Source organism: Xyrauchen texanus, chromosome 35, assembly GCF_025860055.1.
Source record: "Xyrauchen texanus isolate HMW12.3.18 chromosome 35, RBS_HiC_50CHRs, whole genome shotgun sequence".
NCBI lineage: Eukaryota > Metazoa > Chordata > Actinopteri > Cypriniformes > Catostomidae > Xyrauchen > Xyrauchen texanus.
This window is the reverse complement of record NC_068310.1, coordinates 31,781,359-32,050,606: the sequence shown is the minus strand read 5'-3', so window position 1 is coordinate 32,050,606 and position 269,248 is coordinate 31,781,359. Positions and strand designations below refer to the sequence as shown.

At 38.2% G+C, this 269,248-nt stretch overlaps 5 protein-coding genes and 2 pseudogenes across 12 annotated transcripts; 4 read left to right on the top strand and 3 right to left on the bottom strand.

Annotated features, from left to right (window-relative positions):
- Positions 1–55,248: 55,248 nt before the first annotated feature.
- Positions 55,249–79,692, top strand: LOC127629015 (calcium-binding and coiled-coil domain-containing protein 1). Of its 3 annotated transcripts, XM_052106026.1 has the most exons (15): positions 55,249–55,402; positions 57,365–57,517; positions 57,607–57,709; positions 60,739–60,941; positions 63,495–63,707; positions 63,897–64,045; positions 66,624–66,693; positions 66,793–66,948; positions 67,365–67,619; positions 70,192–70,317; positions 71,766–71,861; positions 73,709–73,796; positions 74,755–75,005; positions 76,273–76,364; positions 77,858–79,692. In XM_052106026.1, exons 2-15 carry the CDS (start codon positions 57,386–57,388, stop codon positions 77,883–77,885), a joined length of 1,962 nt encoding a protein of 653 aa, XP_051961986.1. In that variant the 5' UTR covers positions 55,249–55,402; positions 57,365–57,385; the 3' UTR covers positions 77,886–79,692. The 3 variants fall into 3 exon arrangements, with proteins under 3 accessions (XP_051961986.1, XP_051961984.1, XP_051961985.1); XM_052106024.1 differs by having other exon boundaries at positions 66,624–66,948; XM_052106025.1 differs by lacking the exon at positions 55,249–55,402 and adding an exon at positions 55,910–55,972 and having other exon boundaries at positions 66,624–66,948.
- A 5,973-nt stretch (positions 79,693–85,665) lies between these two features.
- On the bottom strand, positions 85,666–154,070 carry LOC127628514 (retinoic acid receptor gamma-A-like). 3 transcript variants are annotated; one of them, XM_052105306.1, is made up of 9 exons: positions 153,872–154,065; positions 135,901–136,178; positions 95,847–95,995; positions 93,235–93,376; positions 91,509–91,675; positions 91,162–91,338; positions 90,873–91,077; positions 89,697–89,855; positions 85,666–87,756 (listed from the first exon to the last, which is right to left on the bottom strand). In XM_052105306.1, the coding sequence occupies exons 2-9, from the start codon at positions 136,067–136,069 to the stop codon at positions 87,404–87,406; spliced, it is 1,521 nt and encodes a 506-aa protein (XP_051961266.1). In that variant the 5' UTR covers positions 136,070–136,178; positions 153,872–154,065; the 3' UTR covers positions 85,666–87,403. The 3 variants fall into 3 exon arrangements, with proteins under 3 accessions (XP_051961266.1, XP_051961267.1, XP_051961268.1); XM_052105308.1 differs by lacking the exon at positions 85,666–87,756 and adding an exon at positions 87,763–89,584 and having other exon boundaries at positions 153,872–154,070; XM_052105307.1 differs by lacking the exons at positions 135,901–136,178; positions 153,872–154,065 and adding an exon at positions 114,293–114,874.
- Positions 154,071–170,543: 16,473 nt separating this feature from the next.
- nr1d4a (nuclear receptor subfamily 1, group D, member 4a) lies at positions 170,544–200,236 on the top strand. 2 transcript variants are annotated; one of them, XM_052106035.1, is made up of 8 exons: positions 170,544–171,614; positions 184,783–185,082; positions 185,212–185,300; positions 193,164–193,308; positions 195,976–196,553; positions 196,764–196,949; positions 198,357–198,567; positions 198,819–200,236. In XM_052106035.1, the coding sequence occupies exons 1-8, from the start codon at positions 171,590–171,592 to the stop codon at positions 199,013–199,015; spliced, it is 1,731 nt and encodes a 576-aa protein (XP_051961995.1). In that variant the 5' UTR covers positions 170,544–171,589; the 3' UTR covers positions 199,016–200,236. The 2 variants fall into 2 exon arrangements, with proteins under 2 accessions (XP_051961995.1, XP_051961996.1); XM_052106036.1 differs by lacking the exon at positions 170,544–171,614 and adding an exon at positions 178,770–179,309.
- Positions 200,237–202,273: 2,037 nt separating this feature from the next.
- On the top strand, positions 202,274–204,745 carry LOC127629024 (molybdate-anion transporter-like; annotated as a pseudogene).
- Positions 204,746–204,935: 190 nt separating this feature from the next.
- Positions 204,936–220,235, bottom strand: gdap1l1 (ganglioside induced differentiation associated protein 1-like 1). Its single transcript, XM_052106037.1, has 6 exons — positions 220,042–220,235; positions 217,964–218,156; positions 210,441–210,614; positions 209,487–209,581; positions 208,858–208,972; positions 204,936–207,426 (listed from the first exon to the last, which is right to left on the bottom strand). Exons 1-6 carry the CDS (start codon positions 220,219–220,221, stop codon positions 207,083–207,085), a joined length of 1,101 nt encoding a protein of 366 aa, XP_051961997.1. The 5' UTR covers positions 220,222–220,235; the 3' UTR covers positions 204,936–207,082.
- Positions 220,236–222,134: 1,899 nt separating this feature from the next.
- On the top strand, positions 222,135–240,370 carry LOC127629016 (junctophilin-2-like; annotated as a pseudogene).
- A 4,353-nt stretch (positions 240,371–244,723) lies between these two features.
- Positions 244,724–262,543, bottom strand: LOC127629017 (tubulin alpha-1A chain). 3 transcript variants are annotated; one of them, XM_052106029.1, is made up of 5 exons: positions 262,422–262,543; positions 261,203–261,425; positions 260,964–261,112; positions 260,178–260,858; positions 244,724–246,430 (listed from the first exon to the last, which is right to left on the bottom strand). In XM_052106029.1, the coding sequence occupies exons 1-5, from the start codon at positions 262,422–262,424 to the stop codon at positions 246,137–246,139; spliced, it is 1,350 nt and encodes a 449-aa protein (XP_051961989.1). In that variant the 5' UTR covers positions 262,425–262,543; the 3' UTR covers positions 244,724–246,136. The 3 variants fall into 3 exon arrangements, with proteins under 3 accessions (XP_051961989.1, XP_051961988.1, XP_051961987.1); XM_052106028.1 differs by lacking the exons at positions 260,178–260,858; positions 260,964–261,112; positions 261,203–261,425; positions 262,422–262,543 and adding exons at positions 247,197–247,345; positions 247,436–247,658; positions 248,909–249,017 and having other exon boundaries at positions 244,724–247,111; XM_052106027.1 differs by lacking the exon at positions 244,724–246,430 and having other exon boundaries at positions 259,775–260,858.
- Between the last annotated feature and the right edge of the window lie 6,705 nt (positions 262,544–269,248).

The window sequence follows — 269,248 nt, the reverse complement described above, 5'->3', positions numbered from 1 at the left end:
AGGTTTTCAGCGCCTAGGGATTGGCTAAAAGAGTTCAAGGTAACCATTCTTAAAGGGAAGGCCCCAAGCTAAGAGGGACAAAAATAACATATCAGCCGACAAAAATCTGGACACTAAGCAGAACGCATTGTGCGTTGACTTTAATCTCCAGCAACAACAATATCAGAAGTGGCACAGCATCTCCAACATTTAGCCTACATACAAAATAAATACTCAGTGAGTTTTATGCAATAAGAGTGGCACATTGACATTGGTTAAGAGTCGCATCAACTCACGTATTACTCGTAAATGAATCAATCTATTTCTTTAATGGTTTATTTGAAAGACTTCATAATCTGCAATGAAATGCAAATATATAAAAGAATAAAATAATAAATTTGAAGCAAAAATGTGGATACATTAATACGGTCTTTATTGCTATATTTAAGTCTCAATGACTGAAAATGAAAAATATTCAATGATACAGTACACATTAAAACAGATTAGCAATTTTCCATGTATAGAAAAATTATTTATTCTGTCATGATAATTTTTTTTTTTTGATAAAGTAGAATATTGCAGAGTAGTTAATAAGGCCTAGTTAGTTAAAGAGCAGAATGCACCCGACACTGCGTCAGAAGAGTTTCTTCCGGTCCAATGTTGCACAGTTTGCACCTTCAGTGAAATGGTTCATGAGAAATGCCTAGGAGAGTCTTATATTGTTTAAACTGTCTTCGGTTACCTCTGTTATTCGTTTAAACTATGTTGTAGCGACGAGACATTAAAAGACGGTCGTTGGGTATTGATATACTTGATGAAAAGCTTTTTTTTTTTTTTTTATGTTTGTTGTGTTTTTACGTCAGATAAAATGTTGAAGAGTTCATTGATTACTCTTATTAGCAGAGACACTCCGAGCGTTGTCCTTACAGGTTGAGGAATGGACGGATGTCACAAACGGCTGAAGCATGGAAGTCCAAGGTCAAGGTAAAAAACGCAGACAAACAGGGTCGTAATCAGAGTCTAGACAGACAAGAATGAACTTCACACTCGTATACATGCAAACTCGCTGTAGTTTGAAAGACTTTGAGATACAACTTGGGAGAGCGGAAAAGAAACGGACAATCAATCCTAGTGGTCCTCAAAGTAGTTTCTGCATTTTACACAGAACCGGCAACAGTTAAACTATTACAAGTTGGAATATGGCTAACTCATATACAACTAAGAATGCAGAAACCCCCATCCGGCGAATCTGCTTTCTTCTAGTCGTATATTGTGAAGCGTTCATCTCTGAACATGTTCATTATGGAAGCTTTAGCATGCTCAGTACTCAGCCTTTAAGATTATTATTATTATTATTATTGGCATGGCATTTTACAACAAGAACCATGTTTGCTAGAATATTGAGGAAAAGCATATATAATGTATATTTAGCCGTTTTCACACTCGTAATTGATTGTTTTTGGGGGAGATGTTTTTAAGACAGTGGCAAGCAAGAGGGTGTTGGAAGGTAGTCAGAATATTTTCTCCAAATAAACCTTATTTTTCCATCTGATGCATAGGTTCAAGCATGCAGAACAAAGTAGACTAAAGAACACAGTTGTAAACTAATTTCTCATTAACTGATGTAATTACTAAAGTTGTAATTACAATAGCAGTATATTTCGTTTAACAAAAAAATAAAAAATAAGTAAACAAGGCATTTGTTTATAACTCTGTTGTCCTTAACTTACCATTAAAAAGCTCTTTCTGTTATTATATATATAGCCTTGGAAAGTTCGCAATACAACACGGCACGACTCAGCTCTTTTATAATAGGATTTCGCAAGTGATATGCTAAGCAAATCGTTTCCTTAATAATACTTCAAAATACATTTTCTCCATTTATTTATTTACAGCGCACGCACAGTGCTTATATTTACATATATTGACACATTTGATTTCAAATACAAGCAAGAAAGAGTTTCAAAACTCCTTTTGAATATATTAAGAACAATGCATCAACGTTTGTGCTTCTTGCACAATTTTTAGAAAATGAGGAACTATTGAAATGAAATTTAAGAAGTGTTATATGTTTGAGTAACACAATTGAGATTACAGCATTTTATATTCATTGATATTATTGTAGGTTTACAACAGCCTTATAGAATTTAAAAAAGGCTCTGTTAACAGATAATGTTTGCAGTAGCTACTTGTCTGTGGATACGCTGGAAATTGGACATGTGTTTGGAAAACCAAATACATTTCATTTTGAAGCCGAATGTTGTTTGCAGTTGTGTAGTTTACAGTCACAGATTAGGCTGTCTCTTCTTTATGAACATCACACAATAAAATGTTATTTACTCGCTTTCTTTTTAGATTACTAAAAATATATTCATGCCTTTAGATATTCATTCATAATATATATATATATATATCACCCTCTCACAGTCGTGTGTATATTTGGAACTGGGAAAACATTGTTCAGTGCCACATACACACACACATACACACACACACACACACACACACACACACACACACACACACACACACACACACACACACACACACACACACACACACACACACACACATATATATATATGTATCCAAAGTGCATTTGAACAGCGGTGAAACAATTTCTTATGATGTGTTACATTCATACGAGCAGACAGAGAAGTTAGTTTGAAGCACAAGAAATAGAAATAAACCATGTGCAAATGGTCAGCTTTACGCTAAGCTAAAATGCTATTTCTAGCCATTTTACATGCACGTTACCAAGCACGATCATATTTTTTTATTAAAAAATGTAATGTTGGATCATAATTTCTTCTTTTTTTTTTTCTAGTAAGAATTTGATATTAGGGCAAAAATCGTATTCTTTATAATACATTTTTTTTTATTGTTTTCCTGTAAAAATATCTAAAAATCCTTAAAACAAGATTGAGCTTGTTTTAGAAACACACTGTATAAGATATTTCGGTTTTTCAGATAATGTATTTTTAACATGTGTATTTTGTCTTACTGTACTGTATATAGTCATAGCAAGTGAAAAAAAATCTACCAGTGCTAAAGTAATCCAAAGTATTTATAATACGTTACTGACCTTGAGTAATCTAACGGATTACGTTTTAAATGACCTTTAACATCATGTAATCTGTAGTGGAATACATTTCAAAAGTAACCCTCCCAACCCTTTATTTATATATATGGTATTTACACTTCCGTATTAGCAAGTTTACAATCATATTACCGAGCACTGTTTAAATAATATAAGAGAGTTAAAACTGCACAAGTTCCACAGAGACTTAATACATGGCTCCTTTAAAATTGTGACCACAGTGCCAAACTGGAAGAGGGTTTGGTATGTCCGCGTGTATGTGTGAAAGAGTGAGTGTTTGAGTCTGTGTGCACGCGCTCCTGGGGACGCGCGCAAGCCTTTCCATTCTTTGCATTTTTGTTAAAATGTCAAAATACATCCATCAGTGCTAGCCTATTAACATAAACATATTTGCAATTATACGTAATATTATATCTCAGTTATCAAAAAGTTTTTTTTACTTGGGTGAACACTAATAGGCTACAAATAAGCGATCGAGCAAATGCAAGTCTAGTTTAGGTAGCGTCCATTTCACTTGTGAGCCTCCAGAAAACGTCTTCGACTGTGTCAGTGATTCTCTGTCACTGGTGTTACAGCGCCTTCTGACAATTGCCATAATTGTCACTTTACTTTTGCAAAGTAATCACAGGAGTACATTTAAATATAACTTTTCATGCTCTCCATCTTCAGGGGAATCGCCTTGGCGGTGAAATGGACACTAAATGATAAGGTTGTGTTTCCATATTACGCATAATAATACCCTACAACATCATGAACTGCGTTTTTCATTATCTCACTTCAACAGCCCCGGTTAAAGTGACAATGAGTAGTATTTTGACAATAGTCTATATATGACCAGAAATAATAAAAAAGTTAAAATTGTACCTATAAGAGATTAAAATGTTTAAAAATATATTGTCTGCAGACTAGTTCACAATGGAGACCTGTCAAAACATCATTAAATGCCACCATTACATCCTCAAAAGAATAGCTAATATATAAAAAGCGACACAATTATAATTTATATGATTTTTTATTTAAACTGGGGAGAAATAGTTAGAGAAATAGTTGGAAACATTTTACCTTTCGCATTCCCCCGCCATTCTCAAATAAACGAACTATTATAAATTAACTTTTAGGCAATATTTTATAAATAAAACTTAAAATAAACATAAAATTTCTCTGGGGCCTAAATGACAGACATCACATAAACAGCGTATGAGTATGTTGTGTTTGTTGTTTTAGGGAAGAAACTTAGCATCAGTCAAACAGCAGAGAAAACTGTGATTAAGTTAATGAGTCTGACTACCATAGGCTTAGTGAATGTAGACAGACAATGGTACAGCAAGGTTATGCGTTCTAATCCCAGAGAACATTCAAATTGTTAAAAAAAATGCTTTCAATGCACTGTAAATCGCATTTAAATTCAGTTCATGTAAATACAGATCCAATCAGCATTCGCAAATATACATTAGTTAAGCATGTGCACACATATGAGGATGGATCGGGTAGGATGCAAGAAAGGGAACAATAGAAAGCATAACTTTGAAAAATGACTACACAAATAAAGACTACAGCCTTGCGTATCCATATTAATGATTTCATTTGATACGAGGGTGAAATTATTTTACATGTCTGAGGTGAAAACAGGAAATAAATGGAAATCTGCCATTCTATTATTTGGGAGCAGGATTGTTCGTGTTGTGCGCCTTACGTTGGAGAGGCTGAAAAATCAATTGCACAATCGGTTAAAGCTCCCCTTCGGCGCTATTAAATGATGACTTCTGTTCTGCTTTCCTTCACATAGAGACACCGTCTGAATATTCCTTTTTATTTTAGTCAGACAAAAATTACATATATATCATACAAAGACAGTATCCATATGAAAACAGCTGTTTGTTTTCCTTTCGTGTACTATATATGGAGACACAGTTGTCAAAGTCTTTGTCATGATGTGCGTACAAAGTATGTTTCACTGGATTTTGAGGAAGTATAGAGCAAGTGTCCATTTTAAATCTTTCGCTGTAAATAAATCCGGTCTACAGGTAAATTAACTCTCGATTTCGACAAATGTTGTTAACACTAAACCATTCAAATACACAATAACGATAACGTTTTTATTCTTAATCCTTACCAGAATGATAATACATTTTCCAATAAAATACTCGCTATTTTGCCTTAGAGAACATATTATATTTTGAGTGACAGAAGAAAGATTTTAAGAAAGAAAAAATGCACACGCAACCTGTATGCCATAATAAGCACTGCATGAAAAAAAGGTAAAGTGCTCCAGGCGCTTAAAAGACACACCTTTGCCTGCATGTACATTCCTGCAGACAGAGGGGGAATTATTGCAGGCCTTGGTCAGCAATTGATTGTCTAATGCAAAAAAATGTCCATCTTGCAGAGTGGCCTGCCAATGTTCATGAATATGTATCAGTATGTCGTTGCAGTGCCACAATATACTAATAGCAGTCAAGTTAAAATTCATAAGAAAAGAGAAGGTAAGTTAATAACTAATCTGTACAAAGTATCTCAAACTATGTTTCGATGTGACCTTTCTCCTTCCAGAAAGTATTACATTTCTGTCATGTTTAGGGATGGAACAGTAAATCCCGCACGCACGGACGTCAGCAGAATATAAGTATACGTCGATACAGTCTCGGTGCAATGCGGTAGAAATATGTGGCTGATATGAAGCACAGCATGTGAGCAAGTGAGTGGATCAGACAGAAAACAGCAAGAAAGGGTAAGCGTCGTTGCGTTGACTTAAACCTGGACCTTAATTTCAATGCATCATATGAGCAAATGTTAGTAAAATGAACTTACAATTAGTAAGGCTATACGGGTTAAAACTAAAGTGAAAACGCACATTCTTATCAAAGCCAAAAACATCCGACGAAAACACTGATTATGCAGAGTATATGGATCGCAGCCATGTTTGATTGTTTTGCCGAACCATTTGTGACTTTAAAGTCGCTGTTCGCATGTTTTGACACTTCGTCCACCTTCGAATTTTGACGTTACTCTTATTTTACCTCATTTAAAGGACTTCATATCCAGAGGCTGCATTACAATGAAATGTCTGTTTGTCATGGCATGCAATCAAAATATCTCCCCCACTTTCAGACATGTCTAGTCGGAAGTCCAAGTTCAAGTTAAAGAAGGCGGTCAGTTCCTCTGCAGACATGTTAATTGCGACAGCATGGCTCTAAGTGCAACATTCTCTGTCAAGGTATTGTTTTCATTGACAATTATCTAATAAAAAATATTCAGTAAATAGATTTCCTTTGTATCAGTCGAAATATACAATTTAGAGCACAATGCATGTGCCAGAAGTAGTGCGTGTAAATAAATCATACTGTGTGTTTACTGGTGAGCTTGATTTTATTTATTTTTTTACTAATTTCAGTGTATACATATCTGCAGTAAGATACATTTTTATTCCTAATTATCTATTCTAACAATTTGAGACCAATTCTCGATGTTTCCATTTTCTGGTTATAAAACGACAGTAAAACACAACAACCGGCAGACATAATTTTACTTCAAATCAAGTTAAAATTGTACTCGCCCTATGCTTAAAAAAAAAAAAAAAAAAAAACAATTGTTCAGGCTACAGCAACGCACATATTGAGTCTTATTTTAACAAACGAACAAGGAAAGTCAATTAGGAATTTCTTAGAGAAGAAACACCTAAAAACTGAAGATAACGCCCTGGATCCTGCCAGCCGTCGTCTTTAAACAAAACGAAACAATTATTTATGACAACTGCGAGTAACTTTTGACTTTATGACATTTTATTTATTTTTTAAATAGTTTTTGTTGTTGTTATTATTATTATTATTATTTTATTTTGTAGCAGCAGCTCCATCCCACCAAAACTACAACATTAACTTGTTAGTTCCTTTTATTCATTATATATCACAAGCCATTGTTGGAGGAATATCCAGAAAGTTGAATTTTAAGAGTTCCATTAAAAAAAAAAATCATTTATTTATTTATTTTTTTAATTGTTTTTCAAATTACAACTTTTTTCTAAGCAAAATTAACAACAACAATCAATAGTTTTGGTCCTTTCCAACTAATTTGTGATTTTTAAAATATACAGTTATTCTTCTCAAAAATCTGCCATCTAATTAATGAGACACAAGCACAAAAAATAAAATAAAAAACAAACAAACAAACAAACAAACCCAGTGTTATGGGCAGATGCCCTCGCGCATAGCTCGAGGAATTGTAATAATAAAATAAAAAATACTTACTGCGGTAAACTGAAAGACACAGAAAACAAAAACACATGCAGAAGAACAAAGGAGCGCCGTGGGTTGTTAACTGAATCTGTATGTAAGCATTGAATTGGCAACGCAATCCTGGGAATGCACTGGCTTATTCAGGGAAATTCAGGAACAAACATTATAAAGCCACTATCTGCCCAGATTGACAAGACATTTTTTGTTTAATCTCAGAAATATAACAATCAATTTGACAGTCCCGAGAGACCAAAGTATACATTTGGAAACATTATATAAAGATTGTAGGCATTCAAGCCTATTTTACACTCAAATTCATTAAACGGCAGGACTGCTGCAAATTAATGTCGCTATCAGACACAGAGCTCACAAAGTTGTTGTTGTTTCATTTGAGCTATTGTCTGGTACCATTACAAACTCTTGAATAAGTCAAAGTACGTCAATTTTTGTACTATTAATTTATTTCAACTTTATGGTTTCAAACGCCTTTCAAACTTTTTTTTATACCTTGTACTTTGTGTTTACAAAACATTTTTAAGGTAAATTGCATCCAGAATTATAACACGAATCAAAAAATTTCTCATGTTTCACATTTATGAGCACATCTGCCATCACCACAGCCTATATGTCCTACTTAACTTCTGTTCTACTCTCTATAACGAGAATAAAAATTTGATTATTATTATTGTTGTTATTTACCGCTGTTATGGCACAGAGTGCACATTGCATTTAAAAAAATAGTCCTTTATGTGAATATATTTTTAATGCGAAAGGAATACACACGCACCCACACATATATGTCGTCAGCAATTAAACTAAAATTACAATTCTTCCTCCCTCTGCTTTTAACATCTTTCAAAAACATGTTGGTGAAGGTCAAGGTGCCTTGCAAATATTGTAAAGCATCAGTTTTCCCTTGCAGACTACAATCGCCAGACAGCATAAAAAATGTTCACTGAACATTTGCATTGGTTTTAACTGAAAGTAGGCTATAGTTTAAATACAAATTTAACCGACCTTAAAAAGCAAGTTACCAAAACAACTAAACTTGTGCGTCATGATGATGAATACATAATTTTGCCCAATTTTCTGACCATACAGTCAACATTACACGGGTTTTACATTTGTCCTCTGAAAAGATGGGTCACCATCAATGCACTGGCATGAAAGTATAACTTTTCAGCCCAGTCTGTGCGCACTAAACACCTTTTGGACAAGTAAACACATTAACGTTTAAAATAAAACCAATCGTTATTTCGTACATTTTAAACGAAGATATCACACAGCAACATCAAATCAGAGAATCACTAAAGGATACACGAATCCTATCCGCAAGAACAACACGTTGTAAAAGGGTGTCGATGAGAACTTACTCATTAATTATTTTTTAAAGTGTTTTGAGAAATGTAAGATTGCATTTGTCAATCAGCACTGATTTTCAGATATAAAATGTTTGACCACATTTTTCATACTCGGCTGGACAGGGACAACACGTAAAGTTCAAGTTCAAAGTCCCTCACAGCAGAACCGGCAAGACCCCTTCACCTCTAACAAAATAAATCACACCATGAATGCACAACTACTGCCTTTAAATTTGAAATTCTTTATATTTAACAAAACAAACAAGAGAACAAACAGTTGATTCCATATATAAGTTTAATTTATTTAAACATATGTTTATACAAATTACATTTCCAGTTTAAGTAATATTTATCTACAGATAAACAGTAAATAGACACTATTTAATGATTGAATGAAGAAATCAACAAATGATATCACGAGGATATAGGTTGCTCATATATATACTTTACTCCTAATGGTCACTGCATGGAATTTCAGTGGCAACAGAGAGATTTCTTTCCACTTCCGTCTTGATCAAAACAGCAACTCTGAACTGTGTTGGAAACGTCTCTCCCTATTTGTATTTTGTGCGCTTCAATGTATGTACCGGTAGCCCATTCATTTGTGACCAATGCTAACGAGGATCGCAGCTAAACAGATGTAAAATAGCAAGCTAAGTTAAATCTTTAAAGAGCAACATGCAGGTTGAATTTATAACTGAATTAATACTTTATATTGTCTGCAGAGGTCTTTTAAAAACACATATGTAGAAATTACTAATGAAATCTCATTTGATGTAGAAATTTTGATGAAAATGTGCTAGGCTCTGGAATACGCCTTTCCCGCTATCAACGCGTCATATGACGTAGGGCGAGGCAAACAAAAGAGCTCGCGGTCAGCTCTCATTGTGGGTGTTGATGTAGTCAGAGCAGTACAGAAAGTATTAGAGAAGCCATAATGGTAAATTATTGGGTTTGTGCTGGTTGCACGAATTCCAGCCTGTCAGGACATCGTGTCCATCATTTTCCTTCTAGAAAAAACAAGGCTTTTCGGTCTTGAGTGCGTTTTGTGCAGGTGAAGAGAGCAGACTTCACTGCCGCGTCTGTTACCACACACTCGGTCGTTTGTGGCGCACATTTCACTCCGGAGAATTATCGACCTGGAGATTTGTTGGAGTCTCGGATGGGATTTCGGAGTAAGGACCACGTGAGGCTGATTACTGATGCTGTTCCCTCGGTGCACGCGATGGAATCAAGTCCACCGTCAAAGTGTACACCGGATTTTGGCGCGGGCTGGACTGGAGGACAAAGTGCTAACGTTAGCAGACATTCTGTGCAACGAAAACGAGGACTTAGCAGAGTAAGTCTTTTAATTATTTTAACTCTTAATTTGCTCATAATTATAGGCCTGTGGGCCATCATAGGCATGTTCGTCCACACCGGAGAACTCGGTTTCTTCATTCGCATCCATTGTAACCTGAGCTTGAACTTGACCAGACTCCCTCGCCCATCGTCACTTCCGCGTCTATAAAGCACTAACCGGAAGTTATTTTATCACAATTTATCTCAAAATATCGTTAATGGCTAAATATATATGACTCCAGTTCAGAAAATCTAGTTGTTTTATCATCAACATACACTATGCTATATAGGGGTGTCCAACCTGCATGTTGCTCTTTAATTAATCAGTGATTATTTTATGTGCCTACTCATCATGTCTTCAGTTTAACATTTTATCATTCAAAATTCAGTGTTTCAGTGTTCTCTGATTTCTCCTTTACAACCAGAATTTTCAAACATTATAGACTTGTAAAAATATTTCACAATAAAAAGTGTACACCTTGTTCTTTTGTTTCTGCATATTAGATACAATTTCAGTTGAAATAAGCCAAAACAATGTGACAGAATCTTTTAGAGCCACGAAATTTAAAGCTCCTTGATCAATTAGAAAAATCAGAAAAAATGCTTTTGAAATTAAGAAATAAAGCAATTACGAACAGATTGTAATATATATATATATTAGTTAGAGGGAATCTCTAATTGCATATTAATTGATTAGCTGTAATATATATATAGTACTACATTTGTATATTACTACTTATCTATGTACTTTAATTTTGTCTAAAAATGTGCTGACATTAGCTTGTTAAACATCAGCCATGTAACACGTGATTATGTATTTAAAATACAAAATATAAGTAACTGTATTCCACTACAGTTACAATTTAAATAATTGGCAATTAGAATACAGTTACATTCAAAAAGTATTTTCATTACTGAAGAGATTACTTTGAGATTGTCATTTGTTTCATTTAATATTTAGTCCTTTCAGATTGAAAACATTTATACATATAAATGATGCGATCCAAAGGGCATTTGAACAGCGGTGAAACACTTTCTTATGAAGTGTTACATTCAGGAGCAGACAGAGAAGTACGTTTGAAGTACGTTTGGAGCGGAAGAGATAGAATTAGACCTTGTGTAAATTGTCATCTTTACGCTAAGCTAAAATGCTATTTCTAGCCATTTTACATGCACATGTTACCAGACACAATTATATTTTTAACATGTGTATTTTGTCTTACTGTACTGGAAGTCTTACAGTCAAAACAACTGAAAATATCTACCAGTGCTGAAGAAGTAATCCAAAGTATTTAGAGAATGTTACCGGTCTTTGAGTAATCTAATGGAATACGTTACAGATTACATTTAACAGCATGTATTCTGTAATCTGTAGTGGAATACATTTAAAAAGTAACCCTCCCAACCCTGTGCATAATTGCCTGAAATGATGCCCTGCTTTTTGGTGTTTTATTTTTGTTATTATGCAGTTTGCACTTCATTAACATACATTAACACAATTATTGATGTATGCAGTCATGAAATCAGACACCCCCTACTCAAAATCTAAACACAAAAGAGACTCACAATACCAGGTGTAAATGATGATGGTGCCAGTTAATACTCATTTAATGTGCATATTAATACCAGAGAATAAACAGAGCACATGCACAGCGGGAATGTGAGGGACAAAGATGTCAAAACTGATGCACTATGTTCAAATATTTTTCTTGTTTCTCTTTTTCTCTGTCAAAATTATTATTCGTCAGTGTTTCAAAGATTGGTCAAATAATTGATTGTTCAGTGTTTTTTGTGCCCCACACTAAACAATGACCCTGAGACGCCACTGCTAAACATATACAATACTGAGGCTGGGTTTTCCGAAGCACTAAGTAGTTATCAGCACTTAAATTGTATTTAATCTCTAAGGCGCGTTTCCCCAAAATTATCGTAGAAGTAAAACTTTCGTAAATTAACGAGTTTTGAACTGCTCTTAAGTCCATTAAGTGCAATTTAAACATATCTCTCTGGCACCTTTCAGTTTATCAAAGACAATGGGACATTTAATACATTGTATTAATATATTTTGATCATTGCAAAGCCATTGGAAACTATTTCAGAGGATAAAAATGTGTTGAAAAATCGCCATAAAATAAATAGGCAGTCTCCGCAGTCTGAAAATGCAACATGATTGGTATAAATTACAAGACACGCATTACAGTATAACGATATATTAGCCTTCTTTGATAAGCTGTAATGGCAATAGAAAGATTACATGTTATTAAAGAGACGATTTAAGACGACATGAGTAATATGTTGGTTAAAGGAGGTAAGAATGTGCAATTAGAGATTCCCTCTATCCCTTCCTCCTCCTCTTCCTCCTTCCTCCAATGGATGTTTCAAATCAGCTAGCTTATATTCTTTTTACAAGGCAGCAACAAATTGCATGATGCATAATGGCAGTAAAGGTACAAGTAGTGCCTTGAACTCTAACCAGATGATCTATTAATATTTAGATATGTCTTTGAGTAGTTCAGTACTGATTCCCGTCATTTTAATCCCGTTCTGTGCACATTTGTTCAGTTTCCAGCCAAAAAACTTTGGGCTAAGCGAGAGTCACTTATGGTTCACATCGCGTACATTCACGTTACATCAATTTATAGCGTCACTATTTGGGACAAGCGTTCCTCCATCGTAAAATAATGAGGGACGTTCGTTAGGATAATCGTAAAAGCGTAAATTGCAATGTTATCGGTCGGGAAACCCAGACGAAGTCAATATCGCCGATTATACTGAAAAATCTCATCTGATCGAGACATGATTCATTGTGTATATATATATATATATATTATATAATAATATTTCCATGAACGGAGCGTCCAAATAGAATTAGCATTAGCCAATGATAATTTGTTCCAAATCCTTAAAACAATGCAGTTTAATGGATGTGCAAACATATAGTGGCATTACTCAGTTTGCAACTACAAAGAGGCGTGGAGCGGTCATCAGATAAAGCCTTTCCACCCTGAGCTCCAAATAAACATTTTAACTACGCTAAATGTGTGCCTCTAGTCCTCCGATTGGTTTTATTGATTTAATTGGTATGTTTAAAGACCTATTCTTGTTTGGATAAAAGTTGTTTTTCTCAGCCAATCCCTCTATAAATGCAAAGAAAATACAAACCAAATGTATCTGAAATTAAAGCTTTTTTATTAACACGTCCAGAGCTGTTATGGGGCATTGAAAAACCGCATTTTGCAACATTTCATCCTGCGTGGGATTTTATGAAGAGCCCTGCAGAAGTGAATCGTTTTGATTTGATTTGACTATGTCAACAGAGAGCATACTCGGGGTCCTTAATTAATCCTTTGCTTAATTAGATAATTAACGCATCCTGTGGTTATAAAATGATGTGCATGAGTGAGATATTAAATGCTTGAAAAAACTTAATATGGATGTCAAATGCAATAAAGTGCAGTCATTGAACGCTGGACAATATGCAGGTGTCTTACTGTAATTAGAAGAGCTTGGATGCTAGTTTACAAGCACGTGATGGTTGGCAATGCATGCGAAGTATAGTAGCCTACTGGAGAATGAAGATAAATCAAATGTACCTAACCAAATATAAACTGTGTGCATATAGCTCAGTTATGAGATCAGTCTGCTCAGCAGCTACTTATTAGAACTAGGCTTGCAGACTAGAGATGTATAGATTGTATTAATTATATCCCTGGCATCCAAGAAAAGTGGTCGTACAAAATTTTATTTCACTCAGTTTGCTTTGCGATTAAACGATAGTGAATGTATGTGAGCATTCTTGCAGGGATACAGGTTAATTGTGTTCAGCAGTAAAATCAGCTGGTGGGGTTTAGTGCAGTTGTGGAAGGAGCTCCACTTCTGAGAAGGTCTTGCTGTGATGTTAGGTCACTAAATGTGGGTGTCCAAGATCACGGTTGAGTCTGACACATAGCAGTAAAAATAAGTAAATGGAGAACATCGATGATATATATTGTAACGAATGACTGCTGGCATAGGCAATGACGATGAAGTGAGGGCCAAAGTGAAATTTATTAAATAAACGTGAAATCCAAAACCCTAACTATAAATGAGAATTAAACTAGATATAAACATGACTTGACTAAAACATGGCTCGATATAAACAGCTACACTGGCATTCAGTATTTGGCAATGGACAATGGCAAACACGTGGCTTAAATTCATGACATGTGAGAACAAGACAAACAAGTTAACCAATGAAAAGACAGAACTGATCACAAGATAATTAAACAATAAACCAAAGAACACAAGACACATGAACATGGAGGGAAACAGGAATCACATGACTATGGAACACATGACATGAACAGGAACTAAACTTTTACAAATAAAATGACATGAAATACATGAACACACACATTGAACATTACATACACATTACACAAAAGTCAACCAAAAATACACTTATTTGTGTGGACGACCATGTAGTTATACAAATTTGTGGATGATTGTTGCAGAGGAATGCAATTTTTACCAAATAAATAATATTTAACGATACTAAATATGATTTCAAAATCCTGCGGATCACTGATTGGTCAGGGAGAATCATCACTACAAAACATTATCTCAGGAAGTGTCTCAGCTTTTGGCTGCACATGGCTACCAAAGGACCTACCAACATTGTAGGGAAAAGTACAAAAAAAACTTAAAAGTGACAACAGAACCATCAAGGAAAAGTGGAAGTGGTTTGACCAAATGGACGCTATCTAGAGCAATGGGAGGGAGAGTGCTCTGGACTGGCGTTGATCCATGATGGAGGATGGTATGTTTAGTTATAACTCTATACTCTGCTTGAAAGCTTCACTTTATTTAGTCGACCAGCTACTGGAAGCTTTTAAATTAACCACTGTTAAATGTGAATGCAGCTGTTCAAGAGATTAAAGGCTGTTTGGGGAAAGAGCTTTATCACATACAGTTTCTGTCAGAGAACACATCTTTTGTGTGTTTATGTTAATGCATATGTGGCGTTTATATGTTTTTGAAGAGTGCATATGTGCTGAAGTGCATCGGGGGGATCAGTGGTGGACGAAGTACACAGACCATGTACTTGAGTAAAAGTTGAGATACCTAGTGTAAAATATTACTCCAGTAAAAGTGGAAGTGCTCCCTTTAAACGTCGACTTGAGTAAAAGTATAAAAGTACTTGGCTTCAAATGTACTTAAGTATCAAAATTAAAAGTAATTTGGTGTAATGTAGTTCCAATGTCTTGTTATGTCCTTTATACACTCAATCAAGTCATTTAAGGTAAAAAATAAAAGTCCACTAACACCACTCTAAAAATACAATATTTTGTATTTGTGATATCTGGTACTGATATCTTTTTAAATTATCATAAGCACATCATACTAAATGGAAACCACATGATTAGGAATAAATAGGGTTGGGGGAAACCACATTAGACACGTATTTCTTTAACAATTCATTGTTTGAAGTAATGTAGAAATCTTACTTTAAGACCTTTATCACATGGCACATTGCTCCTTTACTATATCACAGCTGTGCAATAACTTGCAAAAACGTATTTACTCAAGTTTACAAAGGGTGTCTTTTTTCCAATTTACTAAACATGACTCCTTACAACACAGCTGTATGTCCACTCTAAAAACAAATGTCAGTGTTTGCATAAATCACACAAAAAAAGAAACTAACACACCACCAGATTTCCCTGAAGACTTACGTAGTATGTAGAACTACTAACTAGTAGTGATGTGCTTTAACAGAAGAATAACAGAAATAGTACTGTTAACTGTATGACCTACCTAAAGCTAAAATATTTTTTGTTTAGTTTGAGAAGGAGCTGATTTTCAAAATTTCTGGCATCCAATCTTGCCCTTCTTGGGCTGAAAATTAGTACAGCAGTGCTAAAGAGATGTTCGCATGCAGCAGAAGCTGGTAAGGCAGTGTTGATTTTAAGAGACAATTTGCAAAGTATCTCTTTTGCAGTAAGATTGCAGTATCTCTTTGTTGTCTACTTTAGAGGCAAGGTACCCTTCAAGCTTTTTAACACTTTCCTGCCCATGAGTTGTCTTCATGCTTGAAAAGAAGTCATCGTCATCATCTGAAGCACTCGATCCATTGGCTGGTGGTCACTGATGTGAACTTTCTTCCTCCAGATGGTCCTTGATGTAGGCAAGTCCTAATATACAACATATATTGGGACAGATGCCAGAAATCATGTTATATAAATGATAGGGCAATTCCGGTGTACAGTACAGAGGAAAAAGAATGAACTACTTTGGAGCAACATGCACAGTTATGGATAGGCAGCTAAAGCTGACATATGAGGGCAAAGATCAGTTTCTATGCCCCATTAGATCAGCTTTACTTCCCTGGCCACAACTCAGTCTAGGTTGTGTCAAATGTCCTTGTTCTTTTTCCTGAACAACATGAACAGCATGTAGTACCTTGAACAATAAGGCTATGGGGTCCATCTACATCAAACTTGACTTTTAGGCATATATATGAATCCAGGTCACAACCCCCCACCCCCCACCCTTTTAAGTAAATAAACTTATATAAATGTGCTTGTTTAGTTTTTTTATTTACTTTTGTTTTGTGAACTAAGCGCATGACATCTGAAATAAAAATGGAACAAAACATACGTACATACATAGATACATACCTAGGTTTAATAGGTTCTCATCAGATGTCCACGCTGTTTTAAATTTTGGGAGCAGGATGGCAGCAGCAATAAACTCTGGTTCTGCCATCATGTCTTTTAAAGCGCTTTTGTAGTCCCTCTAGGGCTGCATCCACCAAAGGTTTGCAGTACCTGTAATTAGAGGTGGGGGAGAGAAACTGATACAGTACAATATCACAACATTTACAGCGTGCATTTAACAAGCATCCCAATACTAAATTGTTAAATATGATTTGTCGGTCTTACATCTATTGTGTTCTTGGTCAATATGTGTTCATAAAGGCCTCTTTTTAATCATTTTACTAATGGCACACATTAACTTCCTACACGTATGCTATATGAAGTTTTAAGGGAGTTGAATTGTGTATGATAAGGAATACACCTTAATAACATGGGGGGAAAGAATCTCTACCTGGGATTTATGTGGATTCGTTCAAGCTTATTGATGAGGAGCATCAGAGTTGGCAGAAGCCATCCCATCTGAACATCCGTCTCAGCTTGAAGGATGTTGAGGGCTTTGGCGAAAGGACCCATGGTTATGGCAAATTCCTCCAGAAAGGAAATTTCAACTGAACTCATCCTAACAAACATAAAGAGCACTTAAGGTGTGTGTGTGTGTGTGTGTGTGTGTGTGTGTGTCTGTCTGTCTGTCTGTCTGTCTGTCTGTCTGTCTGTCTGTCTGTCTGTCTGTCTGTCTGTCTGTCGAGTGGTGACGCTGCTCGGACTATAATTGTCCTCCATTTCCCCTTACTTAAAGTAACTGAATAGTTAAGCAATATTTTCAAATATTACATATTGGAATGAAAGGTATATTTAAAAAAAGTTACACTTACATTGGCAACTTCAGTGCAGTGCATACAGTTCTCAGGGCCCCTTCTCCATCTTTGATTATTCTCACGATTCTTTCAACAGAGAGAAATAATGAGTTCCATCATGTGTCGTTTGGCCGGATCAGTTGTATTTTGCATGTTTCCTCTATGATGTCTGAAGCAGTGGAGGATCGAGATGTCTTATTCCATAAGCCACTGCATTTCGCAAAAGCTGATCGTGACAGTCTTTTATAGGAGTCATTGGAATTGGCCTTGGCTGCATCAACTGTGGCAACAAGGTTTAATAGATGACATGCACAGCGATGATGCTTTGGAAGCTGAAATTGTAAGCCATCATCTTCCATTAGGATCGGTGTTACCTCAATGAAGTCAACATCAACACCTTCCTCTTCCTGTTCATCATCATCACTGCAAGCATCCTCTTCAGTCTCACTGGAGGCACAGTTATTGTTCTCATCTTGTTGTTGTTCTCCATATTCTCTAAATGCCTTTATGAAATTGGACCCATTGTCTGTGGTGGTTCTAACTATTTTTTTCTCTATGCCAAATTCGTAATGGATGTCATTCAATGCACTGCCCAAAACATCAAAAGTGTGTGGCCCTTTAATCCGCCAGCAAGCAAGTGCCACAGAGCACCTCTTCAATGAATCTCGATCCACTGAAGTGGATCCGCAGTGGGCAGTGACCCAGAGAAATCCTCTCCTTCTTGCACTCCAACAGTCAGTCGTTGTGGCAATGAATTCAATGGAGGACATTGCTTGTTTAATATTTCTCTTCATTTCTTGGGCACCCTCTTCTATTTTTCGGCGCAATGTAGTTCTGGACATCACACGTGAATTAGGCTATAGCTCTTGCACTAAAGCATGAAACGCGGGCTGTTCTATCACAGTAAATGGTTGAAGACTCTGAATTACAAAATCTATGACTACGTTGTCTACCTTTGTTTGATTCACAATCTTCGTTTCTCCTAATTTCAGTTGTCTGGAAGTGGAGGGAACTGGGTTTTCAGCTTTTCTTTTTCGAGGGGCTGTCAGTGCATTGTATCTTTCCAAGTGACTTGAATGCTTTCTCTGGAAAGAAACGGGGAAAAACACATCATGAACATCATATCTTCACAGCAATATATCTCAATTTCATAATTTTGAAAATAGTTTTTTTGCATGTACAGTAGGCTGCCGAGAAGGCTGAGTAACTAGCTAGCCTACATCAATCGCAGGCTACTGTTCAAGTAGCTACCAATCAATCATACCTTGCATGTAAACCTAGTCAAATAGAAGCCTAAATGCCTAAATGCATTTTCATCATTTTACATTGAATTTCTTTAGACACACTACACATTCTATGAACGAGCTTGACAAGTAAATGGCATTTTTAGGGGGTAGCGTTAGGCTATTTCTAGCCAAGTGCCTTGGTGTTAATGAGCTTTGCTAATGTTACTAGTCTGCAGTTTCCTAGCTTAACCTTGCACAATGCAACTGATGTCCACGTTTATTATTAACACAACGTATAAGCGTATTATATCCAGTTAGGGTAAAACGACAGGTATATTAGCCTTTAATTAATTTCACAGTCAAACTGAAAATTACTTACCTCTATGTGTTTCTTTAGATTGGACGGCGAATTCTTGAAAGAAGAAATCGTATGCTTCTGAGGCAGACAGAGAAGGCACTTAAAAATGAACGATTCGTTCTTCCTTTCCACTACTTAAAATAGTTCGCTTAAATATGGCCATGGTTGCTCAATTTCAATGTCTGGCGCTTCTTCCATTATTGCGTTGGCTATAAACGTGACAGCGAAAAAAATTCGGCAAATGAATAGACAGTAAATCGCAGGCGCAGCCAGCAGCAGCGCCCAAACTGCACGAAACACGATGTGTTCTGATTGGTACACTTGCGGAGCACGTGCACTTATTTGGACCTGTCACTGGTCACGCATGTATGTCGTGGAAAGGAACGTAGAAAGAAACGACAGGTTTTAGGAAAGTAGTGGAGTAAAAAGTAAGGTTTTCCACTTCGAAATGTAGTTGAGTCAAAGTATAAAGTCTCACAAAACAATGATACTCAAGTAAAGTACAGATACGCTAAAAAGTTACTTAAGTACGGTAACGAATTACTTGTACTTCGTTACTGTCCACCACTGGGGGGGATCTCCAGAGTCTATTATAGAGGGAAACTCCACTATTTCAGCGTATTTACCTGTCACATCTCTGCATGCAGAATTCATGTCTTCAGCAGCTTTCTTGTATTAAATGGCTTTCTGGTGTACATGTAAATGAGCTATTATAATTTGATATTTGCAGAAGTTATTACTCCACCCCATGCGTAATGCCATTAAGACAGCAATGTTGTTAAACAAACGTGGTTCGAATGATGAATGTGCAACATAGTTACTAGGGTTTTGGGAAACAAATCTGACCAGCTAGTTTCTGATCATTCTTACAAGGTTATCTGGCACACCGGCAGGGGAGTTTCCAAAGTGTTTCTTCACATTGTCAAATGCCTTTTCATAGTCGATGAAATTGACATAGAGGGGAGAGTTCCATTCCATCGACTGCTCAATGATGATATGCAGTGTTGCAATCTAGTCTGTACAGGATCTTTCCTTGCAGAAGCCAGCTTGTTGATTTTGGAACTGAGTGTCGACTTCCTTCATTCTGTTCAGGATGAGCATATTTACTGATGTTTCAATGTCTGCCTTTAGTGCCTCCACTGGGATGTGTCAGGTCCTGCTGCTTTTGGTCTGTTGTCTGCTGCAGTCGATTGGCTTGTCCCTGTTGGCTGACTGTATGTCTGGTGGAGAGTGTGGCACAGGCTGGTTTAGCAGTTCAAGTGCTCCATCCATATTCTTTGTTGGCCTTCGTTGCCCATGATTGTGTTCCCAGCTTTGTCTTTAACTGGTCTCTCTGGCTTGCTGTACCTGCCGGAGAGTTTCCTTGGTATATTGTGGAGTTCTTTCAGGTTTCCTGACTTGCTGCTTCCTGGGCTTCTGTGGCAAGGCCTTCAGTGAATCTGCTCTTAAGCTTCTCTTTGCTTCCTTGTTGGCTTCACCCTGAGCTTTCACTTTTTATGCTTTTGTCAGCTGGTGTTGACTGCAGGTACATTTACATTTATGCATTTTGCAGACGCTTTTATCCAAAGTGACTTACAGAGCCCTTATTACAGGGCCAATCCCCGAGAGCAACCTGGAGTTAAGTGCCTTGCTCAAGGACACAATGGTGGTGGCTGTGTGGGGATCAAACCAACAACCTTCTGCTTAACAGTATAGTGCTTTAGCCCACTATGCTACCACCACTCCGTATGTTTCTTTTCCTTTCTCTCTTGGATTTCAGCCTGGCCACAACAAGGTTATGGTCTGATGCAATGTCCGCTCCTCTTTTCACTCTCACATCCCGCAGGGACCTCTGAAACTTCTTGGCAATGCAGACATGGTCAATCTGGTTCTCAGTTGAATGGTCCAGTGACACACGTTGCCTTGTGTATTCTTTTGTGTGGGAATACAAAAACAGTAATATATTTGTAAAACAGGATCCTTGTCCACCCTCATTCTGACACTTACAGTATGTTTTTATAGTACAATAACCTCTTATATGTTGAAAGATAAAGGAAAATGTGATTCCTTAAATCATAACCCCTTTAATATACCAACCTGCTCTAAGTACAAATGTCTGCTTTGGACCTTGTGTTACTGTTAACTACCATAGTAACAGATGTGGCAAAGCAAAAGGCCACATAATGACTTACTAATGATTAATGACTTAATCAAGAGTAGCCCTTCCAGGAGCAATGACAATGTTAAAACAGTGCAGTGTCACACATATAAACACAAAACACCATAAGGGTAACAAAAGTGACATTAAATAATTAATTTAACATAAACTAATTTATTTAACTAACATTGATGCCATTTATTGTCAGATGGTGCTTGACGCTCTGCCCCAGATTTGCATGTCATCGCGAGCATCTAAACTGGAGCAGAGTGCCATTTCATCAGAATTTTTCAGCTGAAGGGAAGAGACCACATTTCATGTCCCTTAACAGCAAGAAATCAGTTATGCAGCATGTGTATGCAGTGTCTTATTCCCACTTTTCAGGAAGCCATAACCACATCATTCCCTTTGAAGCTGGTCAGTTCAACGCTGCATCATTTGCTGATGCTATGGTAATCACATGCCATCATGCAGTGGTATTAATTCACATGCACGAAGCAATGGTAAATGGTCTGCACTTATATAGCACCTTTTTTAACCTTAGAGGTTACCAAAGTAATTTACACTGTGTCCCATTCACCTTTTCACACACACATTCACACTCACACACCAATGCATACTAGCTAGTAGGGTAGTTTAAAAAGGCATTGGCAAAGTCTCCCCTTCATATTGACTACTAGGAGGGAAAAGAAAGAAACCATTCAAGGTTAGATCATTTAACAATGACACAAGACATACCGGGTAGTGAAGCACTGTACCTTAGCTATCCATGCCACAATGGAGAAAAGGCTCAGAACGGTCAATGTACAACAAATTAACTTTACACAACTAGTCGACATTATAACATTGCTTTTCACACTGGAAAGAGCCAAAGAATGACATGGTCATGAGACCATAGTCAGAACACATTAACACTAGCAAGTAAGGTAGTTAACTTTGAGAAATCAAACCTCCTTCGCAGCAAGGATCCAATAGAATGCAACAGTCTGGTTCTGTAAGTAAAAATCACATTAATTAATCCCATAGTCAAAAGTGTCAAACTCTGTTCCTGGAAGGCCACAGTCCAGCAGAGTTTAGCTCCAACACTAATTAAACACACCTAAAGCAGCTAATCAAGGTTTTCAGGAGTGCTTGAAGATTTCAAGGAGACATTTTGGAGCAGGGCTGGAACTAAACTCTGCAGGGCTGTGGCCCTCCAGGAACTGAGTTTGACACCCTTGCCATTGATGAATTGATTTTCAATGCTAACTTATTATTTTTTGCCACAAAACAAAGTTTGTGATGTACATCTGAGCTGGTTGGTTTGGTTCATGGCTTAAAACTCTTATGAAGGGTTTTATGAAAATTCTATGGAAGAAAATAATAGGAAAATTACACAGATCACCCACAACTTTAAAACCACCTGCCTAATATTGTGTAGGTCCCCATCGTGCCACCAAAAAAGCACTAACCCAAATCTCAGAATAGCATTCTGAGATGCGATTCTTCTCACCACAATTGTACAGACTGGTTATCTGATTTACCATAGACTTTGTCCGTTCAAACTTGTCTGCCCATTATCTGTTGACCTCTCTCATCACAGCGCCTGTCTATCTGCAGAACTGTCGCTAATTGGATGTTTTTTTGTTTTTGGCACATTCAGAGTAGAGACTGTTGTGTAAATCCCAGGAGATCAGCAGTTACAGAAATACTCAAACCAGCTCACCTGGCATCAATGATAATCCATGCGATTATCTAATCAGTCAATCATGTGGCAGAAGTGCAGTGCATAAAATCATGCAGACACGGGTCAGGAGCTTCAGTTAATATTCACATCAACTATCAGAATGGGAGAAAATGTGGTTTGAGTATTTCTGGAACTGCTGATCTCCTGGGATTTTCACACACAACAGTCTCTAGAATTCAATCCGTCTGGTGCCTAAAACAAAAAAACATCCAGTGAGTGCCAGTTCTGTGGATGAATACATCTTGTTGATGAAAGAGGTCAACAGAGGATGGCCAGACTGGCTCGAACTGACAAAGTCAATGGTAACTCAGATAACCGCTCTGTACAACTGCGGTGAGAATAAAATCATCTCAGAATGCTATTCTGAAATGCGAATTGGCACTGTTTTGGTGACACGAGGGGGACCTACACAATATTAGGCAGGTGGTTTAAATGTTGTGGCTGATCGGTTTACTTCTGGAACCTAGACAGCTGAATAAGTGAGTGGGCACTGTTGCATTCTATAGCCCTACCAACTCCAAGAACCAAGGGCAGTGGGCCACTCTGCCACAAAAACACTGTTTCCCCCTCTTCCCAAATTTTGCACAACACTTATGGAAGCAAGTGAATGGGAGGGAATGCATATTTGTGTTCGCTGGCCTTTTGCAAGTTAGGGCATCCGAGCCCAGCGGGGCCTGAGTCATAGAGTACAATCCCAGTGTGGAGGTGACAGTGCATGCTCAGGTCCATCTCGTCTTCCCCGAATACCTCCCAGTATTAGGGTGTAGCCTCTACTCCCCCTATATGACCCCCTATAGCAATTATGCAGCACAGTTTATGTGACTGGGAACGTGCAAAGCATGTATTGACAGGAGATCCCTCTCGCACACACCAGTATCAACTCTGGGTACGACCAAATTTCCCCCGGCGGTTTATGTACCATAACTGCGGTGCTGTCTCTCTGGCTCAGTACATGAAAACCCTGCTAGACTGAACACAAAGCTCTGTCAGCTAGAAAGACTGCAAGAAGTTCCAGGCGATCTTGCTGCTTAAAAAATCAATCAAGCATCTCGTTTGTGCACTGTTCCGACATATGAGAGAGCAGCAAGGAGCAACAGTCAATGAAATAGAGCGTGCAAGAGGAAAAGCATTGGGAAGCAGGAGACAAAAATAATTAGAAAATAAAAACATCGCCAATACATCTCCCAAACCGCTGTCTCATCATGATTTTCAGCTGATTTTACAATTTCTGTGCAAATTTCTCTTTTGTGTTGTTTCTTGATGCCATATCACGAATAAACTCTCCTGTTGCTGTGCTTGAGTTTGTGAATGAATTTCAGGATCAGTCATGGATGATGGTTGTGTGGTTGATACATCCAGTCTGTGATCAGTTCCGTAGTGTGCGCTTGGCTTTAGTATATGCTCATTTGACCATTTGTTTCTAGCATCTCACTCCGTCTCTAGTGTGCATAAGCACCACTGTGCTGTTGCGGTTTAGATTGGACCTAGAATCGATTCAGAATTTTTAGAGAATCAATTCAAAATCATTGGAGAATGAATCATGATGCATTGGACAATCGATTTTTTTGCTCTCCCACCCCTAATCAACAGAAACCAGTCCAGATGACACACATCACAAAATTTAATAAAAATAAAAGAGTTACCATCTTGAACAGAGTCTTTACGAGCGTCTGGTTCAAGCGTCTCGAGTCCAGAATGGGCAGTTGCACATGTCCTTCTTGGCAACCAGAAAATTACGACTGTAGAAGTCATCTATCGCATCCTTGGCGAGGAGACATCATACTTGTCATCGTAAAACCGTCGCATCCTGCACTCACACAGCTTCATCCTTATCGTGTATCACGTATCATAGACCTGTCAATGGCTTGGGCAGTGATCTTTGTAGCCCATAGCGGCAGATCAGTGGGGCGAGGAAGCTCTTTGAACAACTTAGGGTCTGGCCTGTTTCAACAAGGGGAATCTTATTATAGCCCCTTTGTGCAGTGGGCCACGCGTTGTGAAGGCTACTGCATCAGAAATGAGCGTTTAAGCAGAGTAGGGTAAATTCTACATTTTGACCCGCTGGCCGTGCAGCATTGGATAGAAAAATGCTGAGTTGTGCTGACTGAATAAGAACCTTTTGTCGAGCCGAGAAAACTTGGGTTCACTTGCAGTGTGTAGCAGAGGCTATCCAGATAATATTAAAGTTCAATTCGGGTGCCAGACTGTTTAAATAACTGCCAAATGAAAGCAGAAAGTATAACCCCGCTAAGCATATATAGAAACAAAAAATTCACATTCCAAGATTTTTTTTGTTTGATTTCACATTCAAGGAAGCTTGAAATGTGTGGTAAGTTTAATTTTCAGGTATCAAGGGAAAATGTGTTGGGTGAGTAATGCATGCACCCAGTAACTCATCCAGCTGGCTCTTCTGAGTAGGCCTACCAATTGTTTGTGCTTTGACTTTTCCTTGCACAAAATATCCAATAAATCCAAAGCAGGATTGTTCTGGTATATCTACGAGGATTGAAGATTAAACTTGCCATGAAATATTTCCCACAAGGAGCATATTACAGGGAGAAATACCAGCGAACTCATAGGCTGAGTGAAACCAGACCTCATCTTCAGACATTGTGAGTAATATAGCATCTCTGTTGTCATCATAACCGGCAAATGTTATTGCACCATGCACGCCGATTGTGGGGTGCAGATCGTTACGGGCGAAGTCAATGGGTGAAAACACTTGAAATGGAGACGGAGAGGCTCACAAAGTTTGTGTCGGCAACAAGATCTTCTGAAACTCTTTGCGCTCTAATTCTCAACCTAGCACGCCTTCCTCATGCAGTCACTCGGGAGCTGCAGGTGTATGGTGGGAGGGAGGGGGACCTGCATTGTCCTTCAGAAAGAAAGAGAGTCGAGAGCGAAGCATCTTGAGTTTAAAGCGTTCGCAGTGAACGCAATCAGTCTCACTGAGAACCGCTTCTGGGTGAACTTCGCCAAGACATATAAATAGTGCTTGTGCCCATCAAACAGAGGGATATAACGTTCACAAGGTGGAAAACATTTGTAAAACCCCATGTTGAAAAATATTTCACTAAGCAAAAGACTCTTTTATGTGCTTTACAGTCAATATAATTCACAATCACAAAGCAGTAGTGCTACAAATGTGGAAATGATGAAGGACACATTGTTTGTTGGAGCACAAATAGGGAGGTTGAAAAAATCCACTCCACTTGATTACAGTTTTAACAACGAAGCAAAGATTCGGGCATCCAGAGCACAAGAGATAAAATCATGACCCTGACGAGCATGCATCGGGGGCAGAGCGTCAAGCACCATCTGCCAATAAATTGGGGTGGTTTTAAAGGGCTTTTTTAATCGTCACTCCTGGGAGGAGTTCTCATAGCATCAGCTAGTGACACAGCATCGAAGTGACCGACTTGAAAGGAAACAGTGTAATTGCTAACAGTAACTGTTCCGGCTTGTCTGCACTTGACACAATACAAATGGGAAATGGATGACGTGAGCTCCAGTAACTTTCATAAAGCTCTCATTGGTAGTCTCTCCTGAACGTTGCTCATCATTTGCATAAAGTAAAACTTTTCTCAACTTTGTTGTGTCACTCGCCACGGCCACAGTTTGTCGCTAGCCAGACTATTGCCAGAAGTCGCTCTGCTGTCAATGAAAACATGTTCATGTCTTTTTAAACATAGTTTAAATTTTTACAATTTACAATAAAACATAATCACTGCAGTGGCATTGTATAATGGATTCGGTTGATGAATTTAAAAAGGTTACTACCTCTTTCAGAAAAATTGGTATTATTGAAAAAAAGACACTTTGGATTTTTAACATAAAAAGGTTTATATGACTACAAGTCAGATTATAATGAAAGAGGTATGTAATTTATTTATCAGTAGAACACCAATTTTGAGAAACATATTAGCATTCATTTAAACATGTAAAGCAAGAAACAAGGCCCAGCTGTGCAGAGCAGAGAACAATCCACTTAGCCGGTATGATTTTACTGCTGTTTGCTCAATTCCTGTCAAGCTTAAATGACAGCGTTTTTTTTCAGAGAATTTTACCTAAACTAAAAAGCACTATGCAGAAAAACATGCATCTGATGCCAATCTGATCACCAATGCCAGGATATGCCTTTTGGGCTTCGTTATTATAAAATAGAATCCCGCAAGTAATCTCTATTTTTTACAAAATGCAACAGTATTCTCTGATTTTATATATGTGTGTGTGTGTGTGTGTGTGTGTGTGTGTGTGTGTGTGTGTGTGTGTAAAACAGTATACAGCTATTTTTTGTATCATAATTACAAGTATTACCTACTCCCCAAGCCTGTATGCAAATGTTTTGTTCCTTTTTAACCATAACACTGTTAATTTACATGATAAATGGAAGGGGTGCTCTAGTTATGGCCCTTAAGAATTAATATGAGACTGTTAAGGTGAACAGAAAAAGTTGCTATGTAAAACAACAAAGGGCTATAGACTTGAATTTAGTGATGAAAACATTGATTAGACTCTCTGTAACTTCCAACCTTTAGCGGCCCTCTGACTGTCCAGACAATATTAAAATCAAATCAAATTGCTTTTATTATCACACGACCATATTTACAAGTGCAACAGTAGGTGAAAGTCTTGTGTGCAGTTCCGAGCAACATAGCAGTAATGACAGTGATGAGACATATACCAATTTACAATAAACAACATATTTACACAACACAATTTACATATCAAATGTACACATAATTGCACAACACAATATAATATACAATGTACAGTAAAAAATACACACAATATACAGGTGAAACTCGAAAAATTAGAATATCGTGCAAAAGTTCATTAATTTCAGTAATTCAACTTAAAAGGTGAAACTAATATATTATATAGACTCATTACAAGCAAAGTAAGATATTTCAAGCCTTTATTTGATATAATTTTGATGATTATGGCTTACAGCTTATGAAAACCACAAATTCAGAATCTCAGAAAATTAGAATATTACATGAAATCAATAAAAAAAAAGGATTTTAAATACAGAAATGTTGGCCCTCTGAAAAGTATAATCATGCATATGTACTCAGTACTTGGTTTGAGCCCCTTTTGCATTAATTACTGCCTCAATGCGGCGTGGCATGGATGCTATCAGCCTGTGGCACTGCTGAGGTGTTATGGAAGACCAAGATGCTTCAATAGCGGCCTTCAGCTCTTCTGCATTGTTTGGTCTCATGTTTCTCATCTTTCTCTTGGCAATGCCCCATAGATTCTCTATGGGGTTCAGGTCAGGCGAGTTTGCTGGCCAATCAAGCACAGTAATACCATGGTCATTGAACCAGGTTTTGGTACTTTTGGCAGTGTGGGCAGGTGCCAAGTCCTGCTGGAAAATGAAGTCAGCATCTCCATAAAGCTTGTCTGCTGAAGGAAGCATGAAGCTCTAAAATGTCCCGGTAGACGGCTGCGTTGACTCTGGACTTAATAAAGCACAGTGGACCAACACCAGCCGATGACATGGCTCCCCAAACCAACACAGACTGTGGAAACTTCACACTGGACTTCAAGCATCTTGGATTGTGTGCCTCTGCATTCTTCCTCCAGACTCTGGGACCTTGGTTTCCAAATGAGATGCAAAATTTGCTCTCATCAGAAAAGAGGACTTTGGACCACTGAGCAACAGACCAGTTCTTTTTTTCTTTAGCCCAGGTAAGACGTTTGACATTTGAAGCCCATGTCCAGGACCCGTCTGTGTGTGGTGGCTCTTGATGCAGTAACTCCAGCCTCAGTCCACTCCTTGTGAAGCTCCCCACACATTTGAATGGCCTTTTCCTGACAATCCTCTCCAGGCTCACGGTCATCCCTGCTGCTTGTGCACTTTTTCTTCCACACTTTTCCCTTCCACTTAACTTTCTATTAATGTGCTTTGATACAGCACTTTGAGAACATCCAACTTCTTTTGCAATTACCTTTTGAGGCTTTCCCTCCTTGTGGAGGGTGTCAATGATGGTTTTCTGCACAACTGTCAGGTCAGCAGTCTTCCCCATGATTGTGAATTCAACTGAACCAGACTGAGAGACCATTTAAAGGCTCAGGAACCCTTTGCAGGTGTTTAGCTGATTAGAGTGTGACACTTTGAGCCTACAATACTGAACCTTTTCACAATATTCTAATTTTCTGAGATTCTGAATTTGGGGTTTTCATAAGCTGTAAGCCATAATCATCAAAATTATATCAAATAAAGGCTTGAAATATCTTACTTTGCTTGTAATGAGTCTATATAATATATTAGTTTCACCTTTTAAGTTGAATTACTGAAATTAATGAACTTTTGCACGATATTCTAATATTTCGAGTTTCACCTGTAGAGTGCACATACAAAAAAAAAATAATATATATATATATATATATATATATATATATATATATATATATATATATATATATGCTATAGTTCTATTGTGGAGAATATAATTATGACAGTCCAGTGTGTGATACTAGATTAATAAAGTGCAGTGCTGGTGTATATTGATCATGAGAGATCAAGTGTTCAGAAGTCTGATTGCTTGGGGGAAGAAACTGTCATGTAGTCGGCTGGTGTGGGTCCTGATGCTGCGATACAGCCTGCCTGATGGTAGCAGTGAGAGCAGCCCATGACTCGGGTGGCTGGAGTCTCTGATGACCCTCAGAGCTTTTTTCACACACCGCCTGTTATAGATGTCCTGGAGGGAGGGAAGCTCACCTCCGATGAAGTTTCTGGCAGTTCGCACCACCCTTTGCAGGTCTTTGCGGTTTTGTGGACACTGAGGAACTTGAAGCTGCTGACTCTCTCCACCAGTGCTCCATTAATGGTGATGCGGCTGTGTTCTCTGTCTTTCCTCCTGAAGTCCACTACAAGCTCCTTGGTCTTACTGACGTTGAGGGAGAGGTTTTGCTCCTGACACCAGCGTGTCAGAGTGTGCACCTCCTGTACTCTGTAGGCTGTTTCATCATTGTCAGTGATCAGACCTACCACCGTCCTATCGTCAGCAAACTTAATGATGGCATTGGAGCTATGTGGTGCCACACAGTCATGCGTGTATAGGGAATACAGGAGTGGGCTGAGAACACATACCTGTGGGGCTCCAGTGTTGAGGGTCAGTGATGAGATGTTGCTGCCCATTCTAACCACCTGACGTAGGTTCCAGCTGCACAGCAAGCTTTTTAAGCCCAGAGCCCAGAGTTTCGCATCAAGCTTGGAGAGTACTATGGTGTTGAATGCTGAGCTGTAGTCTACAAACAGCATTCTCACATATATGTTCCTTTTTTCCAGATGGGAGAGAGCAGTGTGTAGTGTAGATGCAATGGCATCATCAGTGGAGCGGTTGTTGCGGTAGGCAAACTGCAATGGGTCCAGAGAGGTGGGCAGCACAGAGCAGATGTGATCTCTCAAAGCATTTGCTGATGATGGGGGTCAGAGCAACAGGATGCCAGTCATTTAAACAAGTGATTTTTGATTGCTTTTGTACAGGCACAATGGTGGACGTTTTGAAGCATGTGGGGACTACAGACAGGAAGAGGGACAGGTTGAAAATATCCGTAAAAACACCAGCCAGTAGGTCCGTGCACGCTCTGATGACAAGGTCCAGAATGCCGTCTGGACCCGTGGCTTTACAAATGTTCACCCATCGGAAGGATCGGGTTACATCCGCAACAGAGACGGAGAGTGAACCATCCTCTGTAGCGTCGGCCGCGAGTGCTCTCTCCGCGAGGGTGGTGTTATATTCCTCGAAACGAGCATAAAATGTATTAAGCTCATCCGGGAGAGAGACAGCGGTGTTCACGGCGGAGTTTTTATTCCCTTTGTAGTCCGTGATACAGTTAATTCCCTGCCACAAACTTCTAGAGTTGGTGGTGTTGAACTATCCTTCAATTTTGTGCCTGTACTGGCATTTGGCTGCTCTGATAGAGTTACGGAGGGCATAACTGGCTTGTTGCATTCCCGGAATTAAAAGAGGAGGTCTGCGCATTAAGCTACGCAAACATCAGCGTTAACCCATGGTTTCTGTTTGGGGTAGATCCGTATTGTTTTGGTCAGAACAACGTTCTTCACGCACTTCCTGATGAAACGCGTTACAAAACAAACAATAAACTGCAGTGTTGTTTCGAGCTCGCAATGCAGCAGCCATACTCCGCGCCATCTTGAGTCCAATCAAGATGGCGCAGATTCAGATTCAGATTCAGAATCAGATTCAGGTGCTGTACAAACTAAAGAGCATCCTTTCTTTCAGACCTTTGTCATCAAACTTTAGCTCAATATTCTTTGATTAAGTAACTTCCCCTCACTAAAATCCTATTCTGTTTTGTCTTTCATACAATAAATCAATAAATCATGACATGCTTTGCAAAATGGATGACTTCACACCTCTTGGGTATTTAAAAAAAAAACACAGTACTGAAAATGTGTATGTGAACCTGAAAAACACATTTATGTAAAATGTCACAAAATGTTATGGTTGGATAGATAATGCTAAATCCAAAAAGTATTTTTATATGCATCAATTGTAATAATATGAGGCTTTTAAAATGCCATCATGGGCATGCCTGAGCCAGGTTGAGTTTAATTTAACTGAAATTGTGAGAGAAAAAGTAAAACAACGAAAACCTAAAAATAGAAAAAGAAAAACCTGTCATAAAACATTCTTAAAGATGTGTATCATTATCATGCACACCTATCAGCCATGACATACATTTTATGATATTTATTGCATCATTAAAAAAAATAAATAAAATACCACAGCATTCATACAGGCAAAAGCAACATCAGACTGTAGTGTTAACCAGACTCCTTTAAAGTCTCCTGTCATGTCTACATGAAGACTCAATTGTTATCCAACAGTTAAAAAAAATAAAATATTGCAAAATATTTAGTTCATGCAAAACCGACACAGTAAGCTTTTGGAAATTTTTGCTTGGTTTGTGCCTCAAGTGTTGGTGGTCAGGCCTCAAACCAAAGCAACATTGCTGAAGTACTCAAGCTGAGCTCTTGGTCACAGTCATTACCCAATGGGGAAAAATGTCTCTCTGTTCAAGGTCCACTAGAGGCAAACTGGTGTGATATCTCCTTTGCTTTCTTCTGTTCCTTCAGTAATTCCTATCTTTTGTTCCTCCATCTATTTTGACACCTGTATGTGAGCACCAACTCACTTTTTATTACACCATTGCCCTTCTGTTAATTAGCCTCCATCTGGTTCCAGTTAAAGTCACTGATGTCACCACTCCCCCTCCCTGCTAAACACCAGTCACTCCACAGAAGCATGGAAACTATTAGAGCTGCCTCTAATTAAATAACCAGGGAATGCTTGTCACTATCTGTATCTTGGCTAAGCATTGCTTCCCATTTATAGAATAAAAACATTTGGATTTGGATATTGACTGTAAGAAAGACACATGCAATGGCTTGCATTTATTGTCTTTCAACTGCTTCACAGAAAAGGAAGAGAAGAGGCCTAAAATTACTGGGTATTCATACTTAATAAGTGTGATCTAATTACTTCTTTAATTTTGAATACATACAATCCCAGGGATTGCAAAAATTATTGAATCATATATTTTGTGATATGCAAAATGTTTAGATTGACATACAAATACTGTATGTCATCATTAGAATAGGCCTCACTATAATTTTGCACACATACAAGAGCATTTTGAAGCACAACAGAATGGAAATGTAAACTGCCAAGATGCAAACAGAACATAATCTCAAAGCACATGACACTGAAAAGATTTTAACTATTACCATGCCTTGCAAAAAAGTGAGGAAGTAACTTGAGGATCACAGTAGTATTCTCTAAATCAGTGGTTCTCAATTGGTTTTGCTTTAGGATTTTACAGGGACAAATGGCAACCCAACGTAGTACCAAACTGTTTATTGCACAAAAATGTCTATTAAAAAACAAACACCAAAATAAAAATAATTAACTTGTTCCAAAATACCTTCCAATTGGTCTACTAAGTCTAACTGGACACACATCTTTGACATCAACAACATAGGAAGCATTTCATGCTTTACATATTTGATAAGCAAGATTATTTTGTGATCCAAACTATGTACGTTTATACAGTATAGTTTCATGTCCATGACCCATGATCAGAACAGACCTGATTCATCAGTGAATCTGAACGAGAGAAAGCCTCCCATCATTAAACAACATAATTCTGGCATGGCAAGTTGTTTACACATTGTCAGGCTTTTGCAAAGAGGAAAAACTAGTCACATGGATTTGCCAGATTTTATTGATTCCCGTGTTTGAACGATTTTCCTTTTAGTTTCCGTTTATCCATAATTATGCGGAGTCATGGTCTTGAAATAGTCTATATTTGTTACTTTTGTACTCCAATTGTGTCAATAAAGTCCACTTTACTTTTTCGCTAATTGATGGTCAATTTCCATGACTTAAGGAGAATAAGGAATTAGAAATAAATATCTTGATTCAGACAGATAAGAGTGATTTGTGAACCGATTTTACAGATTCATTGTAACTAATTGACTCAAGTCGGCTCACAAAAAAAATAAAAATAATAGAAATCGGCCATCAGTTTTACTTTACAGAAACTCCTTTTTTTTACACAAAACAAATCTGGCCAATAAACTGGGGTGGTCAAATGTTAAAAAATATTCACTAAAAAAATTCCAATTGTTTCCTTTTTATTACTTTTCCAAACCTGTAAAACACAATTTCCAAATTCCCTGAATTTTCATGATAATTTTATGTCTTGTGCTTATGTCTGTTGCATGTACATGTAAAGACTTAATAGTAAACAACAAGGCTTACTGTCCTGAAGTAATGTTGCGTTCATGTGACATGTCACGATTACAAGTTTTCAACTAGAAAAAATAAATCCTCCATACATAGCAATTCCCATTTGTTGCCGTGCATGTACACCAGTATCCTAAAGAGCATCTTGTGTGCTTTAATGAAAATAAGGAAATCTTAGATTTTTACTGTAGGCCTACTAATTGCTTAATGTAACACTTGTATAAAAACAAAATGTTATTATGTAATGTGAAGTTTTGTTTATTATTTGTGAATTGAAAGCACATTTGCCAAGGATGTGTTTCTTTCCACATGTATTCTAAATATAAAAGTATATTTTGTCCAAATATAACCTCTCATTTAATTGCTTTTTCCACCACAACAGCAGCGTCAGGGATGTGGTCTATGCGGCAGTCCACTTGTCGTAATGGCTTTTCCTGATGGTGTGCTGTTCTCAGGTAATGACATCAGGGTGTTTACTGTGATGACACGCTGCAAGCTGAATGAATACCTGACGGGAGGCTGTATGGCGTGGTAATGCAGTTTATGAGAAGGGATGGTATATAGACAGCAGTGAGGGCCAAACCCTAGGTCCTGCCCTTTGGATCGAGAAAATCTGAAGCAAGAGGAGAGAGCCAGCCAGCACCCTCTTCACTAAATCATAAGAGCTCTGTTAATTCCAGCAGTGTTACCCAAGATAAACTGAGCTGTTCCTCAAGAATTTGGACATTAAATAATGTGTATACTTCTATAATTTATAAGTTTATCTTAATAATCCATTATTCAGGGATGTTAATTCAGTTGTGTGGATTCCAGAGCAACCTTCCATTGAAAGCAGTATTGTTGAGATGTCCATTAATATCATCAATTCAACATTCAGATTTTTTTCCCAGCCATGTTAGTTCTTAAATATCAGTGCAATCAAAATCCCACATGACTCAAAACTGGATCATATCCAGTTTTACTTCATACTTTCTCTCCCATCCTTGTGATGTTAATCATTGTTCCACAGATACCAGTGTTCTTTTATCACTAAACACTTTTATAAGAAGACATACTGTTTGACTGTAAACATGTCTCTAGCAACATTTGTATGCCAACAGAGCCTGAAACCCACATGCAAGTAGTTACATCATCTGTAGTTCTTAAGTTTTCCTGTATTTAGACAGAGAGAAAGACTGAAGGAGAGACAGACAGATAAAGAGACAGGGAAAGACAAGTTTGTGATGTTAGATGAGATCTTGCTGTGGTATATTCTCCTTGGCACTGAAAGTCATAAAAGGCCTTCAAGTTTTACAATGTCATGTCCAAATGCAGCATCCCCCATGGCTTTTCTTTTTCTCTCTCTCTCTCTCTCTCTCTCTCTCTCTCTGTCTCTCCCTCACACTTCTCCTTCCCTCCCTCCCTCTGTGCTACCTCCACCTCCCCCCTTGCTATCTCCCTCGTTCTGCTTTCATCTGGGCAAAAAGACGAGTTTATGTTTACCACTGAAAAACACTATGAGTACTCTTAAAAAATAACTATCTAGTGGGTTTGTGTTCATGTAGGATTGAACGAACGATCCTAGAGCCATTTGTGCAACTGATGCCATTTTAAGAACAAATCAGAGGTACAATTGTAGTCTTAGGGTGCCAAATCAAGTCATTTTAAGAATCTCTTGCTTTTTTGAACATTTTCTGTACTGTTCCTTACAACAAAGAAATACAATACAATACAAGAGAATTTTCTTCAATGTTTTAAATCAAGTCTGCAGAAAAGAAGTGTCCATAAGAGTCAACATTGTGAAAGTCATTCCATTCCTTAAAGCTGATATTTTGATATATGTAGGCCTTACATAACAAAAGACTTAGAGGTGACAAATAAATCCATCTGTACTTTGCTTCCTCAAGCTATTTGTCCACTTGGGGTGTAAAACACTGTGGCAAGCCCTTCTTAAACCAGAGCTGTGAACATATAGGTCTACTGTTCACCAATTATCCTGTCTGTCTGCTCCTCTGCTAATTATGGTTTGCCTGCTGTGTTTGTGTGCGAGTGTGGGTGCGTGTCTCTAATGGACAGGCGGGGGCTAATAACACCATATTTTTTGAAAAGACAGAACGCCTCTGGTCATCGCTTTCAACATGCATGCCACACAGGCAGTCCCACCCACAGCACTCAGACCTGTCATTGATGGCCATCCCCTTCACACTGTTTGACTCTCGGCAGCTGTGGCCTAGCGTGACAGACGAGTGCAAAAACTTTGCTACTGCTTCTGGGGGCAAATGTAAAATATCCCTCCATATTTACCAGAATGGTATTGTGCACAGACACAAGTGGGGTATTTCTGTGCAGGGTGTGGATGCCATGTCAGAGAAAGAAAAAAAACTGGTTTCCTTTTCTGGATGCCATCCAGGTCTGTGCACAGTACCAGGCAGCTGTCAGTAGGATTGATGAGTCCAGCTGGTAAAGATGTGTTTGGTGTCAGCAGGGCAGCAGATTTTAGCAGGGCCAGAGCACTCACCATATGAGTTAGGTGTGATCTGAAGAAGACTTGATGATTTAGAGCACTGTGATCGGGCAGGTGTGATGACTGTTCTGCAGATACATTGTTGGTGAATCAGTCAAAAGTAATTTCAAGATGAGGAGGGGAGTGTGCAACAGAGAGCAGAGGTCAGGTTGTACATTTTTGCACATGAGTGTGTAAAAGCGAGTGTCTGAAAGAGGGCGAGGAAAGAGAACGAGAGAAAAAGAAAGCGAGAAATTGCTGGAGGTGCAAAAGCTTTCTGCAGATGTCCAAATAAATGGTAAATCATTGAAAGAACCTGAGGGTGCTCAAATGCCTTCTGTCTGAATTTGTGAGATAGCCCAGGGGCTACCGAATGACTTAAACGTTAGCAGGAATCCTTGGGCCACTTGCACATTCCCCCATCCCCCCACAGTGCAAGGCCTGTGCAAACACACATGCACAAAGTGCCAAAATGGTGCCCATTCACATGCTTCAAGAGATGGCCTCTCTCAGGCTGGGGAATGCGAATCTGTGTGTCGCTTTGCTCAAATGCACAAAATGTCTATTTAGGTATGTCCTCATTCCAAGATCTGTAAAGATACCATTGGAATCACAGCCCAGAACACTGAATCGAGTTACAGGTGTTCTTTTTAACACAGTTGCCCCCACAAAAAAAGGCATTTTATGACCAAGCTTGTATGGATGCCTGGGGAACCAGAAGTAACACAGACCCACAAAACAAGTTAAAACCACTTACCTGTGATCACAGGCACCACACACAAACACAGAGACTTGAAGTCAAAATGTAAAGCAAGAACAAATCTCTCATATAATTCATATCATAACACTATTCTCTTGAAATGTTGGTCATACATGTGTATGTATCATCTTGTTTTATGAGGTAAATAGTTTTAATTCCTTTACTCTACATAACTTGTCTTCCACTAGCTAAATTGAGGGCCATTCACTCTCCTTATCCTTTTTACTGCATGGTTGAGAAAGAAAATAAAGCCACAATGAATCTTTCTATATTTATTAATACAGGCATTTGCATTTTAAAGGGTATCCTGATGAGTTAACTTAACAGTTCCTATGTAAAGTTACATTATTGCCTCTAATAATAATCAGTGATAAAATGCCTGAATATTAAAAAGAAATACAAATCCATTTACATTTTTATGGCTAGAAAAATTATAGCATGACATTTGAGAGTCATTGAGCTGCAGATTATGGGCTTATTTTGGAAAGTCAAAGACATCTCAAATGCTTTGGTAGTTTGTAATTTGGTCTCTGCAAAGTTATTTTATTAAATGCAAGCTCTTTTAAACGGTCAATGTTGGGGAGTAACATCTTGTTAAAGGTCCATAAGTTCACATGAACCATGCATGTATGTATTTTAAGTCTATTAGATTTTAGAGGCAAAAGAGTATAATTTGCAACATGGCCCATTTAATTCATAAATGTCTGGCTAGGAATTCAAATCATTCTCATAAAGAGAACAAATAAGCTAAATAATTTCTTCTTCTACTACTACTACTACTTATTATTCTTATTATTCTAATGCTACTTATAATACAACTACCAACACCACCATTCCCCCTCCTACACTATATAAATTAATCAAATAAAATATAAAATCTATTTATACCTTTCAAATGTAGCCTATAACAAATTTACGTCAAATTTAATTGAGTAACCTTTAATGAAATGTAATTAATAAAACATAATAATATATTCAACTTTTATTAAATGCAATTTTTTCTTAAAACTTGCTCAATTCAACTGAAAGTAAATGTATAATATCATAATATAAAATGCGTAAATCTTAAAAACTGGCTAAAATACTTTTTTGTGTGTATACTTCTACTATGACAACTACTATTGCTACTCAAGTCAAGTGTTTTTTTATTGTTGTTCAACCATATACAGTTAGTACAGTACATAGCGAAACGAGACAACGTTCCTCCATGACCATGGTGCTACATAAAACCGCATAGGACAAACACAGAACCACATGAGACTACACAGACTGAATAAGACCAACACATTCCTACATAAAGTGTACGTTCAAACGTGTGCAAAAGTACAGGACAGTACAATAATTACTAAAAAGGAAACAGGACAATAGGCACAGTGAGAGACAGTGCAGCGCCGACACATTTCTAATCTGAGTAGTGCGAAATCATAGATACACACTGGAAGAGTGGAGAATACTCGCAGATGTGCCAAGCATGCATAATGTTGTTTATGAATGTTTCACTGCCCTCTGGTGGCATAACTATGTACTGCAGCTTGTGAGACAGTTCGCACTAAAGCAGCAACCTAGACATGCAAGTGCGCTGAGTTGTCAAGATGTTTGTAAATCTTTAGTCATTTTTTTAATTGAGAGTTTTGATTAAAAGTCTTTACTTTGCAGGCAAAAAATGTTCAGCATTTTAAAGTTATGGGCAGCATGTTCCTGCATGTCGGAAATACTCATAATAATTTACTAAATGGCTAAAACGCACACGTAAAAAATTTAATAATGCAAGGTACTTTCTATCACAATTTGTTTATTTAAGCAAAGCAAATAAAATATTCTATGACACACAAGTGATGAGACAGATATTAATTGGAATATCTGCTGTGTTAATAACTTATTAAAACCATAATAATGGCAAAGAGGATGGAGGTGGTGCCAAACTTTTGCAGGCTATATGGGGAATGTCGTGTCATGACAGGTTCACGATGTCTTAAAAGTAATACACTGAATAAACAAAATGGAAAAGTTGAAATATATATATAGGCATTTTAAGGAGTATACAAAATGGGCATTTTTATTTATTTGTTGTATGGTATGGAACCTAATTTATGAAGAATCCTTAGTTTGGTACATGACTAATCATTATTTGTGCTGTCTTAAGGTCTAATCCAAGCAACAGAACAATAACATTACATCCAACAGCTTTACAAAGCATTTGTATTTCTTTCCTTTCAAATACAATCTTTTATCTCTTAATAAAACTATGATTTACATAGTTCCACATCTCGGTTTACTCGACATGTCTGTTAGAATATTCAGACGGCTGATTTCATATCAGCCTACAATTATCTTGTGAGACCATAGGTGGCAGCACAACACTTGGGACAACTTGCCCACCGTGACGTCAAGCAGTGATTTGCGCTTTCCTCACGACTGACTGTCAATTTAAAGGGATAGTTCACCCAAAAAGGAAAATTCTTTGGTCATTTACGCATCTCATGTTGTTCCAATATGACTTTCTATCTTCCCTGGGACACAAAATTAGATGTTAGGCAGTATGTTCGTCTTCGTCGCCATTCGCTTGCATTGCATCTGTCTTCTATACAACGAAAGTGAGTGGTGACTGAGACTGAACATTCTATGTAACATCTCATATAGTGTTCCATGAAAGTTTGAAAGCCATAGAGGTTTTGAGCAATATGAGAGTGAGTAAATGATGACAAAATTTTACATTCTGACTGATCTATCCTTTTAAACAGTGGTATATTTCTGTAATGCCTCTCAGGATTATCGTTGCTTATTGGTGTTATTGACAACATTTTTGTGCAATAGTACAATAGCATTTCCACTACCACCTTTTTGAGAGTTTTAAGTACTTTCCTCATGCCAACCCCAACATCGTTGAATACATTTATTTTCTATTTTAGATTTTAAGGCCCAAAATTGTGTAAATTGGTTAGCCATGTGTCTCTCTTTGTGTCTTTTAGGTGTGTGTCAGTATATTTTGGAGGGGCACTCAGACCAACATCACTCATTCTGTAAGCGCTATCTGGAGCCTATTCAAGTTAATTAACAAATTACCCTAAATTTAAAAGTGTGCCACAGATCTGACAATTAAGACATTCATCAAGTCACTTAGAATGTAGTTCCTCTGTTTTATGGGCTAGCTCCTCTGGAGTAGAGATTAATGCAAAACAATGAAGAACAGGAACACTAGTGTGATAAGAGTGCCAGGTGCTTTGTACTCTGCATTTATGAATCTGCATCACTAAATCAGAACATGTCATTAAAATATAGTGGCAATAAATGAACATGTAATCCTGAGCCCCATCACAAGTCGTCGTATCACCATGTTGTAACAGGATGTATAATAAATTGTACCTCAGAGGAAATATTCTTTCTTTCACATACACGCTCCCTCCCACACAGAAATCTCCCTCAGACATGTCAATCCAGTGGATGCAGTTTAGGAATATAGCAAAGAGAGTCAACAGAACAGCAAATCAATGGAACAAGTATGGAAACAAATCACAGTGGTGCTGAGGATAATGAAATGGAGACAACGAGGGAGGGATGAGATCTGAGAGAGAGGAGAATATGGGGTAAGAAAAGGAGGAAGGGTGCAAATGAGGTGAGAGGAAGAGAACGAGTAATGTGATGTAGTGGGTGATAGAGGGTATAGATGATGAGAGAGAGTGTGTAGGGTGTGGAAAGACTGAGAGACTGCAGGGGAGATTTATGCTCTTTGTATAATCCCCCAAACACCACCACCACCACCCTCCCACATCTCCAACTCCACCTCAGGCACCGGCCCACCCTCCCTGGGCCTCCTGCTCCACACACACTTTCTCTCCTACCCACCCGCACCGGAGCCCGTGATTATGATTCTGGCGGGATACGACTGCAGCACTTTGCAAATGGAAGACTAGACATAATTTCTCTAAAATGCTGTTTTTTATCACCGATTTCCCCTCCACCAGCCTCCCAGCTCACGATTGATAGCTGATGGCACCTCTGACAACTTAACGTTTTTATGACCAGATATATGGGCTATCTGCTCCTGCCTTTTTAATAGCTTAAACTCTGTAAAAATGCTTATTTCTCTGATAAGGAGAGGGAGGGTGAGCATGTCTGTGTATATGCTGCTGAAAGAATATGTATTTGTCAGTGAGGAGCAGTGCCTCTGCATTGCAGAGCGAGGTGTTCCCTCAAGCTCCGAGCTTCACTGAACCTGAACTAGAACATTCTCTAAGGTGGTCAGGCTGGCACTCTTTGACAATGGTGGGGTGTTCCGAACGAAGGGATGCTTTTCATTTAAAGGGAGGGATTATTTCACCAAACTATCACTGAAATGAATTGGCCGCCGGCTCGAACTTACTTTAATTTTGCTCAAATAAATCATTTTTACATTTATTGGACCTCTCCGGGAGATTTGTAGTTTAATCAACATAGTTTATAGTCATATTTAGGGTTATTCAGATTTGCACTGAAATACTGTCTTTTGAATATGGAATAGATTCCCTTAAAATATACCCATTCGAGTATAATCTTCGGTCCTGCAGTCGTCGGTGAATATTGAACAGCCATTGCAGTCATGTGCAATGGTATTAATTTGATTTCTAACCATGAAACTGTCTCTTATCAACCTATTATGGTTTAATCACTGCATTTCTTTTCCTGTTATTGTATGTCATAACAATTGATGTTTGTTTTTAATTGAGTATTCTTCACTAGTAAAATATCATCAAAAATCACGTGTGGCATTCATTTGGCCACTCTTTAATTCGTGACAATTAATTTGATGAAATGTCCGATTTAACCATAAACAGGACAGACATTAAGTGTAGAGTTTATGTGGCTAAATTTTTATGTGCTCAGTGTTTATGTCTCCATGGCAAACTGCTCTTTTTATGTATCCGTGAAACCAACATTTCTTCCTGAATTGGCAAGGTATTGTTTATGTGTTGGCAGTGCCGTATGGAACACACTGCAAGAGAAATTCCTTTTCAGCTACAAATCATGTGCGTGTGTAAGCGTGTCTGTGCTCAGTTAAAAAATTAGTAATGAATGCAGATGCCCACATATATTGGTTGATATTGTATCAGTGTGCTGAAATGGAACTGCAATGCCTGGTGCTGCAGAGATAAATGTACAATAGCAGTGTCAGATTTACTGTCAGTTCTGCAGTATCATCCTCTCCCTCTCTGTATTTTTTATATTTTCCACCAATATCTCTTGTTATTTTATCATATTCTGCTTTCAGTCCTTTTAATGTCCCTTGCATAGTCTACACCTATTTCTCCTCTCTTCTGACTTCTCTCCTTTCCTTTCTTCTTCCAACTCATCTAGTATCTCTCTATTCTGCAGTGACTGTTTGAGTGCACCTCAGTGTAGAATATGGTTTCCTTACTTCATCATAGCCTCAAATCACGTTAAGGATTCAGTGAGGAATCTGGTTTCATTCACACTCATTTTCCAAAGGATTCAGACATTCACAGCTCTTAAGGGCAGCTCTGAGAAATGCCCACATACACAAAACCAGTTGGATTTGGCATTAAAAATGCATACTCTTTATCTCAGTATGGCACAAGAGGTTTATTTTTCCAGAGGCTCCATTATCAGATCAGAAAAGGTGTCCAAATATATTCAGTTTGATCATGATGCTAATCCTTTCAGAGTTATTTTAGTAAAGAATTTAAAACACTGCAGGGCTTCTTTTCTATTATTATTAAAGGTGAATACAGAATCAACACCTTTCCTTCTCTTTGCCTATGGGCTCACACTGCCTGAATTTTTCCATCACGCTTTTTTCCATTCTGGGTGTCTGGAGAGGTGGTGGTAATTTTACGAGAAGGAATCTGAAGACGGAAAATGTGCGCTTCTAAATTGCTAAACCCAACGTTCTTCCTAATGCAGTAAAGTGGAATGTTAATGTCTTCCAGAGCGGAGCTCTCAGCACTGATGCTGTACATGATGATCACTGGTTTGCTGCTGACCTGAAAGGTTAACAGTGCATGGATCTACAATAATGTTATTATACATAACAATGATTTTAATAATGAAAATAAAAACACTATTGTGTACCATGGAAGAAATAAAACATTGGGGTTTGGAACGAAAGCAAGAGAAGCGTGTTACAGGTTATTGACATATATCAGTCATTTCTATTGCATAAATAAGTATGGAATGAGCAACCAATTTTGTTCTTTCTCAAAATAAAGTGTTGGATAGGAGGCTAGCTTGCTAAATCTTTATGCATGTATTGTATCGATTTGAAATTTTGATTGTTGATTGGTTGGACATGGGAAGAAAAGGCCTATACGAGCCAAATCATACCATATCTTACAATTTCTCATACTAATTATTACAAATTGTCATGAGACTATGTTGCCATTTTCATGTGCTAAGTGTGCATCTGAACATGTGTTTGTAAAAGTGTTTGAAAGTCATTAGTTGGAACATCAATGTAAACAGAATAACACTATGCAGGTGTGCATTTGTTAGCATGTGTGTGAAACAAGCCTGTTTGTCTTTATTTATGCACACAATCATTGTTTAAGCAGCTCCATGTGTTTACTCTGGACATCTAGTATCTCTGTAATTGGGCCCTGCTGATTACCTGGCTCCCATTAGGAACCCTGCTGACTAGAGTCTGAGCAGAACATGGTTTTGAATTTGGGATTCCACCCAAGGCATTTAGATATGTCCTCAGCATCCATGCTCGCTCTTGAATCTAACTACACTATAACTATAACAGCCTCGATAGCTGGACAAGCATTTGCTGGTCTTATTAATGCCTTAATTAACGGGAGAGCTGTTTGTACTGCAGCTATTAATAGAAGAGCATTGTTCTGCAGTGAAGTCTGCCCATACTTCCACTTTTCCAAATGGAGACAGGAACATATAAAGCAGGCCAGAGTCAAATGAGGCTTTTGGTGTGTACGCATGAGTGCCTCTATATTCTACAGATCATGACCGTGTATACCGTATCATTAAATGGTATATTTGTTAATACATCAACCTACTTGAACTACATATAAATCTTCTTTGTACTTTAAAATGTATTGTTAAGCACTGTAGTAACAACAGATGTAATGACTTAAGTCTATCAAGCATAGCCCTTCCAGGAGCAATGGCTAATAAACATGCAGTACACAGTGTTACCCATTCAAACAAAAAACACCATCAGGGAATCACACATGACAATAGAATAATGCAATAAACATTATCCAAACAACATAAAATAAAATATTAAACACCTCAATGTACATAACTGATATTAAACACTAGAAAAAACATAACTTTCAATAAATTATAAATGTGATGGGTAATGCAGGGACTTCATGGAATGCCCAATTATTGTTTTTTTTTTTACCGTAATTTTAATAAAAGTACAAGTAATTATATTATCTTATTAAACATAATATAAATGTTTAGTTAACTATAAGGTAAAATCACACTTTACATCAAAAAACTATTTCTACAATATTTGACAGAACATGTATAGTCTTGTTAAATATAATATCAATGTACAATACCGCTATAATGTGGTAAGCAGGCACGTGCACACATAGACATCAGAGGGGGCTTGAGCACCTGCCCTTTTTCTTCCTCGAGAGAAAGTGCCCTTTTTTCTGGGTTGCTTTTTTTTTAAAATACATGAATATATATACTCCAATCCCAGTTGTGTTTTTCTTGGCTTGTGTGGAGGTGAGTGGTGAAGGACAATAGACTAAGCTACCAGTGCCTCGACTTTACAGCTAATTAGCCAAAAGACAAATATAGTTAACTTGTGTCTTGCTAACATGCATGACTCATGAGTTACTAGCTAATGTAATAAGTTAGCTAAAGTTTAGCTAAGGCAATATATCATGGCCATACAGACTAATGTACTGTCCTTAATGGAGACACTACAGGCAGGGCTGGACTGGTAATCTGGCATACCGGGCATTTTCCCAGTGGGCCGATGCACTTTGGGGCTGATCATGGGCAGACTGGCCATCGGGGAACCGAGCGGGCCAGTGGGCCGTACGCGAAACATGCCAAATGGGCCACGATAAGCAAAAATGAGCCACCGCATTATGCAGAACGGACCACAAAATGGACAGAAATGCAGAAAAGGACAGCAAACCCCCCGTTCAACAGTTGGGCCAGTAGCCATGTAAAATCCCGGGCTGATTTCTCTTCCCAGTCCAGCCCTGACAACAGGTGAATACAATAAAATTTGTATCTAATAACATCACAATCATCACATTGATATGCAAATTAGGCATTAACTAATTAAAATGCGCTAATTTGCATACATTTGTCAAGGCACTGCAGGTGAATAGCATAAACAAAATAACTAAAGCATGTCACCCATAAAGCATATGGTGTATTCCAATAACACCAAAATAATTAAAAGTGTTTATTGCCTTGTGCAAAATAAACTATGTTCCTCTCCTTGGTGCAGTCATTTATTCTAAATATATACTTGAAACTAGTAGCATAGAAAATATGCACATTTTGGTATAGTTTCCTTTACTGTTGCCTGCTCTTGTGATAAACCAATACCATGGTCTCTATGTGAACTGGTTATTTTGTAGAAATCTGTTCAGTATGAAACAATTGCGTGAGTGTGAGGGAATTAAAATAAATTGGTAAGGAAGTCAGAGTTGTGTTAATATATTTAACATTTTGTTTAAAAAACTTTGACCCACACGAGAAGCTTCCCTGATAATTTCAGCCTAACAGGTTGTTAGGCACATTTCAAAATAGATTTTTTTGTGAACACGTCACAATGTAATGCAGGCTTCACAAAGAGGCTGTTACTGAAGGATAGGGGTAATGCAAACTGCATCAAACCCAACAGCAAAGGCACATTATAAAAAAGCATCACATAGGTCACAGAAAAGGTGGTAAATGGTCATGAAAAACGAAATAAACAAACATTATATGATGACCTAAAAAAACGAATTAAATGAAAATTGATATGTTTATGCTGTCATCTCGCTCTCTAAATTATATATGCCTGATCAAACATTAATAGTGGGCAGAGCTGTAGGGTAAAATGGTTTCCCACGTGAGAGTATTATTCACAGCACAGCGCATGCCTGGGACAAAAGGAATCATTTTATTTTCCAGAAGCCTCAATGATTAACAGAAGCATGATTGACCCTTATAGAGGGCAACTGCAAACTGTAAAAGTAATTAAACAGGGAAAAAGAGCCACTTCTTCAGCAAACATATAATCACACAAGTCAGGCTTTCCCATTTCCAATAAATAATTTGGCATTTGTGGCATTTGTTTCAAAATCCATCAGTAATGAGCATCACTGTATTAGTATGCTTGACTGTATGCATCATGTGTATAGCTGCGTGTGTTCATGTGTACAACAACTTATGGTCTATTCTCTGTCTGGCTCAGATTTTCCAAATCTTGCTCTATGAGGATGTTCCTCATTAGTCTGAATATTAATGTGGCCAGAAAAAAGAGAGAAGGCAGTAGGACAGGGAGGAAACTTAAAAGGAATTTGGAAGAGCATTTTAAAGGGGCCATTTCATCTGAATCATTATTTTTTTGCGGTCCTCGCAAGGCTCGTAACTGCCGGTCTATGAAGAGAGACAAGCCACAGAGGGGCTTCATTTAAAAGCTAAAGGTCACAGCACAGAGAAAGGTCTCCAGCTCAGCCAAAATTATAAAAATATGGAGGTAGAGAGAGAGAGAGAGAAAAAAAGAAATAGAGAGAGAGATTAGGAAGGGTGCATCAGATGAATACATGGGTAAAGTGATACAATGGGCTAAATGGCAAGCGATAATAACAAAAGGATAACATAACAGACTAACGGACAGAATAGAGAACAAGCCAAAAGTAATGATGGGAAAAAAGAACAAAAGAGAGCTAAACATGATGAAATCATTAAAGTGAACAGAACATTGTGTATACTTCTAATGAGCTAATACGAATAGATTCCATTAAACCAGATGCAAGACATTTTCTTATCCTTACTTTTTCAATGTCTATTCTTTTACATGCAATTACTTTCTGGACAGCTCTTTGGACAAAATCTAAATTCTGTTAGGAAATGTGCCAATGTGCCTAGAAATCTGTGCGGGAGTCATCCCTTAAATGTGTATTGGCTCTCTGCCTTTAATGCAGGTACCTAGCAGTCACGCTTTCCCAGCTCGCTTTAAACTCAGAGTCTTTGTCATATGGGAAATTAATATTGCTCTGCTCCGTCCTGGGTATAAATCCTTTCCACTTAGTAATTATATGCAGAGACCAAAAGCCACCTTTTCAGTTTTAGATCCAAGTGCTTACCCTACAAATGCCACAGATATGCATCATCCTTCAGGTCACTGAATGTGTTTACTCTGATTTCAGAGTCAATTCAATTGCTCTATAGTTGCTACAAATCTTAAATGTTGCATAATGGTGTTCAAGCATGACCATCTGCAGACAGTTAGCATTTGTTGTTGTATTGGAAATTACTTTGAAACTGTACTACTTTGCTTCTCATAAATTACTGTCAAGCTACTCTTTTGAAAATATGGTATAGTTACACTATAAGCTATTAACAAAAAGTAGCTGAATGTGAGGGGTAATATAAAATATTTGATTATGCATACAAAATATATCTTTATGTAATGTATAATTTGTTTTCTGACACCAAAACAATTAGTGTTTTTGAATATCGATTAGTTTGATGACAGCATTAAACTTGAACAGATAAATGTAGACAAAATACAACTAAGAAACTAGAATACAGTAATTTACATAACTGAGTAGAAAGTGATAAAAAGCAGCATTTAATTCAATATTTTGCTATAAAAAAAGAGGTGAACTGATGTGCAGATACTTCTGTAAAGCAATCCAAATAAAACAGTGAATCGTTTTAATTTTTAATTGGTTAATTTACATGTAAGATCTGAACAAGCCAATTCATTAGAATGATAAGAATACTTTTCAATTCGATATATTACAAGGAGAATAGTTTGGGAGGAAGTTCTTGATATTTGCCTCAGTCCTTTCAGTTGTAAAGCTGTGCGTGCAGTAGTCTATAATGCGACAACAGTGACATTTTGTAATAAAACTCCATTAGATGATTTCGTACAATTTCGTTCATCATGTGAATATGCCCGGATGTGTAATATGGAAGTAAGCGCAAGTTTTTTAATACAGCATTTTAATACGTCTCCTTAAGATGATTCGCTTATAATATATTCCTCTTTTGTAAATTGCTTTGGATAAAAGCATCTGCCAAATGAATAAATGTAAATGTAAATGAGTTCTGCATGTGATGTGTCAAGGACATGCTTATTAATATTATGCCCTTACCCAAACACTTTATCTAAACTGAACCAATCAGTAGAGTGTGTAAACATGATAGGAAGCTGTTTTGTGTTACATAAGAAAGTAATTGTTGCATATTAGATGAAAATTATGTCCAGCGACGTCATTGGCTGCAGTCGTACAATATTATACAAATTAGCCAAATTTAGAAACGTTGTATGAATCCTTATGATTTCGCTGTAAGTGTGTGTTGCAAAGTATGTAAGAGTGTTGGAGTTTTATTTGCACTTCCATAAATTATATTTTTAATGGTTATTTAATATCTATTTAAGTTTACTATCACAGGATATCTATTTCTGTTTTTATTAGAAGCTAAATTAGTATTATATTCATACAAATAAATACTATATCACGTTGACTTTCTGTGCAAGAATGACTTATCAACAATGGTGACTTCTATATTCCATATGCGTGGACACATTCATATTATACATGCAATTTCAATTGATCGACTTGATTTATATTTGACATTGTTTGAGCAAATTCGAAGGAAAATATAGAAAGTACAACAAATGAACAGTATAAAATGACTATTGTCATTTGGGTGTACTACTGAAATATGCAAGTTGTGCATCTATTTAGATTCAATAAGTGCCTGAAAAAACGTGTAACATATGTGTAGTTTATGTGTAGATTATGTGTTATGTTTAATATGTGTTTGACAGCCAGTTGCATCCCATGAAATTTTTGTTTGAAAATAACGAAACCTGCTCTATGTTTGTTACATTATCTCTTTAATTTATGAAAATATATAATTTTAATTATTTTCTAATTGTCTTGAAAGTATTTTAAAACTTTTACATTTTACTGAATATGTAATGGTGTGTTCACATACAACACAAAGAAAATCTTCACCTTGCATTGCTCGCGCGAGTTTGATGGCTGGATTATAAATTTGTGTTTAAACTCGTGTTCGTGCGAGTAACGCGAACCCGCGAGTGTTCCCCCTCCTCTTCCCGGAAAAGGACAGGAGGAGGGGCTTCTACGACTTGGTTCATAGTAAAGTACAACCAATAGCAGAAATCAAGTAGACACACGTATTTTTAGAATTTAACAGGTATTCAAACTTACTTGCTCGCTTTCTTCCAAGCGATGTCTTTTTTCGTCCGGTCTCTGTACATGTATGACGTTGTGTCATACAATTCCGGTGCACACACACCACTATAACAATTTTTTCATAAACCTTTTCAGATTTCTTTTGCCACTACGTCAGTGACATCCGGGCAATCTCAATGCTGATAGTCTTTCACGACAAAGCATCATGCGAATTTCTCGCTTGAGTTGAAAAATGTAAAATCGCGCGAATATGCAAATGAAGCGAATACTTTGTATGTAATCGTGTCACGCAAAACGCTCGCTTTGCATTGTATGTGAAAGCACCATAAGCGTGTTTCAGAAAATGGCCATGCATTTAAGTGTTAAATAACATTTTAAATAATAGAAAATTTACTATTTTACCAAAAACGGGTGTATGTGTGTGTGTGTGGAATGTATATTTATGCTTATTAGAGAACCGCGTTGTTCTTCTCATGTAACCTGCATTAAATCAGTTGTGAGTTGAGTCTTTTGTGCTCTGCGCATGAGGAGCACAATTTAAATGACATGTGGAGTTGCTGCTATGAGGAGTGCTCCAAATCAGTGTCTTATGAGGCTCCAATTCAGTTAGGATGCTGAAAATAGAAGACAGCTGCTTATGTAGGCAGGAGACAGCGAGACTGCTCACTAGGTTTTGGAACAGACCCACAGTGTGTATGCGCCTTATGAGCCCATATGAGCTTGCGGTCAAAAGAGTATACTTTAAAAGGCTGAGCAATTGATCATGCAGGAAAAGGAACTGCACGTGGAAAAACAAAGTATAACCTATCATTTAGTAGTTTAGTCATTTAGTATTGCATCTTTTAGTATTTAGTATTGCATATTATTTTCATATAATAAAGGTGAATGGTGATTGAAGCTGTCATTCTGCATAATGTCTTGTTTTCCACTGAAGAAAGTCATTGTTCAGTTAGTCCCCAACACTAGTTTGTTCGTTGCTTGTTGCAGTTCAACCACTGCTAGTGCACTGTCTTTACACAACCCTGTAGTTAATCACTTGTTTATCTGTGGGTCCAGTTTAATTGCCCAGAGGCTCTTTGAGTGGCCCACACAACAGTACAAGCCCAGAGCAGCAGTGTGGTCCAGGTGACAGACATGATCTAAAGCCTTGCGCTCTGCACTGATAACACAGGCTTCCCCTTTAATGTCTCTAGCACAGAGAGATGCACCAGGCCCTCTAGTAAAAGGAATGCCCCTGCTTGCTTGTAAAAGTAGGATCCCTGGGTGAGTGGAGGATGGGTAGGAGATAGCTGTATGGCGTGGAACAAGAAGGAGGGAAGGAGGAAAATCACAGATCCAGGAATTAACTTCCTCTATCCATTGCTTGGATCAATCATGCCTTCAATCCCCAATCCACCCCCATCTCTCTTAAAACTCATACCCAATTCCAATCATGGCCACAGTAAAGCGCTCTTGTAAAATACCACAATGCGACCTCAGACTTCAGTAAATTAGATGCCTGTTGGACCCCTTTGCTTTGAAATACAGCACAGGCCTGCCTCGAGCAGCATTAAAACTAAGGTCAACACCACCACTGCACACAAGAGATATCCTCCTGCCATAACAGTGTTTGTACGGAGGGATGTTTGCAAGAGAGAGACAAACCTTTTTTAAAGGTCACGAATCTGAGGCTAAAGCCTGCCAGTTTGGCATCAGCTTTTTGCATGTTTGTGTGTGGGTGTGCGTGTCCCCGGTGAGGGTGTGCCCAGCAGGCATCAACGCTCTGCTCAGTCCAGGCATGGCCACCGATCAGATGGATGATCAAACTCTAATCATTCCCTCACGGCCCATCCTGAGTAAATCTGTCATTAATTTTGCAGAATTACATCAAATTGGAGACATTCTTTATGTGGCCCACGGCCTACAGACAGTTATACGATGGGGACTGCTGTGCTAAACAGATGGGGCAGCTTGGCCTTGCATACTAAATACCCCTGCCCCCCTCCTTCATGTTTCTCTCATTCTCTTTGGCACACCCACTCCCTCCTTTTATCTCTGCCACTCACGTACCTATCCCTGCTTCCTTCACTCTTTGTCTTTTACCCTTCTGGTGCCTTTGATTGACTTTTTAATATTTTCCTATCTTACGCTCTGGCCTCTCCTATCCAGTTATGACATTGCCACTGACAGTATGTTTACATGCACAAGTAAAATCAGGCTACAGCAGGTTTTTGCGTAGTCAAGGTACACTCATCATCAGTCTGTCTTCTGGAGCATATACTGTATTTGCCCAACGCTAAGGCCTACTGTGTTAAGTTTAACTTGTATACATGCTGGACGAAACCGAGCTACAATAGCATCGTTTAGGTCTGTTAGTCCAACTGGTACAATATTAGCCAGACTAAAGTGTTTCACATTAATGACATTTTAAAAAGACAAATTATCGTTTTAGTACGAGTGAAACCGTACATGTGAACGCACTATATGGCTCCTTTATCTGAAGCTGTTGGATCTCACGTGTAGTACCCACGTTCTCTCGACCAAAAAGGACAGACTGTACGTTCAGGGTGTGGTGAGTGTTTGTTATCAATGATCACTCTGTCCCTCCTATTTCTCTCTGAAGATGCCACCATGATATAAACAAAACTGCAAAAAAAAAAAAAAAAAAACCCTGAAGCGCAGGTTATAAAAAGTGATCTGTGTTTTGTTTTTTCAGATGTTATAATAATTTCTCCTATCCTGATTTAAGGGATAGTCCACCCATAAATGAAACTTCTGTCATAATTTACTCACCCTCATGTTGATCCAAACCCATATGACTTTTCCTTGTGTGGAACAAAAAAGGAGATGGTAGAATGTTAGCCTCAGCTACTATTTACTTTCAGTGCATACGTTTTTCCAAACAATGAAAACAAATAGCGACTGAGGCTAACATTCTTCCTTACATCATCTTTGCATTCCACCAAAGAGAGTTAAGGTTTAGAACAAATCATGACAGAATTTTCAATTTGGGTTAAACTATGCCTTTAAAAGGCAGGAACAACTATAAATCAGCCATTTATTGGTTTACTTTTTCACAATAAGACTGTGAAAGTTGAAGCAAACAGTTACAACAATTACGGCAAAAACACAATCAGTCTTTTTTTTCATGTCTTATAATATCTATAAAACATGGAGAAGGAATCCCTGACTTGGTTAGTAATGAGATGGTGAAATGACTGGCCAACATAAGCTCTTACTCTGGACTGCACTAGCTCTTGTCATTGATCTTCTCAAAAACGCTTGACATAGAGCGCATGGGAGGAGGAGCAAGGTTAGGAGTGTCATGGGCCTGAGGGAGATTCTTCATCAAGCAAGGTCGGTAACACACTATCTGTGTGCCATCAATCACAAACCTCTGCCCTTCCCCCCTTCCTGCCTGTCTCTCAATTCAGCCTACAGTGCATTTCAGCCAAGCTCACTATGTTAAAACAATCTTAACACCTTTATTGGGCTGCCTCATTTACTGCCTGCATGCAATTACAGGCTTAGGATGGCCATCTTGCAGTGGCCATGGTTGCCATTCTGATTGAGCAAAGTGGTTCTGATGACGTTATACACGTTAAATAATCTGGACAAGATGACCCTTTTGAGATTGATTTGGAATTAAAGAGGATATAAAAGATCTGACGGCAGTGAAATGTGTTGTGAGACCTTAAAAGTAGTGAAATGTTCACTTAAATGCATGCATTAAATCGGTACTTTGAGCTCATTTAGATTGTATATATTGCTTTGACTTTATTGCACTTTAAGACCCAGAGTGTTGTGTGTGCCAAATTCCTAAAGAAAGTTATTCTCCAATATAATCATTCATCCATTTAAGCACACTGGAAATATGAAAGATAACATGACTGACTGCTCCAAGCAATTACTCCAAGCTACTGTATATAGAACAAATTGATGAAGTTTTATTTATGTTTCAATGCACTCTTTTACGATTTACATCTCAAAGATAGTGTGATAAAGTGCTATTTGGAAAATTATGGGAATTCAGTAACTTTAAATGAACAGTATGAAGCAACGCTATTTAGAATTTAGAATAAATGTCATTTTCAGAGTGCTTGGATTGAGACTAATTGTATTATTGTTTAAATAAATAAGCAAAAAATAATATATATACATTATTATTTTTAAGATAAAAAAAAAATTGGAACATTATTTTTAAAGAACGTATTGCGGGAAAAAACGCAGCTCTTTTTCACAGGCCTTTCCTAAAAGTACACTGCCATCTGGTGTTCAAAAGGAGAACACCAGGCTTACAACAGTCAATGCTATATGGTCTCCTGAGAGCACTGATTTAACACTGCTAAATACCGCCTTCCAGGAACTATTTATTAACACATATAAAAACGTTTTTATTTCACTGTTGTTTGTTTTAATACATGCATTAAGCTGCCGATAAAAGGAGCGTATTTTAATTGAGCCTTATTTGGACAGAAAATATTTGTTGGAATGATTGAAACACGATAGGCCTTTAGCATCTGACAAGCATTCCAGTTTCAAGTTTCTCGAGTCAGCAAGAAATTTAGAGTGCTGTTTACTCAAGCTAAATGTGTGTCTGCCTACTGGAACTGAAGGAATAAACCCCTGAAAATATGTCTTTTTAAGAGATTTAGCCATTGCAGACATTAGTCAGGGGTGGGTGGATGATCCAAAAACGCTGCAGGTGTTCTATATTACCGATGTATGTATATTGAACAGGGTTGGGGAGTAACGGAATACATGTAACGGGAATAGGTATTTAAAATACAAAATATTAGTAACTGTATTCCACTACTGATACAGTTTCAATTATTGGTAATTAGAATACAGTTACATTCAAAAAGTATTTTGATTACTGAAGAGATTACTTTGCACTTTATTGTCATTTGTTTAATTTAATATTTAGTCCTTTTAGATGGAAAACATTTATACATATAAATGATGCGATCTAAAGTGCATTTGAACAGCAGTGAAACACTTTCTTATGAAGTGTTACATTCATACGAGCAGACAGAGAAGCAAATTTGAAGCAGAAGAAATAGAAATAAACCTTGTGTAAATTGTCAGCTTTACGCTAAGCTAAAATACTATTTCCAGCCATCTTACATGCACGTTACCAGGCACAATCATATTTTTTTATCAAGAAAATTCACGTTTGATTATAATTTCTTTTTTTCTAGTAAGACCTTTAATATTAGGGCAACAATTTTATTCTTGATAACAATTTTTTTATTGTTTTCCTGTAAAAATATCTAAAAATCCTTAAAACAATTTCAACAATAAATCCAATTTGATTGATCTTGTTTTAAAAACACACAGCATAAGATATTTAGGTTTTTCAGAGAATGTATTTTTAACATATGAGCATTTTATCTTACTGAGTTTTTATTGTCAAAACAAGTGAAAAAATCTACCAGTGCTGAAGCAATCCAAAGTATTTCGAGTTCGTTACTGACCTTGAATAATCTATCTGAAAACGTTACAAATTACATGTTACAGCATGTATTCGGTAATTTGTAGTGGAATACATTTCAAAAGTAACCCTCCCAACCCTGACACTCAACTTTTGGCTGTTCATTTCGCAATCGTATGATGAGAATCGTGTTGCTATCCACCATGCGTGTTTGACGTAGACCTAGCGAATTGGTCCAAATTTGAGTGACAGGCACATTTAACCAATGGAGTCCAGGTCGATGAATCCGATGAGCGACGCGAACCAATCAGAGCTGCAACCGCTGTAGCATCGACAAACATTTTACTACTAACGCAGACTTTGAGAATTCTCGCTGCACATGGGGGTTGTAGTTTTTTTTTAGCTCCTAAGCGATGATTCCAAGTGAACTGCACTACATTCCCCATAATGTAACAGCCATCATAGCACCCATGCTTGTGTTGTTATTATTGTTGTGAGAGGTTCGTGGCACGGCTCATCTCGGCGAATGTGTTAGTCTCAATTACAGCTGTCATCAGTCTCATAGATGTGTTTTCTCCATCATTATTACCGAACATCGTTTCTCGGGGGGAAATTGTTCTGATCATCTAAGCAAAATCGGGTGAGTTATTTTATCCAACGGTTTCGGGTTTTTTCCACAAAGGAAAAAAAGAAAGAAAAAGAAAACTGAAAAAAACTGCAGCATGGTCCGTATCACGCAGCTACTGTAAAGACACAAATCATGTCACATCTGTATTGGATTGGATGTCTCTTTTGAGGCAGTTCAACTGTGAGTGTGCATACTAAAGTGTCATACTAATCGCATTGTTGTAATAAAGTGTCAGATCTGAAGGACTTTTTTGCACGGAGTAACTTGAGCTTGTTTCTAACTTTGGGCCTCGCTTGCAACGACATCCACGGTTGTTTGCAAAGTGAAGGTTAAGGCTATTTTGTAAGTTAGCAAAAAATAAATAAGTAAACTATGCATGGACCATATTATTATAGCAAACATGCAGTATGATTATTATTATTATTATTATATAAATGACAATTAACTGTATTAACGGTCTTTTTCTTTTCTTTTTTTGTGCAATGTAATATACAATGACTCAGAGCAATGGAAATCTAAAGACAAATGACCATCGAGACGAATGTGAATTACAAAAAATAAAAAAAAGATCGAGGCATAACGGTAAATTGAAATACGCTTGTAATAAAAATAACATCACTTAAAGGGGCACTCAGTCATTTTTCCCCCATTAAAAAAGTTTTATTCTTAAAGAAATGAATTGTAAATTTGAAATATATGTATTAAATCATGACCACTCACATGAGGATAAGGATTCTTGTCATATCTGTAACCTTATAAAAACGTTTTTATTCTACATGGGGCAGGGGCGCCCTCATGGGAGCTGCCATTTTAGAATCACATGACCTGCTGAATATTACTCGCTTAATTTCAGTAACCGTCTTGTTATTGGACACTTTCACTCTTGGATTAAATTATTCATGGCTGATTGTAAACAATACATTTCTACAATGTCATCTGTAATTGAAAACTATTGACTTTGAATGATGCTGCTTCCACACCACTAAGTGTCACTGTAAGTCCAAGATGACACAAACAAAAAGTTACTGAGTGCACCTTTAATAGTCCCTAAAAAGGCTTGATTTTCTCTATGCATGTCTATTTTAGATTTTAAGGTAAAATGCGACCTGTTTTCATGACATTCACCCACTGTTCTACAGAGTTTTAAGACCTGGCCTGGTTGTTTTGGACTCTAAATAAAGCAAGGGTAGACTCATTAGACACTGTGCAATCTTTGGTCTGTTGTAAAGTCATGGAGAGTCTAAATATGGAGTGCATGGACTATTATGATGTGCCAATGATGCACCCACCTGTCACTGCATGTAATCAATGTGTTCACACACAGTCAGTCACAGTGTCTGTAACACTTGACAGCCGAGATCTTATCGGTGTCTGGGAGAGAGAGGCTGCACTCATCAGTCATCCTTAGGCACTCGCTATCCATTTTAACATAACAAAATATTCCTCATCACTTGCGCAAGACATTTCACATTTCCCCCACTGTTCTGTCTTAGATGAGCCTGAAAAACAATGTTCATTTAAATGCTGTAATTAATGTAATGCCAGCTTAAAATACTCTTCAGACCAGCATTATCTTAAATCATATATATTTGTAGATATAAGTAGATGGTTAGCACATATATAGATAGAGATAAATAACTAGACAGATAAAATATCTAAGATAAGGGATGCTACTCTATTGATATTGACCTTTGCCCTCACATGCACTTATATGTATGAAAGGTGTATTTTAGATGCTGTAAATCGTCATTATTTCTTTCAAGATTTTTTCATATTTATAATCATCAACCTGTTTGCTGCTCAGTAGTATTGTGATGCAACATTCTAATATTATAAAAATACTAATATTCCATGTGACTACATGAGAGACTCCTCAATCAATATGATATTGTAAAAACTGCATGTATAACAATTTTGAGGTATACCATGTCACACTGAAGGACACTTCACTGAAATGGCATGTTATCTTCTCAGGTACATAACTATTCTGTTGCCATGGAGAAGACATGGGGGGTGGAATTTCAGAATGTCGGAAGTTGCTACTTCCCTCGGAGCAGAGTGGACTGTCATTACACCATCAACTCACAGCACGCATGGGCCAGTAACGACTGGATTGGACTATTCAAGGTAAGCACGAGCCATATGTAGGGTTGTTTTCCTGCATTGATGTAGCTCCTCTGGTTAATTACATTTGATTTATTTTCTTTTACCCTCAGGTTGGTTGGTCGTCAGTAAGGGACTACCATACGTTTGTGTGGGCAGTAGCTCCATCCAACTACAAAGAGGGGATGTTTGTCAACTGCTGTGTTAATTTCCAAGGTCTCTTGAGCATTGATTTTGGCATTCACTAACACTTGAAAGTCAGCTGATGGTTTCAGTATAGTATGAATAAAGAATGAACTGCTTTAGGGACATTGAAGGAGCTAATTACAGTTTCTTTTATTGATTCACCAGACTGCTGGTCTCATGCACTGAAGTGCATTCAGTAAATTAGCTAATGCTTGTCCTCAAATGGCTATTAAAACAGATAAAGCACCACAGAGGATTCATCCTGTAGCTAGTTATTAGAATGCAGGGCAGGGTTCAAAATAATTATTTTGACATTTAAAGTTCATTCATGGTATACATTTTATCAGTTTTGTATGTACCCAACCTTTAAACTTGTCGTTGCCATTACCATGATCTGTTGAACTGTTCCCCAGTAAATTTAACAGCCATGAAACTAAAATTTGCATTGTTTATTAATAAATAATATATATATTTTGTCCTGGATTATACAACCGTTTTCTCTTTGCATATTAGTGACAAACAACATCGGCCATATTGTCACTCGCCGCATCATACATGAGCTAGTGATTTTGTTCCACTTATTTTAGTTTTGGTGGCTAAATGTGAGGAATATTCAATATATGTGTAGCCACATTGAGTTCTGGAGGAAAAAAAAATATATTAAAAAGTACAATTTCCTCTGAGAAACTGCAGGAAATTCATTAGAAGATGTGCAAGTTGCTATAGATGTTTTCTTTAGTACAGGGTTTCCCCAGCCTTTTTCTGCCACGGCACACTTTTGTACAATTAAACAAATCCTGCGGCACACCATTGTCCCACATAACCATCGTTGATAGTTTTCCTTTTCATGAACTTCCATGTTTTCAGTCCATTTTAGTTGCGTGTTTACTCTTTAATGTTTGAAATTCGGCTATGCAAAAAACGCAAGTCACGTAGGTTTGTTGTATAATGAGATCACAGCTTATTGGGTAGTGAATAAAACAACACATTTGCATCTTTTCTTATTTTTAGATTTGTTCTTGCAAATTAATTATTGCAATGTTGCACATTTTATTTATCTATTTACAATACTCTAGACTAACATTTAAGAGTGGTAGCACCGGTCCAACTGAAAGAAAATTTGTTTTCTTTATAGGTTTCTTTTCATCAGGATCTTGATGATTAAAATACAGTCATCTGAATACAAAGCATTTTTATACAAATATTTTTCAGAAGAAAAACACATCCAGAAATTAAATTGTATTCTCTCACTACTATATTGATGTAAGTTCATGGTAAATATATATTTTTTTAATATCTGTGATGTGTGGATTGAAACCTTACAATTTGTGTCTGTTCATTGTGCAGATTTCTCCTTTATTCTTTTTCAATGCTGTTTAGAATGTTGGGGAAGTTTAGAACAATTTTAAACTGGTTTAATCGTCGACAAATTATAGGCTTTCATAGAGGTTTTAAACAAATAATCAATGCCAAATTCGTGACCCAGCCCGTGCTTCTCGCAGCTCTGTTTATGATGATCTGCGTGGCTGAGCGCTCGAGACCGGTCCACGTGTAAATGCACGTCTCTGCGCTGATTGAGCAGCGCTGACTGATCCGGGTAAAGCTGTTTCGCTTCGCGTTTGGAACATTTGCCGTTTGATATTTCTCATACGGAACAAAAAACGACAGAGCACAACCAGAGAGTCAGCCAACTTTGTAGTAGCACCAATGTGACCTCTTGCAAAGTTTAATCGCATTGTTAGGCAAAATGTTTGAAAAAGTAGTCTCAGTCCGGAGCCCTGATTTATTTTGAGAAATCTTTTCCACGGCACACCTGACAATCTTTCACGGCACACTAGTGGTTGGGAAACACTGCTTTAGTAAACCGTAGGGGTGTGTAATATGACCGAAATCTTTTATCACAATATGAATAATTTTATATCATGATTTAAATCATGATAAAGTTAAAATGTTCTTAAAAAAAACTAAAAACAAATATTTTTTTTTTATATATTCAGTATATAACCATATTGTAATGCACATTTTTGAATAAACCAGTTAATGAATTAAATACCTAATAAATTAAAACTACTTCCTCTTTTATCATTTTCTCCTATTTGGATCTTGACATAGTTTCATTTGTTTGTTTTTTTCTTGTTTGACTATCTGGTTTTAAATACATTTTATCATAATATGCTGCCTGAAAAACCCTGTTTCGTCAATTCTCTCAGTCTCACGTAAAGTCACTCTGCCTTCCTTCTCCATTTGTCTGACAGAATGTGTTTGTCTGACCGCCAAGTGTAACGTGAATAGAATGAGTTGCACCTTTATTGCCACAGAGTGGCGATTTTGCATAACCGCAATAGAGACGATAATCCAAAATGTACACAGGTTTTCACATTTCTACTAGTTTATCATGTCTAGTGATATCGCCCGACCCTAACAGTTTGAATGTTTATTTGAATCGTTTACATTTCTTACATCAGCAAGGGTTAGACTACCACGCCATTCAACTTAAATTATGTTTTATGTTGCAGATGCTCATAAAGTTACTAGCTACTTGCAGAAACTCTCGTCAATACTTTTATTAACTCACCTAAGTCAATTATTGCTTGCATTTTGGGGCTTGGCATGTAGGTTTCTTAGTCTATTTAGCTATATTGCAGTTTCAAGGTAACATAAGACTTGAGTTAAAGCTCTTTTGACTGTGCACAAGCATTTCAGCAAGTCAGTAAAAGTATCGTCCTAGCCGTGTTTGCATAATGCAGAATGGCTACATTGTAATTTGCAGTGAGTATTGTCGATAGAGACAGAGTTTGTGTAGGACCTTAGAGAGAAACCAGTTGAGGTCATCAGCAATGCCACAGTCTACATTTTCACCATGTAGGAAATCTCTAAACTCCACTTACCATATATAACCAGACAAGAAATATTCAAATGTACTTTGCCTGTATTCAAAAGCAGTGCCCACTCACAACAACTGTTTTATTTATCATAATAATTGATCATGCATACCATGAAACAAGGGCTCTAAATACCATGTGGCCTTTCAAATCTTCCTCTTTTTCTCTCTGCTTCAGCTTCTTACCTACCAGGGCCTAGTGCTCAGCAATACCAATTTGTTTATGTGGATGGAAAGGGGGAGGTTTGTTCTCGCAGTACTGCTTTTACCTTCTCTGCCCCGAAGCCCCTGGAAGACCTGGTGACACTAGAGGAGGAAGATCAGGGGGAGGAAGTGGGCGAGGACATGTTGCTGGTCATCCCCAGAGCCCAGTTACTGCAGGTCAGATGGAAACAAATGATAAGAATCATAGTATGCTTGTATTAAAAGTATGGATGGACAGTTTGTGAATACTAGAAATAACATCACATTTAAATTTAATATATATTCATTTAACAGATATTAAATGAATATGTAGATTAAATAACTTTTTGCACAAACGTATCATGGCAAAGATATTGTTGCACCACCTAAATTGATCTCTGCTTCATCATAAGCAGTCATTTGGCCAATGATTGCAGTGCCAACGGCATATTTGAAGAATCAGAACAGAGCTTTGTTTTGTCCACTTAATTGTTGGTAACAACAGTGGACCAATTGCACAGGCCTGAGGGGCACCATCATTTGTGAGTGGGAGAGTAAAAATGGAATAGATAGATGAGATGTTGTAGTTTATTGATACTTAAATCTACAGAAGGCTACAGACATAAGACTGAGTCTCTCCTTTTAAAATTTCCACAATGTGCGGTTTTAGAATCACATGAACTACTTAAGGCGCCACTAGTCTGTGTTGAGCTGTCCAACCAAGATATTATATTCAACTGAATCACTGATGTAGTTCTACAGATCTTTGTCCTGAGTGCTTATCTTTTATTATTGAGCGACACAAAAGTCCTATCAATTGTTTGGGCAAAGGAGAAAGGAAAAAACTGAATTAAACAGATTGTTTTTTGACTAGATACCTGAGCATGAAACAGTGAGAGAAATTGTAGATGGAATGCAAAGCCTTTATATTTACTTTAGTTAGCTGTTGCTGCAAATACAGGTAGAGGTTGCATTAGAAAAACTGACAATTTTCGTCATTGTCTATTTTTCATAGTCATACTGAAAAAAATATTTGCATTAATTTCATATGTACTAGGGCTTCATTCAGGGGCATAGCATCCATTATCATGGTATACACATGACATTGGACATTTAATAGATTTTTGATCCCGAAGCCAGTGTGGTGAAACCAAGAAGTTCTAGGGTAAAAAAAGTTCTGCCTTTTCAACTGCTGCGCTAAAACAAATTTGAAAAAGCGCTGACATGCATGCACAAATTCACAATTTTCAATACATGATATCAACAAAGTGAAAGACAAATTTAAAGCTCAGTTTAAACATTTACTCCTCTGAAGTAATGAGAATCATGCTCTAAAGATCAAATTTGCATTTAGATTAAATACAAGTATAATTTGAATGCCCTGCTTTATCATAAAACACACTGATGTAATGATTGATGTATGCAGTCATGAGATTTCATTGCAGTTTTGTTTCCTTATACGTCATCTTCCTAACTAGTGTTGTCTATCTCCAAAATTTGAGTAGTCGAGAACGATACCATTGAAATTTCATGGTTCTCAACGCCAGATTCGATAACACAGCTTAAATATGCTAATATGATAATGTGCTATTGAAGACATAAGTTTAGTTTTTTTTATATAATTATTTGTAATCATTATTATTTTTCAGAACATGTTTTAAAGTTTAATTTAATCCACAAAATGGTGTCTAATCAATAAATTCTTAAAATTGTAATAAGTCAAAATATAACTTTTTAACATGTAATTGCATTTTTCATTGTTCAAGCCCCAGCACTGTCAAGATACCACTGTTGGGCCCTTGACCCTATCTGCTCCAGGGGCACTGTTTCATGGCTGACCCTGCGCTCTGACCCCAGCTTAGTTGGGATATGCGAAAACAACTGCATTTTCATTTGCTCTGTACCTGTACTTTGCACAATGACAATAAAGTTGAATCTTAATCTTAATCTATCTGTAGGACACAGTTTTACTTGTCTGTTTCAGTGTAAAATGAGTAACCTAGGTCGCATTCAAATGAAGCCTGTGAGCATTTTAAAGCAGTTGTGTGTCAGTCATACTGCGCCACTGGTACCAGATAGAGTCGGTGCTCTGTACTACTGGTACTGCAGAAACATTGGTATTGTTACATCTTTTTTATTTTAATACCGACCTGGTACTGAAGTACTTTTTACATTATTCCTAACACTGGGCAATTAAGAAAGGGAGACTGTATGGTCCCCTGTCAACCCACGACAGGGTAATCAGGACCCCGATGTAAAGCATATTACAAGACTACTTGCCAAATAAATAAACATGATTTTAGTTATTATTAGCTTACTTAAAGAGATTGCACAGTGACTCGAGAAGCAGGAAAGATGACTTGCAATACCTGGATGTGCGGTTGTTCCTCAAATATGGAATCATGAGACTATTGACCAATCGGAATCAAGTATTCCAGAGCGCCATGCAATAAATGCCTATACGGTCAGAGATCACAGATATCAAGTCTGAATATCCCACATTCAACTTTGAAAGTAATGAAGCATCAGAGAAGTGGAGTGACTTTGGTTACTTGTCCATACAGACATAATATGATATACTCATGTAGCTTTGGTTTTTATTTTATTTACTGTTGAGGTAATATCTTATTTAAAAGACACCCTAATGAAAGAATGAAAGAAAAGAATGAAAGAAAAGCACATTTAAAAGTAGATTTTATTTTCCTCTTCTTCTTTTTGGTCTTGTTATTAATATTTGGATCTCACTAACAGAGTCGCCTGCAGGAGTGTCTGAAAGAGCGTGCTGAGCTGCTCAAGGCTCTGGAAGCAGCAGACCAGAACGTGGATAGAGAGACTGAAAGGAGAGAGAAAGAAAGAAGCTCCTGGGAGCAGCACCGCAAGGAACTGGAAAGAAAGATCACCGAGCTGAAGGAGGAAGTGAGAAAATATACAGTGAAAGTAGAGGAGATGAAGAAAAAGCAGAAGGTAGAGTAAATGCACTCATTCCATCACCCTGTGTGGTCAGCCCTGGGTCATAGTTTTGTGTGTGTATTTTGTATATTCTGTCTTAAGTATTTACTGTGGTTAATAGATTCTCAAACACTGGTGGTATGCTTACTGCTAAAAGATTTAACGTAAAAATCTTACCACCACCACCATACCTCTCTCTTTTAGGAGGTTGAAAATTTAGGTGAGGCCTTGGCAGAGGAGAAGAGAGCCCTCCTGGCTCAAAAAGAAGCTAATGAGCAGAGAATCAGGGAACTAGAGGAGGACATTAAAGTACTGACCCAGAGAGGCCTGGAGAGAGAAACTGACCTAGAAAGGTGAGAGAGGCCTTCTGTCATCTCATTTTAGCAAGTGTACAGACTTGCGACACAGACCTGTATACAGTAATCAAATTTTATCTAAATTGTCTTGGGCAGGGGCAAGCATTGGCACACGGAGAGGTAATCAGTGGCACGCCAGCAATGACGAGAGAGGAGCAGACTATTTTATTTATATAAATTCCGCTCCTGCATTACAATCTACATCTTGATGTAATCCTTCCTCATGATGACGCAGCGTGTTTTCATGAGCTGAATGGGAGGCTAAACAAAAAGTTGAAATGTGACGAGACTGCAGTAACCCAACAGACTCCTGCAGCGCGTGCAGTCCATATGCACATCAGGAGCCGGCTGCGCTTCACTTTCTGTTAATCACGCCAGTAAATGCGCCCGCTTTGCTTTGGTTAGGTTGGCCGGATGCAGCCTACATTCCGTGTTTCATTTGTTTTCAGAACAACATGTGATGAAATAAGGAAAATACCACTATTAATCCTTGAAATTTCCAACCCAGCATACAGGTACACTAAAAATATAAATGAAACCTGGAAATAAAGTTTTAGGATTTTGAAGATGCGATTCACCGAAAAGGGCTAAAGAGTTGATTGGCTTATGATGCACAGTGTGAGTTTCGTCACACTTTAATACTATTTAGCCTCCCACTCAGCTGATGAAATCACACTGCGATCATGAGGAAGGATTACATCATGATGTAGATTGGAATGCAGGTGCAAAAAACTTAATATAAATAAAATAGCCTGCTCCTCTCTGGCTGTTGCTTGCGTGCTAGTGATTGCATGATTAACATAATATAAGAAATATTTAAGATTCCACACAATTTCGTGATATTAACAGTGTTAACTCATTTTGTACAAAAGGACGTGTTTCCTTTCATTAAAGCACTTTCACAAGATGCTCTGTGAAAATTCAAATGCAGGATCATGATTATATCTTAATCATCAGGTTTTGCACAATTTTTTCACTCAAACTGTTATGCTGATAATATAATTTGTTATAAAAAAAATAAAAAAAAGATTATATTAGAAAAATGCGAAATAGAAACATTTTCACAAGTGGACTCAAAATTCACATATGTTGTCATCACAGCCATCGACCATGAAAATAAAAAATGGCACCCATGTCAAAGGTTTCATACAAACATCACTTAAAGTCTGTCGCAAAAATATACCATGTCACTGAATTCACATGTTGACGTCTGACATACCAAAGTTGTTCCATCAAGTTGATTGGGTGGTTGTTTTAATTTAAAGCCGTTCCAAGCTACCAACGTTAAAACCCTTGTTTTGGCACAAATTATCACTTTACATGACCAAATGATATTAAAACACTTTAAATTACATGAGTAAGTAGTCATTTGATTTTGTCTAGGGTGCACCAATATGCATTGATCTATCTAACGCGATTTGGTCATCATAGGCACACAGAATGAAGGTGACTGAATCATAATGCATGTCTAAGGAAATTTGGACCCCTTTAAAACTTATATTTAGTGTTGTCACCTTCTGATTGGATCACCAGAGATGGATGTTTATATTAAATGTGAACATGGTTTTATTGGCTCTGTTATCTAGTTATAAGTTATCTAGCTTAGGGCTGCCCTAATAGTTGATCAAACGTTAGTCGATGAGAAGAGTTTTGGTCGACCAAGTTTTGGTTGGTCGCAGAAAAAAAAAACAATTCCACAGGAAGTAGCGAAGTCATGCAGTCAGTGACGGACAGACACGGTCGTTTACACGGCTGGTCCATGCGGTAATTCATTATTTCGGGCTGGAAATCCAAAGAGTGGGATCATTTCGAAAGGGTAAAGGATGACCCCAAGAAGGTGACATTTTCGCTTATTATTCATTGACCTCAAATATGACTTATCATTTTAAGCATGTAAATAGCACTTTACATAAAAAACACTTAGCATGGCCGCTCGCTCTAACATTAGATAACCTAGATAGATATGCGCTATTAGGCTTATCCAAGTGTTCGTGGGGAAGCTAAATTAATACCTTGCTCACTGCATGTTTAACTTAATGTGCATTTCTCTCAATAAATTAACCAAATGTTCAGACAGTCTCCTTGCTGATTTTTCAGGATCATTACCACTTTTGCCGGTGTGGCTGTGGCTCGCTTCATGCGTGTGCTTCTAAAATATATATTTTAAAGGCTCATTATTATGGTTTAGTATTTCTCTGTAATGTAGAACAGTGTTAGCAAAGTAACGTATAACATTCTTTCTCAGCCCTGGAACTCAAACCATTTTCTGCTGCCCTCCCAAAAATATATTTTTAAGTAATTAATGTCATAAATGTGCGACAACTAGTCGACTAATGGCTTAAACTAACGACTACTAGTCGACTAGGAAAATCTTTGGTCAGGGGCACCCATAGCTCCGTTATCTAGGTATTTTTGCCCAACTTCACCAAAATTGGACTGATACAATATCAGTCGTAATAAAGCGTTACATGAAATTTTAAAAAGACAAATGATTGTTTTATTCTGACTGAAATCAAACATTTGAAGTGTATGTAAATATGAATAACTGGCCCTTTTTTGTGCTATTTCTGTGTAGGATGAGGGAACAAGCAAAGAAAGTATCAGCTCAGAAGAAGGAAGACGAGGATGCACACAAGAATCTGAAGGTTCTCAGCTATATCATATACACTCACGTCCAGCATAAGCATACACAGAAATATGTTCACAAAAGTTTACAATTGTGTGATTTTTGTGTCTTATACAAGTTAAAAATGGAGCAGACAGAGAAAGAGCTGCACAGTTTGTCTGCAGAGTTTCAGAGTCTGAGAAACTCACTGGCCCAGAGAGATACACATGCCCTACAGCTCCAAGACACCATCACCACCCTCACACACAAACTCAACAGTGCTCACAAGAAAGAGGTAACATTACAGCAGTCTTCACACCCCGAAGTCCCACATTCTTTGGACTTTCATTGTGTAAACACCAGACTTAATCAGCTAGATTGAGCACATAATTTATATAAATTGAGCATGATGCACTGCAATGCATAACATATATAAAAAAAGTTGAACTGTGTTTGACTTACCATCTTTACAATGCATGTTCATGGGTGTAAGAAAAAACAGCAATACACCTGAAAACACATCCATCCTTTATATGTGTATATAGACCAACAATTGCACAGACAGTGCACATCCTATATGTAATCCCCTAATTGCCTCTGATTCTCAGCTTGTACATTACACATAAGATCAGTGGTACCCAAAAGTGAGTATAAAATGCTGTATCAGCCGATACCATGTTATGATCATGTCTCTGTGTCATGGTGGAGCAGGCAGCCAATGAAGTGGCTCTGGGTGAACTCCGGAGTGTTCAGGAGCATTTGAATGTGAGTGAATGCTGCGTGGAGACTCTTAGGGGAGAGCTGAAAGACATGGTTGCTCAGAGGGACACTGCACACGCTGAGCTTCACCAAGCCCGTCTACAGGCCGCACAGCTCACACTGCAGCTGGCAGATGCCAGCCTGGCTCTGAGAGAAGGCAGGGCAAGCTCGGCACAGGAGAGAGAGACCCTGCAGCAGAATTCTGAGGTAATCTAATGTAAAATTCAACACCACATTTAAAAAAATAAACATTTATTTCAGATATCATAACTGGCTGCCACTCTTATTTAACATGAAATATGTTAATGTAGCATAATACGTTCTATTGTTGCATACTACAAACTCTTTCCTATTCTATTCCTGGAATACAATTGATTTTAATTACATTAACCTTCCCAATCACAGATAAATGTAATGAAGCCCACTTGCCCAAAAACCTTTTTATTAAAGGTTAAAAATGAACTAAATCACACAAATTTGCTGGGAATAAAATACCCAAATACTTAATGCCCGATTTGGGTCTCTGGAAGGCACCCAGCTGAAAAGCTGTTACCGGGCTGTATGCTATCAGAGCCAAAGCTTCGTATTTAGACCAATTATCTCTGTATCCAGGGAACTTAGAAAAGGAATGAATAATTCTGTGGAGGCAAGGCATAGATCTAGTAGGGTTGGAGACGTATAATAAAATATAATCTGCGTAAAGCAAAAGCTTATGTGCCACACCTCCCTCCACCACCCCTGGAAAGTCATCCTCCGTTCTTAAAATGGCTGCTAATGGTTCCAGGGCAAGACAGAACAATAATGGGGAAAGCGGGCAACCCTGCCGGGTGCCCCTATCCAGAGTAAAGTAAAAAAGTCTGGGTACAAGAAAATGCCGTGGTTCTTCCAAGAAAGCTGCCTTTACTCCTCACCTCACGTAACCCTCAGAAATTTGACCAAAATTGATCGGGGCCTGTCTCCCTCTGCGGATCTCTGAGCTGGAACTCTGTGAGCTTGCTCGATTTCCAGCTTGTGGCCTATGTCGAGCAGACTCGGAACGAGCCTATCTAGGAATTTCACCATCTCTCTGCCTTCTTCATCCTCAGGAATTCCAACAATTTGAACGTTGTTTTGCAGGTTACGATTCTCCAAGTCTCGATCCGTCACTGTTCTTTGCATTTCCCTCTCGATCCGTCACCGTTCTTTGTGTCTCCCTCACGATCCGTCACCTTTCTTTACGTCTTCCTCTCGATCCGTCACTGTTCTTTGCGTCTCCCTCTCGATCCGTCACCTATCTTTGCGTCTCCCTCACGATCCGTCACCTTTCTTTACGTCTTCCTCGCAATCCGTCACTGTCCTTTGCATCTCAGTCTCGATCCGTCACAGTTCTTTGCATCTCAGTCTCGATCCGTCACTGTTATTTGCGTCTCCCTCTCGATCCGTCACCTATCTTTGCGTCTCCCTCACAATCCGTCACCTTTCTTTACGTCTTCCTCTCAATCCGTCACTGTTCTTTGCATCTCAGTCTCGATCCGTCACAGTTCTTTGCATCTCCGTCTCGATCCGTCACTGTTATTTGCATCTCCGTCTCGATCCGTCACTGTTATTTGCATATCCCTGTCGATGCGTCTCGCTCTCGATGTGTCACCATTCTTTGCGTTTCTCTCTCGATGCATCAGTTAGTTGCGTCTCCCTCTCGATTTGTCACCGTTCTTTGCGTCTCCCTCTTGATGTGTCACCGTTCTTTGCTTCTCCCTCTCGATCTGGAAACACAGCTTTTTTGCTGGAATGGGTGGGGCTTAAGTGTATTTTACACTTTAGCAGCCTCAGTTTGAGTCTTTAGGTACAAATGCAAGTTGTTTTATTGCTATTCAGTCCCACCAGGATTTTGTGGCACTTTTTCCTGATTTAATTATTTAGTTTTTTTTGCAGTGAAAACTCAAATCATCATTATATACCTGTTATATGCTACCATACATTTAGTTGAAACCCGTGGGTATTGGAAGACCCTTAGTTATTTTTTTTATTAAAATGTTCTGCCTCAGACAATGCAAGAACTTTGAGTTCTTGCATTGAACTTTTTTTAAACTCTAAGTTTAAAAAAATCTGTAGACTAAAAACACAATAATGAATGAGGATTCATTTGGCCTGTTGCAATTATTGCATTCTGATATATGACCATATTCAAACAAATACAATTAGAGTTCACATATTTGAGCATTTATGTACAAATTGTGTTTAGAAAAATGTTTACATTTATGAAAATGTAAATTTTTGTCATTTATTTTAAATATACAGTATGTTGCATATACTGTATGTATATGTGAACTTTTTATATCAGTTAAAAGCTTTTATGAAAATTTATTTTCGGCACAAGTGTTCAGCCTACATTTGAAGTCACAAGTTTACGTACATCTTAAGCAAATACATTTAAACTCAGTTTTTCACAATTCCTGACATTTAATCGTTGAAAACATTCCCTGTCTGAGGTCAGTTATGAACACTACTTTATTTTAAGGTTCGTTATGTGCCATCGTGTTACTACAAGAATAGACCGGTGTACAACACATATATATATATATAATTATAATTTTTTAAATATTTTTTAAACATCAAGCTAAGAATACTTTAATGTTGTCCAATGTCCAGCTGCTGGATGTATAATAATGCCTTGTATTTCACTTGCAGTTAAAATTAGAGGATCTAGTCATTGCCTAATTAATAAAATATGACTTGTATACTGATATAACAACAATATTTTGAGACCCCTGTTCTCTGAAGTGATTTAATGGATTTACAGATGGACAAAGTGTGTCTGGAAAGACTGAATGATGAGATCCAGCAGAAAGAGGAGATGTTGCAGGAAGCAAGGATGGAGAGAGAGAAAGCGGTGGTGGAGCTGGGACGAGAGAAAGACTGCAATCGGGTAAACAAGAATATTCTCTATCAAAATAACAAATCAAGAAAGATTCTTACTGTATTGATTAATACAATAAAATTATATATCACGACGCTATATTATATTAAATATAGATTAATGTAGGCTAGGTTTTTGGGTAGTTAATATTGAAATTACATCAAGCAGTTCTGACATATTACAATAAACATTTTTTAAACAATTGTGTTCTTGTATGATTATAAAAGCAGTTTATCTAAATTTTGAGAAACTGCATGAAATATTTCTGTTTATAAAATGTATTTATAAGTCACACTGCAAGACTACTAAAGTGAACTGCAAATAAAGCTTTAAAAAAGTAATTAAGATGGTGAAAAATAAATGTTAAACAGGCACAGCTAGGGGTAGGAATCTTTAGGCACCTCACGATTCGATCCGATTCTGACTCTAGGAGTCACAAAACACTAACTTCTCATTTTGACCAAAAGCAGGTTTCTGTAGACTGTACTGTGACTGACAGGTCTGGCTGAACTATAACCAGTTTTTGAGAGAACTGCAGTGAACTCCAAAATCAAGTAACTGTTTTGTTGCTGTTGTTACTGTAGTTACAGACTTTGTATGGCAGAATTGTCATAAAAAGAAGATAAACACTGATGTTATGTCTTTTATTTATTAACAAAGTGGCTCTTTACATTCAGTATGAACCAACTGTTCATTTTTATTTTAACTATAACCATCTATCTACTAAACTATCGGTTGCTGGTCCAAATCAAATCAAATCCCTTTATTGTCACTCAACCATATACACAAGTGCAACAGTGGGTGAAAGACTTGGATGCTGTTCCAAGCAACATAGCAGAATGACAATTACAATAAACATCTAATTTACATATAACACAGTTTACACATCTTGTTACACAACACAATATACAATATACAGTATACACAAAGTAAGAAGACTGTATACAATAAAAATACACTGTATCCAGGATGGGTACATGAGATATCTGCTTCTGTGAGAGTGCAAATGTCAGCTTTCCTTACCACAGGTGATAGTAAAGCTACACAAAGAGCTTAACACAGGATTGTTGCTTAAGAAATCGATCAAGCCTCTCATGTGCTCTGTCATGATGAGTGAGAGATCAGCAATGAGCAACAGCCAATGAAATATAGAGAGCACAAGAGAAGGGCATTGGGATGCAGGAGACAAAACATTATTAGAAAATAAAAACATCCACCATGTCTTCCTGAACCGTTGTCATCATTATTTTCAGCTGTCGTTTTTTTCTTTGGTTACATGGCATGTCATGTAACCAATTTGATTAACAATTGTAATCGATTGACAGCCCTAGTATTTGTGTAATGTAGGTGTTCAATGTTTATGTTTACAATGTATTTTAAATTCAAATATTTTAAAGGCCACATGATAGGATTATACTAATCTTGTGAAATTGTGTAATTTGTGTGTGTGTTCTCAGGTTCAGCTGAGCGAGACTCGCCGTGAGCTGCAGGAACTGAAGGCAAGTTTAAGGGTGGCACAGAAAGAGAAGGAACAGCTGCAGACAGAAATACAGGCAAGATTCTGCTGTTCACTTTCAGCTGAACTGTCTTACACTTGGGGTTATGGATCTTCTTGCAGGTCACCCAGCAAGTGTTTTTGTTTTATTTATTTATTAAATTTCTTGAGGAGGCTTTTACCACTTTGGTTATACATTTTACCAAATAAACAGCCTTCATATTCACTTGAGCCTGAAGGCATGTTGTACCTGTCCTAAACGTCAGCTGGAACCTGTCTCTCAAGCGTATGTTTTGCTCATTGAGTTTTTGACAGTGCTGAGCTCTCTGGTTTACAGGAGTGTTCCTGATAGTAAACATACTTATAATGGAAATTGAGCAGCCAAGCAAGCCAGGCAATTTAAAAGCAGAAATGTGAAGCTTGTATATTTATTAAAATACTTGCATAAATTCTGTAGGTGGAAAAAAAAGGCCAAATTCATCCTTTTGAGTTAGGGCTACTTTTCTAGGAACATACAGTATGTGTTACCGATATAATTGTCCTCCTTTTAGCAGATAGACTGTACATTTTAAATGTGTTTTTCTCTTCAGGGCAATGTTCCAAAAATATTGATGCCTCATCTTATAGGTGTAGGTCCTTTCCCACTGTTTACGCATATGAGGAACTATAATTCCTCTTAAGACATTTAGAGGGACATTTAAGCTCCTACTCCAGGGTAGGTTCTTTTTGGGTGAAGAGGGACTGTGGTAGGTGCTGCAACCTGCGATTGGTCAAACACATGATGCACAAAGCAATGAGAAATGCCAAGAGTCTGCAGCTGCATGAGTAAAAAACTTGTAGCTGCCAGCCTGCTACTCAGAGGATTGCACTAATGTTCCAATTCACTTAACAGAAATAACAACTAACCATGGTGAGCAGACCTGCTGCTTGAGTTTACATCATATCTGTACTGTGTGACTTTACAGAAAATAAACTACATTTAATTTTTCCTGGGATAAAGGACATAATAAGATGTTTATCGAGAGTAGGTAATTAAAATGTATTATATACTTAACCGTCATGGAATCTTATTTACACGAGGAAAGTGTTGCAAACCTGTTACTGCGTGTTTAATTTGCATCTAGATGTTTATGGGTGAGTAGTTCAGTACAGTATTTTATGTTGAGTCGTAAATGCCTTTATTGTTAAAGCTTGTGTTGATAAATAGGTTTATAGTGCATTTTCATAATGTTTTCCGCTTAATTCAGCATGTTGTGTGGTTAAAATATGAATTCCTCATCTCTCTTCTCACCGCAGCTTCAGGGACTAAGCACAGCATGCACGTCTCATGCGCCCAGTGTAAAGACTGTAACCTGAATACACTTTGGGGCATGCAAACACCGTCAGAAGAAAAATAGTCTGCATTAGATGATGTCACTATGGGGGTTCCTTTTGTATGTGCGAATGCAAAAGGGAAAAGTATCCTCGGGTGTGCCATTCCTCTTAAGAGTTCTCATCTAGAAAGTTCCTAAGGGGAAAGTTCTGGGGTTGTGTGGGGGAAAAAGGCTATAATGTCCCTTCCCTTAACATCACCTGCCTTTGACTAGGAAAAGAAAGTAATAAATCATTGATCATAGCTGTGACGTACGCAAAAGCCTATTGGTTATTTAAAAATGGGACAAGCACATTGATACGTCTTACCCCTCAAAGCAGGAAAGAAAACTGTTCTCAGTTGGTGTTTTCATGGGGTCTTTTAGCTTTTCTCATAGAGCAACATATAATTCAGCTCTCAGCAGACCCCAGAACTGTAGCTTTATAAAGGTGTATTTCCAGGATGATAGACAGTGTGGAAAATATTGAACGTTACATTGTGACATTCATTTCATTCTATACAATAGGAGGTTTGTTAACTGTGTGTGTGTGCAGGAAGTGATGGAGTACAGTCATCAACTGGAGAGAAGGCTGGAGGTGCTGAGTGATTCTAAATGGAGTGAGACGGCCCTGCTGCAGAGCAGTGAGTCTCTGTGCTTTCTTTAATTCTGTACAAACACCACTACACAACCACACTATTGTGAGTCTTGCTACTCTCTCTTTATTACCATCAATACCACAGAACTCTAGGGCGGCAGACAGCCACATCATAATAAGCCACACATCACTGTGGAAAACTGTTATACAGCCCTGCACAATGCCAATACACAGCACTTTAAGACCATACAACACTATCATACAAACCCCATGTAGCAGTAGTATGCATCACTGCTATACTACATAACAATCTAATAGAACACCACTTTATTATAGACTAATTAACTTTTAACAAGTCTCTGCTTCAGACAGCACACCCAGCAACCATTCACTGACTGTCTGATGCATATTGCACTCAAAAATGGAAAGTTTCTCAAAATCACAAGTGGGTTGCAATAAGATTGGTTGACTTTAAACAGTTTCCAAGAGTCAGGGTGCATATGTTGTTACAAGTTCTCAGGCTGCAGTGAATTGCTGTACTTGCCAATGTTTGTGAGGTTCATGGCATTGAATCTTTGAAATATATTCAAGAGATTGTTTGAGACATTTGGTTGCAAGTTAATTAGATATCCTTAAACTAGAGGTGTAATTAGGCAGTTGAAGTTTAACCCTGAGCCTGGCTTGCATGTGAAGAACAATCTGGAATCATGTGTAACAGTCACAAAGTCCTGTTTGCAACCTGAAATATATCAGAACGTCAAATATTTGCAACACCTGTGCTACAAAAAGCCAGACTTCTTACTGTATGAGACAGCTCAATATGGTAAAAAACAACATTGAAAAACGCAATTGAGCACATCATTTTAAAACATTTCTTTCAGCAGCAGAGCACAACACAACACTACACGTTGAATTATGCAGATCAAGAAAATAATACATAATAGCTTAACAGGACTCTTCGTTTTATCTGATTGATAGCTTATCTATGTCATCCTTGGTTGCAGGCCGTGCTGAGAGCCCACTGCTGTCTGATTCGGAGGATGAGAATCCTGAGGCCTTGCAGGACGCACACTCTTCTGGGCCTCTGAACTACAGTCTGTGCGAGCAGCCCCAGGCTGACCTGCTGCTCCCAGCCACCCCACCACCCTCTCCCAGACACCCCTCCAACATGGACAGAGTGGTCATCAGCCAACCTGCGCCTCTGTCCTCTCCGCACCAGACCAACACTCATACACACTCTCACAGCTCTGAGTCGGTGAGGGTTTGTTATCGCCAGGTTACCACAGTACATCCAAAAATGCTATAATTGGGGTTACATAAAAATCATTGTAGGGAACAATCTGCATATTTTGTTGAATAGATTATCAGCTGTTTGGTTGTATAGTTTAAAAAAATCCTGTTTCATTGGCTTGCCCAAATTAAATGCTTGTAACTCTACAAAAAACTAAAGAGGATCAAATGTTTGGTATCATTTTTAAGAAACTGCAGAAAGAAAAAAAAAAAAGAATAAAAAAACTAGCCAAATTTATGTATTTCTATATATTATATACCTCAGGGTATGAATAAGTTTGATCTGAAAAAATGCTTTTGTCTTGTTCCCAATCATGTCACTGGTAACTGAGTAAACTTTTGTGTTGATACTTCATAGCATAACAAAAATAATTTATCCTAATGTCCAAAAACACCTCAACTGTTTAGACAAAGCCTCTCCAAACATATAAAACATAATAATTGTACCTAAGTTCTAATTATACATGCAATCACATCAGTGATTATAGGTTTACTTTCTCTTTTCAAAGCATGCACACATGATTTTAGTAATGAGATTTCACAAAATTAGTTTAATTTAGTTTTCTAACCTGGAGTAGGGTATCGAGATTATTCATATTAAGATTGATTAGAAAATCTGTATTTTTTACTCAGCCTTAATTCCTGTTATTTATATTTTAAGTCGTATATAAGTTCAACATAGAAAAATCTAATTATTTTCGCTTACCCCCTAGAACATGCTCACGAACCCGCATACCCCCGGTTGGGAATCACTGGACTGGTCAACACATGCCTAATATATACCAAGTCCAATGCGACTAAACAACAAAAAGGATCAGATATTCACAAAAAAATTTTGTTGTCAATCTCCGGGTGGACAGTGATTCTTTTTTTCTTTTCTTTTTTTTTTTTTTGCCATCCGAACAAGTATAAAAATTAATCAATCAATCAAACTTGCCTCAACAATAAAAAAAAAAACCTGTAAAACAAACCAGTGCATTTTCGCAGAGTGATATTTCAGACATGGTGTGAAGAAATGTAATGCATGAAATCAGATTTTTTTTTAATGGTCTGGCAAGGTTTTTTTGTTGTCATCTAAACGATTATTTTAAACCGTCCTAGCCTTCAAATACTAGCAATATTCTGTTAGTGTTAACGAGAATCTTGTATTAAAAATCTTGTTTTTTGTGCCAAGGACTTGCTGTGAATAATAGTCATGTGGCCCTTTATTCTTATGTGTGTGTGTTTTGCAGGAGGAAGAGTATGAAGCCACTCTGTCAGGTGGACACAGCTCTGGAGAGGAGACGGACCTTCTCTTGCCTCACAAAAGAGACGCTACCCTCGGGTACAGCATACACAAACACACATTTTGTGTCTATAAACCCCATCAGTCACACCATCGTTATCTTTGACCTGCAGACACAGGCTCAGATAGATTTTCACATGTACTCTTACACAACCCACATAAGTAAATATGTCACTGTCGCAAAAAACACTCGACCCTTCTCTCTCCCAAACGCCTCACTTTATATCTCCCTGTCACGGTCTGTCTCTTTTTCTGTCTTTGCACACTCACATGTGCTAATCTAGGCCTTTATGGTGACAGTCGGAATATGGTGAGGAGATGGAAGTTTTGAATACCACCTCATAAAGGTTGTGAGGGAGAAGGGAGGAGTGAAAGAGAGTGAGAGAAAGGATAGGGTGAGTTCTGTGTGGGGAGGACAAGAGGACGGACATGTTGACAGGAAGCTGTAGCAATGATTTACAGAGAGGGTAGTCAGCGCTCCCCGGCCAATTTTCAGCATCATTAAAACCCTTTCTCCCTCACTTCTCTCCCTCACCGTGTTTCTTTCTCTCCCCTTACTCTACTCTTTCACACCCCTCCTTCAGTTTCCCTCTCTTACTCCATCTTTTTCACCCTCTGTCCTGCTTTGCCATCTATAAATACTCCATTTCTTCCAGGGGGTCAAGATTTGGTTGATTAGAATTGGCAGTTAGCACCTGCTGTTAGATGCCATAACTACACCAATATATGCTGGCAAGTTTCTTCATTGACAGGCATTCCGGAGTTACAGTGTATTCATATTAAATAAAAATGTTGCTAGCATGATATAAATCGCAACATTTTGTTATATGTTTCACATGTTTTTTTTGTTTTTTTTTAAAAGGCTCTTATTAGAATAGTTTTAATTCTGTCTTTGTTTACTCACCCTGATGTGGGTTAACATGTTTTCTGTCATTTTTTCTGTGGAACACGAAAGTATGAAATTAATTAAGAATTATTAATAATAACATAGGGGCTGTTTAACCCCCTGTGACTCTGGTCCTGCCCTGAAAGTAAAACTAAGCATGATTGGTTGAAGATGGAACGTGCTACGATTGGTAAGAGTAATGCAGCCGTTATCTGATTGGCTTGAGTAGACGATGGGCGGAGTCCACCTATTTGTAGATTTGCGTGCACTTCTTTGAGCTAGATTTGTTTGAAAATCAACAAATGCATGTAGCGATCCACAAATAAATGTGCACGATTCACAAAGGAATGATGGACAGAGTTGTGATTGCGAGTTAAAAAATATATTTGTAAATTCACTTTATTTTTGTGAAACTCCTAATATATATTTATAAACCTTATTCTTTTTATTTGTGATTTCAGTTCATTTTTGTGAAACACCTTACATTTATTTGTCAATCTCACTCAATTTATTTGTGAACCAACTTTCTATTTGTGAATCTCTTTCCATTTGTATGTTAATATGCAACAATTCTATCTCCATACTCCAGGAACAAATTCTTGATTTCTTCCCAAAGTCATACTTGTCCTGTTATGTTCTCATGCAGAGATCTGGCAGAGAGCCCCCTGTGGTGAAAAGCAGAACTGCTGAGGGCCAGCTCAGTGTGGATGGCTTAGCACCACTGCAAGTCATGTTGCAAATTTTGTATTTAGAAGCATTTGCGCTTTATATCATATTGACATGAGTATTTAAATATGCAATTTGCTTTGTACCTTATATGCACTTAGAATATGCACAAGCCTCTAAATGTCTCATGGTTTTACAGAAATTTGCAAGGGTGTGAAATTTTACACATCAACTGATTTGCAGAAAGAGCATCTGTAATGAGCAGATCAATGGAAAGATTGTATATGAGCAGGAAGTAATGTGTTTGTGTGTGTTCTACAGTTGTTTATCTATTTTAATCTAGCTTCTCTTGGTATTGACCATCACAAGACTCATACTAATATAATGATTACCATTCATCTATAATGGCATCAGCAATAATTTAAAGCACCATGTCATTCACATATTTTTTTAATGTAAGATACAAATTTTGGGGTCTTGTAGCAGTATTTGAATTGCTGCAGCATAGAAGTTTTTGAAGAAAGTTTCTGTGATTGTTCACAGATTATATGATTGTGTGCAATGGGACAAACCAATGACTTCGTGTATAACAATGATCGTTATGTTTAGTAGTAAAGAGTGACATTTTTGTGAAATGTAAAATCATTCATATATGCAAAGTTTTTTGTTTGTGTGGAGAAAGTCCACTGTACCAATGACCATGAGTGCTGAGGAGTATGGATATTTTAATTAGACTGTATTTCAAATGGTTATTACTCTGAATTGGGTCTGTTTTTACCTTCGTTTCATGCATTGTATTGCAATCACTATTCGATATTGCAGAAGGAATTCTCAATTGTACTGACTTGGATAATTTAGAAATCAACGTTATCCAGTACTGTAGAAAGGGTATTTTCATTTTAACTTTGAATTGAACTGTTTAAAAATGTGCCTCATAAAAACCAAACTATGAATTTTAGATGTAATGATTAATGCAGTTTTACGACTTCATGGTGTGTCATGACTCATTGGGGATCATGATTTTGCTATTTGTGATGTTTACCTTTGGCAAAGCTCGTTACTGGAGGAAAAATAAATAAATTTATAAATGATTACAATTTAATTACATTCACAGAGGAGAATAATTTAATGCAAAATAAAACTTGCATTGTGTTCGGTTGATTTGTTATTGCTGTTATCTTTACTGTAGGGACAAGTTTGAATAGCTCCAAAATTATTTGCCTTTTATACAACACGTTTTAACATCTGTATTGACTTGAATAATGTCAACATTATAACACACTGAAACACGCTTTTGTTGTTACTCTGTACTCATCAGTCTAACTGATGAATACGGAGCGTCTGAATTTTATGCTTTTGTGTTGTATGCTTGACTTGGTTTTTCTTTAATAGTTAGTAGAGCATTTTGCTAGTGTCAAGAAATGTGCGATTGAAAACATAATTTTCATGAATTAAACTTCCACTATTGTTCCCACCAAGTTTGACCACAGCTAAACAAATTAGACCTAACATTTTCCAGAAACTGGTGTATGACAGGGAATATGTTAAGAATAGTCATAAATAATTGTTGACAATTTATTTCTATTATATAAGAGTTTTAATAATGTCCAAGAGACATTGTTTTAAGAACGCAGGTCATTTCAGGGCAATATGATCTTTGTCAACGCTATCAGAGAATTTGTTTTTTGTGCAGCAATTGCTTTAGTCACTTATCTAAAATATGTGTTTGTTTTTTTAGGTTATGCTTTTCTGTGCAGGGTGTGGGTGGGTTTCTGTAATAAAATAATTAATGTAACATCCGTAATGTGTTCTTTGGCTTATTTTACAGGAATATTCCAGGTTGAATACAATCTCAGTTAACAGCATTTTTGGCATATTGTTGATTTCTACAAATAATTATTTTGACATCCCTCCTTTATTTAAAAAAATTCAAAAATCAGGGTTACGGTAAGGCACTTACAGTGGAAATGAATGGGGCCAGTACATAAATTATAAAGTACACAGTTTCAAAAATAAAGCCAAAAGACATAAATGTTATGCATGTTAATATGATTTTAGTTATCTAAACATTACCGTATCAAGTTAGATCCAGCATTTCAACTTCATTGTAATGGCAACGAAACCCTGTAATCTCGTTATGTAACTTTACACCGTCATAAATACATAAAAACATGTATTATGTTTAAGTCTTCCTGCTATAATTTGAAATGTGTATTTTAGTGTTACGGCCCAATTCACTTCCATCGAGCACAAAAGTGGAGTTGCGGAAGTAAAAATACAATAAATATTTTCCATATACAAATGTATTTTTACCAATAGCTTTGCAAACCTTTAAAGACAGAACTACTGTGAGCTCAGAGGTTATTCATCGATGGTTCTATTGAAGCCATCAGTCCGCATTATTTCAACTTATTATTATTTAAAAATAATTTTTAATAGTAGAGTTCCTGGTGAACGGCTACACTACCTGTGGTCCAGCAGAGAAAGTTCCACCAATCAGAGAACTGCGTTTAAGAAAGCCCGCCCACTCCCATGATGTACTGTCAATGACACAAATGTGTCAGTCACCCTTCACCTTCAATCTACTTATTTATTTGTATATATCAGAATATTTCACAAAAAACAAACTATATTGTTTCTATACTTGTATTCAATAACCTAAAATCAATAGTTTGATATATTTCCATTGTTTTACATTCGACTTTTCATTCACAATGCTTCATGGGATTGTAGTTTGTGCCTTTGTGAAAGACGGGAAGTACACAGTCTTGTAACTTTGTCTTTTCGTTTGATTTTCAAATACTTTTTTGGTAAAAAAAAAAAAAAAAAAAAGTTTGTAATGTGATTTCTCTCGGGGCTGGTTTGTTTGGTTCAAGGCTTAGAACTCTTTTATGAAGGATTTTTTGAAAAGTCTATGGAAAGAATTAATGGCGAAAATACTTTCAGAAACCAGACGGCTGAAAAAGTGGGTAGGTACTGTTGCACTCTAATGCAAGTGCATTAATGTAACCACCTTTTTTAAATAAAGGGGTGGTCTTGGTGAGTCAAAATAATTTGCTGGTAATCAACATTATGCCACAAATGCTGTTAATTGAGCTTAACTCATACTAAACCCGGAACATTCCTTTAACTTTGGAATGTATAAAAGTATGTTATGCTTGTCAATGAAAGTGGGAGTGTTCCAAAATATATATAAATCCATATGAAATACCTGAATCTTTAAGGTTATTAAAGTTTATTTCAACCAGTATGCTCAAGTTATCTAGAATATCAATTCACCGATAGAGCACAGTCCTACATTATTCTGTGATTATGCATGCACTATGCTGCTGTCTTTTACTGCATAGTCCAGCCAGTGCATTTGATTTACCTGTAGAGATGTGTGGAGGATTGGGCCATTGCCCTCCAGTTATCCTCTCTTGCTTTTTAACAACATTTTTTCAATTTTTTCCCACTGTTGCTTTCCCTTGTGTTTTTTTCTCTCCACACTCACTCCCTAGCTGGATGACAGGAACTAATTATAAAATCAATGGAGCCGGGCTGCCTGCTTTACGGCTGCCTCTAAAACCTTAACAGGGAAATCACTGTAGGATTGATGACTCCCTCACTCTTTATCCCTTTTAATTAGAAATGTAAGATAGGAAGAGCCTGGGGCCACAGCACTGCACCCGACTCCCAAATGCTCACACATCCATCGCTCTCCATCTTTCTCCTTTTGTTTTCAGCACTGTTTAGTCTCATGCATCTTTGCATCAACTCTAGCCTTATTTGCTGGCACGATTTTTGCTACTTTTTTCAGTTTTTTAGGGCTCTGCACCCCTGTCTCTTGCAGTGGATGAATAAATAACATGAATTAACTTTTCAATGTTTAGCTGATTTTACAGTGAATTCAGCAGATGTTGAAAGACCTTTAGGTAAATTGGTCTGTGCTTACCGAAATGTAAAAGATGTCCAATGGGATCTGGCACTTGTCAGTAACTCTACAGAAAATCTACAGAGTTGATGTCAGAAAACTGGAAAATTCAGTCGAGTTCTCATGTGATCACGTTGGTGTTGAGTCTCGTTCTCCAGATCTTCTTGTAGGATAACACCTCAAGCCAGAGTCTCTATGTAAATTAGGAATGTAAAAAAATATTATAAGTCATTTTGCATTTTATTACGAGATTAAATGGCATCAAATCTGTTCAGCTGAGTAAGTTATTAGAGCCATTCCTTTCTTTTACATTTAAAAGTCTTGAATTTTTCCTCACACTGTCTGCACTATATTTTTTGTTACTTTTTCAAGCATCACAATTATTTATCATATTTAGGTTAGGTGTGATAGGGACCAAGGCAGTCACAAGCAGAGATCATACCAGGAAGCAGGATTGGTGTTAAAAAGATATTTATTTTGTTGGAGGTGCAAAATGTGCAAATAAATAGCATTTAAAAGCTATCATAAAAACAAGGTTACATAAAAAAAATATATATATATATATATATATATATATATATAGACCTGTTTGTGGTACTAAGAACAGTACCTACTCCCCTCCCTAAACTATAGAGGCCAGAGTTTTGTTGCATTAAAGCAGTACCAGCAACCTTGTCCCATGAGCTCCAAACACTAGTCATCCACCTTGTTTTTCTCCCTAGTGGCACTTGGCTTAAATACAACATTTTCCCGCCTTTGCAAATTGGAACATACCATTATTTTAAATAAAATTAACCCTCACCTCCCCATTCTTAAATCAAATTTAATTGAATACATGAGAGTTAAAACACCAATAAATAGAACGGATTAAAATACTTTTGCTCAATAAAACCCCAATGCATATTGCAAAGTTGAGTACGATAATAAATAAGTCCATTGAACACATTGAAATCCTGTGATGGAGACCGACTCTCAGGCTCTCCATCACATTAGGGTTTATTTATTTTTTACTTGAGCCATTAAGTAACCACCTAGCAACCAACCAGAGTGCCCTAGCAATGCCCTAGTACTGCATAGCACCATGCAAAACAATCACTCCGAACACTATTTAGGATTGCCTTTGCAACCACACACAATACCCTTGCATCGTTATGGCAAGTTTTGCATGGGAAAGCACCTGTCTAGTTTAAAATCTAGTTATTTTTGCTTGTAATTTTCCTTTAACTGTATTTTAAGGTTTTATGCAGAATAAATAAGTGAAAATCTCTCCACACGACTCTTTTGTTGTTTCTGTCATTGAAACCATTGCAGCTAAGACATTGCACTCTCCTTTCATGATTGCTCATTTCTCCTTCATTTAACTCTCATTACTCTCAGCGGCATGTGCTGAACTCCACAGGAAGCTGATCTGAAAGGAAAACATGCACTGCCTCTTTAAATCCATCAACGCTGCCTGCCTTGTGTTCCCATGGTAACACATTACTGGGATTGAATATATGGGGTTCCTTGTAAAACTAGTGCATAGTGTATGGGCTTTGTTTCAATCTTAGCTCTAGTTTATTGATCAATTTAATTCAACTTAATTATAGAAATACTTTAATTAATAGTACCATACTGTTCACCACTATACCCTCAAGCTATGAATAAATTGAATTCTTTATTGTGTGCTCTTTACAAATAAATACAATCCTTTAAGTGCTGTGTCCATCGAGGAATTTGGATCTAATATATCCAAATGAATTTGTGTTTTAGGGGTGTTGAGAATATCAGAGCATATTTAAATGGGTGTGGTCATAGTATGCTATTAAGATTTTCGGCCATCTATATCATTGGAGAAAAGAACACTCTGATGACCAAATAAATAAATAAAAACATCTAACAAGAATGTTTATGTTCAAATAATATGGTAAAGAAATAGCATTTTAACATTAACTATCCATCGTCTGGTCCTGGCCAACAGAGAAAATTAATGTTATGCTTTGCCATCCTAATTTAACCAATTCAATATAAATTTGTGAGAATCTACAGTTTAAAACGTTTTTCTTTTTAATTTCCTTGTATTTAATGACCTAAAAGATTAATTCCATTCTTTTTAAAGAAACTTAATTTTATAATAATTTAAATATCTGCCTATGCTGTCTTGTGTCTCAGCCTCTAATGTGCTGTCTTTCTGCATGAGTAATGCAGGGATGTTTCTTTGTTCCTCAGATAATTACTGTATGGCACAGGCAGATAAATGAGGGCACACTGGCAGAATCCATTAGTTTTGGTCTCGGTAGTGTTTGTGTGTGGTTATCGTTTGATAAATTACACGTGAGTTCCCAGCCAGCTGGGTATTCGAGCAATTCTATGGTGCACGATCGCCCTCTGCTGGAAGAATGACCTGCTTGCATATTGGGAATACGTAAGTGCACTGTGTAGGCCTACGGAAATTACAAGGCATATTATATTATGAGGCATTATTACTTATGTTGACGTGAGGAAATTATATTTTTTCAATAATGATGTGACACCATGAATTTCATAATTGATCCATTTAATCATTCTTCTTTCAATTAAAATGTGTGTGTCTCAGTGTAAAGTGTGTAATTTTGCTATTAGTGTAGATCCACAATTCTAGGCGTTCTATTCATGTGTTTCATTGTGAATACAGACTACAATATGAACACTCGACAAGTCCCTCTATTTCACTGTGAATGTCAGTTAAACTGGTCACTTTCAGCTTTCATAAAATAGCAGATTACAGCACGTTTGCACAAAAAAGAAAAACGTGTAGTTCCGAGCTAAAGTAGATATTTAGAGCTGCTTTTTTCAAGCTTAAAAGAAAGACAAAAACAAGTGGGATACCATAAACGTAGTACATAGACATGATATATGACTATTTTTCAAGTTGTTGAGTCATGCAATAGCGTTGCGTGAGGAAAATATCGAATAGTTATTACCTCAACATTTTGCCCTCGTTGCTTATCAAATTTCATTTCGCGGTTTTTCCAATTTCGCGCGTGAAGTGGGTGTGGGCGGATGGATCTTGAAATATACTCCCTAGAGTGATGTTGTGAATGAGGCTAGACCCTCATGTAACAATATCGATCCAAAGTGTTTTGTTGTTGTTGTTTTTGTTTAAATAATGATTATTTCTGTAGCATAAAAAAAAAATCATATAATTAACTTTGAAATGGAAAAATTTTACCTTGTTAGCAAAAAGCAGTGTAAGATAGGAACTATTTGTCCTTCCGCTCATCTGAAAAGCAGAAACAGCCTGCGCTCGTTTACAAATACATCAAAATATGAGCGCTGGTTATTTGTTATGACCATCACAGAGATAGTGTTTTACACCACTAAATATCTAAGATTAATGTGACATTTATCATGGGTTGTTGTGATGTTTTTATACAGTGTTGGGTAAGTTCTTCAAAAAGTAACTTACAACTGATTATTTTTAAGTAACTTTCTAAAAAAATTTACACGGAAAAAGACTTAGTTTTTCTGTTTAACGAATTTAATATAATTCCAATATTCATTGACTCATTGTGCACACCCTTCTGCTATCACAAATTATCAATAAATTGTAATGCATTACTATTTTGTGCTAAAAAAAGTAAGCAGATACATTACTTTGTAATTAGAGAACACTGGCTTTATAAAACTTTAATCTTTTATTACTTTAAGTTGTTAGATGCTGACCATGTTCTATAATTGTTGTTTATAAATGCAAAAAGGGTCTGTTAATTTGTAGTTTAAATTTATTTAATCTCAATAATGGCTTTTAAACTTAAAAAGGCTATAATTTTACATGTAGTCCTCAAAAATAGTTCAATTTAATAGGGGTATAGGTATCGACACCTTGAAATAAATGGACAGAGACAGTATTTCTCCAAAAAAGTTTTATTGTGCCTCATTTTTTATATGGCTTTTTTTTTCGTATAACAGAAGTTGTTGAACATGAACAAAGACTGACAATACATTAACATGTTGAGAGAACAAAAAATATGACAAAGAGTTAAAGTAATCTCAACGTTTGCGTTTGCTGTACGTGTGGCTGTGTTGCAACTCTGAAGCAAAAGAGGTCAGTATGACAGCTCACACACTCTCTGACAGCACCACAGTGATGACATTCATAATAATGTACTACACTACAGCTTATTGAGTGCAGCGATCCTCACATTCAACACACACATACACGCATACACACACAACTGAGTTCCGGTCATAGTCATATCACTGGACTGAGACAGCTGAAATCTTTCAATGTATGTTCAGTGGCACACAGCCACCAAATTGCATACTGTGGTTTTGGCAATAAAACGGATCAGAATAGTACAGAAAAAACCCACCAAAACTAATTACATGATGAAGAGAGAAGATAAAAGTTCTGCAATGACTGTATAAGATTTGCAGATATATATCAATTGTAAGACAGCGGGATTTCTAATATGTAACGCATAAATATCGCCTGTTTCTAGGCTGCCACCAGACAGCAAGCGTTTGGTCCTTACAGAGATGCCCTGAGTCTGTATTTCATGTTTCTATCTTTCATTCTTTTTAAAAAGATTTCTGAGTACATGTATAACAAGCATGCTTTTCAAGTGTGTATATGAGTGAGTGTGTACAGTACATAATTATGATTCAGAAAATCATTCAACTGTACTTATCCTGAAGTGTTGTTTAGGACGATAAGGTCAAATTTCGTAATTACACAAGCGGTATTGGGCTCACAATGATTTTGTTGAACTGAAGTGCCGCATAACTTTTGCCTGAGCACTTTGAATGAACCGGTCCAGGATGACATCATGATCATGTGGGTCATGGGGGTGTTTCTGTTGGAGCTGGGCTCCCTGACAGGAGTTGACCCCTACAAGCTGCAAACTTTGGCACAGACACACCATTCAATTGGCAGCAAATCATATAATGCAATGAAAACTGATACATAACCCCCCAAAAAAAAAACATCTGCCAGGAACAATGGGAGATACCCTGCCACTGAACTGATTATCAATGACATCTATGCTGAGCCAAAGTGCCAAAGAACCCAACCAAGCAGCTGGATAAAGACTCAGCAGAGAGGTTTGCCAGTTTTTGTAATTCGATTATCTTTCTGTATCTCTGCCCAGGAAAGCTATCCAAACAAAATATAACTAAGAAAATAGAATACAGGACAAAAATATGTAAAGGTATATATAGATATGTACGGGCATATTCATAAAATGTAAAGAGAACAAACTATCTCAAAGCTGAAAAAGTCAAAAAGATTTCCAAAAGCATATAAAAAAAAAAAAAAAGATTCGCATTTTCAGTTTTTGTCCTGTATTTTCTCTCGAAAGACTACTTTGAACCCGTTGAAAGTCTCTTGTTGGTGTTAAAGTCCATTTGGCTTCTCCTTTCAAAGCAAACAAACAAGTTTTTAGAAAAGCGGTAGTTATTTTGTCTGAAAAGCCTGTTGTTTTGTCTTTTCCGCCTTCCCTCTCGCTCTGCTGGAGAGGTCCTGAGAAGAGGTTTTACGTGAGTTTCCTCAAATTGCCTCACTAATGTGTCTCTCATCGTTGACCATGTGGCCTGAGTTAGGAGTGTCTGTACAGGTAAGGCTCTAAATTTGCCCTGCAAGAAGAGGCCTTCTCACTGAGCTCTTCCTCCATGGCTCTTTCTGGATACATCCACATTGGGTTCCTGGCCACCCCAGGCTTCTCCGTCGCTGTCTGAGTCCCTCTCCTCCTCTCCATCATCATCATCATCTTCCTCCTCTGGTGATGGCTCGCTGCCGTTCTCTGCATTCCAGCTGTCGTCTTCATCCTCCTGCTCTTTCTTCATAGTGAGCAAAGCGGGTGGAGGGGTGAGCTGCTGGGGCTCTGGCTTCTTTTCTGTGCACTCTGACTGATCCTCAAAGGCCTCTGGATTTTCCAGCATCTCTCGGATGAGAGGTGGCATGGGGCCTGGGATCTCCATCTTTAGAGTTATGGCTCTTTCTGCTCCTGTTGCACACAACACAAACAGTTCATTTCAGGATGATGTATTTACAGTATGCACTTATAAGGTATGTACCCACAGCTGTCCTACAGGCCTATTCACAGTCATTTGTGCGTACATTTTTGCAGTGACGATTTTAAAAACAAAAAAAAAATGCATCCTTCTGGACCCCTTCACACAGTGCAAAAATGTCCAATGTGATAAAACGCATTTTTCACAGCATAGGTTTTTGTTTTGCTCAGCGAAAAACTAATTAAATAATTAGATATAATCTTTAGAGACATTTGATCAGAACTGGCATTTCATATTAACATCAAACTGTTGATATTGGTGCTCTCATTCAAGGAACATCAACAACCTATTTCAGAAAAACGTAACCAAAATTAAAAGCAGTGATATCACAAGCAATTGCTAACAAAATAGGAATGTTTTTAATATAATGATCAGAGTCAGAATTTTTATTTATAAAATCTGATAAAGTTCTTAAAATACAATCTGAGCTTAATTACAAATCCATTGTTTTAATTTTGTATGTTAAAGGTATACTTCACCCAAAAATGAAAATTCTCTCATCATTTACTCATCCTCATGCCATCCCAGATGTGAATGACTTTCTTTCTTCTGCTGAACACAAATGTAGTTTTTTAAAACAATATTTAATCTCTGCAGCTCCATACAATGTAAGTGAATGGTGATCAGACATTTGTAACTAAAAACAAAATCACATAAAAGAAACATAGAAGTAATTCATAAGAATCCAGTTGTTAAATCCATATCTTCAGAAGTGATTTAATAGATGTGAGTGAAAAACAGATACAATTTAAGTCCCTGTTGTACTCTAAATCTCTACTTTAACTTTCACTTTTACATCTAAATGTCCCATGTGGTGCCTGTTTAGTTTCACTTTCACATCTGAAAGTGAAAATTAAAGTGGAGATTTAGAGTAAAAAAGAACTTATATATTGTTCTGTTCCTCACCCACACCTATCATACATGCCTCTAAAGACATGAATTTAACCACTGGGGTCTTATGGATTACTTTTATGCTGCCTTTACATGCTTTTTGGAGCTACAAAGCTCTGATCTGACTTTCATTGTATGGGCCTACAGAGCTTAAACATACTTCTAAAAATCTCCAATTGTGTTCCGCAGAAGAAAGAAAGTAATACACATCTGGGATGGCATGAGGATGAGTAAATGATGAGAGAATTTTCATTCTTGGGTGAACTATCCCTTTAAGCCAAAAATATATGGAAAATTGTGAATGAAAAAAGTAAACGTGTAATGTTATTGAATTACTGAAACATGCATAAAAATTGGGATCTAACTGAACCAAATCAAAAAGGAAAATTAGTATAATTAGTGTTTGGATCATAAATAAATTTGATAGATAACAGCCTAGAGTATCTCATTATTCAAATTGATTTAATTTATTAAAGCATTTAATATAAAAATATAGCACAGAATTATTTAATAAGGTTAGATCCCTTATAAATGCAAAAAATGCCCCTGAAATCAATTCCATTCCAAAGGTAATTTCTGACACTGATACCGGTATATACAGTATATAATGTAAACAATATACTATAATGCACTATACAGTATATAACTACTATATCACACTCTTATTTACTTTATTTCATTCCAGGAAAGTAACAACATTTTTATTTTAACTGGCGATGGGTTGTATTTTGCTTTAAGCATGCAAACTTATCTCAGAGACTGATGAAAATTTGAGTCACACTCGGTGTGATGAATAGTTTTGGTGTGAAAACTTGTTGACCATGTTCGTTTGCGATTTGGATCGCTCCAGGTGTGAAAAGGTGTTAGGTTCTACAATGCCTCACAAAAGAATTAAGATTTACTTAAGATTTATATCCTGTAAATCAACCAGAAAACAATAGTAATCCTAAGGTGTTTTTAATTTTTTTTAGCCTAAACTCACCCTTGGTGCTGATGCCACGCAGGTCAGTGATCTTCATCAACATGCGAGGAAACATGTGGGGCTTGTCGGGTCGCCGACGACGTGCATAGATCTTAAGGGCCTCCAGCAGGGGCTCCTGCAGACGATCTACACGTTCAGGCTCTTCAAGGTCCATTCGGTCTACAGAAAGAGATAGAGATGGTTAATATTAGTACAGTAGTATTTTCATCAATTTAATCATTTTTGTAGTGGCTTAGAATTGGGTTAAATTGGGATTTCCCTGAAATCGAGTGGTGATTCTGGAATAAAAAAACTCTGAATAAAATGAATGCTCAAGCAAATCTAGAGTAAGCCAACACATCTATGAATATGCAAACAACACTGAACCTTATCAGTGTGTTCATTTAGTGGTGGGGATTTTTATTCATCTCAGTGACTTGTCTTTTAAATATGTTCACCAAAAATATTTGTTCACTGGTTCATATAGTGACCATTTCTGCAAATTACGCCTTTGTGGCAGTAGGTGGCGACAAAAGCTTTTTTTTATGCATTTTGAGAGAGTCATTGAACCAAAAGCAACCAGCTGTTCATGACGGAAACAAGTCTAATGATCCATTATTCAAATCTACCAAGGGACAGCAGCATCATAAGTGTTTTCCACACAAATGACAACAAAGAATATATCACTTTGTGAACTGTTGGGCATGACTTTTATCAAGCTATCACAAAAAGACAACATAAAAGCCTAAAAAATTATTATGTCTTTCAATAATGTTTGCTGTCTATGCAGTTTAATGAAGTTATACTGTGATTTTTCTTTTTCTTCTTTGAATCAAAGGTATCCAAATGCCAATTTCAGGGTGTAGTGGCTAAAGATCTGGGCTTGCAACCAAAGGTTGAAGGTTCGAATCCCACAAGGTTTAATATCATTGTGCTCGTGATAAACACACTAAACCTCAAGTTGTTCCAGGGGGGGATTGTCCCTATGAAAATTGTACTGCTAAATGGCTACTTTACAGTAAGGTTCCAGATAAGAATTCTGAATACTAGTTGAATTTATGTTATAATCATATGCTAGATTCCCTGTTGGCACTTTGTGCTGTACTGTGTATTATAATTTAGAGCACATCCATTGCTGGCTGCTTGCATCAACTAGGTGGCATTTGTGGAAGAGACACAAATTACATGCTGTAGTACCTCCACAAATAAGACAGATGGCGCTGAGGAGGCCAGTCTCCGTGTCATCCATCTCCAGGGGCAGGAGCTGACCAGCAAAAGCAAACACCAAGTCAGTAAGTGGGCCAAAGCCAGCATTGTGCATCTGCGTCCGGTTGAGGGTCAGTCCATCTGAAAAGGTCATTGTGTCCTGCTCAGGTGTGTATCGTGTGCAGATTCGCAGCATCTACAAAAGACACAGTCGTTAATGACGTTATGAGGTCGATGCATGCTCTACATCAGGGTGATTTTCTCAACAGAGTGCACATACTAGAATATCCAAGCAGGCCGACTTAAGGAGGGTGATTTGATCTGCTATGGTGAGGGTGGTGAAGCCCGGCAGACGTTTGGCAAACTCCACAATTTTAATGATGCACTTGGTGGAAAGCTCACTGAACTTGTCCCAGAGGCCAAGGTCCAACTGGACCCGGTGGTCTGAGCTTGAGTTCTGATGAAGAAAAGAGGTAAAAGAGTTTAAATCTGATCTGTTTTAAAACATGCTTATAACAATATGAAATCTGTTTATCACACTATATCTGAAATGGTCGGTTTACACTGCTGTAAATACATTCCGCATTCCACTACTGACAGATTCGCTCATTTTGAGAAAACACTCACTGTGGTATATTTTCCCAGCTGGCAGAGTGAGGGGAAGGTCTCTTGATGTGCTTTGCTCACTTTGTTGACCAGTTCCTCCAGTTCCCCACTTAGCTCATAGCTCTCTGGCGGAACAACCTCATCCTTCACATCTTTGATTTTCTTCTTATTACGATCATTGCGCACAGCTGAGAAGCACAAAGACAGGCTACTTAACACTTTTACGATGAATAAGGTTCACCCCATACTGCCAAACTATGATCTTAGAAGTTGGATATGTAATCTAGAGGAACTCTAAATGGTGATATCCCAGAAAAACAAATCAGCATTTGATTTGAGTTGTAAATGCTTAGAATGTGTCCTAACCAGGTGCAACACAACAGCATCAAGTAGTCTTTATGTCCTTACGGAAAGTGAAATGCAAGTAAAAAAAATCCATTATTTAATTAATAAAAAAATAATAGTACAACAGTATCTTAATGACTGTAATACAGTAAAGAGGATCATCAGGGAAAATAATGGAATAGTAAATGTAAAACGTCCGGACGTGTAACAGTATTGACAATTGGGGGGTAAAACGGACAAGTTGTCCACCCTGAAAATAATGTCACAATCCAAAAAACATCAATGGTGCTATTTATTTATGTAAAATATAATTTAAATGCAGTTCTAAACAAAGGTTAGAGATGAGCTTGTCTAGTTAGTCCTGTTAAACAATGCAATACACACCTCACTCCCGTGACAATTCTTCCAGCATCCCACAACCACCCCAACTTCTCAGTTTTGTCTTATCATTTTTATTCTCAACTTGTTAAATATGACCTGGACATTTTCTTGACAGGTTTCGTGAGAATCTGAGCAACCCTGCGGAACCAAACAACTGAGAAAATGTCTTGAAGCCTGCTGCAGGTTATGACAAAAACTGGGAGCTTAACATTGAAGCAATAGTATTTATTCCTTGTTGCTTTATGAAGTCATGCCTGGTTAGAAAACTGTTACCCACTGCCTAATCCGTAATATTATCAGTAGCATACTAAAACTGACCTCAGATCAGAACCCCCCCCCCCATTATTTCCTTCCTATCAGGATATCCAGTAATAGCAAAAGCACAATGTGATCCCAGTCCCAATACACATCTCTTAAATATAAACACACACATATAAGTCCCAGCGGACACATAGAGGGCAAATGTGCCACTCTCCTTGTGACATCACCACCATGACCCTGGCAAAAGAACAAACACATGCACCAGACTTGTTCTTTCAAACTCAAGCTATTGTCTTTGTTACAACACAAATCTGTTAGTGCAAGGTCATAAAGTGACTAGAGGAAGGGCTACCAAAGAAATCACACCTACTGTTGATCGATTGATGTGGGTGAAACTACAAGCACAAAACCCATTTGAGAAGTGAACGCTCATATTGAGTTCTAACCTCAATGCCAAGCAACTACATTGTTTGTAGAGTCTGAGCTGAGTTATTTGTCCTTTCTGTCTTCACGTGTCTCGAATTTGCAGTTTACAAGCCTCCAGTCAACTTCGTGTTTTGCCAAGAGTGTTTATATTTGTATTTGCGTGTGTCCCTGTGCTCAAGTCTCACGACTCTAAATTTGTCTTTGTATCTCTGGATTGTGTGTCTGTTTCACAGCTCCTAACCTATATCAGTGTGACCCAGTCTATCTCCTCTCCTGTCCAACAGACTCTACTGTATATTTGTGTTTGTTTATGTATGTGTATCTGAACACTCACCTTCCTTGGACATGCCAACCTCAAAGCATTTCTGCAGCCGGCAGTACTGGCAACGGTTGCGTGTGACCTTGTTGATCTGGCAGTTCTTGTCACGGTGGCAGGTGTACACCATGTTCTTCTGAATACTGCGACGGAAGAAACCCTACAACCAACATCCAAGAGAAAGAAAGAGAGTAGGTCAATATAAGAGGCCAACCACCTTCCCCTCCTATCACTTCTTTGAAACAAGTCAGTATATTGTTTAAATCTACTGATCCAGAATTGTGTTTTGGGGCTGATGGAAAAACAATAATAAAATAGATATGTTGGGCTCAAAAATCTGATTGGATAAGCAACATTTAAAGCACTTGTAAAATGATATAAAATTCACATACCTAGAAGTAAAAATTACATAATTATTTTTAATAAGGGTAACTGATTATTAATGATTACTTATAAACCTTTAAAGAGGTTGTTTAGCGATGCTTCTGCTGAAGCCAGCAGTCCATTTCAACTTTCAAAAATATGTTTAATAATGGAATTCTTGGTGAATAACTACACTACCCATGATCCTGAGGGAAACAATCCATCAATCAGAGAATTGTGGCAATCAAACTCCTGGAAAGTGCCAGCAGCGACACCCCACTGCCTTAACACACTGAGAATATTGAGTCTTCTACATTTTCAAACGACTTGTGTAGTTGCAAATATCTGAACATTTTGCTATATACTTTAAATATACAGTGTTCTTATACATGCTTCTAATTAATAAATTTAGGCCTAGTCTACACGCATCTTTTCTCTCCGTTTTGGCCTTCCGTCCACACTGAGATGGCGTTTTTGTCTGCGCAAACTGAGCTTTTTGAAAACACTCTCCAAAGTTGATAAATTTGAAAACGCCGTTTTCACGTTGTAGTGTAAAAACGTTGACTGTGAAAACGGATGCTTTGGAAAACGATGATGCATTTTTAGTCATGTGATCTATCCAACCAAAACAATCAAGATGGCTGCCCGTGTTATAGCGGCGCTATTGTGCCTGATACTCACTTTGATAGTGTTGTTAAAAAATAAATGGCACTTTGTACAACCTTCACCTTGCATTCCTTCAAAGGCGAAGGGAAGTTTACTCGGAATTGGTGTCCAGCGATGGAACATGAGGACAATTGCGTTTTAGACCGTACATGCAGCGGGGATATTAATACAATTTAAGCATTTTCATATGTTTTAGTGTGGACGGAGGGCGCCATTTTCAAATGTATCCGGATTAATGTAGGGACGTAGCCTTAAGTGTCGTTTTCTATTTTTCCATACTTTTTTATTAGATTGTGTCATTCACAATGCTTCATGGGATTGTAATTCATTCACTTATTAAAGACCTTTGTCTTTTTCGCAATGCTTCATGGGATTGTAGTTCATTCACTTGTTCATTCATTTAAAGTTTTCCTGAGAAATAGGTAAATATCTGTAGGTCATGGATTATTTTTCAATAATTATTATTATGTTTAAATTTACAATTGTATTCATGGTCTAATTTATAAGCCTAAAAGTATTTTTTCCACCTGTTGTCATTGAGTGAAGTCACTGCAAAACAGGCCACTGGAAGAAGGTGGAAAATATTTTTGGGAATTGGTAGGCTGATTACGAATGATTTTTTTGACCACTTTGTTATTTTGATTATATTTTCATTTTGTTTCAAGTGTAATTTAAATTTAGAAATATATCTGTTTTAATTTTTTTGTTTCAATAAATACATGTAATATTTAAACGTCTAAATCGACCGGTAGAAGTGAAGTGCATGCCGATACAATCACTGGTAATACTAGCCATGATTTGTGTGTCAGTAGATAAAAATTATTAATAATACTTATATTCTTTGTAATTTAATGGAGTCTACATCCAAATTCTGATTAATAATCACATTTCCTATACATATAAAAGGAGCGTATCACTGTCATAGAAATATGCCCGACAATCATCAAGGATGCAGTTAATTCACAATAGAATGTAATTTCTTCTTCTAGTTCATTGCATATAGCACATTTACACTACCAACTTCTTATGAATGTGCTGTCTTGGTTTATATCACTGGTGCTTGTGGGAGTTAACTATATAATAGGATGCAGATGTTGGAACAATAACCAGAGAAACCTCAGAATTAAATTGCACTTAATCCAGCCCATTTGCGCAACTTCACAAAATCCACTTGCGCCTATTGTATGCTTGCACGAAAACAAATTAACTTCATGGCCATGCCCACTGACTTTGCACTTTATAACATTGCACAGTGCTTAACGCTAGCGCTCTTAAAATAGGGCCCTTTGTCTTATTTTTAAATACTATTTTCATTCAAATCAAAGTTTGTAATTTTGTGATTCACCTCGAAGCAATTTGGTTTGTTTCAAGGCTTAGAATTTTTATTAATATATTTGCTTGTTGCACTTCAAGTTCCTCACAATTTCTTGGGGTTAAGCATTTTTAACCTGAGAAAGCAAAAACATTTTTTACACAGTCAGGTTGTCGCCTCTCCATGTTTTTTCAAATTGCTTGCCAAACATCAAGACAAATTGTATAACAGACTTATGAAAGAACATGAGATTTGTCAGGCCAGAGGCAATAAGAGTTCTGCTGTTTACCTTACAGCCTTCGCAAGAACTGACACCATAGTGGTACCCCGAAGACTTGTCCTGGCAGACGAAACAGGGCTTGTAGACACGAGGCGGTGGTGGTGGAGAGGGGGAGCTGGGCACCATCTCCTCTGAACTGGTGCTCTGGGTCTCCACCGCTGCAGAGAGAAAGACAACGGAGTGAGAAAACATCAGATGTTTCACCGAATCAGATCACTTCACACTATTTACACAGCACAGTAGGATTTAATGAGAGTGAGATATTAAACACCACATGGGGAGAAGAAAAGATTCTCCAGTGAACCTTTAAAATGTTTCTGATTTCAAAGACGCTTGAGTGCTTTGAAAACAATCGTGATTCCTTGCTAAACCATTTTAATCATGCCCTAGAGCAGAAATATGCAAGATGCAAATCTTCTCTTTTTTTAAACCAATTATGATGCATAACATGTCCATATTTTTAGCTTAAATATTTTTGATTAAAATGTATATGAATGCATGAGCGAAAGTGCATATCTTGCCATCATTTCTATTACAGTAATTGTTCATCATTTTCATAAATTTTTGCCTTCCCTAGTTCTTTTTACATGTTCTACAGTGTGAAAAATTTACTTAACAAATATCATTATTATGGGAATCTGGAGTCATGTGGATTACTTTGATGCTGACTAAGTGTGCTTTTGGACTGTCAAAAACTGGTGTCCATTCACTTGCATTGGATGAAGCTAAAAACCTGGGATACTTTCCTAAAAACCTTAAAACATGTTCTGATAAAGAAAGAAGGTCATATACATCTTGGATGGCCTGAGGGTGAGTAAATTATCCACAAATTTTTATTTTTGGGTGAACTATTCCTTTAAAATGTCTTAGAACCAATTTCCCTATAGCTCCACCCCCGCCCACCCTAACATTAGGGGGTCAGGATTCAAGGGGATTAGTCTGAGTTGACTGGCACTGGAAAGAAAAGACAACACAAACAGTTTAACTAACACTAGCACTAGCAGACAGATAAGCGGTGCAGATTAGACAGGTAACTCATCTCTCTGTGTTAGCATCTTGCTTACAGGACAGTCGAGTGACATGGTACGTTCTCCTCTCTCAGACAAGGTCGTGTTAAATCTCACACAAATTACATCAGGCCTTAGCAAAAGTCATGACTTTGAGAGACTCGTTTATTTAATATATATAAAAAGATGCCAAAAAAATCCATGTAGTATGTAATGCACACAATCGCATACAGGCTCTTCAAAAGCAAACAGTAACCTTTAAAAAAAATGTAAAGGTTACTTTTCTTGGTCAACCTCCATATTCAAGTCCCCAGTCTCACCCTTGCCATCTTTTGACACACAAACCCTATTTTTCTCTTGTTTCCTGGCCCTAAATTCCTCAGTGCAGTCCTGCTAGGTTTTAATAGAAGCCCCTTCTCGTAAGCCAGGCCTATAAAGGTGGTCTCATGGCTGGACTGTAGGCCCCAGCCAGGATGGTGGGGTCTTTATTAAGACTCCGACACCTCGGGCAGCCATTCACACCACCAGCTGTAGCCCTGGCTTGTTAAAAAAAAAAAGGCCCAATCATAAAAATAAAAAAACAGAGGCTCTAAAATTCTAACTTTTATTGCTCCACCTTCTTCAACCACCTTCAATGGGAAGCCTAAACTTAACCTACAACCCCTCCTTCTCTCTCCCAAAACAGGGTTCAGCAAAAACCACCAGCTTGGCCTTTTACGAGAGTTTGGAGACTTCAAAAGAAGAAAAGAGGGCATAAAAAAGGAATTTGATAGAAAACAGAAAAGGGGACAAGGATGGAGTGGGTGAACAAGTAGAGGCAAACACTCCTCTTCAGGGTTGAGCTCACATACAGTAGAGCCCTGTGTTCATGACCATGGTTACAAAGAAATCACTTATTCTTCAAGTGAGAGTGAGAAATGCACAAGCATTTGCAGTCTATGATTTTGTAAAATCTGAAAGCAACAGGAAATGCTAAATTGAAGTTACAGTGAGACATTTACAATGGAAATTAATTGGGAAACTTTTTGGCTCACATGAATTACTCTATTAATACTTGTGTATTATTTAAGCTGTAAAGTAGTTTTAGGGTTTTGGGGTTTACAGTGTCATGGCAATGAAGTTGTAAAATTGGATATAACTGCACAGAAATGTTTAGTAAGCATTTTTATCATACTTAAATCGTATTAACACGCATATTGTTTACGTCTTGTGGCTATACCTTTTAAATATTGAGTATTTTAACATTTATGGATTGGCCCCATTCACATCCACTGCAAGTGCCTCACTGTAACCCAGATTTTGCTTTTTATAAAGAAAAGCAAAGACGAGTCGAAATACATTTTTGTGGCAATCAACATTCTGCCACAAATGCTGTCGAATTTGTATTAAACATGGAATATTCCTTTAAGAACTAATATCTGAAACTATCAAAACATCACCACACTGCAAAAAACAACATTACAAACAAGTAATATTACAAACTATAATTGTATAAACCCCAAACATGCATGCCAGCACAACACACAGGTGTTTTGAATACTTCACAAAGAACTAAATGTTGCAATGCAGGATCAATGATTTCCCTGAAGATTGCATGAACTCATTTGTTTATGTATTACTGACAATATGCTGGTAATAATAACAAGTGTTTTAAAAGCCCCAGAACTGCATGCGGCATGAAAAAAATGATTCACGGCTACTGATTGACACCGTCTAAGTGGCAGAGAGATGGGTAAGTTAAAGAACGGGAGGACAAGAGGGACAAAACTCCATCAGGATCTCTCAACAACCCGCGATGGTTTCTGCCATAAAAAGCCTGGTTGCTTTCCCTCCCTCTAACACCTCTTTCCAAATATCAGTCAACACTTCTCCCAGGGTGCACAATGGGACGGGTTCTAATGTCAACCCAGAGGCCCTCTCAGCATCCCCTCAACTGAGCTATCTTCTGTTTGGGAAACAAAGCGCTGAGAAACGAGAGGCCTCCTTATCAGCTCTCCAGCCAGTGACTCGATTTGCATGGCAATGTGAAGACAGAGGATGGATGGCTGGTAATGGAGGGGCAGGTAGAGACTGACTGCAGATATTAGTTGACACTGTTCATTTCCTGCCTGGTATTGTGTTTTCTCCCAGACTCCGCTCTTTGTATCCTCTGTACACAAGTATTCCAGGTGGACCGTCCTATGTTAATCCCACAGTCAACCTGGACAAAAAGCCCCTGCACTATAGGAAATGTCCATATGCACACAATACACTCCACACAAGGGAAAAGTAAACACAAATGCACCAAAAAGATTAATAAACATACATACTGCAAAAAATATTTTTTACATTCTTATTCAGCATCCATTACAGTATACTTTGGAAAATGGTGACATTATATAAACATGCATACATAGTATGAACATTTCCTTATTGGCCAAAAAAAAAAAGCAGTAATATATTTCACAAAGATTTGGTTGGTATCAAAATAAACATCAGGCCACATGAATAACAGGAAGTGAGCTGTGACCCAGAGTTTCTTTATTTTGGTTCAAAATGAAAGTATCCATGTTTTAAAGTATCAGAGCACAAAGAACAAGTGTCAGTGTTTATGTGTTTTAAGTGTTGCAACACTACGCAACACTACGTTTACCTGAGCAGCATATGACGCATTGCTTCGGAACAACAATTCTTTCACAATACAAGAGCAGATTTTGTGTATGTAACTGTGGGTGTGATTGAATCTTCAGTGGAACTGTGTTCCCAAATCTAGTCTTGGCATGTCTGTGTGTGTGTGTGTGTGTGTGTGTGTGTGTGTTTGTAACTTAACTTTTTAAGTTACAAACTGGTAATTACAAGGGTATTATCATATAAATGTGGTTTATGAGGACATTTCTAGTGTCCCCATAATTAAAATTGCTTAAAAAAATAAATAAAAAATACTAAACTAAGTTTTTTGAAAATGCTGAATTTTTTTTGTGAGGGTTAGGTTTAGGGGATAATATCTATAGTTCATACAGTATAAAAATCATTATGTCTATGGAGAGTCCTCATATGGATAGCCGCACTAACGTGTGTGTGTGTGTGTGTGTGTGTGAGAGAGTGTGTGTTGAGTTCTGCATGGGCGCTCATCCAGCGAGTGTCTCTAAAGACTCCCATTTGATTTGCAAATATAGTTCTCTGCGCCTCAATTCCTCTTAAGTATTTCAGCGTGTTGGGCGTGTATTTGCATGTTGCTCACTTTGCATTTCTCCGGGCATAATCCTGCTTCCCTGCACTGAAAGCTCCCATATTTTGTTTGTCTCGTATTAAAGGGATAGTTCACCCAAAAAAATAATATTCTGTGATTATTTACTGAATCTCATGTTGTTCCAAACTCCTACAACTTACTTTTTTTCTTTGGATAACAGGAGATTTTGGGCAGCATGTTAGTCTCAGTTGCTGTTCACTTTCATTCAGTTTTGTAGTAGCGTCTGAAGAGGTGGGCATACTATGAATAGCTGTGAACTCCCCAGATTTGACAGGAAAGATCCTGTGAACCCTAACTCAAACCCTAACCCAAACCCTAGCTGCCATCACAGGGCTGTTTACTTGTAGGTAAATGTAATATTTAAACCATCTCAGCTGCAACTTTAAAGTTAATCCATAACTGAGATTTAAATCAGAGTTTAAAGTAATGGAGCAACAGGATTAAAGTCAATTCAGATTTACTGTGAAATTTAAATCAGGATCATAACAATTATATAAATATAACCCTGGTTATTTTAAAGTAGGTTTTTAAATAAATTATAGATTTTTTTTTTTGCATAAATGGAAATTCATGTGACCTCATGATTTGGAGGCACAGATTTTTTTTTATTTTTTATCCTATACAGTTCTGGAGTTAATTCTGCTCCTAATTCGGTTTTGAGCACAGTTGCACATTTAGGATTTTCTTATGCTATAGCAACCCTAGCATAAAAAATAAACAAAACTCGGCATGTTACCATTCTCTTGTATGTGTACAAAGTTTTAAGTTTGAAAATTGCACTCACAAGATACAGGTTAATTAGTCATCATAGGCCATGCCCCAAAACATATTTACTTATACCTTTGGAACGATATGACATATCAAAATCATTTTGATTAATTTTTGTCAAGAGTGTCTGTAAATGATGTATACCAAGTTTCGTGAGAATCGGGCAAATGGCCTAGGACGAGTTTGACGCAGAAATGAAAATTCAAGTGACCGTATGATTTGGGGGCACTGGTGGATTCAGAGAAGCTGAATGTTTAGTGTAGCCTATTATTCCAGAGATATTACCAAAAACAAAAATTAGATAATTATAGCCCCGCCGTGTGGCCAATTGTCACAAAATGTGATATGCAGATTCGTGTAGATATCCTGCTTGTATATAGCAACATAACCCATGGTTATTCCCAATACGAGTTATAAGGTGCTGAAATTTGATTGGCCATTGGTAGCCATATTTGTTAATTTGTCGAATCGATTTTTTAGAATATGTTAGCATCTGAAACAAAGAAGATGCATATTTAATTTGAACTGTCACTTAAACTGCTACTAAATTATCAAATTATTTAGTTGTAGTGCCCCCTATGGGTAGAATAGCACAAATCTATGCTGACATCTTCTAAACACCTGGTTGACTATGTGTACCGAGTTTGATTACATTTGGAGTTTGCATTGAGTAGAGATTGATCGATTACTCACATGCGTTAAACCAAAGGAACTGTATAGTTAATATCTTTGGAATGATTTGACTTATCAAAATATTTTATATTTCAGGGGGATCTGTAGATTATTACCTAATTTAATGATCTAATTTAACTAATTTAAAATGGCGGAAATTAAATCGTAGATATACACTTTGTAGGGCTTGACTCAAGGAATCAGAAAAAAATAATATTTTGCCCTTAAGGTTGCAGAGATATGAGTCAAAATGAAAAAGTGTTTATTACAGTGCCACCTATGGTCAGATGGGTGTGCGTTTGTGCACCTGAGTAGTGGAGGGAATTTGGGACCATCCTGCCAAGTTTGGTGTCTTCACAACTTACGGTCTCTGATGCCCAGACACTTTTAGGGCAGAAAAAAAATGGAGAAGAAAAAGAAGAAAATCAGTACAATTACAATAGCGTTCCAGCAGCTTCGCTGCTTGGCCCCCTAATAATAATAATTCCCTCAACAGTGCTGCGGCATCCCATTAGTGGAATGAAAAATTTCCGGGTCAAAAGCCTACTCGTTGTTCTACCAGTCATATGTATCATCGCTTATTTTAAGTGGGCATACGCAAAATCCTAAGAGAGATAGGTGGGGAATATGGCATATGCCAGTGTATACCCTATACTACACTACTGCTTTCAAACAACATAAGGGTTGAGTAAATGATAATAGAACTTTCATTTTTGGGGTGAACTATTCCTTTAAGGCAGTATATCGCCATGTTGGGTGGACAGACTGCTTTGTTGTGCATGCAGCTAGTGTGGCAGACGGGCCGCAGATCGGCCAGGTTTTTTGGAACGGTGTGATTGATAGACTGACTGGCAGCCCCCCCACCCACCTCAGAGCAGTGCCTGATGGGCAAGGACACACATCCCTATTGCCTGCCAGCTTCCTAATGAGGGGAACCAGCCGTCGTTCACTCTCTCTCTCTCACACTCTTTCTCTCAGTTTCTCATTGCCCACAGCTTCCTGCCATCACCCAGAACCTCTGTATATCCTGTTGTCATCGTACCACCTCATACAACACAACCACATTTCCTTCCTCTCCACTGCATCACAGTCTCTTTCCACTGGATGTACTCTTTCTGATTGCAGACATTATCTTCAAGTTGTTTTTGACATTTGTAAATTCAGATGTTGCAGAAACTGTAAAACTTTATTTGATAGAAACAATGCTTAGCCTACAGTCCTGGTCAAATGTTTAGACACACTTTACTCAATGTATGTTTCTATTGATTGTTTGATTTAAAGGCTTAAGCTTACATGCTTGAAATTATTATTTTTGTACAAACATAAAACCATGCTTGTGTATGAATTTCATGACATATGATTTAACTTTTTTTTTTTTTTCAAATGGATGAGTTGGAAATGATGGTGAAGTGCCAGACTGATTTGACTATAATTTCGGCATTAGTAGGTCGAATGTTTTTCAGCTGAAATCAGTCTACGCTTAATTCAAACCACTGCCCCCAGTGACCAAAGCAGAAAGAGTTGTTGAATGTATGGGCACGTGTGAGCTTCAGTTTTGGGAGGAAATATCCACAGAGTGGGGCCAAAAACCAAGTTGTACAGCAAGTTGTTTTTAGTTGTACATATATAATACAGTCAACAGGAATGCATATATTATAAAACAATTTGTCCTAACTCAAACCCCAACCCAAAACCTAACCCTCAAACCCCAACACAAATCCTAACCATCAATGGAGTAAAAATGCAATTTTAGAGTGAAAATGCAGCCTACTAATCATACTCATAATTGATTATGTGAACGAGATTATTTTCTGGTTTCCATGGGCCCAGAACCCACAACATGCTCTCAATAGCACCACAGAAAAAGGAAAAAACATTTAAATTGAAGCAAACATGTCTGATGGGAGATCATGCTTGTAAGTAACTTGGAAGAATGGGTTTGATGTCAGAGGTACCAGAACATTCAGTAGCAACACGTCAAGGTCCTGTGTACTCATAAACAATGAATAGATGTCTCCAAACTTTGACTGGTAGTGTAGTTGGCAATTTATTTTGAACAATTTTCAGTTCCTTTTTTTTTTTTTTTTTTGTTATAATTAAGTGTCAGTTTACCTACTTCCTGCGTTTTTGAGCCACTTTTAAACACTCTGCACCACAATAAAGTACAAAAAGACATGGGAAGTAATGGAGTTGGGAGGTGTGTGTGCATTCATTAAAGGTACTGAGCAGTAGCAGTTGCTGTCTGGAGCTCATTACCTGAGCTCCCCCTCTAAACTCCTCCCCTTTTTCTACTTGTTTCTATGGCCCTCCCGCTCATGTGCTCCATCTCATGCCAGTGAAAAAGGAGGAGTTCTTCCTGCTGCAGTAAGGCTCTTTCTGAAAGGAAGCCCTGTGATAAAACTGGGCTGCCATCCAAGAGATGGCTCAGAGGGAAAGAGGGAAAGATGGAGCAGAAATACCTCCATATACTCCAGACTGGACAAGACTACGAGCAAATCCACAAGGAATTTACACCCTCATGTCATAACCAGCACACAGACTTGAATACACATACAAACACAAATGCACGCACATGAGCCAAGAGTAGTTGGCAGACTAAATGCAGATAGTTATTGTTATCGTCATGGATTTGGTCAGAAATAGGTCTTCTGCAGGTCAGCACTTTCACATAAGTTGAGCAGAAGGGCAGCAGGTGGGAGCAGATTCTTCTCCAAGTTCTAAACGTATAGTACTCTCAGAAACAGCACTGTGCAGTCAACCATGACTTTCTTCATTGAAACATCTTACAGTATATACCCCCTTTTAATTAATGTTCTTTTTTAAAGATGAGCCAACATTTGGCTGTGAATGGCCCCCTTTCAGTGCAAAACAAGCCCATCAATAGACACAAGGAATCAATCATCCATACATCAGTCCTCCTTCCTGGATTTCAGGCAAAAAAATATACAACTACAGGCAATCAGCCACCCTTCCAACCATGACCTACATGGATACTGGCCTTACCACCTGAGATGCATGACCTGCCATTGTGAAATTCTACTAAAGTATCCAGGACCAGTCCATTGTGCCCCTGAGCAAGTTATTTAACCTTGGCATGTTTCAGGGGGGTTGTCATTATAATAAATGTAATATAAGATGCTTTGGCAAAAGCATTTACTTTATTTCAATTAAAGGTGTCAATTAGAATTAAAAAGTGTTTTATTGCATATGGCCCATGGGGACCTTTAAAAGTTCCACAAATACATTTTTATTCACTAGATCTTAAAAAAAATCACTTTTTCACCATCAGCTATGAGAACAGTCATTCCAGTACAATAACAAACTATTCCCGAGCCAGATTACGCTTATCTATCTGCATTGTCTGTGCAGGTGGAACGCCTTTAGTATATGGTAACTCAAAATTGGACACTTGCTCAGTCAGTCCATTCAAATTCTGATTTTGCAGCACTACAGTGGAAAAAGAAACTGTAGCCATGCAAACGAGCCAGGATTGATACGGAATGGCACTATTCCGCAAAACAACAACTGTTCAGCCCGATGGTGGAAAAGTGGCTTATGTAACCTAGAACCTACAGTGTAACACAAAAAAACTTTCTAATTTCCAAAGAACCAAACAGCCAACTCAAGAAACCTTTACAGTGGAATAAAGAGCTTGAATTTATTTATTTTTTTTTTACTGAAGGTGCAGGAAATGAACAACTGAAGAACATCTACGTATTTTTTTGTATCGACCCAAAGGTTTATTTTAGCCCCAAAACCAGCTAATTTGGCTAAATGTTTTTTACTAAATGGGCTTTTTGTTTGGTATCATTTAACTGGTAGGACTCTATCCAAACTAGGCAGTGAGGGGTAATTAGCACACAAAGACAGACAATCAAGGCCTGATTTAGAGGAGACAGATTTCTGGTGCAGACATCCAAATTTGCAACTCCACTGCATCTCCAGCACCCCTACCAGGCTTCATCTGTGCTGTCAGCCCCTGAGTGAGAGTGTCTCCTCTAATTCATCTCCAGTCCAATGGCTGGATGCCTCCTCCATGGACACAGCCATTGATCAACGGAGAAGCCAACAGGCAGTGAGACAGCCTAGTCTAACAATTATCTTTGATCTTCTGCTCCTCACAGACTTCCTCACCATCTGTCTAGCTGTCTGTGCTCACCTGCTTCAAGACGGGGAACTTGTCTGAAGTGTCTCTCTGCTCGGGACTTGGGTGGAGGAACTCCTTGTTTGGCCCTTATTGCTTCCTTCCCCAAACAATAGAAACCACAAAAGAAGAAGCAGTTGAACAAGGAAGGTTCACACCTTAATCCTGCATAAAATGTGTTGAAGTAAACAGCAGGTCTGTTGGACATGCTCTAGTCTCATTCTGTTGTCCTGATCACCAGTGTACGGAATTGTTGTGAATTAGCTGATTGGATTTAGATTTGACTAAGCCTTTGTCTAGCTTTGGTTGGCTATAGTAACTGCATGAGCCCTAAACTTTGCTTTGCATGGCAAGAGGAGCCAAAAGTGCTGTGGCTTCCTGCTGTTTTCATGATTTGTGGTTAAGGCAAGTAGTAGCTGTTGGTTTCAGGTGTATCTATACAGAGCCTTTCACTATCAGTCCAACAGCCTGGCATAGTTCTGTTCTTTCTAATGGCACATGGGTGAGTCTGTGAGAAACTTCTGCTTTGACTATAGAGAAAATTACAATATGATGTGTGCTTACATGAGTGGAATGTTTCACTTCAGCATGGCAGTACACTTTCAGAGACTGTCCAAGATGTTAGGGTGTGGACTGGCACACTTCCTAGAAGCTAGCAATTGTGAAGTTGCAGAGCAATACCACATGCAATCGGATGTCTTCTAATAACTCAAGAGGGCAACAAACAGATCCCAACCGTAGTCACCTTGAAAGGCAAATCCGACTTTGAGTTACCCACAATACGTTTATTATTTTGAGACAACACAGCTTTTCTAAATGGAGCGTAGACCATCCAAGACGCAGACCCGTCTTGTCCCTGATCATATTAAAGGCTGTGCTGAGTCCTCAGACAGCAGATGATCATTTAAAAAGATGGATATGTGTGGTGGTAAAGTACAGATGGTCGGCCCTAACAAGCATTCTCGTGTTCTTTCATGGTTGATTTAGGATTACATTTTCTCACCTCCATCTGTACGCACACATCAAAAAAACCTTGAAAACCCATCGTACAGCGGGATGTTTTTCACTTACCAGAGCTACAACAACATTTGTGACATGAAATCATTGATATAAACAGCCTGAAAGCATTTTCAGTACCTTGTAGGTGCTACAGCAATAATGTCCATATCATCTCATTATCATTTTCAGCTTAAGCTAAGCATTGAGATAATGTTCAATATTAAAACTTGCATAGGAGGCAATCTCAATGTTTGCAAACGAACATACTACCTGAACCAATGTCTTCCAATCTGATCTCATGACAAGTTGTAATAATTAGTGCGAGATGGCGAAATTGTAATAAATTGTGCAGTTAGTTTATTTATTTCTCCACCTTTCTCCCCAATTTGGAATGCCCAATTCCCAATGCGCTCTAGGTCCTCGTGGTGACATAGTGACTCAATACCGGAGGGCAAATCTCAGTAAATCCGCACATCTTATCACGTGGCTTGTTGAGCGTGTTACCGCGGAGACAGCGCGTGTGGAGGCTTCACGCTATTCCCTGTGGCATACACGCACAACTCACCACGTGTCCCACTGAGAGCAAGAACCACATTATAGCTCCACCAGGAGGTTACCAATGTGACTCTACCCTCCCTAGCAACCGGGTCAATTTGGTGGCTTAGGAGACCTGGCTGGAGTCACACAGCATGCACTGGATTCAAACTCGCAACTCCAGGGGTGGTAGTCAGCATCTTTACTCTCTGAGCTACCCAGGCCCCCACTGAAGTTTCGTTCTTAAAACTAAGTGTTGGATAGGAGACTAGCTAAAATTTGTTGCCTGTATTGTATCGAATTGAAATTGTTTTTGTTGATTGATTGATCTCTATAGGAAGGAAAGTCACAAATTTTCATAAGAACCAAGTCACACGATATCTTACAATTTCACCATCTCATGAAAATTATTACATGTTGCCGTAAGACTATGTTGTTTCTTCTAAGAAGCATATCTTCATCAACAGTGCTAGTAGCCCAATCTGATTCTCATTTTAGATAAAATGAATGATTGACTGACTGCTGGTTTCCACTGCAGAGTAGAGCAGGGCGGCTTGTGCTATATTTCGGTTCACCTCTCCACAAAACAGTGAGCGCTAGCAACAATGGAGCCAAGCTGTCAGTCAATAACACACTGGTAGCAGAACTTCTCCCTCACACTGAGCTCACACATGGTTTCAGACTTACACAGATCCTGCCAACGCCTCGCCCCCAGTGAGAAACTGCCAACCAGGCACTGGAGCTCTCAGTAAACAACCACTAAATCACTGGACAAAAGGGAGGTGATGGCCAAACTATGACAGCCATTGAGTCTTACCCAGAGTTTCAAACCCCTGATGCTTGGCCTCGTTTGTCTCTCAGAGACCCATGAAAGTGAGCTGGAAAAACAGCTAATTAGCAACACTTCCTGAATTGAACTTGGGTACATTTGGAAGGGCCAATGAGTTTGTCCTGCAAGCGCAAAACAGTCATCGTTGCTGTTCTATGAAAGGCGTATCTGTCTTATTTACGGTTCTTTGACCCTGCTAAGATATTATAAACTGCTCTTACAGCAGCAAATGGATTCAAGCGGCACACAGTGGAAAATGAGTGGCCTTGTCAGGGCTTAAACAGGGTTCAACAGCCATCTTCACAACAGCTACTGCTCTACCTTTAAATCATAGTAACACTCTATTAGTGATGGGCATTCCGGCTCATTTCAGTGAGGCTTAAAAAAAAAAAGGTTTGTATTTTTTATAGTCAAACAGTTTGCGATAGTTTGACTATAATTGGTGTTCAATTTTTTTATTATTAAATCATACTTAAAGACATACTTGTCCTTAACCACAATGTATTTAAAAATGCATTGGTTTGTTATGAAAAAGAATGCTATTAAACATTTGCATTTAAAGTATAACTTTTTTAATGTATATAAAAAAGTGCATATAAATCTAACCATTCAAAACGAATACAATCTGAACAAGATATAATAAGTTGGCTCTGCCCTCCCCATGCATCTTTGGTTCATTGATTGACACTGCGTGTCTGATTGACAGGAACAACAGGTGAGGCTGTTAGTCTGAGCAGACAGTCAGAACGAATGTGTGTGCACATTTCATTTAATTTCTTTTTCATTCTTTGAATTAGCTCATTCTATTAATTTAAATCTTTTGATTATTCATATCTTAATTTTGTTTATATTTTTATAAATATATTCAGTGCGAGCCGGCTCCCAACGTTCACCTACAAGAGCCGACTCGTTCACGAACGACCCATCACTACACACATAATTCACAGATGCAGATGAAAGTGGGTGTTGCTGTGAAGTTGCAATAGACTCAAAAGCTGCTACTATAGATGGGTTTTTCTCACGAAACCTGTCAAGAAAATGAATGAAGACCATTAAGATTTTTTGCATTCTGGCATTATTTTCAGGGCACATAAGCATATTTTACACCCCAATTCTCATTACCATATACATCTGGACATTGTTTTAAATGATGATTCTCATTACCATAACAGAATTATTTTTCTAATTAGTAAAATCAATAAAAATGAAAGGCAGTACCAAGGGAGTACTACTGCATGATAAATGATATATAATTTAAACAATATATAATTTAGTTTTTATATTGCGAAGGAAAATATCATAATGTGTATCTTTTTCCACATTGCGTTATTAAGAATTGAGGGTTAAAATATGCGTAACAGTCATGAAAATAAACTCACAATATAAAACATCTTAATGGCCCTAAAAACAGCCTTCTTTTTCTTTATTTAAAATATAAATTCATATTTGTTTCTTTTGATTTTAGAATAAAAAATCTCATTGTCTTGACAGATTTAGTGAGAATCACCCAGCTATTGGAATGACTGCACAGAAAAACACTTTATATCTGAAAGATCATGGTTTATAAAACACAATTATATTTGTACATGACAAATAACAGTTCATACAGGACAATGTATATCTCACACCAAATATCTATCTACAGTATATAAAGTCACATAAATAAACAACACCACATGCACTTGCAATCCAGAATATTTAGAGTTTTTATATAAGGACCTCACAACACCACTGATGGCAAAAACACATCAGAAGTGATATTTCTTTATAGTGCAAAACAGAGAATGGTTCATATTAATGCTTGTGCATGGTCTAAAATGCTTCTGAAACAAGTGCAGGATTGAATAAAGCAAGCCAAGTAAATAACGGCACTTATCACATGCTATGTAGAAACACTATTTATAGCTGTTTTTATACCAACAACAGAAAATCTCTACAGTTGGAAATAAATATGAATACCATTTCCTCCAGCACACACACACACACACACACACACACACACACACACACACACACACACACACACACACACACACCCAACCATCAAATCGACCAAGTATCGTTTTTTATTCTCCTGCCTCCTCGGGCACTCTAATCTTTTAATTGAATCTTTTGTAATTATAATGAAATAATTAAAAGACTTCCATTAAAACAAAAAATGAGAGGCTGCGTGTGACAACGGACACAGGAAGCCCTCATTTCCCTGTCTTTCATGCACAGCTCTGTTTCAGAGACCTTATCAGTCTCTGATGTGGACAGCATAGTTTGCAGAAAAAAAACAATGGAGTGTGTGTATGAGCTTGGGAGATCAGGACAGGAAGACGATCCGAGATTCTACACATGAACCTTAAAAACAGTCCACTTTTAAGAGAGCTAGAACGAAAGCCCATCATCCGATACTAAATAAAAGCCCCAAAATGTTGTACACCTCTCAAGAAAACATATTGTATTGTGGTTGATGACTATACCTCCTAGAAGAACAGTGTGAGAAATTTGAAGGGATAGTTTGCCCAAAAATGAAAATTAGGTCATCATGTTTTTCCAAACCTGTATGACTTTTTTATAAAGTGGAACACAAAAGGGTTTGGCAGAATGTTAGCCCCGGTCACCATAGATCAAATAATAAAAGGCATACAGTTTTTGAACGACAGGAGGGTGAGTAAATGACAGAAAATCCTTTTAAGAGATAAACTAGCACATAAAAAGAGAAACTCTGAACAGAAATGTGATGCTATCTTTCTAGCTTATAGATTACTAAATCACCAGCCCACTTCCTTTTATTGTATGGCTCAATACAGTCTCTCTTCAAAGTATGACACAATAAAAAAAGCTTTTTCACTGCTCTTTTCTTTCAGAGATGGAACAGAGCAGCACATATTGGCATGAGAGCCGACATTAGTCCATGCATAGCCTCTCCTTAACCACTGACATTGAATTAAAAAACCTGCAAAGGTCTTGAACTAAAGAACATAAAAAAAGGAAAGGCTGGCCACACTGACAGTGAACTGAGATTCTCTTGCTCTTCACCTCTAACAGGCAGCAGGGGGTAGAGAATGGTGCAGTAGCAATGCAAGCAATGACCCTTCATTGTCAGCTTGGTTTACTGTGTGGTTCAAGTTTCCACAGATGCCATTCCAAAACAACAGAGTGGCACATTTCTGTGTTAAAAACAAATACGAAGCACAAGCACTCTGTAGTGAAAACAAACACAAAGCGAAATAAATCGAAATGCTATCCACCACATAAAACCCACTTACAGAAGTCTTTAAGAGAACAAAACATCCATACTATAGATTGCAAAGGTTTAAAAGGGCTGAAATGGTGTAATCATGGCACATTAAAATCATGTAAACACACCTAGTGTTTTGTGGCTATACTTTTGACAGTGTTTATTTGAATGTTTATGGCCTGGAAACCATTTACTTCCATTCTAAGTGCCTTAAGGCCCCTGCACACTCCCTTTGAAATTGAAGAACAAATGGGTGTGACTGTGAAATCATTTAGAACAAAATCTGGCCAAAAAGGGCTTTTGGGGTTGTTTCGGTTGTTCGTAACAGCGCACCAGGTTGAAACTTTGGGAAAATTTCGTACCGACTGCTTAACACATACTTACTGCCAATGGTCCACATCATCGGTAGATGTGGCCTGGAGCTCAATCTACTTTGAGGCCGACAGTTAATTCCTGTTCCATCAGTTAAGATCAGTCAACATGAATTATTAGCGAGCTGGTGCAAACTCAGTGTCATTATTGTGTTTAAAAGGAATATACATGCTACAAATACTTTTAAGTGCACATTCACTCTTTTGTTTTATATGTTGCTTAACTCATGTGCCTTCTGCAACATAAGATATCTGCACAAAGTAAGATATGTAGTATCAGTGTGTAATCGGGGCATATGTCTGCGTATAAGCGCATTAAATCCATGAATTCAGAAAGTAACCAGCACATATCAAAGTACATATCTAATGCATATAATACTTTAAATCATGTTGAGTAGCTAAAACAGCTTCTTTTACTGATCTTGTGGGAATTCTACTCATAGAATGAGGCATGAAGTCATTGATCACACATTTTAATTTCGTATTAGTGTCATATGTTTTACATGTATTCTTGAGTGTCCTTATATGTAAATGTTCCTCTAAACACCTCCCCCAGCAGCATGGCCAGTCTCTGAATGTTCGCAAACAGTATGTTGCTGCTCAGCTGTTTAAAACTTCTTTTTACCTCTGAACGAAGAACAAAGAACTTCTCGGTAAGTGTGCTGGGACCTTTACTGTTACTGCAATTTTTACTCTTTTTTTTCTAAAAATGAAATTACTTTTTGTGGTAATCAACATTATGCTGTAAACACTGTGGATTGAGCTTAATTTATATTGAACCTAGAACGTTTCTTTAAGCCATGGTGCTCACATGGGCACTGCATGTCTCCCAATAACTACAATTTGGAGACAACACAATTCAGGGCTGTAGTAAATGAATGAATATGCATCCAATGAATGGCCAATGAAGTTTACCCACCTGTCTCTAATGTGATATTGGGCTAAAACATTGATTCATTTGTTTGAAGAGGACAATGAGGAGCAACTGCTCTGAGTGTATGGAATCCCGGCGATCCTGCAGTTGGATAGGCCAGCCATGTTTACAGAGGTTACTGGGCACAGAGGGCTGTAACCATACACCGCTCCAGCTCTTCCCTGAGGGCAGCGGGATCTGTGCGATTGCCACTCAATCTCGCCCATTTCCTGGATCCAGGAAGGAACGGAACTTGAGAAGCCGCGGCGCATCGGAGGACTCGATTTCCAATGTGGTTCCTGAGTGTGTGCTTGTGTGGCGTTGGTGAGACATGACTGATTAAATAAACAGATTTCATCTTGTTATCGTCAGGGCCCTAGCTGAGGAGAAGAGGCATTATGGCCCTGGCCCCCCTACCCTCCCCTCCCCTCTGGGTCGAGCTCAGACAGGGCATCTGTCTTCATTAAAGAGAACCCAGTGTGGCTGACAGCCACTGAAACGTTGGTGTCTTCACGATTAATGAAGACGGATGACTCGCCCTCAGAGGCAGAGAAGAGGGAACAAAAAGCAGAAGTTTCGACAAATACAAATGGAAAACAGTGGTGTGCATTTTAGAAAAAGCTTGAGGCTCAGAAAGGCTAACATCAATGTTTATGAACTGGATACTTTTCTCAGGCCACATCCACACTAATTTGTTTTCGTTTGAAAACTCTGTTTCCTAACGTCACCGTTTTCCAAAGTATGTGGTATTGGAGAGCATTTTTGAAAGTTCAAAAGACTTCAGTGGCTTCTGGATGAGAGGTGTAAATCTATCGAAATCAATGCGTTTTCAAATTATTTCAAATTTAGTGTGGACATGGCCTAAAATACACCACATGTACTCTCTCACACACAGTCCAGTTACCCCTGTCGCCTATGAAAATGGACCCCAGTTTTATATGTGTCAAAGCTGGGTTGTTTTTAGAGCCAAAGGCTGTCTACAGTCTGGAACAGAGGAAGGAAAAATAAAATGATTGCAATGTTGAGATGAAATGGAGCTCTCCAACTTTCAAGCTTACTTCACAGATTTGACTTAATCCTGAACGTTCCACTCAATATACTGGTGTCATTTCTTGACAATTTATGTCACTCTTTATGTCTATCTCATTGAGTTTCCTATGTTTCCAAATTTGAGTGTTCTATCTGTGACACATACTTAAAAAATGTCCTTCCCTTTTTATCCTACACACATTTACGCTTGTTTGATGCTGTTGTGTGGGCTGAGCCTTGGTCAGGCATGCCGGGATACCAGAGCTGTCAGGCACAATTGTGAAGTGACGAAGACAAATGCAATCTGCATGATTGAAATTATAGCACAGTGTCAGGTTCCCCCCCCACCCACCTCTCTCTCTCTCTCTCTCTCTCTCTCTCTCAGTGTTTCTCAAACACACTCTCTCTTTCATCTCTCCCTCTCGCATTACTTCCTTTCTGTTTAACTTTTCATCAACTGACAAGGTCAAAAATCAGGTTACCCACACTGTTGGTGAAACCAGACTCTTTTGCGACAATTGTGGAAAACAATCAAATCAAACAGCACTATCTCTCTCTCACACAGTCTATCTCTCCATCTCTAAAATACACAAACAGAGCTTGATGGATGCACAGTAGCAGCTTGAGTGCTCTAACTTATGGTTAGTTTGGCACGAAGGGTCCTTTTCCTGCAGTCCTGTTTAGGTAGTGGCATGACAGAGTGACAGATAGATAGAGATGCAAAGACTTACAACGTATGCTGGCCGTCCCCGTCCAAGTGAAAGGGTCCAGTCCGGCATAGAAGGGGCTCGCCTTCCGAAGCATACAGGCACCCCGGTTAGTGACATCATAGAGTTGGCGGGGACCCATGCCCAGTGCCTCCATACAGTCGAACATAGTGCGTCACTCACCCACCTCCAACTAAAAGCGATTCTGTATGCAGTCACCTACTTTCCCTCTGTCCCGTTCCCTATTAGATTCTGTACTGGCTCGTGTCACGTCGCAAAAAACAAAACAAAACAAAACAATAACAACACCCGCAGCTACGACAGCACTAAATCCCTCACTGGAATTCCTGTACTCGGGATATACGTGCTGCCTAATCCTGCTGTTTTGCTCTTGTAAGGGTTTCCTCTCTATGTTTTTCCCTCCGTCCCTCTGTCGCTCTATCCCGCTGCTTGTTTCTCTTTCCCTCGCTGTCTAAACTGACGCGCTGGTTGCTGGCTGGCTAGGCTGCGACTCTGTACTCAGGGTGAGCTGTTCCTAGTGTGCTGTAACAGACCTAAATAACAGCCCCACATAGCACTCCCGGCTCTCAGACACACTGGAGCAAACCAACTGCCTTGCACACACAGAGGTGGGTGGAGAGAGACAGAGAGAGAGAGAGAGAGAGAGAGAGAGAGAGAGTAATCAAGGGGAGGTAAGATAGAGAGAGGGGGTGGAGAGAAAGAGTGAGGGCCACAGGGAGGGGCCACAGTGCTTGTGTGTGTGTTTGTGTGTAAGCTTGCCAGGCCTGATCTGGTTAGAGGACAAACTTTTATTTGATTCTTGCTGGCCTCTTTTTGTCTCTTTTGTGATTCATATTTCAGCATCCACTATACACAAACACTCTATCTCTCTTTCTCTTTTTCTGACTCTGCACCTCCCCCTTTTTTCCCTGCAGTAAATTTGAGACACTCCCACCCCCAAATCCAAACCTGTCCCTCAGCCCCGTCTCTAATCATAACCACATTAAAGTCCACAGAGAGAGCGAGCAACAGAGAGAGAGAGAGAGAGAGAGAGAGAGAGAGAGCATTGTGCAAGCAGCAGATGCCAGGGCAAAATTCTCTCCTTTGTCTCCACAAAAACAGAGTAAATGACTGATGGCCACTGCTGTCTCTACCTCATTAAGTATGTGGCAAATATTCAAAGCCCCCTCTGGCTCTCATAGAGCCTTTTAAAAGAAGAACTTTTATTTAGTTTGCAGGGAGAATCCAAGCACTAGAGGACGCCAAGCAGGAGACCAACAGGAAGATGAACGCGGAATGGAATGTCATGGCTCGCCTTCAGACTCACAACATAGAAATGATGAATTCGATTGCCTTCCCATGGGCCTTAGTCAGGGTAGACCACATATTTAATTTGACACAAATGAAAATGAGGCTGTGAAGGATGGGAGTACAGTCTGCGCAATGTGATTGTTCAGCTGAGAAAACTTTAATTAGAAATGTGTCTAAACAATTTCCAATGGAGTAAAACTCTGAACATCTGATTCAACTTAGGCCCTAAAATGTGAGGTAAATGTGTGTGATTTTATATACAGTATGCATAGGTAAGCCATTCATAATTTGAATTCACCATAGTATAACCACTGTGGATCTGTTGCGCAATAACCAAAAGAAACTAAGCAAAAAAACGCTCTGTTTATTTGAGGATCCCAACCAGCCCGAAATAGCAGCAATGAGTACATTAACATGTACTTTAAAAGTTACATTTCAATCAGACTAAAACAATAAAATGTCATGTAAATGCTGTAGTCCCATTGAAATCGTACCAGTGTGATTTTGCAAAGTCTGACTAACAGACCTAGATAATGTGATTGTAGCTCAGCTTCGTCCAGCAACATGTTAATCAGACCACAACTGGCCTCTGTGTTGTGCGATATCCCGAAAGCCAAAGCTGACATGTGATGTGTATTAAACACTTCCTAAACTAACAGATGTCCTTAACTTAAAAATATATGTCATAAAACCTTGACCTTGAGCTCAATTCTCAAGAATCTGTCAAGTAAATGTTCATGTCATTGTTAACCTAAACAAATAAAAAATAAGAAATACAATTATATTTTGTAATAAAGAATGAAGCCTACATTTAGGATGATTCAAATTGTTTAAGGAAAACACATAAACACATTTTACACCAAAATTGACCCTTTGCTAAGCTCCGCCTACCTAGATTACGGTTGCATGCTCTGACAAGCGCTGCAGAACTCCCCCATTGGAATGAATGGGAGATTGCGGAATTTTTGGCAAAATATTCTCATAAACGGAATGGATCATATTTTTACGTGGGCTGCTATGAAGGGTGACATTGTAATGCATATTTATGTGTTTTGTAAAATAAATTCTTACATTTCACAGTAATTTGATTAAAAACTGTGGAGATTGTGAATCAGAATCAAGGCAAATGATTATTACTTGAAACAAATTGTCACTTGAAAATATAAAATCTTCATTTAATAGCGATTACTCATTTTGATGCCGTGAAATGTTTACTATGAATTAAATGCTTTTACTATGAATTAAATCAATACATTAAAAAAATGAATGTTCAGTTATTAGCTTTAATTTACCTTGGAGCAAATGTAGGTGTCATTGCTGATTTTATACACCGATCAGCCACCACATTTACACCACCTGCCTAATATTGTGTAGGTCCCTCTCGTGCCAGCAAAACAGCGCCAACCGCATCTTAGAATAGCATTCTGAGATTATATTCTTCTCACCACAATTGTACAAAGCGGTTCTCTGAGTTAATGTAGACTTTGTCAGTTTGAACCTGTCTTGACATTCTCGGTTGACCTCTCTCATCAACAAGGCGTTTCCATCTGAAGAACTGCTGCTCACTGGATATTTTTTGTTTTTGGCACCATTCTGAGTAAATTCTAGAGACTGTTGTATGTGAAAATCCCAGGGGATCATCAGTTACAGAAATACTCAAACCAGCCCGTCTGGCACCAACAATCATGCCACGGTCCAAATCACTGAATCACATTTTTCCCCATTCTGATGGTTGATGTGAACGTTAACTGAAGCTCTTGACCCATATATGCATGATTTTATGCACTGCTGTCACACGATTGGCTGGTTAGCTAATCATGGATCATGGAGCGTGGATCATTGTTGGTGCCAGATGGGCTGGTTTTTGTATTTATATAACTGCTGATCTCCTGGGATTTTCACATACAACAGTCTCTAGAATTTACTCATAATGGTGTCAAAAACAAAAAACATCCAGTGAGGGGCAGTTCTGTGGACAGAAATGCCTTGTTGATGAGAGAGGTCAACAGAGAATGGCTAGACTGGTTTTAACTGACAAAGTCTATGGTAACTCAGATAACCACTCTGTACAATTGTGGTGAGAAGAATATAATCTCAGAATGCTATTCTGAGATGTGGGTTGGCGCTGTTTTCGTGGAACAAGGGGGACCTACACAATATTAGGCAGGTGGTTTTAATACTGTGGCTGATCATTGTATGTTCATTTGGGAATGATGGTTGACACAGTTTAGTCCATAACATGCTCTTCACCAGATTTATTAAAATATACAGTATAATAAAAAAAAATATTAAAAAAAGAATGATAAACACTGCGGGTATCCTCTCTGGGTATCTTGTGTCACTATTACAAATGACCCCGCAACAACGTTTTTTTTTTTATTTTATTTTATTTTTATAAAATCCCGCTTTGAAGTACTCAAACACAAATGTCTTCCAAAGGCTGTCATTGGAAAATAGCAAATGCCCGTCAGAGTAATGTCGGCACAGCAACAGTTGCTAAGATAGGATTGGTCAGAAAGCACTTTTAAGGCAGGCTTAGCGAAGGGTCAATTCTTATTACCAAAATGCATTTTTCAGTTTTCAATGATGGTTCTCATTACCATAACAGTAATCTTTTTACTGTATCACATTGATTTTCAAAAAATACAAACAGTGAAAATGAAAGGCAGTACTAAAAGAGCTCTACTATGATGTAAAAATACTTTACTTTTTAAATACTTCATGTAATGAGAACATCACAATGGCCATCTTCGTGTTGCAGTGTGGAGTGGGTGTGTAAAATAGGCATAACTGTCAAGAAATAAATGTCACAATGTAAAAAATATGAAAAGGGCCCTAAAATTTGGCTTCATTTTCTACATGCTAAACATATTTGTATTTTTTGCTCTTTTGATTTGAGTAAAATAGCACCAGGTCATTTTCTTGACAGGTTTCATGAGAATTACCCAACCATGCATGTAAACGTACTGATTGACTTAACCGATGACGTTGAGTTTAGGGCAGAACTATTTGTTTCTATGACCAATGGCAGATGAGGGGAGTGTTGAGTAAACGTGTTTAAACTATGTTCCATTATTCCATTATTTTTGAAATTCTATTTGGCCACAATAGTGGCATAGAAATTACACACTTTAACACAGTGCTTTTTATATATTTCTATCCCTCGTGGCCGTGCATTAATTTGCAGTGTATTCTACTCTGACATATGTTTCTTGGGCTTGCCATGCCAGTACTAGATTGTACCAAGTGGCTCACAAATAATCAGCTAATTCAACATGTCCTCTTGCCAGTATCCTACACAACCCCAGTTGCCCAATTCCATTCCAGCCCTAAATTAAGTCCTCAATCTCCAAAGTACAACATACATATACCTCTGCCCCACACAGGCAATCAGGACTACATGACCTGTAAAAAAAGCCCTATGAAATAAATAGCTCTGCCAGTGTCAGTGCCAATGGCTTTCAATGAGTGAACAGCTGGGAAGTGGATGGAGCCATACCAGGGTTCAAGTCAAGCAAACAGCTGAACACAATGCCAGGAGCAACAGAGGTGTCTGTGCTTCGGCCGTGCCTCATCCATCTTCACCCTCTTCCCCACCCCCGCCAGCTTGCTAGTAGTGGTACAGCCCAGCCGTCTAAGAAAAGACACCATTTCCTGTCAATCTGTGTTGCTGGTTGGGTTTTCTATAAACACAGTGCCCTCCCTTCCAAATATACTCACAAACATTCTGCTTTTCATTTTCCAAAACCTCCCGTTCTTTTTTTGCACTTGCGAAGAAACAAAGAGTCCTTCTCTGTGCACGTCGGGGCTTGCGCTGAAAATGGTATTCATTAGGCTGTTTATTGATCTTGTGGCTCTTGACTTTGTTATGGTTCTCATTTATTTTCTTTAGGTGACCCTCACAGACACAGAAAGGAAGATAGAGAGAGGAAGAGAGAAAAAGAAGGAGAGGGAGAGGAGAAAATGAGTGGGGGAGTCTGAGAGAGAGCACTTTAATAGCCCTTTTGTTTGAGCAGACAGTAAAGTACATCAATTGTGACGCTGAGGTTCTTCATGTAATTGTTGTGTCATAAAGGAAGATAGTGACAAAAGAACAAACTAAAGAAGAGATCAAAAAGTACAATGGTGGAAGGAGGAAGCTGTGAAGTCTAATCTACTCTTTATTCCAAGGTGAAGGAGCAAAACTTAAAAGTCCTAATTATCCATGAATCTTTAAAAGGATGTTAAAAGTTACAGTGTCTGGCTTTATCATAGAAAAACAGAAAGAAAAAATTTATTTATTAATTTCTTTCTTGCATTATTATGTTAGAATGATGTATGCAAAATTATCCTGATCAACAAAGACTTTTCCTTAGTTCCCAAACACACTTTTTGTCATCTTTTTTCCGCAGTTAAACTTCTGCTGTAGCTTTTGAACTTCTCTGGCTTCTGTATGATAAAGTACTTGCATTTTTGCTCATATGTAATTCACTTTGGATAAATGTGCATACTAAATAATTAAATACAAATGTTAATGCAATGTAAATGTCACCTAGTCTGACATATTGCCATTCAGAGACAGAGAGTATCTCTAAAGCCACTAACTCTGCAGTTTCTTCTCTCCTGCTGAAAATCTTTTGTTAGAAACTGTTCCGTGAAGTCTGAGGGTGAAAAAAAAAAAGAAAAAAAAAAAAAAGAGTTGACTTGGACATTTAATCCAACTTCATAGTGCTGACCAAAGTTCCTCCCTCCTCCCTCCCTTCCCCAGCCTAAGAGATTGAACTCCAGAAGAAATCCCCACTGGGCCACTAACTTTCCCCCAACTTATCCTGCTCTCCCTCCCTCTCTTTCTTTCTCTCTCTCTCTCTCTCTCTCTCTGGAGTTCAAGCTATTCTCCATCACTCTTCACCATTCTGTTTAACTCCCTCTTTTTCCCTCCTTTTCCTTCTGTTTTCAAAGTTATAGTCATCCAACCCTGCTTCGGTTTTTAAACCACCACAGAGGAACATCTTAAAAGAGAGTTTTATTTTCTTTCAGTCTTAAGGGCCTGAGCAAATACTTATATGTCTCCATCTCTCTCTCCCTCTCTCTCTCTATTCCCTCCTTCCTCTCATGTGACAAAACTCAGATGACAAACAGACTTAGAACTGCTGGAAATCCATCTCACTTAACTGGCTCTTGGTCATCTTTGCTTTCCAGGCCAGACAAGCTGCACGAGATGAGCCGATCTCAGGCGACAAGTCACCTATCCATGCCTTAGGATCAGGTTTAACTGCTGCATGACTAACTGATGTGGAACTCAGATAGCAGACACAACACATTAAATATATTAGCCAGGACTCCCAGTGATGGTCTGCAAGTGTGTGGCTCCACACACTTGTTTCTAATTTAAGCAAAGATGTAAACAATAACTGTTGCCATCATTTTAGTGTGATAAAATTGTGAATTGACCAGTGTTACAATGCTACCAAATAACAGGGTATTCTGAATTATGTCGTCAAGACAACAAAGGTGTTATGTTGCATTTAACTTTACACAAATACGACTAGTAAGCAATTTTATCACATTAAAATAATGTTAAGAGGTATAATGTTTATATCTTGTGGCTATACTTTTGAAACTTTGTGTTCTCCTTGGGACTTTGAGTTGAAACTCAAAGCTGAGCTATGAAAGAGCACCATCTGAGCAATTCAATTTTCCCCTGGAGATAAAAATGTTCATAAGAATTTGTTTTATTTGTGTACCATGTTAAACAGCTCAGGGTGTTTGTGCATATGTTGAGGCTAAGCAAGGACATCATGTGTGTGAATGTGCATGTGGATGTGTCGAGACAGAGTGCCAGTGATGACAGAGACACAGAACACCACTTCATTTCAGCTCCGATGGCACACACATGCCTCAGACTACCAAAACGCGTACTTGCAGCTGCATCAAGAAACACTCAGATGTTGACACATACACATACCATTCAAACACACATTAAGAGTGTTTTACTCATGAAACACCTTCGTCACACACAAAGCACTTTACAATCTAAACAATTTATCCAAAGCAAAAGTATGCATGTTTAAACATATTGACACATTCCAAAGTTCCTTACGTATGCGGCTCACATGAGCGACCATGGGCGTTAAATGTGCACTCTGCTATATCAGTGCAGCATGAACAAAAAATACAGTCATCTTGGACTTGTATTGACACATAAAGGCATGGCTGCTGTTGATGGCAGTTGTTTTTAGTTACTGATGCCATTGTAGATATGCACTATTCACAGTCAGCCATGATTAAAAGAATATGCCAGGTTTCATAATATTGATTACCACAAAAAAGTTATTTAATCTTGCTTCACCTTTTCTTAAAACAATAAAATAAAAATCAGAGTTGGAGTGAGGCACTTACTATAGAAGAGAATGGGGCCAAACCGTAAATGTTAAAATATTCACTGTTTCAAAAGTATAGCCACTAGACGTAAACCATGTGTGTCAACATAAATTAATCCTTGTACAATTATAAATAGAGAACCCCGTTCCATCTGTTGGGGTCAATTTGACCCGATATATCAAATGTGTAACCCCAATTTATTTTAAAGAAATGTAATAACACTATTTTCAGTACAGTAAAAACACTTAAGACTACACTTAAAATAAAACCTTCATTTCAGCAAATTGACAATGACATATAACAATTACATGAAATGACAGCTATGGCCAGTAGATGGCTTCAATGCTCCATGCACTGGCTGATCTCTGTAAGCCACCACTGTAACAAACCTAATTATTTAGATATTATCACAAGTTATGCATTGGATATATACTGTATTTAGACCAGGGGTCCCCAAACGTTTTGCTACCTGGGTCAGGTCACTATGCTATGTTTTAAAGGGGGGCCGGAGTGAGTTTACAGTATTTTTGTCACAGAGATTATTCTTCTGCTTTTATTTTATGGATTCATTTTACACTTAAAATACATTCACAGAACATATATATTAATATTGGTAACTTTATTGTATGTATACATTTCTAAGCAACTTCCTTTAAGACATATTCAAGTCTGTTCACTGACGTGTATATGTCAAGACATGAAGAGGGGGGAAAGGTCCAGTCATTTCAACAGAACTTTCAATATGTTTTCTATTGTAGGTTAACAATAGTTATCTCATGTGAGGTTACATGATTTTTAACATACTTTTCAAAAGTACTACACATTTCTATAGGGGTAAAACGTTTTTAATGAGAAAAAAAACCTTTATAGGGATAGTTCACCCAAAAATTTAATTTCTGTAATTTTTTACTTATGCTAATGTTTTTCCATTTGGTACATAGAACACAAAAAGAAATCTTAGGTATAATGCTAGCCTCAGTCACCATTTACTGTCACTGCATTTTTCCACAAAATAAAAGTTAATGGTGACTGAGCCTAGCATTTTGCCTTACATAACTTTTTGTGTTCCATGAAGGAACGAAAGTTAGACATGTTTAGAACACAATTTGTGTGAGTAAATGACAGAATAAACATTTTTGGGTGAACTATCCCTTTATAACCTGTTCCAAACTCACAACTCAGAGAGTCTGTTCATGCCATCGCTCGGACATTCATCATTGCGTCCACCTCGAGCACAATCATACATGTGTTCAGCTCTGAAAAGACATGTAATCTCATCTTGACATCTAACTCGTACACACAATACATCTCCCTGAGAGACTGGAAGTGTCACTCCAAGAAGACCAGAGGGGAGAACAGAGCGAGAAGGCAGGCTGTTCCAGTCCTCACCCCGGCCTCCTCGTGTTTATAACCGCACAAAAAAGAAACAGTGAGACTTTTCATAATTTTATCGAACTTGGCCATCTCTCAAACAAGCCTTCACTCTATCTCTGTGCCTCTCTTTCTCTCTCACTTGGCATGCCAGTGTTCTTGCTTTCTTAGTATTCTCATGACTTTTGACATGAGTTATTCAAAACTGGAACGCACATGTTTTGTAGTTATGATTTTGACTGCTGAATAGCTGCCCACTCTTCCCCCTTGTTTTGAGGCCACATACCATTGGACAAGTCCATTAGGAAGCCCCTCCCCTACCCGCTTACCATGGCAAAATCCTCATACTGCACGTGCCCAGTCTTGCCTGATAGAAATGGTGAAGCTCCGCCTCCTCTCAACGCAGGCCTCTTTATCTTCATCTGTCATCATTTTAAAATGCAAATGCACTCTTTACCTTTCAATACCGGCCCACTTTTTCACTCACACTCTCTTTCTCATTTCGTCTTCTTGACACACTGTCTCTCACCTCTGCTATAGCCTGTCTCCCTGGAATGGTGGGATAAAGGAAGGAAATCCACATAGGCATGGAGGAGTATAGAAGGTGTATAGGGGAGAAAAGTAATCCAGCGGATTTTAGGGATACTGCGAATGGGGCCGAGTTTCCATTTGTGAACAATTTGCAAAATTCCCAAACTGAGCTCTTAATGACCTGGCAGAGAGAGACCAGTCCTGACTCTGTCTCCCACTCAGACTGCGGTTACGCCAACTCTCCGGGAAAAAAAAAACAGACAAATGTGGGAGTCAGCTGTGGCCAAAATATTAACAAAGGCTTCATGAATTCCTGTTTACACAAAGGGCTAAAGCCATGCATTGCATATGTGATTACAGCAATGCAGGCACCTTACTGGAGAGTTATAGCCAAAACAATCCAGCATCAATGATGGCCAACAAAGCACTGAAACATTCTGTAAACAGTTTGATGTATAAATCTCCTGGTTCTCATGGACACTTCCCATCTGGCATCTGAAATATTATTGGTGGAAAATGTGTAGCTTACATCAATGGTTCTAAAACTGGTGGGTTGCGACCCAAAATTGGGTTCCATGTCTGTTCTGATGTGGTCATGGACAGCGTGGAACAAAGGCTAAATGCTAATAATGAAATACAACAACCCATAAAATAATGCATAGTTAGGATAGCAAAATAGATGGGCTTATCAACAAAAAAGGGCAGAGAAAACACCTCCTGTGTCTTTTGTTGTTGACGTCAAAGACTCTGCATCCAGTCAAACTTTATGGTACTTTGGTGCAAATATATCTTCAGATGAGTTCTGTGCAGTAAATTATTGGCTGCCGACCAAGAGTATTAAACCAATGAAATTCAGTTTTGTATGATGAACAATTTTGATACGGAGTCCGTTTAGATGCACATTCTTTCACTGTTTATGCAAAATACTGTAAGCCGACAATGTGTTATGTCATTAAACAGCTTTCCTTTATTGTTGTAAAGTCATAAATGGCTAAAAAAATAAACAATAAAATTTGCCGATTTTTGGCCACAGAGAATAACTTTATTATTTCAAATCTAATCTTTGACCGATATTTTAATTTAGCTGATTTTTGAGAGTTATCTGCATATTTTGGTGCATGTAAACTGGCTCATTGTGTCGGGTCACCACTTGATGTCCAATATAAAATCTGGGTCCTGAAGTAAAACCAGTTGTGAACCACTGGGCAACATGATAAATACGTATCTGATGAATCCCTATCAACTATCATGGTGAGTTCATCTACTTCCTGCCGAACCACTTAGTCAAATCATCAAACAACAAAGAAAATGGATTTGCAAATGCATAGGGAGATTATCGAGGTCCTCAGATATCTGATTCATCCACCTGAACTTCTCAATCTGTTTACAGCTGAATGGTAAGTACTGACGATGAAGGGTGACGGAGAGGAACCCAGCAGAAAAGCCGCAGTGGAGATGAAAGAAGGTGGAATATTATAGGAAATGGAGAAGTGTTCAGGCATAAGCATTACTCTTGTGTAAATTTTATCCCTTTCGCACACAAACTCATGCCAGTTATGGAGAAGTACCAACACTTTGATGGGAAACGTTTGCAGTAAATAAATAATCAGATACAATGCAGTGCTTGTGCTCTGGACTTTTAAAGCTGAAGTGAGTAATTGCAGCGCCTTTAGCATCACTACACCGAATTGCAAAAAAAAATAATATTTGCCCAAAAATCATGCCACTGGATGAGCTTATGTGGCTTTGCTGGGCTGGACAGGCTACTCAAACAAACAGGAATGTTTTGATGGTGCCAAAGAGCCACATTGTTGTACTTTTAGACACACATCAGCTTTTTACACCTACCCATTATTTTCTTCTTTTTTATATTGATTTACTTTTTATTATTATTCTTGGAAGGGAAGAATGATCTTTTTTTTCTCTGTGCAATCAATGTTCACTCTGCAATGCCTCATTTTGACATCTGCCAGGCCTTTTAAATCACAGTTTGTCATACTCAAGTGCGTCAACAAATATGGTCTCAATTACATAACCGTGCACATATGCACTTTTACACGGCACCATACAGGGTCTCGAGTTGGTAGGGTGTATACTTTTACTAGTTTTTTGTGCAGGTATCATTTTTACAATAAGGTTCATTTATTATTACATTGGGTATCATAATCTAGCAATGAACAAACTCTTTTCACAGCATTTATTAATCTTGGTTAATGTTTACAAAATACATTGTTAGGTCATTTTAGCTCATTATGCATTAGGGTAACTGAGTGTAATATCTGAGTAATAATTATTAAAAGAAATTAAAACATGTGTCAAGTTTGTAGAAATGTACACTTTTGAGTCCACGTTGGTTTCACATATTTTTTAATAACTTTTTTAAATGGCTACCTACATGTTGGCTACACCACATGACTTTGATTTGGTGGACAAACGTTTATCAAATATTAACCATATTTTAAAATACAATTGTTTCACTGCTTAAAATAAATAATAATAAAAGATTATTCTATTCTACAATTATCAATATTTCTTCTTATACAACATTTTCAGCTTTTTAAGAGACCTAACCCTAACTCTAGATCTGGACAAGAAAGAAAATCATTACTGACTCATCAACTAATGTTAACATTTACTTGTTTTAGCATTTACATTTTAAACCAATTTTAGGTTTAGAAATAAACAGCAACCAATTAATGAGATCACGATTAGAACTACTGTGTAAAATAATGTTGACATATAAAAACGTATTGTAAAGTGTTATCTTTGTGTGAGAATAAGTGACTATACTGATTCACAAAATATTTTCCTATTTTCTGGATGACAAGCTGGAACAAGCAAATTGTTCTTTTTTTATACAATACAAATGCCTTTACACAAGAGATTGGCCCCAGTCACAATAATAAAAAGTCATGCTCGCAAGCCAAAAGGAAACTAATATCATTGATACGTGCAGAGGAAGAGAGCGAGAGAGAGAAAGAGAAAGAGAGTGAGAGAGAGAGAGAGAGAGAGAGAGAGTGAGCTGCATACAGAGCCGTAGCAGCAGTACTAGATTAGAACCACACGGTCTCAGTCTGGTTCAAGGAAATGGTCGAGCAGCCTTTCAAAACATCCCTCTTGGCGGCTCAGAGCTAGGCCTCCTCTCCTGATTGGTAAAAGGTTTCAGGAGCGTTTGAGGGCTCAGCCGAGATGCTATCACATGGTAAGTGCTGGTAATGGGCTTCAAACTGTTTGATTGAAGACCTCAGATAATGACAGGGATCAACTGATAACGGCTTCTGCACGCCGGCACGTAAGACTCCCACACAGTGGAGCCTCACGGAGAGCCTCACACACAGTGACCAGCAGCACCACATGTGCAGCGGCTCTATGAACTGAAAAGTAAAAGCAATGGCCATTAAAGGCCACTATAAATGGAATTTCCTTCCCATACCAGGCAAGTTATTTCATCCATCCATCCCTCTCTCTCTTGTCCTGGCAGTGTGCGGCAACTGCACAGCTTTGGAGGGTAATTAAACCTGTCAGTATAGTTGCTACTTAAATAAAACAGGCCAAAGCATTACTATCTTCACTGGGACATTAGAAACACTGGTCTAAGGAAGCATGCTGCATTATCATGCAGAAACCCACACATTCACTAACACTTAAAGGGCTTGGTACATCAAGCCTTTATGAGCAGGGAATTTTTGCAGTCTAGCCCACAGACAGCTCTGACAACAATGAAGAGGCCTGTTAAACAAACTCCTGAAAAAAAAAGCAAAAACAGCACTGGGCCGATGCTCGACTGCCTTTGTTTTCACTACTCTGAGAGCCAGCGATGAGAATGACTCAGTAAAACAACTTGTGACGTGCCTGTCGAAAAAAAATGTCAAACGCCGTCCCCAAAAGCAAATGAGGGCCTCGGTGGTCTTGGCCCGATGTGCCTTTGGGATATGCAAAGGCCAGAACCAGACAGAAATAATTTCTAGTTCACAAATAAGTTTATATAATAAAAGGACTATTCATTTAAGTTTACTTTGCTAATTTAGCGTGATTAATAATAGAAATAATGCAATAAAAAATGTACTCAATTAATCACACTTGACTTGATTTTATAATGAGCAGATAGTACTGCAGGGCTGCAACTAACTAACTAACTATTATTTTGATAATCAATTCATCTAATGATTATTAGAATGATTATTTGACTATTCAGCGATTATTGCAATAATTAATCATTAGCTCTTAATAGGACAAAATCATCTTTTAAAAATACCTCTAACATTCAATGAATTAAAAGGGAAAATAAACTCGAAATATCTTCTACGCTGCTTCTCAGGTGAAAGCATCTTTTTTTTTTAAAGGATTTTTAGATATTTTAAAATATTTGTATTTTTTATATTATATTCAGCATTCTCAGATAACAATTATTCTTCTGCAGTATAGCTGCTAAATGAACATTGTTTTAAATGAGTTTTAGATATTTATATGGGAAAACAAGCCAAAACAAAAACAAAAGAGTGGTGTAACATGTGCTCTCTTTGGTTCATTAAAGGCCAGACGTACTGCTGCATTCTGGATCATTTGCAGGGGTCTAATTGCACATGCAGGAAGGCCTGCAATGAGAGCGTTGCAGTAGTCCAGTCTAGTTATGACAAGTGACTGAACAAGCAGTTGTGTGGCATGTTCAGAGAGGATAGGTCTTATCTTCCTGATATTGTAGTGTGTAAATCAAAATGATCTTGTGGTCTTTGAGATGTGGTCTGTGAAATTTAGTTTGTTATCGATGGTTACTGACCATTTTGGAAGGCGTTACTGTAGTAGCACGGTGATGTTGTGTTCAACAGCAGGGTTGGCTGGAAAGACAAGGAGTTCGGTCTTGGCTGGGTTGAGTTGCAGTTGTGTTCCTTCTTCCAGGCCGAGATGTTTCATTTGATGTTCTTGCATTCAGAAACAGCTAGATGGAGTGCAATTACATATAAAGAGCATCCACTTTTTCAGCTGTCTTGGTTCTGGAAGTATTTTTCCACTTCATTTATTTTTTCCCTAGGGATTTCATACAATCCTTCATAAAAGAGTTTAAGCTATAAACATAATCAAACAGCTTCGTCAAACAACATAAACTTTGATTTGAAGCAAAAGCAATGGAAAACTAGAACTATTGATTTTAAGCTGTTTGATTACAACTATAAAACAATGCATTTTTCATAAGTATATATTACAATTTTATAAGTATAGAAACAATACATGCACAATATTCCAATATGTACTAATATATAAGCAGTTTGAGACGGTTCTCTGATTGGCAGCTCTGTCTCTGCAGGATCATGGGTAGTATTCATGCAAGTATTTTGTTTTTCCACAAAGGCAATTATGTTTTTGGCTGAGTGCATATGCACGGTGAAGTATGTTTCTCATTTCCATGAGTGGCAGACAAAGAGGGCTTGTTTGTTGTGTGTCCGTCAGTGTGTTTTCACCGCGGGGTGTGTTCTTGGATTCCACCGCACTAGGACGTCATCCCCAGGTGCTTCCATCGACCCTCCCTCCCTCTCTCTCTCTCTCTCTCTCTCTCTCTCTCTCTCCCCCATCTCTCTCTTTTTCAGTAAATACCTATTGGATTAGGTGGGCGCTGTGGAGGGGTGGGTACTGACTGACTTCTAAAAGGCCAGAGTGTTGTTCAGACTTGCCGAGGAGAAAAAGAGGCACATCAGGAGACGGTGAGGAGTGTGTATGAGTGCATGTGTGTTTTGAGGAGGGGCGTTTGACATTTCATAGTCTTCTGCTTTGTTGTTACCATCCAAACCATAACAGATTCCCCCCTCAGGTCTTAGATGAGATTTCAGATGTCTGTGGCTTACCTTTTTCTCTTAAGCTACTGTCTAAACAAGAAATGTCCACAGCCTCATAAACACACACATTCTTACAACACACATTCTTACAACACACTCTGAATCTAAACTGCCAGAGGGTGTGATATAATGAATATAATCTTGTTGAAACAGATTTTTTTGAAACATAATATGAAACTATTAATGTAACACAAAAAACTTACATGGAAATAGAATAGTTTTGTGAGAGCTCTTTCCCTTTTCTCTACCTTCTCTCTCTCTCTCTCTCTCTCTCTCTCTCTCTCTCTCTCTCTCTCTCTCATATATTCACAGTCTGTACTCTGTAGTAAGATGTAAAACAGCGCCCCCATGCCACTAGAGCGAACCAGCTAGACATTTTTTTTTCTGCAGTTTTGAAAAATACCCCTAAGAATTTTTACAATTTTTTCAGAGAACATGGCTAGTGAAACTTGAATAAGTGAAGAACATTACAGTTACAGGCACATCAAATAAACATTAAAGTGTCAGCTCTCATTTTATTTATTTAAAAGATTGTTCTATATTTTTCTAACACATTCAAGGCAAAACAAATGAACAAACAAGCATTCTTATGGCTATGAATGGAAAAGCATACCACCATACTATTATACTAACATACTACATTTGCAGTAAACAACAGAGGACACCGTGCTGAATACTTTATGCCACAATGTAATGGGATCAACTTGCAAGGAACATCGGAAGCGATTTTTTAAATATTAAAATGGGCCATGAAATGCTCTTTTTTATAGTTTCATTATCTTCACTGAGGTTCACTGATAATGTTAGTAAAGTTTTTTTTTAGTTTTTTTTTGCATTAAAACAGTTATAGTTTAGTAATAAATGATAATTTTCCACCCTGTCTCAGGCCCTGCCTGTACTAGGGCTGAAACGATTAGTCAACGTTATCGACAACGTCGACAATAATAAATTGTCGAATAGTCGTTTGATCTAATTTAATGTGACATCAGATCGATTTAAACTCTAATGATGAGAGCAGCACTGCAGCTCGCGCCTGACTTAGGAGAAGAAGAATTACACATCTCACACTCCAGATGCAATCTAAACTTTCCAAACAGCTTCAGCTTATGTAGATCGCAAAGTATGAGGGAATTATAATGCAAAAATACAAAATAAGTAAATAAAGAAGCACTCTCGTTGTGGAATAAGTGGAGCTGGAGCTAAATTTGTGTGTCAAGCGTCTTTAAAGGAAACACCCCGACATTACATCTTTAATGCAGTTATATTTAAAGCGTTATAGCTTTATTAAAGTTAAAATAAAATGGAAACAGGTCATGTATATAACTGCAAACCGTCCAGATCTAAGGGAGAGAGGTTGAAAATGCATCCGGCTGATGCACACACTGTCACAGGGATGCTCGTCCCTCAAGCACATGCACTTGATGCAGCTAGATTATAACGTGATGGCTCACGTTTTATTGAATATATGTCACTGTGCATTTCTTATCGTGAAGAAAATTGGCATACGCAGCTTTATTAATAAGAGAGAGTTTGTTTTTTGGGGGGTTAAAGATGGATTGAAGTGAACAGAAAGGTGAGAGAGGTAGTATTTAATACAACTTATATTGTTTTAGCAGCTATACTGCAGAAGAAAAATTGTTATCTGAGAATGTTGAATCAAATATTAAAAATACAAATATTTTAAAATATCTAAAAATCCTTTTAAAAAAGATGCATTCACCTGAGAAGCAGCATATAAGATATTTAGACTTTTAGAGAATAGATCTTGAATGTAAGTATATATGACGTTACTGCACTCGCAGAATTATAACCAAGTAAAAAATACACTTATATACAAAATACACTTACTGTATATTTAAGATACATCCACTTAAAGCAAGTCTAAATATCTTATATGTTGCTTCTCAATTAAATGTATCTTGTTTTAAGGATTATTAGACATTTATAAATGGAAAACAAGACAAAAACACTTCATAACAATAGGATTTTTTTTTTTTTGCAGTGAATTTCTTTACTGAATTAAACTTAGAAAAAGTATTTTTTCCCTTTTAATTCAGTGAATGTCATTTAGAGGTATTTTTAAAAGATGATTTTGTCCTCTTTATTGTTAGAAAGCACGATTAATACAACCTTTTAAGCCGGGGCAGAAGCTGAACAATCGGATAAGAGCTAATGATTAATCATTAATATATCAATAATCAAAAACGAAATGGCAATAATTGCCATATAGTTGAATAATCGTTCTAAAAACCATTAGATTAATCGATTATCAAAATATTCGTTAGTTGCAGCCCTAGTCTGTACACTCGATTTTGGCCTCAGCTCCTCCTTTAAATGTCAACACAAATGCCCACTGTTATGATTGGATAATATCATGCAGCCCCTCAAATTCAGACATTTTTGAAACTCAATAGGAAGAGAATGAACAAACTTAAAAAGACCACAACATTTGTGCGGCAGCGGGGGGTGGTCTAGCGTCCGTCTGGAGACAGAAAGCGGTAAGGGCACTTGTACCTGAGCTAGATTATGTTTAACACTTGTTTCTAATTCCAGTGAGCATGGGGAGAGCGGCATATAAGCAACCACACCACCAGCAGAGAGGAGACTGGCACAAGGAAGGCCATGGTGCTACTGAAGCTGTTGTGTTTAATGTAGTCTGTTTGTGACTACGCGCCTATTAAGCTGATGAGTTTGTGAAGTTGTAAAGCACTGAAGTGGCTGATTAAAAGTCTCACCTGAGCCCGGAAAACCCGCTTCCCTGTGTTCTCCTTCCCATCTGCTGTAAAGTGTTACAATTTATAAAACACAATTTCAGGATTTACACATAACGCACATCCAACAAATTGCATCTGAATTTATAAAACTGTTCCTATCAAGCGCACTCACACCCTGTCTACACCAGACGCGAGACTCACGTTGAAAGCAATAGAACCCATTGTAATCAATGATGCTGCCTACCATGAAAGCGTCCATTGCAACAATGTCCCAATGCATTTTGTGCTGCTTGCGCTGTATAATATAAATGGTTTAGAAAGTTTGTCGACGCACCCGGTGTAGACAGCCTTAAGTCATTGCATTGTGTCGCGTTAGCGGATGCGCCCGTTGTAAACAGTGTGTCAGCACCATAAACTATCAAACAGTCATGACATTAGAAATATTCAAATACACATACATACACAGTCTGTGCTCTGTAGTAAGATGTAAAACAGCAGCCCCTATGAAACTTCAGTGAACCAGCTAGTAATTTTTTTCTGCAGTGTTGAAAAATACATCTAAGAATTGTAACTTTTTACAGAGAACATGGCTAGAGAAATGGAACTGTTTACTTGTGTTTTTGATACAGTCCAAGTGTTTTAACTTCTCCATCATTCAAAAACAATTCCTTAGCAAAGCTTGAATCGTTTTATGACTGGTACACAAGCAATCGCGCTGGTACGAGTAAAAAAAACATGCAATCCACGCTGAAATACACTGAAGACACATCCACATGATGCACACACATAGTCCAAACACACACATCAGTATCCAGTATCATCCTGCACTGAAATGCACATCGCTGTAAACGCATCAAAACTGTCAAAGACATCCAACTAGTGCGTGTTTACATATACTAACAATTAAAAATGGTTAGTATAACAATTAAAAAGGAGTGGTGATGGCGTAGTGTGCTTAAGCACATAACTGGTAATCGGAAGGTTGCTGGTTCGATCCCTACAGCCACCAACATTGTGTCCTTGGGAAAGGCACTTAACTCCAGGTTGCTCCGGGGGGATTGTCCCTGTAATAAGTGCACTGTAAGTCATTTTGGATAAAAGCATCTGCCAACTGCATAAATGTAAATGTAAAACTAGTGCAGATGGGCGGTGTTTAGGAATAGTTAGGCTACACTAGACCTGTTTGTCCTGCTCTCTCTCTCTCTGTGTGTACGAACTGAGCCCCCATTGGGTGTGGCCAAGGGTGCGATGATGTAAAGTTGGCATTGATGTTGTTGCTGTAGAGGTGGTCATAAATGAATGAGAACCCTTTGTGATATCAAAAGTAGAGAACGAGGCGTTTTGGCAGCTTGGTTTCAATAAATGCTTTTATTGCATTGGGGATTTTGTTTTGAGTTCTGAAATTCACAGTATATTTTTATAGTAGAAAGTAGGGTTGTCACAATTCCTTATGATTCTTACGATACGATACCAGTTAAAGTATCACAATACCAAGAGTATCATGATACCACAAGATAGTGTTACTTCTTAACACATTTTGTCATAGCAAAGGTGGTTCTTAGAAACTAGCCATTCCAATTGTTGCTCCGGAAGTGGTGAAAATAACTGATGTAAGAACGGGGAGAAGGCACAAATGGACTAACTTGTTACCCAATACATTCTTAGTTTGATGTAAAAATCTTTGCTGCCTTAAAAAAGATTTTAAACTTTTATTCCATTATTTCTGTGATTATTTGAATGTTGGCAACATTAAAATAAAGATATTGTAACACTGGAAAGACTTTTGAGCAGCTGTTTCATTATTATACGCACCCCCTTTTTGAGCACAAACCATGAAAATGACATACCTGTATTTACTGGACACTTTGGAGTTTGGACACAGTTGTAGTATCTTTTGAAAGAAGACACTTTGGGCTTTATTTCCCAAGTTCAGAATTCAGAATTAATATACGTTGTTATGTTTTAAAGTTAGGGAAGCTGAAGTTTATAGTAATGGAAATATTTTGTGCTGAACTTGTTTTTATAATCTAAAAAAAACAATAATAAAAGTGCCAAGACAACACAGAAATACAATGTTCTCAAACAAGTCTAAAGAAGTTTGAAGGTGATCTAACAAAAAATTAGGTTCCTGCAAGCTTTTTTCTCTGTAAAATCGCTGCCGGTATACAGAGTAAAATTAAGGCTCCGCCTTCAAAATACGACAAAAACTGCTCAGCTATTATGAATAAAACTTTGCCGCATTTTTAAAAATAGACTTTGGAGACAGGCTAATTTTGTTTACGAGACTCTGATATATAAGATAATATACAGTTTTACAACATGAATGCTGCTCAGATTGCATAGTTTGTTGAAGAACGACGACGAAGGGTAATTCTTTCAGGCAAGATTTCATGTAAATAATGGAGAATATATCAATATTTCTCAGATTTATCACTAAAAAGTGCTATTGGATGTTTTTCAATGAATGGTTGTCATGGACAATTGACCCAAGTGTGGCAAACTGGATTCATCTGTCAATCGCGTTTTCATAACAAAGGTATGAAGTCCTGTTTTGATAATGCATGTTTTCATTTGTACTCCTGACACAAATAACTAAATTGCTGTTTCTGGAGCATTGCTATCGTGAAACAGAGATCGCATATCAATGTTGAACCCTTAGACCTTTGAAAAGATGTATAATTTGTTAACATTAATTTATGGTGTTTCCCCATTTGGCTTGAAATCTCTGTCGACATTTACGGCAGGTGGGTTTTCCCGGTCTGATCAGGCAAAACCCCAAATAATTCCAAATCTTGCTACATGAAATGCTTCTCACTCTCCAGAGTTTTACTTAAATCCATATTATCCATTAGGAGGCACAACTAGCAAATTAACACGCTGAGACGTGTTTGAAGCATGGGAAAACCACACATTGAAAAATAAACAATACCATATGAGCAAATTCTAAACAACATTTTGCACTCTTAAAGGGGACGCCACTCAAAAAGACTATATTTTAATGTTATGGCAGACATAGGTCTGATTCAAATTAAGATGTTTAGTGAAAACACCATTTAAAAAATACTGTGGCACCGGCAGTATTTTGTAACTTTAGTATCGTGATACTACTGTAGCACCGGGCTACCATGCAACCCTAGTAGATAGACCTCTTATTTGTCAAAATATCAAGGAAAAATTGATTCCTCATAAAATGGCCCCTTTAAAAACATGTATTATTTGATTGGACTGCCAAAGAATAAGACATGTTAACAAAATAGTGGTTAAAATGGCAAAATTTGAATAAAATAATATTTAATTCTGAGGTGATAACTGGACATTACACACTGAACTCCACCTACACTGAGGTCATGTGACGTGACAACAATGTAACATACTTTTATTTGAAACGTATCGTGTCCTGTTTATAGTGTATATAGTGTACACTTCAAAGTCTTTCATAAGCGGTAAGTTAGTATTTTATTCCGAACATAGCCTCTCTGACTGTGGTAGACTAATTCAGATAAGTTAAAACACTCACACAATGCTGCCATCTCTTTGGGAAGATCTGCTCCGAAACGTCCAAACAGGCTGCTATTGGCCAGCAGGTCGAAAGGGGGGTGGCTCCGCATGGAATTGAAGGCAAAGGGGTAGACTGCAGGTGGGAAGCCAGTCATGTGACCCACCTGCCGTTCCCGGTTGGTTGCCATGGTGACGGTTGGTTGCCAAAGGCTGGTTGGGCCTGTCTTTCGCTCCAATGGCCTATGGGATGGTCTCAGCCAGAGTCACAGTTCAGCATTCAGTTATATAAGGATGCGCCTTTAGGAGAAAAAACATAACAAATTAAGAATATGAACGAAGAATAATCAATGATAAAACACGTGTGTCCATATACTCTGTAAACATCAAGACTAGATGGGCTAATTGTGCAGAAATTATAGACTTCAGCTTTCGTGCACTCATAACTTTTTGTTTATGTTGCGTTGATCGATATGGCAGTTGTCTTGGAATTCATGCGGACCATTTTCAGGGTGTATGCAGCATCACGAAAAACAAAAAGTTTCAGCTATTATTGGTTTTCAGTATAGTATTTTCCCCATTTATTTCTTCCATAAGAATATCATAACAATTTTTATGAGGGGGGTGGAGTCTGAGGCAAAACGATGGGGCGATATGTTAAAAAAAGAGGGAGCAAAAGAAGAAATAAAGTGAGGGAAAATAAGAGTGGTTAGGAAAAAGTTAGATTGAGGGGGGAGAGAGAAAGAAACAGAGAGAGAGAGCCCTTGTCTCCACAGTTTTGAAAGGTGTCCAGACTTTTGTGGTGTTTCCAGGCGATTCCATATGATTTAAATCACCCAAACTCCACAAGAAAGAGCCTCTCTGTTTTTACTGCCAGTCTCCCAGCCCTGCGCTGCAACATTCAGCCTCTCTCCCCATAGGCCTGAGGCCCAGACACAGGCTCCACTGACGAAAATGAAAGACAGAAACCAAAAGCTGAAGTGTGTAATTTTTTCAGCGTTAAAATACATCTCCTATCCTAGCTTAATAAGAAGAAACAACTATAAGTAAGCCATATGTACCGTAGGCTGATTTCCCTAAAAAGTGTACATATACTCTGTGGTGCTATCAAAACATTGCTTTGTTCGTATGAGCATCCCGACCAGCCCAACACAACAACATTGGCTCAACTGATGGCGAGAGTTTGGGATATGACACTATAATGGCATGGAAATTACCTTTAATTGTGAAAAGTGATTGTTTGTCCAAAGTTTTCTGTATCTTTTCCATAATTATTCTATTCAGTTTCTCTCTCTCTCTCTCTCACACACACACACACACACACACACACACACATATTTTCTCCCTTTCATCTCCCATTCTGTCACTACCTCCTTTCAGTTTTAATTTTCAACGATCAACAAGGTTGAAATTGAGGTTACCCGCATTGTTGGTGAAACCGGACACACCACAATCATGGAAAACAGTCAATTCAAATCTCACTCCATGCCTGAGAGACCCAGCCTCTCATACACACACATACACAACCAGTAAGAGGTCTGACTTTGATCTAAAAACTTATGCTTAAAGACTTGAAATGAGTTTTGTAGGCAAATGTAAATTACATTTGCAATTCTTTCCAAAAAGAGATATTTTTACATATTGAAAATGAACCCTATTTAGAGCAGAAGTATGTAACTATTTCCTTCTATCCCAGCTTAATATGCAGGGGCAACTACAGTTCATTTAGAGGTTCAATTACTCAAAAACTGTAAACGCTTTGTTTCTGTGGCACTATAAAATTCCTGTATGTTTAGAGTGACCCGCTTGGACCCGCCCCACCAACGTTACTCAACCAATGGTATGAGTTGGGGGCGGGACTACCTGACGGTTTGAACAACAGAAGACGAGAGGCGTATTCGGAAAGCTGTTTTGAAAAAAATATATATTTTGGCAATTATGTTCACTGTCGCAGAAATTACATCAGCTTTAAGCCATTTAGATTATTTTAATTGTGTGACATTATTTCACATTATCATGACAGTTACGCATATTTTACCTGCAAAATTCTCATTACCGCAATGCCAAAAAACATTGTCATTATGATATTCTCATTAAAGAATTAGTTCACCCAAAAATCACAAATGTGTATGACTTACTTTCATCTGCTGAACTCAAATGAAGATTTTTAGATGAATATTTCAGCTCTGTAGGTCCATAAAACACAAGTGAATGTGTGCCAAATTTTGAAGCTCCAAAATCCACACAAGGGCAACATAAAGTACTCTAATGAAGCAATATGATAGGTGTGGGTGATTAACAGATCAATATTTAAGTAATTTTCCCTTCACTTTCTCCTGCTTCTGTTTTTGGTGATTCACAGTCTTCGTGCATTTCGCCCCCTACTGGGCAGGGAGGAGAATATATGACTTAAATGACTCAAATATTGATTGGTTTCTCACCCACACCTATCATTTCATGTCTGAACACATGTATTAACCACTGGAGTCTTATATGCTCTCTTTGTTTGGATTTTGGGGCTTCAAAAGTTTGACACCCATTCATTTGCATTGTATGGGCCTACAGAGCTGAAATAATCTTATAAAAATCTTAATTTGTGTTCTGCAGAAGAAAGAAAGTCATATACATATGGGATGCCATGAGGGTGAGTAAATGATGAGTGAATTTTCATCTTTGGGTGAATTATCCCTTACCGCAGTGTGATTTTTTTTTTTTTTATTGATATTGTAAAGTATTTGTACATAGTACTTCCTTGGTTCTGCCTTTCATTGTCGCTGATTTATATTTAAAAAGAATTGTACATTAGTATATTTTTGACTGTAAAAATATATATTAATGTGTTAAAATGTGCTTAAGTGTCTTGAAAATAATGTCACAATCAAAAAAATATTAATGGTCTGAAATGCAGGGTTCATTTTCTTACAGCAAATAAATAAACAATAAAAAAAAAAAAAAATGAATTAAGATTCAATTTGACAAGATCATTTTCCCGACAGTTTTCATGAGAATCACCCATACATGGGAACGCTTGCAATAGTGTGGCTATACTTTGAAGAAGTTAAAATATAAGATTTAACTTATTTATGCTCACTACATAATTGAATATTCTAAAATGAAAACAAATTAATAAAAATAATGTATAAGTAGGTGTGTTCAAACATTTTTACATGTAGTGTATGTACTACAGTATATGCATTGTCTCTCTAGATGTCAGGCTTTCCAATAAGACAGAACCCCTCTTCATGACTTGAGTGTCCGTTTTTTGTTCCCCTTCCCCTTGAGTGATTTTATGAGTGGGTGGTGCTGGCGGCTTGTTGTTTAAATTTGGTTTTTGAAAAATGATCTGAGCTAAAGAATCCAGCGTTTTTGGAAGCACTGTGGTTTGTGAATAAGGGCTATAAGCAAAGGAAAAATTCTGCTCATAAACTCGGCATAAACACTACGAGTGGAGAAAAAAGGAGGCAGATTCAGTGACGGAGTCAGGGCACTGGGGGGCACTAGGGGGATGGCTCTCTGCCCAGGAAAGAAACTTGGGCTTTCCAAGACATACATTCAAATGGTTTCTTTCTCACTGTCACATTAAATACTCACACCTGAACACATACTGGTAAACTGTGCTCTCGCTCCATAACAAATGCACACTGGTCTACTGTAATCCACACAACTAAGCCCTGAGAAATCTCTTTCCAAGTCATACACGCACGTAAACCCAGTTAAAAGAGAATCTTTTATAAGAATCTAATGCATTAAACATGCTAAAACAAATATTTTTCTCTCCCAATGTGCCCCTTTCTTCCATGGCTCCAGTATACACATCTGTCCAACACATACACATACATACTAAACACACTCTCCCTTCCAGTTTCTTTCTGGTTCTGTTTCTTTCAGCAGAGCCAGTTAATTGCAGCCTATTGCTGCAGGCAGCTTCAAACCACCACTAATTTAGAGTTCCATTACAGTAAACTCTTCCACATGTGCATCCAATCTCAGTTGGCCACGTCTAAAGAAGGAGCTCTGCAGATAGGCACATGCCCCTAACCAGCCACAACAAGGCCTTGCCATCTCCCCCCTCCCTCTCTTCACTGGATCTGGTTTTCATCTGCGTCTATGTACCCTCTAACCCATCCCTGCCCACATTGCCCCCTCCCCAAACCCCACTTCTGCTTCAGCTCCATTCTTGACCCCTCAGAACTGTTCCATATGTAACAGATATCATTTAAAGCTCACCATTCAAAGCCACACATCGGCGTAGTCAACGAGTTTACCCCAGAGACCAAAGTGCTATAGAATAAATTATTCGAAATTGTGGAGGAGGGCAGCCTTCCACACTTAAAGGGGACATATTATGCCCCTTTTTACATAAGTCTCAGGTGTCCCCAGAATATGATTGTCAAGTTTCATCTCAAAATACCTCACAGATCGTTTATTCTACCATGCCTTTATACCCCTGTTTTGTAGCCCTGTTCCAAACGGGCTGCTTTAGTGTCTGTAACTTTAAATGCAAAGGAGCTGCTGCTCCCCACACCCCTTTCTGGAAGTGGGCTGTGCCTTTCCTGCTGGTGCCATGGATACCCTGGCGACAACAATGCAGGAGAACCAATATGGCTGCTACTGACAACACCGGAGTTCAGCCGTACATGTTTGAACCTGAGATGGACCCTGAACAAGGAGAGACTCCGGCAGAAATCACAATAATAAGAATGCGCCGGGATGTTTCGTAATGGTTAGTTGATGAATTTGTGTAATTTTTGTAGGGTTATTTCAGCTCTTGCAGCCAACAACAGAACATTTGGCATGTTTATCTCGTAGCTGGGACATTCTCAAGTTAGCACAAGCGGCTCTAGCGAGGAGGTAAATATGGCGGACTGTGCGCTGCTTGCTCATGAGGGCGGATCTAAGCTACTCAGGCGGATCTAAGTACTGGTGTGGCCAGTACCTTTCCCCTTTTGACGTCAAAAGGCACTGCAAACCTGAACAACACTGATTCTATTGATGGGGAAAGGAAAGAAACGAGGGGATGGTCTTTTACCATATTTTGTGTTTGTCTACACACACTGGGGACACATAAAAAAAAAAAAGTGGATTTTGCATAATATGTCCCCTTTAAGATAAATTCACAATTTGTTGAACTAAAATAGTTAATGGCTATTAAACTAAAAATTGTATCAGAATCACCCTGTCTATTAATCAAGACCAGAAACTGCTTGTTCCATATCCAGGCATTTTAACCGACCTTAATTTACTTTGAAATGCTTTGTTTTCACTGTTGTATATTCAAGGGATAAAATATAATCATATATTATGTCATGAAACAGCCAAAATAATTCTCAAAATAATCATCAAAAGTAACTATTAAAATAATGAAGATAAGATAATCTTCAAGCTTTCTTAATTTTTTTTGATTAAGGTAATAAAGATGATTTAAGATTACAATAATTCATCCCAAGGAGGAAAAACATCAGGTGTTACAGTAACAAGAAAAAGATAGGTTGGGAAAGAACTGAAATAAGCATGGCTTTTTCAGATTAATATTCAAATAAAAAATAAGATGATTAAAATAATGATTACATTTGTGATTGTTGATTGCTGGGCTGAAAATCAACAGGTGGTGTTACAGCAACAAGAAAACATGGGTCAGAAAAATATGATTAAGATTACGATTGTGATTATTGATCACAAGATTGGAAACTAAGTGTTATAGCAAAGAGAAATTGAAAGGTAGGAAAAATAACTGAAATTAATATGACCTAAAACTATGTATATCAATTAAATAGTGCATTGGAAAAACAACATCATCCTCTCGCCATTTCAGGGGGGGGGGGAAGAGAGAGCAGAAAAATTGTGGAAAAGAAGGACAAAAAAGGGAGCAGGGAAAAAAACCAAATCTCATACAGCCATTTGAAAAAGTTAACTGATTGAAAAGGGATCTATGTGTTCCTAGAATTTTCCAAAACACAATAATGAATTAATAAAACACTTGGCGCCTGTGTATTTTCATGACTCACATCGGCAAAGAGTTTTACAGAGTATGTTCTGCTTTTATGGCAGACAGGCTGAGCTGAAAGTGAGCTCATTCTCGGGCCCTCGCCGTCTCTCTCTCTAGCAAGGGCCCCTGGGGCGCACACATACACACACATATATGTATAAATGCATGCACACATGATCTCTCATTACTGCTATTCTCTGGCTGAGCCACACACATATGCTCAATTCAAACTCTCCTATATCAGTCCTTTATGGCCGGGGGGGGGGTGACAGCGGGCACCCTCCATAGACCCAGCTTTTGCTGGGATTAGAAGAACAGGCTGGGACTTTCCAAAAGCCTGATTTCACCACTGTTTCTCGGCACAGAACAAACACATCATTAGCAGAGCGTGCTGAGGCCTATTAGCCACAGAGAAAGAAAGACTGAGCTAGACTGAACGTGAGAGAAAATTCTCCTGGCATGGCTGGGTGATGCGCTGTGTATCTTTGACAGGATCAGCTCAATGTGATTCATGGTTCCTCAGGGCTGGGCTGAGCCAGCCTGCTGATGTATACTTGCCTCAGAAGTACTAAAGTTTGCCACTGTGAAAGGGTGAGCAGGTTGTGTTTAGAGAAAAAGTATCCATTTCACTCAGGAGAGAATTGCCTCTCACGGATCAAGTGTCCCTCCTACTGAAGGTATCACATTCTCTCTTGGAAAACAACAATTTTAGACCTAACTGTGGAGCTATCACAAAATTGGCTTTAAAGATGAAGCGTGTAATTTATTTGATGCAAAAATAGTTCTCTTATCCCAGCTTAATATGCAGAGACACCTACAAATAAAACACCTATAATTCACTTAACCATTTTGTGCCTTTTTTCAGCATCTTTTTTTACTTATTATCCTCAATCTAATTTAAGCAGGTGCAATCAGCGCTGAAATAGCGGGTGCTTCCTGAGTATTTAAATTAAGTTGTTTTTATTACTTTTTGTGCAAACATGCTTTCTTTTCTTTTTTTTTTTTAATGAGGCTTATTATAGATTGTGCTTAATTCACAGAACTCCGTACTATTTGCCCGCTGCAATTTGACACCGAGGAAAGCAGTCGGTCAACTGAATTTTATTTAAGAGATGTTTGAGTTTATTGTTTGAACATCCCACCTCAGGAACATTGGCTCAACCAATGGTGTGAGTTTGGGGCGGGACCAATTATTTGTTTCTCAAATGAAAGTCAGGGGGAGTCTTTGGTATACATGTTTGAAAACAGTCATCGTATTCACGATATTTAATGGTGACGCTAGTGGTGCAGATACGGCACACTTCAACTTTAACAGCCACACATGAAAAAAGTAAAAATAACCTAAGCATCACAAGAGGCATTAACCACAGGAGTCAATGGTGAGTTGTTGTTTTTTTTCCCCCTTTTTCCTGGCGAAAACCACAAGCCATTTTTCCTCCAGCGCTGTGACGGATTTGGGATGGTACAGCGGTTTGAGTTCATTTCCTGTCTACACTCTGGATTTTCCCACTCTTCCATTCTAAGCTCATGGTGCTTTACTCTAAAAGCTACTTTAACTTTCCACATTAGTCTTCCTGCTGTCAATCAGCACTAAGACAGATTGACACCTCCAACTGTATATGCTCAATCACCCCCGAAAGACAGAGGCTCTGTATAGCAGCACAAATGAGGGCCTTGAGAGCCCTGCCACAACCATGTGGCACATGGATTCAGATCAAACGTCTTGTGGGTGAGGGCTCTGGAAACTTCTATGAGATGTATCAAAGCTCACTTTTAGAGTAAATAGAAATGGTTCCATTCTAAATAAGGCAGTCTGAACAAGTAACGCTACCAAAAATGTCTACTAATCATACTTATTGTAATGAAACACAGCCAAAAGTATAGTATATGTTTCCTGTGTTGCTGAAGCTCAACTGTTAGCAAGGCACTAGTAATGCAAGGTCATGGTTTCGATTACCAGGGAATGCACGCAATTATAAAATGTATAGCTTGAATATACCGCAAAGGCTAAAATATACTTTGGTTTTCCACATGCTAGTACATCTTGCGCACAGTGTGCATGACACAAATTAAGCACAGTATGCTTTGACTGTACATGCACAGTGCTGTTTTTCAAGACAAGCATACAGTATGCGTCTTTTTGCACAGGTTGCTTGCATGCCGTTGACTGTGCTAAATACATGTGTTCAACACATCCACATGGGCTTGCGGTCAAATAAGTATACTTTGAAAGGCTGGGCACACGACTGTGTGCAAGATGAAATGCCACATGGGATAACAAAGTATACTCTAGCCTTAAGTAACTTTGGATAAAAGCATCTGCCAAACAAATAATTGTACATTTATTCTTCCCACTATAGCAAATAAATGCTTCACACAAATGTCTTCTCTGAGGCACACTACACCAGTTTAAGCAAACATAATACACTAAAAGGTCAATCAAATGCAAAACGCATCTGATATTGAGAAGAGATCTGCTTGTAGTTTACATACTTTCAGAGAAACAAATAATTGTCATATCCTGTACAAAATACGAGCACATGTGTCCAAGGGAAGTTTACACTCAAAACCTTGATGGGTAAAACAATTTGTCTTTTTGTATGGGAGACATTACAATAAGACACTGGTGAAATCATAACAGCACTGTGTGCCATAACCTTGAATGAAATCTGTGTGTATTAAATTGAAGAAAGATGTTTGAAGGCGAGATGCATTGTGTGGAAAGTCTGGCTGAGGCAGAGGAACCTCCAGGCAGAGTGGAGGTCACATGGTCATAAGGAGGGTCAAAAGACCCTACTGAAGGTTCAAAGGCCAGACATCATTAACATGCACATAAATTCAGAAAGATATCTTTTTGAATTTTCCTTTTTTAAGTTTCATGTTTTCTTGCCATTTTACTTACCTTAGATGTCCACTATCTCAGTTGCACAGGACTCTGGGGGATCGTCAGTTACAGTGCTGTCAAGCAATATTAATAAACAAAAGTAAAATATAGCCTTGCCAAATTGGACAGCTGCAAAATTAAACTAAGCATATCATTGTCATCGGACAGTTGTTTCCTAGAGCCCTCAATAAACCTTTTTATTGTTAGAGATAAAACTGACACATTTGAATTCCTCTGCCTTCTGACAGGGCAAATGGTAGTACAACATGAAGAGAGTGATAGATGATCTTCTACTTGGGAGTCACATATCCCATCAATTAAACCCTGTCTAACACAGAGCCCTGTCCTGGCACCCAGCAAACATTCTTCACACCCAATCAAAAATACAAAACTGACAATGCCATAATGTCTATCATACCACTTGGGTACAACTTGTCCCCAAAGTAATCATTTAAAGCACCAAAAATCCAAATCAATTGTGAAATATCCAGTGGTTGGACAGATACTCTTATTTCAGAGCCAATCTAGAGGTTGTAATATTGTCATAGTCACTTGTTTTCACAGTATATGATTTTACACAGGTGCACGTCACTCTCGGAATTGGTTGTAAACTATGACTCAAAAGTGGTGTTTTCTGATATTAAAACACTTTCAACTTTCCTAGTATATTAAGCAGAGATAACTATAAGTTAGCCATAGGTAGGCTGATTCCACCAAAAAGTTTTAACAATGCAGACATGCAGTGTTATCAAAACATTGGTCCATGTGTTTGGGAATTATGACCAATCCGATAAAGCAACATTGTCTCAACTAATGCCGCAAGTTTTGGGTCAATTTCATTGTGCGACCGGGCCGTGGTCCAATCTCTGAATCATTGAGAATGCCTAACATAGAATCAACTGCTCACACGTTTCTTAGATCCACTGATATCCAGTAGTGATTTGCTTTGTTTTGTTAAAAAGCTGTATACACGAAGGGGTTTTGAATCAGGAATCAATCACATCCAAAGCAACATCTGATCAAAATATAATAGGCCTGCAACTTGAGAACAAAAGAACACACGACCAACACACTGTAAATGGGTTTCACTGTTATTTGTATATTGATGTGTACTCCATTTTTGTTGCTTAAGCATTTATATATATATATATATATATATATATATATATATATATATATATATATTTTTTTTTTTTTTTTTTTTTAAGCACATATACAGTGGGATTCACTATATTGAATTCTTCATGCGGCAGTGAATTATTTTTAACTTCTATAAAATTAATGCAAATGTTTTCACTACCAATTATATTATCAGAATAACAATTTGAGCAAAAAGTAATCATGCAGAAGGTGTTTGTTTCCCCCGTTAAGATCAATGTGCATTTACTTTTAAATTGTAACATTAGATACACACCGATCAGCCACAATATTATAACCACATGCCTAATATTGTGTAGGTCCCCCTTGTGCCTCCAAAACAGCGCCAACCCGCATCTCAGAATAGCATTCTGAGATTATATTCTTCTCACCACAATTGTACAGTGCAGTTATCTGAGTTCTGTAGACTTTGTCAGTTCAAACAAGTCTGGCCATTCTCTGTTGACCTCTCTCATCAAAAAAGTCGTTTCCATCTGCAGAACTGTCTCTCACTGGATGTTTTTTGTTTTTGGCACCATTCTGAGTAGGAGGACCTACACAATATAAGGCAGGTGGTTTTAATTTTGTGACTGATCGGTGTAAGTTAAGCTGGTTTTATAAGATGACTCCCAACCTAGGGCAAGAAGGTAACTTGTCCCAGCTGTCATCTGATTTTTATAAATTGTATAAAATATGTCTGATATCAGTCATACATTTTTTTGTCATCTGCCACCAAATTTTCCATGTAATTATGTATTTTCACAATTAAGTTGAATAATGACATACATAAATAATGATAGACAAATCATTAAAACAGAATCCCAGTCAAATTGATTAATCTGAAAGAAAAAAACATATATTAATTACATACAAAATAGGCCTATTAATAAATCCACATTTAGACACCCATGTATTTTATTCAAAAAATTGTATTAATGTAATTCACCCAATTTTAGGGTTCCCACACCTCCAAAATCCCAATTTATCCACTGACTGGGATTAGCATACAGCACATCCTATTGAACAGATAACTCTCATCAGCCAGTACTTATTAGTGAATGAAAAACGTACTGAACCCCAAGTCATTACTTTCATCATGTCTGACTCAAATGAACCAAGAACTGTTCCTATGTTATGTGTACTTATGTGTAGGCTTGTGAGGCTTAAATCAGATTCTTTTGAGTGAAAGATATACATTATGAGTTTTGCTGCAATTAATGTAATCATTACATAATTTAGTAACAGGCTGCTGAGGGCAGATAAATCAAATTAGAATTGCATTTCTTATTTCCAAATAGGGCTGGGCGATATATCGAATACTCACGATATTATCACGATAATTTTGCTGACAATGTAAAATTCTGTAATATCATGAATATTGTGATAATTTGAATGCCCCTTTAATTGGTCACAGCGTTTCCTAAAGAGCACAGCGTATTTTTTCAATTGTTTGCAATGGGAACAACGCGTATTTAAAAAGCCAGTAGAGTGACTAGGCGCTGAGCATCTATTACACGCTGAGTACTGCGTGCTTGCCGTTTTTTTCTGGTCACCGAGAGTTGAAAATTGTTCAACTTTGGGTAAAACGCAGCATTCATCGCAGTCACAATTTACCCAGCCGTCCAATCACAGTGGAGGTGGGGTGGCACAAATACCACACCAACCATTCATCAAATCCTACTTGTACAATGACTGAACAACGATGGATGAGAAGTTTGCTGGTCTCTGAATATTCATGTCTATACCAGATGACATTCCCAGACTACCACAATATTAATATGAAAAATAATGGTTGGAGGAACATTATGTGCTTCAGCCTTCCCTACATACAGAGCAAGGGCCAGAGCAAGCACTATACCTTGTGCCGACATTTTTACATTCAGTACTTGTTCATAACACAAACTATCTGCGGAAGTAGGTACTTGCAACACATTACTTCTGCGGATATTCCATATCATAGCAACCAAAGCGTCTCAGCTGAAAAAACGCTGCCCCTCCAAAGTGCTCCCAGCTGAGTGTTTTCAGAAGAGCACCTGGCATTTTCAGCTGGCTAAAAACGCTTTGGTGGACACACGGCCTAGTGCTTTTGGAGAGGTTTTATAAGCAAAGTGTTACAAGATCACACATTTGCACAATTCCAGACATTTGTAACCATTACATGTTATTATACAAAAGTAATAATGCAACACAGTATCCAGAGGAGTGTCTACACCCTAAATGTCCATCTGCCCACATAAAATAAACAAACTACTGGTAAAGCAACCAGGGCAGGGCTGTACAGTCAGTGAGACAGTTTAGCTTGTTTAGTTTCATCTCTAGCACTTGGAAAATTCGTAAATTATGTCTATTAAGGGCATTGCAACAAAGAACATGTACAAACAGTTTTATGTCTACTGGCTAATGCCATTTCGAAATCTTGAACGTTCAAACCTTAGCGCATACATGACACACTTTCAGGGCCCTTCTGTGCTGCGCACGCTGCGCATGTGCTGTTTGCAAAAAGAGACAGCGGCAGAAGCTGAGAGACGATCACTTCACATGCAAGGTATTATTATTTTTGCCCAGAAAGTCTGTGAATATCTAGATGGTTAGATGAAGGGTTTTAAGAGTGGTGAGTTTATGACACTGAAATCTGAGATTCAGAAAAACACCACAGTGGGATGAGTTCCTCTAATAGTCTATTCAGATTAGTGCTCGAAAGATATGGTTTTTCCAGTGGTCTATTTATAAATCTTTAAAATTAATATATTAATTAAAACGTTTATTTAAAAAAGTATTAAGTGTTTTTAATTACAAAACAAGATGTGGTGTGTTAATTTAATCATCATAACATGAATATAAATAGTATAAATATAAATATCATAACATGAACATAAATAGTATTAAAATATGTAATTATATCAAAATGTGTTTGGACATTTAATTATAAGCTCATGTATTTATTTATGTTTTAGTTAATATATTTGTAAAACATTAAAACTAGGATAAGGAAGTTTCAAGAAGATTTAAACTTGCTTAATGCTGAAGGTTAAGTCTCAGCCTCACATCATAAGCATGATACATTTTGCAGCACAATAGCAAGAGCTGGCAGAAAGTCCATTCTGATTGGTTAGCTGCAAGGAATCTCGTGAGACATATCAGTTCATAAGGTAAATTTACCAAGATTGCAGTTAATGGCATTGAAACTTTTAAATACATTTGAAGCATATTACATGATTAAGTGATTAGTTGAAGGGGTTACCACTTTGTTGCATGCCATAAAACAGTAAATACTAAAGTTATAATAACAAATAATCTAGTTATATTCAACACTTTTAAAAAAATCACTTTTAAGTCAAGCAAAAACATAATTATCGAGATATATACCGATTATCGTCTATTGGCTAAAAAATATCGAGATATAATTTTTGTTGCCATATTGCCCTATTATAGCACTATTTCCAAATATGTATTTCTCAAAAAATCTAAAAGAATCGTTAATGGAACCTTAAGGAACCGGAATCGTTAAGATGAACCAATATTGAAAATCCTGTGGTTTTGACAAAGACTCTTGTTGTCTGAGCCAATTTAAAGGTTGTAACATTGTCACTCATTTTTCACAATATACCATTGAACACAGGTGTAAGTCACCGTTGTCACTTGGAATCAGTTGTTAAGCTTTGAAATGCTTTAAAAATTCAAATGTTATGCATAGTTTGGACAAGGTTATGACATAAAAGAGTGGGACAAATAAAGAGAGAGAGTAATGGAAAAAGTGACGTGATAGATGGAGAGGACGAAAACTCAAAGTGACACTGGCTGTGACAGTTCTGTTCCATGATGTGATGTGGACAAGTTGAGTGAAGTCACACTGCAAAAATGGATAAACAACATAAGGGGGGAAAGATTATTTAAAGGGATATTTCACACAAAAATGTACGCTCGGTTTTGGCCTCAGCTCCTCCTTTAAATGTCAACGCAAATGCCCACTGTTCAAATTGGCTAACATCGTGCAGCTTCTCAAATTCAGCCATATTTGAAACTCAATCGGAAGAGAATGAACAAACTTCACAAGACCACAACATTTATAAAACAAAATTTCAGGATTTACACATAACACACATCCAACAAATTGCACCCGAATATATAATAAATTGTTCATCTCAAGCAGAACAGTTAACACTCACACCCTGTCTACACCGGATGCGAGATGCACGTCGAAAGCAATAGAACCCATTGTAATCAATGATACCATGGAAGCGTCTGTTGTGGTTTTTCCATTCAATTTTGCGCTGCATGCGCTGGCGCTACTACTGCCAACAACACAAATAAACATTTTAGAACGTTTATGTCGATGAGCCCGGTGTAGACAGCCTCATGCACCCGGTGTAAACAGTGTGTCAGCACTATAAACTATCAAACAGTCATGGCATTTTAAATATTTATGAATGGAACTGTTTACTTAAGTTTTTGATCCAGTCCAATTGATTTAACTTCCCTATCCTTCAATAACAATTCCTTAGCACTGGTTCACAAGCAATCACGCTGATACGAATCGACAAAACATGCATTCTATGCAGAAATACGCAGAAGATACATCCACATAATGCTCACACATATTCCAAAGCACAATGAAGACGCACACATCCAGAATCCAGTATCATCCTGCACTGAAATCTACATTGCTGGAAATGCATCAAAACTGTCAAAGATGTCCATGTAGTGCGCATTTACATACACCAACAATTAAAAATAGCACAGATGGGCGGTGTTTAGGAACAGTTAGGCTCCAGCTCTCTCTCTCACTCTCTCTCTCTGAGTATGAACTAAGCCCCTAGTGGGCGGGGCCAAGGGTGAGATCATGTAAAGGTGTTGATGTGGCCATGAATTAATGAGTATCCTTTGTTACATCACAATATTATGGAAGTAGAGAACGAGGCGTTTTGGAAGCTTTTATTGCACTAGGGATTAAGTTTTGAGTTCTGAAATTAGAAAAAGACCACTTATTTGTCAAAATATCAAGGAAAATTTGATTTCTCATGACATGACCCCTTTAGCAAAATGGTTAAATGGGTTTAAAACAACAAAAGGGTGAACAGCCTAAACGATGACAGAATTCTTATTTTTGGGTGAAATATCCCTAACTATAAAGAGGTAAACTAAAAACGCCCTGTCAAGTGATGTTATTTATGCTTGCAGTATTTCTCTGTGGGAAACAATGTTAAATAATTGGTTAAGGATCAGATCATTAACATGATCATAGCTAGATTGTACTTGTGGTTTATTATGTGAAGTAATCAGACAAGAAATCAGATTTATAAAAACAAATGAGATGGCTGCTGAGCTAACTAGCCATTTCAGATGAACACGGTTTATTTAATCAGGGTAATAGAAGGTAATAGCTGGCTCTCGTTACAGTAGCACTGGCACAGGGAATTCACATTCATGAGTATAAACACATACACACATATAGTCCACATTAATAAAGGCCCTGACACACACAGGAACGTCTGTAAACAGATGTTAGCAGACTCTCCTTTTCACAAACACAGCCTGACACATAAAGTCTTACATACACACGAAGTCAAAGGGACAAATCCCTGCACACCTGCAAAAATATACAAGGGAAACAGTGATCTGATGGTTTCCTTCATAATTACAGAGTATAGGACAGTGAACAACCACACCACCACCAGATACCCCATAAACCACCTGTTCGGCCCCTCCCTGCCACTTAGGTACTATTACCCTCAAAATTCCTGAAACAGTCAGGGATAAACTCCTGGATTTATGATTCAATTCCAGAACACAGCCAGAAGACGAGAGAACTATGAAGACTAGAGTAAAAAAGGCATCTAGACAGACAGTGAGGTGGTGGTCTTATACAAGTGTCTTCATGAAAACATCTCATACATTCAATGTGCATGGTCCAAGTCACAAATCAAAGCTATTTAGCATGCTTTAAGGAATGTTCAGAGTTCAATACAAGTTAAGCTCAATTGACAGCATTTATGATGTAATGTTGATCACCACAAAGAAAATATTTTCAACTTGTCCCTCGTTTATTAAATAAAAATCAAGTGAATATGGCCAGTACATACAGGTTAAAATACACACTGTTTCAAAAGTATAGTCACAAGAGGTAAATATCATACGTTAACAAGATTTTAATACGTTAATAAGACTTTAGTGTGATAAAATCACTTACTGGGATGTTGCTTTGTCGTCGAAGTTGTAATATTGGAAAGTATTGAGTATTTTAATGTTTATTGACTGGCCCCATTCACTTCCATTCTAAGTGCCTAACCACGATTTTTGCTTTTTGTTTTTAAAATACACGAGGGATGACTCGAAAATACTTTTTTTGGTAATTTACATTATGCCACAAATGCTGTCAATTGAGCTTAACGTGAAGATAGTGAAGACGTTTTATTGTTTTAATGACTTTAATTCTACAATGTGGAAGTAATAATAAAGAACAAATTGGTGTTTTGAAACTTTTTGCTTGTGGGATATATAAAAACTAAACATTAAACAAACTATAATTAGATTGATCCATTCAAATTGTAAATATACAACAATGGTTAGGGTGGGTGAATATACAATACAGAGGGTAAAAAAGTAACATTGCACTGTCACCCCAAAGGAAAAATACACTCAAGGGAATAATGACAGCAGTTTACCCAAACACACAAACACATTAAAACACTCCCATATTCCATTACAGTTGCTATACAGCTGAGAACAGACTCCACAGTCCCTCTAGAGTCAGAGTGGGAGTTTTGCTTATGGTGGAACGTGAATATCTGGTTTGACAATAGTTTGTTTTTCCTTGTCTCTGGTTCTTTTGTCTGAGTTCGTGTAAACTCATGTAGCTGATCTGTGAGACATAAACAGCTCGAGACTGGCTCATTCCTCTCTCATAAATAATTTAAAAAAGCACTGGTGTGCATGTGTGTGGACTGGAATAAGTCTGTTGTTTTGAATGTCTTTACACTTTCAGTCTTCTCCTCTGGACAGAGGAGACAGTGTTTGGATGTGTTAACTAACATTTTGTCCCACGTAAAAAAAAAAAAAAAAAAGATGCAATAAATCACTGCCAGCTGTGACACTGCTTAACACTGCTGGCATAAACCTTACAAAAAATCATAAAAATTCAACTTGCTCATAACATGTTGGGAAAAAACCTAGTATAAAAGCATGTAGACTGAAGACTGAAAAAAGTAGGCTATAAAGTCAAAGAGACCTAGACAAAGAACAGGTGCTAAAATCACTGCATCAGGCAAGTATCACAAACACAAAAAAGCCCTGTGACCACGTTGATATGTGAATTTGTATCCTTTTTAAGTGTTCCCTAATCCTTGTTCAATGTGATTGCTCTGTAAAATGTGCAATTGTTGTTATTTGTTTGCTGTTTCTACTTGATCTGACCCATAAAAAGTTATTTCATTAAAGTAACCAATGCAGAACAGCTATAGCTACCACATTACGCACGCTGTCTTCGGTCAACAGACAACATTTTTAAACACATTGAGATGAGTGAAAAGATTTTCACTGTATGTCCACAGCTATGTGCCTTTCATAAACTAATCTCAGATTAACACAAACACTTACTTGTAAGCCACAGAGCTATGAGAAAAACTAAAAGTCAGTAATGCCTTACACATGCCACAATCTCCTGATGTAAAAAAAAACAATAAGCAGAGGAGCAAAAATGTTGAACAGATGATCGATTGAGACACATCAGGGATGCAGAAAGCACTTGCACGCGACACATCAACATCGCACGTACGCGAATGAATTACGCACAGCACACGCGCTACAATCAGATGTATTAAAACAGAATCGAGTCGCGCGAGCGTAAGGAAAGTTACGATCAATCCGATCTTTCATCGTCTTATTCGCCTTTTATTGAGACAGTCTGCGGTTGTTATATATGAAAGGAAAGACAGACTAAAGATAGAGTGAATTAATGAGGCATCGTTTGATCGCGAAAGTTCAACTCACCCGCTCCGATTGAGATCCGCGAGAAACGCTCGACTCTCGACGAGAAGAGAACCGCGCGCTCTCCGTTCACGGGAGTCTCTTTCACACTACACGGTTGTTTCTTTTTCTCTTCTTCCTCTTCTCTTTCTCTTTCTCTTCTCTCTCTCTCTCTCTCTCTCTCTCTCATTCCCTCCCTCTTTCTCTTCTTTTCGTCTCTCTTAGAAATAATTATGCGCTCTGATTCATGAACCCTGTCTAGGTCACGTGACTCCACCCTTCAAATCTACAGCACATTTTTCACAAGCCACAAAATGCCTAGAGGGAAGAAACAGAGGCACGGAAAGCTTAAATTTCTGTTTTTAATTCTCTGCCTCTTTCTTTCCCTCTCCCTAATCTCTTTCTCTCAGTCCTTGAACTCTTTCTCCTCTATTTTCTGTATTCAAAATAGTAAGATGCACAAAGTAGCACATGATGCTGGAATGCTAATGAGGAATTCATTTTGTAAGTGCTGATACAGTTTTTCCTCATTAACACAAGTTCTTTGCCTCACACCATTCCATAGTGTTCCTTGTAGGAATACGGTGTACCGTAAACATGCTGTGGAGAAAAATAGGAATTAAAAGCATTATGTTGATGCATTCTCAGGTACACAGCGTCTTCGTGAATAATAATATTATATTTAAACCATGCAAAATCATCCATTCGCTTAGCAAAAAGTAAAAGCGCACATCTCTCTCTGCACAATTGATGGTATCATTAATGGCCATAGAGCAAAAAGTGTAGGATGAGTTACACGCTAAGTTGAATAATTGAGGTTTGTACAAATACAAAGCATGACCAGTTGTAATTTTGTGGTGCTTATTAATAAAAGTCGGAAAGAAAAAAAATCTGTGAATACAGCAAATGGGAACTTTCTAACTTTATTGTACCAAGGGTGTGTCTGTATGCATGCCACACATTATGAACCGATGTGTTTTAAATCAGTACAGTGAGCATGTTGTGATTTTGCATGGAACACTTCTGCGCTGCTTGTTTGTGGTTCTGGGCGTTTGCCTGCATGAGTTCTTCATAAAGCTGCCTTTCTACACTAGGTTTGTTTAAAAGAAACCCTCCAAAACCTCACTGTGAAGACACAGCTTAACTGGCTCCCCTTCAACAGTACCATCTGAAGCTCAGGGAAGGTGGCACACCAGGTTAAGCCTGGGTTTTGAATGTGTGATTAAAAATAAGTGTAATAAAGCTGTAACTTCTTTACAAATCAATAAAATAGAATTAAACACATTTACAGTGTATTATTATTCACATTTGTTCCTCAGATACATCGTGTATAAAGGTTCCATTCAGACTGGGACCTAATACTTGACTAAATCTGAACCTTTCAAATATAATTTAAATAATAAGGAGAAACATTTTGACCATTGCAAATTTAACAGATTTCCTTTGCTGACATAAAACCTTTTTTTAAACAGTGTAGCAGTTGGAAACTTCAGCAGGGTTGGCATCAGCTTTCAAAACAAATCAACAGGAAGTGGTTGGCTTTGCCACACAACCCCAAAACTAAACAGCTCACAGTAAAAATCTGCTAATCACACTCTATAGAAACATGCTAATTATCTTTCAAAATGTGTAAAATATAAAATGTTAAATCTTATGATTGTTTAATATTGCCAATCCTAATTTAAATGTGTGTATTTTTTTCGATATTTAAACACTTTCTCCTTTCCCAGCTTAATGTAGTTTGGCCAGCCTGATCTCAAGAAAGTTACTGGACTATTACTAGACTGACATTTTTGCCAAATTAAACTACGTGCTTCCTTACAGGTATCGCGGCATTTCCATGGTAAAATGAGTGGTGTTAAATCGAGTTTTAAATCAACAAAACCCACCTCCCTACCCTAAATCTTAAACCTAAACCTTAAACCTAAAACTAACCGATAGTGTCATAAAAAGCAAATGTGAAATGAAAAATGCAATTGCTGAAGCAATCATGTCATTTTGTGATGCTTCTATGACACTTTCGGCTCACATGCTAATCAGGACTTGTACACCGGTCCTTTGCATTTCAAGTGCATTGCTCTATTTGAGCTACTGCACACTTTGATTGCACAATAGAAGAAGCTTTACAAGTCATGCACTAGAGTAAAAGTGTTAAAATGTCATTAGAGGGCATTGTGTGAGGAACACTACAAAAAGTAAGTGTTTATGGACTGAAATGTTGCCGTTTTGCTTGCCATTTATGTAAAACGGTAATAAAAGCCATGTTGTTGTGGCACCTAGTGTTATGGTTAGGATTTGGTAAATGGAAACTACTGCGATATGCATGACAAGCCATGTGAAAATCATTTTGCAAAAGATAAGTTTAATAACATGTTTCTATAAACCAGGTTTGACAACTATAAAGCAGGGACTGAAAACATTCCTACACTGTGAAATATAATTTGTTGACCTTAGATTTTTCAAGGCAATCGGTTTGCAATATAAAACATAATTGTTTAAGTAACGTTGACTAGCTACTTAACTCATCTGTGATTAAAGTATCGTTGTTTTGATTTAATTATTTAATTTGGCATATTTAATTTATAACATATCTTATACAGTGTAAAGGAAATTATTACTGGACTCTAGGTTAGCCATATGTTGAGTTGCGCATGGTGACTTCACAAAAATTTCAATTATCAACCAGCTACAACAATACAACAACAATAGTGATAAGAACTATAACTAGATACATTTTAAAATAAAAATTTATTATTTTTGACCAAGTATAAATAAATTATTCAAGAGCAAGGGCTTATGGGTATTCCACACAGTGCAATTTTGTACTTGGACATTTTGAGTTAGTACTACTTGAACCAAAGTGTGAAGAACGTAAATATTTGAGTTATAATTCCAAAATGTGACATTTCAAGTACGGTTTAATTAGGACAACTTAAATGTTTTTATTAATGACAACTTTAGGATTTAGAGAGTAATGGTAACTTAATTAAAACTAGTAAGAATAGTAAAAACTTAAGATTAAGTTGAGTAAACTATTTGTTTTTTACAATTTGTGATTACTATGACTGTTTACAGTGATGGAATAAAACAAAAACAAAAAACCTGAAAAGGAACAAAACAAATTGCTGAACGGAACGAAAAGTCCCTTTCAATTGTTCCGGAGAGAAAACGTTATAAATGTTGATAGCCTGTTAATAATGGTTAATTTAGTTAAAACTTTTTTTTTATGAAACCAAAGTCTAAATGGTTTATCAAAACTAACACATTTTCAGAATTACACTACATTTGACATTTTCAGAATTATACAACTTCCTGTTGCCAAAAAATAAGGCTTCTCTCTTTTTAATTGAACATGATAAGCATCTGCTTTGATTCTGAAGTAAAATGCTGCATCACACATTTCTTTGCCTTAATGCATGTTGCCTTCTGTGAAACATGCTGAAGACCTTTGAGAAAACTATATACTGTATAATTACTATGTATACTGTCCATGCACATCTGCATAAGATGACATTTAGTCCAAACACACCCTAGCAGTGTGCACATGTGCATGCAGGAGAAAGAGATTTTGGCAATTAATTGGTTTTAGATGGCCAGATGTATTTTGAAATGTTTTGAGGATATATTTAATATTAAGAAAACATTATAGAAAATGTGTTATTTTATATAGGCTACTGTATACATTGCTTGTTATGGTTTATATTCTGATAATTCTCCCACATGTGAAAAAATTGACATTTTCACTTATTTTGTTTGAGGCAAGTTCCTTATTTTGAGGTTGTTTCTCCAGACTAGGTCCATTTTTCTTTTTTGACAGATCTGGTAACACTGTAACTGATATATCACTCACCCTTAGTACAGAGTACTTCCATTTAAAAAAAAAGAATGCTTTTACCCATTCCTTAATTTTGTTCAAACTGGTTACCAATAGGAAAGGAGGCAGTGGAATGCTGGAACTGAAAAGATACCGTTTCTGCTCAGAACGAACCAAAATGAAAAAGATTACATTTTTAGTACCTCCTACTGTATAAAGTTGAAGTTTATTTTTGTTTTCTGCTTAGCAATACCATGATTTAATTAATTCAGAAAATACATCACATTTATAAAAAAAAAAACACATTTAAAAGCACTCAAAACTTACTGAAAAGTACCATTAAAAAAGAAAACACCAACGCGTCTAAATAACAGCTCTATTATTATTAAAAAGTCTGATACCAAAAGGAATGGTAATTACCACAACGGTTTGTCCATGTTTTAAAGTCAAGATGTTTTGTTGAAGATTTCCCTGGGGGGTTCCACGTGACGCCATGCAAGGAGCAGGCGTGTAAATGGAAGGCTCTGCGCACTTTGCAAATTATTTGGTTATGTTTGGGTCATAAACCAGTGAGATTCAATACACCCTGCTACATATCTGTTCTTTGAAGTTAACATAGCAAAGAAATCAAATCCTCGGGCTCTGGAGATACAGGATTAAAACACACTTACGTGCTCAAACTGAAACCTCTGACAGGCCTGCAGACCAGGGACTGCAGGAAATCAAGCAGCAACTGGCAAGCATGTCAAGCAGACTTGCTGTAATGCGTCAATCTATTATGGTGATGGAAACAAAATTCTCTGTGATGGATCGATTATCTGAAGTCATTGGAGAGGGAATAGCTGCTAATCGCTAGCGACTAAAATAGATTTGGAATGCGTTTTTGAAAAACTGGAGGATTTGGCGAAATAACGTCAACATTTTTTAAATTCCTGAGCACGAGGGAGGTCGAGATATGGTGAAATTCCTAGACGAGGTGCTCCCGAGTCTGTTCGACATAACAGGCCATAAGCTGAAAATCGAGCGAGCTCACAGAGTTCCAGCTCGGAGATCGGATGAGGGAGACAGGCCCGATCAAAACTGGCCAAATTTCTGAGATCATCCAAAGAATATCTCGTATTGTGAGAGGCAAGGAGCAAAGGAAAGCTTTCCTGGAAGAATCACAGCATTTTCTTTTCCCAGACTTTGCGAATTCAACAAGAGAGAAACGTGATCGATTCAAGGAATGCAAGTACCTCTTACATCAACGGCAGATCGCTTTTGCACTGATGTTTCTGGCAAAACTGAGAATAGATACTAAGGATGGCCATGAAATATTTACGTCCCCACAGCAAGCAATGTTAATGGGGTAAGCCATTTGGTGATTTTCATGTGGCCCCCGAGTGGATTGACTCGCTGGGCATACACTCAGCTGTCTGAGGAGGCTGTGCGCCATTTTGTTTCTTATTTTGTTGGTTCCGCCTAGCGGCTGGAGTATGTTTTGCGGAAAAACTCACCTTCAAGATACTTTTGCATCGACGAAGGGTCGCTTTTACACTGAAGTTCCCGGCCAAATTGAGAATAGATACTAAGGATAGCTGCAAAATATTTACATGCCCACAACTAGCAATGTCTGTCATAACATCAATGGATTAAGGAAGTCATGGTGTGTTTCTCATGTGCCTCCAAATGGACTGACTCGCTGAACATACCTTTGACCGTCCGAGGAAGCTGGCCACCTTTTTTGTTTCTTTTTGTGATAGTTCTACCTAGCAGCTGGAGTTTGTTTTGTGAAATAACACTCCTTCGGGACAGTTGTGGATGTATCTGCTCATTCTTTGTGTTTATGCCTCCTATTGGCTGGAATTTGTTTTGTGGAGTATATTTTGCAGGACATTGGAATGATTAGGTAATCTCCTGAACTCATGAAACAGCCGGCTCACTGAACATTCGTTTCACTATCTGAAGATTTCCCTGAAAAGTGTACACTCTGTGGGTTTTACAACATTTGAGCATTCAGACCAGCCCTACATTGGCTCAACCAATGGCATGCGTAGAATGTCTGTTTGATGTACTTATGGAAGATGAGGGGGGAGTGTTCAGGAAACTTGTTTGAAAACTGTCAAAATCACACACCTTTACAAATGAGCTGTTTTGCTTTGTGGTGTGTGTGTGTGTGTATGTGTGTGTGTGTGTGTGTGTGTGTGTGTGTGAGCGTGTATTTATCACTTTGTGGGGACCAAATGTCCCCATAAGGATAGTAAAACCTGAAATTTTTGACCTTGTGGGGACATTTTGTCGTTCCCCATGAGGAAAACAGCTTATAAATCATACTAAATTATGTTTTTTGAAAATGTAAAAATGCAGAAAGTTATCTGTGAGGGTTAGGTTTAGGGGTAGGGTTAGGTTTAGGGGATAGAATATAAAGTTTGTACAGTATAAAAACCATTATGTCTATGGAAAGTCCCCATAAAACATGGAAACACAACGTGTGTGTGTGTGTGTGTGTGTGTGTGTGTGTGTGTGTGTGTGTGTGTGTGTGTGTTTTTGTGTGTGTGTGTGAAGCTGAAGTGTGAGAATAAGACTCCTCCATTGCCCACAAACTTATCCTTATCACAGTGGTGCTGAAAACCCGACTTTGGAGGAGATCGCTATTATGGAGTCCTCACCGCTGGGCGAAGTCATCAAGACCCTTTCCAGTATCCAGTAGAGCCAGCATCAAGCCCCCACATACACCTGGAGGAGGAACAGCCCTTCCAAGTCATGCTCCAGGCACAAGTGGAGGACCGGTAGGTGCTTCGGAGCCTGACTGCCATAGAGGGGGCTGGCACTGCGACCTCCCTGGAGAATACTCCACATGTGGCCCTGATGAAAATGGGGCTAAGTGATGATCCAGAGGCTTTCCTCGACCTGTTCAAGAGGACAGCCAAGGTATGGAGGTGGCCTCCCGATCAGTGAGTGGCCCGTCTGTTGCCCTTACTCTGGGGAGGTGCAGCTAGCGGCACAGCAACTTTCCGCCACCAGCTTCCTTAATTAAAACCACCTGAAGAAGGCCATCCAGCAATGGGTCGTCATAGCCCGGAGCAGAGCCGACAGCTCTTCAGATCCCTGAGCTTCGGGAAACACGGCCAAGTGGCTCAGTGGCTGGTCACTTAGGTCATGAAAAGACTTTGAACCATATAATGGCCCAGTTTTTTTGCTGGGCATTCACAACGACATACACAAATGGTGTGCGGCATGCCGTGAATACCAGTTAGTGAATCCACCGGCCATACAAAAAGTGCCATTGAGTTACATTCCACAGTAAATCCTCGCTGACCAAGGCACAACATTCGTGTCACGTACACTACGCAAACTGTACTAATTATTAAGCATTAAATCAATTCGCACCAGCGTTTAACACCACTCAACGGGTTGGTCGAATGATTTAATTAGAATTTGAAAAACATGATTCGTTAGTTCGTGATTCATTAGACACCAGAAATTGGGATAAGTAGCTCGAACCCCTGCTGTTTGCAGTATGAGACGTCCCGCAAGCCTCCACAGGGTTTTCCCCATTTGAGCTACTGTATGGGCATCGGCCATGCGGTGTGCTCGATGTCATATGGGAAGCTTGGGAGAAAGGACCTTCAAATAGCAAAAATCAAATTCAATACGTTCTTGACCTTAGAGCAAAACTCAACACTTAACCCACCACAGGTAACACAGAAGAATCTACTCCAGGTGCAATAACGTCAGTGCCAACAGGGGCACTCGACTACGGGAATTTGTACAGGGAGATAAAGTGCTTGTATTGCTGCCCACTTCAAGCTCCAAATTACTCAACACTCTCTCCACCGTAAGTGGCAAGGACCCTTTCAGGTCACATGACGAGTTGGAGATCTCGATTATGAGGTTAGGCGAACAGATAGGGGAGGGGCACGTCAAATCTACCACCTCAACCTCCTCAAACCATGGAGGGAGGCAGCAGCTGTAGCCTTGGTGATGGTAGGTGCCTCCTAAACCAAGTTCATCCACCCCAGTCCCCTGTGGAGAACACCTCTCACTTTTGCAACTTATAGACATTGCCCGGTTGCAACCGGAATTCACGGATGTGTTTTCCAACCTTCCCAGACACACAAATCTTATAGAGCACCATATTGAGACCAACCCAAGGGTGGTGATTCGTAGCCGCCTCTATTGTCTTCCTGAACACAAGAAAAATATTTTTCAGGAAGAATTGGAGGCAATGCATGAAATGGACATAATACAAGAGTCGCACAGTGATTGGGCCAGCCCGGTAGTTCTGGTACCGAAGAGCAACAGCTCGGTCTGGTTCTGTGTTGACTACCGGAAAGTGAACGATGTGTCCAAATTTGACACTTACCCAATGTCATGAGTTACTTGATCAGTTGGGCGTGCCTCAATTTTACTCGATATTGGACTTAAAGGAATCTACAAATAACTCTTTGTTAACTCCAATATCCTGAGAAAAAAAAGCTTTTTCCATACCGTTCAGATTACACCCTGGCCCTGGCCATGTTTCAGAGCCTCATGGACAAGATCCTCAGAACGCACATGGTATATACCATCGCATATCTAGACAATATCATAATTTGTTGTAATGACTGGCGGCAACATATGCAACATCTGAGGGCTGTCCTGAGAGTGCTGCGGCAGGCGGGACTCATGGCTAACCTGAAGAAGTGTGCAATTGGGTGGGTGGATTTAGGTATCTGGGGTTCACCTTGGGTCATGGGCAGGTGCGTCCACAGGTTAATAAAACCACAGCTATCGCAGCTTTCCCGACGCCCACGACCAAAAAGGAGGCAGTTTATGGGGCTGGCTGGCTACTACCGGAGGTAAGTGCCTAGTTATTCTGATGTCACCAGCTCGCTGACTGACCTTACTAAAAATGGGGCTCCTGATCTGATCCAGTGGACAGAGTCATGCCAACAGGCTTTCCTTAAGGTAAAGTCTGCACTTTGTGGGGGGCCGCTGTTACATGCACCTGAAATCTCTCCCCTTTATTCTGCAGATGGATGCATCTGAGAGGGGGCTGGGGCAGTGCTATCGCAGGAGGTGGGAGGGGAGGAACGGCCCTCTGTTCTGATCACACTCCTCTGCAGTGGCTCCACCGCATGAAGGATACTAAAGTGACGATCAGCCATTGGTATCTGGATCTTCAGCCCTTTAAATTTGAGGTGATCCACAGACCAGGGGCGAAGATGGTTGTGGCCATGTCTGCGGGAGAGAAAAAGCGGTAAGGCTCGTCACCTGGGCTGTAATTAACACCTGTCTCTCATTATAGTGATGGTGGAGAGAGAGTATGGCCCAGACCTACAGAGACTTTTCAGAGAGAGCGTTATTTTGAGTTGGCCACTAAGAGCCATTTTCCTTTGTGTGTACGTGCGTGCGTGTGTGTGTGTGTGTGCGTGTGAAACTGAAGTATGAGAATAAACACTCAACTGTTCACTGTCTCCAGACTCCTCCATTGTCCATGAACTCATACTAATCACAGTCTCCTTTTATCTAACCATCTCAAATTGTGAAGTTATGTCTAAGCATATAATTTACCCAGCTCCAAATAATATTACTGTATATATTGTCACTCTCCATGTGTGTGTCTGAGTGAATAAGTGTCTGTGTGTCAGTAGCAGAAGAGAGGTCAGAGGTTAGCAGTGTTTGTGTTTCATTGTCAGTGAAGTGTGTTGGGGGCTGAGATTTATGATCTCTGTGTAGGAGACTGCAGAGTGGAGGATAATGAAGACAGATCAGACCGCTATCTCTTTTGCTCACTCTTTCAATCTCTCTCCCTCTCTTTCTTCCTTTTAACTATTTCTCCCACACTACCTGTGTACTACCTCCTTGTCTCTCATTCTCATCTTCACCTGTTTCACTTTTACAATTTCTCTTGTTCTGTGTTTACACCAGTTATCTGAAAATATCTCTCTCTCGTCGTCTCCCTCTCTTTTTTTTTTTTTTGCCCGTAATGGTTTCTTCATCACAACACTTTCATTTGTCACACTTTGCTATGATGTCATAACTCATTCTAAGGGCCCCTGACATCCATTTTTTCTTGCTTTGTTTTTTTTTTTTGTAATCCGTAACCCGCTGTGTTAATTGTCACGAGTGCAAATAAATGTATGAATAACATTTCCACTAAGCAGTGTATTTATTTGTGCCAAGGACTAGTGGGCCTGGATGGAAAAGGAAAAACAAAAGAAGAAAATAGAAAAAGGGAGGGGAGAGAGAGTGTGGCGCTGGTGGCCATGGCAGGTTTTAATCAGGAACAAGATGCCTGTAAGGAGATCACTATTTCTTTGCATTCAGATTGATGTCATGTGAAGTTTTGTGCTGCAAGGAGACATGCAGAGAACGCAACACAGGCATGTGCATACACACCCTGCACAGAAATGCACACAAAATAAGCAAAACACACTCAGAAATGCATCCGATCAAAAGCACACACACACACAATCATGAAATGAAAGGGATTGTTCCCCCAAAAATTTGATTTCTGTTATCATTTACTCACACTCATGTTGTTTATAACCCATATGACTTTCTTCTATGGAACATAAAAGCAGATCAACATTCACTTTCATTTAATTGTTTCTCCAGATGATGTATTCAATGGAAACTAAGATTGTCAGTGTCTCCTTTAAGGATATACACATACTCATGCATGCACACATCAAGACACATACTGTACATAAATATATAAACATGGAATGCGTTTTCAGTTTCAAAGTTAAATGCACAGTCTGGGCAATGAAGGGGCTCATTCATTCTGCTTGGCAAACACATTTAGACTCCAAATGTCATGAAGAAATAACAGACAACACAGAGAGAGCATTTGGAAATAGCTATAAGGTAAATGGGGTAGTTATGGTGTATATTTTGCATGAACATGAATGTAAATTTATGGCTGGCGATTTAACACGTTAAATGTGTGATAAATTATATAAAATGTAAGGCGGTAAGCAAATTAACACAATTAATCATGCCCACTGACCATTGTTCCCGCTAAATTTGGTTCTTGCTGAGCAAATCGTATTTGAATTGGGCAGCTCAGGCGGCTGAAGGCTCTGCCAAATACCAGTGCAATTTCAAAATCTTGAAATGTGAAATTCAATACCACAGTAAAAATTTATATTATGTTATTATGCTATTCAACACACTCCATTATTTAAAACAGTTATCTATTAATTTACGTAAATACAGACATATTAAATAAAAACAATGGCATACTGTCTTAGTGTTTCTTAATTAAATAAACACTGCTTCATATTTTATAATTATTCAGGTAAACACTCATAATAATAAAGATCTTGCTTAGGTATTAAGCAAACTAATATCATATTAGGCTAATAAAAACAAATAAATAAAGAGCAGTCAATGGATTTCTTTTCAATATTGTTGTTTGATTAATATTAACAACATAATAGACAGTGGCAGATCTAGTAGGCTGCATTAGTGTGTTAACAGTGCAAAGTCTCATTCACAGATCCAATATTTTGACACATCACTGATTTGTTGCACCTCGTGCTCGCTCCTCACAGTAAATGCGCTTATGTGTACAGGTATGTGTTGTTTCACAACTCAGTAATGTGTATTTCCACCTCGTTCACACGCAAGATTTCACTCAAAGCTTCAGCACCACAATGGAATAAATGAACATTCGTATGGACACTGAGCATGCACTTAGCTCTGAATCAGTAAAATCTTTTTGTTTTCCCACACACTTAAGTCTGTCATCGCTGCGGATGTTTTCTGTCTGCGCGGGAGCAACATCTGAAGTGGGCGGCCATGCAGGCACGCAGCTTAGAAGGAACATTGCCCTTGACCATTTGTATATTACGTTTTAAGTCAGCAGGGGGCAGTCGACGCAGCTCAAACTATACAGGCAACAAACCGACAGCTAATCAAAACAGAGTGTAGGGGTCTCAAGGCGTATTTTTAAAGTTTCAAACTACATTTAACTTGACACAGCATCCTAAGCATACAGCATTTATGGCTAGAAACACTGAAAACCAGTGCAATCTGATTGAGAAACAAAACCACAGTGAGACAAACTGCTTCTGTCCGACACGTATGTTCAAGCGGAACGCAAAAACGAGTCCTGTGATAACACCCCAAGTAGTCCATAGGGTTTTGTTCAATGACAATTAAATAAATCAAACAATATATTGACCACTTTTTGTATTATCTAAACAATGCTTTACTCATCTGCCACAATAATATAATGTCTTTGACTTATCGGAAATATTAAATATATTTATAATTATTTAGATTATTATATATTATCTGATCTTTAATTAGTGGTCTGTTTCAGCATATAATGTAATTACTTTGATTACATTTTAACCGACTGACCTCCCTTTGTGAATATATAATGTACACAAAACCACATGTCATATTTCATCAGTGATTGCATATGCGTGCATGCTTGTGTGTGTGTGTGTGTGTGTGTGTGTGTGTGTAACTTGGGGGGGAAGGGGGTGGTCGGATTGGAGTGTGCTTCAGAGTTCCAAACAAAGTTGTCGGAAAACCTAACAGAGTGCCAATAAGCACATGCAAATGAGCACATTGCCTACCCTCCAACATATGTGTCTAATGAAAGGTGAATGGCTCTCCTGTCTATACTTTCCTACTTTCCTCATAATCAGCCATGATGTCACTGTAAACCCTCACTGAACCGACCTCTGTCAAAAAAACATTTCTCTCTCTTTCTCTCTCTGTCCTCTGCTTCTCATTTTCCACCTTTCCCTATTGCACTCACCAGGCTGCCTCCCTCCAGTTCAAATTCTTTTGGTGAAACCAAATTTTTTCTTTCTTCTTTTCATTTGCTCTTTTCCCTTCATCACCAACCCAACCCCCCCACCCCCCTTCCCCCAACTCCAGACTCTCTCTCTCTCTCTCCCTCCCTCTCTCTCTCTCTCTCTCTTCTGATCCAGACCCATTCTGTCCCTGGCTCTCTCACTCTAATTGAATCAGCACAAGTGAAGCCCACTGCCAAAAGTAGCAGGATGTTCTGATTAAAACAAACTTCAAAAAGTGGCCTTTTAAAACTGTTTGCAGTACCAAGGAAAGAAAGCATGCCAAAGTAAGGGTGGAAAAGAGTATGGCTTAAAAACAGATAGCAGTCAGGGAAGGAGGTCACTAAAAGCAAGAGAGAATGTCGAGAAAGAAAGGAGAGGGGCTGGTGGGGGATGCGGGGAGAAGCTGCCTGATCCACATATGGAAGCAATTTTGTAATTGTGGCAAATCTTTGTGCTCGAAAGGAAAGGTCCCCTTCTCAGTGCCTTCTCCCTTAACAAATAAAACTGCCATTGTACCCAGCATATTTTCAAAAGCACCATTCAAAACACTATGCGATAGTAGACCATTGTCAATTGAACTAATATGAGAGCAGACAAGTTCTTTGTTCTTTGAGAGGGGAAAATCAAATTTGCTGGCATGGCAAAATATAAAGAAAAAAGGTTGCACTCTTAAGGAGCTATAAATCAAAAGGTGAAAACTCAAACAAGGGCAAAAATGCAACTGAAACATTTCAATAAAAGGGATAAAGGATGGTTCAAAGGGATAGTTCACCCAAAAATTACGATTTTGTCATCATTTACTCACCCTTTTATTGTTCCAAACCTTGTTTGCCTTAATCGCTATTCTTTTTTGTGTATTTCATACAGTGAAGTCAATGAGGACTGAGACTGAACATTCTACTTAATATCTCCTTTTGTGTTCCACACCAGAAAGAAAGTCATGCTGATTTGGAACAACATGAGGGTGAGTATATGCTAGGGCACCACCATTATCAACCTTGACAGAGGATCTCTTTCAGTTTAAGCCATCTCCAGCCATTTCAGCAATACAAAAATGCTAATTTATACTGCTTTATATTGCAGGCTGGCAATACATGAGATCATATTAATATCATTCATAATTACTTTCATTAACACATTAGTTCGGAGCGCACACAGTTTTACCATTTATTGCATTTTGCCATAGTTTTATCACACGCTGTTGCACAGGCAAAAGAGAGATCAGGCACTGAAATGCTCAGTTCTGTCTGTCACCACAAACTTTACACAACCAGGAGAGAAATGGAGACAGAGAACAGAAATCTGCTTGGAATATGCTGTTTCAACTTTCTTTGCGCCAAAACAGCATCTTGTTTTATCTTGGAAAAATAATTAATGCATTATTCTCTACTTAATTGTCCGAGAACACTCTCGCTTTATTTTTCGGTGTATAGTAAACAGACACACAGATAACGCATTCAGCATGGCTTATGAAATATCATCTTTGGAAATAAATAAAGGCATCATTTTTGGGGTTTTACAGAAAAATATGAATGGAGGTTTACATAGCAACATGAAAATATTGCATTGAGGCAGATTTAATTGTCTTCAATTCAACACACAACAGCAAGTGAATGATCTGAGCTGATGTTTGAAATGTATCAGACATTAGGATATTAATTTGCTGTACATCTTGCAGTTGTGTGATAGTTTATAAGCCTATTTCAATCAATTCTGGTATTATTATCTGTAAAATAGCTCAAGGATGGGCAAGGAGGAGGCGAGAACCGGCTTGTCAATATAAATGATAATTTAATGAAAACTTAAACCAAAAAACATAAACAAACACACACGACGGACATGCCCGTAATTCTCTCTCTCTCGAACCATCGTCACCGGCCGCCTTTATCCCTCGCGCGCCTCATCAGGCCGATTGGGGACCGGGCGCGCGATATTCTGATCGGCCGCGCCCCCCCTCCGCTCCACATTATCGTTCTAGTTATTTACATTGCGGTCAATGACAGCGGAACTTTGTCACACTTCTCAGAAATGTAGCCGCTTGCAAAATAAGGCAGATAAATCACGAAAGGAAAATTAATGCAACTGAAACTACTTCCAAACCAAATCCAAAAAATAATTTAAAACTTTCATCTTCCTCCTAGACCCAATACACCATTGTCGATGTGCCCTTTGCCTAACAGGGAACTTGGTATAAACTTGTTAAATTGCTCATCAGCCTCCAGAGAATCTGGCAGGACTTCACATACAGAAATCTTTCAATAAAGGAGAGAAAGAGTTTGAGCAGGTAAGTGTTGGTGGGCAAGAGAGAGAAACAGAAAGATGACAGACACTGATGGTTGTCTGCCTAGCCCGAGGCACAAGTTGTTTCTACTGTGTGCATGTTGGCAGCAGCCCCTGTTCAGTTCCCAAACTCTATACGTTCTCCCTCTGTAATTAACAGCATGCCCTGCCATAACATGTTCCTCAGTGCGTGAGTTGCCCACAGTCATGTGTTCATAGCTGCACAACAGTGCTCCAAATTTAACACAACCAATTAACCCTGGCAACTGTCAAAACACTAAAGAAACAGGGTTTATGTAAGGTGCCACATTCTGTTCAAATTATTTCAAGTTATCGTGTGAAATGTAGCATTTCAATCAACGTGTCAAGCACACAAGCTGTAATCAAGCTTTTTTGGGGGTAAAAAAACAAACAAAAACAGACAGACAGACAGACAATGAAAGCAAGCAGGAATTTTAATGGCTGACTTTCTGGAGACACTTCTAATGTCTTAAAATCCAAATGAAGGCATTGAAAAATAGGTTAATGCTTACAAGTTGTGTAATACATTAATTAAATCTAACAAAAGTTAGGATGTCCTAATTTGCAAAAACTAGTTAATATTAAGTTAATAATGTTTTCTGAAAATGTAAAAGATTTGCTTTTAGTTGTGGTCTAGTCTAGCCTATGTATACTCGGGCATAGGCTACATCACACAGGCTACATACACAGTTTTGAACGCTGCATGGCAAAATAGCGACTTCTTGCTTTATAGTGGCCTCTAGTGGTAAGAATAAAACTACAACGTAAAGTCACATAATGTGTCCAATTTGAATTGTTCATTCAGATTATGCTATTCACCACGCAGAGTGGTGTATTAGAGAAAACATAATAAATTCAAACACTTTAATAATTGTGATGACAAACTTGTTATCACATGCTTTATGTTTGCAAACACTATTACTGTAAATTTAGCATGTTTATAAATGGGAATTCTGGCTACGTTGTTTTTTATTATAATTTGATAGACTTAATATCAAGAAGCATTGCAAAAAAAAAAAAAAAAAAAGTGCACAGACTGTTTATGTTTAATAAATGTGTGAATAAATTGATAACATTTAAGTGTTTGAATAAAAGAATGGCACGGTATATTTTTTATGTTTAGATTATATTAAATTTTACCCAATACAACTTAATCTTGACCTGCTTCAGTTACGTCACTTTCTACACAGCCGCCATATTTGTGAACATCAGCGGGAAAGTGTCATACAGGTCTGAAGTCAGCACAAATATTTAAATATATTTGTTTCACCTTCGTACACGGGCGGGTCTGGTGTGTGACCGGCGAGTACACACGTGCAGTAGCGGGTTTAACCATCACGCAAGTAGGAAATCTCTGCAAAAACCGCTTGAGGGGTGACATGTTGTTCTGGGTACACACGCGAATACGCTGTTGTCTGTTCGGGTCAGTAGAACTTTGTGTTCGGGTTTGTAATTTATGAAAAAAAAATAATAATAATAATATTTTTTTTGTGTGTATTTATAATATGAAGTTTGAGTATATGGAATGAAAGTCTGAATATATGGAATGAAACTTGAACATATGGAATGAAAATCTGAAAATATGGAGTGAAACTCTGAATATATTAAATTAAACTTGAATATATAGAATGAAAGTGTGAATATATGGAATGAAACTTGAATATATGGAATGAAAGTCTGAATATATGGAATGAAACTTGAATATATGGAATGAAAGTCTGAATATATGGAATGAAACTTGAACATATGGAATGAAACTTGAATATATGGAGTGAAACTTGAATATATGGAATGAAACTTGAATATATGGAATGAAACTCTGAATATATGGAATGAAACTTGAATATATGGATTGAAAGTCTGAATATATGGAGTGAAACTTGAATATATGGAATGAAAGTCTGAATATATAGAATGAAAGTGTGAATATATGGAATTAAAGTGCAGATTTGACAGTACTTAATGAATAATGTATAGCGAGTTATATCCTTGTTAAAAGAGCAATAGCCTTCTGAATTCCATGACTTTAAAAATGGCTGTCCCTGAAATTTTACAATTCTTAGTTGAACTATAAAACTTTTTAGCAACAGCTGGTCATACTCCAAACAACATCCCACCATGTTGAGGATCATATTTCCATTATTGCAACATTCTTAGTGCTTATGAGTAATCATGGTCAACAAAATATTGCTGAAAGAACATTATGCATCATTGTCGAAGGAATTTACGAATCTCTTAGGGAGATGTTGGCTGAAATAGCACTCCAGGTAGAAGCTGATATACATGGTATGGGTGTACATTCTGCATCACAGAGGGGAAGGCTGAGGTAAGTGATGATAATGGAAGTGTATGTTGATGGAGGATGATGCAAGAATACTTCTACCTAACCTCTTTGCAAGTTGCAAACAAAATTATTAATACAAGTTATTAGGAAAATGAATTAACACTATATATGTGAATTAACACATTTTTGTTATTTAGTTTTTTCTTCTTTAAGGTACAACATACTATCTGCTCTGCTGATTCACATGCGGGACTTAGGATTTAGCTGGATGGCCAAATCTCAAATGTTGTCTGTAAACATTCGAACACTTGACAACCACAGGAGGCAACATGGTTTAGTGGACTATGCGAGTTTCACCAACATTTCAAATGATGATCTTGATCATCTTATTACTGAGGTTCTTCAACAAACCCCTGGCTCAGGAGAGACCTACATCACTGGTAGTTTGAGAGGAAGAGGGATCAGAGTTCAGCGATGGCGAGTGCGAGAGCGTTTAAGAATAGTTGATCCAGTGGGAAGAGCCTTAAGAGGACGAAGGGCTATTCAACGGAGGGTCTACAATGTCTCTGTCCCAAATCAGCTTTGGTATGTGTTTTGTAAATTTGCAAAAAATATAAAATAAATAATAATAATAATAATACAGTTCTTACTCCCTAGCTGGTCAATGAAGTAAATTGACGTAAAGAGGACCAAAACTATGCTAAATAAATAATGTCATTATAAAACATGATTATTTGTGAAATCAACATGAAAATGTGAGATAATGCATTGGTTAAAGTATTATGAAATATAATCACGATGAAAGAACATCTAATAATATTGAGATGAAATTTAAAAAATGTTTCTCTTTCTTCATATTTGCATTGTTTTATGTTCTTTCACTTAATTTTGACTACTTCTCTCAACAATCTCTGGGGTTGTAACTAAGTCAAAATTGCCTATTTGAACGTGTTTTCAGAATCTATTCTGTTTTTCCATTGTTTCTCTATGTAAACACGCGCTGGACGAATGCTCTTGACTGCTGTACCGCGTCTCGCTGTTTCTTCAGTGACTCATGGAGGACCGGCACAATTTTAGACACTTTGTCGTTAAAAATCAGATTTCAAAAACGCATGTTGAGACACCTGCATTTTGTTTCATTCGTTGTGCTGCGTCTAGACTGTTTTTAGCCCAGGTGTCACAAAAGATCGTTCTGAACAAGTTCAGGCTGCAAAGAGGTGACCGTTACAATTTTTTTAATTATTCCAGATTATTCTGCACCAAGCAAATTGTCAGCGCTTGATAAACGGCAAGGTGGGGGTTGTTATTTTTTATTTTTTTAATGCTCTAGTGTGCTGAGGGGCCGCCGTGGCTTGTATGTTTACTGTTACAATACTGTAACGAATGTTGCCTATGATGGCCTACATTAAATACAGCCTTTTGCAACATGATGAACAATACAGAGCTGCATTATAATATAAGCTTCAGGTGTTGGCCCCGGGTTGGTTGGTTGCTTGGGGCCTCAGAAATCGTAAACACGCCCCTGCACACGTGCCCACCGGTACAAAACATCTCCAATTCAGAAGTTACAAATTATTTTGTGTTGTTTTCTGGACTGATTTAGTCCCAGTATTTAAAAACGTATGTGCTGAGTCCATCTGTAGGAGCTGCTTTTAACTCATGAAGAATGTTGTCACATCTCACAGTGCAGCACAATGAAGGTATATGGAATATTGGTCACAAACATGGCGGCCATGCAGTGACGTCACATGACACAGGTGAACCGTTGGTCCACTGCACATCTTCGCCAAAAGCAGAGAGCCGATTCAAGATGGCGGCGAGACCAGATGCGTTTTGAGTAGACCTGTAACGACTGTTGAAGATTGCTGCTCAAATTAACATTTAGAATTTAATTTTGCTGCTAAAAGTTTTTTTCACTGATTGCTCGACTGCAGTGTTATTGCATTTCATAGTTTTTTTTTTCTGCTGGTCTTCGGAAAAATAGCGTCTTATTATTCAAGCTAGTCATTGCTAACTCTGCAGCTAGCATAACAGCGCAATGGAAGTGGCGACAATTAAGGAAAAACGGACTGCCCGAGAAATACACTCTTATGCATGCCAGGCCAGTGTTTCTGAGGAGTGTGTCTCATCTCCTCATACGCCTACAAAACCACAAATAAAAAAGGCAAGAGGCAACGAAGAACAGCCATCGCTTCTGGAACTTCAGGATACCATCATCTCTGCCGTCATCGACAAGATAAATGAACGGGCGGATCAGACAGACAAGGCGGTACACTACAATACAGTCCAGATAGATGGTTTGAAAAAGTCTTTGGACTTTTGTCATAAAGATATGGCAGATCTGAAAAAGCAGAATAGCATCTTAAAAATTTAATGTGAGACACTCCAGAGAAAAGTCAGTGAAATGGAAACTAAAGTAAATGAGAGTGATCGGTACAGCCGACGACAGAACCTACGTTTGCATGGGATCCCAGAGAGAGAGGATGAGTCTCGTGTGCAAGAGGTTTGCCGTGCGGTGCTGTCGGCTAGTGAGGTTGGAGCAGTGATGGAGGCAATCGACGTTGTCCACAGAATTGGAAGACGCAAAGATGGCAATTCCAATCAGCAACCAAGACCAGTGATCATCCGGTTTGTGTCGAGAACAGCGAGAGACTTAATCTGGAGGGCATCTAAGAAGAGTGAGTTCCTGAGCAGCAAGAAGCTTCGTTTCAAAGAAGATCTGACCGCTGAAGACAGAGCCATTCGCGGCCGGCTCTGGCCAACTGTAGAAGCGGCAAGAAAGAGAGGAGAGAAGTCTTATTTCGTGGAATTAAAGACACCTGAAAAGGAAAGATCCTGTATGCTCTGTTGAAGTGCAACCATATCTTAAGGTAACCCCCCTTGTGTAATAAGGGGCATTGAGGCAGCTAATGATTACATTAGAGCAGTTATCTCTGCAGTTTTTGCAAAGAAGTTCATACAGTTAACGTTATTTGTTCTGAGTTTTTATGTCTGTATCTGTTTTTTCTGTAAATGCCAGAGGTGCTAGAGACCAATTGAAAAGGAAATGTTTATTTTTATTTTTTCAAAACAAAGGTGCTGATTTTTATTTTATACAGGAGACTCATGCTACTAATTCGGATATTTTTGGAAGAGTCAATGGGGGAAAACTATATGGTTTTCATTTGGGAGTAACCGGTCAGCAGGGGTCGCTATTTTACAGGGAAACTTTAAAGGGCACATTATTAAACATTTAGCAGATTCAAATGGGAGATGGATAATACTGGTTGGTGATGTAGATCATTCCCAATTCATTATTATAAACATATATGCGTGTAACAACAAAAAAGACAACAAGTTATTATTTACAACAATAGAAAATAAAATTAACCAGCTGATTACAACTTTTCCTACTGCCAAGATTATATGGGGAGGTGATTTTAATACAGTTATGGATGGAAATCTGGATAGATGGCCTCCAAGAAACAGTTCTTCAGATGAGTTGGAGAATGTATGTCAAAGGATGAGTCTTGTCGATATCTGGAGACACAAAAATCCCAACAAAAGCATATATACTTGGAGTAATAAAGATAGGTCACAGCAGTCCCAGTATAGATTTCTGGTTGATCTCTTCGAGATCGATGACAAGATGGTTTCAGTTCATATAGAACCTACTGTTCTCACAGATCACCAAGCCATTTATATAAAGATAGATTTAATAATACTTAGTTACAGACCAAACAGAGATTATTGGAAATTAAACCAAATGCTATTACAAAATAAACAATTTAAGGATGATGCCGCCGTGATAATTGGAAAATACTGGAGAAAAGCTAATCTTGATGACAACTTTGGAAGCTGTTGGGAGCTAATGAAGTTTGAAGTTCGTAAGTTAGCTATAATACTAGGGAAGAAAATAGCCAAAGATAAGAGAGAGGAAGAATCCAGAGTTATCACTAGATTAATAAAGCTATCAGAGAAAGTTAATTTAACTGGATGTGAATTTACAGAACTAACTTCTTTACAACTTAAATTGGATAAGATGTATGAAGACAAAGCTAAAGGGGCTTTTGTCAGATCTAGGAGGAAATGGCTTGAAAAAGGGGAAAAATGCACTAAATATTTCTTTAATCTAGAAAAAAGAAACTTTGAAGTATCATCCCTAAGTAAATTGAAAATCAATGATGTTGTCTGTGATGATAAGATGCAGATATCAAAATACGTTGCTGATTTTTATCAAGGATTGTACTCTACTGATGTCGAAAATGCAAAAAACATGGATCTCTTCCTAAAAAGTACACAAAATTATATTGATGTCATTGACGATGGCTTTAAATTGGTTTGTGACAGAGAGATTTGTTTATCAGAAGTGCAAAAATGTATTGCCTCTCTAAAAGAAAATAAATCGCCAGGGAATGATGGGCTAATAAGTGAATTCTAAAAGGTTTTTGACCAATTGTTAGCTCCTTTTTTAGTTAAAGTTTATATAGAAGCCATTAAGAAAAGGGAACTCCCACCAACTATGCGACAAGGACTTATTAAACTGATACCCAAACCAAACAAAGATAAATTAAGTATTGAAAATTGGAGACCGATTAGTTTATTGAATAGTGATGCTAAAATATTTGCACTAATTTTTGCTAAAAGATTAAAATCAGGGTTAGATGATATAATTGATGAAGAACAATCAGGCTTTATGCCAGGCCGGAATATAGGTAATGATATACGTTTGATTTTGGATATGATTGATTACAATGAATACATAGTAGATGATAGTTTTGTACTATTTCTCGATTTTTAAAAAGCATTTGACACAGTTAGTCATCAATTTATGTTAAAAACGATCAAATGCTTTGGTTTTGGAGAACAGTTTTTAAAGGCTATTCAAACTCTATACAGAGGATGTAACAGCTCAGTTAAACTTGCGCATGGCACAACTCCTAGATTTGAGGTCGGTCGTGGAATACGACAAGGATGTCCCCTTAGCCCTTTTCTTTTTCTCCTTGTTACACAAATTATGGCCAGACATATTAAAAATGCCCAGTTCCAAAGTATATTGACATTAGGTACAGAATTTAAAATTTCACAGTTAGCGGATGACACAGCATTATTTCTCCGTAATAAGCACGAGGTTATCAAAGCAATTGATTCTATTACAAAATTCTCCGAAGTCTCGGGTTTAAGAATGAATCTAAATAAATCTGCCTTGTTATCACTAAAGGAATGTGACTTATCAGAAATAAGTGGTATTCCTGTTAAAAATACAATAACATACTTGGGGGTTATCATTGAAAAAAATGAAAAAAGGCGTTGCAATCTCAATTTTGACCCCATAGTAGAGAAAATAAGGAAAAGATTTAATATATGGTTGATGAGGGATTTGTCACTGAATGGCAGAGTTTTATTGTCTAAGGCAGAAGGGATATCACGTGCCGTCTATCTATCTTTAGCCGTGGGAATGCCAGCTAGTGTATATAAAAAACTTGATAAGATCTTATTTAATTTCATTTGGAGGAATAGATCCCATTATTTACGTAAAGATATTTTATGTAATTTAAGGAAAGATGGTGGTCTTGAAGTGTTGACCTTTGAAACCTTAAGTAATTCCTTTTTGGTGAGATGGTTAAGTAATTTAATTAAGGAAGCAGAGACCATTTGGAACACCTTTCCCAAATACATTTTTGATTCACTGGGAGGATTAAACTTCTTGTTGAAATATGATTTTAAAATTGAGAAGTTACCTGTGAAGTTGGCCAACTTTCACAAGCATGCCCTGTTAGCCTGGAAAATGGTCTACAAACACAATTTTTCTCCCACGAACTGTTATATTTGGAACAACAGGAATGTTCAATATAAAAATAAATCTATATATTACCAAAGATGGGTTGATAACAACATTCTATTAGTTGAACAACTCATGAACACAGAAGGTCAGTTACTAACATACGACGAGTTTCTTTCAAAAGCAAAATTTCCTGTCTCCCCTAGGGAGTATGCTATCGTTTTTGATGCTGTGCCAAGAAATAATCATTCAGATTTTAAAATATAACTCAACTGTTGTAAGTGGCAGTTATTTGACTACACAAGAAATTGTCCTTGGCGACATTGACATCACTACCAAAAAATGTCCAAACAAATACATTAGGAATCTAATGCACACTAAAACACTTCCTGCAGCACGATCCTTTTGGGCTTCTCGTTTTGAAGAAATCAAATGGGAAAGAATGTGGTTAATTGGGGACAAGTTCCTCTTAAATAATAAAATAAAGGAGGTGTCTTATAAAATTGTACATAGAATATACCCAGCAAAGAAAACTTTAGAGAGATTTAAAATTGATATTGAATATTCCTGTACTTTTTGTGGTAATTATGATGAAACAATTTGTCATCTGTTTTATGATTGTACATATAATAAGATATTTTGGAGAGATGTTGAAAACTATATAAGACGTAAAACTGGACAAACGTTTACATTGAGGGGAAAAGATGTGTTTCTTTACTTTGAAGATGGTGGAACAGATAAGGATTTTTCTTTTTGTGTCCAATTGTTTTTAGTCTTAGGAAAATTCCATATTCATAAGAAGAAATGGGCAGAGTCCAAACCAAATTTTGAACACCTTTTAACAGAGCTAAAACAATATCACACCACTGTAAGAGGTCTTAAAAATAGAAAGGCTATTAAGACAGATCTTGTACTCTCTAAATATGTTTAATTTGCATCCTTTTATGTAATTTGGTCTTGTTTTATTTTTAATTTTATTTTATGGTTATTGTTTGTCTTGTATGCCTGTTTTAGTAGTGTATTTTGTGTATCAACCCTGGCATAAACAGATGTTGTTGTATTATATTATTAATAATGAATAAAAAAAAAAATAAAAAAAAAATTCGCGAATAGAGAAAAAAAAATACAAATAAAATTAAAAAAAAATCTTCGCCAAAAGCTTCACTCATTTTTAGCTACAATAACATCTTGTCTTCTATCTTTATTTATTTTTATAATAATTTTTATAATTATTTGGTTCTATGCATAGGATGTATATTTAAATAAATTAAATAAATGTATTTCAATGTATCTTTATTTAGACCACCACAACAGCACTAGGTATGACCATGGATGAAAGTACAGCGGTGCTCTTCAATTAACCAGAAGAGGCCGCTGTTTTGCCGTATTCAGTTTATACTAGAGCAGGCTTATAATTAGTTATGGGTAGTTGCCTACCCAAAATGTTTCTAATCACTGAATATACCTTCATTGTTTTACACCATGTATTGTTTATAATCTACAGATTGGACTATAAACACGCTGAACCATGCAGTTTCCCGAAACCCCTTGAAAATATGTTTTAATCAAAAGTTAAGATATATATAGATATAGGCTAACAACATTAATTTAGCCACCCCATGATGCCAAATCTCTGATATTTATCATCCTAAACAGCACGAGCTCTGAACCGAGAACATTTTAAATGCAAAGTGAATTGATATATTGTTTACGTGGACTTGTTTACACAGTAATACGTAGTCTATTAATGTATCGTTCACATGCTGGAAGACATATTTCAAAATTCGCGCGATTCAGCAGTCACGCAGAGCCCCGCCTGCAGTCCATGTGCATGCCTCTCATGTCGCCTCGTCTCACGATGTGTTTTGCATAAAATGTGTGTCAGTAGGACAGCGCGTTCTCCAGCACATGCAGAGGGCACATGCAGCGTGGCTTTACCAGCATATAGCACAGGCGAATAATCGCATCCAGCACAGCTCGGTACATAGCCGCCACTGAATATGCACGCCAGGATAAAAGGGAAAGGGAAACCAAGGAGATCACAGAGCACGTAGAGTGAGATAAATCCCCGTCAAAGAGAACAGAAGTTGACGGCTTCCCTAAATCCAGTCACATTTGTCAGTCACATGAAAACGTGATTGATGTGGGTGGGTGTGCATGGCTAGTAGGAGTGTAAGTGGAGTTTGACAGCCCCACAGAGATGCTGATGGCAATGCACAGGCTCGTACTCCAGACTTCACTGTAGAACAGACAGAATACATGTAGCTCCGCACTGAAGGTGCATCTTCACTGAGAGTTCGCGAGTGTATTTTGGCTCGACTGCCAATGCTCTCTGTTCGAGAGACATTCCCTGCCTTCTTTGGGCTGCACGCTGTATATGCATCGGCATTTCTCGACCTTTTCACCTGTTTTCAGCCGACTTTTGCTTCAACATACGGACACACTGAGACTTTATTAAAGGCATTTATTTTGAAGTCAGAGGCTCTTACAAAACACATCAGGAATGGATAACAGCCCTGGTAAGATTTGTATTATTATTATTATTATTATTATTATTGTGAATTCCTTGATTATATATTATCCTTTTATTATTATTATTAATAACAACAATAGTTGCAGTTGTAGTGATGTTGTTCTGGTTAAAAACTGACATTTTTTGTAATCATTCTAGCATTTAATGCAAATGCTGAACTTAAAATTAAGTGCATTTATATGCTGTACTTTGTGTTTTCTAAAGAAATTGCGTTTCAGTGCACAGTGCAATGCACAGTCTGCCTCTAACTTTAGGATATTAACGGCATTGATCTGCTTTCCATGTTTCATATGACATTTGAGTGTGTTATTTGTAATGCAACAATGGATTGTACTGTATGATAACTGATTTGCTGATGATCTAAGCAGGTGTCATGAATGCATTGTCATACTTTGAGTATTGAACTCGGTGTGTAAACAGTACAAGGTGCATTAATAGATCCAGTCTAAGTTATCATATATAGGGCTATTGAGATAAACATTAACGTAGCAAAAACAACTGCTGGTACTTATTCTGTCATAAACCGTGTGATTGCTTTCATGGAATCTGCTTGCGCGTGCTCTAACAACTTCCTGTTCTACGCCATGAAAACAAACTCAGGTGCAGATGGTCCAAGCTACTGGAGTTAGAGATAAGAGTGCTGTCAAACTTGGCTCAGACATATCAGCAGAGTTTACTAGTATAAACTATAGTATGATTACTAATCGAATGATTAGATGAAAAGAAAAGCTGGAAAGGGGTGGAGAAACTGTCGAGAAACATTGTTGACGGTCTCACCATGTGGCGGAAGTCCGCACGAGCGCTTGATTAAATGCAACAAACAGTAATAACTATAACTGTGCGATCTGTTTAACATACACGTCATGCAGTTTGTATATAACAAATAAATAAAAAAACTTTGCTGGAGAGAGCATAGTTGGAGGTTAAACGGTTAAGCTGTTTCGGAAAGCGGTGCATCACTGAGGTTTGCCAAGGGCCACTTACACATTGGCTCGGTCAACCAAGTCCACTTCAGAGTTGACGGCTGATTCATTTGCAAAAGCTGCAGTCACGTTCCGGGACAGGTGATGGAACATTGTCTCGTGCTTGGCGCACCCTCAACTCTGTACAGTTGACAGGAAGCTTTGAAACCATGCGAAACAAATAGGAGGCACGGTACAATAACGCGGCACGCCTCAGCTATTGACCAGCATTAAGTCATTACAGATATGACAATAATAACATCCGAGCAAATTACTTTGTGAGTGACAGGCCACACAGAGTCTATTGAAAAGGGAAACAAAATATATTTTGTGTTTAACAAATAAAGGGCTAGACCCACTAAATTAACTCAAACATTTACTTGTTTAGGTTATATCGAAATATACCGGTATCGATATTTCGGTCGATACCGATCTTTGATGAATAATTTATAAAAAGAATAATAGCCGATTTTTATAAATCTATAGTAGTTTGCTGGTTTTTAAACGAAAATAAGTAATACTAAGCAAAATCAAATGTTTACTTTTGGCATCAAACCATTTAAATGTACAATTGCCTACAAAAGATTGATAACAATTTTGTACTTTTAAAATATTCTATAGAAAAAGTGTACTCTCTTTTAATTTGATAAGGCAATGTCTGCTTTTAATAATAACCTGTTCTGACCGAAAAAAAAAAGTTGAATACCGATTAATACCAGTATTGTCACCGCTATATTGTAGGCCTACACCCCCCATTTAAGGTGTGAGGCTATTCGAATATTTTTAATATTTACATATTATGCACCTTAAAAGTGACTTCAGCACTACTAATATCCCGAATTTTGTCCCTTATGTAAAACTGTGTGAACTATATGGTTTGGTTTACTAATCTACTGATATTAAACGGTTTATAAACATCATTTATGAAACTTATGTTGGACGTTTGACAATTGTGTAACAAAAATTACCTTAAATTATCAAAAAAGTGGTTGTTTATTCCATGACCGAGAATTTGAATGTGTAGTAGTATGCCTATACTATCAGCTCTATTTTTATTCTTCCTGAAAAAACTGACAATGCTTTTAATGGTGATCTTGAATAAGGTCCAATTGATGCATATTTCACACAGCCTATTCTCTTTTGACATCGGGGCGTCCAAGGTGCACAATGAATTGCACAGGGGGTAACGGACCTTTCATCCCCATCACCATTATAGCATCATGCTCTGTTTTGTAGCGCTTTTCAATTATAACCGAAGCTGGAGGCTTTTAGCAGCGCGCGCGATATCTTCCCACTGAACGCATTCCAGTCACTCCTACAGTCCTCCTCACGTGCATGCGCTCGCTAAGCCGCGTGCGGCGCGTGATATTCACGCCCCCACCCACCGCTTCTTTCACTCACTCTAATGTTTTGATGCAGATTGTAAGGCGGAAAGGGGGAGGTTGGTCAGTGGGTCAGCGATTTCATGCAGTCAGTGTAGCGCCTCATCACGTTTTCCCGCCTTATGCAACTTTTTCCTTTGGAGCGTTTTACACAAACAAACACAGCCTCATGACAGCTGCCCCCATGATAATACACTGCATTGTCCATGCATTGTACAAATAACAAAATTTGTACATGATCAGTTTTGGTTTGTGAGGTTTAAAATGCAGTTTAGGATTTAATAGGTTTCTGATTCGAGATGAATGGGTAAAGTTGGTCTCATGGCTTCATAACTTGGATGGGGCATGTGACCTATTTGAGAATGGAAGATGTTTATTTTAATTATACTTGAAAGTCTCTTGATGATCAAGGTAACACTCAAAACCAGCAAAACCATGCAATAACAAATGCTCATTATACTTGTAATTTGTATTCCCATTTATTCTCTTATTTGCAGTTTACTTATGTTGATTATATTGTCTTGTATATCATTGCATATGTACAGTATGTGAATGAGTATGCATATATATACAGTTTGTCTTCTGTAAATTGCTTTATATACTCTCTTTGTCAAGGTGCTAACGTTTTTCTACGTATTTAGTTCATAACAGTTGCTTACATACATTTAAAGCAACAAACTTATGTGTCACCACAGCTTCATATGCAGAAACGTGAAGATGTGCTAATGCATATCAAGGCAAATACGCAAAGACATGCAAAGCTGAGTATTTCAGCTCTTTTCCCATGGCAGCGTTTGAGGATGTAGGGAGTTATTGTCTCTGTAAAGTACTCATGTTTCTATGCCTGCCTTTACTTACTAGATTAGCATTCGCCTAAACTCACAATGAGCTGGTGTAGACATGCTGATTCTTTAATTTATGCTGGTGTTTCCACTGGCCCCAATTTATGGTGGCTTGGTAAGACATATACATGGCGCCTCTTTTAGCTTGTAGAAACTAGTATTGTTTATGTCAAACCCAAGGTGAACGACAGGGCGGGGAACATCCGTTATCATGCCTATCGCTTTCAGATAAATATAATTAAAGCCTTAAATATTTTACAGTCATTTCAAACAGGTGACAAAAAACAGCTGTGCCTCAGACACTGCTGTTCTTTAATGAGGGGCATATCCTGTTATAATGTCATGTTCTCGCCGCCTCACATGTGCATCCAGGTGTGAGTATTTCTGTGTGTTTTGTGGAGTTACTAAGCTGGGCAGGGCTGAGTAGCATGCTCAGGGCTCTCTATCACACGGCTGTAAAATCTAGCTCTGCAGTACGTCAATAATAAATCCTGCCGCACGTGAAAGGATTACAAAAACACTTGAGCTAAAATAAATACCATGTGCAGCATGAGAAAACACAAGCAGGAGGAATAAGGAAGATGTTTGGTGGTAGTTTGATCTTGTACCCCTGTTTGCCTTCCTTCCCACAGAGGAGTTCTACATGATGTGTAAAGAAAAATAACAGAGTCACATGGAGGACTGTAAAAGGAAACCTGTTTATAGAAATGGGCAATAACAGCTTGTTATTTACTATTTATTAAATATAAATCTGAACATAAACATGGTATTATTTGGCATTCACTGTATGTAATTTCATATAAAGATAACAGATGGAAAATGAAAAAAGAAAAATATTTTGACCCACATATTAACAACATTTTATTACACTCTTTTAATAGTATAAAATGGCAGACTTGCATGTATACATGAACTAAAATACCATAATAGTGTAATTCCTGGAAAGTCAGATAAAAAGACTATTAGGCTAGTGTGAACAATGTAGGTAAAACGTTTATTTTTGACCCATGTATGCATTTTAGGTTTACAGTTTCCTACTGAAAGTTTATTGTCAAACTTCATGCAATCCTCTATTGTTGTGGGGAAATCAGAACCTTTGTGCAGATTGATTCGCAAGTTCAATCTGCTTTTTAGGCACTGCGACTGAGCTTGAACCGCAATTCCCTGGCCCAGACCCGACCGACCGTGTCCTTAGGTTGTTTAAAAGTCAAGCCAAAGCCACGGCGCACATTCTAACAAAACGTGATCCTAGTTGCCCTTCTCTTACAGGCAATGCCTGCATGCGTCCATCTGTGCATGAAACCGTATCGCAAACGCAAAACAATGGAATCTTCTGTCGCGCGCGCGCCCCCTGTGTATGCTTTTGCCAAAGAGCGCGCGACTCGCGATTGTTATAGAGGTTTACACGAGATTGCGGATTTGGTTTGGGCAGAAACGGTGTCAGGGATCCATGTGAGGCGGCGGTCAGGTGTTGTGCAGTAGGCTGGGGCACTGTGCCAGCGGAGCCATGAGGGCTATTATTGGAGAGGAAAGGCAGGACAGCTCGCGAACACGTGAGACAGTGGTCAGGCAGCACATCCTGAGCGCATGACAGGAGAGGATGCGATAGGATGCTGAGAGAAGGAGAAGCCTACGGGGGGGATGGGATTAAAACACGTAGCTAGTTTCATTTCAAATAGTGAAGGGCTACTCAAATAAAGCCATATAGCACGCTGGGTTGTTTCAACGGGGGACGTCGTAATCTGTTGCTGTGCAACCATTAATTTTTAGCGCTCGAGATCGTTTCGTATGAACGAGCAATTGTGTCTGTTGCATTCAGAGCAATGAGGCAACTTCTCTGAAAGAACAGAGCGCACCCCAGTCATTTATCATGACGATTAAGGCTACATCACCACACTCTTAATACATCCTTGTTGCAAGATCAAAATTCAACCTGTTATTTAAATGTACATTTCTGAATCAACCCTAAAAGATCCTAATGGTAATTTTCAAGTTGAATTTGAAATATATTGAATTTCATAGGATACACAATCCTTTTTAAATAGGGATTGAACATGTAAAAAATTAAAGTTGGTTTAACTTACAAAAATGTATCTTCAAAATTTAATTGACCACAGATTAATGTAATAATTTAATTGTAAATGCAATTCAGAGTTGCTTAATCAAAGTAGAAGTTTAATTTCATGTGGTGCAATATTTTGATAAAAACTTTGGTTGAAGTGTTTTGCTCCTTGGTCAGAGGCTTCATATACTTGATATCTGTGTTTCTACAGGGAGTGTGATACTTTACGCTGGTTCCAATGGCAGTGCCAGTCCCAGCCCAGGGAGCCCCTCCAGTGGCTATCAAACCCAGTCTCCATCCTCCCACTCCCAGCCCTCCTCCCCAGAGGAGGTCACATTCACTGAGATTGGGGTGCTTAAGCAGCAGGGAGGTGGAGAAACCCCATCATCTCCAAAACTGGTCTTTCAGTTCCCTGAAGTCTACAACAATTCCACAGCAGGTTCAAACCAGCACAGCTACTCCCATCCCATCGCTGGTAAAAGACCTTGTGGATTCACTGGGACATTCACTAGTAAGTGGCCTCTCTTTTTTCAGTTGAGAACCAGTCCATTACAATACAAAATTTAAGAGAGGTATCCACTTTGTGTCTTTTTACATCCTGTCCCCTTTTCCCTCCCTTTTTTTCTCTTTATCTGAGCAGAAACTGGTGGCATGGTGCTACTTTGTAAAGTATGTGGAGATATTGCATCTGGTCTCCACTATGGTGTCCATGCATGTGAAGGCTGCAAGGTGAGAAAGAGTGACACTATTTGCTGAAAAGACCAGCGTTCCAGTCCCATATTACTTTTTTTCTTATGCTGAACACAAAAGGAGATGTTTTAGTAAATATTGCAGTCTACAATACAATGGCAGTTGATATCGTGAAGTGACTTATTTTATAGCAAAAAAGACCCTAAATCGTCATAAATTTCGGCATCATATTCCAAGTCTTCCGAAGACATATGATAGGTGTGATGGCGTCTCGTTTCTTCTAATTCTTCTACCACCTTTTGAAGTCAGTCTTAATACAACCAGTATTTGAAACACGAACAAACCAAACGGTCTTCTTTTTAAATGTTTACTTATTTAACATAAAAAGTACACATACATGGTACGCACGGTCAAAAAACTGTGTTGCTTCCAACATTTCTAACTTCAAACTAAAAACTACATCACATAATACGCTATGACGTAATACTACCTGATTGGAAGCTCAAACACTGAAATGTTATCAAACCTAAACATTACTAAATTATGGATTTTATACCAATACATTTCTAATGAATTTTCAAGAAATAGTTTCCTTTTTTAACACTTAACTGTTTTTAAATTAAACTATTACTTTAGATGAACTAATTCTTATTTGGCTCTTACATTACCCGGCCCCTAATTGGTTAGGCAAGAGGACTAAGCAATTATAACTTAAACACTGAGAGCCAAACAGTTTCTAAATGTCCATATACTATCAACTTGTTTCTTCTCTTTTCACTCTTCTGACATCGCCTCTTCCAACAAGCACAGTTTGTTTACAGGTCTTTCCAGAGTGTTAGTCTTGGTCTTTATCTTCACTCTTCGTACTGTTCCATTGGAGTCCGGCAACGTTTCAACTACTTTTCCCATGAGCCAGGAGTTCCGTGGGGAAGAACTGTCCACTAGTAGCACAACATCTCCCGTCATGAAGTTTCTTCTTGGCTTCAGCCATTTCTGGCACTCCTGAAGAATTGGAAGGTATTCACGTGTCCATCTAGTCCAAAATAAATCCACAAGATATTGGACTTGCTTCCATCTCTTTCTTGTGTACATGTCATCTTTGCTGAAAATCCCTGGAGGCATGTTGGGTTGAGATTTCAACAGCAATAAGTGATTGGGTGTTAGAGGTTCTATGTCATTCACATCATCTGAAACAGTTGTAAGAGGCCTGCCGTTGATGATGCTTTCAACCTCGCACATTATTGTCAGAAGACAATCATCGCTCACTGCCTGCTCTTTCAACAGGGAGTTAAGGATTCTTCGCACAGTCCTAATTTGTCTTTCCCAAACCCCGCCTTGGTGCGGCGGCCGGGCTGTTGAATATCCACTTTATTCCATTTGGCTGCAAGGCTTTTTCAATCTTGTCATTATCCAGCTGTTGAATGGCTTCTCTCAACTCTCTTTCAGCGGCCACAAAATTTGTGCCGTTGTCAGAACGCATGATGGTGACTTGACCTCTTCTACACATAAAGCGACGAATTGCATTAATGCAGGAGTCTGTGTCGAGGCTATCCGCAACTTCGATGTGCACCGCTCTGAGTGTGAGGCAAGTGAACATCACGCCGTACCTTTTGACTGTTCCCCGGCCCCGCTTGGTGTCAAACGGCCCGAAGAAATCAACGCCGGTATTTGTGAAAGGAGGTTTATCTGGCAAGACCCTATCTTCAGGCAGGTTTGCCATCTTTTGCTCACCAACCTTTCCATTATTCCTGCGGCACACTGTACATTTGTTGATTATCTTTCGAATTGCAGAATTGGCTTGTGGGATCCAGTACCTGCATCTCAGTTGTGCCAAGACATAACTGCGTCCACAGTGTCCTGTTCTTTGGTGTATGTCTCTCAAAATCAATGTAGCAACTCTGCTGTGCTTTGAAAGAATTGCTGGATGTTTTGCATTTTCTGGCATGGCAGACTTGTTGAGTCTTCCGCCAACCCTTAACGTGCCATCTTGAAGAATCGGATCCAGTTTGAACAGCTGACTGCTGCGTCTGAGCGGTTTACCTTTCTCCAGTACTTTGATTTCTTCTCCAAACTGTTGTTTTTGACTAAATTGGATAATTTCTGACTCTGCAGCAACTAGATCGTCCAAGGTAAGTGATTTATTTTCTGTTGCTTTGAATTTCTTCATTTGTTGTTTTAACTTTGATCTTTCCTTTTCAGAGTCCTTTTCAGTTTGCCTGATAGTTCTTGATATTTCCTTTCTTTCCTCTTTCAGTTTCCACAGATTTTCCTTCACCTTTAAAATCCAGGCCACTGATCTTTTTAGTTTATGCCAGTCCGAGTAATAGTTGATTAGTTTGTTAATTGGTTCAATGTTTTCTTCAACTTTGATCATATTGATTGTAGCTCCATTCTTGACTTCCGGATCATTTTGAAAGCTTTCTTTCCTTTGCACAGGCTGTTCTGACCAGTCACATTCATTGTTCAGCAAGAAGTCCGGCCCATTGATCCATATTCCTCCTTGGACCAAACTCTTAGCTTTCAGGCCCCTGCTGGCTTGATCTGCAGGATTTTCCGTTGTTCTGACGTACTTCCATTGCGATGGCTTGGTTGCTTCTCGGATCAACGAGATTCTGTTCGCAACAAATGTTTTAAAACGAGCAGTTTCACTGTCAATATATCTGAGCACTGTAGTGCTGTCTGTCCAGAAAATAGATCGTTGCAGTGGAACTTGAAGCTCTTGATGTAACATCTTGTCTATTTTAACAGCGACAACTGCTGCAGTCAACTCCAGTCTGGGAATGGTGACCAGTTTGAGTGGGGCCACTCTTGACTTCCCCATGAGGAATGCACAACGCTTCTCACCTTGGCTATTCTCTAGCAGCAGATAAGACACTGTGCCGTATGCAGACTCTGAAGCGTCTGAAAAATGATGTAACTGTGCTGCTGCAGTGCATCCAAAATCTGTAGGCTTCAAACACCTGCTCACATGGAAGGTAGAGAGATGACTGACGTCTTTGATCCATCTTTTCCAATCTTCAGCGTGTTTTCCGCCAATGTTCTCATCCCATCCGTATTTTTCTTTACAAAGATCTTTCAACAGAAGTTTAGCGGGCAAGATGACTGGAGCCAGAAAGCCAAGTGGGTCGTAGATGGAATTCACTACTGATAAAATGCCTCTTCTGGTCATCGGCTTGTCTTGCAGCTTCATACTGTAGGTGAAAGTATCAGTTTCTGTGTCCCACTGTACACCGAGGGTCCTCTCGACCGGCAAAGCGTCATGTCTTAGATCCAGATCTTTCACTTCACTGGCTCTATGCACTTCAGAGATTGACATTAACACTTTCCTGCTATTGCTCATCCACTTTGTTAAAGTGAAGCCTCCGCTGGCACACAGGGTCCGAAGATCTCTAGCTAAGGTCACCGCATCTTCTTCTTTAGCTACACTCTTCAGACAGTCATCCACGTAGAAGTTGCGCAGGACTGTCCGGACAGCTTCTGGAGATGCATCAGCCCTGTTATCTTCAGCAGTTCTTTTCAGTGCATATGAGGCAACACTTGGTGAGGAAGTGGCTCGAAGAGGTGCACGGTCATTCGAAATTCCTCCATAGGCTCGTTCAACTTGCCGTTGGGCCACCAAAGAAAACGGAGTAGGTCTGCGTCACGTTCTGGTACCTTGACCTGATAAAACATCGACTCGATGTCCGCCATTATAGCTACTGGCTCCTCACGAAATCTTAAAAGGACACCAACTAACGTGTTGGTCAAGTCAGGTCCTTGGAGCAGCTCACTATTCAGAGACCTATCCTGAAACGAAGCTGTGCAGTCGAAGACCACCCGCAGCTTTCCTTTCTTCGGGTGATACACCCCGTGATGTGGTATGTAAAACAGCCTGTTGCTGTCCTGGTTCAGCTGTTGGAATGGAACTTGGACAGCGTAACCTTTGCCAATTATGGTCTCCATAAAGCCCTTGTACTCTTCAAAGAATTCAGGATTCTTCTTGAACTTTCTGAGCAAACAGGCTATGCGCTGTTCCGCCACACAACGGTTGTTAGGCATTTGGAGCTTCTCATTCCTGATTGGCAGTCCAATGCTGTAATGCCCGTTCTCAAAAATTGCCGTTTTCTGCACAAAGTGCAAAAACTGTTTGTCTTCATGAGACATCTCCTCTCGGTCATCGTAGTTACGCTCTGGAAAATCAGTGTTATACTGTTGAACCAGCAGCTTCTCAATCTCCATCACAGAGATTCTGTTTACTGAAAACGTAGGCGTTTCATTCATTGCATCATCCAGTTCCTTTCTTACAGGCCCATTGACAACCCAGCCAATGGCAGTCTTCACGGCATAAGGGCCTCCATCCTCAGCATTAATAACGTGCCATGGCTCCATTGCTCTTGAACAGTTAGCTCCAATAAGCAGACCTACATCCGCTGCTATCTCTGGCAAGCGTACTTCATTGAGATAAGGCCACTTCTGGATATCTGACTGTTTAGGTATGTTCTCGGTGTGAACAGGTATGTTGCTATGAGTGAACACCTTAGGTAGCTCAATGAACTTGGTGTCTTCCAGCCCACACACTTCCAGGTCTGATATGACGAAACTATTCATGAGCTTCTGTTCTCCTGGTTTGTCTTGACCCATGGTGCTAAGAAGTATTCGTGTCGGTTTCCCTTTAATGTTCAGTTTCTTTTGCAGGTCCTTTGTGCAGAACGTTGCTGTGCTTCCCGGGTCCAGAAAGGCGTATGTTTCAACACATTTGTCACTCTTTTTCGACTTGATCTTCACCGGTACTATTGACAGCACACATTTCGCTTCTCCGGCCCCCCGTGAGGCTACAGGACTCTTGCAGAATAGAAACTTGAGCACACGATACTTCACTTCCATGACGACCATCTTTCTTTTCAGGTGAGACAGAACCTTCTTCTTTTATTATGTGCAGAATGTCTGGATGCTTTAAAGCACATTCTTTACACTCAATTCTTCTTTTGCAGAATTTGCTAAGATGACCCGGAACTAAGCATCCAAAACATAAGCCCTTCAGTTTTAAGAAATCCACACGCTCTTTATGTGGTTGATCTTTGATTTTGCTACATGAGGCAAGGGTGTGAGGTTGCTGGCAGTACAAACACGGCTTCTCAAAGGCACTCACAGTTTTACTTGAGTTCGCTGGTTTAACATGTGTTTCTTGAGGCCCTTTGGTTTCGGTGGAAACATTGATCGCGAAACTGCTTCCACGGACCTCTTTCCTTCCATAATGCTTATCTTTATGGTCAATCTTTCCACTAGAGGTTGGGCGGCTGTCTGAAATATTACCAAAGAGGGGATCCATCGCTATTCTAGCTTGGCGGTCTATGTAGTTCACCAAATCAGCAAACTTTGCTCTCCTGCCTCTTCGCTCTTTCATGTCATAAGCTTCAGCACGCCAACGTTCCCTCATTTTGTACGGTAGCTTAGACACCACTGTCCGTAAGTTGGTTGGGTTGTCCATCTCCTCTAAGAATTCGATGTCTTCCATAGTATTGCGACATCCAATCAAAAACATTGCATAGGCGTTCAATGCTTTCCCATCATCAGACTTCACTTGAGGCCATTTGAGTGCTTTGTCAATGTACGCACTGGCAATCCGTAATTCATCCCCATAGTGCTTATGAAGTAATCGCTTTGCCTCGCAGTAACCTTTGTTAGGTGTCATATGAGCACAGCTGCGAACAAGCTCTTGAGGTTCACCGGCCGTAAATTGTTCCAAGAAGTACAATTTATCTTGATCATTGCTGGTTTTCTGCTCTATTGCGTGCTCAAATGCCCTCATGAAAGATTTGTATTGTAGCGCATCACCCTTGAACACAGGAATGTCTTTTGTTGGTAGATGAGATAGCTGCTGTTGTTTTACAAGTAACTCAGTGATTACATTCTGTTTTTGCATAACCGCTAGTATGTCATCACCTCTGTTAGCTTGAGCATTAGGCAAATAATTGGAGACTGATTGTGACTGTTGTTGTATTCGGAGTGTCGCGTTTGTGGTTGAACATGAATGTTCAGTATTAGCTTGTTGTGGGAGCATAATGCTAGTTCTTTCCTTCACATGTCCACCTCGTGGCTTTTGTGCTGTTATGTAGCTACTCAAATCATCTTCAGATCTCTCATATTCTTTAAGCACCCTTAATTTTGCTTTGCTCTCAGCTAATGCAGTTTCCAACTCTAACTCATCCTTTTCAGCTTTGATTCTAGCTGCTTCAAACTCAAGCTGTTGCATTTTCTTTAGTGCTGCAGCACGTTCGAGCAGGGCTGCATGTTCTGCTTCCTGTCTAGCTCTTGTTGACGATACTCGTGATGCAACTGAAGTTCGACTTACTTGTGATCCACGTTGGCTTGCATGTGCAACATCGCTGACCCCTACCTGTGAAACGCTGTCATTTGATTTAACAGTTTCTTGCAAATAATCAACCACATTATTTTCTTCTTGCAGTACATTTTCCACTGTCAGTATGGGTTCATGCTTAGTTGCAATCCACTTTTTAGTCATTTTCATAAATCCTCTAATTGTTGCCATTTTAAGTTCGACCCAGTTCTCTTGATCAAATGTTTTTTCATCTTCAGTCAAAAGATTTGCAACTTCGTTGTTGAGACGGTTAAACTCATTTAGTGACGTTGCAAAATCATTTTCCATCATATTTTTCACCATTTGTAAATTTTGAGCATCACTCATCATTGTCTCTAACTCTTTTCTTTTGCTTGTCAGAGTTCCTAATGTTCGTCTCCTCAGTGCAATGCACCTCTGCAATCTCTCCTCTAATGCCTTCTCTGTCAGCTTATGTGACCTTCCCTGTTCCATTGTATCCTCGATACATCTATGTTCACCTTCCTCAGCCATCTTACAAATTGCAGAGTTAATTCTTTAGTTGTAAGCATGCAAACGGAGCACTTTCTTCAGATAATTTTTTTTCTTAATAAACCGAGTGCAAAACAACTTCTTAAAGATCGCCACACCTCCGCATTGACTGAATCAAGCTTGCTATCAGCATACGTTTTATGCAGGGAGAAGTTCACCGTTTGCAGTTTCTAACACAGAGCCGTAGGTTTTTTTCGTTTTCTTCCGAACTCACTCATTATCTTCATGCATCCGTATCACGTCCTTCCTTGACCATCCTCATAGATAAAAGGTAGTTTTCGATACCTTGGAGAAAGCCTTGGCGGATCACCCGTTTTCCGTGACCGCTTATTTTAGCGAGTTTTTTGACTAATGTGATGGCGTCTCGTTTCTTCTAATTCTTCTACCACCTTTTGAAGTCAGTCTTAATACAACCAGTATTTGAAACACGAACAAACCAAACGGTCTTCTTTTTAAATGTTTACTTATTTAACATAAAAAGTACACATACATGGTACGCACGGTCAAAAAACTGTGTTGCTTCCAACATTTCTAACTTCAAACTAAAAACTACATCACATAATACGCTATGACGTAATACTACCTGATTGGAAGCTCAAACACTGAAATGTTATCAAACCTAAACATTACTAAATTATGGATTTTATACCAATACATTTCTAATGAATTTTCAAGAAATAGTTTCCTTTTTTAACACTTAACTGTTTTTAAATTAAACTATTACTTTAGATGAACTAATTCTTATTTGGCTCTTACAATAGGTTTTGGTGAGAAACAACTTGAATTTAAGTAATTTTTCATTTGAAATCGAAACCATGCCAATTCTTGCTTGAACATGTGAGCTACTGTAAACAAGCGTGCAAGGAATATCAAGATTTTCACTGCAAACGTTTTTGTTTCTCACCAAAAAATGCAACATACTGTATTCTGGTGCCCATTGCTGTGTTTCAGTGTTGTAAATATCAAAATGTGCAGAGTCTTTTGTGTCATAGCATATTTTTTTCATCATATCACATGTATTTTGTTGTTTCCAGGGATTCTTCCGGCGTAGCATTCAGCAGAGCATCAACTACAAGATGTGTGTGAAGAATGAGAACTGTCTGATCATGCGCATGAACCGCAACCGTTGCCAACACTGCCGCTTCAAGAAATGCATGTCTGTTGGCATGTCCCGTGATGGTGAGTATATGAAAAAAAGTAAAAAGTCATACGTTCATATCATAGCACAGCCCAGAACCACACCCTGCCCATCACAACCTACTTTCTTTTTTTAGTCTTGCAATGTTGGCAACTTTCAAGAGAGCAAGTTTCATTTAGTTTGGATGCGCAATCGTTTTCATCTCTCGCTTGCACTTTGTGGTCTCTCCTTTTTCTCGCCTTCTTCTCTCAGTTGGTTTACACTCCCCCTTCCGCATGTTCCCTATCTCTGCCTCCCGATCCCTCATTGAGAATATGATTTATGAGGAATGGAGTCACACAGTCCCTGAAGCTATTTGTCATCTATAAAACTGCAGCAAATACTGGAATTATTTTGAGAAACTGGAACACGGGCGACTTAACTACCACACTCTTGCCCTTACAACATCCTCAGCAATTAATGTTGTGTGGCAGCAATAATTACACAAGGGATGCAGAAAAAGGCATGCATCTGAACTCCTCTCTCCCATCAGTAGAACAAGTCATGAGTTAGTAAAAGTGTTTAGATGTCAGAAGATAGCATTGTGTGAGAAACAGGCATTTATGAACTGATAATCTGCCATTTTTCACAGGAAATGTGTAGTTGTTTTAGTGCCTCTAGTGTTCATTTCAACAGAAAACTGCCATAATATGTACAATGAGCCATGTAGAAATCATTGTGCAAAGATATGGGGATAGTAACATGTTTCATTGAACATCATTCAGTGAGATTAGGTAGACATTTTTTTAAAGAACCAGATAGCAAAAATGACATCCATATTATACTTGTACATTATGACCTATTTAGGCTAATACCTATTTAGACTTCTGATAGATTCTCGGCAGCATTTCACACGCTGTAATCAGTATGCAGTAGAAGAGGATCTGTGTGAAAGGGGTTGGCTGCGTTAGCGGATTGTGCTTTTGTTCTAAGTAGGCACCAAAAGAAATTAGTCCACTGGAGGAGGTAAACAGTCATTTTAACCCTGGTGCCTGTAAATTGTAGGGTCCACAACCTAGAAACCTGTTTCTCTGATAGGTCCTATTGCACAAACAGGAAAGCCTCATATAACTGCCTCAAAAGCCACAATAGATGCCCTGATTTCATTGCAGTCAATAGTGTGATTTTGGTTGTGTGATACAAACAGATGTTTGCTTTGACACGATGGCGTGGTTTCATTTTCGCCATTGTCTTGATATTTCATAGACTAGTATTCAGTGCAGCACTCTGGCGGTATATATGTGTCACATTGTTTCGTGTGTGATGAACAAATTACGACCTTTGTAGATTCATACCAAGAATTTTTGTTCTAGTTCAGTGTCAAATGTTTGAGTAAGTGGTAAGTCAGTGGCAGACTTGGCATAGAAAAATATTTGTCATGCAGTGATTGCATTTTCGCTGCAGAACAAAACACACTGAAGACATGTTACCCCTGTTTAGGCTTATCTCAGTTTCTCGGATGCTGGTTTTATGGGACATATATGATATATGGTCCAGCTCCGCCCTCTCTCTACCCAGGATGTACCACAAAACCTCACACTGACTGTCACCTCAGTCCACCAAATGATGCATTGTGCTCCTGTCCTTTCCATTTTCTTTTTCCCTTTAATTTCTATGTACTTTCCTTTCCTTTACCTGTTCTTTCCTTTTCTTTTCATTTTAATTTAATTTCCCTTTCTTTTCTTTTACTCTTTCCTTTCCCTTCCTTTCCCCTTCCTTTCCTTTCCATTTTCATTTCATTTTAAGTTTCCTTTCCTTTTCCTTTTTTCCCTTGCGTATCCTTTCCCGTTTCCTTTCCTTTTCCCTTTTCTCTTTCCTTCTTTTTTCTCTTCTCTTTTCTCTTCTCTATTTCTCATCACAGTCATTAGTTTCTCTCTCAATTACCATGGCATTGTCATCACGTTCTGCCTGACCCACTGCCCTACTTACAGCTTGAAAGAGGGAGGCAAAGTAGCAGAAGGATGAAGAGAGGAAGGGGAGGTAGTGAATGAGAGAGAAATTAAGAGTGGGGGAAGGCAACATATGGTACCATAGGTGCTATTTTTAGACTCAACAGCTGACTGACTTTCTTAAAGGAGGGAGATGACATTGGAGAGGAGAGTGAGGGGCTTGTAAAAGATGCGAGTGCATCCAACTCTACACCAACACATTTTATGTTCATCTATATTTAACACCAGGATGACCAGAGGTTAGGCATGCTGTTAGCAAGTTGTCTCTTGCACAGCCGCTATGCTTTTTTTCCAGCATTACTTTATTTTATTGGATTAGGTTAGATCTTGTATCCCCATGTGCTACAGTATGAAAGAAATGGGTCACATCAATGAAAATGTTGATGGTAAATTAGTAGGATTTCTTTATGCTCTGGTATATTGGTTATTCTGATGGCAAATGCAATATTGGTTTGTATAAATTGGAGCGGTATGATTTTATTGGCTAATATTATTTTTCTCACCTGTGTGGCCTTGGTTACCTTAGTAGAGGAAAAACAGTTGTTTCAGATAAAGTTATTGCATTTTGATGAAAGATTTTATTAGATTTTGTTTAAATTTTTTCAATAACATGTGCTTATGTTTTATGCACACCAGAGACATTTACTAAGAAATTATATGGGCTAAATTTTGATTTCATTTTGATTTTAAACCTATTGTGTCTCTCTATCTGACCCCCAGCTGTGCGCTTTGGCCGCATTCCTAAACGAGAGAAGCAGCGGTTGTTGGATGAGATGCAAAGCTACATGAACAGCCTCAACGAATTGTCTACCATGGGCATGGAAACCTCCCCACAACACGAAGCACCTCCCAGCCCCACTGAGAGCCAATCCAAAGAGGCCATTGGTGCCTTATCCCGTGCCTACCAGGACATCTTCACAAACACACAGGACCACCAGACCAACAAGAGAGCAGTCCGCATCAACACCAGCAATGGATCATGCACTTTTCAAAACAACCCTTCTCAGGACTCCACCTACAATCATGCTAACCCACTTGTGGGATATCACTCGGCTTCCCATGAAAGCTTTTCAGCTCCACCTCGCTGCCCAGTTGCTTCCAGTGAGAGCAAATGCCCCGTCTCATTGATGGACAACATTCGGTACTGCTACGCTCCTTCGTTCAGCCAAAATCCCTCCCAATCTAGTGTTAGCCCATCCCCACAGCCTTCTCAGGCCAAGTACAACAGCTACCCAGTTGGGGAGTCCCAAAGCCAGACTTTGTGTCCGTTGAAGTTGGCTGCCGGCTCCAAAGTGCTGGTGAGTAGTGTTTAGAGAGAAACTGTATGTCATAGTGTCATTAAATAAAGCAGTAATATTACATTTATGAAGCCTTGTGTGGAGGCCTTTAAACTAAAATAAATGTAAGATCATAAAAAAAGAAAAGATCAATAAATTAGGCTCTCATAGAGAGCATAGGAAACCCTTACAATGGGGTAATAAAAATGCCTCACACTGTGTCTCCTCCAGGCCTGTCCATTGAATGCATGCCCCGTGTCAGCACCTGGCATCTCGAGTCAGCAGGTGTGGGAATCTTTCTCGCAGTGCTTCACCCCAGCTGTGCGTGAAGTGGTTGAGTTTGCGAAGGGCATTCCAGGTTTCCAGGAGCTCTGCCAGCATGATCAAGTCATGTTGCTTAAAGCAGGCACATTCCAGGTATTGATCACATGATCCCCATAAGTCTCTCCTGACATTTAACAATCATTTAATTGTTGCTAAAGCATTAAAGGAATAGTTAACTCCTAGATTAAATGTTTGTTATAATTTACTCACCCTCAAGTGGGGTCAGATTGATGAAACATTCTTAAAGGAATTGTTCACCCCAAAATGATCATTCTCTCATCATTTACTCACCATTATGCCATCTCAAACTTGTATGACTTTCATTCTTATGCAGAACACAAACAAAAATATTTTAAAGGATATATTATTTGTTTTTGTCCATACAATGCAAGTCAGTGGGGTCCAAAACGTTCAAGCTCCAAATAGAACATAAAGGCTGCACAAAATTAATCCATACTCGAGTAGTTTAAACAATGCATGTCTTTTGAAGTGATACAAAGAGTTAACGAGCTTCTCTCGTTAGTTCTCCAACGAGCCTGCAGATGTTAATATTTATAGTAAAAAAGGAATTACACTTTTGTCTGTTTCTCACCTGAAACAGATTAGATCTCTTCAGAAAACATGGATTAAACCACTCGAGTAATATGGATTATCTTTATGCTGCCTTGCTTTGTGGAGCTTGAAAGTGTTTGACCCCATTGAATTGCATTATATGGGGATAAACACATCATACATCTATGAAAATATCTTTTGTTTGTGTTCCGTGGAAAAAGGAAAATCATACGAGTTTGAGCCACAGGAAAACAATGAGAGGAATATAATGTTTGGGTGAAATATTTCTTTAATAATTCAAGCTCCAAAAGGACAAGAATGCACCACAAAATACCATAAAAGAAGTCCATATAATTTATGTGCTAAATTCCAAGTCTTCTGAAACAATACAATAGCTATACATACAATGAGAAAAACAAACCAAAATGTAATTTGTTTTTAACTGAAAATCTTGTCCTCCATCAGTTTAAATCATGATTTATCATGACTAGGTCTGTTCCTCACAAAAACCTATCATATGGATTTAGAACATATGGACTAATTTTATTGTATTTTTGCTGTCCTTTTTGGAGCTTTGTGTTAAAAGTCGCCATTTACTTTAATTGAAAGAAGAAGAACAGCTTTGACCAAAAGAAAGAAAATCGTTGAAAGGGTGAATAAATGTGACCTGCTCCATCATTTTGAGTCACTTTGACCCAGAAACACATTTGGAGGAAAGTCTCAGCTTTCTACATGACATCAATGATATGTTCCTACTCCAATCCATTGGCGAAATATAATCATTTAAATGTTGGGTGATATAATAATTAAAATAAACCTCAGAATTATGGAGCAGGACACAAATAATCACAAATTCATATTTTTGGGTGAACCTTTCCTTTAACCATCACATTTAGAGTGCAGTTAGTTTTCCTTCGTCTGATTCAGGCATCTTGTTTTCTTTTGCAGGTGCTTATGGTGAGGTTTTGTTCACTTTTCAACCCAAAGGAAAGAACTGTGACTTTCCTAAATGGTCAGACATACCCGCTGGCAACGCTTAGAGGACTGGGCATGGGCTCCTTGCTGGATGCCATGTTTGAATTCAGCGCAAAGCTTTGCTCTCTGGGCCTGGATTCAGATGAGTTGGCACTTTTTATGGCTGTGGTGCTGGTTTCTGCAGGTAAGAACACAAAGAGTTCAAAAGTTACTTAGTAATAGTAAACCTTTAACCCTTAGAATTACACTTTGGACTCGTCCCACAACATTTGTGCTATGGACATGAATCATATCTCAAATTGTGCAGCTTGTTGAGGAGAGTTGTGCTTTATCTAAGTGATTAGACTTCACACAGTAAAACAGTGTGAATTGTAACAAAGTTTTTTTTTGTTGCTATTTTGATTAGATGATAAATTGTTATTCATTTGTCCACAGATTGCTCTGGCATTTCGGATACTGTGGCTGTTGAACAGTTACAGGAGGGCCTCATCCGGGCACTGCGCACCATAATGATCCGTCGCCGCCCCGATCACAGCTCTCTCTTTCCCAAATTGCTCCTGCGCCTGCCAGACCTGCGCACCCTCAACAACCTTCACTCCGATAAGCTGCTGGCCTTCCGAATCGACCCCTGAGCTATCCTGATTGGATGTGCAGCTGCCACTCACCCAAAAGCCACGATTGGCCAATCAGAAAAGATTTTCCCTGAATAAGGGGAAGAATGCACATTTAGATGGAGAGGCATTGAGCATGTTCCCATAGGAACCATTGATTTTGTTATGTGATTATCAACATGGACAGATGGCGACAAGCTCGACAAGCCGAAAACGAGACTAAATCTCCATTTAAAGCTTTTTCTCATCGTATTCATACATGCATTGCCCCATTTACCATCTGCCCTTCTGTGCAACTCTCTTCTAAGAGCATTGTTTATATTTGTGTCATATCATCATAAATAGGCTCACCGCAGAACTTTTAAAGACCAAAAATGGGTCATTTCTCAATACAACCTGCAAACCCTGTAGACGAAAGAGTCTTTAGTCAGCAATTACACAATGCATACAATAAAATAATTACTTAAGGGACCATTTTTAAGCCAATTGTGTGTGAATGTGCCTGTGTGTTTGAGAAAGGGATGGAAACACCACGTACATGAGACATAGATATCTCTAATACAATTATGTCACATTATATCAGTAATACAGTTATGTATCACCTGTGTTGGTGTGTAACATATGATTGCACAACATAACTGTATCTACAAGTACTCTAATGACCAGTAATGTTCTTTGAAAATGGTTAAAGAGACTGATTTTAAATGCCATTTCACTTTTGAAATTAGAAGATACAAGTGTAATTTATTAATTTGCATTTTTTATAACAGTTTGTCAAGTATAATACTGAAAACAGTTTGTCAAGGATTTTACCTGTTCTCTTTGAACATATATCTGGATCTAGGGATACAAAACCAGCAGGCAATCTCTCCTATGCATGTTATGTTATTTTTTCTTCTGCTGTTTTTTTATTGTAAATATTGCACAGTTGCACCAGAATGTGCTCCAATCAGAGGAACAGGATATGCAGTTGTTTTTTTTGTAATGTTGTGTGTTTGACTTGAGATGGGGCGTTTGGTGCCTTGTAATGCAAAGGACTTCATTTGCGTGTTTTGGGAAAGAGCCCCTGATCCTCTGGCACCAGCATAGTCCCTTCACTGATATCACGGAGCACGTGAAGAAAACATTTTGGACTATTGTGTCCAGGTGGTTGATTTGATTGGTTTTGTTGGTTATTATTATGGTTAAAGTATTGTTATTCAATGATATTGTAATGTATATTTTGTAAATAGTTTTCTTCAGTAGAACCAATATAAATATGATTATATATTCTGTTGTGTTATGTGTTTTTTCCATCTGTGCATTAATGCATTTATGTTTTATTGTCTGAAAACTTCATTTAAAAGGTAAATACAGAGACACTCATTCATTGGGCTTGAGCAAAAATATATTAAAGTGGCATCATCTGGCATTATTAATACATTATAAACTATGTAGTGAGCTTTAGAATATTTATTTTTTAGTAAAGCTGATTTATATGGAACACCAATACACCCTTTTTGCATTCTAAAGATTAAGTAGAGAAACCATTTGGGCTTTCATGCTTGTATTTAGTAGATGAGCTTTTCAAAGTGTAGTAGAAATAATTTTAACTGGCCTGAAACTGTCAGTCAACTGTTAGTTGTCAAACAGACTCAGTTAATCCGTTTTCATTTAGAACAGAGAAAAAGCATACACTTCATTCTTTAGTTAGCATTCTTACTAATAAAAGTTGTCAGATTAATTGAGAATGTACCTCCTCATTGTAACAAATAATTTGCAGACGCTACATCATTATTTGTGATATTGTATTGAACAGCAGTCTTTTGTATTGGTTTATCAGAGAAACACAAAGACACTGTCTGAAATTATTAAAGCTTGTGCATTGCTTTTAAAACGGCGTTACAGTGACATCTAGTGGCCAATTGCGGTAGCATATTTAACTCATGAATATTAATTTTGACATGCCGACGTTTTATTTGTATTTTTACTTTTTTATACAGCAAATGCTTAAAGCTACCTATCAATGAAACTAAAAACATGGATGGCATTGTAAAAATACTTTATATTTATGAGGAAAGCGCTACTTGGTTAGGGTTCGGTTTAAGGGAAGAGGTTTGGGTAGTTTCTCAGAATAAGACGGTCGCTCTTTTCTTTTGAATATTACGGATTCGACCAATCATGTATCCGTGTTCTTATTATGAATTCGTCCTGGATCTCTTTACTCATGAATATTAATGATAATAAAAAAATGACATCCTACGGTACGGAAATTCGAGCATTAGTCACTATAATGAGCCTAATACATTAAATCGTCCCCTATCCCAGCGCCCAACGTCCTTTGCAGCCAATCAGATAGATCAAATCTCAGGATAGGTATGCTATGTGAACGTTGAGATGCGTATTTAATATTCATAAGCAGAGCGCTAGCGTCCATCATGTGCGTCATTACGTTTTATTAACCCGGAAACTCACCAGGATATTGTTGAACAGAGAAGTGAATTTTGTATGCAGATCTGCGTTACAATAATTTGAAATCATGATATGGAAAATGTATATTATTCCCAAAACCCAGCAAAGACTATGCTAAACCTCAAGAAGAATGTCAAGAGAAAGGTAGCGTTATAAAGGCTTTTAACCGTAGGTAATCAACAGTAGCCTATACAATAAGTTAATTTAAATCATTATGATGCCATTAATCGATTGATATGTTTTTAACTAAACATAAAATTCATATACATAACATGTTTTTTTTTAAAAAAAATCTATTATGTGGCTTCGTCTGTTTGTATTTATGTACTTGTAATGATCATGTGGCTTTATTTGAAAGTCATTGGTAACTCATGATTGATTCCTCATAGGGTTTATCCAGCTGCATGGTATTTCTCCAAAGTCTCATTATGGGAACTGTAACTTTTGGTAAGACAGTTATTAAAAGGTGTCTGTCTGTCTGTCTATCTCATATATATGTGTGTGTGTGTGTGTGTGTGTGTGTGTGTGTGTGTGTGTGTGTGTGTGTAAATGTAAATGTAAATGTGTGTGTGTGTATATATATATATATACACACACACACACACACACATACATACATATACATATACATACATACACATACATACATATACATACACACACATACATACATACACACTTTTCCACAATTCTCCTATTACAAAACAGTGCTGTAAGTCTTTTTAGGCAAGTCAGGTCACACTGTGTCCATCTTTAGAATGCTCCCAGGCAGCTATTTCCAGTCATGAAAGTTCAGCTTCTACTTGAATTGGAGAACATTTGGGGAAATCTTCAAAAAGGTTGGTCAAGATTATGATCAAAGAACATATTTTAAATCAGTAGTCAAGTAGTCTGACTACACTGGTATTCAAATATGTGTGTATCATTATAAACATTTGGCAGCTTTTCCTCAGTTTTAAGCTAAAATGTCTCTGCTTTTCGAGCTAATGCGCTAATTCTCGAGTTGACTGACAAGCGATGTCTGCACCAAAATCTGATTAGCTCTTTTATCTGTAAAGTGGTACTTGTACCTTTTCTACATCCGTTGACCATTGGGCATTTCCATTTCCTCCACTCATTTTTATAGAAGTGACCTGTCTCTGCTAAATAGTCTCTGATGTTACTCAAAATTACTTCAAAGAATACCATGGTACTACCATGGTACATGTCCAATAAAATCATGGTATTACCATTGAACCTTATCCAAAAAAACATGATACGTTTGAGTATTTGCTTTAAATAGTGTAATATACTATTTTTGTATATTTTTGTTTTTCTTGGATTCCACAGCTAAAACATAATTTTAATTGGAACAAGAGCTATTAGAGGGAGATGATCCACCACTGAGGTTTATTTAGAAGTTCTCCCATCACTTATGTGCCCCTGAAGACATATCTTGGTCCATCATGTTTGTGACAGCATATCTGGCATTTGCGGTCTTGTCTGGATTGTGCGTGGCATTAGAGATCACAGCTTGCCGTCTCACCTCACCCCAGGCCACACCGACAGCCAATCCGGCCTTCCGACTTTTCCAGAACCTTTTTCTGAAGGTCTATCTCCTGGCCCTCTGGGCAGACTGGCTGCATGGACCTTACCTTTATAAACTCTATCGACATTACAACTTCCTGGAGTCTCAGATCGCCATCCTATATGTATGCGGTCTTGCCTCTTGCTTGCTGTTTGCTCCAGTGGCTGGCTGGCTGCCACAGATTCTGGGCCAAAGACAGACGTGTCTCCTGTTCTGTCTGGCCTATTCCATCTGCTGTGTTACCAAACTGTCCCAGGACTATTTTATTCTCATTCTAGGATGTGTCCTAGGTGGCCTGTCCACCTCTCTGCTAACCACCACGTTTGAGGCCTGGTATGTGCATGGTCACATTGATGTCCATGACTTTCCCAAAGAATGGATCCCAGTTACTTTTAACAAAGTTGCAAACTTGAATCACGGACTGGCGGTAGACGCCGGGCTCGTGGCGAACCTGTTTGCAGAATGGCTGGGGCTGGGACCAGTCGCTCCGTTTCTTTTGGCGATCCCGAGCCTTGCTGCCTGTGGCTGGTTTGTGCTGTTCGAATGGGGTCAAGAGGAGAGACCTGAGGGTGCACACGGAGACAAGAACGGCCCTCTTATGAACCCTCTAATCTCCGTGAAGTTGCAAACATCAGCACCGGCCTGTTTCTGGTGCGGCTGTCTGGAGGGGTTGCGCTGCTTGATGTCAGACCGCCTTGTTATGCTATTGGGTGGCGCGCAAGCACTCTTTGAAAGTGTCCTCTACATTTTTGTGTTTCTTTGGACCCCCTGTGCTGGACCCGCATGGCCCTCCTTTGGGAATCATTTTCTCTAGTTTGATGGCTGCCAGCATGGCAGTCTCCACACTTTTCCGGCTTGCCACATCAGCCCCTTATCGACTCCAGCCAGGTCACCTTCTCTGCTTGGCTGTGCTGCTAGCTTTCTTTTCCTTCTTCATGCTGATGTTTTCTACCGTGCCTGGCCAACCCAGGCCAAAGGAGTCTCTGCTCGCCTTTATTCTGCTTGAACTAGCCTGTGGACTTTATTTCCCTGCGGTGAGTTTTCTCCAGAGCCGTGTGATCCCAATGGAGCGCAGAGCCATTGTGCTAGCTTGGTTCCGTTTGCCTCTCCATCTACTGGCTTGCCTGGGGCTGCTGGCCCTTCACGGGGAGGTTTCTGGGTCGGGGGCGGGTGAGGCTGGAAGTGGCACCAGACATATGTTTGCTAGCTGTGCAGGGATGATGCTGGCCACTCTGCTTGCTGTAGTCAGTCTTTTCACTGTGGGCAGGAATGATGCAGATTTAAGACTAGATGGGACTAAATTGGAAGGAGAAATCTGAGTGTAGTAGAGATGGACACTGGTTTGCATAATACTGTATGTGCTATAATAAAGTTTGTTCATGGAAGCTGTCATAGCTAAACAATTGAATTTATGGGTAGAACCTTGGTTTCATTTCTTATTTTCATGTTAATAGAACCAATAAACTCCTTTATAAAAAGTTGTTAAATGTTTTTACTGTGAGGGGCCAAAATGTAAGGATGTATTTATATGATTAACAGATTTTAGACAACGTTAACGGCATAGTGCACCCTAAAATGAATATTTTGCGCAGGTTTGGAGCAACATGAGGGGTAGTGGTTGAATGGTCCCTTTAAGAAATCCTCATTTTGAGCTGAATCTCTGATGTCATTACTGTATTTTCCTTTCAGCTATTATCAATCAAGCCAACCAAAAAAGACCAGATGTGTACAAACAAATTACACATATTATATTGTTACAATTAAGTCTTGAAGTGTAAAAGCATATCTTATAGACAATAATGGATTTGTTTCTAGGGTGAATTTTACATTTTTACATCTGTAAAAAAAAATCTGATAATTGCTATTTCTAGCTTCTGCTGCAACAGAACAGACAAAGAAGTTAAGGTAAGCATTTTCATTTATTTCAATTGATGGCAACTGAACAAATTAAGGCTCATGAACAAACAGATTAAGGAGCACTATAAATAAATGCATATTTGAAATATATAAAAATAAAAAATAAACTATTGTGAAGTCTAATGACCACAGACATCTATATATTATTTTTCATTTATTAATTTAACCAACATTCCATTTTGGAGTTAAGTGTCTTTCTAAATGAGATTTCTCAACTCATTTCTCCTCTCAGGAGAGATGTGTTGAGATGTTAATCTCAGGCATTTTACTCTGTTAAAGTAGTGTAAATGACGGAACAGCAGCGCACACAATTTAATCAAAGTGTTAATACATCTGTGTGGTTGTATATGGCTTGAAGGAGGTGGTATAACATCCATATTATATAATCTTTATTTCATGGTTTCTTGCAGGTTTTTGTCAGTCTGATTAAGTTGAATTTGCATAAACATTTCTCTTCTAAACCTTGTTATTGTCTTTGGTTATAAACCCGTTACATCTTGTGGCATGCTTGGGGGAAAAAATGGATACCCTACTTTAATAATTAGATTTTTGTTATGATCCTAGTTTTTCAATTGAATTTGTGGTGTATTTGATTTAATAACAAAAGTCCCAGGATCTTTTACACTCAGAACTGTCAATCAACACTCTTTTACACCACCTCCATTTTAAGAGAAAATGTATTCAAACTGTGGCTCAGTTGAATTTTGGGGACTTCATTAGTGATAATAAAAAATGAAAACAAAATTATAAAGAATTCAACTCAAATTTCAAAAAGTAATATACAAAAAAGAAATATGCACAGATTGGCAGTCTTGTATAAGGGAACACGTTCTGTTCTCTTCAATGATTTCTGCATGAAACTCTAATCTTTGCTTTCTCTGTAAGAGTATTGTAAAATTATAAAACCTCTGCAGAGGAGGTCTGTAAAAATGTCTCTGGTTCTTCTCACCAACTGCAGCAGCAAACGGTCAGGACCATTCAGAGTGGTGTCATGGATAGTGATGTGGTGCATTCTGCTAATGAATATTTAAAACCCTAGTGTGCTGTATGTAAATCTGCACTAAAAATGTGTGACTGAATGCTGATTTCATACATTTGCAAAAGGGAATAAACCCAAAATGATTAGGTTTTCATAATTTTGATGTGTTCACAAAACTTTTGTGTGCCATAAGTTTCAGGGTTGAAACCCTTTAATGGCAAATAAGACAAAAGGTGAGAGCTTAAAATAAGAATGCAAAGTACTACGATGATGTATAAACTTTATTTTTTGGCTTTAAGTTTTTAATGTACTTAAAGTTTACTTGACTATTGTGCTATTCCATTTAATCAAATTGAACTACATGCGTTCTGAATGGCAAAATGTGTAGTGTTTATAATTTGAAAGGAATATTGTTTGACTGTCTGCAAGCCTAATATGAACAGAATATTATAGGGAACGTTTATCCAAAAATTACAATTCACTCATCATTTTCTCACCCTCATGTCATTCCAGACGTGTATTAATTTCTTCCTTCTACTGAACACAAGGAAGGTTTTTAGAAGAATATTTCAGCTATGTGGGTCCTCACAATGCAAGTGAATGTGTAACAAAATTTTGAAGCTTCAAAAGGTGCATACAGGCAGCACTAATGTAATCCATATGACTTCAGTTGTTAAATCTATGTCTTCAGAAGCAATATGAAAGATCTGGGTAAGAAACAGATCAATATTTATGCCTTTAAATTCTTTGAGAGCAAGACAATTTTAGGATCCACTCACTTGCATTGTTTGGACCTACAGAGCTGAAATATTCTCTTAAAAATATTCATTTGTGTTCAGCAGAAGAAAAGCCACACACATCTGGGTTGGCAAAGGGTGTATAAATGATGAGAGTTTTCAATTTTGGCTGAACCATCCCTTTAAATCAATAAACAAAATGGTAAATGTAAATAAAAAGTCATTGATTACCAGAGAAGGTGCTGTTTGGAAGAATTCCTAGTCTTGGAATGTTCTTAATATATATATTTATTCATTTATTCATTCTTTCACTCAAATAAGTAATATTGATTATCTGTGTATGTTTTCTTGTTTTCCTGCTCTCATAAAACAGTGTTACCGAAAAGTTAGAACATCACACAGATACACAGACACCAAACACTACAAGAGCACATTTACTACATGTATTTCTTTTTTAAAAACCAATAGGCAAAATAACCCATCCCCCCGAGAGACCCCATTAAGAAGGATGCCCCAATAAAGGACGGTGGCTTCTTTTTTACCATTCGGAATGCATTGGGAAGAACAGCAGATAGGAGGGTCGTGTGGATGTCCCCCAACACCTTACGGAAAGCATAGCGTTTCTGCACATGCTCAAAAAAGGACTGGAGGTTTGGTCGGCTCCCGTCCTCCCAGTATTTCTTTGAGAGTCCCAAGAACTTGAGCCTGTGCAATGTGGCTCCAAGACAAATATCAGCTAGTGTAAAAGTAGGTCCACAAAGCCATAATTCACACTTTTGACCTGTGTAGACAAAATAAAGAACTAAAACAGGTTCTGAAAGCTATTATTTTAGCTTTTAATATTTTATCATATTAAAAAAAAAAAAAAACATTAAGAAATGTGATTTCTTGAACTTGAACAAGAATTGGAATGCTCGAGGGGTCTGGATAGCTCAGCGAGTATTGACACTGTCTGCCACCCCTGGAGGCGCGAGTTCGAATCCAGGGTGTGCTGAGTGACTCCAGCCAGGTTTCCTAAGCAAATCAATTGGCCCAGTTGTTAGGGAGGGTAGAGTCATATGGGGTAACCTCCTCGTGGTCACTGTAATGTGTGGTTCTCACTCTTGGTGGGGTGCGTGGTGAGTTGTGCGTGGATGACGCGGTAATGTGCTCAACAAGCCATGTGATAAGATGCGCTGTTTAACGATCTCAGACACAAAGGCATAAGATTCGTCCTCCACCACCCGGATTGAGGTGAGTCAATACGCCACCACAAGGACTTAAAGCACATTGGGAATTGGGCATTCCAAATTGGGGAGAAAAGGGTAGAGAAATGGGTGTCAAATTGGAGAGTTCAGAAAAATGGAGAAATGGGCGTTTTGAACTTCGGCTCTTTCATGTCCCAGGGGTTGATTTTTGAACCGGTTGCAACTTTATTTCTTTTTGTTACTGGAAGGTCACATGTAAAACTTTGAAACTTTTTTTTAATCATGCCTTCATGATTTCTTCTTGGTAATTTTCAAATTCCTTTTATGTATAAAATTTACAGTTTTAGCCTTGTCCCAATCCCAGACTTTCAAAATTAAACTATGAAAAATCAATGATAAAAATACAAATTACTACATTTTTAAAACTACCATAATCTAAACAAAGAGTGAAATAAACTATTTCAATATTTATTATGTGAACATGATTTCTTTCTTTATTTTGATCTTTTTCTATGATCTTTTTTATTTTTCTATTCCGGCAGTCCCACAGTTGTGGCGTCAAACAAAGAAAAATCAAGGTATAAATGCACTTGTGAGCAGATAATTATTTTTGGATTACTGAAATCCAAATTATGGATTAGGTGTGAATATATCATTTAATTTAGTTTATTTAGTATACATAAAATTCACACATTTCAAAGATGATACGAATGTCTTTTCCATCCATCATTTCCACCATGGAATTATTTAAAAGACAATTCAGAATGTAAGATGTGCTGGAAATTACACTGTGTTGGGATTTTTGATGACTTTTAGGAAATATAAAAAAAAAAAAAATCAAATGCATGTAAACCTGTAAGCATATGATGCACAGTACATACAAGTGTTTTTTGAGACTTTACTTTCTAGAAGTTTGCTGTGCTAAAAGCGCCCTAATTTAAAAAATAAAAATTAAAAAACAAACACCATCTAATGACTGATTTGCAAGTATTACCTGATTTATTTTATTTTAATAGAAAACGTACCATGATATTCCAGTTTTCTTTTTTCCAGCTCTGCCTCTACTTGGTCTAGTACCATGGCCAGCTCACCAAGGATTTTCTTTAAGTAGTTCACATTGTCGTGGTCCAGAATCTTTGCCTATACACATGAAAGTATTTAAGAGATGTACACATTTAATTTCAGATACATGACAGCGATTTTACCTTATGTCTCACTGAAAGGGACAGTTAGCTGTCATTACTCACTCGCACATTGTTCCAAACCCGTATTACTTCTTCCATGGAACACAAAAGGAGATTTTTGACAGAATGTTACCCACTGTCACCATTCGCTTACATTGTATGGAAAAAAAGATTAAATGAAAGTGAATGGTGACTGAGGCTAACATTCTAACATCTCCTTTTATGTTCCACAGAAGAAACAAAGTCATATGGGTTTGGAACAACATGAGGGTGAGTATATGATGACATAATGTTCTTGCAATCAAACCATTCTGCAAACTGCTTTTTCTGCAAACATGTAAGCAATATAAACAAAATTGACCATGTCATGCCTACAATCAATGCTAGTATAATATGCTATACAATATATTGCATTGGTACGTACAATGTGTATTATTATTACTGCAGTAAAGCATGCAATGTTGACTTACCATGAGCTTTTTTTGCTTGGAGAGGTATGGTTCTGTCAGCTGGGTCTCCTCATGATCTAATTTCATTAGTTCAGAAGCAGCATTGGCCAAATGTCCTGAGAGAAACAAAGATCAAATTGACTACTAGAGCTTTCATCTGCATTGAATATTCACATTGTAAAACCCCATTTGCCTTGTAAGTCCCTTCATGATAAATTATGTATATATAATATTGTGGGGTGGGCCGCACAGTGTGAGCAGGGAAGGCACGATTTTCTACAAAGTTTTAATGCTCTAGACAACTAATTAAAGAGTTTAATAAGATTTTACACACATAAGCAGTGACTTTGATAAACTGCACCTATCAAAAGGACTCCACCCAAGTTATGAACCATAAAAGAGATTTATTTGCAATTATCTTGAATTTCCATTACATCATTTATTCTACTGCAATACATTGGCTGGATCAACTTCTTGGCTTGATTTACACTGGACCAGCACATTACATAACAGGCGAGCAATGCAGTTCACAGCTAGTACGTTGGATCCAATATCGATGAACTCTGTATAAATAGGTCAGCATTTTAATGCGCAGAACGATTAGTGTGACTAGGTTGTCATGCAATTTGTATCTTAGTTTTTCAAAACAGGTTGTGTAAAGAGATCTATCTGTCTGACGGTCTTGTCAAAAATCTAGTCTAACAAATTTGGCTTGTTATAATGTATAGTATTCCTAAATCATATAAAGTACTTCTGTTTACAAATAATGTGCACGAAATAAAAAAACATGTTGGTGTGGGTTAAATAAATGAATTACTCTTTATCGATCGTCAAAACTATTTTATTTATCATTTTGAATCCCAGTTTTTCAATGTGATCTCTGATTTATAAACCCCATTGGATAGTTAAATTATTTTCTTTTAGAAATAAACGGTTATTCAGAGTCAAAGAGCACTAAATTGCAGCTTCACTTACTACGTATTTCTGCAGTGGCATACTTTGGGATCATGGAGTCCATAGTTAGTTCAGGATGGAGGATGCATCCATGTGTGTAATCATCCATGGGTAACCCATCCAGCAAATCCCGGTACTGCTTTACTCTTGCATTCATGGAAGTGCCTTCATCTGGAATCAGCTGAGCTACTGTGTCTGAAAGAAAAAACACATCACACAAAAAGACCGTATTTTCTCTCTATTTTAATATGCAGTACTTTAATATACCCATGGCTCTACAGCACCCTTTAATAACTAAATTGATAAAACTGTGCAAATATCAATTATTCCCTGAAGCACAGCATGAAGAAACAGTATGTCAAATGTGTAGGATGTCCACATACAGTTCTCAGTATTCTTGATACACTAGGAAAACAATCCTCATGTTGCAGACTGATTGCACTGTGAATTCCCTAACAGAAGGTCGAAATGTTTTGCTGCTGAAATCTGTCTGTTTTTACACCGAATCAGTGCCCCCCAGGTGCCGAAACTGGAAGTGCTGTTGAACATCTGGCATGTGCAGGGCCGTATCCACAATATACATTGAGAGGGACAAGTCCCATTCAATAATCATACACACACACACACACACACACACACACACACACACATTTTAAGTCAGAGGTTTACATATACTATGTTGAAGTCATTAAAACTATTTTTTTTTTTAATTCCAGTGTGTCAGAAGTTTACATACAGTAAGCTAACTGTGCCTTTGAGCAGCTTAGAAAATTCCAGAAAATTATGTCAAGCCTTTAACCAATTATCGTCTTATAGGAGGTGTACCTGTGGATGTATTTTAAGGCCTACTTTCAATCTCAGTGCCTCTTTCCTTGACATTATGGGAAAATCAAAAGAAATCAGCCAATACCTCCTCAAGTCTGATTCATCCTTGGGAGCAATTTCCAAATGCATGAATTTACAACATTTATCTGTAAAAATAATAGTATGCAATTGTAAACACCATGGGACCATGCAGCCATCATAACACTCAGGAAAAAGGCACATTCTGTCTCCTAGAGATGAACATAGTTTGGTGTGAAAATTGCAAATCAGTCCCAGAACAACAGCAAAGTACCTTGTGAAGACGCTGGAGGAAACAGGTATATATAAGTATCTATATCTACAGTAAAACGAGTCCTATATTGACATAACCTGAAATGCTGCACAGCAAGGAAGAAGCCACTGCTCCAAAACTGCCATAAAAAAGCCAGACTACAGTTTGCAAGTGCACATGGGGACAAAGATCTTACTTTTTTGGAGAAATGTCCTCTAGTCTAATGAAACAAAAATTTAACTGTTTGGCCATAATGACCATCATTATGTTTAGAGGAAAAAGGGTGAGGCTGGCAAGCCGAAGAACACCATCCGAACCGTAAAGCATGGGGGTGGCAGCATCATGTTGTGGGGGTGCTTTGCTGCAAGAGGGACTGGTGCACTTCCCAAAATAGAAGGCATCATGAGGAAGAAAAGTTATGTGGATATATTGAAGCAACATCTCAAGACATCAGCCAGGAAGATAAAGCTCGGTCGCAAATGGTTCTTCCACATGGACAATGACCCCAAGCATACCTGCATAGTGGCCATCACAAAGCCCTGACCTCAATCTGACAGAACATTTGTGGGCAGAACTGAAAAAGTGTTTGTGAGCAAGGAGGCCTAAAAACCTACCTCAGTTACACCAGTTCTGTATGGAGGAATGTGCCAAAATTCCAGCAACTTATTGTGAGAAACTTGTGGAAGGATTCCCAAAACGTTTGACTCAAGTTAAACAATTTAAAGGCAATGCTACCAAATACTAACAAAGTGTATGTAAACTTCTGATCCACTGGGAATGTGATTAATGAAATAAAAGCTGAAATAAATAATTTTCCCTACTATTATTCTGACATTTCACATTCTTAAAATAAATTATTGATCCTAACTGACCTAAGTCAGGGAATGTTTTCTATGATTAAATATCAGGAATTGTAAAAAACTGAGTTTAAATGTATTTGGCAAGGTGTATGTAAACTTCTGACTTCAACTGTATATATATATATGTGCTTTCATTCAAACCAGGGTTCATGTACAGCAGCCGTTAATAGTACTTGTTTAAAAAATAAAATTCTGTAATTTTCTCACCCTTACATTATTACAAACCTGTATGCTGTTTTTTTTTTATATAATACTTTTTTTTGATTATTGGAACATGAGAAATAGATCCTTGCACAGCTATATTACACAACAACAATTCATAGTGAGCAGGGCTGTTCAGATTCAAAAAAGAAAATACAACTAGTATAAAGATGAATTAAAGGCACAGACTTCTAGGCCCTAAGGCAGTATTTTGTTGTATGGACAACCACTCATCTAGGCTGTAATATTTAACTAACAGTTAACCAAATATCTAACTTGTTTCTCTATTACAATGCATATTTTGTATTTCTTGACATGTCATCCATTGCAGGTGACAGTGTATATTTCAGGCTGATCAGATAACTTGCATAAATGTAGTTTGTGACAAAGAATATGTGAAGTGTGGACAGTCTATATTATGTAGATAACTAATTGTTAGTTTAAAACTTTAAAAGAACCCTGATTTTTTCTAACCAAAAAGTGTTTAGGGTCTTTATCACGTTTAGAGCATTATATAACATTATATAGTATTTTTCAGGGCTTTTTTTTATATTTAGGACTACTCATAATTTAAAGTAGTTAAGCTACGTTTAACCTACCCTTTTGAAAACATAGTTAGCTACGTTTACAAGTTACTATCAAAAAGAAGCTAACTACATTCAAGCTACTTAATGAGTCAATATTTATTTTACAATGTTACTATTAAACCAATAATAATCATAACAAAATGTACACTACTAACATTATTAATTATATATACATTTAATGAATAGTAACGTTAATACATTTAATAATGGCCATAAAATAAAATACATCAACATTAAATAAAAACAGAAAAGATCAGACACCATTTAAATAAATAAAAAATGTTTATGCTACTTCCCACTTTTCAGTCCTCCTGCTGTGCCCAGGTGTAGCCTTCTTCCCTGCAGATCCGATTGTTATGACAAACACTCCTTGGCCTGAAGTTTTGTCTTGTCACACAATATTTAGGATGGATAATATGTGAATAGAGGCTTGTTTCTCCCCTCACCTGTTACACGTTCATTGTACTTTCTGATGTTTTTGCCATTGACACATGAGTGCCAGCTTTACAGTCACATACAGAGGATGCTCTAAACATATCTGACAGACTGAGTTCTAATATTTCCATCATGGTATATTTTCATCCATCATATTAGTTTAAATAGGCCTTCCTTGATACGATGTATCGGGTCAACATTTTCAGTTAAAAATTGCATCGGGAACGTACATTTAAAAGTGTACTTATGTTATTGATGTTTCTTGCTGAGAGCGGCAGAGCACGTCTGCCGATGTCTTTTCTGCACACACATACAGTGCGCGGAGAGCGGCGGGCAGGCAAGTGACAGAGAGAGAGAGAACACGTAAATAAAGTATTTTGAAAGAGTGCATGCTGTGCTGTTCTCAGACAGAATAATTACATAATGACACGTATACGTGTGAAAACTGATGCGCAGTATCTAATACACAGAATGCTTGATAGTTATAATTGTAGCGAGCACATCAATATGAAGACAAAGCCAAATCCAGGACATTAAGAGACAATTTTGGAATCCCGGCCATGTGCCCTTTTCATTCATAAAGAGAATGTATGGTCACCCTATAATATATATAATATAATAATACATGCCATAATAAATAATTTATTTTAACAGTAAATGCATTTATTTTACATGAAAATAATAGTTAATTAAATGCTATGAATTGAGAAAACGTGTTATCAAATAGTTATGCGTAACAGGAATTTATAACAATATTCAGAACAGAAAAATAAATCCCTCGCAATACAACAACTTACTGAATTATTGTAATTAAACTCAAGTAATCTAAGTGAGCCAGAATACGCTTCAAGTTTGTCAGATGCTTTGCTTCTTCGCATTAAAGAAGGCTATTAATCCGACCAAAACATAATGTAGTGTTTGGTCACGTTACACCGCTACTTGCTGGAAAAAGTAGTTCACTACTGGAAAAGCTACTCTGTTTTAAAAGAGGCTGAGGTAATGTCAAGCTACTGAAAAATGTAGTTACATTAGTACTCACCACTTGTAAATAGCTATTCCCCAAAAGTGCCTAACCTCCCCTTTTGTGTTTGGCACTATATGAGGTTGAGTAAATGATGACCAAATTTCTTATATTGGGGTGAAATATCCCTTTAACTATTAAATAAAAAAGAAATAAAATAATGTGGTCACATGAAGTAAAAATATTATCACGTACAGAGGATGTACACATGAAATGTAATAACTCACTAAGACGCAATCACTAGATTAATTACAAGAAGTGATTGCAGTCAGATTTAGTCAAATGCTATGTGTTGACAAAAGTGACAAACTGAGAAATCGTGGCACTGAGGGGCATCCCATTTTAAACTGTGACTGCGCCCACAGGAAGGCAGGGCTGAATCAGGCTGACCTCCAATATGCTGATTAATCAGTTCTTGGGCCAACGGCTGACCTGCACCAGGCTTTCTGTGGAAGATCACTTATTCCTATGATTGCAGGATTGCAGATCCAAAATAATTTTCCATTATCCGAACACAAAGGCCCATACCTTCAAGGTACACACATAACTCTATATGACCGAGTAACACTGCATTACAGTCCTAGCATCACATCGTTTGAGTCTCAAAAGTGTATTATGCCTGTGTTCTGTATTACAATCTGCCATGTTATCTATTTTCCAATTAACAGCCATGCCTGAAAATCTACATAGTCTGAAAGCATTGGTCCCATCGGTCTCAGTACAAATTAAAGCCACAGACAGACATTGCAAATCAGGTTGGCCAACAGAATAGCATCCAACACAATTAGTGTAAGCAAGCATTTTCACAATTTGCTCAATGTTCACCCAAAAATGAAAATTATATCATCATGTACTCACCCTTACTTTGTTTCACACCCCTGTTCCAAAGACATTCTTCTCAGTAACACAAAATCAGGCAGCCTCTGCATGTTTTGTCCATAGAAAATAAGTAAATGGTGACTAAGACACTTACAGAAATTAATGGGGCCAATTTTTGGAGGGTTGAAAGGCAGAAATGTGACACTTATAATTTTATCAAAGCACTTACAATAATTTCTCTGTTAAAACTCATATATTGTATTCATGATTTTCAACATGATTTTCAAGTCATGTTTTGTTTTTTGTTTTTCTCACCAGATGGCAGCAATACATGACACATTATCATATTTTCTCATATTTTCATTATGTTTAAACTTATAGAAGTGTAGATTTTTATTGTAGTGAAGTTGCTTATTTGCATATGCAAATGATTGTAAAATTTAACAATTTACATGTAAATAACCTAAAATCCCAATAGAAGTGCATGATTTTATTGTTACTACTCCAGAGAAGTTAGTGTACACCTTGGTCAAAAATGACCGCAAACAGCCAAGGTGTTAACCATTTTTTAACAGCTTAAGAGGGTTAAGACCATTGAGAAACACTGATTTTCACTTGAGCGAGTAAGCATGGATCAAAAAAGAGCTCAGAAAGATCAGTGAAAACACTCTGCCTCCCACAGTACAACAGTGATGATTCAGTGCTCCTATTGCATACACAAGACTAGGGGCGAAACAAATGAAAGAAAGTGTAAGATAGAGTGTTAATTACTGTGCTGTTGCCTTTAAGCGCAAACAGGCATGTAGTCAAAGGAAATGGTTTTAGGTCATGTTGCTTATTTGGAAAGCTAATTACCAGAGACATATTACCAGATATTTACTCAATGGCTAAGCAAGGTAGCTTTCTAAAGTTATGTGTAGGACTGCACAGAATCTGTGCTCGCATAATTTTACAGAAAGCTCCACAGATTTAATCTGAATTTGAATACCAATCATTCACACAAATGTATACTTCCCTTGTGTGTTTATGTGTTTATCATCATTATAAACTGTTTCAAAAGGAGTTTTAAATAAATTTGGTAAAATGTAAATATTTTTGGCTAATTTCTAAATGTTTTAAGATACCAATGACAGCATTGTAATCTCAGCTCAAATGAACACATTTGATCATATTTAAATCCATTCTGCACAATTTTGCTGATTTCCCCCACAATCAGCACATAAAACAACATGATCCCTTGGGAAATTGACATGGAGCTTCCAAAAGTTCATATACCCTGAAATCAACCCAATTCAGCCTTATTACTGAAAAGCGGCTTCACCCATGAGACATTTTTGCATCAATTTATACATGAATACATTTCTCTCTAGTGCTTCTGAGCAACCACTGAAACACGGGTTCTGGTCCAATGGCAACAAGGAAGTAATCATGGTCACATAAACAATGGCGAGCACAATTCGGATGTGGCCATTTTTGCTCTCCACTAACTCCACTAACGGCCAGGTTTAAGGTTGGGATTTGGGTGTAATGTTAATAAAATGTGAATTCCTGTTGACTGTATTACATCAATTACAAAATTTTTTTTATAAATAAATACAACTAGCTTTTGGCGCCAATCTGTTGACATATCACCTGGAAACTGGAGCTCAGATGTGCCCATCAGGGGTTGTATTAGTACAGTATTACGGTATTGTGGTATTAAAGATGCATTTTGCGTGATCCGATCATAAGAGTACAGGTGCCATCGCCATACCTGGTAATTTACATCTCTTGACCACTTGTTTTAATATTTCGAGTGGAGGATCTCTGATTTCATAACTGCGCCCATCAATCATTACATCAGTGGGTTACTGCATGTTAATAAAGCTAAGAAATATTACATATTTAAACATTTTATCTAAGCGCAAACATTATCTTTAGAGCAGAATTTCTAGTTATTTTAGTGGAGTAAATACATTAACTGAGCTTCGGGTGTGTGTGCTTTTATTTTATATTGATATCAGGGACGCTGAAAAAGTTCTGTGAACTTGTGCATGTTTGTACGCAATTTTAAAATTTTCCGATCAGATGGTTATTTCCTTTTAAAGATGCACATAACCAGCAAAGTTAAAAAATGTTGTTCTAGCCAAAGCATTGATTGACAGGTAGAACTTTCAACCTAGGACTCCTTGGTTCTACCATACTCGCTTAGGGAGTCAAAAATGATTGTCCATTGGATATTATTGTTCTATGTCCACTGTACTGTGTATACCATTATAAAGGACACTGCACCCATAAATGTAGCCCTAGTACTTGTGAAATAATAACATGGATAAAAATAGAACATGATGGAAATTTTACAACTCAGTCCATCTGAATTTGTTTCTATCGTAACCTCTGGTGCCCATCCGTTCAACAACGCTTCCAGCTTTAGCCACTGGGGGCAGTGATTCAAATTTTGACCTATTGTTACCGAATTCACATCCCGATCAATCTGCACATCCCATCTGGACCTAATTCACTGGTAAGGTTACCATCAGCCATACCTCCGACAAAGTTGGTCTCGATGTAATCAATGATTTGGTTATAGTCGCTGACGATAGTGTCTCCGTGGATGAAAACCGGCACTTCCTCTCCTAGGTTGAGCCTCATGAACCAAGGCTCCTTGTGCTCAGTAAGAGGCAGACTGACATCACGTTCCTCACAGAGCAGCCCTTTCTCACTGATCACCAGACGTACCTGCCAAACAAAACACACATATGACAACATCATGACGTGCCAGTTTCGCACTTTCGCATTTTCTTTCTTTCGTGGAACACATAATGCAGAATGATAGGGGACTGATAGGCTTCCAAGGTTTTAAATTCCTGTTTGTATACAGTACACCAATTTGCTACAAAGCAGTTAACTTGACCTTCTGAAGTCTACAGTAGTAGTAACTAATGTATAAATACAACATTGCAATATGTGGAAAAAGCCCTGTCTAGGCTGAATGTGAATGCTTGCAGTTTATCCACAGATTCATTCATTCATTCATTATGGCAATAAGATGAAGAATACAAGGGGGTCTGGGTAGCTCAGTGAGTAAAGACACTAAATACCACCCCTGGAGTCACAAGTTTGAATCCAGGGCGTGCTGAGTGACTCCAGCCAGGTCTCCTTAAGCAACAAAATTGGCCCGGTTGCAAGGGAGGGTAGAGTCACATGGGGTAACCTCGTGGTCGCTATAATGTTGTTCTTGCTCTCGGTGGGGCGCATGGTGAGTTGTGCGTGGAGGCCGCGGAAAATAACGTGAAGCCTCCACACGCGCTATGTCTCCATGGTAACGCCCTCATTAAGCCACATAATAAGATGCGTGGATTGATGGTCTCAGACGCGGAGGCAACTGAGATTTGTCCTCCGCCACCCAGATTAAGGCGAGCCACTACGCCACCATGAGGACTTGGGCATTCCAAATTAGGGGAGAAAATCACAATACAATACGGTTATCTGTTTTCAGACACTTATTTACAGCGTAAATTACTACAAGTCCAGACTTGTACAAACCACAAATCCAGATTTGTTGATCAAGATAAGGCAAGCAACTGACAAAAGCATCAATGAGCATCTTGAGGAATGGCTTATTAATTTCAAGCTGCACTGAAGTTAAACCATGAGGACATTGGAGGTAAAGTAAAGGCAATAGACACATCTAATGAAGCATTTTACATCAATTGTGCAATGTCTGTGACATAAAATACTTAACAAGAAGAGACTCGGCCAGAATGTTATCTTAACTATAAAAAACTTCATAGGTAAGATAAAATAATGACCTCATCACATAATTAAAAGGACAATAACACCAATGATTCTTTTGATGTCAACTAAGTGTTCTTCAATTGCTTTTTCAATAAAAAAAGGGCAACTCCAGTGCACATCTCTGATGCATTCAGAGAGAAAAGGCATTCTCTGGTGCAAAGCTTTGCAATATTTCACTGCATTTGCTAGTCTTGAAAAATAGGAGGTGGATTTTGGCAGGCTATTGATTTATTTATTTTTTTAATGTATTTTTTTTTTGCTCAGCTTTCCATGCAAGTATGTAACTACTGTAATCAGCAACAAATAAGATTGTTGTGAAGTGTCAGATATAGTCTGCCATAAAGCGTGACATTCATTCAAAGCAAGCAACCCAACCACATACAGCAGACAGAAGCTTCCCTAGCACAAAGAGGATGAGCCTCACACACCTGGTTCAAATTTGCACAAAGCAACTGACATTAGATTACAAAATCACCATTTGTTTTTCACAAAGCTGCTTCATTTTAATGAATAATTTAGAGTGCTATCCAACAAAGCATTGCAACTCTTCAACGAAAACTGTTATATTAATACAAACGATGAAATGAATGAAAAACTCTGCGGTTTACTTTGAGCTAGTGAAGTAAGAAATTAGATTTAGTAATGTCTTTATAAAGGACGCAATTTAATTCAGGTAGGCCAGTGTAATGCAAAACCATCATCGAAAGCGCAAAATGATTAGCCTGACATTTAAAATTTCCTGTCCCACTGCATACTGGTATACACGTTCATTCAGAGCTCCACCATTTTCAAGCTGTGTATTTTTTTTTTATTTATTTATTTTTACCTTTTGAGAGCTGAAGGACTGAGTCCAGTGGTACAGAACGAGCCTGTCTTTGGAGTATGGCTTGTGTTCTATCGTAGGCTCGTGGCTTTCTTCTCCGTCTGTGATTTTGCCGTCCTCGTCCATTGCTGATATGGGCCACCAGCTACAGTTGGTGGGAGTAACATTGTTGGAAGACGCCATGACAGATGATTTTGTTCGTGTGAAAGAGTAGCAGAGAGAGAGAGAGAGAGAGAGAGAGAGAGAGAGAGAGAGAGAGAGAGAGAGAGAGAGAGAGTGAGGGGAGGGGTTTTCAGCACCACGAACAGGGGCATCATCCTCACGCGCGAACTGCTCCTTTAGGGGCCGATGACATCGAACACGTCCTTGCGCTAGAAAATCTAAACGCCGGTTTATAACAGTTGGAGTTATATTGATCTTCATATATATGTAACGCGAGACTGGGCGCAACGGTCATAGTGTCCGTTCACACAGAAAACGTTTTTGGGTTCGTCCGCGCTCCGTTTGCATCTGAGGGAAGGTCACAGTCAGTGCAGACACCCTAAAAGCACAAATGAGAGAAAAACGTATTTTATAAAGAAAGGCCTATGTATCAAATGTTCTGTTATGTTCAGTGCACTCTTCTTTTCAGTGTTTGTTGATTATTAGGACCTATAATCTCTCATGGTACCGCTGATTCACAAATGGGCCTAATTAATTTATATTAAAATCATGATAACTAAACAAACTATGCATTACTGTCTACAATTTTATGGAATGTTCAATTTATTTAATAAGGATCAAGAAAATACAAGCCTACTGTAACTATAGGGTAAAAACGCAGTACATCCTTTTAGCCAGCAGAGAGCACAGTTTCTCTCCATTCATTTTTCTCTTGTGTATTGTCGAATGAAGCTACTAGACGTTTTTCCACTGTCAGCAATATCAGCATGGGATACGATTCAATGTCAGTGGGTGGAAGCTGGCCTCTGATCAACAGACACTTCAGTAATTCCAAGAGTGAGAGATAATTTTGCCACAGAGAAGACATCCATCCATCCATCCATCCATCCATCCATCCATCCATCCATCCATCCATCCATCCATCCATCAATTCAATTCAAAGTAGCTTTATTGGCTTGAGTGTAAACAGTACAATATTGCCAAAGCAGAGGCTGTATAAAGACAGAACTACATCTATAATTAAATTGAGTCAAACAATTTAACAAATATAAAAATAAATAATAAATAATAAAAACAAATAAAAAAACAAGGTCAGAACTGGTGAAGACCACAGTGTTAAAATAGCTGAAGAGAACTGACACATAAATTAATATACACACATAAACTGAGGGTCACTGTGGTAGATAGATTCTATCTGTCTCTCTGTCTGTCTGTCTGTCTGTCTGTCTGTCTGTCTGTCTGTCTGTCTGTCTGTCTATCTATCTATCTATCTATCTATCTATCTATCTATCTACCTGTTTTCTCTGCCCACTGACTGTTTAAGATGATCTGTGTGATGAAGTGCCAGCTAGTGTGGTATGCTCACTTTCTGTCTCTCTCTCTCTTTCATTAGTCTCAGCAATCTTTGCCTTTCCTCTCCCTCTCTCAGCTCTCACTCACAAATACACACTGTTATTCTAATACCACACGTTTGTGAGCTGTGCGTCCTGTGGCTATATGACTTTTTCACCCTGAATATACACTTGACTGCCACAGACTTCACCGGACCCTGATATGGACATACAGTCCAAACCCCATTCTGCAAGTGATCTGGCAGTGCTTTTAAAAGTGTATGGGTGCCGAGGGCCGATTGGGCTGTATTTTTGGAACAGGCGTTGGGATCTGGTAGCCTTGATGGGACTGCTAAAACATATCAAGCAGCACCAAGTGTAATGAGGGGAGGCAAGGAGAGGGGTTGAAAGCCATGCAAGACCACTGGCTCGACTATTCAACTGATAACGGAGAAAAAAAAAAAAAAAAAAACCATGTAACTAAAACAAGAAGGCAATCCCTCTCCAAATGAATTTCAGCAACGACAAGCTTCAAGGAAGTTTACTATTTTGCAAAATAGACGGAAATATGAAAAAGAAGTGATTTAAAAAAAAAAAAAAAATCTTTTTTTTTTTTTTTACATATTCAAGGATATACCTTAACAAACGATGCGCGTGATGTGCTCTCTCCAATTTACGCATCAATGGAATGTTTTTTTTCCTGTTTTATCATGATTTTAACACGATACCGTTATCTGATTCAATCGTCTGTTTGTTTTCATTTAAAAATTCAAATTTGAAAGTTCAAATTCAAAAGTTTGTTGTAATTACATTGGAGAGTGATGAGCGGAGGGCACTTTGAGTTTGATGATGGCGGAGCTTACTGCGGAGGCTGGGAGGGAGGTAAAGCGCACGGCCACGGGATCTGTACCGGACCTAAAGGACAGGGCGAGTTCTCCGGATCCTGGAATTACGGCTTCGAGGTGGTGGGAATCTACACATGGCCCAGCGGAAACACATACGAGGGGTACTGGTCGCAAGGGAAGCGCCATGGGTTAGGTGTGGAGACTAGGGGACACTGGGTCTACAAGGGAGAGTGGACGCACGGATTTAAAGGGAGATACGGGACGCGTATGAGTCACGGCAGCGGCGCCAAGTACGAGGGCACTTGGAGTAACGGATTGCAGGATGGTTATGGGACGGAGACCTATGCGGATGGCGGTAAGGTTGCAGAAGAAACTTTTGTGAATGTTTTTCGTGTTAGCGTGTGTGCGAAGTGAGGCATTGCGAGTTGACATTTTAAGACCATGGATCAGTATGTAACACGATAGCTTTACCCCACGCAATAAGTATGGATATCCTTTACGCACGGCTTAAAATCTCTGCGAATTTCCCTCAAATGTTATATATACTGTACTTATATTATATATAATTAAAGGTTTTTTGTTTCATTGAGTAATGTACACTTGAGTAGTCTAAATGTACAATCGTGGAACCTGGTGGTGCCACAGATGGCCTTTTGGATAAATGCCCGTTGCCAAGAAGCATTTGCCAGAGCAGAGGGGAGGGTAAATTGGAGGTGTTGGAAATCCTGTTCTTTCTGTAGTTGTGGTGTGAGTACAAATAAAAGGACTCCTTCACCAGTGGCCAAGTCTTGTTATTTAGCCACATAATTGGCTGTAAGACATAATTGCCTTATGTTTGAAACAGGACTTTCAGGACTTTCCCTTTTTCTTATATTCCATTCATTTGTTTTATGTATTTATTTAATCAGGGACAATACACATTAAGAAACATAATATCAATGTAAAATGCCCCAGATTTAGCCAAGATGGCAAATTTTCATCCGTAGTCCCTGGGCAGGTTGATGTTAAAAAAGGAGAAAAAAGGAAAAGAAAGAAAGTGAGAGAGAGAAAGAGAGAGAGAGAGAGAGAGAGAGAGAGAGAGAGAGAGAGAGAGAGAGAGAGAGAGAGGGAAACAATCACAGATCACATAAAAACAAATTTCAATTAATAGAAACCTACATATTACACGAAATACCAATAAATGTTGACAGTTTTGATTTGACATCAACCACATTTGTCATTGTTTAGAGAAATCTCCATGACATGTTTGATCTTTTATTGGAAGTCCAGTCTTGGGTTCCTCTAAAAGCAAAGGATAATTGACTAAACATACTTTTTCCTCAACGGTGTTACAATCACCCTTTGTACCAGCTCTTGTGCACCTTCCTGTTATTTTATAAATGTATTCCTTGAATAGGGGCGGAGCAAAACCAGTCAGAATCTTAAAAACCAACACTAAATCAGCACATTTTATCAGATGTTCCCAGCTCAAAAAAGAATACTTGATTAAAATACCACAGTGATTATGAATTACAAATTAAATGACTAATTTAATTATTTAAAAATAGGTGCAATAGTTATAGGGCACTTTTATTTTTTAAACTTATGCAAATAATTTTGAGACAGCAAGATGTATTTTAGTCATAAATAAAAACAATGCTTTTTCAATAATAATAATAATAATAATAATATAATAAGCCTAATAATAAGAAACACTTAAAAAAAAAAAGGACCACAATTTCCTGTAAATAGTTTAGGAAAGTGGTAGTATTTGTTGCTATTTAGTGTTTGGGGAGAAAATAAATTTAAAATGCCTTTTAACCTGGTGGGCCTTTAGCCCGGTTTTACCCTTTACAAAGCAGATTTGTTAAATTTTTTGCAACAATTTGTGCCAAGCTTGTTTATTTTTGTTCTAAGCTTTGCTTTATTATATTTTATTTATTATAAGTCTAATTTTATCTTTGAGAGTCAATTTTGTCCCTTTTCCCATTGCTTTGAATCACAAAATATAAAATCTAGTAGCCTTTACTTTAAAAACAAATGGCATGTGCACACTTTTTTCAGCTAAACTGCTTCACAAAAAGAGGTGTGTCAAGTATTAATTTACAAAGCAATCCATAAATGCAGTTCAACATACACTGATCAGCCACAACGTTAAAACCACCTGCCTAATATTGTGTAGCTCCCCCTCGTGCCGCCAAAACAGCTCTGACCCATCAAGACATGGACTCCACAAACCTCTGATGGTGTCCTGTGGCATCAGATCATTTAAGTCTTAGAGGCGAGGTGGGGCCTCCATGGATCAGACTTTTCGGTCCAGTACATCCCATAGATGCTCAATTGGATTGGGATCTGGGGAATTTGGAGGCCAAGTCAACACCTTGAACTCTTTGTTATGTTCCTCAAACCATTTCTGAACAATTTCTGCAGTGTATCAGGGCGTATTATCCTGCTGAAAGAGGCCACTGTCATCAGAGAATACCGTTGCCATGAAGGGATGTACATGGTCTGCAACAATCTTTAGGTAGATGGTACATGGTGCATCTTGCTGCCAACTCTTCCCCAGGTAAATGATGCACCCGGCCATCCACATGATCTAAAAGAAAACGTGATTCATCAGAACAAGCCACCTTCTTCCATGGTCCAGTTCTGACACTCACGTGCCCATTGTAAACTTTCGGCAGTGGACAGGGGACAGTATGGGTACTCTGACCGGTCTGCAGCTATGCAGCCTCATTCGTAGCAAGCTGAGATGCACTGTGTGTTTTGACACCTTTCCATCATGGCCAGCATTAAGTTGTTCAGCTATTTGTGCTACAATAGCTCTTCAGTGGAATTGGACCAGACGGGCTAGCCTTTGCGCCCCACGAGCATCAATTAGCCTTGATCGGAGACCTGACGTTTTGGAGATTCTCTGATGAAGTCACTCAGATCCTTACGCGTGCCAATTTTCCTGCTTCCAACACATGAAATTCAAGAAGTGTTCACTTGCTGCCTAATATATCCCACCCCTTGACTAACAATGTGAAGTTATCTCTAAGAAAAACTCCAACATCATCTGATGCAATTAAATACATATTCTTTAAAGTGTATAAGTGTCCAAATACTTTTGTGCAACTATCCATTTGTCGAATATAGGATGCTATTACACTATGTTAGGAGTGTGCTATATTATACTGTATGTCTCTTCCTACATATTGCATCTATTGACCTGGTAGCTGAGTCATCACTATTAGCAATGTTAAGTGCTGGTGCAAGTGTCGCACTGTGCAAATAAAGGCACAATATAATATAATAATATCAGTGTTTGTGCCCCTCTACCCTGCCTGTCCCTTAGGACTGATGGAACACAGACATGTGTTTCAGGACAAGACCAGACCCGTGAGCCCCATGACATAAATAACTGCACGTGGTTTATTACCTCAGAGGTATATATGAAAGAGACGGTTCTCTAACAGTTTTATCACTGTAAATACCTTTGTCTCATCCCTTAAGTTATGTGTACAATAAGCTTGATTTTCATAAACTAAACAAAACAAAAAACAGATTATTGAGCCTTTACATTTGAGCACAGTGACTTGTCATAAAGACATTTGGACTATTGCATCCAGATTTGTGAAAGGAATGGTCTATAAGTATACCATGCAGTGTATAAATATGTTTTTCATCCTGACCATTGGTGTAGTGTCATTTGTGCATTATTATAAGTACAAAATGATAAATGAAAAGGTACCATATTCATGTGCTGTTTAATATTGGCTTAGGACTGTGATTGACAGGGCTAGATGAACAATCTACACAAGAACATTATTTACAACTCCTTTATGGGCAAAAAGGTTTTAGAATTGTTGTCATCATTTCAAATGTAATTTCTGGTCATTTGCATTTGCATCACTTGCTGGTCATTAACATACCCTGATCAATGTCTCTGGTATTACAGGTACCTTCCAGGGCCAGTTCACTGGCGGGATTCGTCATGGCTATGGGGTACGTCAGAGCGTTCCTTATGGCATGGCAGTGGTGGTGCGCTCTCCTTTGCGGAACTCGCTAAGCTCCCTGCGCAGTGAACACAGCAATGGCACACTGCTACAACAGGATATCCCGGTCATCACCTCCACCAGTGCATCTGGCCAGGAAACTTTGGTCAACTCTCCCACACCCCTTGGGCCATCTCGTGGTGGCTTTGCCCTCACCCTCCACGTGGACCCTGAAGCAGTCAAGCCCAAGAAAAAAGGCCTCTTTCTTCGCGGCTCGCTTCTGGGGAAGCTGAAGAAGTCAGACTCCCGCACATCCCTATCCAGTCAGAAGAGCAAGATCAGCTTCTTGCGAACTGAGTCAGCTCTTAGTTCAACTGCCAGCGATGCCAACTCCACCATCAGCCTGGGTGAGAGTGAGGGGGAAGTGGAGGGTCACGAGTTTCCTCCAGTGGAGTCAGACATCGATGCCACCACCACTGAGGTCTACATGGGTGAGTGGAAGAATGACAAGCGATCAGGTTATGGGATCAGCGAACGCTCTAGTGGGCTCAAATATGAAGGCGAATGGCTGAACAACCAACGTCACGGTTACGGCTGCACTACTTTCGCAGATGGCAGCAAAGAAGAAGGCAAGTACGTTAACAACATGTTGGTGAAGTCAGTTAAGAAGAGGGTCATTCAGCTAAAGGGCACAAAGATTAAGCAAAAAGTGGAGCGGAATGTGGAAGGAGCCCATAGGGCTGCGGCCATAGCCAAGCAGAAAGCAGAAATCGCCAACTCAAGGTAAGGAGTAAATCATTTAACTTATTATCAAGCTAAAACTGCAAGTGTTAGGAAACTTAATGTACTGGTTTCAGAGATTCTTCTGGTTGTATCGGTGAAATAAAGATATCTCAGATAACACTAATTCTGAATTTGTCTTTTGGCTGACGTTATTAAACTGAAGTAATTGCACCCCAATACTTTCCTTGTGCCCCTCCAGTTCTGGTTGGATGGCGAAATAATCAAGGGGGCCCCTTACATCGTCCGATAAAAGACAAGCACTTAACCTCCATAAAGATACATATTAACTACTCCAGCCCATACATTTCTTTGGTAAAGTCTGTCAGAAAGGTACATGGTAAACATTGTTATCCTGCAGTTATATATCCTCAGTAACCTATTGAGTAATGTTGAAGTGTGGCTTACACTAACACCTAGTGGTCTGGATGCAGCATAATTCAAACACAGTAGTTTTTAGTTGCTAATGCCATTGTAGAAATTCATTATGCACAATAAACCAAGATTAAATTAATTAAATTAAAGTGCCCAATAACAGGGCAGTTACTGAGATTAAGCAAGGAGTATTCAGCTGGTCATGTGATGCAAACATGGCTGCCTCCATGTAGAATAGAAGAGCTTTTATATGGTTACTGATATGAACTCTTCATCTCACATGATTCATGATGGTCATGTTTTTATGCATATGTTTCAAAATTACTATTACTTTCTTTAGAAGTAAAACTTTTTAAAAGTGGAAAGAAATGACTGAGTGCACCTTTAAGGACCTAATTAATTTGATCTAACTCTTAAAATTAGTTAGTGGCAACAGAAAAGTCACTGCCAGGTTCACTGCAGACAGTTGTATTTCGTGTCAATTTCCGGTTCCCCTCACTGATCTGTCTGGGCTGGTCTCTTATTGCCTATGAAGGTCAGGTCAGATTTCTCTTTTACACACAAACATTCATGTGTTCAGCAAAAATAGGCTCTTTGTCCTTACTCGAACATAACATAAATACTGTAAGTTACTTTTGGAGGTTATAAATATTTTGCTTATTAATAAGCCATGAGAACAAAACATTTTGAAATTTTTCTCTTATTTGATAGATGCTATTGTGTGTAATATAGTTTATGTCTGCTGTCAGGGCCTCGTTTTTAAAATGCACAAAGTACATTTTATGGGTCGTACACCAAAACAGCATAGTGCATCTAATGACTGAGAGAGCCCAGGGCTGATTGCCTTTGGTTAGTGCATCTCCTTACAAGGAGGAAAGATTTTATTAAAGCCACTGCACCTGAAATTGGCCCACGGTTTATAACACTATGATAATCTGCAGATGCTGTCAGGAGTGTGTGGAAGTCTAAATATTTTATTCTGGAGGCAAGCAGTATTATTAGTGTCAGTTAGACTCCTCTTCATCATGTCTGGAGCCAGGCCTAGCCATAAAGATGCCATGAATAGAAAAGAAGCTTGGAGCGCGCAGTCAGCCTAGAGTCTGTTTGTATTCAAATGTAGACAATAGTCTGGAGACCAACACCGAGGTGGTATTGGGATGTTTTTTGTTCTTCACACATCTTAAAGTAAACACTACATTAGAAAACAGATCCTTTGGCAGGCAGCTCAATGTTAATGTTGACATTAGCTGTTAAGTGACTCATTGAAAACTCCATAATACATTTGGATTGTGGTGTATTCTGAAAATGAGAGGTAAATTAATGCACTTTTGGTTTGTGCAGGCTTGCTCCTAAATAAGTGTTGGTGCAGTATTCATGGTGACAATATTTTCATGACAAGCACGTTTCCCAAAATTCTCATTACTGCATGCAAACAAATATCATTCCTCATTCTCATTACTGTAATGTGAAAAAATATAGAAATATTATTTAAAATATGTAGGGTACTTTACTGATGGTGATATGGGGGTACTTAGAAAAAGGTTAGAAAAACATAGCATTACAGAAATGAGAATTTGAAGCTAGAATTTGAGAATTTGAAAACATTTTAGGACCACATAGATTTTAGGACCATATAAACTTGAGGACCATATAGATTTTTTTATTTGAAAGTTTCCTTTAGTTTATTTCAGTAGTTTTGTACTGGTTTCATGGGTACTACATGGGATTCTTACTGGGCGGATGTTAACGTTACTTTGTTTTGATGCACACAACTGCCAACCCATCTCTTCAAATAAAGAAGAGGCGGGGATGTCTTGGGGTGCTTCAGTTGAACTGCAAGAACAGCAAGTACATATGAAATGGGTTGCCATCAAATAAAGAATCCATTCATAATATTTTTTGCACTTTAACCTCCTGAGTCCACCGCGAGACCACCGCATTTCCCATTTTGATTTCTAACTAGTAGCACCTAATGAACAAGAAAGAAATAATAATTCTACAGCAAATAGTTTTCCTACAAATTGACGTCCATATATGTGGACAGTCGGACTAAGCGGAACAATTTTAAGTAATACCAAGTTATTGAAAGTCAGCTTTCTATAGCTTAGATTTTTTCATCAAATATTTTATAATGTGTCCATGAGTGTTGGTTATTCATGTTTTTGAGACGTTATTGTCACGAACACCGGTGAAGGCGCCTCCTCCTCCAGCCTTCGGAGATGGCATTCACCCGAGTACTGATTACCTAGGCCTGATTATTCCCCAGCTGTTTCTTGTTACTCTGCCCTATTTAACCGTGTCTGTGAATTTCTCCATTACGAAGTCTTGTTTGCCCCGGCGACATTGCCAAGCAAGTTTAAACATGATCTCGAGATATTCTGTGTACCAACCTAGCCCGTTCTCCTTGACCACGATTGTTAGCTACCTGCCCCGTTTGCCTCTTGCCTGTTATTGACCACGATTGTTTGCTGCCTGCCCACACCCTTAGCCTGCTCTGGTAACGTCTCTGCCTTTCTTCTACACTCTGTTTGCCTGCCCACGACCCTGCCTGTACTACCTGAGTTCTGATTATTCAATAAAACCGCTGATGGATCCCAACCAACCTGAGTCTTCATTACAGATATAGACATAACATCTGATTTTCTGTAAAGCTGAATAAATAATTTTTATTAAAAGTAATGGCTAGCATCATCAAATCTCTGCATAAAATTGCATTATAATATTCTGAATCTAAGTACTGATTACCATTGTCCCATATCTGCCAAACATGTTGAGTGGTCCAAACATCGTCTGCATCCTGAAATTGAACTTTTGGGCAGATTTTAGGAGTGAATGCACTTAGCTGCACAGAAAACTATAAGATGCTCCCTTGCTCCCTATTTAGTACATTTAGCCTCAGTGTGCTGTCTGCCTGCACTGGTCTCAGAACAGTTCGGAATGCACCTTATTTTCACTCTTATATAAAACCTCTCAAAGCAACATTTTCCATCTTTTGGATTAATTCATTTAACAAAATAAAATATTACAAAATGTATTTTAAAATGAAGTGTAATGACCCACATATTAGTTATAGGCAAAGCAAGGCAAGTTTATTTCTAAAGCACATTTCAAACACAATGGCAATTCAAAGTGCTTTATTGTTGAAAATTATTAAAAACAAAGTTTTAAAAAATTGTTATGAAATAAGTTCCCATTTTCCACATATGTGGAATTCATCTTTATCAGCTCACTGACGTAAGAAAAATGAATGGATTTTTTAAAGCAGCATATCAAACGAAACTAGAGACGCTGCTCTTTACAAACAAAGTTTTAGGTTTCAATAAAAAAAACGTCTCTAGAAAAGGTTTCTTACTAGAGTTACTTTTGTTGGCACTGCACCCGTAGAAGCGCTTTACAGATATCAACGTCAGGCTGTTGTGTCACGTGACGCTCTACACCAATAGTGTAACCCTTAAATGACAGTGTAGAGTGTTGTGAACAGTTTTCAGTCAGTTCTTATTCATTTAAATTACGCTTTTTGCATAGCAAAGCCAAAATACAACATCCACACATGTGGACGTGGGGTTGCACAATGTTAAAAGATCAATTTTAGTTGGACTAAAACAATAATTCTTCTTTAACACTTTAGTCTGACAGAAATAGCACCAGTCTGATTTTTGCGAAGTTGGACCAGGATAATGCAATTGTAGCTTGGCTTTGTCCAGCATGTATACACATTAATTGGACCACAGTTAACATAGTATGCATACTCAAAAAGGTGGTGCACAACGTGTTTTAACACTTCATTTGCTGACGTCCTTCTTTCAAATACGCAATTACACATGGTGTCGTGTATACTTGGACAGACAGATGAAGACTATGGCTCGAAAACCCCTTTGTAGCTCAAGTATTAATGGGCATGTAAACGTATTGTTGCCTCGTATAACATCAACAAAATAGCATTGACTGAACATACATGTCCTCTTATAACACCAGAAAAGAAGATGTGTTTTCCAATATAGCCAATGCCAAATAACTATACAAAACATATTTCTTCACATTTCAAAATGTAATTTTTCAATTATGATTCATAAAACTCATTCCAATTTTCTCTCAATACTGAATCATCTCTCAATAGAATGAAAATGAATTAAATGAAATGTTAAAATTAAATCTTTCCAAGACATGTTTGGTCCTGCCACATAAAGACTGACTAAATGGCCTTTGTTCTCTCTACAGAACAACCCACGCCAAAAGCAAAGGAGAGGCCGCAAAGCAGTCCTCCATTGCTGCTAACAATGAGTCTAGTATAGCTCGTGTGGTTGCCAGAGAGCTCTCGCCCTCCTTCTATCAACCAGGTAGGTACAAGACTATATTGTTTGCACTGGAGCAGAGGCTGTTTAAGATTGTCTCGGTCCAAAGACAGTGTGTTTGATCAGTGGAGGTTGAAGCTTATAGAAGTAAATGAGGCTGGTATATTCATTAACCCAGTCGTAAAGTTAGATTTACAGTACAGCAGCATCACACTCTCTGCTGTTTATGTCTACATGGCTTTTGAAAGTCTTGATGTAAACCTCTCCTGGTGTTTAAAACAGGATTAGATTTCTGAGTTTCTCAGCAGTTCCCCATGTTACTTTAAAGGGCACTGCTAAGGTCTTGACAAGTTTATTTAGCCTCAAATATCTAAAGTGTCTGTATCAAACATCTTGGATGAAACGCAAGACAAAAAGGTTGCTATTTTAACAATAATAACAATCTGCATAATGAGTCTGCATTTGAATTTGTTTTCTAAAATCTTCCACTATTTATACTTGATTGAGTGCATATCTAAATAAAGTGATCACATTTCCTCTCTCTTACTGAAGTTTTTTTTATTACTTTAGTTATTCTTGGCCTCTGTCAGATACCTGTAAGCCTGAAACTGAGCAAGTTTCAAGTTTCAAGACCCTGTTCTTGTGTTTCAGAGTTACAGTAAATACAGTATAGGCCTTTTTTGCCATGAAAGCAAAAGTGTGGCATGAGAAATATAATTCTTCAGTTGTATGTGCAACTTTCTGTTGTCGACATAGGGATTTCTGATAAAATGATGACAATTAATAAGAGATGTGATAATGTGATACATTCAAACAGACAGACAGGCCCAAATTCTCCAGAACACCTCAAATACTTTACTGTTTACATATCTAATTATTCCATTACTGTCAACACTTGTTTTCAAAACTGAAATAACACAAAATTATAAAAGATTACAGATCTGAAAATGTGTAATATTAAAAAATTATATTTTTTATTATATGTTATATTTTTGTACTACTATATATCATTGTGGGAAAATGTGCATGGTACACAGGCAATGTTTTGTTATTTAAGATCCCATCATCTCAAAATGATCCAATCTATCATTTTGAGCACCGAATTTGAGCAAGTGTATGGACTAAAAGAGTAAATGTTGGGTTAATAAACAACACATAAGTGCCTATGGAGTTAAAGGTGCATTTTCCAGTAACAAAAATAAAATAAAAAATCCAGTAAAAAAGGACAACGTATAACACCAAAATAAATTAGTAGCAATTTTGATTTATGTGTTTATATTTAAGAAATTATGTACACTAACATTAGATGAAGACTCTAGTTAAGTTAAGTTAAGAGAATGAAAAATTGCCTCAACTTGCTCCCAGTCAAAAGCTACACTTAATGCTGCACTTGATTCAGCGATTTGGGAACGTCTTTAGGAGTGACAAGCTGTGAATATATGTGCAACACGTCAATGAAATGTACAATTCCTTCTTCTCTGCACTCAGGGGGAGGGGCTGTCAGCCATCCAGCCTCGACCCGGTCCTTCTAGAAGGAATGCTCAAAAACAAAGTGTGGCGAGTCGCGCTCGCCCTGGGAAAGATTGGGGATCGCTTCGTCGCCCTCAGCAGCCTCCAAAGCAAGACCTCAGTACCATTATTTCCATAGCATCTACCTGCTCCTTCCCGACACCCCCACAAAACCTCTCCATCCCCACCGCCTCTGGTGTTTCGGGGGGCAGCAGTTTCCATCAAAATGTTGGGTGTTCCATTGCTTCCTGTTGTCGCCCAGGACACGGAATATCCTACATCCCCTCAACGGGAAGTATCAAAATTGGTACCCATTTCAGAGAACCTGGCAGTTTGGAAGTTACTGCTGGGTATTTCTATGTGGGTCCTAAAGAAAGTAGAAAAGGCTACAGAATTCAATTAGTTCGCCATCCTCTGCATTTTATGGACGCATAATTTCATAAAGAAATACTGCCACAACACAAGGGAGTTCATGAGGTTTGCTTTTGGGGCGAAGCTTACCAATATCAGGTTCTTCCATTTGGCCTAGCCTTATCACCTCGCACATACACAAAACGTATGGATGCAGCACTGGCTCCATTGCGAGGAGGCATCCGCATTTTTTATTATATACTGTAGACGACTGGCTGATACTAGCACAATCGCAAGAACTGTCATTACAGCACAGAAATATTGTCTTGGCTCATCTGGTTTCTCTGGGGTTGAGACACAACAACAAGAAAATAATTCTCTCTCCTGCCCAGAGATGCCCAGAGAACGATTTTTGAGGAGGCGCCTTCACCGGTGTTCGTGACAATAACGTCTCAAAAACATGAATAACCAACACTCATGGACACATTATAAAATATTTGATGAAAAAATCTAAGCTATAGAAAGCTGACTTTCAATAACTTGGTATTACTTAAAATTGCTCCGCTTAGTCCGACTGTCCACATATATGGACGTCAATTTGTAGGAAAACTATTTGCTGTAGAATTATTCCCTGAAATACTTCCACCAGCATCTGAGAGGCTGCTTGTCCTGGTGCGGGTGGACAACACAGCAGCAGTCTCTTACATAAATCACCAAGGAGGTCTGCGGTCGCACCAGCTAAATAGACTAGCGCGGCAGATCCTTTGGGCCCAGGGCAAGCGCCTGTCACTCAAAGCAGTATACAGTATACCCCTGGATGCCTGAATGTGGGAGCGGATTTACTATCCAGACAGAAAATACAGACGGGAGAGAGGAAAATCCACCCTGAGGTAGTGAAACAAATCTGGCTAAGATTTTACGAAGCAGAGGTGGACCTCTTTGCCTCCCAATAGACAGCACAATGTCCCCTCTACTATAATATATCTCCTCGACGGCTCGCCTTGGGTGATACCAGAGAGGAAGGACCTTCTGTCTCAAGCGCAGGGGACAATATTTCATCCCCAGTCCGAGCTGTGGAACCTTCATGTTTGGCCCCTGAAGGGTACCAACTGAGGGACACTGGGTTTTCACCTGTAGTTATTGAGACCATTCTGAGTGCTAGGGCTCCTTCCACTAGAAGAGTTATGCCAATAAATGGGGTGTCTTTGAAAGGTGGTGCACTGCACATAATGCATATCCAGTTAACTACCAGATTGCTTCAAATCTGGACTTCCTGCAGGAGAAATAATCAGATTCCTTTCACAACGCCGGATTAGGAGAAACTTCACAGACTTCACAAACAAATATGCCTGACGATGTACCTGTGGCACATCTATTTATAGCTCCTGGTACTGGTGCATTCTGATAATGTCACCAACAGAGGCTATAAAGGTTCTAGTCAATTTCATTGATGTGTTGCACACATATTCACAGCTGGTCACTCCTAAAGACGTTCCCAAAGCGCTGAATCAAGCGCAGCATCTCGTTCCGCTTTTTCAGGGAACAAGGGTTACAGTCAAGTAACCTGAGATGTTATGTTGCGCACTAGCCAACTTGCAGTAACATCACAGAAACACCTGGAGTGCTTCAGAGCAAAGAGGCTAAATGTCAATGTATAGTTGGTCTTCGCGTGTCACTGCTTTATGTCTTGCACACAGTGCGCGTGATGCAAAATAACTTTATTTGTCGACTGAAGTCATGTGGATATTTTGATGCATCCTAAATATGTATTTTGGACCATCAAAAAATGGAGTACATTCACTTGCATTGTTTAGAGGAGGCCTGAAATTAAATCCTATAAGTCTTAAATGCTGTTTTGATGAAGAAAGAAACTCAGATACATCTTTGATGGCCTGAGGGTGAGTAAATTATCAGCAAATTTTCATTTTTGGGTGAACTATTCCTTTAATGTTGTTTTGTTGATTATTGTTTTTGAAGAGGAATAGGATCCAGCAAAACATATATGTCATTACTTAGAGCATGTTTTAAAACAAACCATTAACCAAATATGTTCTTCAAATAATTCAAGACAAAAAATTATTATTGTGTATGATTAGCTAGTCAACTTATAATCAGCCAATAATACAAATATCATGATCCTGTATTCTAATGGATGTATTACACTGTGTACCACAGGCCCAGAGTATCTGAAAAAACTAGCCATGCAGGAGATAGCTGAGAGCAATGAGAACACAGACACAAGGATGCATGAGTCTTTGTTAACTGAGGATTCCCAACCAACACTTCCGGACAGCCCCTTCATGCATGAGATTGAAAGTTTGAGACCAAGCTCCACCTCTGCATGCACACCCTCACCCACCCCCGCCATAATCCCTCTGGCCTCCAGCAAGGAAGATCCAAACCTCTTGAGTCCAGGGAGCTGGAATGGAAACAAGACCAGTCGAGGTAGTGGTAACAGAGGCAGCAGTCGATCTGGTAGCAGGCCGAGCAGTAGACCTACTACTCCGTCTTCCACTACAGTTGTTGTTCCTACTGCAGCTACTATCTCACCACCCACTTCTGAAGAGCGGCTGGCTCCAAGCAGCAAGGGCCCATCTCGTACCACCAGCCACCAGAGTGGAAAAGCTGAGCAGGAAATAAAATCACTGCTGAGATTGGACTCTGAGTCAAAAGCAGCAGAACCTTACACTGCTGCTACACCAGTAAGAACCAGCCTCGTCTGTCTCCACTGACGAAGAAGTACCGCCTCATCCTGCCTCCAAGCTATACTCTAAAGTGGCCACTCCTGAGCCAAAGGCATGCAAAGTCAAACAGAGAGCTGAATCAAGGCTTGTGAATGAGCACCCAGCCTCTATGGTGAGGAGCAAGTCTGAGTCAAGGACAGAAGATATGGAGGACAAGAAATTAACCAACAAATTTGAGCCTAAACCTTCGCTAAAACGAGAACCAAGCCCAGCCCCAAAAGCTGCACCAAAGCCTGAGCCCATGTTAGTGCCTAAACCAGAACCTAAGCCTGTGGTCAAGTCAGTTGCTAAACCAATTGCCAAGATTGAGGCTAAGGTAGAACTGAGGCAGAGGGTTATGATCAAAGCTCACAGCAAAACAGCACAAGAGTCTCTGGAGCTTGATGAGGTAAGGCAAACAAATCAAACCACTGTGATGCCTTTGGTTCACCTGTTTCTTTCAATGGGTATTTCTGATCCATTAATCATGAAAGTGATTACCAACAAACATGATCCAGTTTAATAATAACAATAATTTATATAGTGTTTTTCATTACAAAAAATGAAGAATGTAGAAAGGCTAGCTGTTTAAATGTATTTTTCTTGCTCCACTGTAATTTCTTCACTTCTAAGAGATCAAAGATCTCTAAGATCAAGGAAAGACTTGCACACAAGCGTAACAAAAATGCTAACAAGATTTTTCAAACAAGACATTTTTACAATACAAATATTTCTCCTCAGATTTACATAGAATGTTAGAGTAGGTTACAAGTTTCTTTTTACAGTGCAATTGCTATCAGGATTAAAATGGACTAACTGTGCAAGAGATCAATTGTGCATAGCAACATAACTACAGGCATTCCACCAGTATGGTTCTCTGTCCCAAGTATGGTTAGCTAACTGTGCTGAAATATCTGGGCCAAGAATGGTTTGAAACCATTCCGTACCAAACCGGGCTCAAGTGTAAATGCTATGTTACTAAATGGCCCATTGGTGGAAAAGCATCTTTTGTTTCACTCTGAACATGTTGAAACAGATTCTGTCTGTTCTTATAATGTTCACCTATTTTAATAATCCAAGCCCTGTTTGCTTTCATGACTAATTGAATCTCTATTCAGTGTACACTGACCAGTCTTTCTTGGCTTCAGCAATCCTCCCAATGGACAATATTATGAGAGGGCTCATTCTTCTCAAGTTGAAACAACTCCTGAGTACACTGGAACGTACTGCACAGGGAACCACAGCTGACACTGACAGATTGTGCTCCTTGAAATTCTGCCCTGGCTCCAGTCCTATGACCAAATTTTTCACAATCAGGAATATCTATGGAAGACTGAGCCTCAAAAATACAAATTCTCACCTTGAGAAAGCCCCTTGTGTTCTCTCAGAAACCCAATATCACACTGCATCACAGAGGCTTCTCGTGGCTAACACAGACCAGCTGTTCCTAATGTAGAAGGCTCTCATGTAATATGTTTCTTAAAAGCATGAAAGAATTTCCATGGTGATTTAACTGAAAGATCTTGTGGAAAAACCCTGAAACCATCACATGGCCACAAGAAATTTTCAACTTTACAAGATATTATTGTTCATGAAAGTTTCTGGTGTGCACCTGAAATCTTCCAGGATTTTAAGGTTCCTTAAAGGCATTTGATAGGAGTGGTGGTGGCGTAGTGGGCTAAAGCACATAACTGTTAATCAGAAGGTCGCCGGTTCAATCCCCATGGCCACCACCATTGTGTTCTTGAGCAAGGCACTTAACTCCAGGTTGCTCCAGGGGGATTGTCCTTGTAATAAGTGCACTGTAAGTCGCTTTGGATAAAAGCATCTGCTAAATGTAAATTTGATCAGTTTAAAATGTGACTTACAACAATGACTGATTTGAAAAGATTTTTCAAACTCTTAATGTACAACAAAGTCTCATAACAACTCGTAATAGTTCATACAAATTAGATAATTTTTAAGATAATATACGACTAGACCCATAGGAAAAAGCATGCCTTTTAGAACAACTAGTCAACAAACAGAAATTCAAATCAATACACAGGGTTGGGAGGGTTACTTTTGAAATGTATTCCACTACAGATTACAGAAAACATGCTGTAAAATGTAATTGGTAATGTATTCTGTTAGATTACTCAAGGTCAGTAATGTATTCTAAATACTTTGGATTACTTCTTCAGCACTGGTAGATTTGTTTCACTTGTTTTGACTATAAAAACTCTGCCAGTACATTAAGACAAAATACACGTGTTAAAAATACATTCTCTGAAATACATAAATATCTTATGCAGTGTTGTTTCTAAAACAAGATGAATCAAATTGATTTGTTTTAAAGATTTTTTTATATTTTTACAGGAAAACAATACAATTTAAATTTACAAATTATTATCAAGAATATGATTTTTGCCCTAATATCAAAGGTCTTACTAGACAAAAAGAAATTATGATCCAACTTGAATAAAAAAATGATAGTGCCTGGTAACATGTGCATGTAAAATGGCTAGCTTAGCGTAAAGCTGACCATTTACACAAGGTTTATTTCTATATCTTCTGCACAAAACTTCAAACGTACTTCTTTGTCTGCTCGTATGTATGTAGCACATCATAAGAAAATGTTTCACTGCTGTTCAAATGCACTTTAGATCGCATCATTTATATGTATAAATGTTTTCCATCTGAAAGGACTAAATATTAAATTAAACAAATGACAATAAAATGTAAAGTAATCTCTTCAGTAATCAAAATACTTTTTAAATGTAACTGTATTCTAATTGCCAATGATTTAAACTGTAACGGAATACAGTTACTAATATTTTGTATTTTAAATGCATAATCCCGTTACATGTATTCCTTTACTACCCAACCCTGTCAATACAATACAACATATTTTTTATGAAAGGAAACATCTATGAGCAAATTTGGTTGGCATATTTATTAATGCAACACAAGTGACAGATGTATATCGATAACCTATAATACACCTCCCTCTTCTCATTCCAAACCCTAACGCTTTCTTTATTCCATGCTATACAAAAGTTGTTTTCTCATTAATATTGTGGCTAGGATTAGGGTTTGGGTAAGGGGTTCGACTTTATGGTTAATTGTAGGTTTAGGTTAGGGGTTAAACTTCTGAATAAATGTTATAGCCTTGTTCATTGGTTCTTTTATTTTTCTCTATGGGAGTAAAAGTCGTAGATTTTTGTATGAGCCAACTTGTATGGTTTCTTACAATTTCGCCAGCAATTCCTGAAGTAAATACAAAGGAGTATCATTTCATTATTATACTTGCAAAAACACGGACTAACAGTTGTGAACAACACTCTTTTCCCAGGGGCCAAATATGATTATGATCTGCATGGTTATATTCCTGAACATTAGTTTGGCGATTCTTTTTGTTCACATCTTGTCTTGAGGCAACAAAACCTAAGGTAAGCTGCTACACCAACAGTATCATTACAATGCACAACTGAATGGCATTTGATTGCATTTATATTCATTTTAATTCAGCCTGAGGATAAACCACCAGCATACAAGGCAAGTATGATGCAAGTGTAAATTTAAGTAGGGAAAATTATATTTTCTTCTTGTGACTCTGCAGGTATTATTACACACACCTTTTTCTAGCCAAAGCCATCCAGGTGAAAGAAACTACCGTGGGTAGCTGTGAGGATGCACTGTGCTCCATTAACGGCTCTGTTGTTGCGATATCCAGTTTCAGAACGGCCCTCCTGAGCTACTCTAAAGATGGCTGCCATCTGTGGTTGAACTGAGTAATCCCAAATGATCAGTGTGTCTCAGTGTCTGAACATTAAAGAGTAAAGCATTTGTACACATTTGTTGGTTGTAAAAGGCACTGCTGAAATTAACATTTTTGATAGTTAATCATCTGTTAAAAGGGCTCATTTATATTGTGTACTTTTCACAATCACATGTCACATATTCAGTAGTGCTGGATATGTCAACTGGTTTGTAATATTCTACTTTGGAGAATAAACATAAATGTGGCTGACATGAAATTAGTCAATCCTATTTTATTTATGGCTATAAAAAATAAAGTCCTCCTGTGCACGTACTGTAGCTTAACACCAGGTTTTCACATTACTAAAGTTTTACCAAATTACGTTATTAAATCTCAGATACTATAGAAATTGCACATTTAATGAAATGTCTTAAAGTCTCAAACTTGCTCTGTTGGACAAAGAGAGATCCTAAGTGTAAAGCAAAAGTCTTACCTTTCATAATGAAAGAACGAATAGTATTTGAATGTATGTAGACTGGTAAATATTCTGATCAACATCTTTGCTTTGAACTTAAACAATTTAGTTAAATGCTTGCAAAAACAAAGAAAAAAGTTATGATGAGAAAAGATGTCTAAACGAGTAAGGTTAATGTTAAGAAGGTATCATATTGTCTGTAAAGATAACACAAGCTTCCTTCTATAAATACGGTCTCCAAAAGTTTGGCTGAGAGATTTTAAACAAGAATCTAAAAATACTACTCTTCGCTGAATGGGACAAGAAAAATATATATATAAAAAAGAATGTTTGGCTGTCTTACTGTGAACATGAGATGACTGTCAGTTGTTCTGGCAGATTGTTTTTCAGCATTTTGTTTGCCTGTGTTACACATAAAGCAAGAGATCTGAGAATGTTTAAACCCGGCTGTGCAGCAAATTCAGTGGAGAAGTATGTCCCAAATGTAATATATGCATGTGTGCACATTTGATGAGTGTTTTGTTCATTTCTAAACTATGGATTTTTGTCAGCATATTTGTTGTAAAAAATGCACATTTCATGGTTATATGTAATACAAAAATTCTTTAAAGTTCTCTCATTATTTACTCACCTCATGCATCGCAGATGTGTATGACTTCTGAAGACATTGCTTTAACCACTGGAACCTTACAGTTGAAGTCACAAGTTTACATACATTTAGATTGAAGTCATTAAAACACATTTTTAACCACTCCACAGATTTAATATCAGCAAACTACAGTTTTGGCAAGTCGTTTTGGACATCTACAGTACTTTGTGCATTACACAAGTAATTTTTCCAACAATTGTTTACAGACAGATTGTTTAACTTTTAATTGACTATATCACAATTCCAGTGGGTGAGAAGTTTACATACACAAAGTTAACTGTGCCTTTAAGCAGTTTGGAAAATTCCAGAAAATTATGTCAAGCCTTTAGACAATTAGCTTTTGATAGGAGGTGTACTGAATTGGAGGCCTACCTTCAAACTTGGTGCCTCTTTTCTTGACATCATGGGAAAATCAAAAGAAATAATACAAGACCTCAGAAAAAAAAATGGTGGACCTCCAAATGTCTGATTCATCCTTGGGAGCAATTTCCAAATGCCTGAAGGTACTACGTTCATCTGTACAAACAATAGTACACAAGTATAAACACCATGGGACCACACCGCCATCATACCGCTCAGGAAGTAGATGCACTCTGTCTCCTAGAGATGAATGTAGTTTGGAGCGAAATGTGCAAATCAATCCCAGAACAACAGCAAAGGACCTTGTGAAGATGCTGAAGGAAATAGGTGGACAATTATCTATATCCACAGTAAAATTAGTCCTATATCGACATAACATGAAAGGCAGCTCAGCAAGGTAGAAGCCAATGCTCCAAAACCACCATAAAAAAGCCAGACTACAGTTTGCAAGTGCATATGGTGACAAAGATCTTCCTCTGGTCTAGCAAAACAAAAAATGTATCTGTTTGGCCATAATGACCATCGTTATGTTTGGAGGAAAAAGGCATGCAAGCCGAAGAACACCATCCCAACCGTGAAGCATGAGGGTGGAAGCAACATGTTGAGGGGTGCGTTGCTGCAGGAGGAAGTGGTGCACTTCGCAAAATAGATGGCATCATGTGGAAGGAAAATAATGAGGATATATTGAAGCAACATCTCAAGACATTCCAAATGGACAATGACCCCAAACATACCTCCAAAGTTGTGGCAAAATGGTTTAAAGACAACAAAGTCAAGGTATTGGAGTGGCCATTATAAGCCTCAATCCGAAAAAATGTGTGGGCAGAACTGAAAAAGCATGTGCGAGCAAGGAGGCCTTCAAACCTGACTCAGTTACTCCAGTTCTGTCTGGAGAAATTAGCACAAATTCCAGCAACTTATTGTGAGAAGCTTGTTAAAGGCTACCCAAAATGTTTGACCAAAGTTAAACAATTTATAGGCAATGCTACCAAATACTAACAAAGTGGATGTAAACTTCTGATCCACTGGGAATGTGATGAAAGAAATAAAAGCTGGAACAAATCATTCTCTCTACATTTCACATTCTTAAAATAATAAAGTAGTGATCCTAAATGACATTAGACAGGCAATGTGATTAAATGTCAGGACTTGTGGAAATCTGAGTTTAAATGTATTTGGCTAAGGTGGATGTACATTTTTGACTTCAACTCTATGTATTACTTTTATTCTGACTGATTTTTTTGATCTTCAAAATTTTGGCACCCATTTATTTGCAATGTATGGATCAAAAGAGCTGAGAAATTCTTCTAAAAAAAGTCTTCTTTTGAGTTCAGCATGTGAACGAAAGTCTTGGGTGTCATGAGGGTGAGTAAATGATGAGAGAATTTTTGGGTGAACTATTCCTTTAACCTTCATAGAGTAGTAAATATTACCTCAGACTTGTGAAGATATATGTATAGGAACTCCAGGTCTTACAGGAGGATGTAAACACTATGTTAACGCATATTAACTGTCCAAAATGTAATTTATTGATCAAATAAAAGGGTATTTTAAATTAGTTTTCTAGACCCACAACTAAGTTAATTTATCAATGTGCTACAATCTACAAATTATGACATAATACTAAATATTCAAATTAGAGACTGCCCACAAGATGCAAATACATGAACCAGTTGTTAATGCTTTAAAATCACTACTCTTTTCACCAGTGTTCGCAACAAACACTTTCACTTTTGTTGTTTCAAAATGTGTTCTTGTAAATCAAGCCATGAAAATATTCATCATTTGATTTCTGTGATATGATTTGCAAATGCATTACAATTTGATAATAACTGACAAAGGAATGCTTTTCAGCATGATTATGATACATTTTATCACTTGGATTATGCTTTCTCCATCCTCAACCAAGTTCCTCAAAATTCCCTTCTAATGTACTCAAGCCTGTAGCTTAAGGCATACTCAGACATTTTTTGTTAAAATTCTCATCATCATTAATTTTGTCTCATACAAATAAATAAATCCACTATCAATCAAAACTAAATGTTACTAAACTGTCATTTCAACTTTTAAACAGCACTGAACAGTGTTCTAACTTACATTTTCACTTTGTTACGTTGCATATTGTAGTTTGGCTTTTTGATTACTCAAAGATTTGAGACTTGGCTATTATCAATAATCAATATTGTCTTCTCTTGTTCAAGAAAATGCCGACAAGGGGGAACAAAGAATATATGTATATTTAAACTCCACCTGTCCACCAGTTTGACATATCCTCCCCCAACAGAGTCTGAATACCAGGCCCAATTTTAGATTAGGGTGGTGAACTGGACTCTCTTCATGCCTATTTTCTGGAACATGTAAGTACATTTTATGTACAAATTTATATGCTGGTAAGTGCCGACTAAGCTGTACTATCAAACATAAAATTAGGCAATAGACAACCTACAATTCAGATTGATTATAGGATTGTGTTGGTGGCTCATTTCTCTTTATCCTACATTTAAACATTTGATCGACCCTTGTACTGTTCAGAATCAGTCATGAGAATGTGAGCGCTGGTGAATTAGAACAGCCATTTATACTGCAACACTGCCCTCTGTAAACAAAACTAAAAAAAAAGCAAAAACAAAAAGAGCTCATATTAGCCTACATTTCAGAGAGCAATGCAGAAGTCATCTCAACATAACATAGCATTCAGAAACCGTTTAACTTATATTGTTTCTATTTGAACCATTTCACATTGTATAAAAATATGGGAATTGATTTGATCATAAAGAATGTGTGTTCTATTCCAGAATGGACTGTACATTTGGAGTTGAATGTGGAAAGGTTGACATTTTGGAATATTTGAGCTTCTATCTGCTAGGATATGTAGGTGTAGATACTAAAGTACAAGTTCACCCTAAAGAGCATCTTGACATACCAACGCGAACACATTTTATAATCTTTTTTTCTGGCATTAAATTAGTGTTAACAATTAGCATCCATGATATTCAAAAGGCAGCATTCCCTATAACAACTGCCTAGATCAATGGATAAATGGCTATTGGTTTATGCTTTCCCCACCTGCACAGTCTTGGTGACTTCAGCTGAAAAGGAAAATCATTTCAGAGGCAGAACAATAGAAAATCATGAAAGACCTATTTTTATTTATCTCAACTGGAATAATGCACAAGAGGGAAAGGAACATGTGTTGAGCTCATGTTGACTAAGTTACACAGATGTTTAATACTGCATGAATTTGCATCAATCTCACTCTATATTTTGCTTACTGTTGTAAAAAAAAAAGCACTCTACCACAATTTTGTTTCACACTATGCTGGGTGCTTCTCATTTCTGAAATTGTGAACCCTAGTGTCCGTTCCTGCCATTCTTTCCTCGTTTCCTTGCTCCACCCTCTTAGGAAACGAAGAAAGGATGGTAGGAAAGGAAACAAGGATGGAGGAAACAAAGAAAGTTGCAATTGTAAAATGGAAAGTCCTTGCTCACTTAAGTGTGACTTCAGAGTGCGTTTTTGCGCAGCTGCAGTACCTCGGCAAACTTGCCGTTAAATGTTATTGAAACTTTATTCATATATTCATAATATATCCAAATAATTCAAAATGCACTGTTGAAGTTTATGACAATTAAGGATTATTTAAACATCAAAGGTGAAACATGAATTAAGACTGCTGTGTCAGATGTGAAGGGGAAGGAGGATTTTTGGATGTGCCAGGTGCTTCGACCAGAAAGTCTTCCACACAGTAACCTCCTGTGCTTCTTTGCTCAAGGATCGTCTAGAAGCTTCCTCCATCCTCGTGATGCATTTAAAGAATGGACACGTCCTTAATTATGGCAGACTTTGATCGGTTTCCAGGTCACAGGCTCGAGGATGCATAATTAAAAATGAGAAGCACAGTGATACGTGTAGCTCAGCAAGTAAAGACGCTGACTACCACACCTGGAGTAGCAAAATTCATATCCAGGGCATGCTGAGTGACTCAGTCAGGCTTCCTAAGCAACCAATTGGCCCGGTTGCTAGGTTGGGTAGAGTCACATTGGGTTAACCTTCTCATGGTCACTATAATGTGGTTCTCGCTCTTGGTGGGGCATGTGGCGAGTGGAGCATGGATGCCACGGGGATTGGCGTGAGCCTCCACATGTGCTAGGTCTCTGCAGTAACGTGCTCAAGCCACGTGATAGGATGTGCGGATTGACTGTCTCAGAAGCGGAGGCAACTGAGATTTGTCCTCCATCAACTAGATTGAGGCGAATCACAATGCCACCACGAGGACCTAGATTGGTAATGCCAATTTGGGGAGAAAATCCAAAAGAAAATAAATGAGAAGCACCCTATTTGGTGATCACAGTGCTATTTTAGGAAATAATGGCGAGTCATGTAACAGATCTGACAATGAAAACAAGAAAATATTGTTTACAAGCATTACAAACTTCATTCATAACCATTAAATAAAAGGTGAATTGACCTTTCAGTATGATAAGCACTGGAAAAGTGAGAAAGAACACACAAAAATGACACACAGGAAATAGTTGGAAGTGAAAGAGAAATTAATATTCTTCACCCTCATCCTCCCCTTCCACACTCTCAGCTCCAACCTCCTCATAATCTTTCTCAAGGGCAGCCATGTCCTCTCTGGCCTCTGAGAACTCACCCTCCTCCATACCCTCACCCACATACCAGTGCACAAAGGCACGCTTGGCATACATAAGATCAAACTTATGATCAAGACGTGCCCAGGCCTCTGCAATAGCTGTAGTGTTGCTCAGCATGCACACAGCCCTCTGCATCTTAGCCAGATCTCCACCTGGAACCACAGTGGGGGGCTGGTAGTTGATGCCAACCTTGAAACCAGTGGGGCACCAGTCCACAAACTGGATGGTACGTTTGGTCTTGATGGTGGCAATTGCAGCGTTCACATCTTTGGGCACTACATCACCACGGTACAACAGGCAGCAAGCCATGTACTTGCCATGTCGTGGGTCGCATTTCACCATCTGATTGGCTGGCTCAAAGCAAGCGTTAGTTATTTCTGATACAGAGAGCTGCTCGTGGTAAGCCTTTTCTGCTGAGATCACCGGGGCGTAGGTAGCCAGTGGGAAGTGGATACGAGGATAGGGCACTAAGTTGGTCTGGAACTCAGTGAGATCGACATTGAGGGCACCATCAAACCTGAGGGAGGCTGTAATGGAGGACACAATCTGACTAATAAGCCTGTTGAGATTGGTGTAGGAAGGACGCTCGATATCAAGGTTCCTTCGGCAAATGTCATAAATGGCCTCATTGTCTACCATGAAGGCACAGTCAGAGTGCTCTAGGGTGGTGTGCGTGGTCAGGATGGCGTTGTAGGGCTCTACCACAGCAGTGGAGACCTGAGGAGCAGGGTATATGGAGAACTCCAACTTGGACTTCTTGCCATAGTCGACAGACAGACGCTCCATCAGCAGAGAGGTGAAGCCAGAACCGGTTCCACCACCAAAGCTGTGGAAGACCAAGAAACCCTGGAGTCCTGTGCATTGATCAGCCTGAAAGACAGTGTTCAGGTTAAACCAATTACCAGTTAACCAATTTTTTTTTTTACAAATTAATTGTAATTAATTTTTAACATACTAGTTTGCGAATTCTGTCCAACACAAGATCAATGAGTTCCTTGCCAATAGTGTAGTGACCACGAGCATAGTTATTGGCAGCATCCTCCTTTCCTGTTATGAGCTGCTCTGGGTGGAACAGCTGGCGGTAAGTCCCAGAGCGCACCTCATCTGAATAGTTAATGAACAAACGTTTAGAGAACAGCACACACAATGATCAAATTGAATAATATCATATATAATAAAGCAGCCTCCTCTTACCAATGACAGTGGGCTCCAGGTCTACAAACACAGCTCTAGGGACGTGCTTTCCAGCTCCAGTCTCACTGAAGAAGGTGTTGAAGGAATCATCACCTCCACCAATGGTCTTGTCACTGGGCATCTGCCCATCAGGCTGAATACCATGCTCAAGACAATAGAGCTCCCAGCAGGCATTGCCAATCTGGACACCAGCCTGCCCAACGTGGATTGAGATACACTCACGCTGTGGAAAGAATTAATTAGATTTATCGACAATGTCATTATACAGCTTAGTCAACATCCAGTTGCAATAGTAATGATTTATCAATTCAATAGCATGCTTGTTTGTATAGCTTACAAAGGGATATTTGATAAGCATAAAGACTGTCTTTTTTTAAAACAAGATACACATGTCTGATAAAATGCCGCAACAGCAGATCTGAATGCTATGGGCACACAAAAGCCCTGACCATGCAAACAGCTGATGAAACAGATCAGGCCTTGTTTCAAAGAGGGGGGTGGTGGGGGGGTTGGAGAGAGAGAGAGAGAGAGAGAGAGAGAGAGAGAGAGAGAGAGAGAGAGAGGGAGGGGCTCTCTTTTGTTTCACTAGTATAGACTGCATGCCTTACAACATTTGAATGAAACATGAAAATTGGGTTTAAATTTCACATCAAGTTTATTCATCAGCCAAACCTGCATTAAGTAAAACGCTAAACTTCCCAGGTGGTCACATTCATGATCCACTTGACCAGACTCAAGCTTAGTCATGAGGTACTTATTATGCTTTATTAAACCTCCTGACACATGAGCACTGGAATTCATCAAGTTACTCTTGAAAGCACGTGGTACTGACTCACATCCTGTGCCGGCACAGATAAGGGACTTTCATAATCATCGGAACAAAGGAAAAACATTTTACTAGACGTCAGTGCATTTTCTCTTTAAATAAGGGCATGGAGTTTGAGATTTGTCTTTTATACATACGTCCCTTCGATCTAGGAAGAAAATTATATTCTTTAGTTGTGTGCTAACCTGCACTGAGCCTGGGGAACTTTCCCTTTTATCCAGACACAATGTTATTCTTCTCTGTACTATTATAATATAATAGTGCAATAGTAAATCTATCTATCTATCTAATAATATATATATATATATATATATATATATATATATATATATATATATATATATATATATATATATATATAGATATATACATATATAATAATAATTATTATTATTATCTGAATCTCGGACGGTTTCTTATTTTTATTTGGTGGCATGTGATTACACAAATATGTAAGATCCGTTTGAGATCACAACTAATAAAAACAAGGTTTACATCACCTAAATAGACTAAATATTGAAATAAAACGCTATACATTAACTGTAGGGCCAAATACCAATAACCGCCTTAGGAAACATAAACATCAATCATTAACGATAACTTTTGATATCACTTTTATAAGTTATCCAAAACGGTTCCATACTCACCATTTCTAGATGGAAATTTTGACTGAAGAGTGAAGGAGGCGGTTTTGCTGTTTTAACAGTAACTGTTTCTCACAGTTCGACTTTTATGAGTCTGGTGAGAGAATGAATTGCTTAAAAAAATGCGGTGGAAGAGTATTTATACTTTTTCTTTCGGGCGTCACCGAGGCGGAGCGCGCGGGAGGAGACGTTTCGTTTCCTGTCACATCCTCATTGGTTCGTCTGGGATTAGCTGCACGCCATTGGCTGATTTTTACAAGTTGAATAATAACGTTTGTTTTGAAGAATGAACGAGGCAAGATGAACTTGAGTAATAACGGATGCGTCACGTGAAAAATGTACAAAGAATAAAATGAATATTTTTGTTAGTATTATAAAACTAATTAAGCCTGTCTTTAATGTGTATGTTGGGTGTGTAACATTATACATAATTATGGGCATTTAGCAGCTTCAGAACCCACCAAAATGTGCTTAAATCTTTAAATGCATATATTTTACAGTACTGGTTAAGCAAGGCACGCAGAGTTTTTTTTTTTTTTCCTCTCTTTTCTTTTATATTATTGCGAGTCATTAAAAAATACCCTTAAATGCAGCATTTAAATGATTTATAATATGCTTGTTATGAGGAAACGGTGCTGGCCTGATTTCAGGTTTTAATTTAATTTTCACAAGTAAAATAATATCACACCTTATTCTTATTACTTCATGAAAATTACGCTTGTGCAACACTATGGAGCTAAATTCATGACTAAAGTCTTTGACGCATAAAAGCATGGCGAATTGCTCTAATCAAAAAATTAAATGCATTGTATTATCAATGCTTGCATTTAAATGTATTGCAATTAGAGTGTTTGCATTTAGGGAGGCTGAAATTTAACATGGTTGTATTTTTAAGCATTGAATATTTCATTTGGAAACATTTCACAAATAATTTCATTGTTAAAAATTAAAAAAAAAATATGCACCTTCCAAAGTTCATTTCCAAAATATTCTGTTCATTTAAAAATACATCTAGATTTTTGGACAGTTAAAGTTCAGCCCATTCTTTTTCGCTTAACAAAATTAACTTCCTCAAACCCTTCCACATCCGGGAACTGCAAGAAAAGCAGCAGAGTACCGATGCACAATCTCAACCTGGTGCTATTCGTTTGTTTTTCAATTTGAAAATGTGCAGAAACAAGAAAATTAAATAAAATGTATATATTATGATGATCAGTTTGGGCGCAAAGCACAGATCTCCATCAGTTAATGTTTGTACATTTACCCTAAGTTAGTAGTGCTTCCACTGCCCTATTGTGCACATGAAATAGGCCTGCCAACACATAAACCTTTTTATAATTTTTTTTTAAAGTCTTCATAGACAGAAGTTTGCCACTGATGGGCGACCCACAGATGATAAATGAAATGCACATTTGATGAACAAAGCAGTGATTGTGTAAAAACAGTAGATCTTTGCCTCCAGCACAAAAATTATTACAAAACTATGTATTTAATTATGTAGTTAATTAGTTTGATTATATACGAAAATAAATAACTATTTCTCAGTGAGCTAAATTTCAAGTATTTATGAATTTACGCACAAGTCTATGAATGAGTGACACTACATGCCAAGCTGCAAACTTCTACATGCTAAATTGTGCTAACATGTGACACATTTTTAAGTGCTCCTTTGATTTTCATTGTCAGATTTCAGCACTTCAAAAACAATTGTCTAACTACATTTTCTAACAGGAATATGATTATTATCATGTGAGCTATTTTGCGTGTGTTTTTTTTTTTTGCAGTTTATTTTTATTTGCAAACTATTAGGCTGTCCTAAATTCTGGCAGATGTGATTGGGTAGACAGTGCTGCACATCATAGTAACATCATTATATTTGTGCATAACTTTATAAACATTTGTAATTTATCTCCCTGGAAATGTTTACAAATATATTCATCCTAATTAACTACATAATTACATTTTGTTTAGTAATAGTTTTATGAAGAATGATTGTGTATTTATTTACACAATCAATGCTTCATTCATCAGGTGTGCATTTATGTGCATAATAAAGTAGGGTGACCACAGTTTAATAAATTAATATGTAAGATTAAATTATTCCATTAATATGATTTGCTGAAACATATATTTTTTATTTAACATTGTACCATGGTAAATACTGAGCCTTGTTCATTTATTTAGTTGCGTTTCCTGAACAACGTCAATATCTGCGTATTAATGTCTGATGCTGAAGTAAATAATTCCCAAAAAAACAACAGACTTCTACACATTCGAGGATTTTTTAAATCAGAAATGTAATTGACAGACATAAAAATGTTATACAAATTCTAATAATCTTATCTAGGCTAACAATATATAAATTTCTAGCAGACAGATATCTCAATTTTCATCTTTTCTAATGTTAGATACAAAATAAATATATGCTCCTTCAGTGCATTTGCGACCGTGGGAATAAATTAATTTGTATTTTTTACTCTCTCTCTCTCTATAGGCTGCAACTTTTATGATCATCTTAATTAATGCCACTGGTTATTTTATATAGAGAACACCTGTTTCCCAAAACATCACTTAGATCTCTCTTTATAACTTAAATGCTTCGTTACAGGAGCTGTCTGGTCCAATGCTGAAAATGTAGCCAATATGTCCAGGAGTTTGTCTTCTCAACATGACAATGATGCGGAAATACTGACAAGCATGGAAATGAAATGTAACCGTGTCGAGACGACGGAAGTTAATGATGATCACAGCATTTAATCAAATAAATATTAATGACTTAGGTAAAATGGGATTTCAGATTGATGCCCAACTTTATAGAGATTAATGATAGAAATGTATGTATGTGAAGGCATGCAATGTGAATCATAATACGTGTCTCTAATGTTGCCAAAAGTTTGTTTCTTTTACTGGAAACTGAATGCGCACAGTATTGTCATTTTTCTATTTCATAAAATGCATCATAAATGTATTTCTTTTTCTAAATGAAGTTTATGAATTAGTGAATGTTAAACCTGGTGTAGTACCATTGGTCAATTAGTCAATTAGTGCAAATTATCCCTTCATTTACCTGTGCATTTGTCTTCTGGATTTTGGAAATAATTTAATCACATTTTATGTATGATACATTAACAGACCTACCAACTCCATTGATAAAAGTCTAATTAATTTGTTTAGGCTATTAAAGTAATTATAATGTAATGCAGGGCTACATAGAAAATAAGTTAGTGCTAAAAAAAATTATATTTGTGAATGGCAATTATTGTTAAAGTTACAAAATTTTTTTTTTTACATTTGATTGTACTTCAGTTCTTGAACACAGTTCCCTCTCGATAGGTCTCTCCTATTGCGTAAGTAGCTTACGCTATGGGAAAACTCCGTTTCTCGAGAAATATTGAAGTCTTTATGTAAAACGCATTGCAGCTGCACAGCAGACAGTAATGAGCGAGGCAGCTCGGTCATTGGCTGTGCTGCGGAAACTGCTCGAACCAATGACGGGGCGACTCTGAACGTGCGACCAATGGGCGCGCCTGCATTCCAGGCTCAGAGCCCGCCGAAATTAGCATAGCCAGGCTATATAATGGGCACCCCGTCATACGAGTTCCTTTAGATTTAATCTCCTTCTTCGCTGGATCCTCCGGATTGTTGGAGTCTTTTTTGGAGGGTTCACCTCCACCCGAGAACTCCCCGCCGCCAGTCCAATTCACGCAGATGGACCAGCACCCCTCCAACAGAGCGGTGGGTCTCATCTCGTTCGGCGCACCAGGGGACGACGGTGAAAAGGATGACAGCCTTTACAATTGGCGCTGCATCCGACGACTGGCCGGGCTCGGCCTTCGACCCCGCGCCGTCGACATTAGCGGACACGAGCACGGGCACCAGCACGGTAAGAGAGTTCGCTGAACGCTTCACTGCAGCGAGCAAAACGTGTAAAACATTACCCAGTCCCCTTACAGGCGGCTGGAAATGTCTGTACAGCAGTCAATGGGCCAGTCAAAGAATTCGCTCACCTGCAATCAAACGCCGTTTTAACGGCAACACACAGAAATCACAAGAGTCATTTTCTGCCTGTGTCACTAAGGGGTCACGTGTCCACACTAAAGTGCGCACTCCCACATATCAATACTGTCCAAACAGTGCCGAATACTTTCCCAGCTCGAGCTGGACGCCCCATAAATGTAGATCGTGTGCCTATTGTCATGTATGCACCACTACACACAAGCACTGTTCCCACAGTTATAAACACTTCCCCAGTAAAAGCGGAAATACTATAAATGTAGCGGCGTGCCTGCTGTCCTGCACACACCCCTACACACAAACACTGTATGCATGGCCAAAAACCCCGCCGCTAGCGGAGGCTTTATGAATGTGGCGCGTGCCTACCACAGTAGATGCACCCCCACCCATAAGCGCTGCCCATACAGTTCCAAACAGATCTCTGGCTCACGCCGCGAGCATCACAGATGCGACGCGTGAGCCAAGAAACTCCCCACTAAGAGCCGGAAGCTTTATGGAAGTGGCGCGCGTGCCTATTACAATGTATGCACCCCCACCCATAAACACTGTCGTTTCAAACATTTCTCCGGCTCTTGCTGCGAAGCATTACGGAGATAGCGGCGTGCCTGTAATCTCACACGCACCCCTGCACTCAACAAAGCTGCTCAGCTGCTCACGCTTCTGAGAGCTGTAAGCTCAGTGTTAGCACATTTTCTGCCTGTGTCACTAAGGGGTCACGTGTCCACCCTAAATTGCGCACTCCCACAGTTACAAACACTGTATGCATGACCAAAAACACCCCGACGCGAGCGGGAGATTTATGTAAGTGGCGCGCGTGCCTACTACAGTATATTCACCCCCACCCATAAGCGCTGCCCATACAGTTTCAAACAATTCTCTGGCTCATGTCGCGAGCATCACAGATGCGACCCGCGAGCCAAGAAACTCCCCGCTAAGAGCGGGAAGCTTTATGAAAGTGCCGTGCGTGCCTATTACAATGTATGCACCCCCACCTGTAAACACTGTCTAGACAGTTTCAAACATTTCTCCAGCTCACGATGCGAGCATTACGGAGATAGCGTGCGTGCCTGTAAGCTCACACGCACCCCTGCACTCGGCACTCAACACGGCTGCTCAGCGCGCACTCCGCCTCTGGGAGCTGTAAACTCAGTGTTAGCACAAGGCAATTTGCCGGTGGGGCCCATACGCCACTGCGACACGCCCCCAGCCAACATTCAGCCCATATCTGTGCGAGCAAAAGCCTGGGAAAAAATCCCCGACATGCCAAAATGGGTTTTGAACATAATAAAACACGGTTACTCACTTCAGTTCGCTCGCAGACCACCCCGGTTTTCAGCGATGGTCGACACGAAAGTGAGGAAAGATGTGTCACATGTTCTACGCACCAAGGTGCTCGAACTGATAGAGAAGGGCGCTATAGAAACTGTTCCTCCCTCTATGAGCGAGGCAGGTTTTTACAGCCGCTATTTTCTCGTTCCAAAAAAGGACGGTGGCCTCCGCCCCATCCTAGATCTCAGACATCTGAACAAAGCTTTTATGATTCGCTCTTTCAGAATGTTAACAACCAAACATATCCTCGCGCAAGTTCGCCCTGGGGGTTGGTTTCTATCAGTGGATTTGAAAGACGCTTACTTTCACATTCCGATAGCGCCTCATCACAGGCCTTTTCTGAGATTCACTTTCGAGGGACAGTCATACCAGTACACAGTATGCATGCGCGCCCTTTCTGAATGATGTTGCAAGGCGTCGAATAGAGAGCGCGTGCTCTGATGAGAGGCGCGCTGTCATCTGCACTGAGTCTAGCACTATTCCCAGAAGAGATATTCTGGCTGGGGGATAGCACGCTCTTTGCAAAATTGATTCTCAGACCCAGGCATTCTAGATGGCTGATAACCCAAGATCTGTGCGTCGTTAACTGACCCTCTGATTGTGCTATGATTAGCCAGTCGTCGAGGTAATTCAGTATTCGCACTCCCCGCTGTCTCAGGGGGGAAAGTGCCGCGTCCATACATTTTGTGAATGTACGGGGGGCCAATGATAGGCCGAATGGTAGTACTGTGTACTGGTATGAGTCAAACGATTTCAAAGAATGCTCGATCTCATGGCCTCGGCATCAGCTGTACTCCAGCTAGGATTGCTGCACATGGTTCCTCTCCAGCGCTGGCTCAAGAGCCGTGTCCCCACTCACGCGTGGCACTCGGCCCACTTTTTGATCAGAGCGAATCACGGCTGTAGAAAAGCCCTGACGCCCTGGAAAGCCATCAACTGGTATCAAACCGGCGTGAGTCTGGGCGTGAACACGCGGAGAAAAATGATCACGACAGATGCCTCCAAAATAGGATGGGCGGCCCTTTACGAGGGCAGGCCTGTCTCCGGCTTTTGGTCAAACCCGGAAAAGCGCCTACATATAAACTGTCTGGAAATGAAAGCGTCGCCTTGGCTCTCAGAGCCCTGCTTCCGTACCTGAAAAACGAACATGTCCTGGTCCGAACAGACAACATGACGGTAGTTTCGTATATAAATCGCCAGGGTGGACTTAGGTTGAGCTCCCTGCACTCTATGGAGGGCCCTCCATGCATGGCCCCTCAACGGGTTCCTGAGAACCTCCCCAGTGGAGTTTTGAGAACCATCACTGAGGCACGAGCACCCTCTACGAGGCGCTTATATGCCCAAAAGTGGAAAGTGTTCAGTGACTGGTGTGATACCAAGAGCTTGAACCCCAAATCGTGTGAGATACCAAGTGTACTCGCCTTTTTGTAAGAGCTGCTGGAGGCGGGCCGCACACCCTCCACGCTCAAAGTCTATGTGGCTGCCATAGCGGCATCGCACAATCCTGATAAAGGACATTCATTAGGGAAAACGATCTAATCATTCGCTTCCTAAGAGGCGCTAGGAGGATGAACCCTCCTCACCCCCCTCGGTGCCGATCTGGGACCTGGCCACGGTCCTGGACGCACTCAAGAGTGCCCCGTTAGAACCTCTCCGAACCGTGCACCTTAAACAGCAAAACTGCGCTCTTGCTGGCGCCGCTTCAGTCAAGAGAGTGGGCGTACCTGCACGCCGCTGTCATCAAGTGCTGCTTGCCTGGAATTTGGACCTAACGACTGCAGAGTTGTCCTTAGGCCAAAGCACGGGTATATTCCTAAAGTTCTCTCCACACCCTTCAGAGCACAGGTGATATCTCTGGCAGCTTATCGTCCCCAGCAGACTAAAGCGACGCTAATTTACTCTGCCCGCCAGGGCGCTCAGAGTATATTTGGAACGCTCTGCCCTGTTCAGACAGACGGAACAATTATTCGTGATGCTTTGGCGGCCACACTAAAGGTCTCGCAGTCTCAAAGCAAAGAATATCGTGTTGGATTGTGGATGCTATAGCGCTAGCTTATGAAGCCAAGGGCCTTCAATGCCCCTTAGGCGTCAGAGCTCATTCTACGAGGAGCATGGCCTCCTCGTGGGCTTGGTCGAGTGGGATACCCATTTAAGATATTTGTGCGGCGGCGGGCTGGGCCTCGCCTTGGACAATTATCAGGTTTTATAACCTACAGGTCCCCTCATTGCATTCCAACATTCTATCAGCCTGACTGTAGAATGGACTGGAGTATGTATATGCTGAGCATTATCTCCTCCCTTATAAGGTCCGGTCCCTGACCGACTTAGAGGATTTTTATGCATATCAGTACATTGAAAAATGCATTCCAACATTCTATCAGCCTGACTGTAGAATGGACTGGAGTATGTATATGCTGAGCATTATCTCCTCCCTTACAAGGTCCGTCTCTGACTGACTTAAAGGATTTTTATGCATATCAGTACATAGAAAACTCAGTACATAAGATATGTGCTTGTGTTTGTACTATGAGCCCCCACCATGGACCACCTTGGAAGGGCTCTATACTATCCCATTATGTAGCTCGCCGTTGGCCGGCTCGTGGAATAATCACTTTGCTTTAAGGCTCAGGCATCTGCCTCTGGCTTTATAGAGCGAAGTCAGCACGCACGCCGTTTTACATGGTGTTCCCATAGCGTAAGCTACTTAAGCAATAGGAGAGACCTCTCGATAGGGAACAACTCGGTTACTGACGTAACCTCGGTTCCCTGAGACGAGGGAACGAGTATTGCATAAGCTGCCGTGTTTGTGCTTGGTCAGTTCTCTTCAGTCGATTGAACCTAAAGGAACTCGTATGATGGGGTGCCCATTATATAGCCTGGCTATGCTAATTTCGGCGGGCTCTGAGCGCGCAAACGCGAGGCTCAGATTCGCCCCGTCATTGGTTCGAGCAGTTGCCGCAGCACAGCCAATGACCGAGCTGCCTCGCTCATTACTGTCTGCTGTGCAGCTGCAATGCGTTTTACATAAAGACTTCAATATTTCTCGAGAAACGGAGTTATCCCATAGCATAAGCTACTTGCGCAATACTCGTTACCTCCTCTCAGGGAACCGAGGTTACGTTAGTAACCGAGTCGTTTTCACTTGACACACCCAAAGCCTTATTTCTGGCAATAGCTTTCCAATGATCCAAATATATCAATACACGTTATTATATGTTCCTTATTAACTGACAAACTGTGAAAATGAGAGAAAAATACATATATTTTGCACTCATTTAGAGCCCTCAAAGCACTCTTTAATTTACAATGTTTTTACCTTACTACTTTGATGATTTTGGGAAATGAACCAAAGAGATTAAGAACTACTTTAGTGATACTAACATTCTACTTAGTGCCTTGGGAAACCCAGCCATGGATAAATAAGTGAAATGAGACAAAAAAAGTTTCTAATTCATGACTGGTCACCCCACTACATTAAACGTAATGCCTATCTACACAGCAATCAGTGCTTCAAACATCTGAGTTATGTAATAACCTGGACAATGTATCAGCTATTTTTTTTATAAACCTTTTTAAAAGCAAATACATTCCACATACTGGTCTGTGCTTCACAACAACATAAATGCATCCGCACCACGTGGTCCAATGGATTGCACTGTGCAGCTTCACCACACCTTTTGATAGAAATTTTGATAGCTGACAGCTAAATAAAACTGGCTGTGTGACTAAGAAGTAGGCTAAGAAATGTTGCTGCCGGTGCGAGGGACATCAACAGGCTATTTATAAAACAGACAACTAATATTTCTCTGGCACATATAGGTTACAGAAACCATGCCTACTCAGAAGAAAGTTGGCATGAAGCCCTGTCTATAGACCCTTCCCTATCTAGTACGGTTTTTGTCACAGGCATTCCTATTTGAGAGAGATAATATGTAGTGTCAAAAGCAGTGGTGGATAACTATTCTGTTGGACAGCATTGAGGAACTGATGATGATGCAGATTGACCAATCATTGGAATTTTGTGTTTCATGCCCATCCAAATGTACAAATCATATATCTATCTATTTTATACCCATGAACAATTTTGAAAAACAAACTATCAAAATATACACGGCTGTTCTCTCTGTTAATTTCCAACTGAATTTAAAGTACTGAATTTGAGGAGAAAAATTTTGTTAAATCCAGATGGTATTTTTAAATTAACTGTGTATTTTGGAAATGAACTTTGGATGGTGAATATTTATTTTTAAATTTTTAATAATGAAATTTAGTTGTGAAATGCATCCAAATGAAATATTCAATGCTTAAATATACAACCATGTTCAATTTCAGCCTCCCAAAATGCAAGCACAGTAAATGCAGCGCATTTAAATGCAAGCACTGATAATACACTGCATTTATTTGATTCGATTAGAGCAATTCACTCTACTTTTACGTTTCAAAGACTTTAGTCATGAATTTAGCTCCATACAACAGGATACCGCACAGACAGTTCAGGAATCATTTGCATGAAATGTTATATCCAGCCCACATATTTACAAAGATAGTGTTGTTCTCATGAAAATGTTGCTATAGGGAAATATAATATTTCTTGAGAGGAATCCATACGAATGGTTGTCATTTACTGCAGTAATGTTCAAAATGTTATTTATTATTCAGGCTACTGATTTTCCACCTGCAGCTGTAATCCTCATTTTGCTCTGGATGGTATACCTAAGTCAAGAAATCTATATTGTATTCAAGTTCATGCATGTATGTACAGTCATTTTCCACTTTGATAATGTTGTACTTATATTGTTTAGTATACAGTAACGGTTTCAGCAGTCTGGGCATTTTCACTGCTGTTTTGCAATACGTTTACCTACATTCAATAAATTATATATCTTCAGACATTAATGAAATACTGCAGCAAAACAAAATGCTAAGTATATTATATATGTCGGTTGACAGCAGACAAAAAGATGGTTTGAGTTGAGAAATATGTTTGTTTCATCATTTGACATTTTTACTTCCACTTCCTTAAACTCTTTAAAATGTATTTACTAGTAGATTGTTGTTGATCTTTAAAACAATATCAAGATTATTCTCAAATGTAACTTTTATATATATAAAAGTATATATATATATATATATATATATATATACATATATATATATATATATATATATATATATATATATATATATATATATATATATATATATATATATATATATATAGTGTTTGTGTGTGAGCATGTTTATGTGGTTTACGGGGACAATTTTTTAGGTTACAAACTGGTAATTACATGGGTATTATGCTATAAATGTGGTTTATGAGGACATTTCTATTGTCCCCATAATTTAAATAGCTTAAAAAAATTAAACTATGTTTTATTGAAAATGTAAAAATGCAGAAAGTATAGTTTGTACAGTACAAATGCATTATCATTATGTCTATGGATATTCCTTATAATAATAGGTAGACCAACGTATGTGTGTGTGTATAAACAACAATTTAATAGAAGAGACACACATTAGTTTGTTTGAAAAGGAGGTTTATTTCAGATGTCCAAAGAACTGTAACAATGTGATTTTAAAAGACATCTTCATATGATGGTTCCTGCAGGTTGTACACTTCATGTACACTTTAATATTCCTCTCCCTCTTCCTCTCCCTCACCCTCAATAGAATCAACACCAACTTCCTCATAATCTTTCTCCAGGGCAGCCATGTCCTCTCTGGCCTCTGAGAACTCACCCTCCTCCATACCCTCACCCACATACCAGTGCACAAAGGCACGCTTGGCATACATAAGATCAAACTTATGATCAAGACGTGCCCAGGCCTCTGCAATAGCTGTAGTGTTGCTCAGCATGCACACAGCCCTCTGCACCTTAGCCAGATCTCCACCTGGAACCACCGTGGGGGGCTGGTAGTTGATGCCAACTTTGAAACCAGTGGGGCACCAGTCCACAAACTGGATGGTGCGCTTTGTCTTGATGGTGGCAATTGCAGCGTTAACATCTTTGGGCACCACGTCACCACGGTACAACAAGCAGCAAGCCATGTACTTGCCATGGCGTGGGTCACATTTCACCATCTGATTGGCTGGCTCAAAGCAAGCATTAGTGATTTCAGATACAGAGAGCTGCTCATGGTAAGCCTTCTCTGCTGAGATCACTGGGGCGTAGGTAGCAAGAGGGAAGTGGATACGAGGATAGGGCACCAAGTTGGTCTGGAACTCTGTAAGATCGACATTGAGGGCACCATCAAACCTGAGAGAGGCTGTGATGGAGGACACAATCTGGCCAATGAGCCTGTTGAGGTTGGTGTAAGTAGGACGCTCAATATCGAGGTTCCTTCGGCAAATGTCATAAATGGCCTCATTGTCTACCATGAAGGCACAGTCAGAGTGCTCTAGGGTGGTGTGCGTGGTCAGGATGGCATTGTAGGGCTCTACCACAGCAGTGGAGACCTGAGGAGCAGGATAGATGGAGAACTCCAGCTTGGACTTCTTGCCATAGTCGACAGACAGACGCTCCATCAGCAGAGAGGTAAAGCCAGAGCCGGTTCCACCACCAAAGCTGTGGAAGACCAAGAAACCCTGGAGTCCTGTGCATTGATCAGCCTGAAAAAGTAATTGAAGATTGTGATTAATATAAATAATATTTAACCACAACCCATTTTGTTTATTCATGTATTTATGTCTAAGCTAATATTTAAAGATACCCACCAACTTGCGGATCCTGTCCAGTACCAGATCAATGATTTCTTTGCCAATAGTGTAGTGACCACGGGCATAATTATTGGCAGCATCTTCCTTTCCTGTAATAAGCTGCTCTGGATGGAACAGCTGGCGGTATGTCCCAGTGCGCACCTCATCTGAAAAGGTCAAGAACAAACGTTTAGAGAACTGATCACACTCATTAAGTTGAATTATGTATTATATATAATAAAGCAGCCTCCTCTTACCAATGACAGTGGGCTCCAGGTCTACAAACACAGCTCTGGGGACGTGCTTTCCAGCTCCAGTCTCACTGAAGAAGGTGTTGAAGGAATCATCACCTCCACCAATGGTCTTGTCACTGGGCATCTGCCCATCAGGCTGAATACCATGCTCAAGACAATACAGCTCCCAACAGGCATTGCCAATCTGGACACCAGCCTGACCAACATGTATAGAGATGCACTCACGCTGTGGAGAAAAAGATCAAAAGTTGAAAATCAGTCTGAAGTATCTAATAAAATTAATCTAACTGAAGACATAACATTAAGCTGATAAATGATGCTTCAATTCGAGTTTCTAATCTAGCAGATGTAAGCAGCAGAACTGTTTTAGGACAGCCCATCCACTCAAGTTCCACTCAGTTCAGGGCAATTATCTACCAGAGAGATATAATGTCAGAGGTAGTGATCACGTAACACCCACAACTGACCCACAATAGTCGGGTTTACTGGTGAGCTTATTGTCCATAAGGTGCATTAGTCTTGCAGCCTACTACCATGAATATTTAACGGCCTCACTCACAGCCCTGAAATGCGATAGCATTTCTTCAAATATTTAAATTAATCGCGCTGTTCAATGCTCGATTCAACCGATCTGAATTATATTTTGAAATCGGACATGTAATGTCGATATGCTGGCCGTCAAAAAATGACCACGTCCTTAGGGAGCCACCATGTCCTTAGGTCTTAGGGAGCGCCCCCCCAACCCCCCCACCCCAGTGATTCAATATGACACTGTACCGGACAACATATGGGGCCGGTTACAACCAGATTATTTATGCGGCTCCATTCTCTCTTTGTTGTCTCGTTCCGGCGTGCATCACGACTCCCAAATCCTCTCCTATATTCCTTTGGTTGTATCTATAATTATTATTATATATTGCATACCTATTAATTATCTAGATTCATATCACCGATTGATAATTAAAAGACGTGACTTTAGTCTATATCTAATTATTAATCGCAATAATATATGTTGAGCTCGAGTCATTTATCAAATCAAACGTGCATTTGATAATTGCATTTAACGCACTTTATCTCCCCCATATTTATTTCATTTTTAAATATAATTAAAACGCTGAGTCGGCAAAATAAATAGGCTACAGCAAATAGCTGTCATAAAAGTCGAACACAGAAAGGTTATTGCCATGAATAAGCAACATGAAGTATTTGAGATGATGCTCACCATAGTTTCTATTGGTGCTGCTTGGCCGGGTGAGAAAAATGTCTTCGCTGAGAGATCTTACAGCTCAACAACTAAGGGGTCGAAATAAGATGAATGACGTTATAACGCACTGATCTCCGTTTATATACCAGTGCTGCTCTGGCGACAACGTTTCCCGCATTTTATTGGTCAAACGCGGAAAGATCTGCCCAGTTCGGAACACTGGAGCCATTTCTATTGGTTTTAAGAAAGATGAGGTTATAAGTAAGACACGTCCCAGAACCTCACCCAGTAGGCCTACTGAAACACTGAATAACGTTTTATTGCAAGCAGTTTGAATAAAGATTTGATTGTTGTTTAACCAGGAATCAAAGATTTTATTAGGCCTACAATAACACAATGAGAATATTTCTTAATTCAGCTGCTAAAGAGAGAATGAAAGCTTAGACATGAAGTTACTCATTCCTGCATTAAAACTGCTTTCATTAATATCATAATAGAGTTTACACAATAAAAATGTTTGCATGTTAGGTTATGTACTAGCATATTTGTGTTAGGCCTATCTATCTATCTATCTATCTATCTATCTATCTATCTATCTATCTATCTATCTATCTGTCTGTCTGTCTGTCTGTCTGTCTGTCTGTCTGTCTGTCTGTCTGTCTGTCTGTCTGTCTGTCTGTCTGTCTAGCTAGCTAGCTAGCTAGCTAGCCATCCATCCATCTTTGGTTATAATAGGTTGTCAAAGTATCAAGTGCAGTGTCAATATGCTTGGGAAGGAATGCAAATGCATTTGTACAGTATTAAAATTCTTATTAGTCATAAACATATGCCATGATTCAGTGGAATGACCCAGCGTAGATGTAGAGGTATAGGCCAGGGACTATCAGGCACACAACCCCCTACGACCTCCTCTCAGGATCCAGCCGTTGCTGGGCGATTAATAACAGAGTTGCTTAGATACTGACCGGTATCCTGGAGATAATACACAAGCTCACATTAATTGCCATTATGTACAGATCACATGACCCTGCATGAATAGCTGAACTCAGGGGGAGGATAGAGCTACCTCAGCAGGCGCTATTAGTTACCCCAATCCACCATATCTTATCAAGAGAGATATAGTCTACAGAGATGTGTTGCACTTGCAGTTTTTTTTATTACTGTACTTTTTTACCTTAAGTATGGCAGTACATATAAAATATACACAAAATAAAGTACAATATACTACCATATAGCTTTTTTTAAGGAAGAAGGTGCAGATTCTCTGGTAAATGTCATGTGATCCCAACATTTAGGAAGGCTTTGCTGTGCACCCATGGGAGTTGGCTTTTTAAAGTTTATTCTGTCTCATCATGGGATGTCATCTTTGTCCTCTGACATGGTTATTTGCTTTGTTTCAACCCGTTATCATTCCCTAAGTGTCTAATTTTGCCGCTTAAGCAGAAGCCGTCTTCGTCTGCATGATGACACCAAAGGTGCCCCTGTTGTCCTCTCATTGACGCGGTGAGAAACTTTGCCGTCATTTATCAATCTATTATTTTATGTGTTTAACCTGAATGTTTTATTATACTTATAATATATATTTGTGTGATATTACATCATACAATCATGTATAATATTTTAGATCCCCTAACCCAACCTCATTTCTAAACCAAACCAATAAACAAGATAAAACATGAAAGAGACACTTTGAAATACATTACACTATTTATAGATACAGTGGCATGCAAACGTTTGGGCACCCCTGATCAAAATTTTTGTTGCTGTGAATTGTTTGTGAAAAGTAAAATTGCTTAAAATATTCAAGAAATGAGTCATCTTTAACTTTATGTCTCTTGGAAATCAGGCCATCTTTTGCTTGCTTAGCTATTCACAGAAACATACATTTTTATCAGGGGTGCCCAAACGTTTCCATGTCACTGTAGTTTTAAGCACCCAACCACACATGTATGCCTAAACCTACCCAGATTTCAACAACAGAAAAGACATAGCAAGCAAATAAAATACAGTCACAATAATTTATTGATTTTTTTAATGCACTATAATATTCCTCATCATACGATTGCATTGTGAGAGTAGCAGAGTGAAACTGAAGGCTTTAATCGGAAAAAAATATCCCCCCTCTGTGAACGTATCCTGATTACCGTCACGTCTCATTCAAAATAGGCCTACATGAACATCCGAACATGAGTTGGTTGTAAACGGTCACAAGACACGCGAGGGCCAATGGCATAATCGCTGAGTCTCTGACGTCAAGCCCGTGTCATAATGTTAGCGTAACATTACACCCTAAATGAAACAGGTCACTTCAGCAGTGCAGGATGTGTACAGACAGATAAACAACAGATTCGATATTTACCACTGTAAATAAATGTTGCTGATTTCAAATGAAATGAAATGAAAATCATACCCTTCAATCTAAGTCACGATGGCAAAATTGTACCCCAGCTAATTTTTAAACGATGCTTAATGAAATGTAAATACATATTCTAGATTAGTAGCCTTGTGCTGTAATTTAAGTCGGTGGATCCAGTTAGATTTAGCCAACATTGGCAATAAATCAAAATCTTTATAGATGTAAAAATCTGAACTGAAGATTCAAGACTGTTACACTTTGTGTATGATGCAACTATATTGCAATTGATAAATGTACATCTTACTTTGGACTTTACCACAGCTTTATACCCGCTAGCCCATTCCTGTTTTCCCTTACTATGGAGCCAGAAATATGACAAAACAATTTGAATTAGAATTGTGTAAATTTGAATTATAGACTTTTGAATTTGAATTTTAAGTGTGATTTTGCCAAATTTAATATTACGTTGTATTTTAAATAGGTTTGAATTTGAATTTTTTAAACTTCAATCCTGGACATTTCATATTTAACCAAATGTAATTAATTTATTTTTTTTTTTATGTCACAGTTTTATAAATATGTATTTTCAAACAGTAAATTTTTGGTTCTGAATTCTTACACTGTAAATATCCCGTTTAAAAAAATACACCTTCAAGTTTTCTAGATGAAGAAGAAATTCAGAACACCAAATTTAACTTGGCAAAATCACACTTATAATTCAAATTTACACAATTCTAATTCAAATTGTTTTGTCATATTTCTGGCTCCATACCTTTCTATCTTCATCGCTTCCTTTTCCTCTTTTTTCTCTCTCATTTATTTTTATTTATTTTATTATTTTTTTACAATTTTACTGTTAACAGCAGTTTAACAGTTAAAACAATAACCCTACGTCTTCCTTGAAATGTAGCCTACATGTTGTGAATAACATGGGTTACTTACCTTGTAACACTAACAAATAAATGAATTTTTACAGAAAGAAAATGCAGTTTAATTTAATATTCATTCCCCATTTTTCATGAAAAGTGTGAAATTCCCCTAAAATTCACACTACATTTACATTTTCCCTGTTACTTAACTGATCATTTGTGTAACTAAAAAAACAGGCATTCTCCTTTAAATTAAGGTAAATGTCATGTTTTTCACATGTGAAAATGAAATAACCTGAGATGTCTGTAAAAAATATGTCCATAAAAATATTTCTTCCAGTGTCATTTTTTTTTTTGACAAGAGAAAAATACCGTATACTGTAATTGAAGATTAATTTAACATTATTTAATAAAAGTGTTATATTCCCATAAAAATTAATTTATTCACACCACATTCACATTTTCAGCAAATATTGCTAAAAATATATTTTACTTATAAAGTTATGTTTTTTGCTTTAGATGTCACTACATTTGCAAAACAACACTGTCGTTTTTACAAACAAAAAAAGCTGTCAGCTGTGGTTGCCAGAATAATTATGCAAAATAATACAGAAAATGTAAACTTTACAGAACAACCAGTTTAAAACTGTTGTAATTTACATGACCATGATGGCACTGTAAAAAAAAGCCCAAGCCCTGATCAGTCTGATTCTTAAAAAGGACAATGATCCAAGCGAGTGTAAGAGTTACCGTCCAATTTCTCTGATCCAGCTAGACGTTAAATTATTGTCCAAAATTTGTATAATATAAAAGATGTAATAAGTAAAGTTATGACACCTCTTGTACATCAGGTGGGGTTTATTCGGGGCTGTAGCTCTTCTGATAATATTACTATGTTTCATTAATATCATGTGCTCAGTGGTGAATGATCAGTCCCCGGTTGCTGCCATCTCAATTGACTCCAAAAAGCCATTTGATATGATAGAATGGAGTTATCTTTTTAAGATTTTGGAAATGTACAGGTTCGTGAATACTTTTATTGGGTGGATTAATTTTCTTTATAGACACCCGGTAGTGGCAGTTCAAACAAATTGATACATTTCAGATGATTTTTCTCTGGATAGGGGTTCCCGGTAGGGTTGCTCTATTTCACCCTTATTGTTCTGTCTTGCTCTGGAACCATTAGCAGCCGCGATAAGCAAGGAGGATGATTTTCCAGCGGTGGTGGAGGGAGGTGTGGCGCATAAGCTTTTGCTTTGTGCAGATGATATTTTATTATTCGTCTCCGACCCCACAAGATCTATGTCTTGCCTCCACATAATTATTAATTCCTTTTCTAAGTTCTCTGTACAGAGTGAATTAGTATAAATCTGAAGCTTTGGCTCTGACAGCGTACTGCCCGGTAATGGCTTTTCAGCCGGGTGGCTTCCAGTGGCCCAAACAGGGCATTAAGTATAATTAAGTATTTGAGTTAATTTTGACCCTTTAATAAAAAGGTTTTCGTGCGATGTGGGCAGGTGTGCTTCATTACATTTATCTATGATTGGGAAGGTTAATGTTATTAAAATGAATTGTATTCCAAAACTCAATTATCTGCTTCAATCTCTCCCTGTAGATGTCCCCCTCTCTTATTTCTAGCAGTTTGATAGCATAGCAAAGTCCTTCATTTGGAATGGTAAATGTCCCAGATTACATTTCAATAAGTTACATAGACCGATTGACATAGGTGGGCTAGGCCTACCCAATAATGTTTTTTTTAATTATTACGCATTCGTTCTCAGATATTTGGCTCATTGGTAGCTTCCACCTGAGAGAGCCCCTCCCTGGTTTTGTATTGAACTGGAAGTTATTGCCCCTATTTTGCCATAACAAAGCCTTTCTATCAAACTAACTGGAGAAGTTAAATTACACCCCATTATCTCACATTTGCACTCGTTATGGACAAAAGTGTCCAGAGTGTTTAATTCGGACATTTATAGTATAGGCAGATACTGGAAGTGGTGATTATGCTTTTAGGAAACGTCATGAGGCATCAGTGTATTACTCCCTGTTAATTCAGTGTCTGGGGGATGGAGCTCTATCTTTGATTGAGAGATTATGGGAGAAAGATTTAAACTTGGTATTGGAGGAGGAAGTGTGGGCTTGGATTCTAAAAAATGTCAAGTCTGTATCAAGAGATGCAAGGGTTCGCCTTATGCAATTCAAGATTTTACATAGATTATATTGGACCCCCTCTTGGTCTTAAAGACACGCACACCTGCTGGCAATGCCAATCGGAGGATGGAGACATGGCCCATGTTTTTTGGTGGTGTGTTCAGATCCATGGATTTTGGTTGAGGGTTCAGAGTTTTATTTGTGACGTATTTTGGGCACTCAAATTTCATTTTTCCCCAGACTAACAGTATTTTAGGCGATGGTGTGGTCATTAATATAGGGGACAAATACATAAAGAATTGGGTCCTGTCCAGTGTTATGATCGGCAGACGGGTTATTCTTAGGGGATGGAAATAAGCTGGAGAACCCTCATTTCAAGAGTGGTGCACGGAGAATGTTCAGGGGGAAGGGTTTAATTTGATATCATTTGATTTCACATTTTCTGTTTAAATACATTTTCTGTTTATTTAATTTGTTGAATGGAATCAATAAAAATTGTTTATAATAATAATAATAAAAAAATTATTATTTCTATAGATCCAGTGGTTAAATGCTGAGGTAGACCGCTGATTCTTCACCGGCTAGCGAGTGTCAGTTCTGAGTGCAATACACACAATCCTCCTCCTCTCTTCCGAAAACACTTGAAACCTACCGAATGTATATCAGCGGCTTGCTGATTTAAATAAAAAATTTAAAAGATAGAAAAAAAGAGTATGATTAGGATGATCAGTAAATTATTAACAATTTACTGCCGTTGCCTTGTTCATATGTAATCATCTCATCTATAAAAAGTAACTGTAGTCCGATTATGAGTATTAAACATTTTTTATGAAATCCAATTGCAAGTAATTGATTTTTGTGTTCTGATTACATAATACAGATTACATGTAATCTGTAACAACTCAGGAATGCCAATGAGACAGGCTTTAAAAGGACTATAGCTATAGGGATAAGGAGAAATAAGATGCGAACAATATAAGGACTAACTTTGATATGCAAAGGAAGCTATCTATTTTTTACATTTAGGCTCAGAGCTCTTTTGTTGCCTTTGTAGCTTCCTGCTAACTGCTACCCATCCTACCCCGACCCCACAATGGAGACAATTTGAGATCAGAAAATTTTTGTTTTAACAAGTATAAATAAAATATATGTTAGGTAGAATTTGTTTAGGACACTATTTGAACAAAGGGAACTTTGAACAATAGAACATAGAAAAGGCACAAGTTACAAGAATAATATAGTGGATTTAAAAAAGGTACAACAGATAGCAATGGACTGAACTGAAATGATTTTATTATAAAATGATGAGTTTGGAAATCTGTATTCACAGATGACTGTAAGCATTTAGACAAACAGCAAAGTCTGTCACTCATGTAATATGGGTTACAGACTGACATTAACACACAGTCGATGGCAGATCACCAAGGTTAGTCTTTGCAGATTATGTTTAAAGTTTGATCACCATT

Bases quoted from the DNA above. Each gene is read 5' to 3' on its own strand.
- LOC127629017 (XM_052106027.1), bottom strand. The intron at 261,113-261,202 runs GTAAGAGGAGGC...TGACCTTTTCAG, and splicing joins CCTGGAGCCCACTGTCATTG to ATGAGGTGCGCACTGGGACA. The intron at 260,859-260,963 runs GTGGGTATCTTT...TTACTTTTTCAG, and splicing joins TGGACAGGATCCGCAAGTTG to GCTGATCAATGCACAGGACT.
- nr1d4a (XM_052106035.1), top strand. From the start codon at position 171,590: ATGTCTCTGTCCCAAATCAGCTTTG. The intron at 171,615-184,782 runs GTATGTGTTTTG...GTGTTTCTACAG, and splicing joins TCTGTCCCAAATCAGCTTTG to GGAGTGTGATACTTTACGCT. The intron at 196,950-198,356 runs GTATTGATCACA...TTTCTTTTGCAG, and splicing joins TTAAAGCAGGCACATTCCAG to GTGCTTATGGTGAGGTTTTG.
- LOC127629015 (XM_052106024.1), top strand. From the start codon at position 57,386: ATGGAGAAGACATGGGGGGTGGAATTTCAGAATGTCGGAAGTTGCTAC. The intron at 67,620-70,191 runs GTAATCTAATGT...ATGGATTTACAG, and splicing joins CCCTGCAGCAGAATTCTGAG to ATGGACAAAGTGTGTCTGGA. The intron at 70,318-71,765 runs GTAAACAAGAAT...GTGTGTTCTCAG, and splicing joins GAGAGAAAGACTGCAATCGG to GTTCAGCTGAGCGAGACTCG.
- LOC127628514 (XM_052105306.1), bottom strand. From the start codon at position 136,069: ATGGCAACCAACCGGGAACGGCAGGTGGGTCACATGACTGGCTTCCCA. The intron at 93,377-95,846 runs GTAAACAGCAGA...TGTTGGTTGTAG, and splicing joins GTTCTTGCGAAGGCTGTAAG to GGTTTCTTCCGTCGCAGTAT. The intron at 91,078-91,161 runs GTATGTGCACTC...TGTCTTTTGTAG, and splicing joins CGGCCTGCTTGGATATTCTA to ATGCTGCGAATCTGCACACG.
- gdap1l1 (XM_052106037.1), bottom strand. From the start codon at position 220,221: ATGGCGTCTTCCAACAATGTTACTCCCACCAACTGTAGCTGGTGGCCC. The intron at 210,615-217,963 runs GTATGGCTGATG...TTTTTCTTTCAG, and splicing joins CGAGACCAACTTTGTCGGAG to ACACAGTAGCTCAGCTGATT. The intron at 207,427-208,857 runs GTACGTTTTCTA...TTGTCTACACAG, and splicing joins AAGAAAACTGGAATATCATG to GTCAAAAGTGTGAATTATGG.